The 227,640-nt window shown below is 40.1% G+C and overlaps 4 protein-coding genes across 6 annotated transcripts; 1 reads left to right on the top strand and 3 right to left on the bottom strand.

Annotated features, from left to right (window-relative positions):
• Positions 1 to 13,762: 13,762 nt before the first annotated feature.
• Positions 13,763 to 17,303, bottom strand: tlnrd1 (talin rod domain containing 1). The gene has a single exon (XM_034581687.1). The coding sequence runs from the start codon at positions 15,661 to 15,663 to the stop codon at positions 14,599 to 14,601; it is 1,065 nt and encodes a 354-aa protein (XP_034437578.1). The 5' UTR covers positions 15,664 to 17,303; the 3' UTR covers positions 13,763 to 14,598.
• Positions 17,304 to 22,277: 4,974 nt separating this feature from the next.
• mesd (mesoderm development LRP chaperone) lies at positions 22,278 to 27,924 on the top strand. The gene is made up of 3 exons (XM_034581702.1): positions 22,278 to 22,454; positions 24,090 to 24,322; positions 27,065 to 27,924. Exons 1-3 carry the CDS (start codon positions 22,299 to 22,301, stop codon positions 27,330 to 27,332), a joined length of 657 nt encoding a protein of 218 aa, XP_034437593.1. The 5' UTR covers positions 22,278 to 22,298; the 3' UTR covers positions 27,333 to 27,924.
• Positions 27,925 to 31,787: 3,863 nt separating this feature from the next.
• cemip (cell migration inducing hyaluronidase 1) lies at positions 31,788 to 186,614 on the bottom strand. Of its 3 annotated transcripts, XM_034581648.1 has the most exons (31): positions 185,580 to 185,653; positions 181,396 to 181,398; positions 146,855 to 146,926; positions 117,527 to 117,711; positions 107,160 to 107,297; positions 106,077 to 106,215; positions 103,960 to 104,196; positions 102,569 to 102,748; positions 96,684 to 96,754; positions 96,383 to 96,478; positions 93,745 to 93,866; positions 87,800 to 87,947; positions 83,928 to 84,119; positions 77,583 to 77,752; positions 74,208 to 74,417; positions 72,402 to 72,607; positions 56,964 to 57,033; positions 55,319 to 55,447; positions 52,118 to 52,203; positions 50,344 to 50,475; positions 49,132 to 49,167; positions 47,627 to 47,782; positions 45,922 to 46,102; positions 45,333 to 45,548; positions 43,785 to 43,996; positions 37,811 to 37,996; positions 37,094 to 37,298; positions 35,903 to 35,989; positions 35,128 to 35,285; positions 34,892 to 34,992; positions 31,788 to 34,553 (listed from the first exon to the last, which is right to left on the bottom strand). In XM_034581648.1, the coding sequence occupies exons 4-31, from the start codon at positions 117,579 to 117,581 to the stop codon at positions 34,426 to 34,428; spliced, it is 4,047 nt and encodes a 1,348-aa protein (XP_034437539.1). In that variant the 5' UTR covers positions 117,582 to 117,711; positions 146,855 to 146,926; positions 181,396 to 181,398; positions 185,580 to 185,653; the 3' UTR covers positions 31,788 to 34,425. The 3 variants fall into 3 exon arrangements, with proteins under 3 accessions (XP_034437539.1, XP_034437537.1, XP_034437538.1); XM_034581646.1 differs by lacking the exons at positions 146,855 to 146,926; positions 181,396 to 181,398; positions 185,580 to 185,653 and adding an exon at positions 186,319 to 186,614; XM_034581647.1 differs by lacking the exons at positions 146,855 to 146,926; positions 181,396 to 181,398 and having other exon boundaries at positions 185,580 to 185,698.
• Positions 186,615 to 195,456: 8,842 nt separating this feature from the next.
• On the bottom strand, positions 195,457 to 220,021 carry abhd17c (abhydrolase domain containing 17C, depalmitoylase). Its single transcript, XM_034581698.1, has 3 exons — positions 219,114 to 220,021; positions 205,387 to 205,566; positions 195,457 to 198,088 (listed from the first exon to the last, which is right to left on the bottom strand). Exons 1-3 carry the CDS (start codon positions 219,596 to 219,598, stop codon positions 197,869 to 197,871), a joined length of 885 nt encoding a protein of 294 aa, XP_034437589.1. The 5' UTR covers positions 219,599 to 220,021; the 3' UTR covers positions 195,457 to 197,868.
• Between the last annotated feature and the right edge of the window lie 7,619 nt (positions 220,022 to 227,640).

Below are 227,640 nucleotides of genomic sequence, written 5' to 3'. Positions count from 1 at the left end.
ATGTGTGATGAACAACACAAGCACTGGGTCTTGGTTTTCATTTGAATACCTAATAATTAGAAGGTTGTTTGTTGATGTGATTCCACAGAACTACTGCCTGAGGCTGAGCGCCTCTCACTCACACCTGGCAGTAATCCACTGTGCTAAGTAGGGTCGGCTGAGGGAGGTGTCCACCCCCTCAAAACATCTGTAACAGAATTCTTCATGCAACTATTTGCACATAATTGAGTCAGCTATCCTCTGCGGGGAGTTTGCCATGCATTTTGTTGTGCCTCCCTCTAGTGGCTTGCCTGTGTCGCTGCGGTTCGCAGAAGTCTCACTACAATTCCTTTCTCTCCTTCCAGTCGGTTGAATGAGCAGCAAGGAGTTACCTATAGATAGACAAGGATGTAGATTAGTCTGACTTCACTGATACCATCTGTTTAGTTCTGTGTTACACTGTTTGCACTTGATTCTATGCATTTTTCAAAACTGAGTTCTCTTAGCTTCACACCTTCAGCACAACAGTACAAAGTATAAAATGTTTGTTTCATGCTCTTAACATATCAGAGCCAAATGTGTTATCCATGAAAGTTATCCATGAAATGTTTTTAGCAATACAATGTTGTATTTATTAGCTACTGAAGTAAATATGTGCAGTTCAGAGAAAAAACTTATTTTGAGAAAGCAGTCTTTACAAGTATGGGTTGTAGCTAATGAGAGTTTGAGTTTAGTTTGAAATCCCACTTTGTACTTTAAGTGTAAGTTGCTGATAAAGGAAATGGCCAATTTTGGATATGATGACATTGTGCAGAAAGAGATTTACGACTATACTAATAATGGCATAGAGGAAGGGCCGCAGTATTGCATGTTATAATTCAGTGATAACTTTGAATGAATTTTGCAGAAATCTACCGATGCAAATACACAAAGAAAAATAAGTTAAATTACATATTTTGGATGTTTCCTTTGTTCTGGATGGGAATAGCGCCAAATTTGACCAGTGCATGAAAAAAGGCATTTAAAAAAAAACACACTAACTAATGTTTTACCACTCTAGCAGAGCTGGATTTCTCTGTCATTTACTGAAAAACTTTACATCAAGTTAAGTTCATAATAATCTTTTTTATAAAATGTATTCTTTACACTTTACACCGTTACGGAACAGTATTTAATATCCAGATTAATTCAACAATTGAAATATCTTTTGATAATATTATACCTCCGGACAAATTTTTATGAACATAATGTTAAGATATATTCACACTGATGTTGTGATTCTACATATTATAGCTTTATGTCTGACAAATCAAGGTTTGTCTGTCAGTTTGTTGTGGTGAATGGCTTCAGATACTAACCTCAGTGGCTATAGGCCTTGTTCTCCAGGGGAATATTTATACTAATCAAAGTATGAAAATCACAGGAATTACTAACAACATTAACTATGGAGCTGTTCTAGTCACATGTCCTACAGTTGTACATTTTGCCAGTGAGTGTACAGGACTCTCAAACTGAATTTGTATCTGGTTGGAATTCAGCCATCATTTCTTTCATTGTTTACAGGGGCTTTTCCGACTGTGACATGTCAGAATGTCTGCTAGGAAAAGGACTAATCACAGTGACTCTGCTAAAAGCACAGAACCAGTTTCACTTACAAAGAAAAAGATGCTGGCCATGAAATTAAACTCTCCAGGACTTACCCCAAGCCAACAGACAAGAAACCCTGGTGCTGTCTTGGATTCATGTTTGGTAAATGTCAGCAAATTTTCTTATTACCATTAAATATAAAGTTAAAGACATTTCTGTCACTGATTGACACACAGAGACTACAAGCTTGTATGTCTTCCATTACCAAAAAACAGTTAGTTTTTATTAACAACTCTGCTTCTCTCATGGTGTCCAAGACCACTAGGACAGAACATCTTGCACTTAATTAATGGTTACTTGTTAGTTTTAGTATTGATTTTAAAATGATCATCAATATCACATTCAATAGATATGTATAGAGATCGTCTGTGGTTAGCTAAGTAACTGAAGTGCAGTTAACTCTGTCTCTTGTTTCTCGCTGTGCTCGATGTAGCACAGAGAGAAACAAGAGACGTTTATTCTAACAGCACACAGTGGAGCGGCTCTGTTCTGTGCTGCAGTGTGTGGAGGAAATGGACCACACCTCAGAGGGGAAAGAAACATCCCCAGTAAACAGCCTGAGCGCAGGACTCTTCAGGAAGTTTCTCTTCCATCTCTGGACTCTGGTCAGAATCTGGCCTATTATTAAACACTAAAACACTCCCTCCCTCTTTCTGCTTCCATCAGTGGACTAATTTTCTACATCTGTCTATGGCCCAGAGATGAGTTTCTTCTTTTCTTTTACTCTGTGATAAAGACTCTTCTCATGTTCTTCTTTAAAATCATTCCAATGTTTCCTCTGTACAGATGAGCCCACAGTGCATTGTCTTGTAAACACTGGGAACCGTCTTGCTTTGATCCATCATTTCCTCATCATCGTTGCGAGAGGCGGGGTACACCCAGGCCGCCAGCGTAACACATACAGAGACAACCATTCAAGCCAATGATCACCCCAGCCAGTTTGGGAAAACCTAATCAAGAAAACGGTGTGTGTTTCATCTGATTACCTGTCAGTGCCATCATATAACATTTGTGTATGTGTCACTGTTGTGTTTGTCTACCAGAACAGTCTGGATCAGAGAAGTTATCAGAGAAAGCAGCTGAGCAGACCTTCGTGACGGCTCGGATCACAGCCCCTCAGAGACGTCCTGTGTGTGCAGCACAGCATCAGAGAAACTCTCATTATCAATGTGCAGCTGCTTTATTCACTGTTTTTACTGGATTAAATCAGTGTGTCTGTTTGTTTTGAAGGGGAGGAGACTTCTGAGGAGAATTCAGCTCCTTCTCAAAAGGAATCCTAATCAGGAGAAGCTGAATGGAATGACGACATCAACTTCCCCCACACCCATAATCCCACTTTAAGGAAGTCACCGAACTCTTTTTTTTTATTATTGTTTTGATTGAGAGACAAAAATGACCCACTGACCTGCCAGTTTTACATGTTTCCAGTAACTGGTTTAGTCGCCTTAATACATATCTGGAGAAGAGAAATTGTATAATTCTCTTCATGTTGAGCACATAACTTAGATATTCACCTCTTATTAATCAGCTTTTATATTGCCAACAACACAGTTCATTTAGAAGGTATCTCCTGTGCTTGTGATACAACAAAAAGCTTGCTCAACCAAATGTTGTACACTAACAACATTTGGTTGAGCAAGGTTTTTGTGGTTTATGTGGTACCATTATAATCAATACAGAAATTATAACATGTAAAAGTGATTGTTATGAGAGAAAGACACTAAATAAAGACTGCAAGGTAACCTCCCTCCAATATATGACTTTATATCCCTTGAATATCCATTCAAACTTAATCTGATTGATTAACCAGATCAAAATTATAAATTACTTACTACTAGTTTTCTTTCTTACAGTTTTGCTAGTACGATTTCTTCTTCTTCTTCTTCTTCTTCTTCTTCTTCTTCTTCTTCTTCTTCTTCTTCTTCTTCTTCTACAGGTCTCTCTGAACACGCTCAGGAAATCAGTAGATGATTGTGCACTAGGAGATACACTGGACTTCAAATCTATTTAGGAGATTAGGTTGAAACTCCTACATGTTTTTTCATGCACAGGTCAATTGTGATGTTTGTGCAATTTTGCTTTTCTTTCAAAAAAGATCCCAAATCCCAGACAAATCTAGTGGTTTATTTGACTTCACTTTGTCTGTTTGTAGATTTCAATTACAATTCAAATCTGTGAAGGCTGTTTTCTCACAATGTGCTCGTATTTTCACACCACCAAACCTTCCAGTTTTATTCCTGTCTGTATTGTGAATGTTTTTACAGAAAGATTTTTCATTCATAATCTGAAATATAGAACATTGTATTTTATCATTAACATGATAAAAAAAATCTTCATTATTAGCACATTTTTAATTAGATAATGCCACATTCCATTTGTAACCATAATATTTCAGAAAACACAAATGACAAATGTATTATCCACCACAGTGCATTTTGTGCACACCAGGTGCTCACTAGTTATTGAGCTCCCTCTACTGTCAAAACTAGGTATGTGCCTTTACCAATTCCACTCTTGCTGTACTCACAGAACAATGCACCACCTTTAGTGGATTTCATTTCCCGTTGTGTCCCTGTGTAAATACAAGCCAGTTATTTTTAGTCTTATGAAACAGGAAAGCATCAGTGCATTTGAGTCTGACTAAAAACTTCAGTGTATAGCAACATGAAAGAGAAAGAACTGGACTCATTGGGCATTGGGGAAGCATGACGTCACACGCTGACTCCTAGTGCTGATCACATTAGCTGGTTCTCTCTCTCTCTCACACACACACACACACACACACACACACACACACACACACACACACACACACACACACACACACACACACACACACATGTTTGTACTTCAATCTTAGCAAGGACACTCATTGGCATAGTTCATTCCCTAGCCCCTTACCCTAACCCTAACCATCCAAGCTAAATGCCTAACCCTTAACCTAACCTAAACATAATTCTAACCCTAACCCTAAAACCAACTCTTAACCCCCAAACAATCCATTAAAGGGGGGTTGCAAAGTGAGGAGTGGCCAAAAGGTCCTCACTTTCCCAAAATGTCCTCACTCTGTAGGTTGTAGGCTCAAACTGGTCCTCACAAAGATAGCTGTACAAGAGCGCGCACACACACACACACACACACGCACACGCACACACACACACACACACACACACACACACACACACACACACACACACACACACACACACACACACAGAGAGAGAGTGTTTAGATTTACGCAGCAGCACCTGGGGTTGACACATTAGCTGTGTGTCAACAGTGGTGAATGGGGCGGGGACCAGGCTAGAGCCTGTACTCTCTTTGGGGCAGCACAGAAATCAGTGTCTTCCATTAGGTGCATGTGTGCTGTACAGAGATTAAATGATGATGTTCACTTACTTGATTGTGGGTTGTGGCATCAGAGCCATTAGTTGGCTGACTCCACTCACTCATCAACGGATGTACGGAGGTGGAGGAAAAGTCCAGGCATGTGGGCTGTGGTGTTGGCAGCATCTCAGCTGCTTTCTTTGGAAATAAAGGAAGTTAATAAATCTGACTTTTACTTTTGTAGTGAAACCTGGTTGTTTACTTATCTAGTTTTGTTTAACCACAGCGTCTTTAATTTAATTTTTTATTTAGTTTATTAGCGATTATTGATTAATTACTTCATTATCTTTTTTTTGTTCATGATTCACACTCTACTCAAGTCTCTACTGTCCCCATTCACATAACAACTGGTAATGACCACTATGCCAACACTGCATCAAACTAACAAACAAACCCAGGTCTCATTAATTCCCTGCAGTTATTCAGAAACATTGCCTGCACATATTTGACTCCCATGTACAAAGTTAAATCAGGACAGGGGTCAATAGAACCAGGTAGATTTAGGTTGGATTCTGGGTTTTCAATTCTATGGAGCTGGTTCACTTACTGGGGTAAATCACCATGGTAACTGATTGAACCACAAACCTGCTCCATTCTACAGCAACCTGACAGGGACAAAATACTTAACAGGTAAGTGACAAATAATAAAGAGCTGCAGATACTGTTACAGATGAGTGGAATCGTTTTGCTGCTCCAGACTTTTCATATGTACCCTCGTTTTAAAACAGAGCTACTAACAAATAGAGGGAGAGTTCATCACACTAAATGTATAACTTAAGTTAGGGTTCTGGTAATGTTGTAATTAACAATTGTGTATTTTCCCCATGAACACACCCATTGTGTAATAGCACTACAGAGTTAACTGGTTGACAACCAGCGTCATTTGACATGTACACACCAGGGATCCATCAACTCAAAGCTGTTGCTGTCTCATGTATTATACTTTATCAGATTCTGATCAAAAGTTCTGGGATCATCTTAATGTCACAGTACCTGGTGTGTATTGATCATTGAGCAAGCAAACCACGGACATTAGCTCAAAAACACAGCTTCTTCAGTGACAGCAACGGTAATTCTCTGGAAAAGATCAATATAGACTAAATTAAAAAGCCATGGCTTGTAGTAAGGAGTCCTGTCACTTGGGCTTCAGTGGGTCTGACTGTAGTGATCACTTGAGTTCACTAATGAAAACCAAACATGTCCTGCCGACACTCCTTCACATTAAAAGCAATGACAGGCTGATGTGCTGGACATCAGATCTCACTCCACACAGGTATACCCACCCATGTGAACAACCAACAGAAAAGATATGCCTCTTTTGGTCAAATAAAACCATTCATGAAATATATACAATTTTAGAGTTCTGTTCTGGGTTTTTTGTGCAACATTTGCTGTTTTATCAGCTAAATCAACGGTGACTATTGTGGTTCCTTTATTCTGTACACACAACTGGAAGAATATGTGGATAAGGTGAGGATGAGTTTAAATTAGCTTAAAGTGCTCTTGTAACAGTGGATCATCGAGGTAACAACCACCAAGGACCAGTTGTTATGTAAGGAGATCACATAAGTGACCCTGAGATAGATGGAAAAACACACTGCTAACCAGTCAGCTAGTTGTCGCCGTTTTTTTCCCTCCACTGTATTGTATTTGTATTTTCCATTCTATTTGTATTTGGCACTCATAATAAATAACAACTATTGACTGCTGTTTGCTGCGTAACATGGAATAAAACTTATATCAATTTCCTCATCTGTGAACATGACTTGACCCTGAGATAACTTTTGTTATATATTGTACATTTAAGTTGAAATACTGTTGTATAATAATTATTCTATTCAAACAATCTTCCATAACTTTACTATCGTTGCAGTGTTGTCATCTTACAAAAATCACATATTTATTTAAACTAGGCATTTGAGCATAATTTAAAGACATTTAACTGAACCTGTACGAGACAAACTTAAACTGAATAGCAGCTACTGGAACAGGACTTGAACTGTGAATTGGACAGTTTACAAGTCAAACACAACTGTATCACACCTGGGGCTCTGTCTGCTATTATTTTGTTTGCAGTTTGCAGCAGTCTCAGAGTTTGCACTTCTACTTAGCTGATATTTTATATTTTACAATTTATGTCTGTGATATGAGGGAACTTTTACATAGACTTCACAATCTCCAGAGAAGGATCATCTGGACCAACCACAAAGAGGTGTGACATATGTATTGGGCCTCAAAGGATGATTTAAATATTTAAATTGCCCTTGATAGATCAATCTTTCCCCACCACTGGCTTAGATAAGTTGTGGTTTTCCACTGTGGTTATTTTAGCAACAAGAAACAAAAAGCAGTTGGAGCTGCAGGCTTTTTATCAAGCTCTGCTATCTTGTTTCCACACTCTAATGGCTATGATATCACCCACCCTCCACCTGGCTTTAAGACAAGAGGAAGTTAGGATCAAAAATAAGCCTCTGCCTCTCCTCCTGGCAGGAACAGGATATGTGAACTGCGCTCACATTAGTAGGAAATCACAAAGGCATTTTTCTCACACACACTTTCCCACAGCACGGAGGGATGAGGTGATTCCCAATGAAGTCAAAACAGTGGCTGCAGAGGTGGACTGAGGCCCAGTCCCGTGTAATGTTTGTGTTTGTGTGTGTGAGGACAATAGCAAGTGGGGTGGGGTAGGAACAGGATATGAAGTGTGCGTTTTGAGTGGGGAGTGGGCTTGTGTTAACAATGTGTATAGTGTCTGCTCATCAGAGGGAAGCTCTCCAACCACTGTGAATCCAAAAAGCGTTCCTGAAGTCATTGTGGGTCAAAGGTCAGTGTGTGGGTGTCAAAGCACCCAGCCGACCATCTCCTCCCTGCAGGCAGGTCCAAAAGAAAGAGAGGATCTCAATGTGGCTGAGGTCAAAGGTCAGTTTTGTACTGTTTCAGGAGCCAAAGAAGGGCTGGACCTGGAATTAAAAATGGACTTGAGAGGCAGCCAAGTTTCCACATTCTGTGGCTGGATGTTAACAGAGGGTGTTTTCAGTAAAACAGAGCAGATGTCAAGGCTAAAGAACAACTGTTTAGTTCCATAACCTGCAAAAACATCACAACAACAGCTGCTGGGAGCTGCCATATGAATGTGCAGTTTGGAGAAGGTGTTCAGTAGTGCTAAGTCACACAGCTTTTGACACTGAATTTAAGACGCTGTCCACAGTTGTTTATGTAGAAATAATGTGCTTTGTGCCTATAGGCTTTCCACATAAATTACATTTGATCTTATTTTCTCAAAGAACATTCCCACACCCATGTGAATGTAACTATATAATTTTTGCAAAGAATTCCATGTTCTCAACACCGAGGATTTGAAACAATTAATGGATGATGCATCTCCACTTTCTCCCACTGTACAAAAACAAAGGCAGATATCATTGATGAAGGTGTTGCCATCTTGCACTGGTCATGCCATTTCACAGTAGGGATTTGGGCATGGGGCAAAACTGACCAGTGTAACCCCCCCCCCATGCACTATAGCTGAGTGTCCTGTGTAGGTTTTAGTGGCATCTAGGTTGAAGATTGTAACCTACATTTACCTTCAGGTGATTTACAAACATGAAAGGTCCTGTCCTAGAGTTCTACAGCCAGTGTGCTGTTTGTCCATTCTAGGCTACTGTAGAAACATGGTCAGTCTGTGAAGAGGACCTGGTCCTCATCTATAAAGAGTTTATTGTGAGGTAATGAAAACACAAGGATTTTTGTTTTTTATCAACTTATACACTAACTAAAAAATCACTGTGAAGACAATATTACGTTTCTGCAGATAGAATCACACACTAGTAAGCCAGTTTAAACTGGCTTTTGTAAATATTTAATCAGTTCATAGTAACCTTTGTCCAAATGGGAACTTTTTCAGTTACAAAACAAACATTTTTCAAACATAAAAAAATTCATCAGCACAGGGACATCTCCTACTGACATTAAGAGGGTTTCAGTCTGCTCCATTAACAGTCGACCTGAGGCCCCAGGTGTCACTCTCGCTCACCACAGTGGTGTTATCATGTGTTTCGATGACGCACACATGCTGCTTCTTCACTGATAACATTCTGGACAAGATGTCATGGTCAGAGGAAAAGGAAAGAGAGGGAGCGATAAAAACAAGTTAAAGGTCCTTCACAGACACAGCTAAATGCTGCAAAATATGTGACATGTTCGGCCATAAGGAGCTAGGTCAGTCAAAATAACCAGCTCATTGTTGATGTTCACTTACAGTGAATATGTGGGTATATGAGTGTGTTTTGATGTTTGATTTGCTTAATACTTGACTATAAAGATCATTTGAACATTTGAGATATTTCTTTGTCTCATTCTAAATATACACTTGTATGTGCTGTGATCAGTGTTCTCATAGGGAGTCAGATAGGGACCTTGTAAACTCAGTTTTCACACAGGCTATTGTTGGTCAGTCTCAAATGTTTGTATTGTTTAATCTGGGTAATTTTCCTCCCAGATCAACACAGTGACCAAATGCATAACTATTACTACAGTGATATGTAATATTAACATACAGATTTTAAACGTAGCAGGCTGCTGGTTGTGTGAACAGGGTGGCCTGGTATGGAGTCAAATTCACAGCATCAACTGTTGTTTCAGTCCCCCCTGACTGCAAATGCCACACAGACAATTTTTTTTTTCTTATTTGGAGACGTCTGTCTAGTTTGTCCATTTTTAAGCTCTCAATGTTGAGCACCTCTCCACATAAAAAATACACAGACGCCTCCCCTCTGAATTTCAACTAATAGTAACTTGTCTTTGGATTTTCATTTTGACATCATGCGATGGGGAGTGAGGGAATTTACAGAAGTCACACTTGAGATCCCGAGAGCACGATCAAATTTTCAAGTCCAGGTTCACAAGCAAACTTCTCACTGAGTGGTGAGAATATTTTTCAGCAGCCTGTTAAGAGGTCCATGGTTACAGCCCCCCCGCCCTTCTCTCTCTCCAAACACAGTCCATGTTTCTATCACACTCAACATAACAAGGGTATCATCCCAGCTGACCAGCTTACTCCTGAAGAACTCACCAGTATTCACAATATTAATATTGTAGTGATAGCAGTGTGTTCTTAGCTACATGTCAAAGTGTCCTCGGACTTAACACTTGGTGTTGTTGTGAGAGACTCAGACTTACATGACCTCAGTATGTCTCCGATCTTGGTAATAGCTGTGGTACATTGTAGATTACAGGTGTAAATGCAATGAACTGTGATACATACCATGAATCATCTTAATTCTAAATTCAGGATAATGAATAAATATGGTGTCATACAAATAAGCTTTTGAGTAATGGTTTCTCTGTTTGGGGTCACAGATCCTTTACTGGTTTTATTGTTATTATTGATTAGAACATTTGCAAATATGATGAGACAACAGCAGTGTCACATGACATCCTGTCTTTTAAAGTGTTTGTAACTATACCCGAGCCAGAGAAATAGCCCTGTCATTTAATCAGCCAAACATAAATAATTCACCCAGGATCAGTTTACTCTTATCAGGTTACTAGTGCACCTGAAAACCTAATGAGTTAACCTTCCCCGAAACAGAGACAAGCACTCTCATTGTGTGCTGCCAAACATTCAAAATAAATTCTCCTGAACTTTGGTAAAATATATCCCAGAGCAGGTGAGCGTGTCTGTGTGTGTGAAGCACAACACTCCGGCCTCCACTCGGCCACCAGCAGCTTGGGTGTCGTCAACACCGTGGGGATGGGAGGTCCCCTGGGGAAAAGGATAGGCAAGTGTTTCCCTCTTGCAGCAGGAAATGGGCGAAACCTTGCCTGGAATTACGACTCCAGCAATATGTCGAGAGAAGGAAGCCACTCCTGATAGCACAGGCTATAGGTTTCCTGTTGTGGGCCAACAGTTTGGCTGGCAGTTCTAGGCTGGAAAGGAAGACTTAGAATCACTGGGAGCCTGTAAACTGTGTGCCACAAAAGGCTCATGCACTGAATTTACAAGTTACAGATGTAGTAGTTATTGTAATACAGTAACTGCATGCCGTTTGGGTCTGTTTAAGCTTTGTGACTCAACAGAACATTATTGTTTTGAGTAAATTATAATTTTAAGGTTTTTAGCAGTTTCATCTTAGTTCGATTAATATTCACATGTATATTTTTAACTAACTGGAAGAATCTTCTATTTGCACAACAGTAGTAAGACTAATGAAGAGAGGCTGACAGTTTAGCAGCGACTTTAACATTTCATTAGCTCTTATCAAATATTATTATGGTAGTTGAAGTGGACAGACCAGATCAGAGTGATCTTTAGCTTGTTATGTCAATTTTGAAACAATACTTTAAAAAAATCTTCCCTCACAGTATAATTACCAGCTTTTCCAGAGGCTGTTAATCAAGCAGACAGGGAGACAGATGCAGTTTCAGTGGAAACAGTTGAGTGAATATATCTTGATTATCATCTCTTTATTATTACATGATTATTTCTTATTTATGTTGGTATTGTTCAGGTCATACATACATATCTCAATCACTTTTTTACTAAGTAGTCCACTGTTTTTACTCCATTTCATCTAAGTTTCCAAATTCTGAGTGTGGTAATGATAGTGTCTTCATGTACACTGCTTTATGTCATTGTCTAATTTGTGACTATTATTCCCATTTGTTCCATTTATTCCTTACTTCATGTGTATCTGTGTGTATTTTTCATCTTCATTTGTGAGTGATCTGCTGTAAAAACCTCCATTGATCTCTCCTGTCAATTAGGAAATCTATCAGACGTGGCCATTAATAAAAAGGATTAAATAAATAAGTGAATGGTAAATAATGCTTTGATCTCTTACCCCTGAGTTGCATTGAAGGGCAGCTTCATTTTGAGTTGACATTCCCACTGGAAGCCGAGACTTTTGTTTAGTTAGTTTATCAGTGTGAGGCTGCATGTGTGCAAAAGTCATTTTCTCAGGATGCCAAACATGGCAAACACCCACCACAGTCATATCAGAGTTACCTGAACTGCGTTATAAGAGAATCAAGCTCAGACCCAACCTCCCATCCTACAGCAGGGACATCCTGGTGTGATTCATTTCATTTAAACAGAATTTGGGCTGTGAGAGATTGCCAGAACCCAGATCTTATGAGGGTTTTACTCCAGAAGAAAGAGTCTGGCCTGGACTGAACGGGACAGAGAACACAGGAAGCTGCTTTATGTGCAGGGATGTGCGAGGGCACAACTAATGTTGCAACCAGTTCATGGAGGTAGCAACAGGAAAATTAGGCTGTGCACTGACAATATACTAATACATCCACTGATTGGCTGGATGAGAGAGATAACCTTCATATCATCCTAGTTCATATTAGATACATTTCACTCATCCATTCTTCCTCATAGACATGGGGTCAAAGGTCAAAGGTTTTCCATACTGCTCCTGTGGTGTCATCCAAGGGTTCGCAAGCCCCGGCATTCATATTGTACTCGAAATAAGATGATTTACACCGTGTGTTTAGCCTAAATATACTCCACAATTGTGTGGCTACGTCCGCTAGCTTAGACTTTGACTTAAAACACAGTGTAAATTATCTCGTTTCGAATGGAATTTGAAAGTCGGAGCTTGTAGACACTTGGATGACACCACACGAGCAGTAAGGAGGTATGTTGTGTTTTTTCTGTTGTTTTCTTACTTCTGCAGAAGCGGTCACAATAGACTTGAATTATATTGAATTTGGCTGCAACACTGTTTACCCCTGAGACTCCAGAAGTGTTTCATGGACTCAAACACTTCACCCGCCCCTCCATCGACATAGTGGTGAGAAGATAATGAGTGAATTTTTATTTTTTAGTGAACTATCCCTTTAAGCTGCATCTCCTGACACTGATAGTGGACAAAGTAAATGTTTAATACTGCCGTGAACATTACTGAGAGAAACCAGTTACACAGAACATGTAGTGTGGCACTTTATGGACGCACTTCTTGAGGTTAGATAATTAACTTCCTTTATCTTAAGTGAATAAAAGTATTTAGACATTTTGATATAATTTATGCAACTGAATTGTACTTACATTTTACAAGTTCATTTAAAAACAATGTAAACAGAATTTTTAATTAAATTCATCTCAAATAAACAAAATATTAGTTATTTAATTCAGTTGGTTTAACATTTTGAAAATGTATAAAGCGTCTTTGAGACAATTATGTAACTTAAGTTCGCTTAACTCAGATTTTTTTAAAAGGGGAGGAACTTAGTTGGGTCCGCTTCAAATGATCTGAAGTGAAGTAATACTAAACGCACTACTCCACTTTAAATTTAACAGTCTTGTGTTTATGGTGCAAACGATGAAAAACATGGTAATCAATATTAGTTTACAATGCAGAATAGAAAATCTTCTTATCTTACTTTAATTCACCACAACCCGTTGCTATTATTTTGAGCATTAACATTCGTTTCTAAGAGTGTAGTTTATTTATTTGTCTAAGTTTTAAGATATGTCTCCAAGATACCAGCCTTGATACTAACACAAGAGTGGTTGATCAAAGGTTTAAGAGCTGAAAGATAACATTTTGGTAATACAAAAAATATCTTTCTGACATTAGGAAGTTAAAAACACCACCTGATGAGGCGCCCTGTAAGAAAAGTTTATAAGTTGTAACTAAACATTTTAATTGTGTTAACTCATTATTTAAAATGCCATAAATGAAAATGGTGGGGTTTGAAATCAAATCCCATCCACACTGCACTTAAAGGTGGTCATAAATAAATGGTCATTTTTTTATTAACAGCTTCCAAATCATCTACAAAGAATAATTTTAATAACAAAATAAAAAGGTGTTACATCTCATAAATCCATTTATATTGGGTGTCTTATTAGAAAGTACTTATATTAGTTAATTTACCTCCATTATATTTAAGTAGAAGCAGAAATGTCAGACAAGTATTCTGGTGTTACTTGGGTGAATTGAACCTTTAAATCTATTTGGCCTTTCAAAGCATGTTACCCAACAACAATATATCAGAAACAACATTTTAATAGTTGAAATAAATACTCCATTACATGCATGATCAAAACACTTTAAAATACTATGCGCATCTGGTAAATAGTGTAAAACCTATGGCACACACTCACAGCAGCTTTTTACCAATTAAGAATTCACACATGTTGAAAAAAATATCCTTTGAGACACTCAGATGATCACTCTTTCCAATCTCACAAAGCACATGTAATTGAGCAGGTCAGCCAACCATAGGTTCACACAGCAAGGCTACATCCATCATCAAGGCTGGTGTTTTCACCGGAGCTGAAAACTGAGGTAAACTTTTCAGGTTTAGAAGGCGGCTGTCTGCTGATGACAGCGGTCAAGTGGTCCATTTCTAACACGGTTTGAGTCACATCCAGCGCGACACAAAACCATGCAGCGGAAGTTTTTGTGCTCCTTTGATTTCGACAGACTTTCACCAACATGGACAGAGCCACAGCCTTCTTCTGATGTTACTCTGACTCTAAACCTGATGAACAGGGATAACCCAAGTGAGTCTCTTTGGTACGTCAGTATAGGACAGAGGCGAATGGAGATCATGTTGCCTCTTCCTAAGCTAATTCACAGAATGAGAGTTGACTGGCGGCAGAGTCCTTGGAGAGGAGCGTTCTCTGAGTGCCTGAGTGAGCAGAGTGCAGCCATCTGACACGGCGCACGCCGAGTTACGCAGACGCTCCCGGTAGTCTGCCATTTTGGAGCTGCTCTCTGGATGCTGGGCAACGTCCCTAAGGCCCTGAGTGAGGAGGACACAGGCTGAAACCACACTCATGGCCCCCCCTAAAACTGCGGTCTGTACCCCCTTCCCTTCAGTGGAGATACTTGCAGCTCTTCCCAGGAACTGAGGCTCTGTGGCGAACCCAACCAGGGCGCTGACAGCCTGGACCAGGGCGGCACTAAAAAGGACACAGCGGTTCCTGGTCAGCTCACTGGGCTGGGTTTTCACCTCCTTGACACACGCCAGGAAGGCCGTGCCGCTCGTGCTCATGCTCTTGACGCTCAACTTGAATTGCTCTTTCGCAAAGCGGTCCCTAGACCTCTCGCTGGCCAGCGACGAGATATCTGTCAGAGTCTTGAGGTTGGTGGAGATGTTTTGAGAGAGCTCGAGGAGGAGTTGGGGGGTGAGGTCTGGCAGGGGTGTGATTCGGAGGATGCCGCAACTCTGCTCCACCTCGTGTCGGCAGCGGGTCACTTTGTATCTGTCCACCAGACCCGACATGCAGGGCTGAGAGCCAGGGGTCTCCACGGCTGCAAGGTAAGCGGCATGGGCTGAGTACTCAGTCAGAGACACCACAAGGTCTGCCATCTCCAAGAGGCGGTCCCCCACCTCGGTGAAGCGGCCCATGTTGAGCTGGCTCTGGATGTCGTGGGTGAGAATGGAGAGTTCTTTAGTCCTGGCGATGACCGTGTCACGGCACTGGTCAAAGGTGTCAGCCACCGCTACACCTTCGTGGGTCATTACTGGCCGAGTTTCACTAGCCAGCAGGAGGAGGTCAGCCACCAGCTGCATCTTGCCCTTACATGTGTCGCATATGGAGGAGAGACGCTTCCTCTGCTGCAAACTGCCACTGGGTGTGCTGGTTGATCCGTCGCTAGCCGATTTGCCAGAACCACCACTAGCCATAATAAGGAGGGTTGTGTGTGTGTGGAGGGGTGGGGGTGAGGGTCAAACTGCTCTTCTGGAGGGGTTCAATTATTTAGTTTTCTTCTGCGGCACACTGCATTGTACTTTTTAAGACATTTCCAAGATAAGCGTCACCTCACTGCCTTTTACAAATTCCTTAAAATAAAAACTGGCCAAACAATCTTCCTTAAATTCCTTCAGAGTAAAATTAATTGAATATTATATGTTGATACACAGGACATGTATTCTCAATGTAAACATGTGGAACAAGCTAAACTTAATTACGGTTTGAATAACACCCTCACCGTTAACTAATGCTTCTCTAAAGTATATTATAACAAAAGTCAAGACTATGATCTGGCATATTCTGTTATCTGCCTTGGTTATTAGTAATGTTACCATGTAACACAGCTGACCAACAATCCCCACAACTTCTGAGTAATCAGTGTTGGGTGTTATATGATCTTATCTAAATGAATTTAATTGAATTTAAATGCCCTGAACAACACAATTCATTATTATTAAAAAAGTCAATCTCCTCACTGTAGTTCCAGGTTTTTGTGGAACAGATTCACAGGTTTTTGTTAATGAAAAAAATAAACTCACACACAAGCTGCAGTGCCACCAGGGAGCCTTCAACAAGGCAAAGTGCAGATTGAGAATAAGGCTGTGAAAACAATGTCAGAAGCTCCTTACTTTTTCAAACACATTCCTAACTGGAACTACATCTGCTCTGCTTTTCCTTCTATGACTGCAGGCAGGAAAACATCACCTCAACTCGAACTAGGTTCTTTGAGGTCTTTCTTTAATCAACAGGATCTCATTTAGTGTCCACAAACAACCTGACACAACACCGACACCTCGTCCGACTTGTTCCCGCTGACTTTGACCGGCCTGTCGTACTCATGCTGGTTCCAGACGGGGCAACACCCGGGCGGCTCTTCTGGGTAGCGGGAAGACTTGCGTTTCCCTCCCGCACCATCATTTCACGAGTCCCTCCCCGAGTAAAATCCACCGACAGGGCGACAGTCCAAACACACGAAGCCCTCAATCCGCTTTCAACCTCTTCTTTTTCGGACAGAGCCCCGGGTTACAAGCTAGCAGTTGCTCCGGTCGCCTCGGTTCCATATGCATCGTCCGTCTGTCCGCCCTCCTCCTCCTCCGCGTCTTAACTCGGGACCGGAGAGTGTGTGGCCCCGCATGTCCTCTGTGGGGAGTCGCTCCTCACATCCATACCAGTCGGTGGCCTTCGGGCATTCAACCCACTCGCTGTAGCTGGTCCCACGGTCACGGAACCGGACAGGCAGCGGGGAGAAGTGGCCGTTATTCCCGGGGATTCAAAGCGGGGCTGCGCGCTCCCGCTGCTGCGCTATGAGGAAGCGGGGAGGGTGTGGTCGCGCTGAGCGGCGGCTGGACTCAGCAAAGTTGTAGCAACGGAGCAACACAAGGCGTCGTTCACTCCGCAAATAACGCGGCACCGCGTGCGTTAGCCAGCCGCTGCCTCACTGACGACGCCGCGGGATGAGAGTCCACTTCCACCGCAGTCAGGGAGGTTTTATACGGCTGCTTTCAGGACTGACTGCTGCCGTCAGACATCCCTGCTGCGTCAAGACAGCCGCTAGCCTCGCTAGCTACATCCACACCGGAAGCTATGGTCTTCAAAATAAAAGCTGGGGTATTGTTTCCCAAGAGCGCAGGTCCTATTTAACCCTGTTTTCTCCCTCCTGGGATTTTTTGGGGTTTCAGGAGCACAGTTTTTATTCTACATTTAAACCAGTATTTATGTTAATATTATGGAGTCAACATCGCATAGGTTTACTCCAGTATGTACTGTTCTCCTTTAGGGCCGGGCAATAAAATAATACCAGTAATTATCGCAATGTAAAAGTCCAATATATATCAATATAATGATTATACATTGAGGTATAACACATAATCTAATGTAATTTCGATTTGTAGGCTTTTTATCAAGTGAGAATTTCATTCTCTCTGCATACAGAATGGTTTAAAACCACAACCTTACTTCAGAAGCAAATCATGTCAGTCCTTGAACTTAAAAGAAATAATAATGTGACTTTCATCATGATAATTATAAACATTGACTGATCTGATTTTTTTATCTTTATTTTTTATTTCATATTGCCCAGCCCTATTCTCCCTCTATATACTGATTCAGAATTCCCCCAACACGTTTTTTTCCATGTCATGATGGGAAATACATTTTAACATCACCTACTATGCAATTTAACATGTAACATTGACTAAGTCTTCTAACAAATCCAAATTTGAGTTAGAAAAAATTAGACTTTACTTTTGGCATGTGGTACAAATTTTACAGAGGCTATATTGGGACATGATAATAGTAATAATACTCTCCTTGGCTATGGCCTTGCTTACAGTTAGATAGTATTACGTATGTTAGTCTGTAAAAAGAATCTCTAAAAATATACTCAAGCTAATGTTGCAATTGGTGAATAAAGTACTCCGTTAAAACTCCTGTATTTAAAAGGTAAATGGTAAGTCAAAATACTAACCTACGGAAATATAAGTAAGATAAGTATGAACTAATAAATGTACTATTTAATACTACCACTATACCGCAGGGTGGCTTATACACTGTTGGGAAGTTTATTTTATTGCAAAAAAAACCCAATTCTATAGGATGATTATATATTTAGTTTGTAGCTAGCTAAATAACAACAGGGGGGAAATACAGTCAAATGTAAAATGAAATTAATGTTTTTGTATTTGGTGTATTTTGTAGCTGCCCAGGACTGCAGATAGAAATGAGCTGATAGCTAAATGTGGCATAAATCATCTCTTGCCATTTTGAGATTTATGATTTTGTGCATTGTCCTTGTTTATTAAAATGAAATTTAAATAAGAAAACATAGCTAAATATATATATACTGGATAGGAAGTAGCATAAAACTGAAATACTAATAGGTAAAGAACATGTACATTAATCCCCTTGAGTAAACACTGACTCTTATTTCTCACCATGAGCTATTTCTGGCCCATGCTTTTAAATACATGCTTTGTTTTGACAGCTACACAGGATGTTTCTTTCTTTATTCGAGTGTACTTGACGTTGCTCACCCACAGCACTGAGGTCTCTCCTGCAGGTCACTCACGTCCACATCCAACCTCCAGCTCTGCGTGACCGAGGGTTTCCTCTAACTTTCCTGGGAGTCAAAATAAAAGTCTTTTAATGGACATGACCCGATCCTACACCTGCTCCACATGTGGGAGAGGTCAGACAGAAGAGATAGTTATTCTCTAAATAAGAAAACAAACTCTGTAGTATAAGATATTAATACTATCACTTGCTCTATAACTTAGTAAAATATACATTGATATTTGCACTGTGTAAGTGAAAGGTATTTCATGCATGGAAATAGTGTTGGGGATATTTCCTTCCCTCCCTGCTCCACACGTCACACTGTAGTGTTTCTCTTGGGCGGTGAGAGATGAGTCATATTACTGTTGAAAACAATGATGTAGCAGTCATCGTCCAATCACTAAACGCCAATGTGGACGGCATCCAATCATATTATGGGACCATGGGCTGCCCTAAAAGTATTGGGAGCCTATCGGGTTGTAGAATGGGCGGGACTTTCCGATGGTATATAAAGAACCTCTGAGGGAGTCTGTGAAAACCAAGTGTTGAGTTAATGTTCTTAAACACTGACACAGCAGAAAGTGCTTTTATTGTTTGTTATACGACTTCACCTGACTGAACCATGCAAAACCAATACAATAACGAGCAGGTCTAACCGGTGCAACAAATGAAGAGGAGTGAGTGAGATGATCGTTTAAGTGTCCCACAGGTTGTGGAATAGTTTCTAAAAATAGCTCCACCTCAAACATCCATCTTAAATGCTGCTTGTATTGTAACACATCACTAATAAAAATACGATAATACTAATGTACTTTTACTGAAGCAGAGTTTTGAGTAAAAGTACATTAGTATTATCGTCACATTAAATACCAACTCTGCAGCATTTGTATTTTTATTAGTGATGTGTTACAATACAAGCAGCATTTAAGATGGATGTTTGAGATGGAGCTATTTTTAGAAACTATTCCACAACCTGTAGGACACTTAAACGATCATCTCACTCTCTCCTCTTCATTTGTTGCACCGGTTAGATCTGCTTGTTTGACACTTTTATCGTAGAGTTATTTCACAGCAGCCATTTTGACTTGATAGTGGATAAACGCAGTCACATTAATTAAGACTCTTACGACAACAGAACCCTCTAATGTGTTTAATAACACCCATGTTGACCGGCATTATTCTGTCAAATGGCTGATGTGAAAAAAGGTTTACTGTCACAATGCAGCAGAAAACTGTACTTGAGTAAATGTATCACTCTCTGCCACTCACACAAGGACTGAATTTATACATAAGTTAAATTAATTAAATAATAATGATTAATCAAGCGTGGAGAAAGTACTCAAACATTTTACTGAAGTAAAAGTACAAATGAATAGAAAAATATGTACTCAAGTAAAAGTATCATTTTAACTTTTCTAATTGAATGGAAGTAAGTTATTTATTTATTTTATATATTATATTAATAAGTATTAAAAGTTAGATTTGGCGTGTGTGTTTGTAAGTGTGTCTGATATTAACTGAATAGATATCAGTTTTTCCTACATATTTTCAACACAAACATTAAACAGTCAAAACATTAATTTTCAGACTAAGACCAATATATTGTACATAAGGAATCAAGAAGCACCTTTCACCGAAAAGCACAATTATTAAAATAAAACAATAAAAGAGCCAGACAATAAAACATTATATATATATATATATATATATATATATATATATATATATATGTTGATGTGTTGCATGGTAGCAAGCCCTCTTCTCTGTAGGAGGTTGTGATGAACACACTGTGAGTCAGTGCTTGAGTTGTTGTACTGTCAGTGGGACATGCAGCTGCACGGGGCACAGTGCCATTGGGTGGAGCTGGCCAGAGAGGAAACAGCTCCACACTTTGTGTTCACCAGGCTGATCTCCGATCTCCTCGACCCTGTGAACTCTGCTGGCCTTCACGCACCGCTTTCCTAACAATGTCTCAGCGAGCAAGCCACATGCTCGCTGAGGGAAAATAAAGGTTCAGTGACACTAAATTCAAGGCTGCAGCATTATGTTATCATCTGTTATGTTTCCTGCCCTGAAACATGTTCGAAACTTCCTGTGATTTTCTAAGGCGAATGCTGAAACAAATGAACAACGTTGGTCAAGTACATTGAGTTATGATTATAGATAAATAGCTCATCTCAGTTTTCGACTTGAGGAAGTGAGGAAAGGTAAACCCACATAAACTCTGCACACTAGAAACTCTCTTTAATGCAGATTTTCCATCTGGTATCTCTTGTCAGGTAACTTTGTGAAGTTGAAACAGGCAAGCCATCTTATTTTGAATGAAATATAGTGAATTACTTCTCTTGGCTCATGACCTGCCCTGCTGGAGGCACGTCTCTCGCCCGATATAAGCTGGGATTGGCTCCCTCCCAAGGATAAGTGGTCGTGCTAATGGATGGATGTTGATATGGTTTAGTGCTCCAGACATTCTCCTGTTGTCTGTATCAGGTCACATGAAGGGAGTTTGTCATCTTATAGGTGTCTTTTCTTATGTCTGACTTGGTCCTTTCTCTAAAAACAGTCTTAACCAAGATATAGATGACTTACTGATGACCTGTGTGTTTACATCAGACAACTCAGTGAGCACATTTTGAATAATTTAGCCTTAATTTGTGGTGATCTTCTACTTCCAAGACCATTGACATGTCACACATATAACATGTTACATTTACACAACAGTGAACAGCAAATTAACGTTTGTGGTTCAAAGGTCATTTTCTTTTTTTCTTTGACATCCTGCATTGAGTGATCAGTGTCACTATAGGTAGGTGAAGACAGATGTGGCTGTGTACTTGTCATTTAGCAGAGCATATTTTTACTGTCACAGGCTTTGATTGTTATGCTTTTAGAATTCGATTGAACAAAGAAGTTTGCAAAAACATCTACTGTGATCCACGTGCGAACACGGCTCCAGAGGAGGACCTCAGAGGACATTAAGGCTAAAAACACAGTGTAAATGATGCAGTTCCGAGACGTATTTGAATGTCGGGACTTACACACACTTGGATGACACCACAGGAGCAGTATGGAGGCATGTTGTGTTTTTTTCTGTTGTTTTTTTCTGTTTAAAGAATCTGTCACCATTTACTTCAATCGTATTGGATTTGTCTGCAACACTGTTTACCCCTGAAAGTGTTTTGTGGACTCAGACACCCTCCATCAGCATACTGGTGAGTAGAGAATGAGTGTATTTGAATTTTTGGGTGAGCTATCGCTTTTATCTGTGTTGTATGTGCAAGCCTGTACAATAAACAGCAAGTGGGTGGAAATTAAATATCCGAGGAAGTTTCTTTAATACACTTTAATGTTTTAAGAACCACTCAAAAATAAAAACTTTAATCATTCTGACTTTATTTAGAAATTCCTTCATATGGCGCGCGTGCTGCCGGTCGGCCTTTTACAACTCTGACGTCACTCTCCCGTCTCGTGACCGGCAGACCGCAGAGCCAATCAGGATTTGCCATCTGCAAACATGGCGTCCGACTTCAGGTGGAGATGTGTGCTGCTGCTGCTCTGCGCCTGTTTGCTCTGTGGTTTAGCGGCTGACAGCAAAGAGAAGCCCCAGAAAAAGAAGAACATCCGTGACTACAACGATGCAGACATGGCGCGGCTGCTGGAACAGTGGGAGGTTTGTCCGCTTCTCATTCAGGCAGCCTGCACACATCGTAGCTGCTAGCCGAGCTGTTAGCATACCATGCTATGTCACGTTAGCAACAACCGTGTCTACAGCCACATTTCATCTGTTGTGCTGCTTTACTGAGCTGACTGTGGTGGAAGAAGCTTTTCTCGTTGTGTTATTGATAAGTTTGCTTTACTTAAGTTAACGTAACAATATCTCAATGCAGTGGCGGCTGGTGACAAATATTCTTGGTGTGGCTGTGCTGTGTTATACTCAGTTTTCAGTAACCATCCCACTACGATTTAATACAAATTCAGTTATTTTTGAAATAGTAGGTAATTATTTAATTCCAATAATAAACAAGTCGGTCATTTATACACACAAACACATAGCTAACAGTATACTGCATACTGCACAAACTAACTTAAAAAAGTAAACTTAGAAAACGAAATCAAAATAATATATACAAAAATAATAATAAAAAGCCGATTGATAAATAATGTAAATTATTATTAGTTGTTGCCCTTGTGCTCAGATAGTAAGTAGAGGATGCATCATTAGACTACAGACTGAGGCTGGTTACTAGTGTTTACTAAGTACTCATTCCTGAAACATATACAGTACTATTAACTAACACTATTAAGACTAAATAAAAGGAGGTGCTATACACGGCTGGATATCTCATGAGCTAAACTATACACAAAGAAAATACACGCCGAATATCAAAAATAAAAAGAAACACTCTCTACAAGGGAGGGCGGCGCCCTAGCGCCCTCTATTGGCCAGACTCAAAGTAAATAAGTGCTTTCGATCACGGATTTATGAATTTATTTTTTCACTCTTATAAACTCTTGAGTTTCATTGAAACATGTTGTTGATTAAGCTGTAGCTTTTATTGATTCTACACGGTATGTGTTTCGAGACCACATCGTGTGGTGTGGATCAGAACTTGTGGCTGAACACAGAAGATGTGATGACTTTTTATTCTGAGTTCAGGCTGAATGAAATGATGCTGAAACATGTATGACAAGTTTTGGATGCAGAAGTGTGGTTAACTGTTGTGTTGGGCCTTAAACTAAATACTGGGACAACAACAACAAAACTAGAACACTAGATTGTGTTCAAATACATTTGCTGTCCTGGCTCCTAAATGGTAGAATGAGCTCCCTATTGACATCAGGACAGCAGAAAGTCTACACATCTTCCGCCGCAAACTAAAGACACACCTCTTCCGACTATACCTTGAATAAAAGTTTAAACTAACAATTCAGTAGCACTTAAATGGCACTTACTTATAGCACTTTGTAGTTTGGCTTTTTTGAAGAAATTTTACTTTCTTGATTCTTGTTGTTCTGGGTTTGTACCCTCATGGTTGAATGCACTTATTGTAAGTCGCTTTGGATAAAATCGTCAGCTAAATGTAATGAAGCTGTGAATGTACTTTACATTCTGCCACAGTACGGTGTTTCTACAAATTTGAGCTGTTTATAATGAGGTATGAAATTTGCTGAGTGAAACCTCTACCAAGAACCATGAATTATTCCTGGGGGTATTTAGAATGTGGTTAAGCTCAGCACCTTCAGTCATATGTAGAGCAAGAAAGTGTTACTTTCATTTATATCCAGTATATCTGTTATTCCACAGAAGGATGATGACATTGAGGAAGGTGACCTCCCAGAGCACAAGAGGTCTCCTCCCCCCGTCGACTTCTCCAAGATGGACCCCTCGAAGCCAGAGGAGCTGCTCAAGATGTCCAAGAAGGGCAAGACTCTGATGGTGTTTGCCACAGTGACAGGGGATCCCACTGAGAAAGAGACGGAGGAGATCACAGGCCTGTGGCAGGGCAGCCTCTTCAACGCCAACTTTGATATTCAGAGGTAGTTACTAGGGTTGCAAAGGGGCGGAAAATTTCCGGTAAATTTCCGGAAACTTTCCGGAAACTTTCCATGGGAAGTTAAGCTCGGGAATTTGGGAAATTGACACTTTTTTTGCAAATGTTAGCTTATAACAGGTAACTTAAATGTAGTTGAAAACAAGACTAGGCAAGCCTAGCTCAGCTGGAACCTGGATGCAGCTAGTTGGGAACATTGTCTGCCAGAAACGTAAACCTATGACTTTCTGTTGTTTTTGAATGTCTTTGTCATTACCTAGCATATTGATTACTTGTTACACTGAAGCCATGTTCATTTTAATACCAAGTTTATTTGTATACAGTAGGCTAACTTTTTACAGCAGTGAGAGTAGGATGTATGTATGTCCACACAAAAGTACACCATCACCTCGATTACTCGCGGCTGTTGGGGTCCATCAAAAAAGCGCAAGTTCGGCTACTTATCAAAAATAAAAGTAATTACCGCAAATTAAAGGCTGAGCAATAAAAACGTCATTCAAAACTCTATTTTAAAGATGTATGGAATGCAGCACACGCTGTGTTTCTTTGAAAAGGATGTAGCTAGCTATTGTAAACCAAATTGACAGAATTAATGGATTGTTTTATTTTTCTCTCAACCCGACATGATCAAATGCGTCAAATGAAAGTCCGAAGTCCTCTTGTCCGAGAAAGCACGAAGTATCCATTATTGATTGACAACGCAAACAGGTGACTGTATTTATAGTCCACAGGAACAAAATTGTCTTGCTGGCAAGTGGCTAACGTTAGCAATTCTAGATCTTGCAGCATGATCTTGGTTGATCATGGTCGATGACGTCATCAGCATCGCTTTCTCCTCCACTGAGCCACAGGAGACATTTAACACCTGTGAACTACTTCCCATTAACTGACGTTTATGTGTAAAACTACTTCCCCTTTGCACTTTACATCCATTTCCTCTAAAGTCAAAATATATTCAGAAACCACCAATACTCATCTCCACCATACTGTCACATAGAGGAAACTGCTGAGGTCAGATTTTCATATTTAAGTTCATCGTTCCTGCAGGTTTTGATAAGTTTTCACTGACAGGGTTCTATCCTGAGATCCACATAGAGACGGTAGAGTTCTACTCACAAATGGATTAAGTCAAAAATGTCATTTTTTAAATTTGTATTAGAAATGTTTGCATGCATGTCTGCTTATGACAAAACAAAATGTTTATATTTATGTCTGTATATGACAAGGTAAATACAGTTAGTATAAATTACCCCAAAGTTTCCAGTTTATTCCCATTAATTCCCGTTAATTCCCATGGAAAGTTTCCAACTTTGAATATTCCCGGAATTTTGCAACCCTAGTAGTTACTCACTTAGACCATTCTACATCAACAAGAACTTTGTGTAGCTGCTTTTCAAGAGGGTCTATTCATTTCCTATTAACTTGAAATTAAAAATTATTTAAGTGGACTCACCAATCAATGAACTAATAGTACTTTCACCACCACCACCCCATTAAAAGTAAAATTGATTGCTAGGTGTGAGGAAAGCCTGATGATGTTTTAGAGCTTTCTCTCTGTCTGAGCTGAAAAAATGTTTGTAACATAAAACCCATTGATGACAGTGACACCTGGTGGTTTGTAGAACAAATAGCAGCTGTTCAAGACAGGCCAAAGCACTGACACATCTGGCTACCCTCAACTGCACCTCAAGGGCTTCAGCAGCAGATAGTGTTTGAATTTTCATCAGGTGATCCAAGTACAAACGGTCACAATATGATATGCTTTTAAAATATGTGCCTTTATGCACATGATACAATCTATATACAACTGAAGATGTAAATCTTTCACAACATTTCATCCTTCCCTTTGTTTTCAAATTAATTTAATTCAATTTACTCCTAATCTACAAATCATGTTTCTAAAGACTGCACAAGCAAAGGCCAACTGTCACATATGGGGGGGTGTAATAGATAGAGGGATTTTTATGAACCAAATCTAAATTAAAGATGTTTGTCAATGTTTAGTTTTACATGACTTATGACAAGATGATGATGACACGACACCATAAAACACAAACTGTGATTATATCAACGTGGAATATCTTTTAAGAAAACAGACCAAAATGTTGTTTTACAAATAAATACCCAAATCTCTCACTTTTCTCTTCCTGTGCGCTCTAATGATCTTTCTGGTGACACAGAAGGGAATAGAACATGACCTCAACAAATAACATTCATTTAGTCATTGTAAACAGACGAATAAAAGCAGTGGTGTAACATTATCGGTTGGCATCACTACAAGAGGATGTTATTACAGTGTTTACAGATGAAGATTCAGGCTCAATGAAAGTCAGTCAGTTATTGTGATGTTCATTGTTTGCTGAAGTTTGTTTAAAATGTCCATTCTTGGTCTGGACTAAAATGTTTCTGTTTTTCTTTTACTAAAATGTGATGGTTTGATTCGATTTATGATTTAAAAAGGTGGGGTCGACTAAACTATCACTGACTGAATGTAAAAATGGATTGAACACTACTTATGAGCTGTTCCTCATAATGGCACAGAAAAGGTTGTACATTATAAAGCTTTGTCCACTTATCACTGATTTACCATAATGGCTGCTATCAAGTTGAAACGCTTCCATACATTGTGATGCACTTAGAATCACCACATCTCACTTAAGTAATCTGTTACATTGCAATGGAGAGAAGTTTATATTAATGAAAAGCACTTGGTGTGATCCCCCTGCAGGTTCGTGGTGGGTTCCAACAGGGTGATCTTCATGCTGCGAGACGGCAGTCTGGCCTGGGAGGTCAAAGACTATCTTGTGGCCCAGGAACGCTGCATGGATGTCACAGTGGAGGGACAGGTGTTCCCTGGAAAGCCTTCCAAGAAGGGCGGTGGCAAAGATAACCAGCAGAATGAAGTCAACACCAAGAAGAAGAGCAAGAAGAAGACGGAGAGCAAGAAGCCGGACTTTGAGGGGAACAGCGCCAGTCCTCAGAAAATTGAGCTGTGATGGAATACCGCAGGGGGAGATGAGGAGTCATTGGTCCTTTGTTTTCCTTCTGGCCTCAGATGTGTGTATTCTCAAGACCATGTTCTGTGAGGGGGCTGCAGAACCACATGAAGATGCAGTGATTCAGAGACGGAAATTGAGTCAACTAACTAATCCTGTTCAGTATATTCACCTGGACTGCTGAACTCGAATCACTGCTCGGTGATGTACTGCCTTTCCTCCTGCTCTCCCTCACGGAAACACGTTGCAGTGACAAGTACTTTCTTGAAATCATCGTCAGAGTGGTCACAAGCGCCTGTGAATCAGTTGTAACATCAGTGCTGGCTGGTTTAGTTATTTTCTTTTTACATTATCATCAAATGAAAACCAATTCACCTGTCATGTTAGAGGTACTCAGTTAATGTTATAAAACTAATTTCTTTTTATGTGCCAAGAGCCCTGTTGGGAACAGGAAGTGTCTTTCCTTCAGGTCCTGGCCTGTGTTACACACTGCTCACATCCAGCAGCACTTTGAGATTTCATCCAAAAGTAGCACCTGACTTTTCTCTTTGATTTTTCACTGAATATGAAAATAAACATTTTTATACAATCACATGAGCTATGTGTCATTGCTGAAGTATGAAGTGTCATCTCTAATTTCAATGTGACAACTGTGTAGTGCAGACTGTGACTTTACTGTAACAGCTGACATGTCAGCGAAACATCAATAGTCTTCACCTCCCTGACTTAATCATATATTTACCTGGAGAACATCCTGGAGGCTGTTGTAGCAGCACATTAGAGCCCACGGTGTTGCATTCACATGTTACACTATCACATGCTTTTGGCCATGTACATGAGAGTGAATAACATGATATGTGAAGACATGAATATGGACACCCTCTCCCTCCCTCCCTCCCTCTCTCTCCTCTCTCTCTCTCCCACTCCCCCTCTCTCTCTTTCTCTCTCCCTCCCTCTATCTCTCTTTCTCTTTCCCACTCTCTCCCTCTCCCTCCCTCTCTCTCTCTCCCCCTCTCTCTCTCTTTCTCTTTCCCCCTCTCTCTCTTTCCCACTCCCTCCCTCTTTCCCTCCCTCTCATACTAAAGGTGTCTTTGACTCCAGAGCTGCAGGAACAACAATAACTATTATCATTATTGTATGGTGCTGCTAACATTTATTACATCATAACATCTATAAATATATTTCAATATTTCGATTATATATATTCTGATGGAGCTTAACGTGATGGTTACACATCTGTTCCTGGTCTCTCTCCTCTCTTCCCTCTTTTCCACCCACCTATCCTCCCTCCCCCATTTGTCTCATGCCAACTGGTCGAGGCAGATGGCTGCCTATGTCCTGCTCCAGGTTTTTCCAGTTAATGAGAGTTTTTTCTCTCCACAGTCTCAAAGTGCTTGCTTGCTGTTGGAACTGTTGGGTTTCTCTATAATTGTTAAGGTCTCAACCTTCTATGTGAAGTGCCTTGAAATAATGCATGTTGTGATTTAGTGCTATACAAATACCAAAATAGAATTGAACTGAATTGAATTTCAGCTCTGTTACACATCCAAGGTAATGTCTACATTTCCTGTTACTATCAGTTGCATCTGTACATGAAGCCATGACAGAGAGTGAACCCAGAATCAGTGACACGTTTAACACACAGTGCTTTGATCTAAGGCAGGGGTCCTCAACGTTTTTCAGGCCAAGGACCCCCAAACTGATGGAGAGATGGAGCAGGGACCCCCTACTATATATATGTGTGCATTGCTGAATGAAAGATAACGTCTTCTGCCTCCATTTATCCGTTCGCTACAATATGTTGGATTCATGTTAATGTGTATTTAAAGACATTTAAATTTGTGGGGAAAAAATTGGTTGAAATTTTTTTTAATTTTAAATTCTCTAATCAACCAAATATTTCGCGACCCCCCTGCAGTATCTCCGCGGACCCCCTAGGCGTCGCGGACCCCCTGTTGAAGACCTCTGATCTAAGGTTTGACCAGCAGAGGGCAGCTGTGCATTGTTCTGTGTATTTATTCCACTCATAGTAAACCAAAACTCTATTATCATAGGAATAAACCAGATGTCACTTTGGCTCTGAGGCATTTTAATTTAAGGGGAATGCTGAATAGTCAACAGGCAACATCATTAACTTCTTCAGACTTACGGTCTCAAGTTATGTGGGATTATCATCAGAGATATAACATTGTAAATAACTCTCTGTGCACTAACACACAGTGGGGACAGTGTACACTACAGTTTATTCAGGGAGGGAGTCAGAGAGGATGACTTAGATTGTTTGCATGGTAGCAGATAGAGGGAAAACCTTTTTTATTTTAACCTCGAGCAATTATATGGTCACCGAATTAAAGAATAAAGACTACAAGTCCCTGTAGTGCATCAACCATGGACGTTGCTTGGTTGCTCACATCAATAAGTAGAGTTAAAATGTGCTCCAGGTAACTGACTATCTGTCCATTCACATACATGCTCTTCCCACACATTCAGTAACTGAAAATCTGAAACTGAAATGTTCTCTTCTCATTTATTGAACAGATGTCATGGTAGTCACAGTTCTTCCTCTGCCTGTTCCAGCTCCATCCCTTTGCCTGTCACATTAATAACTTACCCTCTGTTAAGACCCTGAGTTATTTGATGAGGTTCTTGTTTTGGTTGTTCTCTCTCGCTGCCGCAGGGTGGTGCTGTTCACCTATTATGTGTACTTTCTTCTAGTGTCTTGAGCTGTAGGTTGTGCCTGCTAAATGGACAAGAGGCTCTTTAAGCCTACTTAAACACGATTCCTGCCTTACCTCTTCATTGAGACTCCCAATGGCACTGTGTTGTCCTGGCCCATTGGGTTCTGCAGAATGAAGGATAATTTAGTTCAGATTGGATCAGATTGATCGTTGTAAATATCTACTAAAAGCAAGTCCTGAGACAATAATATCTTTACCCCTGCTCACATTGGGGACGCAGGTAATATCCCTGTATTGCATTTCATTTGATGGTTTAGGTTAGTCAACTTGGATGTAGTTGGTTTTGATGTTTTGGCCGTGCTCACCCAGACGCCTCTTCCACCCTGATTGATGAATTTAAATGAGTTCGGTCTGGACTGGAGTGTGCTGTGACTCCACTCGTCCTTGTGAGTGACAAAGCAGTTTCAGAACGGGCACAACAAATGTTCTACAGTAACTTTCTTCTCAGAAGTACTGATGTGATAAAACTCTCCTCTGACTTTAATCCCTTAATATTTAACTGGTTTTGGGTTTCATCGTGTGGCTGCAAATGTTTCTTCAACGAACCTTTCATCCAGGTCTCTCTCCGTACTGTCAGCCAAGCAACTGCAGTTAATCATTTTTGTCTCAAGGCCCACCTCAAATATGAAGTGAATATTTAGAGACTTTAAACACATTTTTTTGTGTGAATAAGAAACTCTATTTTTACTGTTAGATCAGGTCATATTTTACACTATATCTAACTCTGAACATTCAGTATCTCCTACAACACCTTCCAAAATGTACTACTTTATGCTTTACGTTTTAACTATCACAGCAACTACTGAAGCAATGGCTAGATTCTACAATAGAGTTTAGTTTTCATCTTAAACTTTCTCCTCCGTAGCCTTCGGCCCTTTAGGTCTCAATCTATCTCTATATTATGAATTATTTAAACTAATCTGCTAGGATACAACTCTGTGGCTGACTTTGGAGAACAACTAAACAAACACTGAAGAACTGAAAACCTGCTTTTAATAATCACGATGCAGATTTTAAGATCTATTTACAAACATATCTTCTTCCCTTAAAACAAAATTGTTATCACTAACATATAATGAAAGACATGTGTATTGCTCAAAACTTAAAATATGAAGAATTTCCTTTCTTTTTTTGTCTGCCAGGCATGTGCAAACAGCTCTTATTGTGCGAGTGGTAGAGTTGATGTATTCTGTGGCAGTTGTGGATCAGAAGGTAGAGAAGGTCATGCACTAACTAAAAGGGTCATAGTTCGATTTCCAGCTCCTTCAGTCTGCATGTCTTGGGTAAGATACTGATCCCAAAATTGCCCTTGACATGTATGAATGATCCGTGACAGAAAAAAGCACTGCATATACAAGCAGTGTATTAATGTATGTGTGAATTTGTGAATGGGACTTGTACTGTAAACAGCTTTAGGTGCTCGATAAGAGTAGAGATGGGCTATATACTGTATATACACAATCCATTATCATTACTATGCAATCGGACATCAGAGCTTCCAACCAGCCACAGGGTCTTATTTAAATATTTTTGAATTAGGATGTCCAAAAGGTGGAAGAAGGGACAATCTATAGGGGACGTTTAAATCACTTCTGAGGTTATTGTAAATATTTTCTTTTCTGGTAATATAGATGAATGTGGAAATTGTATTATCTAGAAGATGCACTGAATGTTTGTGCTTCGTTTGTAACAGCAGGGACACAGTGACATGCAGACAAACTGTTCATCATCATTTATTTCTGTACAAAAGTCGTCAAAGAAATTCAAAGAGTTTCATCACTTTACAAGCCCAAGCCACATATACAACACATCCATTTGATGTACAGTTAAAACAAGCCACTATATCATATGAGTCATATGCATGTATGCTATGAGTGTCTGGGATCAATCTTTTAAAATGGAGCTCTGTTTCTTACATATAGTATACATACAGGACAGTAATAACATTACAACTTAAAAGATGTCCCTTGTAAATTTGGATCAACTGTGTCTGTACAATAAATAAGTATAAAATATATCTCTTAGGAATCTGTGGATTTTAAAAACACACGAAACTTACAAAACACTAAATTACTGCAACGACCTCCGAAAAAAGACCAGCTATTTCGGCAATGGGAGGGGGAACCTTTTTCATGCCAGATTGGAACAAAGATTTCCTTGTCGCTTTGAAAGGGGAAATTGCACATTTTAAACTCCCTGATTACACATTCATTAGATAATTTCATCTTTTTTTTCATTGTTATATTGTTACGGGCCTCTTGCTGGTTTACTACAAAAACACAGACAATTGGATCACAAACACTGAAAAAAATAAACATCACAATATCAAGTGAGCGAGAGCTTGGAATGAAACAGAACACGTCAACAACCACTGGTCTGGATCCAAAGCAAGGAATGTTTGGATTCTTCTCTTTTCTTTCATTAAACAGAAAATCAAAAGGGTAAAACTACTCAACTTCTACATGTGTCACACGTCACAGACCTGCAGGGGAGGGATGCTCACTGACGCATGTCCGGTATACATGTGTTTGATCAGCTGGCTCCACTGATATCTGCTCCCTCATATTCATTTAGCTTTGCATTTGCATCATAATCTGCCGAGCAACTATGGCTGACATTGTGGAGGTCCACTGAAGAATTGGTAGTTACTATCGAGATACTATCTTACAACTTAGTATCAAACTAGTATCAACAACCAGGAGAGAAAAATGATCATAGTAAAATTAATTATCGAATAATTCAGGTAACTGTGACACAGTAAACTAGCCAACCCAGTCTTCTATGAAGCACAATTATACACAAGTCTTTGTAATAGCAATATATGTTGACTTCCTCTGTTAAGATGCAGGAAGTAATGAAATAAACAATCAGAGACAGGTAATAGTTCAAGTTTGTGTGTTTACACTGGTGTGACTGCTGTCAAATGACCAGAACGGACTGAAACTGCTTTAAGATGTTTTTCATCCAACTGCTTTTCTTGTAATGTAAAGAAGGAACCTCTTTAGCAGAGGGCTAAAAGTGAAGAACTTTACCCTGACCACTGAAAGACAATAAGACCCTTGGGTATGTAAAAGCCATGCAAAAAGCCTCCTACTCCTCCACCCAGACTGAAAAACATACAAACAATCCGTTTGTAGTCCTTTTGTTTTAGCTTTGCATTTCAGTATCATTTTGCAGGCCAACCACAATATTCATAGACACAACAAATACGTTTTTATAGTTGTAGTACTTTTGTAATGCCTTGCATTTTGTGGTTGTTTGCTTGAATTTCCAACAAGAAATATTGTTGTAATATACAATAGTAACTCCCACTTGATTCAGAGGCTCTGGCTCTTGACCTCTGTGACCCCTTGTGCCTCTGTGCCTGATTTATTCCTTCAATAATCCATCCATGACCATGATCTTCCCCTTTAGTTAACAAAATAACTTGATACATAATCTTTGGTTTCCAAACATGTATACACAGTAGGAAAGCTTTCCAACCAAAACCACTGGAACTGAATATTTTGCAGATCAGTTGACTGTAACTTTGTGGGTGGTATGAGGTTTTCCTCACAATGTTTTCTCCATCCCATCCATTATCGATATGCTATATCCTTTGAGGGTCGCGGGGGAACTGGAGCCAATCCCAGCGGATATGTTTAAAGTTCATACAAAATATTTGCATTTGATTGTTAGAGCCTCTGCTTTCATCTGTAACAGAGTTTGCTACTGGTTGGACAACATATCCTAAAACCTTTTTACATCTCACTGGGGAACCAATCAGGAGGGCCTTTTTATATCCTCATGAAGTGGATGGAGCTTGTGCATTACGCTTGGCTGGAGTGGGGTGGCCAAGCATAATGCACATAATGAAAGACCAAGATACGCAGCTGCTTTGCAATGTATCATACAGTTAGTTAGCCTCACAAATCCTATGGTTACTTTAGTTGGCAAGCTAACATTATGTAAACATTGTAATGTTAGTGACAGTGTCCTTTCAGAAATGGAACCAGGTCACTCAAATCATATAATGTCTGTAAAGCAACAACCATGATTCTTCAAACCCCATCGGTTGTTCTGAGCCATTATTGCTACAGAGCTGAAGACTCCCAATATGGCTACCGCGGGGTGTGTCGTCACTTTGAAGTGCTCTACTGATGGTGGGTGTCTTATGCAGATACAGTTCATCATGGGCCACCAAACCTAAAGACAAAACACCACTTGATCCTGGACCAATAGCTTGGAGCAGCTGATTCTTCAGTGCTGGCAGTGTGCATGTGTGTGTAAGTGTGTTGGTGCATCTGTATGTTTTGGGGGATATGTGTATCAGTATTTGGGGGCTACATAGTCTCTCGGCTCTCTTGTCATGCCCCTCATAGTTTCCTCTTGTGCACCACAGGGACAGGCAGGACCTGATGGATCTTGGCTCGGTCAGCGTCCACCTCCAGATGGACCCAGTCAGGGTGGAAGGAGCCCTTGAACCCCACAAATGCCAACTTATCTGCAGGGAGGCAAAATAACATTAAAGTAAGAGAAAAAATCTGAGCACCGGGTGTTTTTTCAGCCATTCCCTGCCACACATTAACCTCTAAACAGCACAGGGGTATCATGTGGGGGGGTGCACTTCATAATGTTACAAAATATACATCATACAGGCTGGTTACTACAAAAATATTGTAGCTTTGCCTATAGTTTTACAATTTACATTTTACGCATTTTGATAAGGAACCAACTCAAGTATCTACGACTCTCCTGGTGTACTGACTGAAAAGAGAACCCCATATGCTCCACTTGATCATATTTATCTCAGAAGCCCTTGCTACAGATGTAGGTGGTTACCTTTCAATTTGATGCTTTTGTCTGCTCCAAGTCTCTCCAGGACTTTAGTCCAGGATCCTCTGATAATCAGACGGCCCTTAGACGTCATGAGAACGATGGAGCTAGAGAGAAAGCACATCTTCATGTGTAGCTGACAGTAGCTGCTTGTCTCTTTTGAGCTCCACATGTATACTGTATACTGTGTGATGAAAGTCATGTCAAATTACATTTAGTGTAGCTGGACAACAGTTTCTTACCCATCTCTCAGGCCACTGATGTAGTTGTCTATCTGTGCCGGGATGCCCTGCAGGATTGAGTTCCTGAAGCCTTTGCTCTCCACTACCTTCCCATCATGCCCGTCAATTACTGTCAGCTGCACCCCATCCTCTGCTTGGTACAACTTCCTACCATTCACCTGGGACAACAGAGTCAGCACGTCACACTACAGCTCTGACAGCACTGCACACGTAAGTAAAATCAGAAACTCAGCAGAACTGAGTTTTTCCTCTCCACAGTCGCCAAAGTGCTGCTCATTGTGGGAACTGTTGGGTTTCTCTACAAACAATGTTAACGTCTTGACCTTAAATGTACAGTGCCTTGAGATAGTGTATATTATGATTTGGCGCTATATAAATACAATTGAATTGAATTGAACTGCCATTAAATCACACAGATCATATGTAACATATAAGTCCTTTATCAAAATGGATTGATTGTGTAGTAAATTACTACTGCAAAAAAACAACATATCAACCAGTGTAACAGTTTTTAGGTGAGAGCTAGTTGAGATCAAGTCAAAGACGAAGAAAGTAAAGTCATCTGACAGATCCCTTTATTTTCAAGTTTGTGAATTGGAAATGAAGGACTCGCACACTTTTATCAGTTTGTCCTAACTGTTTCTTGGTTTGTTTACTCAAGCAAGTTTATAATTTATGCAGTTATCCACGCATGAAGCAATCAAACCAATAGCTGTTCAGTAAACCACAACCAGTGGTCAACACCCACCGTTGGACTGCATGAGACAAAACATACCTCAGTATAGGCAAAGTCCTCCTTGATGTGGAAGAAGCGAGTGTTGTAGGACTCCAGTTTGACCTCTAGGAAGTGCTCTGGTGAGTGCTGCAAAAGAAATAAGCAAAGAGCATCAATTAACATACAGAGAGAATTTTTAAAGTTAGTTCTCACTCTCTGCAATTACAGAGCTAAACAAATGATACGAGATGATCACAGTTTAGAATAAGATTATATTTGTACCCTGCATTTGACAGATGTAAGTCACTGATCCACATGTTCTGGCTATGTCCCAACCTGGAGGGGTATTGGAAAGCTCTTTCTATAGTATTAACGGTTAAAACCGGACCCTTGACACACACCTGCGGCTTCGGTTTGACCTCTAATTTGATCTTACATGTTTCTTACTTTTCAATTCATTTCATGTCACTAAGTGCCTTGAATTACAATGGTCTTTAATTGTGTTATTCTTGGTTTGTGTGTGTAAATTGTGAAATTCAATAAAAAGGACTTTGAAAGAAAGAATAAGATTTAATTGTAATGATTGCTGTGAGGAAATTAAGGCCGCAGGAGATTCAGCAACTGCATAAAACCAAGTGAAATATGATGTATTAAAATAAAGATACAGCCAATAGACCATTAATTACAGTGGAATGCATTTCTTAAAAACAGGGTATGTGCATAAAAATTCCAGAATCCGAGTTAAAGTATGTAAACAGGCTGTGCAAAAATAAATAAACATATATATATATATATATATATATATATATATATATCATAAATTCACAATCCAAGTATTCAATGTGAATTTGAAATATTTAGTTATTAACACAGTATGTATCAAATGACAAAATAATGGAAAAACTGTACAGTATGCCCACACAAATGTATTCCCCACCTTGGGGGAAAGGTTAATATGTAACACACAGATCTACTTTCTCTGGCTATGTCTTCTCTGTTTGTTTTAGAGCATATTTTAAGACTTTAATGATCACCTTCAAAGTTATTATTTGTATATATTTATATATTCTGCTGAGATAAATTTAGTAGCGATGAATCGTCTTACACAGCAGAAAGTGTTTTAAATTTGTTTATTAAGATTTTTTAATTAATGTATTTTGTTCTCCGTTTTTTTGCTCCCAAAACAAATAATTTGGATACCTCTGTTTTAGAATATAATACACACACAAATCCACCACCACTGTGTCTCACCAGCCTGGCGTTAGGTATCTTTCTGGGCATAGGTACATCCACAACGGGCATCTCAGCGTGTCTGGGGTAGGCCTGGGCCATGCAGTTGCTGGCTGGACTGCCTTTAGGGATGATGGCTGTGATCTTCACCCTCTCACAACCCTTGCCGGAGCAGAAGGCAAACTGCTCCCTGTCGTTATGGGCCTTTACCTTCAGGAACAGCAGGCTGCAATCCACATAGTAAATTTATGCATCGTACATTTCCTCTGATAACTGGCAACCATAGAAAATACAGTGACATGGTGAAACTCACATTTATCTTGGCTAACATATATGGTGAGTGGAAATAGAAGGACATAAAGTCATTTAAAATGGCTGCTGAGCTCCTGAGAAGTCAGAGGACCAGACATTTTATTTTGAATAGAAATACATAATTTGTTGAGTTGTAAATATCCATCACAGCTTACTGACCCACTTCCTGCCTCCTATAACTGTACTTACTGCACTGAAGCAGTAATCAAGTGTGCCAACTTTCCGTTTGACCTTCAAATGAAGTGATTTAGATTACTGGGATAAACTGTTGCTTTGTTAAGACCCTTTCTGGTCATTTAACTTTTGTTTCTTGACCTGTTGTAGACCAGATCTCATCAAAATCGATGTAGGAATAACTACTGAATCCTCATGTATTAAAGTAGACTTCTTTCACAAGTTGGTCTAGAGTTGTGTTGTGTGTCTCACCCTGTGTCTTCCTCCCAGTAGTAGTATCCTCTGATCAGGTGGGAATGGTTGATCTTCTCTCTCTGTGTCGTCCTCACAAAGACACCAGTCTTGCGGGTCTGTTTGGTCAGGCGGTTGTGGATATCGGAGATGATGGTGAAGTTGGTGCTTTGTGGGTAGCAGAGGCCAACATTGATCCAGTCATTTCTGACACACACAACAAAAGAGTCACAAAAATAACGATTTAATTTCACAGTAAAACCTGTCCTCAGATCCAAAAGTAACATCACACATGATTATTCCTACCTTCATCTCATCATGTAAAATATCTTGTGACTTGGAAAAAGAGCTGGACAAATGAGTTGATCATTTGATCGATAGTAAACAACTGACCTGACTTAAAGAAGAACAATAGAAAACGTTGTGGTTTTAGTGTCTGCAGGATTGACAGCTTTTAGCATTGCTGGGTTTCAATTGTTAGCTGGACAAAAATAAATGTCACCATTGATCTAGCGCAAACAAATTGTAATCACTCCTGTGGCTAATAGATTTTAATTGTTTAACTTAACTTTGAGTTTAATAAAAGAATTGAAATCAAGTTCAAATACTAAAATATCCTGTATACTACAGTACTAGATCACGAAAATAAGATAGTTGTAGCTTGCAATGGAAGGATGCATTTCTCAGCTGCGTTTGAAGGAGCCTTTGAAATGGGACAGCCTAGTCGGACCGCTGCAGTTTCCAGTGAGTTTCACCAATGATAGCAGGCACAATGTTGAGCCACACAAATACGTCACCAAACATACGTCCTTGTGTCTGGTTGTGAAGATCCAGACATGTGTGACATGAAGCCTCACATTTAATAACGAGCATTACTGCTTAAGTCTGTGCATGGTAATCCACATGTAGTGTTACCAATTAACAAACATTTCTCTCCAGCAACATGTGGAGTATGGACAGGGCCGATCAAAAAGACAGGCACTGCAGTATCTAGATCTACCGCAGATACTGAAAGAAAGGAGGTAAGTTTGATTAAAAAAGTACGGTTACTGTTATGCTTTTGTCCATGACAAACTGTTGGGACATTTTGGCAAATCCTCACTTTCTGACACACCTTCAAAAGGGTGTTTGAGGGTGAAGACTTGGCCTAATGGTTCAAATTAGAATTACGGTCAGGTGAGGGTTTCTTAGGGTTGGAGTTAGGCATTAAGTTATGATGGTTATGGTTCAGGTAGGGGGCTAGGGAAAGCATAATGCCAATAAGTGTCCTAACAAAGACAGAGTTACAAATGTGTGTGTGCGTGTGTGTGTGTGTGTGTGTGTGTGTGTGTGTGTGTGTGTGTGTGTGTGTGTGTGTGTGTATGCATATGTGTGTGTACTGCAATTGGAAGAGAAAGTCTCAAATAGCTTTTAAACATGTCATTAAAGCTTTATTCAGAAGAAAGGCTTTAATAACTTAATTGTACTCAACCAATCTCCCCCCAAATCCACGATCAGTTAGTATACCCTTAAAAAAAGACAGCAGCTGTTTTCAAAAATAAACAAGTCATATTTCAGCTCTTTCTGCAGAGAATCAATCTCACTTGCTGTATTCGTGCACGAACTGTAGATGGGGTCACTGGTGTATGCACCATCAATGGAAATATACTGTTTTGGTTCTACACTGTCCATGTCTCAGGGTGGACTCAGGCCATAGGGAATAGCTGACGTGCTTGAAATGACGATCTTCCTTTATGCAGCTTAAATAGCCGAGGGCCACACTGTTTGAAAGGAGGAGCACAAAGTGAGACTCGCCTTTCTGTGGTCAACCCTTGTAAATAACAGGAGTGAGAGGAATGAGCTAACGGCCTCCATCAGATTACTTTCCTCATCTGAGTGGCCTCAGGAGCTGCCCTGCCATTTACAGAAGTCCTTTAAGGAGGGATCAGTGAGGAAAACAAAATGAATCTTCTCAGCTAACTTCCCCTGCCATCACCCACAACACTTTCTTATGTTTATGTGTTCTCTCCCTGTATTTTCTCTTTATAACGGGGTAGCAATTCAACCACATCATGAAAGATGAACTCATCAGTATACTTCAAACAAAAGGCTTTTCAGAGTCTAAGACACCCCTTCGCTTTCCGTATTGGAATTCTGGAAACAAGAGTTTTGCTCATGTTACACAGAAACTATATGGAGTGAGTGAGTAAGCAAGGTTTGAACTTCTCTCTATGCCAGAACAGGGCGGCTGTGACTCAGGAGACAGAGTGGGTTGTCCACTAAGTGTCCTTGGGCGAGACACTGAACCCTAGATTACCCCTGATGACTGTGCCACAGTGTGTGAGTGATATGTGACAGAGAAAGTGCTGCGCATAGATGAAGTGTATGAATATGCGTGTTAATGAATGAATGGAAAACTGTACTGTAGCATGATTTGAATGGGAATCTATTATGGAAGAGTGCTATATAAATACAGAGGATTTCCATAAATACTTGTGAATTCATACATAGTCAGACAACACTTGTCTGACCAGACAATTTGATTTGTTTAAGTTATATCAATTCAGACAATCTGACTTTGAATGACAAACTTGGCAGATGTGCTACTGAAAAACCAGGAAGTGCAATGTTGACCAGGAAATTGTTTGGATGAGAAAGTCAAAAATACAGACAAATAATCTATATAAGCCCTCCAACCATGACTGACAGAGAGTTGTATGACAATTGTGCCATGGATTGTGTTCAGGACTTGACATTATGTGATAATAAATTATGTGATAATAAATTATGATAAATGTTGGACTGAGCAGAAGGAAGCAATGTGAAGAATGATTATAACACTTTCATCTGCCATTGAGGGAAGTGGACGGTTGTGTGCAGGCCACCAGAGTTTAACCACTGACTGTGACCGTGGTTTGTCTTGCATACCACAATCGTTGATTTCACAATGCCTTGTGATAGCCGTGCCAAGCGGGAGCTGGGTGTGCCCGCGGGCTTTACACTACAGCTCCCTCTGGCCTCACAAAACACTTGACACAACTTTTTCCCACACAAGCAGTTGTACCGCCCCAACACCTGTAACCAAACTTTGATGTGTGGAATTGGTGGAGTTCTCCTTTTAATGTCTCAGCATACTTCAGAGAAATAGATCGTATGATGTCATCTGAGCACATGTAAACACGGAAGTGCTTAGCTCTCTTCTAAATGATCCCTCTGAAATGTGGGGTGAAAGGCCTGACTCCTCCTGGCTACAATCCTAAAGCCTGTTGGATCTCTCTCCAAGTATTTTGTGTTTTGCATGTCTTTGTAGGCAGATGTGATTAATCATACAAATGGGATTAATGGCTCATACATTTTCCCCCTCACAAACAGGTAGGTTTTTGCTTCTTAGTTCAGAGCTTGGTAAATAGTCAGGCTTGGAAAGTTGTTTGATACTGCATGTGACAGTTGTGGGGAACACTACATGAGTGAAACAGCAAAGACCCTGAACAAGAGACAGCATCTTGAATCTACCGTGAATCTTCCTCTGTGTCTGAAAGGTGCTTTATAAATAACATTGCCATTTACATAACACCAGACCAAAATCCAGCATCCACTGGAAAAAGGTTAAAGGTCAGCAGGAGACAGTAAATGGCTGGAGAAAGATGAGGGTGTCCACATCTGACAATAGTCCATGTTTGATCAGGGAAGTTTGCATCCACCCACAACCATAACAACCTGTTATCTAAGAAGTGTGCTCCATGACATTTGACACAGCTCCAATTACTGAATGAGACACCGTTGTCTTCTACCTCTCGACCTCCTTTTCCCTCTCCTGGTGTCTGCTCCAGTGCCTCTCCAATAACAGTGTGATGGAGGAGCTGAGAGTAAAGTACAAGCTGTAAATCACATCATGGATGGTTGATGGAAAAATATGAAGTCCAGGGGCTACTCTCTGTGTACAAAGTACCAGGCTTGTAAACAGGTCAGATGCTGTTCTAGAACTAGCAGATTCAAAAAGGTGAATTGGTGTCTGGAGCAGCGTGAGCAGCGTGAGCATTAGTTAGCAGTGGTGCAGCAGCATCAGTGTGTGTGTGAACACAGGATGCGTTCAAGCAGAGTTGTTGGCTATTTGCATTTTGGCAGGATGTAAAATAGGAAATAGACGTGAAGCTCAAAGATATGCTTCAGACCACATTTCTGATGCGCAGTTTAAGGAAAAAGGAAAATGACCTGAGCAGACCTTAGACTGTATATAAAGATGGACAATATCACAATTCCCAAAAATGAAGCCAAAATATGTGGACTGCCCCCTGGTTGCTGGTTGTAGTTTCGGTCATAAACCCCGCCCTCTACATGTTACCAGATGGCACTAAACTAAAACGTAAAAAGTCAAGATGGAAGCACCCATACACTTTGGCTTCATTTTTGTACAATAGGAGGAAGTTGGGACACCATCTTAATATCCGGTCATTGGTGCAGACAGCTAGCAATAAAGAGATTCCACACATCTGAAGGACAACTTAAATACGTTTCTGTAGATGCACTGTTTGATCCAGACTGAGTTTAAGTCGACAACTTCATTTTGGCAAACAAGGTTGTAAATAGACACAATATATGTCACACCTACTCCACTGCCAAATGTTCCTATGTCCCACACAAACTTTCCCACATAAAATATTTGCATTTCTGTAGGTTATCATTTCGTAGACAACACACAAAAAATTGTGCAGCCAGGATAATGTGTGACCACGTTATTGATTGTGTGCCTATTAGTAAGTATCTTGTGTGCAATGATAATAATGACAATAAAAATACAATAATAATACAAACCACCCACAAAATCATTCCTATTTCACAGCATCATTATCAAGATAACTTGTGGGTGCAATTTTCCACAAGTAATTATTTAAAATGTCATGGCACTTTAGTTCAGCTTAGTGTTTTTAACTGTAATTTACATGCTGTGGTATCTGGACTGACGATAAGAGAACTGATCCAAACCTCATTTTTATATTCTGTACTTATATCAACCAATCAATCAAATTGTATTTGTATAGCCCATATTCACAAATCACAATTTGTCTCATAGGGCTTAGAGACAAATATGTGGCCATAAACCTTTAAAAAAAAAACTTGGGTATGGACAGAGAGCTGTTCTCATTCCAAATATTCTGCTCAAATTTAAATGACTACAGGCAAGTGTGCTGTAGTCATTTAAATTTGAGCTACATCACACCAGGGAGGAAAAGTCAATTTTCCCAACAGTCAAGCATTACATTGCTGATGACATTACTTTGCTGAACTGGTTTGTGGTACTTTTGACAGGAATATGAGAATGTGGTTATTTTAGAAACCAAAGTGACAGGACGATATTCAGAGATATCAGAGATATTTAAAGTTTAGTTTGATATCTGATTTCTAATAGTAGCTGTCGTGTGTGCATCCTCTATTTTCTGTCTTAAGTGCATATGTGTGGGTGTGTGAGTGTGTGCTTTAAGTATAAAAGTAATGAGCTATTGAGTCTTACTTATTAAAGGTCCCGTGTGTAAGATTAAGTGAAAGGGATCTATTGGTAGAAATTGAATATAAAAAAATCTTAGTGATGTTTTCACTAGTGTGTTTCATCTAAGTTGTACAAATTGTTGTTTTCTTTACTCTAGAATGAGCCCTTTACCCTTAAATATTTTATATTTATTCTGAGCAGGTCCTCTCTGCAGAGGCCGCCATGTTTTTTACAGTAGCCCAAACTGGACAAACTAATCATCTTTTGAGTTTTTATGACAACTGAAGGCTACCACAGGTTCTCTGTCATGTTTGGAAGGGGAGGCTGAGGTGAGGGGTATTCAGCTGCAACATGAAACTTCACCACTAGGTGTCACTAAATCTTACAAACTCAACCTTTAAGTCATGTTGAACAAAAATCCTTGATAAATAAACTAAATGTTTCTCCTCTGGTCTAACAAGGGTGAAGGTGGTTGTTTTTCATGAGTGTGTGTTGTGTGCTGTCACAGGTGCGGCTCATGTGTCCACTGACTTGTTGAAGTTGATGAGCCAGATGGTGACCTCAGCAGGCGCCGCCTGGTCCCAGTGTATAGTGTAGCCTTTGGCCAGTGTGATCACAGGCTGGAACTGCTGGTAGTGTTTTCTCTTCCCCAGGGCGCCCTCTAGCATCAGGGGCCGATCAGGATACTCATCCCTCACCATGTGCATGTTCAGGTTGGCAGGGTTACGTGTCTGCACATAGATCTGAAGAGAACACAACCATTGAGTCAGAGGGCTGCTGTGAGCTAAGGATCCCTGGTGTACCTTTTATTAGATCCATTTAGCCATTTAGACCTAATACAACTTAACCATGTGAACTGAAAAACATATATTGCTAAACGGTGATAAACAGGTAACAATTAGAATTTGCGTTTAAGTAAAAAATTTAAGTTATTTAAAGCTGAGTTCACAGCACTAAGTGCCGCTAATTTTCATGTGGCGTCATTCACACTGCAGGATCATTCCTGTTTATTAACACAACAGGCGAGTACTCGAGGAGGAGGACTACTGGCTGATGTGACTAGTTGCTGCATTGTGATGTGGAAACACCAGAGAAGCCAGTGCCTTTGTGTGTGTGTGTCCACAAAACAGCAGTGGATGGTAGAGATGGTTGCATGCTCAGATCTCGCGCAATTGTAGCATGTACAAGATATAAGACGCCCTCTGAGGTGCTAAAGAGACTCCCTATCACTAGGCCAGTGCCAGCTGGTTAGCTTCAGTAAAAGAAAGACAGTGCCAGAAATAGAAGTAAAACAACAGATAACATTAAGGTCACTTTTCAACACCTACGGCAACAGTAAAGATTGATGCTGAACTTGCAACATTTCTTCTAGAAACAGCTGTTCATGCTAACATGGCTATGTAGCAATAGCAAAAACGTACATATAGCTCCCTTAAATTAATTAGTTAATACTCATTAAATGTTTGAATGTAACAAGTGCTTGGCCTAGCTGAGTGCTTATACAACCACACTGTAATGTTTTATGCGAGACTGTCATTTTTAAAAGAGGAAACCTGAAATCATAAGCAATAAAACAATATTGAGATTAATATATTTGTTTCAGTCTTTGTGCTAAACTAGGCAAAATATGTCCTGCGACACTCTGTTAGCAAATTTCCCAAAACACATTGAATGCACTGAATATCAGAAATAACATATTTTTTAAACATAATTAATTAATCTCCTTATTTGCTCAAGAGCTGTTTTAGCATTGCTAATTTTTCCAAACACCAGAAATCAATGATATAATTATACAATATTTAAAGAAGTTTTAAGGAAAGTTTATCAACAGAATCAACAATCAACAATAGCCCAAGCCCTTATGAACAATTCAAATGGTAAGATATGCATGATTGATTCTCATTTCACACAGAACACATACTATTCTGGACTTATTTGTGTTTTCACAGAACTATGATTGGGATTTTAAGATGCATGTAATCAACTAATGCCAGACAGGGTGTAACAGAAAGTAGATTTGTGTTTGAGGAGGCTGATGTGATGTGATAAGTGAGTTTGACCCCTGATTACAACCCCTACCTGTGCATAATGACCGCTGCAGATCGCAGCCTTCCAGTCAGGCACGTCGATGCAGTCAGGGTGACGGAGCAGCCAATTGTCCTCTTTAACCAGGAAGGCTCCGGGATACTCGCTGACTGAGCCATCAATATCATGGAACACTGTTGTCTTGTCCCCGTCCATCTGCAGCTTATTAAACCAGGGACCCGGTTCCCCAAAAAACACCCGAGACGTGATCTACAGTGGAGAGAAATGATGATAGGCATTCATGTGAAGCTCCCAGTGAGTACTTTGTGCACATATGTAGGTTTTCAAATTTCTATACTTCTCCAATTGTTCAAAAATTGTTTTATCTTTTAAAGATAGAGTGAGCTTGATCTGGATTTCAGCTAGTACAGTTTACAGAACATAAGATTCTCTGGCGTTGATAAAAGTTCAGAGTACACTTCCCACAAGGCACTTTTACAGAGAATGGAGTCCAGTTGCCACATCCTATATTACCTTGCTTTTCCAATGTCCATTATTTTTTTTCCATTTTTTTAATATGAAAAAAATCCTAAGGGTTACTCAGTCCACGTGTTTTGTGTATTTCACACAAATGGTGACTTACAGGTACGTGGTCAAAGGTGATGTCAGTGACGTTATTGTTGGGGCAGCTCTGCCACGAATTGTTGAGCCTGAAGCCAAAGGCACTGGTGTGCCTTCCGGACAGAGCTGTGTATTTCCGAAATGTACAGTTCTGCACGTTGATGGGTCCGTCATAAATCTGCATGCCCCGGATTGGAAAATCACTACAAGGAAAGACAGATCCCACAAACACACACACACACACACACACACACACACACACACACACACACACACACACACACACACACACACACACACACACACACACACACACATACACACATACACACATACACACATACACACCATCAACTGAAAGAAGCCACCAATCAATAATACTGGGCCAATCAATCTTTTAAGATCAACAATGGATCAAATTATACACATTCATTTGATCCATTGTTCACCTACAATGATTGATTAGTAGAGCTGTAACTATACCTCAGGTACCACGATACTTCCAGTAGGAAAAGGCAGTGTCAGGTTTGGAAATACAATGTCAACATTCAGTCTGATGCTTTCAAGGTCAGACACAGGTAAGTACTGGTACAGGGAAAAAAGCACCATCGTGTGTGCACGACTCTCTGCCATGGATGGTGATGAGAATCTTTGTTCTATCTAGTGGCCTCTATCAACTGTTAAACACTGCACAGCGTGAGAGCACTTTATCAATGATCATCTGGTTCCATCAAAGAATGTCAGTCTAAAGAGGAAGCATCCAAACGAAAGCCCCACATATGGAATTCTATTTCTCCCACACAATAAAGGAATCTCTAATAATACTGCTGGTGAGACATTCCCTCTTTACTCTGCCAAGTGGGCCAGGGCACAGGGCTGATTTCTAGAATACCATGTCTGCTCTCACACATACCAGCCAGCATTAAGCTTCAACTGCACCCAAAATACTTGGACTTAAAAAGTGGCTGTCAAATCACTCTGCTCTTTAACGCCGAACAGCAGCTGTGGTAAGATTCCAGCTAAAAAGGACACAGGTTTTCAGTGTTTTCATGCAACATTTTTCCATTTCCCATCCATATATGATGTTTTATTAGTATTATAGCATTTTATAGTGTGTTTCAAACTCATAGTTTACATATGAGTTGAGATATGAGCAGCATATTTAGCATATTCTAGCTAAACATGTCTCTTCTAACTGACATTATTCAAGCTGAGCATGTCCACCACTCCTTACTCCAACTTTCAAGCTTACAATGGTTGTGTACTTGATATTGAAAATGTTCTGATTAGTATGGTTTTGGTGATATGCAGATCAAATATATATGACATCGAGATTTTTCCAGTGGGTCACCAATATACCATACCAGGATCACAGTGTCCTTGACAACAAAGTCATTATACGGTCAGGACCTACTTAGCATACTGACATGCTTTTAAAACTACAATGGCACTCAGTAAAGTGCATACATGCCAAAAGCACCAACAGTCTCCATGTCTCGAAATGTTAAAGATAGAAAAAAAATATTCCTGGATCAATAAAATAGTTTCCGTAGTTTTAGTGTAATCCTGCTTACAAACAAACTGCACTGAGACATAACCACCTTGGCAGAGGACTCTGCCAAGTTTCTATGGGCTACCAACAATATTTGTGGTTGCAGATTAGGCAGATGAGAGTTTGTGGGTAAAAACTAAAACAAAGACTTAAAGAGACAATGAGCGTTACTTACACACCGCGTGGCAAGGTCCTGCCAGTGGGATCAGAGCCCCCAGGGCCCCAGATCTGGTTGTCAGGGAGGTGCATCCCACGGTTATCACTTTCACCCACAAACAGTGAGTTCTTCACCTGCTGACGAGAGCCATCATCATCTGGAAAAGTCCCTCCACTGCACACACAGAAGGGAGAGTTAGAGGCTGAAAGAACCAGCAGTGGCACTAGAGATAGTAGATGTAGGAGAAGTATCATTGTTGTAAAGATAGTTAAATTGCCTAAACGGTCCGATAGTGGGAAATCCCTTTATGATCAAGACATTGCCACTGTTCTTTACAAGAAGGGCCACAGCAGACTGCATCTACCGAAGAGACTCTGGGGCACTCCTGAAGACCTTCTATGACTCTGTGGTGGCAAAGCCATCTTCTTTGGTGTGGCTTATAGGGCAGCAACATCTCATTTGCTGACAGGCAGGACTTGAATGACTCACTAGAATTTTTTTTAACCTGGGAAACCCCCCTTGACCCAGTGGAGGTGACAGAGGAGAATAAGAGCTAAGCTGTCATCTCTGATAGACAACCGGTCCCATACCCTGCAGGACCGCACCACAGCACTGGGCAGGCTCCTTCAGTGAGAGACTGATTTACCCAAAGTGATTAAAGGTATTGCAGGTTGTTCCTTCCTGCAGCTGTTAGACTGTACAACCGGCTCTGCTACCAGTCGACCATATGCACCAATTCTTTGACTGCACTATAAACTCAGGTTTATAGGTCATTTAACTGTGCAATACTAATTTCTATCTGTGCGATTTAATGGTTACTCAATGGCTTTGTGACACTGTACACAAATATGCTCACACTATATATTGTGTTTACAATCTGTACGTTATTTCTATTCTACTTTTATATTGCCTTGTGTTAATATTGTATGTTAACTTATTTATTACTTCCAATGATGGCTGACTTCTCTGTTGAGGGACTATTAAAGTATTATCTATTTTATTCAAGTGAACAAAAACTGTGATTGTGTTTCCTTGTGGAGTAAATATTTGTTTCACACAATCTGTGACAAATGTCATCTGAGATATTAACTATAAGAAAGTCTGTTTTAATAGAACAAACAGATTCAGACAGACAGGACACAACAGGAGAACAGTGTAAATGAGTTAACAGAGGCTGAGGTGCCATGACAGTTATTACTGTGCTGCTGAGTTCATGAGGAGCAAAAATAAAAATATAAAGAAAAGGAAGTAATGAGTCCATGGACACGCATCACAAAGCCAGTTTGGTAGACATGAATGAACTTTCTTTACTTTGTGAGTGTGGATGTTTGGGGTTATGGTCTTATTACCTATCTTCACAGGGAAAATCAAAATATTAAGGGAGAGAGAGAGAGAGAGCGAGAGCAAGAGCGAGGGAGAGAGAGAGAGAGAGAGAGAGAGAGAGAGAGAGAGAGAGAGAGAGAGAGAGAGACAACAGACAACACAATAAATGAGCAAAAACAAATATAAGGAGACTGGTTTACCTTGCCAGAGTGAGGCCTATACCATTATCAGCAAATCTAAAAAGAGAAAAAGAGAATATTAATGCTGCAACAGTATCAGTCACACACACAGAGCCTGAGTCTGAGGGAGATAAAAAAGTTATTATTAGATAGGAATTAATTTCTTACTTTCTTCTCTGTCATCAAATGTGGAGAAAAAAAACGGAACCGAATTTGAAACTCTTCAGCCGAAAGTTGACAACAAACATACACTCAGTGATCACTTTATTAGGAACATAACACTTGCACTGACACTGACTGTTCTACCACATCCCAAAGGTTCTACTGGGTTCACATCTGGTGACAGAGGAGGTCACTGAAGTTCACTGAACTCACTGTCATGTTCATGAAACCAGTTTGAGACTTTTACTTTGTGACATGGAGCATTAACCTGCTGGAAGTGTCCATTAGAAGATGGTAAACTGTGAAACTTAAATCATGATTGATTTGTATTAAAACCCAGCATGTGTCAAAAAAACATTAATTACATCACACCACCACCAACAGGTTGGACTGTGGACACAGGGCAGGTTGTCTCTATGGATTCATGCTGTTGACTCCAGGTGGTGCCTCTACCATCTGCAGCCTCAGCAGAAATCCAGACTCATCAGACCAGGCTACGTTGTTTAGTCTTCAACTGTCCAGTGTTGGTGAGTCTGTGTCACTGCAGCCTCACTCTTCTGTTGTTGGCTGACAGGAGAGGAGCCTGATGTGGTCTCTGCTGCTGTAGAACCATCCACCTCCAGGTTCAACATGTTGTTTATTCTGAGGGGCTTCTCTGGTCACCACAGTTGTAAAGAGGCTTATCTGAGTTACTGTAACCTCTCTGTCAGCTCCAGATGAGTCTGATCGTTCTCCTCTGAACGCTCTCATCCACACTGAGCTGCAGATCACTGGATGCCCATGGATCAGTAGTTTAGAAATACTCAAACCAACAATCATGTCACACTGTAAATTTTCCTCCATTCTGATGTTTGATTTAAACATAAACTAAATCTCCTGACTTTTATCTCCAGGATTGTGTGTACACTGCACTGCTGTCACATTATTGGCTGATTGGATACATATGTGAATAAACAGTTGCCCAGATGTTCCTAATAAAGTGCTCACTGAGTGTATGGTTTCTAACATGTTTTGTGATTTGTTGTGTTTTGTGTTTTGTGTTTTGGATCCCTATGTTCTTGCAGTACTCACTGGCAGTCATCCAGCCACACATCTCCTCCCCTCAGCCAGGCTCCGTGGTCCTGGTTCTTATAGGCCACAAAGTGGTGGATGAGAGCGGGGACTCTGGGTTTGAAGGGGTCAGCACCCTGGTGGGGGCCGTACCTAAACAATTCAACGGCACATGCAACACCACAAATATTCACAGAGGGGGACAAGAATGTTTGCATTGGATGATATTTTCTTTTGTGCAATATTCAGGGCAACTCTTAACTTTAATGATTATGTCTGCAGAAAAATCTTTTCTCGCTTTAAGTAAAAATCCTTCAGATGTCAGTCAAGTGTATTTTGATAATTAATAATCCTATTGTTTCAGTTTAAAGTGACACTTGATGTGTTTGTGATGCAGAGGAGGAGCAGCTGGTGTATATGTATCTACAGAGCAATTAAAAAAACAGGGCTGAGAGGCGCATTGTTTATATAAAGAAAACTGGGAGGCAGTCAACAATGCTGTCCAGCACTGTAATGCTGAACAAACAATACAATGTTGTCTCCTGCAATATATGAAATTCAAGCATACGCCAGCTTTTCTTTTCCAAATAACATCAACTCTATTGCAGGAATGGCTTCCAGTGAATCCCTTGTATGTGACTCAGAGCTGTTATCTATTGTCCATGTTTCAAGTTTTCAACTAATTCATTAGCTCATTTCAAATATCTTATAATAATGGTAATAACAATAATGAATGTGGGTCTAATGAGTTGATGCCACTGCTAGAGAGGCTGCTCAGCTCTCAGTCCTACAGACAGAACAATGATTTGATTCTTCTGTCATTTCCAGGCCAGGTCATGCTCATAATCCTCATTTTAGACATGTAGGTTTACCTTCAGCTGTCTGCGCTGTCTCCACTCTATTTGTTTTTGTTTGTTTAGTTTTTGTCAGCAGGATTATAAGAGATTTCCTGGAAAATTTGCAGAAGGATGGGACATGTCCGATGGAAGAGCCCATTAAATCTTGGCACAAGGGCTGATCCAGGAATGTTTTTATCAAATTCTTTAACATTTGCAAACTATTTTAATTGATATCTCAGAGTATAATTCATGGATTTACATTTATGAGTGTGTGCCATTTGTTGCAGCTCCAAATAGAAATTTGGTTCTAGTGAATTTAGATGTGGTTTCATAAGGCGACTGTTGGGCATTGGTGGAGTGTGCACTCTACTAAGTGTCACTCTAGTTTTCTCTTAAATCAATATTGAAACTTCTCAGACTTAACTAAAGTGGTCTTAAATCCAGCCCTGACAACAGAATACAATTTGATTCCAGCAGCAGAGTCAAACTAAGGATTCTAACTCTGATAGGTTTAACTGTTACATTTAATCTTTTCAAATTATTTCAGCAGGACAAAATAGAACAGCAGTCAAAAGTCCAGTCAGGACCAGAAATACATCTGCTGAGAACGTTTTCTGACGAAGACAAGATGTTCCCATTTGGAGGAGCATCACTGAGCTGAAGAGGGAGCTGTGTGTCAGGTCAGGATAACACACTGGTTCTTTCACACGCTTGGTACACAGGCTGGTGTTCTACTATTTTACTTGAGCTGATTTCAACGGGAGTAATCTCACTTGTGTTTGAGTGATATTTAAAGTGACTCTCCCTACTGTTGTTCTATATTTGTTGGTTACAAAACATCAACAGGAAACACAACAGTTACATAGTGCAGCAGATCCATCATGCTGAATTACACTGGGTGTGATGTGACTTCAGTTTGTCATACAGGGTGTTGTTCATAGGCTGAGGAGACTGACCTGGCTCCAATCAGAGAGAGGAAGGGTCTCTTGTCCTTGTCATTAGCCTGGGTGGTCTTTACTCCATTATCGAGGATCATTCCAGCCTGGAACATAAAGAATAAGATCTATATGTTGAAAGCAGTATGGGCACTACAAGATACTGGTGAACATATGACACTAAACACACACAATAGAGTTCAATGTAAGAAAGGTTAGGTTATTATTAGTATCATCATCATCATAATTAACTGTTGCTGCCATCATTAATTACATGTTTAAATCTATAAATATCCTTCAAATTCTTTTCATTATAACAACCAGTCTGACAGAGCTTAAATATGATGGTTACATAGTCTCTGCCCCCCTCTTCTCCTCTCTCTTCTCCACCCATCTCCCCTCTCCTCCCCATTTCCCCCTGCTCATCCCAATCGGACGAGGAAGATGGCCGCCCACATTGGGTCTGGTTCTGTTCGAGGTTTCTTCCAGCTATTGAGGGAGTTTTCTCTCCACAGTCTCCAAAGTGCTGCTCATTGTGGGAACTGTTGGGTTTCTCTATTCATTTTTAAAGTCTTGACCTTCTATGTAAAGTGCCATGAGATAATGTATATTGTGATTTGGCGCTATACAAATAAAACTGAATTGAATTGAATAGGTCGTCAAGCTGTTTATTGCGAACCATATATTTTATTACAAGGCGATCTCTAGTGGCTGTAGTAAATATAACGGCAGCAATGGAAAAAGCCAGGGGACAAAGTTCGCATTAGGGAGGAGGAGGTTATGGAGGATGGATGGGCTGATATACCACAGGAGTTTTATAGGAGACCACTGTTTGTTTCCCATGTGGAACCAATAATCAATGTTTTTTTCTTTTATCCACAACCTTAACCTCATATCGTTTATGTAACCATGACAACAAACATCCTCTATCCTTTAAGAATGTATTTTAACCCACGGTATGATCCCTTCTCAAACCTAACCAAGCAGTTCTGTGTCTGCACACAACCACGTCTTTCTTTGCATCTTTATTATTGTCTCCATGGTGATGTTTGCTGATTTTTGAGAGTAGAGACAAATGGCCTATATGGTCGTATGGATTGGAGGACTGCTGGTTGCAGACTTTGTTCATGTTACCCTATGGGTTTCAACAAAACCTTCTCTCTATTTGAAATGAATATAAAAAAATATGAACTAACCAAACCAAACTTTCCAACTGAAGTCACACTGTGGTCATAGCAATTATTACGTAATGACCGACCTTTTAGTTGTGCTGAAAACATAGTGTTACTTCCTCCTCTCATGCAGGAAGAGAGTGTGAGTGTCATTGTGAAGCTTGTTTATTTGCTTCTTCAACCGATTAATCAGGCTCAGTAGCTGAGGACTTACACGTAGCTTGTATGGTCCAGTTCAGCATCAGGTCCGAATTAGCAGCAGTGGATGACATCAGTTGCATCTGTTCTTATTTATATTATTAGTCTTGACTATCCTACAATTCCTGTGCCCTGAAAATGTCTGTGGTAGGTTCAATAAAGCTGCCATTAAACCTGGACCTACTGACCTTTTGCTTAAATAATTCCTGACTTTAAATTGAAAGAGTGTACTGTCTTTTTATCACCTGCCCAAAGCCGGACATACAAGAGCAAAAGTATACAGTATAAGTAAACAATACCTTTGTATGCCTGACGTATATGGTACTATTGTAGTACCTGGCTACATCATAGACTGTACATAAAGATGGATGCTGATGTTCTCAACTTCCTCCTGCCGTACAAAAAGCTAAAATATCCTGGATCCAGGTACCGCAGGGGGCAGCAGGGTTTAAATAAATATCATGTCAAATTCCTTCAAACTTGAATGACACCCCTAATACCTCACTAATTTAAAATCAGGATAAATATACCAAATCAGTTTTTGTCTAAGACATCACTTCAAATTTCAAAACCAGGCTGGAAACATTCTATACAACTTCCAAGTAAAATGAAAACAGTAATACTGATAAAAGCAATCCTCAGCCAGTGTGTTGCATCTAAACATAGACCCCATCACTGAGCTGCTTCTGTGAATGCCCAACCTGCAGCCCTGACATGACCTTTTCTCTCACAAACATCCTGGGGTTGGAGGTTGACATGAGTTATGCCCCCATTAGGATCATCCAAATTCTAAGCGAAGAAGGGAATGAAAGAGAGCGGCAGTAGAGAAAAGAGATCACAGTTGGGGGCAGAGAGAGGAGGGAGATAACAATAACACTTCCTCTCCACCAGCGCCTCATAAATCTCTGCTGGAGCTGTGCTATGCTTGTTGCCGCAGGCGCCTCTAAACTCTCTGCTGTGCTCTCCATCTCATCCCTCTGCTTTGGCTCTCCTCTCGCTCTCCTCTCGCTCTGCTTTGGCTCTCCTCTCGCTCTCCTCTCGCTCTCCTCTCGCTCTCCTCTCGCTCTCTCACCTGCCCTCAATTTTTGTTATGCCCACTGCTCACCTATTGCTCTTCCTCTCTTTGTTACACAGCAGGTCACATGTGACACTGTGAAATCTTTCTCATTTCCTACATGTTGATTAATTACAGATTTATTCAAAACAAATACTGGAAATAATGAGTAAATAATGAATCACTATGCTGTTAAAGCTGCTGGTTGTCAGCCCTGGTAACACATTCGAAAAAAACGCACCAATAAACCAGTAAAAAACAGTCTCAGGTCACTGTGATATAATGACTTATAGTTACACAGAAGGAAGGAAAAAAACATTGGTAATTCTATGAACACTGGCTCTAGTTGTATTGTCATTCTTTCTGTGAGATGTTTATTGAACCTGCGTCTAAATAATGGTTCAGAGGCCTTTCCACAATGTAATAATGCACTTCCATGAAGTTGGGGACCTCGTACGGTACAGAAGAATGCACACAGCTAAAGCACAAACTACCGGTGTTATGGCAAGTTACGTAACACTGGCTGGTATGACTGCTAACGACCCACAATAAAATGGTTTCTGTACACTCAAAGGAGAAAAAAAGAAGAAGGAAGCAAAGTTAAATGGGACTTAATACACCTTCTAAAATATGACCAATTATACTTTCCTTTATAAAGAGAATAAGAAATAAAGGCCTGCTTCAAAAAGAAGCCTGCCTCAAATTAAAGCCTCTTATCTTTGCAGTTGAGGTAAATACACATGTCCCTGGTCACAGTTCCTTTTTTTTACCTGCAGCTACGTTCATGCTCAGACTCACCCTGTGGTTGGAATGTGCTCTGTTGTTGATGAACTGGCCCATAGGAGTGTGTTCTGTGTGTCCAGGGGAGTACAGCCCCTCTGAGGGGCCGGTGGGCACATGGTGGAAGATGAACCAGAAGCCTGTCTCCTGAGACACACACACACACACACACACACACACACACACACACACACACACACACACACACACACACACACACACACACACACATTTGTATTTTTGAAGAGAAGCATGCAAATACTCCAGTAAAACGCTTGCAGCAAATGAACTTCATGAACTGAATCCAAAAAGTAACAAATAAACAGTAATGTGGTGTGTGAAAAATTCACTCATAAAGTCTCAAAACTTCAATGATTCATTAAACCTTAAGCTTTTTGGTAACGCCTGAGCTACCGAGGATCTGAAAGTGAAGCCAAGTGATTCCTTCATAGCAGGGCAGGGTGTAAAATTAGAAATATTTCCGGCCTGACATTTCTTCAGTCTGAAATGTCATGAAGAAATTGCAGGCAAGACGAACTGTGAAAATCAAGACAAGATCTGGAGGATCAAGAGAACTTTGAGATAAAACTGTGCCGGACAGAGAGGAAAATATTAAAAACCCTGCACATTAGTGGAAGGGAGCTCAGGATACTGTGGCTGACACAGGAGTCGTGCTTCACTGTTCCATTGTGCAGAACTGATGAGACAGAGTCATCAGAGGGAAACCTTACCTGCTACCTCATCACAGACATCAACACCCTGAAGTCTGGACAGAAACGTGTTGACAAACCAGTCAGAGGGAAGCTAGTGTTTTGGACAGATGAGATCTAAACTGAGCTCTTTGACTACAGACTACAGTGCTTGGAGAAAAAAGCTGCATTTATTGAAAAGAACATCTTACTACCTGTGAATCACTTTACTTAGGGGTTGTGCAACACTGCATGGACAGAGAGGAGAAATAATTTCACTAAAATGCAAAGATGCAAATGACCTGTAAAGAAAAGATTCTGGCTTCTACAGCAATGATCCAAAACCTCCGAATCTGCAGGAGCTACTCGATGAAACACCATTGGAACATTTGTCTGATTTGAACATAACTGAATATCTGTGGATTCATCCAAAGCTCATCAAGAGAACGGAGCCCGAACCCTTGCACATTTTTAATGTCTGTCTGTTCTGGGGGTGCACAACTTTCGAACACACACAAAGAGACAGTCAGTTTAAGGGAAATTGTGGAGCAAAGATTCATGTAGAGGTTTACTCATATAAAAAGCACATTCACATTTCCAAACACATAACTACAGCCCCGGCTGTACCACTCTGCATGTCAGCCTGCCTGTTTTGTTGTTGTTCTTCGCACGTACATGAATGCAAATGAGAAAAGTTATTACATTGGAGAGAATGAATGAGATTCTATTCTGCCTGGCGTATCCTTGTGAAATCCCAGGAGCATGATCATAATTGGCACTCTATCATAGTGAAAGTGCGGCAGTGCTTCTGTCTGTTGTCTGCTTGATTCTGAAGTTAATAGGAGTATACAGCCATTAATCTGACCTGGCAACGTAGTAATGAGACAGACCTCCACCTAGGGAGATATTGAGAGTGTAGCGTAAGATGGGGAGAGGAGGGTGAGGAGAGTGAAAAGCTGGAGAGAGAAACTCACCTCTGAGCCTGCAGCAGCACAGTTGATGAGGTTGTTATTGGGGTTGGCGATCCAGAAAGTTGAAGTCGCACTATAAAAGAGGGAGTGTGTTGGGAAGGAAAGAGAGACAAAGAGCTTGGTTATTGGATTTCACACTAATAATTTGAACCGGTGATGTAGTGTGAACACTGGCTCTCACAAGACAGCAGCTGTAACGAGGCAGCGACTGACAGCAGTGCAGCGCACAGATTCTGTTCCATGTAAAAAAGATTCAGGGAATATTTCATCTTGATATAAAAACTACATCGGTTTCATGACAATTGATATAAATCAGCTCATCCTCTAACCATGGAACTCAAGTGTCATAAATAAATTGTAAATAAAAACCTTTAAGGCACAACCTTATTGAAAACCTTTTTTTTAACAGACAGACGGACAGACCAAGTTTTATTCTTTTCTTAGCTTTTGAAAGTGGTTCCCTGATATTCAGTGCCAATACAAATGAATCAAATAAAAAATACAGTGGTTATGTACACTGCATGTGGCTGTGTTGTGTTCTGGTAACAACAATGGCTCTGTCTAATCTCTGGTTACTGTATCTAAGCAGTCTGACCTTCAGTTGAAACGATGAAGACGGTTGTACATAATAACAGTCTTCATCTGTTATTATGTACAACCGTCTCACTCTTATGTACAAGCGATTATTTTACTTGACACATAATATTCATCCTGTGTGGACAGAATGTTCGCATTTTTTAATTTAATTTAATTTATTTTTTATTTTAACTTTTTTATATTTATTCTATTGTCCTGTTTATATTTATTTATTCTCTTGTCTGCCTCATTCTGACCAGCCTGCTGTAACAAGTGAATTTCCCCAATGTGTGGATAAATAAAGTTTGATCTAATCTAATCATTGAATGGAGCGACTGGCTCAGTTGCACTTTTTCCATCATGATATTGTGTCTCTCCATGACAACCATTTCAAATTCCATGTTTTTGATGAACAGGCCTAGTAAGTGGCCAGAAGTCTAACAGGTGTATCATTGAAAACACATCAGCAGCTCATTAACAAATGATGTCACACAGATATTTGTGGTTGTACTGTTGGACTGATGTTTTTTCTCTGTTCTGGTGCTAAGCAGAGAGCTCTGCTTATTACTGGTATTAATATTCACACTAACTGATCCCATCACAGGTAGAAAGCTATACGTTAAAGGTTCAGTGTGTAAGATTTAGTGACATCTAGTGGTGAAGTGTCATGTTGCAGCTGAATACCCCTCAACTCACCCTCCCCTTCCAAACATGACAGAGAACCTGTGGTAGCCTTCAGTTGTCATAAAAACTCAAAGGTGTTTAGTTTGTCTAGTTTGGGCTACTGTGAAAACGGTGGCCTCCGTAGAGAGGACCCGGTCCCGATGTAAATATAAAGTATTTAAATATAAAGGGCCCATTCAAAGGTAAAGAACACAATAATTCCTACAGTTTAGATGAAACACACTGGTGAAAACATCACCAGGATTATTTTCTATTCAATTTCTTCCAATAGATCCCTTTCACTAAATCTAAACACTGAACCTTTAAGGTATGCATGCACCCAAAGTGCATTGAGGACACATTTGTAATGTGAACACCCAATGTGTGTCCCAGACCACATTGGGAAGTGGTCTGGGACACACATTGGGAAGTGGTCTGGGACACACATTGGGAAGTGGTCTGGGACACATGTAGCCACATTCTATTCGCTGTGTGAACAAAAATGTGTCCTGGGCCACATATAAAGAACCACCGACTTCCTCTGAACCAATACAGTTTCATAATGGACCAAAAGTATTTTTACACTTCTGTGTGTTTCACATACGTTTAATATTTTGTGACCACAATATTAACACTGACCACCACATATTCATTTTTTTTTTTTGCTATTTCAAATGAGTAAAATCTTATTTTGTAACGGTGCACACAGCCCATTAATTAGATAAACCCCTCCTGGCTCCTTTCTCTCCCTCTCTCTTTCCCTCTCACTCCGTCACACACTCTAACACATCGATTACATGTTAATAACCCGGTTGCAATGGGGCCTCTCTCTCTCTCCATCTCCCTGTTATGTCCGACCAACAAAAAGTCCACAGCCACAGATTCACATCTGATTTTGTCCTGCAGACTTTAAAATCTCAGACAGTTTCTTCTGCTGCAACGTTCAGTCTGCTCTGCTGAATCAACTGCTGAGGGTAAACTCCCCTCCTCTCAAGATTTGCAAATCTCAACAGGAACAATATGCAGGTAATTGCAAGATGAAACAACGTTTTCAGTGGTGACACTTTTCTTTTCTATTTCACCGGAGCGAAACCTTTGTGTTAAGATATTATAGAGGTACAATAAGGACAAAAGGCTTTCATGTCATGTATAGTGTAACTGTGATAACTATTGGCCTGCAATATATTTCTTGTTTAGACAAAAATGCAAGTTGATAGCAGATCACCTATATCAAAGATCAAACCCTTATCCAAATTAAACCCTCAACCATCATTTTGACCTATATGTAAACCTCTCCTTTCAATCATGCAGCCTTAACAAGGATATATGGTCGTCTACCCATCAGCCCCTGCAAGTAGCAGCTCAGTGTTGATGAGAAAGAAATGATGGTTGTGGTTGTAATCCAGGTATCAGTCAGCCCCGGTCAAGGTTCAACTCAGGCTCCTTGATGAAGGAAAGAAACTTCAGCAGTGTGACACAGAGGTAAGGTCACACAAACTGAAATCATTCCAACACGCTGCGTAGCTTCCAGCCACCACACCAGGAACTCTCTGCACTCTGACTGCTGCGATCTCAGGCTTTGAAATATGGAATTGGCTCGAGGGCAGGAAACATTTCTTTAGCTAATTGAGTTTCCATCAAGAGCAAATATTCTCAGTTATAATGATGACAGCTTTACTCTTCACCGTAAGAATTTATTTTGCTTCTACTTTAACGAAATTGGTACCTGGGAAAAAAACGTATGCCAAGAAAAGTTGGTACAATTGAATATAAACCACAGTCCTGAGCTTCAAAAACTAACTGAATGCTGACTGATGGACTTTTAAGGGGTTAGTTCACCCAAAATGAACAGCTGGTAATATTATGCAGACTGTGCAGACAGCTGTGATTTTACTTACCCAGGTTGTTAAACATCTGCCTCCACCCAAGTTCAGTGGAGGTGGGTGGTGCTCACACCTTTGAAACGTTTACATATTCCACAATGCCAACATTACTCTGCTTTCATACTTAATGCAGAGGGTCACATTATGCTCAAACAGAGTAGATCATATGATATGTTTTGCCCGACCACAATGGAAATCAAAGGTGTTTACAGTTTTTCTGAGTGAAATGCCAGCTGCCACGGAGACTGAGGATACTTGATACTGTTTAAACAAGGGGATAATAGTGGAGGGCATTCATGGTGTTTCACACATGAAAAGTGACAGAAATAAATATATGAATGAAGGGTGTGGAAGAGAGAGGTAAGTTCAAACTCTGGCTCCTTTCTCACCTCAACAACACACAGTTCAGAAGGAGCACACTGACAGCTGAAGACTGTTGTTTCCAGCGGAGATGCGGCCGGGCTCTCCTCGGCAGCAGCCTGAGCCAAAGCCTTGATGTTCTGCCTGGTTTTGCTGGCGAACTCAACTAAAACGAACCTCAAATATGCTGACCTCCACAAGTCAGATAGTATTCTGGCAGCAGCAGATGTTATGATGCTCCACATTTCATCTTCTGTTTCTGATATGGTATTCATGAGGACAGAACATAATCTTAAGTCAATATCCATTTAGCTTGGTTTTCATCTGCATCTCAATGTATTCATCAGCAGGTACAAGTGTTACTGTGGAAACAGGTACTTAAATGGGGCAGATGATGACCCTCTCCGGGGCTCACAGACAGTCTTGCTCCTTAAATACTATATAAGGTCCGTGCTGGTTCACTGATGTTTGTAATGATGCCATACACCACTCCAGTTTTCAAACGTTGCACAATAACAACTAAATTAAGTCCACCCACTGATGTGTTTCAATTCTGGGGCTGCATCCTTCGGCGTCAGCATTAAAGACCATCACATTGACCACAGTCACTTACTAACCTACTTACTAACAGTGTGCTTTAGTGATGCAATCTTTTTCAAAGAGGTAATGGTGCTTGCCGGGGATTAGACGTCCAAGGCTTGAGTATCACACTTCAACTCAACTGAACACCTAATGCTACACTTTCTTTAAAAAAACAATCAGCATTAAAACTTCCTTATACTGTACTTATCATCAGTCCTTTGACTTTTAGATTTTGCACTTTTTGTACATTTCTACATCTCCCTCTTTGATTTCTTAATAAAAAAAAACCCCACACACACACAGACACACACTTATGATGTTTACGTCATAAATGTGGAAAATTCATCTAGGTCTCTTTTTGTGTGCATTTAGAAAATATGTTCCACACATGCATGAGGCATAATAAGAAAATAATTAACAGATCAAAGTATGTGAGAAAAAGCTGCTTAAGTAATGAAAATGAATATAAATATGAATATGAATAGAAGTGTCAGTTATGCAGTTTAGCACCCCAGCAGCTTAGCACATGGCTGCACCTTAAACCTCTCCCATCTCCACATTTCCCCCTCCCCTCTCTACTGCCTCTCTCTGGATCTTTGTTTGCCTCTGCCTCTCTACTAAACCCCTCCTCACTTTGCTGCTGCTGTTGTTGTACGTCTTGTGGAAATGTGAAGGTAAACTGCATAATCAAGTGCAAAATAATACGTGCTTTCTTTAAACCATAGCAACAAGACCCAGTCCAAATCATTCAATAGTTGTGGTGTACAGATATTGCAGAGAGGAAGAATTTCCATTAACAATGAACATTAAAGTAAGACTTACCCTGCAGCCCACTGAGGTTATTCCCTTGACTTTGCTAGTTTAGTATCTTGGTGCACTCCGGTTGGAGGAAAGAGACAAACTAATATAATAATAACAATAACAATAACAATCCTAACAATAATACTACTACTACTACTACTACTAATAATAATAATAATAATAATAATAATAATAATAATAATAATAACAAAAGAGTGATTTTTATCAAACTTTGTATAGTTAGAAATGTATCACTAGGGTGGGACATACAATGGGATCCATGTATGATGAATAAACTCTTATTATGCCCAGATTTAATGATTGAGATATCCTTAAGTGGCTACACATCAGGAGTTATCAAGATGTTAAATGAAACCACATGGTGGTGCTAGTTGAGACATCAGAGGGTCACTAAAGTCATGAGGACACTGTGAATCGTGAATGTCTATGGTTTGGGGACTAGATGGATTAATCTAGTAGATGTAGATGTGAATCAATGACTACGTGAAAACTTTAACCTGCTGTTGGCATTTATAACCAATGTTGGTAATGGGGGTGTCACCACAATCACTGGATTCACCTTGTGTGGACATCAATGTCTGCACAAACTATAATTCCATCAGTTGACATGATGCGTCATGTGACAAACAGACGGATATTACTGTTTCATGGAACAGTCCAGTGCTAATGTTTTCTCAAGTAACAGCGTTGAGTCCTCAAAATCTTTGCAAAGGCAGAATCTTTTCGGCATCCTAAAATGTTGTACCTTGATACATATTACCATAAGGCAAATAAGAATGCTTTAGAAAATTTAATTTGAAAGAATCATTTAGTTTGGCTCATATTAACAGAGGCAATTTGCCCGGCTCGACTTCACCAATAAAAACAAGCGAGAGGGAGACAGCAGCCAGATACAAGTTGGTTTAGGAAGATGAGAATGGACACAGTGTCATTTACTGGTATGTGCTTGTTTAAATGAAATTCAATGCTGTTCTATCACTGCCCATATCAAAGGCGAGCGAGTTTCAATAACCTTACACAAATACCCCACGCATTTATTTTTTCAGTGAAACATAACACATGGGACATCAGATTCAACTAATTTGTTCAATCACATTTCACAATGGTGATTTAAGGGATCTCACAGAAACTCAAATATCCCTTCAGAGCAAAATAAACATTGTGAACCATTGTCCTCCGTTGCTGTTTACACGCTCTGATCTTCCACTGCCATGGAGATGCCAGGTTTGTTTAACTATTATCTCATGTTTGTTCGCCACTGAGGCGTTTTCCATGATGGCCTCAGCTGATGAGGTGTGTTGAATACTTTACTGAGACAGTATTAAACAAACTGGATGGTTATATTTTCAAACTTCACTTAACAGTGCTTCAAGGTGCTTCCAGACATGTTTCTGTTGCTCTGCACTTGGTCACACACTTTGTTGCTCTGATTGGTTGTAGGTCTATTCAATTGCATCAAGAGATATTTTGGTTGGGGCCGTTGATAAAGTAAAAAAAATGGGGGTTCCAGACCCATTTGCAAAGGTCTGGCCATGCCAAGCTATATTACTGTGCAATTCTTGTCACCTCATTTTCAATGGCTATAGCAGATTTCTGCTCAATATTCCATTTCTATTGCCCTCACACTACAAGGATATAAAGTCATATATATCAAATATTTTTGATATTATCGATTTGAAAATCAGGAAAATCCAATCCAGTCGGTGACTTGAGATTGTAACTGTGGACCTCTCGTACATCATGATCATTTAGGTAGATCATTTGTTCAGATCAGCCTCAAATTAGGAATGCCCCCATGATTTTGAGGAGGAACAAATCGGACCCAGCATCTACTCATTTATCTTCTAGTGTGGGGCCAGATTTAGGTTTATTGTGACACTCAGACTGCAGATGGTAGAATGACTGAATGAAAACATGTTGTGCTGTTTGTTCAATCAGGTAAGTCGGTGTCGCAGTGCAGGTCTACTGGGACTTGTAAAAGAACAACTTGTCTGTGTGTGTGTGTCGGTGTTTGTGTGTATGCACATGTGCACATGTGTTGATGTAGACCTTCTTCAGATAGGAAATAATAGTTAAAAACACAACCAACTGCCATATCTGGCCTTTCCTCTGACAGACATGGCTTTGAAGGATTATATGCAAATGCCTGCTCAAGGACATACACCTACAGACATACAGACACACACACACACACACACACACACACACACACACACACACACACACACACACACACACACACACACACACACACACACACACACACACACACACACACACACACACACACACTTTAAATTAGCAAAGCATTTAGGCCCAGCACATTCATCTGACTTGGTTTAAATGACAGCTCTCATCCTCCTCAGCCCACATGTCCCCTGCCCCTGGCAAATCTGACTAAAATGTATTGTTCTCTTCTGAGGATTTCACGTCAACACACTCACACACTCACACACACACACACACACACACACACACACACACACACACACACACACACACACACACACACACACACACACACACACACACACACACACACACCATACACAGAGCTCAATAATTATGGTAGAGGAGACAGAAGAGGCCACAAGGGAGCATGAAAAGCTGACTGGAAATTAATCATCGTAAATCTTACAATGGGGAACGATGTTAGTGCAATCAAGTTTGATTAAATGAGAATTTTTGAATGACAGTAACAAATACATTGGGATTTCCAAATCATTACAGAATACAATGATCCAGACAAATTGGGCAAAAAGCCTCATTAGAAGTATTAGTGCATTGTGTATTACCAGGCTGCTATAAATGCATAAATTAGGAGAGGAAAGAGGAGAGGAAAACAAGCTAAATCCTTCCAGTACTCTCATGCTGCAGAGCAGGTGGATGACTCCATATCAGGGAAAGCCAGTGCCATTCTGCACCCCTAACCTTGGCCTTTATGCTCTGCAGCTGAAGGCGCAGGCAGTTAGGTGAGATAAAAAGTCATGTGACCTGGATTAAACTGCTTTATATGCTGAGCTGCATCTTTATGCTTAAAATGTAATTTGCAAGGGGGGAACAGGCTACCTACTGGTAAGTGTGATGTGTGTCTTCAAGTGTGAGGATATATACACACACATTGGAGACAAGGCCTTGCAGCACAGAGCAGGCCCATTTTCTTGTTAAGTTAAGACACACACAGCGGAATTTAACAGACCACCGAAGAACAATGGAGGATTATGGACTTGATTATATTGAGTAAACTGTTGAGGCTGTGGGGTTCACGTTGGTCTCTCTCACATCTGATGCTAAAACTACTGCGGTTTCTCCTTCATCTATATTGTATTGTTCCTCATTCATTCTTATCAACCTCGTTGTGCCCTTGTAAATGTCCTAACTGTTTCTGTGTGATTATCACACGTGTGTGTGTGTGTGACCTTGTTACTCTTCAGATGTGTTTTCCTCTGCTCTCTGCTTGCTGCTTGCTGCTTGCTGTGTGCTTTGTTCTTTTTTTCTTACATTTTCTAATTTCCTGAATACTCCAAAACATTCCTCCAAGGAGAGCTATTACCAGTACTGGCTTTGACGAAAACATAGGAGACCGGAAAAGTTTACCCTCAGGACTCAGGAAAGTTTCAGAGCCCTGCCACTGACGGTTGCCTGAGAAAAAGATACCTCCCCTCCCTTGCTCAACTGAATGCACCAGCTGTGCCATGCTCAGTAAGAAAATCACAGAGCTTGAAGAAAGAATTCCTCAACTCGGCCAAATACACGAGGAGGAAAAACGTATTCAAACTTGTTTAGTGCTTCCCACGCTACTAGTCCAGAACCAGCTGAACTTCACATTCAGGGACATGAAAACGCAATGAAGAGCGGCTTGGGAGCCCCACACTGGTGACTATGCTGTAGCTTCCAGACCCTCTTGAGATCAACGATGCCTTTGGTGCACTTAGCTTTATTGAGTATCAGGCCCCTGGTTGGCAAGCCAATGTTAATTAACCTTTATTTAATGTTTTTGAAAGTTGGTTAAATTAATCCAGTAGTGCTGCTGTTCCCCTAAACTTTTAGTGAAGCTCTGGAGCACTGAGAAAATGGGATGGGCTAGCCACTTTCAAACACATAACAGTGGTCATATGGAAACGTTTTTATGTTCTGTGTGTTAGTTTAGATCCCCCTGTCAAGCAATAGCAGCAATCGTCTTCTGTTATAGGGATTTTAATAATCATATTGACAATCCCAGTGATGGCTCTAGTTCAAATGAACTCTTATACATCCTGTATAACTTTAGACATTTCCTGCACGTGAAAGACTCAACACATAATAAGGAACATATTTTTGTCCTAATTATTTCCAAAGGTCTACACATTTCTGATGTTGCGGCAGTAATGGCTGGTGTTGCCCTTTCGGGGCAACACCATTCATTACTGTGTGTTTCTTCTTTAAAATGACCATGCCAGCTCATAGCAGCAGCGTCAAAACAAAGGTAACAGAAAGCTATAACTAAAACACCTAAAAATGATTTACCCAGGCTTCTACACTCACAAAATATCTGACTTCACTTCATGTCAATGATCTTGTCAACAGTTTCCGTTCTAAGGTTATGAATGTTATTGATGCCGTTGCCCCCATGAAGATCAAGGTTGTCTCTGGTAAGAAGAAAGCATCATGGACAGATGGCACGCTGTAAAAGTTCATACAAAGAGACAGTAGACAGGCAGAATTCAAAAAGGGTGAAACACTTCAGGCTCATTGTGACATCTCTAAAACTTGGAACTAAAATTAAGTTATTAATAAATTATTATTTACGCATTCACCTTATTTACTGATGAAAAAGTCAAGCAAATATATAATTCTAAACTGAGACTATACATCTTGGGCAAAATGGCTATGTTGCCTGCGCCTCAACCTACAAGCATGTATTAAGATGTTTTTAACTGAAAAGCATCAGGTGTACTATTGAGTAAATAGTTCAATAGCTGGGTTTATCCAGACCACAGACCTGAGAATGCACTTGTTAAAGTTGCAAAAAATATTCATGAGCAGTAATTACAAAGATTTCTGTCTCTTAATTATTGTGAGTTCTGCATTCAACATGCATAAGATACTATCAGAGAAAATGGACCAATGGGTGGGTCTTTCTGGCACTTTGTTTAATTGGTTCAATCATATTTACAAGTCAGGAATGATATTGTGTCAATTGAATGAATCATGAATGAAACAATGATACACTGAGCAAAGACCAATTACATGTGGAGGTCCTCCAGGGTCCATTCTCGAGCCTCTTTTATATATTATCAACATCTCATTTTAAGTATTGTATTGTATTGTCTGTATTGTCTTCATATTGTCCAATTTATTTTCCTACATGTCACTAACTAAGTGCCTTGAGATACTGTATGTTGTGATTTTTTCTGAAAAATTAATTATTGTTCCTGACCATTCTATGTCACTGTGAAGCACTTAAAATTGTCTTGTGTTGTTTTCTTTTGAATGTATTTGAATGTCTCCAATGTATTATTTTTAATGTACTTCCTAGCCTTTGCCTTATCTCTAAATATAGGCTGCATAAATAAACTTGCCTTTAGGAAAAGTTATTATTAAAATGCCAGTTATTTAGATTCGATCTTTTGTTTTAATGCACTTTCAAAATTAAGTGATTGAAGGGAAAAAAAGCCACACTCCCCGTGTAAAAAGTGTTCAGCAAAAAACTAATAGCAGGCTTCAACAGTCTGAGAGGGTCAAGTTGCTCAAGCGAGTCATAGAATTTTGGGAGGAAAATTAGTTTTCTGCTCCTCTTCCACCATAACCGCTCAGCAAGGAAAACCGTCTAAGAAAACACAAAGCAGGAACTTTGTACTACAAAGGCTGCTCCTTAAGATGCTGACTTGATTTTATTTACCCAGAGAGCTGAAGCCTCATAATAATTTCAGACAAACTTTCGAAATTATTTTTGGCACAGAAGGAGGACTGTGGATCTTATCTCCCAATATTGCACATTAGAAAGAGATCTTTAAATGGCCAGAATAAATAAGAGGAATGACAATAACAAGAAATTTACGATTTTTTATTATTTATTTTGTTTATTTTATAAATGAAAAAAACTGCAGCCTATAGGGGTTCATTATAGTGGAGTGGCCCCAACAAAAAAGTAAGAACATAGGGAGGAAGAAAAGTAAAAGAGGCATCATGACTGCTAGGCATGCAAGAGAAAGTTATTAGCTTAGGGCAATCAACAAGATAACTGTCTAGTAATGGGTTTTTCTGGAGACTAGTAACAACAGGACCTGCGGCTTCCTGCTGTGGATTGAAGGTGAGCAGCTAGAAAAGGCGAAACAGTGTCCTAAGCATGGTCAGGGTATGAGCCCATCTGTTTGATAGTCTCAGGTTTCTAGTGGGGATTGATTCGGTGGCAATAGTTCGAGTTAGAGTTCACTGGCGACCTGTTTACACTCTTTTCAGAAACTAGACATTACCTTTTAAATAACCTCAAAACATTTTTGAATTCAATGGAATATCTTATTTCAATTCAGTAGCAAATGCAAACGTAATTGAATCGCTGTGACAAAGCACTTCAGGAAAATCGCTATTCACGCCCTCAAAACAAGCATGTAAACAGTCTGAGTGAGAGTAAGTAATGTTTGGTACTTCCTTGTCCCATATAGAAACATTTTTTTATTAAGTTTTCAGTGTGGGGTAGAAGTTTCTATGGACAGGACTAACGTTACATTGAAATAACCAATGTAAACACACTGTGCATTAATCAATAAATCAATCTGTCTATTCTGCAGTTGTCACTAATGGACATGTCACTATTATAATGTTGGTTGATAATGGCTGTTAATATGATAACGTTATTGGATATTGTTTGTCACTGTAATACCATTGGTTGGCTGCTGACCTAACCCTAACATTTGTCGTAGCGAGTGGTGTCACAATTCCAAGGGTAAGATTTTCTAGCCCTCTCCCTTGTGGCTTCGTCTGGAGGGGGACACATCCAGCGAAGGGCCCTTCATATGTAGGGGTAGGGCCATGGGAGAGGAATTGGGACAGATCTGACATTGTGTCACAGCTGGGTTGAGAAAGTAAACAGCACCAGTCTCCTGCTATAGAAAGTATCTTGGCGATCAATCCTGGTTCATTATGTTGTGAATGGCCATCCCACCAGATGGCTTAATATTTTGTCTCTATCTGAACCGTGCACTGGGAGCATGTTGGAGCTTGACAACCCCATTGAGATTGCAGTATTCTAGTTAACATGGTGCTAGAACTTTTGGGCCATAGTCTATAAAATGAATGCTCCTTATCTGGAGGGACTATATATAATACAAAGTGATTTATCCTGTATGGACATGGGGTTGCTAGTGAATGTATTCTGTCTCCTGTTAAAGCAATTGGAAGGTTTTTGGTCCTCTTATATTGACATTTTTTATTGTCTTCACATTAAGTAAAAACAATCTTAGAGTAGCTGAGTACCACCTATCCTGTTAGACATGGGGAGGGATTGTGCTGACATCAAATCCTGAAGCTCACCCTGCCATATCTGCATAGTCACTCACTTAGCTTATACTTGAGCTAAGCAAACTTTAATCAACAAATGGCTTAGAGAGTACCTACATACTTACAGATGTAAAACTGGGGTTGGATGCAGATTCAGCCTGAGATCTCTTATTACTGCAGTCTTCCAAGGAAGACACACATTATTCAAACCAAACATATAGTGTGGGCTTATCCTCCGTACATTTAAAATCTCATATAAAAGCGACATCAATGCTGAGAGGAGATGAGTCAGAAACATCTGACTTATCCTATGAGGTGGCACTGATTGATTTCAGATCTCATAACAGGCTAAAATAAAGCCATGAATGACAAGTAGGCCAAAATACATATATGTACATAACTATGCCTATGTATAGAGTTAGGAGAGATATAAAAACCAATATGTCAATACCAAATCAATGCCAAATTTATCAAACTATGATGGTACGGTTTTTTCTACTGATCTTTAAGTTGCTGGAGATGTGAGTCCTACAGACTGAAGAGGGCAGCATACAAACCCTGTTTTCCAGTCTGATGGGAAATGCAAAGGGAAGCTAAATGAAGGCAGACACAGTAACAATCACAACACCTGGTGGCAAGTCCAGGTGCAGCAGCAGGTCGACTGCAACAGTATGCACACAGTGTCTCAGAGCATTTCTAAACCAAAAAAGCAACCACTTGCAGCTCAAAGCAAGACATCTGGATCTGTACTGAGAATGCAGGGTGCCGTTATTGTTTGTGTGTGTGTGTGTGTGTGCGTGTGTGTGTGTGTGTGTGTGTGCGCGCGTGCGCGTGCGCGTGTGTGTGTGTGTGTGTCTTTTCTTGTAACTGCACATTAAAAAATGTTTTACATTTTCCAGCAGCCTCTCTGGTAGCATGTAATAGGTAACATAAACAGCTCAGGTTAAGGGGGAGGCTCAGCATGTATTTTGCTCATCAACAGCTTATGAAAAAAGCAATATATGAACCAAGTACATTAATCATATGATATCAGTACAAATATTAATGATATGATAATCTAAAATAATGTCCAAATTACAGCTGTTTAAAGGTTCATTTTTTGATTTTAGAATTTAGGAAAAGATGGTGAATATCCCTTGTAGGTTGAAGGTCTTCTTAAATTAACAACTACCAGGTAAATCTGACTGGCTACTGCTTGTATGGCAGCACTATGAAAGCCATGTGGTCGATCAGTAGATCAGACATCTTTAAGAGCTGACTCTTCATCATAACATCATCCTCAAATACTGGAGGTTGTCTATATGATGGTTTTGTTTGCAATACTTGTGACAAATAAGGAGTCCCTAACTTCTGCTCATTATTTTTCCATTTCACTGTCAAGTCAGGCAGGATTTCAAAACTACAAGCTTCAATAATGTATTATGAGGTAAATATGTATCACTTGCCCAAGCTTTATCCTGCACTGTGCAGCCAATATGTTTCAAAATCCCCTGAAAATATCAGGTTAAATACTGATTCATGTTTCGAACCATGGACGTACAGATGTAATTCCCTGAAATACTTTTGACAGGGAATCTGATGACGGCAAGTCAAAATCTAAAATTGTAAGTAGAGCCTCAGTCAGTGTTTTATAATCTGAATTATGATATTCATCATGACGTACATCAGATATTACTATTAGTGGAAAGAGCCGTGTATGTGACATCTGTCGCTCATGGGGAAGTTACTTTTCAGTGAAAAATGTCTGCAGCCAATATTGTCTTCTAGAAATTATGTTTAACTACAATAGCCAATACATTGTGAAGAAAACTTAATCACAATTCAATTAAGTTTTCTATTAACCTAATGTGGATATGTTAATCAACATATTTGGCAAGCACATTGGCTGTTGTCGTACTTTTGTACAATTGCCAGATGTTTGAATCATAGTATGCTTGAGTTTTAAAGTTTTGTTTTTACTTCGTTTGTTATTTCGTTGATATGTGTGAATGCAGGTTGTTTAACAGACCACTTGCTGACCTTTACAATGTTGGCGGATAATTGAAAATGCAATCTACATTTTAATGGGAGAGAAGTAATTGAAGGTGCTGCATTACTCATAATCATAAATGTCACAAACACAGACGGACTGTAACAAAAAAGCACTAAGAGGCAAACTTAAGTGTGTGTATGTGCGTCTCTGTGTGTGTGTGTCTGTTCCTGACAAACTAAAAGAGAGAGAGAGGGAAGGCTTCAACTCTTGATCACTAGCGACTGCCAATTTGTTTTAACCTCTGCTCTTTCACAGTGTGACTTTCTTTTCCACAAGAAGCTTCTGCCTCTGCTAATTATTTGTTTTCTTGTATCTTTGAGCCATTGGAGAAAATCTGTTGTTTGTTTGTTGGCTTTTCTGGTTCGTCTCTCTGATTCAAACAGAACTTGCACCTTTAAGAGTTTCACTGCTGTCGCTCTGTTTGCATGTGAATGTGTCTTGTTCCACAGTGACATCTTTGTTCATTTTATAGCTTCAGATGAAGAAAAAAAAGACAGATGTGGGGGATTTCACGTAAATTATTCTAACTTGTGAAAAGTGCTGTGGCAGAGAAAAAGTGACTCTGTAGTAACAGTACTCATGTGCTAAGAGAATTGGAGTGATAATGCTTGAGATTAAAGCATTATGAATTTTCATGGTACAATGACTTGTAACAGGGAGAGTGGTGCCTTTTTTTATCCCCCAAATATCAAAAGGCAGCAGTTCTCTACCTGATCTACGTAACTGTGAAGTTTCATGAAAAAATCCCAAATGGTTTAAAAGCTCTGCTCCTGTAGTATTGGACATGTTCTATATTGTCTCTAAAGACGACCCAGTGTGAGAAAACAAATTTCCAAACTGTGGCGATAGACCACTTATATTATGTTATAAGTGTTGTGTCAGTCTCTACATCAGACGAGACTCATTTATTATGGCTGCACTGCTCCATCAAATACAATACTCTTAATGTGTTTTGCATCATTATCAAACTTCAGCATGACACAAAAGGTTGGAACACCACTTAGCAGATCTATGGGAGACTGGACAGAGGTCACATGTTCTTACCTGCAGTCTTGGCGTGGGTTGGCCACATATCCTGGGTACGCTCCGTCAGTGATGTCACGGCACATTTTGCTGTCTCTGTCTGATGGCAGCAGCGTCCCTGCTCGAACCATCAGACCCAGACAGTGGTCAAACGTGTTCCTCTCCTCTGGACCATCCTCCGTGAAAAAACAGTGGCCTAGTGCGTCATAGCCCACCACATCCTTTACCTGTGGGCGAAAAAAAGACATTGAATATCCCTGATCATGGGCTGACAGTCGCACTATTTCATGGCTTCCCTCCCCATTCTAACCAGAGAAGTGAATGCAAACAACGAGTAATGTTTGTAAATGGACTGCACTTATAAAGTGCTGTTCCAGTCATATTCACCACTGATAGCGCTTTACAGCACAAATCACATTCACACAGGGCTTCTATACGCAGTACGTTTTCTATCACACATTTACACATTGTCTGCACAGTTCAGGTTCAGTATCTTTCCAAAGGACACTTTGGAATGCAGACTAGAGATGCTAGGGATCGAACAACCGACCCTGTGGTTAGTGGACGACCTCGTCTACCTGCTGCGTCACAGCAGGCAAAGAGCATGTTTTGCTGTGAAAGTATCAACTCTCCACAAGACCAATTAGTACAGTTATCTCCACCCTCTGTTAAATGCACGATTATCATCATTATCAACATTTTAACATCTTAGCACCATTTTCCATGTCACATTAACTGACTCCTTACCAAGTGACTGTGCATCGTGACAGCTGAGTCTGACTCAACATCCTCCTTAGAGTCTCTGGGCACAGGCTCCATTGTGAATATGTGGAGGGAAACTCTGTTCTCTAAAATGGTGCCTTAATCATTCACAAGAGCATTAGCTGTAAATGCCTTTTATGCCTCCACATTTTTGGGCCCATCGAGCATGAACATTAGAGAGCTTATGTGGCTGAGCTGGCTGACTTCCTGCTGACTTCCTACGCAGACTAATGGCTTTAACTTCCATTGAAACATATGGATCAAACTGTGAGATTATAAAGAGTGATATGGGAGGATTAGTCACAAATGTATTCATGGTTTCTTTTTATCTGTTTATTTTATAATGATGGTGTTTGACAAGAAGTATTGGTCACTTAGCTTTATAATCCGTCAAACTGCGTGGACAGAATTGTTGCACTAAACATATCTCTGTTAATGTGAATTTTTTTTGACATCCATTTCATGTTTATACGGTTTATCTAACATATAGCTAAGTTGTGTTCTCTTTTCTGTGTAATCTTGTATGTCATTAGGTGAGGGTGTTTTAATAGTGGCCTGGCAAAGGATGGCTGATGGAAATGAGTTTTGGCTGTGGTCAATAACAATTTGTATCAAAGGGCAACTTACTGTATGTGTCTGAAGGGACAATGGGACGCTTTGGTACGTGTGCTCATTGGCTTTCTTACAAATTCAATTTTATATGTATAGCGCCAAATCAATATATATAATTTACATTATCTCAAGGCACTTTATATAGAAGATTAACAAAGAGTTAGACGAGGAGAATACCTATGTTTGGGGAAAATGGGGCCCAATCAGAGCCCAGCCTAGATATGGAACACCATAACACAATCCCCAATTGGTAAAACCTAAACTTGTAGTTATTACACTTGTACATATTTAACTATCGAACCTTTGATGCCTTCAAACAGAAATAACCTTTTTCCCCCCACCTACAGTCTTTTTGCACAGCCATTGGCTGTAGCTTCATCTTGCAGACATACTTGTTGAATTACTTACAATACATCAAGTAAAAATAAATGTAAGTAAAATGTCCTAACTGACCAGTAGCCCATTGGAGGCATGGATGGTTACGCAGCGAGAGAAGGAGTGGTGGATGGACAGATCTCTGACGGATGTGGGGGGGTTGTAGCCTCCCTTCTCATCCACGTCTCCATTCATATGGAAATGGACGGGGTAGTGTCCCATTGTCTGCTGGCCCATGTGCTGCAGCTCCATCCCAGATATGTGAACTGCCCTGAAGCCCCGCTCCACCTGATAAAAGAAGATATAATTCAGTCACCTCTGCAGGGAGATCAGGTCACCACATCACTCCAAGAACAGATACAACTGTAATCACTAGGCACAGCAAAGAAAAGCAAATGGGGATTCTGAAATGCAAAGACAAAACATATAATCTGAACAGTGGGGCTTTTTCTTTTAAAGAAAAATATCAAAACAAAGGAATAAAGGGGGATTATAGTGACAGAACAAGGGTAAAAGGAGGACATGAAATGTGGAGGGTGAAGAATGAGCAAGAAATGTGTGGATGGAGGAATGGAGGAAAGAAATTGTTGGGCAGAAAAGTGAAAGGATGGATAGAAGAAATGAGAAGAGAATTTTTCAAAGGCATGATGGGGAGGGAGTTGCAAAGATAGAATAGAGAGTTTACAGATGAAGGAAGAAAGGAAAGAGGGAAGATATGGGAAGCTATAGTGAGAGGGGGAAGAAGCATGGAGGGGAAAAAGAATTGTCTAGAAATGAAAGGGGAGGGTGGGAGGAAGAACAGAAGGAGGTTGCAGTTATTTGGTGAAACAAATTCAGGACAGTGGAATGGCATGGATGGACAAATAAGATAAGATAAGGAAGGAAGCAGAAAGATAAAGTGGTGTGGAGGAGAAATGAAGGAAAGAGGCTGGGTTGAAAAATGTACACTAAGGAGAGGGCATGGGGAAGAAGGTAGAAGCGTACGTGGGAAAGAGAAATGATGTAACAAACAAAAAGAGATGGAGAGAATAGAGGAAAAGAAGAGGGGATGAGAGAAAGGAGAGATGAAAGGATGTTGTACAGGCAGTTAACATGACAGAGTCACTGAATGAAGAAGAGGGAATGATGGAGATTGATCAGGGAATAAAAGACATTAGAGAGCAGAGTGACTCACTGATGAAAAGCTGCTTTGTTCCACTGTTGCACCATATCGTGACAAAACCTCCTAACTGCCACTGTTGGTGATTTTTATTGGAACTTCAGTTGATCAAATAAAAATGGCTTTGATAATATGCACACAAAAAAACCCTGTTGTTTATGAAACAATTTCAGAAATACAAGCTGTACTTCTCAGCGGATGACCTGATGATGTTCATGGAGATACAAGGTTTTACGGTAAGAAAAATCAGTGAAAGCAGAATTGTCAGGGGTGGGAGTGGTTGTGAGGCTTCTCTGAAATCTCACCGGGGCTGTCCTTGCTGCGACTGTGTTGCTTGTACGTGCTGTTCACACACCCATGCATGAGAATTATGTGACATGAGCTGTTGTGGAAATTTATAATAGGATATGATAGCTTGCCATGGGGAGAGAGAGACATGAGCAATACAACCACAGCTCTCTCTCTCTCTCTCTCTCTCTCTCTGTCCTTTCCTTTCTCTCAGTGTCTCTCTCCACCCTCTCTTCTTTACTCTTGTTGACAGGCTGATCCATACAGCATCAACACATTTTCTCATTTTAACCCTATCTCTGCAGTTAGACCTTCACTCTGCAGTGGATACACATATGAACTAAATAAAATTGATCTTCTCATTATACTCTGGAGTGTGATCTGTAGTGTTGGACTGCTCCTTTAACTAATATGCACCAGTTACATCATGAGAAACTGAAGTTCTTCCTGGCTCTTTCAGATTTCCTCTCACGCAATCATTTATTTTTCCCATCACACCCTCATATTTCGGTCATGGTCGGTGTCTGACCTCAGAGTAGCAGTGCTTCTTTGTCATTAGTGTGATGCTCTGAGGGGTGGAGCAGGCTTCAGGAGGAGGCCGTTCTCCACATTTCCACAACCTAACTACTTCGTAACCAACCACAGAACAATTGTGTTTGCTATATTTTCTAGTCATTGTTTGTTCTCATTTAATATTATGCACTTTGAATTTAAGGCGAATGTATTCATGATGAGAAGTCTTTGAATTGTAAAGTGCTGGGTAATTCAAACACCTGGTAAAGATTTGGTTAGGACTACATCCGCTGATTTGTCCACTTGATTTGCCTCTAAGGAAAAGGTTTGAGTTCCTTAATTAACCCATTATTCACTGTATTTTTACTTTCTTCTTCATATTTCAGAGAAGCTAAAGTAGAAAATAAATTATTAATTAATAATCAAATTAAATATATTTTATAGGCATGAAGCTGCATAGGTTTGCTTTAACGAAATATATATTGCATCATAGATCTTGTTTAATACACAGGGGGTTACAAGAAACAAAGGACTGTAAATGGCCTAACAGTCCATTTATGCTGAATTCATTATATGACATAAATTTATTCTGACAAAACCTTTATGCTCTACTTTATTGAAATGTTGTTTATAATAAAAACAGAGTCCTGCTGACAGGATAATGGAAAAGGCTATAATGTGTTGTTTTGGAAGCCATGACTTCAGACTTTTTTTATTGGTTAGGTGTAGGATTTGTAAAATGACATTTAAAAAACTAAGATGTGATGTAGTTTTTAAGGTGAAATATCCATGCCTGTGGGTTTACTCTCTCCCATAGTGCAGGTTTGTATCACTGGTGACTCTAGATTCCCTCTAGGTGTGAATGTGAGTGTGAATGTGTGTCTCTATGTGTTAGCTCTGTGATTCCCTGGCAACCTTTCCAGGGTGTGCCCTGCCTCTCGCAGTGTGAGCTGTAATGAAATGGATATGTGCATGGTCCGATTTTACCAGGAGGGAAGTATGGAATGATTTTTTGCAACAATATTTCCACAGAAGGACTTTGGTATTGGACAGTTTAGCAGGAATCCAGAGTTCAGTCAATGACAACATCCAGTGTCAATGTGATAAAAATGTGTGCTTTCCACAATAAATGCAATCATCCACCACCCCAATCTCCCCTCTGCTACCTTCCACCTCACTACCCAAAAGACACATTACTTCCTGCAGTGGCACTAAGCTTTGGCACTGGAGCTGAATTGTGAGGTGCTGAATCATCCAGTACTGATTTTTTTGTGATAACACCCAAACATTCACCCCAAACTTTCAGAGGACTCAAGTTGACTCAAATGTCAAACTCTACAGAAAGAGGACCTTGAGATAAGTTGAGTATAGTAATATTATATCGCAACTGCTGTTTACATGGTTACTTTTCATGATCCCTGGTGTAAAAACTGGTTCCTCAGTGAATCACCTGGTTGTCTGTTGTGAATAAAAAGGTTAGGGAAAGAGTGTACCTTCAAATGACCACCAAAGGTGTCGAAGTCGAAGAATTTGCAAGCCTCATTGCCGTAGCAGCCAGGTTCCATCTCCCCACGGACCAGGATGTTACGACTCAGCAGGCCAACTTCTGCCCTCACATCCACACCGTCCACCTCCTCACCCATGTGGATGAACTGAGCCTTACCTGCGCGCACACACACACACACGCGCACACACGCGCACACACACACACACACACACACACACACACACACACACACACACACACACACACACACACACACACACACACACACACACACACACACAAGATTACAACAAACACAATATAGGGGCATCTGTTGAAAACTGCTGCTCGGATCAACACTCATCAAGCTGAGCACAGTTTCAACAGATGTCAATTCACACCAGAGAATAGTTTTGTGTATGTGTGTGTGTGTGTGTGTGTGTGTGTGTGTGTGTGTGTGTGTGTGTGTGTGTGTGTGTGTGTGTGTGTGTGGCTGAGCAGATGTTCCAGATTAATGCACCACTTGAGAGCTGACCATTAGAGTACACCCCAGAGCAGTAGACCAGTCAGAAAATCGGTAGTTCTCCACCTCACCTTCCACCCCATCCAATTTTAACTTGCTACATGTTCACACTAACCTGGCGTCCAGGCCAATGCAAGCCATCTGTTAAAAGATGTAAGAGGCTGTGATGCTGGTAGCATGTTGCTTCAGATACAGAAGAAATGATGGAATGCAATCCATATGTCATGTTCAGAGATCAAAGATTCAGTGTGAATGCATTTGCATAGTGATTTTTTATGACCTTCCCTAATGTGAACGTGCTGCTCATGTTGTTTGCCATCAAAGAGTTGGACTTGCCTCCATCCTCCTGCTGCTACAGGAAGCTCAGAACAACAGGTACAGTACACTACACTGTCCCTTTTACCCTAATTTTAACACAAGATGAGCATTTGGTATTTTTCTGATCTGTCTTTCTATTATAATCATCTATTATAATAATAGGATGAACACAGTTTTCTAACTTCACTCTGCACCACACACTGTATATAAAGCTCAGTTGGAGGCCTGTTTAATATTCCTTGGCATTAGTGATCCCTAATGCTCAGATGGCTATGTCACACACTCTTTGATTTGGGCTTAATGAGCTGCCACAATACAATCGGACACAAGCTACAAATGACAGCTACAGCTACAACACATGACAGCTATAAGAAGTAATGACTGTCAGATTGATTTAGACCGAACAGGTAGAAATGTTTTCGATGTGGTTGGAGGACATGTTGTATGACTTTGTAATAATACTGAGAAATCTCGATAGCTTACAATTTGAACGTCAACCTCCCTCCCACCCCCCACCCCTCACACACTGAGTCTTTATCTAGTGTAAAAGCTACAGCATCATGCTTGTTGCATGTAGTGTATCTCCTGAAGAAGAGGAGAACAAAGAGGAGCCCATAAAAGGCAACAAAACAACACAGTAAGTGGAAGAATGCTGCAGAAACGATAACGGCTCAGTTCCTCGTGTCCTCCACTCCTACACATTCACATTCTGAACAACACAAATGTGCTGATTAGGAAAAAACAAAGAGATGCCAGGAAAAGAAATGGAACCAATGAAATGTTCAAGTGTGAAATCTGAGCGACAGAAGCTCAGACACCCATATGCTTAACCTCTTTTCTCCTCCTACTCCTTCAACCAGCACAGCCAGGAGACTTTCATTCCAGCTCAACGCTTCAACAGCTCGGGTTCACATACATTCATCTTTTATAGCTCAGTTTACTACAGTTTTAGATTTACTTAGATTAACTTTCTTCATAAACTGATGAGCAGCTCTTCATGTGCTGTTATAGATGCTGCCAGGTAAGATACAACCGGCTGCCTCTGGTACTGACAGAACTAACCCAGACCCGGATCAATATTTTCATATACAGATATTGATTTGAAAGGATTAGGGCTGACAACAAATATTTGTGATTGATGATCATAGTGTCGACATCATCACTTTCACAGAGCAAATAATTCAACAACAACCATGTAGCTTATAGATGGAATCATTTTCAAACATTAAGTAGTGTTCATACTGCTAATGTAATATCTCACTAAATCTGGCCATAAATGAATCCAGTTCAAACGTGGACCATTCTACAACTAGTGATATGTAACCCTTCACAAAGCCAGCATACAATTCAAGATAGAAAGCAGGAAACCAGAAGAGTGGTTGCTCATGGTGGAAATGCTTGTCAAATCCTCCCATATGGTTTTAATGTGGATATATTTAAGGGCCATGTAATGTATCCACTGCAGAAGTTGTGATAGCTGTTAATGTGGTTTGTAAGTTTTGAGAGACGTCTGTGGGCTGGTGAAAGATGTTAAAACTGAGCTGGAGAGACAGAGCCTGACTTTGTGAGTTTAGTTAAATGTCAGGATAGAAATAGAATAACGCTAAATACTTCACCACTGCTCCAGGCCATTGATCCACTCCACAGCATTTATTTTCTACACCCATCATCATATAATGCCATTTAGAAGTGTCAAAAGTTCAGCATGTAAAACCCAGGCACTACTTATTGGACTCAAACTGATAAATAGCCACAGGCTGTCTGTCTGTGTCTCAACAACACACCCTCACTATTTGTGCATTACCTCAGGGGCTGGGGAATAGACTGTATTATCACAAAAATGGTGCAGCAAAGTGGCACAAGGGCAGGAATTAATGAAAAGGATAACAGTCAGGAGTATGACAGGTCTGAGGAGCAGCCCCAGGCTCTCAAAAATAGGATTTCCACTTTGGATGGCCAAAGACCCAGTGACGTCAAAGAGCTGAAAACAGAGAGGAAAGGGGGAGGTATAGGGGAAGTTTAATGGACTGATCTTCTGATGCAGCTGGGCAGGAGACAAATGCCAGCAGCTCAGGCAGAGATTTGAAGATAAATAGATGGACTCCTGAATCCAAAGCGGAAGAAATGCTAACTTTAATTCTTTTGGTGCATGAATCTGTGACAGGATGCGACAGCTACGCGAGGACACGTCACATCACGTTAATGCTGACTTTTAGCTTCTGCAGGCACAAAGTCTTTTCCAAGTGACAAAGAGTTTTTTTTATTCGTACACAAGAACAGAGACGCTTACAAGGCTGACCTGAAGAGCCCTGCTTAGTGTGTGTGTGAGACACAGAAGAATAAGTGCCTTTTATGTATGTCTTCATACTAGCTTGATACTTTCAATAGACTGACCTTTTCTAGGTCATCTCAACCTGCCCTCTATTACACACACACACACACACACACACACACACACACACACACACACACACACACACACACACACCACCTTAAAAATGGAAAAAGCCCTTGTGGGTGAGGGGGTAGAGCAAGTGTCCTTGGCAAAGATACTGAACCCAGAATGGCCCCCTAATAGACAAAAGTGCTGCACACAGATGCACTGTATGAATGTGTGTGTGTGAATGTATTGTAAAGCGCTTTGAGAGATCATCAAGACTATAAAAGCACTAAATCAATACAGATAATTTACCATTTGTTATTACTACATTATTACATGAGTTGTAATGACTACTCAGACCTTGTGTAATGTAATGCAAAGTGCAACAATACATTTTCTGTCAAACCAACAATGGGGACAATGACAAATGCATCCGTCTGAAACAAGCAAAGATATCATGGTGATGTTGATGCGATAAGATAGGGCCTAAATGTCAAAATATGTCAACATAAAACATTTGGAAGGTTGAGAAAAAAATTAGGAAACAATAAGATTGAAATAAGATAAGAAAACCCTCAGTTGTTTTGATTGGAGCTCTAACTCAAAATGCTTGAGTTTACTGTGTTCTACCTGCTTCCATGTTGGTATGTGTAACTAAGCGTTTGTTCATCCAGCTTCTAAACAGTGACACAATTTACCTGACTGTTTTGAAGGTCACCTTGCCTTTCTGTGCCACTGATGTATTTCCATTGCTTGGTGTATATGCTTGGCCACTTTTCATTATAGTCCAACTACTCTCACCTTTTGCTTTTATCCTTGTGGAAACACTTTGTAACTAAGTGGTTTGTGTTGTATGTGCTGTGAAGGTAAGGCTGACTCTACATGACTTGCCATTTCAATTCAGGAAAAAATCCTTCAAATAAAATGAAAGATGTGTTTTTGTGACACTGTCTTTGCTACACCCTCAGTGAGTGGCCTAACATGTGCATGCCAACTCACAGCAGGTGTTCTGAGGCTGAGCTGTGAACTGTGGTGAGAGCTTAATGGTGGAAGCATGTGTGCATGGCCAACCGCCTGGATGACATTTCCATCTTCAGCATGGTCTTAAATATATTTATTTCACAACTGGATGTAATATGAACATTTGCAGGATTATATTTTCCCATCAAAATATTGAATGTATTTATGTGCCATACTCTCCCATTTCCCTCATTATCTCTGTTTCTTGCTTTGTAATCTAATCCATTCAGATAGATAGGAGATTGAAGCGTTAACCTAGGAAGAGTTAGTGCCTTTCTCTCCTCACTGAGCTACTTGAGACAATGAGCAAATTTAATGCAGCTGGGCAACATACCGACAAATACTCAAATGTTTGAGTCATTGATTAACTTGGAAATAAATTGATTAGAGATGCATTGCTTTGATTTGCGTAATCTGTTGTTGTATTTTAAGTAAAATTTAATAATAAATTCATGGATGAAAAGCACACAGGGCATTTGTCCTCCTTACAGAGGAACTGAGTTGTGCCTGAGGCATCCCACAGGAGCTGGAATAGAGTAGAACACACCTCAGTTCTCTCTGACACACCTATTTTAAGCTAAGAACATCCCCTCTTTATTTTAAGCTCCAAAACAACCTGCTGTCTGTCTATTCAGATGAGTGGAGCCCCCAGTCTCTGTACTCACTTACACTCTCCCCTCTGCTTCTTCCACATCATAAGCAATTCCTGTTATAGAGGAGGCTTGACACTGCAGCTACAGTGACTTACTATCTGTGGTATCTCTGGCATGCTAACTTCAGTAGAAGGATAGAAGCAATAGAAATAGGGACACAATAAGAGGCATTACTGTTGTTTTCCACTGATGGAGACAGGCTCTGAGAGAGTAGAAGAAGGAGGGATGGAGGAAAGCGTGATGCAGTAATTACAATATTTCTTCTAGCCTGGAAAGTAAACAGCTGCATATAGGATCTTTAAAAGAAAATCCAGAATTAACGAGTGGACATAAACACGACAACTGCACACTCAAAGACGTGCACTCTACAGCAAAATTAAGTTACTATCCAATCCCGCTCTCTGACATAGAAATTCTGAGCAGGGCCAAGTTGATTTAGATTTTGTATCAAGATGGGACGGGAAAACAATCCAGGTGACTCTAGGGTTTGTTGTTGAGTAGGACTGTAACGATGTGCTGAACCCATGGTCCAGTTTGGACCTCGTTTTTTTATTTTTTTGTTTTGAGGGGCGCCTGTAGTTTGTGGGTTTTATTAAAACACCAACATTTGGAACAGTAAGAACACTAAAGTACATGTTCACAAAGAGGTTGTGTGTGCGTGTCTCTCCACACACACACTTTTGTAAAGGTAAAACAGACAAAACCCTCCGGCCTCCACACTCTGAAGATACTAGTCACTTTTGTGTGTTGGTTGAGATTAGGCGGGGCTGTGCTTGTGATTGGATTGGAGTGTGAATGGATACGTACACACACCAGGCTACCCCTGCTGCTGTGGAAGCGTGTGGGGTTAAGCAGGGAGACATGTCGCAGTTCCGTCTTCGCGTTTGGTGAACCGGAACCGTGGATGTCTGGACTGCGGATTCAGTTTTGGTTCGAGAATTGTTACATCCCCATTGTTGAGACAGTGATTTTAGAGGCTTAAGTAACAAAGCTGGTCGCTGTTTCTATAGCAACATCTGCATTTATCTATGAGAAAGGGAATCAGCTCACATTTGATTAATGTAAAGTTTTTGTATTATTATTGTTGCAAGTTACTAAGACACTTTATGTTGTTTTTTTCATTTAATTTGCAACTTATCTGTACTTGGAGCACAGTGACATGCTCACTGATTGAATACACCTGCCTCGAACATTAACCTCCCTGGTGTCGAATATGACTGAATATAATAGAAATATATTTTTATTATTGTCCATAAATGTAAGAAAATAATAATGCAATTTCACAAACCCCATGGGTTGTCTTCGACAGATATAAATTCAAATGGTGTAACCAGTGAATGGTCGGCATGTTTTTATTACAATTAAGCAGTTATCAAATTTTAATCATAACCCAGAAGGAGCAAAACCTTTCATATGATGGCTGCATTGTAACACACTGCAGGTCACTGCTTCTCTCACCTTGGACCTTGACCTGGTTGGGTGTGCAAGTCGGGCAGGGCAACAGGGTGAACTCTTCAGACTGGTGCATGGAGTAGTCAGTACTGGCCACCACCACTCGATCGCCTAAGCCCCAGCCCTCTGGTTGTTCAGCAAGCTCCAGGATGCTGCTGTTGGACAACATGTCGATGGATATGGAGGCCTGTGGACGAACTACAGAGGAAGGTGATAAGAGTTAGACCACACAAAATGTCCGACACAGTCACGCCAGTAAAATATCTGGAAAGTCCATGTATTGCATTGTGAGCATATTTAAGTCTAATTTCCAGTGCAATAACCAGCCACAGTCCAGAACTGCATTCCCAAATGTACGAGTTCATGATCAAGTTCCAACATTGGTCAGCTAGCGTTGTTTCCCGAATGGCCATTGCTCTTTCAAAATGAATTGGCACTTTTGAACCCTTTCAGGAGCTTTTTCTTAAGCACCTACAGGGGCAAGCCACAGTTACTTTCTAATTTCTAGTTTGGTTTGTTACCCAGACAGAGGCTGTGGTCTTTGTGACAGACACAAGCTGTTTTCATATGAGCACTTCAACCCCGAACTTTACTGGACAGTACCCGGAGGAGCTGTGTGTGTGAATTAGTTAAACTGGACATTAAATGGACTTATACAGCGCTAAAACCTGCTGATAATAGTCAAAAAAAAATTGTTGATTGATGCATTACGGTTCCAATGTTTCCAACTACATCCACAATTTAGCATGTTGACCGTATACTTGTCCAGCCATTTACCAGGTTATGAACCAGTCTTATCATATTTAAGCCTTTTCACGCAATAACCTTTACAGTGTGTCATGTGTGAATGTAGAAGCGTCACTCCAACTGGCTCAGCTAGTTTGTAGGTTTTGCTCTATTTTGAAAGAGAACACTGTTCTCTCATATTCCCACACTTTAAAGTGGGAAAATGATAATCATGTTTCCTGCAAGAACAATATATCAGCTCCATTCATGGACACTTGTAGTGGGTACTTTTCTAAATCAAATTTTTTTCTTCACAGCATGTGAGCATTTGAATTTACTTAGATTTAGAGCCGCTTTACATTGTGATTCTCTCACTTTTAGATTAAGAATGCAAATACAATTCCCTCAGTCTAACTATCGTTGTGCTAAGCTAGGTGGCCTAGATGTTTTACCCATCCATCTCTCTCAGCCCCACCTGGTGAATCCCCAGGTGTTCCCAGGCCAGATTGGAGATATAGAATTGTGTATTGTTGGGTACTATAGATCTTCAGCATCAAGGACAATGAAGAGTCTTGCAAAAGAAGGTGTGACCCCAATTGAGCTCTGAGTCAGTCTGGGATCACATGAAGAGACAGAAGACACAGAGACAGCTTTAGTTCACATAACAACTGTGGCAGATTTTCCAAGATTCCTGTGAAAACGGACCTACAAAGTACCTTAAGAAACTACAATCTGCACGTGTACCTGGAGAGATGGTCACACTGAAAATTGATTTGATAGTTCTTTTCTGTTGACAGTACCTTGTGTTTTAGTCAGCTGAGAAAAAAAAATGTATGGCAGTATTTTTGAAAGCATCTCTCCAGTGTGTTCAGGGTTTGTCCTCGGAACAACAAAGAGCTGGTCTACAGTTGTTCCTACTGAATCTGAGGGTCAATAATCAGCTGATGTCTCACATCAAGTGTAAGCTTTTCCTGGTGACTGAGCAGGGAGACATAGTTATATTTGGTATCAACCCTTGTGTGATCCAGGATAATATAGCAATGTTATACATTTTATTTCAAACATGAACACAGACAAACCAATGTGGTGGGGAGAGACCACCAAACACTGTGGTCTACCAGTCCAAACCCTGTGGTCTACCAGTCCAAACCCTGTGGTCTACCAGTCCAAACCCTGTGGTCTACCAGTCCAAACAGTGTTGGCTACCAGGCTGTTAAGAAGATATACTGTATCTTCATTCCACCTCAAGCCACCTCCCCCTCCAAGACAAACACATACAAGGACAGATTACCAGTACAGTAACCTCTCTCATACTTCCAACTGCTCATCAAAGCAGAAGATCTCTTCTTTCAAATCAGAATCAAAAACATGTTTGTTGGATTTTTAAATTCCAAGGAAGTTGCCTCACTGTTGTGGTGCATAACAACCAAAACAATGTAAGAGAAAATACAACACGCCAAAGGGTGTTCCACGTTTTATAATAATACTTTTATTTCATCTTTATTCTGCAATGTACATTTGTATGCAGATTTGATTGTATTATTTGGCTGACTCTGCTCTCGTAGCAATGGAAAACCTGCAACATTCTTTTAATGTTCTCCTCATTGTGTCTTACTCATATTGAATGCACACACAACTAAGTCTATGTATTTGTCTGCAGGTTTCCAATATTTTGAATAATTTGAAAAGATGACATATTCACATTCAATATCATATAGACATAATAATAAATGCTGATAAAAACATTATTTGTGTAGAAATAGAGCTAACTTTCCTATGTTGTGTAGGGGAAGGATTGTTGAAGCTGTTTTTCTTTCTGCTGCGGATTATGAAGATGTGATTTATAGTCAGGCCTCTGCCTCCACTTTTAAACCCTTGGATGCTGTTTATCATTCTGCCCTTAGGTTTATTACTGGTTATGCTTTCGAACCTATCCTTGCATCCTGTGTGAAAAGCTGGTTGGTCTAAAAGACGTGATAGGCATATGAATTTGTTATCTACAAAGCCCTGATAGGGAAACTGCCGTCTTATATCACTTCTATGCTAGACTAATGTTCTGGACCATATCAATCTGTCTGTAACTGGGCTTGGGAAATCAGCTTTTAGGTTCTCCAACCACCTGGAAGTCTTTACAGCGCACTGTAAAAATACATCAATTGGTCAATTTAAATCCATGATCACAAACACTTTAACTTCTCTTCTTCTCGTCTTTCTTTACATAATTTTTTAAAGCAAGTATTTATATAATTTTTTTAATCAAATGCTTTCTTTTACCTTGTGTCTTTTGTTTTTTTCCTAACTGTTACCCGGCATTATTGTGAATAAGGGCCAGCTAGCCCTCAATGATTATTTTCAAGTTTAAATAAAGGCAAATAATTAAATAAATACCTTTGGCAAAACAAACTAAGGCAAACATCTGTGGTGCCATCCTGGATCTTTTTGTCTTCTCTGCTTTTGTCTTCCCTGCTTTTGTCTTCCCTCGGTCTAAAGGCCTTACTGACTTCCCAAATCTCTATTAAGCCACACAAACAACTTAATGAAAATGTGTGTTTGCACAACTTGTGGTTCAACATTTTTAACTCATACAGTGTCGTGTCTGTTTTCATTTGTCATTCATTTGTGAACTGGAATCAATTTTGTCCTAAAATTACATCTCGTCTGGTTAAGAAGATTTCCCTTGAATATGCGGGAGGGTTTAGATGCGCTATGACAGATTTTGTGTGCGTGTGTGGTAATGTAGATCATGCCAACATTCCCTTGTGCTCTCATAACACACAGACACGCACGCATGCAGACACATAGCGACAAGCCCAGACATTGGTCCATGGTATCTCTGTATTGTTGGTGCAGAGCCTGTGAACTCTGAGCTGGCTATTTGATAGTGTTTTCCTGCACCATGATGCGGGCCCCATGCATTCCAGCCACAGCTCCCTGCCCACACACAACACACTCTCTGGAGCACAGCCAGCATGTTTGTGTACAGTATATACCAGCACTGATCAGCTTAGGCTCTCTATCCATAATATACTTCTGAGATCCATTAATCCTCGTTGAACAGAAACAAAGTTTACCTAGAGCATCAAAGACAGAATATTTCAAGCACATACTTATACAAAATAAATACTGACAAACACACAAAGTGATAAACGTACCCAGTTTCCCACAGAGGAAGCGGACCCTGTAGTTGCGACAGAGGCCATGAGCCTGGTCCTTGTTGAGGCAGACAAAGCCGTAGTCCTTGTCATTCTTGTGGATCACATCTCCTGTCTGGTTGGATCGTATACCATCATGGGTTTCAGCCTGGACACGGGAGCAAAGAATGAAAAACATGATGGGCGCCAAAACCTAACTGTCAAATTCCATGACACACCAATGATAAAGATAAAAGAAACATTCTTGCAAATAAGCTTGTCTATGGTTGTTTGCAGGCACATCAAATGAAGGCACTTTCTACCAGACATCTGCTGTTTTTCAAGTTTCTGCCTTATTTTGCTGGCAAATAACAGGAATTTAATGACGTCCACTAGCACTATGGGTTAGGGCTCAGTTCTTTTACTGAACAGTGTGGTTTTCCCCAGTTAAATGTGCTCTGTGGCCAATACTTGTGCTGTGCCACGTTATACATAGTTTAGCCTAAATGCTACTACTCAATGACAATAATCACTAAAATTCCATGTGCAGTACAGTGTCAGCTAGTGAGCCCAATGTTGTCTGTCAACATCTGGCTCAAAGTGGAAATGCAGGGATGAGAGTCCTACATCCAGTTCTATAGCCTTTTTCCACAGGTTCAATTTCAACTTCAAAATTGTCGTTCTATTTGGGAACTGGTTTGAACACTGCTGCATTGAAGTGCTTCTGTGAAATCCAGAGGTTTTCCCTTTCAGAAAATGGTTGGTGACATAAACAAAGTGGAGAGGCCCACACAGTTCTCCTTGTTTTGTTTACATTACATTACATGTCATTTGGCAGACGCTTTTATCCAAAGAGACTTACAATTATCAATCAATCAATCAATCAAATTCTATTTGTATAGTCCATATTCACAAATCACTATTTGTCTCATAGTGCTTTAACAAGGTGTGACATCCTCTGCCCTTAACCCTCAACACGAGTAAGGATTCAATTAGTGCATTCAACGTCTAAGAGGGGCCATTTTAGGGGTTCAGTATCTTGCCCAAGGACACTTCGGCATGCAGATGGGGAGGACTGATGGTGGAACCACCGACCTTCAGGTTAGAGGACAATCGCTCTACCCCTCAGCCACAGCCGTCCCGCGTTTAATGATGCTAATGTTTAAAAATGCACACCATTTATGACATTCAAACATATCTACAAAAACTATAACTATGACCTCTTGACCTCCAGTGACCATCAGTGTCACATTACAGAACAACATTACAAACGTCAAAGCAACAACAGGAAAGTGCAGACACTCGATCTCAGGCACTGAGACTTCATATTTCCATAGGATGCTGAGATAATCCAAAACAAATCCGAACCACATTACATAATTTATTGGAATGAGACAAAAAGCAAAAACACTAAAAATAGAGATCCCACAGAGGCAAATTAGACAGTAAAAACTGCAAACTGAGGAAAACCATGACTTTGTCCAGACTCTGTGGAAAAATGATGACACACAGAGCTGGCAAGCTATGAGGGACATACCAGTTCTTCTTATATGTTTATGAAAACAGAATGACATTTCCAGAGACTTACTACGTTGTAAAAGGCAGATAATAAAAAAAAATATACAAATAAGATTAGTACATTTCTGGAAATCTTTTCTCCCTGCAAACTATCCATTTGGAATTATTTATTTTATCGTATGGCAAAAAAAGAACAGTCCAGTAAGATAACAAGAGCACATAAAGGACAAATTGTGCGATGTTAAAAAAAGAAGAGGACACTGAGGTAGAAAATTGCAAAGTATCCATTAAAAAAGAGCAGTTGGAGCCTTATTTTTTATGGTAATGGGTGTTGGAGGCTGAGCGGGCAGACCTGGTGCTACTGCATATCATTCATGGAAGGTTAACAGCTGCAGCTTTATGGTGCTAGGCTGAACCGCATTCACTGACTGCAGCCATGTCATGTCCCTGCAGCGCAGTAATGACAGACTGGCTTCGTGTTGATGATCACTTGACTGCACGGGCAGACCAACTACAATAAAACTGGACACAGGAGCATCTGGAGCTGACATCCATGTGGGGTCTTCTGTTTGAAACTCCATTAATACAACATTATTGTTACTGGCTACGTGTAGCTGAGATGATTCCAAAGGATTTCATCACACCCTATTGCTGAATTTATTCATGGTAGTCATTTTTTTTCTGCAAAAGGCATTGACTATACTTAGTCTTATTACCTCTCTGTGTATTGGCAGGTCACTGCCATTCTCGTGTTGCATTCAGACTTCCTTCACACGCACAAGGGACTCACAGCAAATAATGCAGCATGTAATCCAACGTAACTTTATCTCAGCGATACTTCAATGTTGGCCTTTTACTCTCTTCACACTGTATCAAAACTGCACGAAGGTACTGATGACGCAGTTAGAATATTATTCTATTATCTTATTTACCATTCAACTTGCAAACACAGGAGATCAGTGTTGAATATCACAACGGCTAATGTAAGAAGAGGATCAGTAACCAAGAGCTGTTAATTGGATGGCTGGAGGCAGCTGACTGTACACCTCCAGCTTCTCAGCTGGCTAACCTTCTCCCTTTCCTGCTCTATGGAAAACTACTTGTATCTTGTGCAGCATGGGATTCAGATCATGGCTGTAATCATTATTGCCTGACTACTGCATTAAAACAACATGAGTTTATTTGGCTGACTTTTACACATAGGCAAGCAGAGCCAGTATCAACACTTGACAGCGGTTGTTTATGGTTGACCAGAATATCTAATTTTATTAGCCATGACGTACAGTTGCATTCAGACAAGGATGTCTCACAGCAATGAAAGTAAGGACACTTGGTCTGGGTGTGCTCATACCAGCTCACAGCTATACTGCAGACTTCTAACTCTCTGCACCAGTCACCAGCCTCAGCAGCACCATCCCAATTCTCTCTCTCTTTTGCACGCTCGTTATATGCACCAACTTCAAAAAACAACAATATTCTGGCTCAAACTAGTCTTGGTCAACAGGACATTATCACTCCCATGGAAATGTCAGAAGTGATGAGCAGCATCAGATGGAAGTCATTTCAACCTCCAGAGACAATAGATCACAAGTGGATGGTAAATTATCAAATCCTTAATGCTGATCTGAGATCAGATGTAAGGAAAGATATCGCTTCAACCTCTGTACTGTCTACCTGACGTCTTAGAATAAGAAGAGGAATAAATCAGGTTTTGCGCATAAAGTGAAACTGTGAAAGCTACATCCAACCTATACATATTCCAGCTACGAACTAGTCTTTATAAGAAGCACTTTAAGCTACAGATAATCTTCACTGTAGTTGAAAATAGGAAGTCACACTACAAGCATTTAAGCAATTCACATCAAGAAACATCTACTGTAATAAAAAATATATAATTTAATAACTGCCTATATTATTTTGTGTATTGTTTATTATTAAAAACTGTTGTCAATCCTTCCTCCTGATACTTTTTAGAAGAAATTGTTTTCGACTGGAAACATTACAAGTCACTACTACCCTTTGTACTGTACATCCAGTAGTGAGATTAGACTGACCTGAGTTTAGCCTAGTTAATCATAAAGACTGAAAAAGGGAAGGGACAGTAGTTGAGCCCTGATGACTCATTCAAATCAACTCAAGTAGTCTACAGATAGTACCTTGTGACCTGTACTTTATTAGTGGGAAAGCTGATGTCACGGCCACAGTGAGAACAACAGTTGAGATACTGAGTGAGTCACTCTTGCTTTTGAAAAGAACATTCTTCTCTTTGCTGTTTTTACATCTTTTGGAGAAACATGTAAATTAAATATCTTTGGAATTTATTGAAGCCACATTTTTTCCACTTAAGAGGGATAGCATGAGCCACATGCCTCCAGTCTGTGCTTCTAGTCCTTGTTGTGAGGTAGGAAAATACTGGACTGTATCTCTTGACTTGTCTTTACTTAACTCACAACTCTCTTTTTACCTGAATAGATTGAATTATTGTCAATTATTACTCATTTAAGTCAACACCTCCTTATGTTTGCCAACATCACGCAATGTTAACTTTGCTATCCATTTCAAGACACAATATTTGTTTAACAATAAGCTAATGAAAGCTAAATCATATTCACTACATTTACTTGATTCTTGTTCATCTTGTTATTGTAGAAGTGTGGTTCCTGGTTATCCAGTTCATCAGGTGGCAGTGTCATGAAAAACTAGGCGCCTATAAATGCGACCCTGAAACTGCAGCCTCCTCTACAGCAGTAACACGTTAACTGCTGAATCCACTGTGATACATATGATGCATACAATATCACAACAAATAGAACTAGATGATTCTATCAGTGGCCTGCTTGTAGTTTAATACCTTTTATTCCCAGACATCATCCTATAAATACCTTTCAACAAAGGTTGCAATACGACTTCTTTCAATTCAATTTATGTTTTAATATTAATCAGGTCTTGACTGGCAACTTATGCATATGCATATCAATTGACCCTGTTTTTTACTTTATTCACTAACACATGACAACGTGAGAACTGCATGAATCAAAGCTCAGCCTTGGAAAGGGAAGAGATCCGGCACAAGATGACGGGACAGATAGAAAAACAAAGAGAAAAGTTGATGGAGATGAGAGAGAGGCAATAAGTTATGGAGACACTGAAAAGGAGGCAGAAAGAGCGAGTACATAAGAAACACAGCGAAAAAGACTCAGACACATCACATGAGAAGAGACACATGGAGGAGACCAGGCTGGAGCATAAGAGGTCATAGGTCAGAGAGCTGATGTCAGTCAGTCACTTTTCTACATGAATCTGATGCAGCCAAGTATAAAAGTAACTTATGCCTTCTCAAGAAAAGGTGGTTCCAACTCAACAACAATGGCCCTTAAACAAAATTGGGTGAGACTCTGGAGCATTAGTGCGTCACAGGTATTTTATGCTACTGTCCACAAGGTATTAAAGCTGCTTTCATCCAATTCCTCCAAATTATTTAAAATGTGAATCATGCAAAAGCAATCGCTTTCTAACACGCTGCTTGGCACAACATTCATGTGTTTCTGCTGATAACCTATCAGGGTGGTTCATGTTGCTTCAGAAACATATGATAGCTTAGGGACATTATTTTTCTTGTCAATGTCTTTAAACACAACCTTTCAATCTTCAGTTCACCACAACAATGCAGCAGTAACTTTGAATGAGTGGACGAATAAATGCTGCAGACTTGGTTACCTTTGTGTCAAATGACATCGACACCATGTGGGAGATGGCCGAGTGACACATCTCAATGAAATGGTCTGTACATTATGGAGAACAGCAGATTTGCACGTGTCAACATGCAAACCCAGCTTGCTGTGATCCACGGGCGAAGGAGGACAACAGAGGACATTTAGGCTAAAAACACGGTGCAAATGACACCGTTTCGAGTCGAATTTGAAGGTCGGGACTTATGGAGACTTGGAAGGCACCACAGGAGCAGGATGGAGGCATGTTGCGTTTTTTCTGGGGTTTTTTTACGTTTGAAGAAGTGGTCACCAGTTACTTCAATTGTATTGGATTGGCTGCAATGCTGTTTAATCCTGAACTGCAAAAGTGTTTTGTGGACTTAAACACTTCACCCACCCCTCCATTTGCATGGTGGTGACTAGATAATGAGTGAATTTTCATTTCTCTGTGAACTATACCTTTAAATACAGTCTGGGTGAGTTTTAAAGTGAGTGACTGAGCAGCCGATGGGTTTAATTAATGGGGCTTGTGGGACTAATATTAATGGGTTGGAACAGGCCCGCATTTGATTAAGAGATAATATATATATATAAAGATAATCTCGTACGGAGCTTTAAAGGTGCGGGGGCGGGTACATGTTTGCAGAATTTGAACTCTGCAGGACTCCCCTGTGTGAGCGTGCAAACACACACACACACACACACACTCATGCAAGTAAGAAGTCAGGGGAGCATTACCTGTATATCCATCGGACTGCCACACACTCGGTCTGGATACGCCTCGTGCAGGTCAGACAGTTTCTCCCAGTCTCCAGATCCCCTCTCATCATCCCTGTCAAACCATTCCGTCCACTCTGCCTCTGCGGGACGAACACACACACACACACACACACACACACACACACACACACACACACACACACACACACACACACACACACACACACACACACACACACACACAAAGTACATCCCAGTTCAGTGGTCAGACACCCAAGTGGTAGATATTAAACTAATCTACGTCACACTTTGGCTTGTAGTCCATTTAGGCTGTCAGAGAGCATTTGTAGCAAAGTAATTGAAGGGCTCTCTCCTCTCATTATGTTCTCTGTCTGGCTTCCCCAGCAGGGGATATGCATTTGACTGTGAGCCCGAATTACTATCTGGAGCTCGACACATATATCACAGATATGTGATGAGAAGCACCTAATTGGACTCAGCTCTGGGATGGAGGGGTTCACTAAAAGCAGCGTACCAGGCAGCTGAGCAAGAGGCAGACATATTGATAAGAAGGTGATGTGGTGATGATATCTGAGGCTGATCGATTGCTGCTCGAGAAGAATTTAAAGAGCCAGAGTGAAATGATGGAACAAGTGTAGAGTTGTTTGTCTGTGCATGAACCTGTGTGTGTGTGTCTATGTGTAGGTGTGTTTGTCTGTGCATGAACGTGTGTGTGTGTGTGTGTGTGTGTAGGTGTGTCTTTATGTGTGTGTATTTGCTGCTGTGGAAATCACAACCTTTAACAGCTGCCAGGAGCTGCTGGCTTTCTTTTTGTGTCCTTGTCAGTGAGGGCTGAACCAGAGTCAGCTGAGGCTGCATGTTGATACAGGTTTACTATTTTTAGTCATACAAACCACTGATCAGGGAAAATATAGGTTTAATGATTTTAGCTGTGTAGCTCAGCTGAGACAGGTGGTGGAGTGTTGTTCATAGACCCAATACATTACTTCCACCCCTCAATATGGAACGTGGTGCTAGATGGGCACTGTAAAACTGTAAAACTTTAACGGGAGATTTTCATATTTTGACATAATCAAATTTAGATTTGGTTTTAAAAACATTTTACAGCCTGGGCAACATTTAACTATTTTAATTCAACCACTGTGGAAGTGACTTTAACACACATGTCCACCTGTTGTCACAGGGGTTAGGGTTCCATTTGTGGATGAAGACCATGAAATGTGTTTGAAAGGTCTAGAATAAACTTGAGCACATATTTTGGAAGTGAAAACGGAGGAGAACCCAAAAATATTTCCTCAACTGTCTGTTACTGACAGAACTGTATAAGCAGAGAGCCGTGCAGTAGTTTAATGATATGTCAGTGTTAAATAATAAACACAAGTGCAAGTGTTTGCATTCATGATCTGCCTGATTTACAAACACAGCAGCTCATTACACAGTAACACAGCTCCTGGACTGATCCTAAGACTGACTATCAAGTTGCACACTGCAAGTGATAGGAAATTCAGAGGCTGTTTTTGCTGTTGTATTTCACTGAGATCACTAATCTCTGAAATAAAATGCTAATGAGGTGATGAATTCCAAAAGCAATTTACAATGGCTGTAGTTCAACAGTTAAACAGTCAAAGTTCTATCTTATTAAATAAACACAGAGAGCAGCAGAGAGACAGACAGAAGAGAGAGAGAGAGAGAGAGAGAGAGAGAGAGAGAGAGAGAGAGAGAGAGAGAGAGAGAGCAGGTGGAGGTGGAGGTGGAGGTAGATATGGTATTGATCTGGATGTTAATAAGACTCCATTTTGATCTGAAATGTGTCTTGCATCCAGATTGTATCTTGACATTATTTACCCAGATTACATTTACATCTGCTATTAATATGTGTCTCCAGCGTCCAAACCGAGATCTGATCTCTGTGTCCAGCTCACGCCACATTCTCCTCTCTATTGGGAGGGTCCAAAAAAAAAAGTTTGAAGAAGAAAAATAGAAGAAAAGGGTAGCCATCCCTAAAGCTGCTTTATTGTGTTCACTTGCTTTTTGACTGGTCTCCCCTTCACTCTATCCGAAGGTCTCTTGTGTCTCCCAAGGACTAAGGATAAGACTGCTTCCTGATTACTGGCTAATGGCTGCTAGCTGCCTAGCTGCTGCTCCCTTGCTGGTTCGGAACAGTCGTGTATGTTTATTATTTCCACCAACATAACTGTTGTTTGTAGATTGAGAACACAACTGCATTTACACTGCTGTTCAATTCTGTCATCAACTCTGGAGCTGGTTGGGCTGATTGGATCTATCCATCCCTTTTTTTATGAGAAGCACTGTGTTACGTTTTGTTTGCACGAAAACTGCTAAATAAAGTCTGATCGACTGATTGATTGATTGATTGATTGTCTGTTACATGTTTCCTCCTATTACTTGCCTCTGGCCCTCCAATAAATTCCATGCACTAAGAGATGAGACGCACTTTGGAAACGCTCGCCCAAACAACATGCAAAACTGTTGCTCCTCCCTGGTGTGTGTTTGATACATTTGTTTCCATGTGAATGTTTCAAAGCCTCAGTATATTTGTCCCTGGGAATAATCCAAACGCCACCAACATGTGGCTCAACAAACCCCAGTCTGTACGAGAGATAAGTGACAGTACCTTGCACCCACTGGCTGCAGGTGGTGATGGTGAAATGTTCCCCATAACTGGACCGAAAGACACGTGAGCTCCGGGCCTCTGAGGAGGCCTTGGTCCCTAACAACACACAGACAGACACACACACGCAGTGAGAGAGAGAGAGAGATTATGTAAATGTTAGACATTTACCATGACAATGGTATCGTACAAGGATTTCTGCACTGGCACCTCTTTGATCATGCCGCATTAAAATGTTATGAAGGGACACAGTGTCAGAAGATCATTTATAATATACATGCCTTTTTTCTACAATCATCCCTACCTTGATAGACAGCGTGATCCTCCACTACTGAAGAAGTGTCACCTTTAGTCACTATAAAAGTCCAGGGATGTCTGCAGAGGAAAAGCAGAGGAGATGTGAGGTAGAGAAAAGAGAGTACAGGTCAGCTAATGGACAGAAAGAAGAGAAGGAATGGACAAGGAGTAGACAGATACAGAATAAAGTAAAGATGAAATGAAACCAGAGAAGGAACAATAAAAGGAAATATAGACAGAAGCAGCTGAAGAGCAGGTGGGAATTACATATAAAACACACACACACATACACACACAGATGGTGGCATTTTTCTGATGAGTTTGAAGTGAAGAGTGAGTGCTTAATAAAATGATTTATCCCAGCATGCATCACTCTGGTAATGGCATATTGGTTGCTAGGGAGGAACAGGAGAACTACTGTGTAATTGGACAGAGGTTCAACATCAGCGTGAGGGAGACGAAGACTTTCAATATGCAGTTAATTGTGCATGAAAATGAAGACAAAAACCAATGAAATAAAAATATCTATCTCAATTGAATGATGTATGTTGGCTGGATCCTGAGTTTAGATGTTCCACTTTCACTTTGTGTGTTAGTTATGTTTACAATCAAGCAAATAATTGTTAGAAACATTTGTCAAAAACAGTGGAAGCCTTCGTGATTGTTACTTATTTTCTCATCCACAGTCCAGGTTTTGCATATGTGAAAAGCGCTGCTCATATTTACCCAGACCCTGAGGTGATGTTGTACAATCAACCTTTTAGTCAAGGAGCTGGCCAAATCCCAAAGACATGCGGTTTACAGTGACATAAATCATCTCCCCTCAGTTGAGAAGAATCATTTGACATTTTTACTTGATAAATGACTCTAACAATTAATCAAACATGAAAAAAGGCATGGGAAGAAATTGACAGGTATAGTGTGCCAGTACATTACTCCCAAAGTAAGTATGCACAACACCAGGGCAGTGGCACGAGAACCTGAGTGGGATGAAGCTATTATTGCAATAACATGCCAGCAAAATGACTGTATTTGTGCTCCAGTGAGGCACATATATAATGTTAAGGTGCTGACACGAAGACAATGACTTCTAGTATCTACAACATCTGCAAACATGTATTCATGTTTTCTTTTCTACATTCCTACAGTGTTTGTTCTACACTGAGATTTGATTTACACATTTCAAACCGACTCATTAAATCAATCAATCTGAAGATAAGACTCAAGGTTGCGTATTCACCCTTGTTGAGGAATTGTTGACCATCCTCACACATTACTGTATATGCCACTATATATTATGTATATTGTATATTACATTATATCTGAACAGGAGAATAGTGCCTGTCTAATTCCACAGATACTCCCTTGTCTCTCTAAGCAGTACCCAAGGTCAGGTTATAGATAAAGGGCCAACCAACAGTACATTGTAGTGTCTACGCTCATGGACTTTCATATCTAACTCAGATGTGCCAGACAGAGAGACACCAACTTTAACTCTTTTGCATATTTCACCAGTGGCAAGACGTAAGGACACAATGTGATTTAGGAATGCATATTTAGACTTAACTATCTATAGGATGTGATAGTAGCTACTTTATGTGGCTAATGTTATGGAAGTTTTCTGGAAGCTGGTGAAAGGAGAACTCAGGCAGCAGCTGATTTCTTATGCAAAAGGTTTTAATGTAGACTTGATGCATCAAGGAGACCAGAAGGTGGAACAATATACAAACGCTAACAGAGTAACACGAGCAATTGTCACCCCCAAGTCTGAAGATGTCTCCCACAGCATCCCAGTATATCTTCCTCTACTTGCATCACCCATTCTAACAGCACATCCATGAAAGGCTAGAATTGCTGTCACTCTCTATGTTACATGGAGGTGTTCACATCCTATTGGATAGTTTAGCCTAAAGTATGCATAACTAAATCACATTGTGTCCTTAAGTCTTGCCACTGGTGAAATACGCAGAAGAGTTAAAGTTGGTGAGAGTTGAAGTTGGTGTCTCTCTGTCTGGTGCATCTGAGTTAGATATGAAAGTCCCTCAACATAGACACTACAATGTACTGTTGGTTGGTACTTTATCTATAACCTGACCTTGTGTACTGCTTAGAGAGAGAAGAGAGTATCTGTGGAATTCAGACAGGCACTATTCTCCTGTTCAGATATAATGTAATTCACAATATACATAATATATAGTGGCATATACAGTAATGTGTGAGGATGGTCAAAAATTCCTCAACAGATAATGTTTGCTCTATTATGAGTCGTTTACCTGTCCAAAAAACATTACTTAAATTTCGATTTTAAATTCTTACTTTCCAGTTTCCTCCTTCCAGATGCATGAGGCACTGGTGTTCCTCTGTGGAGTTTTTAACTTGTAGTTGTTAATTTGAAGAAATAGGCAAACGGATGTCTACAGCAGAGGGGGCTGGGACTCTTCAACGTAAATTAAGTCATCACGACAATGGTGCATCACAAAGATGGCTGCACCTGGTTCAAAGCATTACATCCATGGGTCCATGCATGATCTCTCTGAGGAATCCTCGCTTGAACTTGCACCTAAAGCGTCAGAGCATGTTGGACAGAACGCCACCGATTTGGTTCTTTATACTTTGCACATTGGATTGTCTCATGCTTGTGTCAGAAGATTCCCCTTATAACGATGGTAATGTTTATATGGCCACTTTATATTTTCAATTTAGTTTAACAGTCATGAATGCCCAGGATTAAAGAGTTATTACAATCAGTAAATACTTTTAATGTTATGGGTTAAGTTGTTTCTTTGAGTAAGCTGCAACCACAGGCCAAGCAAAGATTTCAAACAGGCTTGTTTACAATGTGCACTGCACTAGGCCGAATTATTACAACCATGCTAAACATGAATGCAAACAATGCATTATTGAAAATCAAGAAATTGCCATTGTCAATGTTTAATTTGGAAGAAATTGAATTCCCCATGTTTCCTTAACCTCAAGGATACACACACTTGGTAAGGAACACTGAATGTAAACGTCACTTGTGTTTGTTTGTGAGAAAGCTCCACAGTGAGGAGCTGAGTGGGCCTGGGAATTAGTAGTTACTGGATACATCCAGCACAGGCCAGAGCAGCACCAGAAAACATTCTATCTGAGCAGTCCCAGAGGCCCCAGAGGAGAGACCGACACTGATCAGTAACACTTGGGATCTGCAGCTGATTTATTAGGATCTGTTTGTACAGTGACTCCAGTTCTTACTGTCTTCACTATTCAAACAGGAATGTGCGTAGAATTAGAAAGTAAAGGCAGAGAATCCAAAAGCCAAACTATTTTAATGCCAACATAGTTTGGTTGGTTAGAATCAACTCGAAACCACATCTGTAAACATCCATCAAATTATTTCAATATGATTTATGTTGAGCCTTAAAAAAGAAACGCTGCACCAGAGGTGTGTTGTTGTATTTCTCCAGTGGCAGCTACAGTAAACATATGCAAATTACATAACGGAGAATGTACTGCAGAGTCTACACTGTCTCATAAATCCAAGCTTATTAAAATGTCTCTGGGATCGTTGCAAATTCCTTAGTCTCTCTCTGCTGATGACACCAATGTTGGTCTGTTTGGCAACAGTTTGAGGAGGGAAGGCGACAGGAGTCGTTAGGCTGGAATTCCTCTGTCACCTCACCATCTTTCCCTTCCACTTATTCTGTCCTCCACAGCATCCACAACCATGGAGCATAGTGCAAACTGATATTCATATCGTTCATGAATCCCTGTCAGTGTTTACTGTGGTCTCCTCTGCAGCATTAAGTTTCCTAACGCCGTCTGGCTAGGAGGCAAACCACAGGACAGGGCCTGCGCTGCCAAGACTCACCAGCATCTTCTCTCAGCCCACAACAAGGCCTCTGATGCTGCAGTTAACTCGCACAGCGCAGAACACAGTCACACGAGCGTGTGGTTTACTGTGCAAAGCTGCCTATCCAACAAACAAAAGAGCAGTCGAGTCTTGTTTGAGGAATTTGTCAATGTCTAAGTGTACAAAGTGTAGACATTCTTATCTACCCGGTTACTCCTTATGTCAGACACTGACACATCTCCAGGGTTTCTCTTATCATGGCATGATTCCGTTTCCATTTCCCATGCATTCCTGACATACTAATCTCTCTCTCTCTCTCTCTCTCTCTCTCTCTCTCTCTCTCTCTCCCTCCCTCCCTCCCTCCCTCCCCCCCCCCCCCTCTCTCTCTCTCTCTCTCTCTCCCTCCCCCCCCCCTCTCTCTCTCTCTCTCTCTCTCTCTCAGACACACACACACACACACACACAAACACAAACAGTCCAAGCTTTTTCCCTTAAACAATTTCTGCACAGTGAGATATGGCAGAACTAAAGCACACACAAATGGATTAGCTACTGTAGCATAAAATAGTCCAAGTGTGGGAGTTTGTGTGCACATTTTCTGCGTATATGCACACCAACACACACACACACACACACACACACACACACACACACACACACACACACACACACACGCATGCATGTTTTTTTAGTGTAAGGGCTTAGCTTAATTTCTGTTAGGTGGAGCAAAGTCAACACAGTTGGTGACTTGATGCTAATAACTGAGCATCTAACAGCTAGAAGCTGAGTGAATATTGGACTTCTGTCAGTTTCATCAGCTGAGTACAAACACAACTGCTACTAAATATTGATGTATCTGCTGGATAGGTAAAAAGGCGTTTACAAATGACATTGGCTATATTACGGAAGTGTTGTGTCTACAGTTAATTCTGCTGCTCCAAAATGTTCAGAAAATATATTTCTTTAGCAACATTTGCTAGCAGCAGCTACTTGTCACAGCTCACAACCCTGTCTCCTAAATAGTGCTTTTATATACAGCTAAATCACCACAACAAATAAGTTCTGAAGGAAACCTCACGCAGCACAAATTATGATTTCTGCTGATATAATGAAGAAATGTTGCCAAAACATCTGATCTTGAAATACAATATTATTTGCAATGATGAACACATTATAAACTTTTCTATTGTTATATTTAGGCACTCACAGGGTGAATTTGAGGGAGGATCATGTCTTAGTTTGATGTAGAAAAAGACCATGTTCTGTCTGTGTGTTCTGCCATGAAGTGTTTTTATCTATATTTAGAATTGAGGTCACAGTTAGTGGTGGTACTGTGCTGGATAACATTATATTCAGAGGTGTTTCTTCATAAGCCATATGTAGATTAGGGAACACAAAATATCATCTCTGAGTGTAAAGTAATCAAATTAAACACTACCTTTACTTATGACCACACAGATAATAATAATAATAATAACATCATTGAATTTACACATTATGATCTTTGCAAATGTAGAATTTATGGCAGAGATTTTGAATTGCACCAGTACGTTCATAAGTACCTTATAAAGTGACCACTGAGTGTATATATATTTTTTACAAGTGATACACAGGAGATAGTTTACTGAAAATCTTCAAGAACCAAAAGTTGCCCAAAAAGCTGCAGGGATTAATTAGAAAAAGAAAGCCATTGACTGAAGTTGTAACATTTTCTCATTAATTCACTGCAATCAATAAAAAGAGGGCTCCAGACAATACAATGCTGGGAGCATCTTTCCTCTCACATTGTGAACTGAATACCTGAGTTTGAATTGGAAGAACTCAGCAGAGATGTTGAGCTCAGAGTAGTAATCAGCGGGGTGTAGAGAACCGTTATAGTCATTATTGATTCATCAAATTAAATTGCTATTTTTAAAGTTATATATATATATATATATATATATATATTTATATAGATTTTATTTATATATATATATAATATCTAGAAAATCTAGATTAAATTTTCTATAGCTTAAAGTGATGCAATTTTATGATTAAAAAAACATATATTATGAGCTCACCGAAATCCCAGAGTGCTGATATGCTGACTGCCCAGTTTGGAGAGGCTCTTCTTGGCAGATTCCTCCAAGTTGTTGGAGCCCTCGTCATTGACCACCACGGCCAGTATGAGACCCACTCCCACACCGTCCACATACTTCGCAAGGCGACGACTCTCATCCTTACTGCGGTATGTGTCAAACCTGCAGGAATGAAGGGATGTGAAGAAGAACAAGGCAAAGACACAAAACTATTACGGCATCTTCAGTTCAACCTTTTACTCAGCCGGACCAGAGAAGACGCTCTCAAACCCACTCTGTTGTACTACAACTACTGTGTGTGCAGCATCCACCGACATGTGCTGAGTTTAATATTATTAAGGTTAGAAATGATTGTACTGTATTTACAGAAATGGCTCATGCACATACACACGTTCACAATGCACTGAAAAAGGAAAAAAAATCAATAGAAAGATCTGTTATGTAAATAATATGGTCCCCACTCTCTTTTGAAAAAATATAACTATTGTAAATACACAACAGATCACACAACATATAGAATATGTATATATTGTTGAGTGTCTTGACATGGCTTCTTGTCTGTGCAGTTGTTTCTCTGTCTACAAGGACAAAGCTAAATTGCTGCATTGCGTTTCTGTGCCCCTGCTGCTTCAGCTGTCAATCAAACTCATATCCCAGCCGTTCGTTCAGAGACTCTTCCCGCTCCTTTCTTTTACTGATAAAAACGCATTTAAAGGAGAGGAAATGACTTCTGTGATGTGACTAATGTACATTAAGTGCAGCGTATTATCCGGTGCTATAGGAGCTTTGATAAAACCAGATGTACCTCAATGAAACTTAAATAAAGCACAAGAGCAAAAAGGGAGATGAAAGATAATTTTAACAATCAATGTCATCAAAGAATAACACCATCCCTATCCTTTTCTAATTATTGTATAATTGTTCTCTAATTCTTCTCTCGCGGTTGACTCTGTCTGCATATTAACTGTGTTGTAACAGCCTTTTATTAAGTGCATTTTATGGTTGTCACCTTCTAATGACATTCTATTTGACAAGACTGGACACAGTCCAGTGCCCTGCCTCCACCTCCTCTAAGAATGACCCATTCATCTCTTTACCACAAAAAAGCTGTATATCAATGAATGAATCTATTTGAAATAAAAATGTAATGGATATTTAAACACGAAAGGATATTAAGGATGGTTTCAATTTCTAAATTTAATATCCCCACACGAAACAATGCCAGAGCCATTACAGGCATATTTGTCTCCATCATTACAACCCTGTGGTTTGACAGCTTATGAGGTGACGCCACCACATCTTCTCTGCTCTAATTAGTGTCTCATGAATGTTCAGGAGCTGAGACGCTGCCCCTGCTTCGAGGGGACCCTCACCTGTCGTCGTGTAGCACGTCTCCGGTCTTGGGATCGATGACATGGATAATGATGCCTCGGTTGCCCCAGCTTCTCTGAAACAGGTAGTTGTTTTGGTTGCTCTCTCCGGGGTGGAGGGTTTTGTTGAGGAACGTCCATGACAGTTTCTTTTTTCCATGGATCTCTAGTGTCCCCCCCGTGCCCACACCAATGTACTTCCTCCCAAAGTAGCTGTGTTCCTGATCATTGTCATCCAATCTGAGAACAGTGTAGACAAATTAAAAATGCTTTAATAGGGTATATGTCTTTCTGCAAGTGGCATGAAACAAGAAGAATTCGTCAGGGATGTTTGTGAATGTGTAAATTGTGAAAGTTTGTTCAACATGTAGACATGTTTAAATTGCATGTGGGATTTGTATTTTGGATGATTTGAAAAATCTTATGAAACATTGTCCTCATTTGCTGGTTGCAGATTTTTGGCCACAGTATTGGGCAAACTGATGAACTGATAATCTGCTGAGTGGTATGTGTCAAAGATTTCAATATTGTTGAAATAAATTAAAAGTCAGTGGATCAGCAAAGTCACTTCATTCTCTGGGGACCATGAAAGTCTGCACAGAAATTAATGAGGAACCGATGATGTCATCCCTAGAATGTTTCTTATATGACATAAATGGATTAGTTTAACAAAAAAAGAAGCTCATTCATTTTATAAAAGGTCTATTTCATTGCAGTTTTTACTCAATCAAAATAAACAGTGGATTTGTTTGGGTCTTTTTTCTTAGGCAGCATGATTCAAACTAAACTAGAGTGTGTGTGTTCAAAATGATGAAGGAATGTGGGACAATGGATCTGTATAACACAAGAATAAGGTAGACTTTACTAATCCTGATCCAGGTTTCAATCACTGCAGTGTCAGTATTTATCATAATTTAGACATTTCAGTCACATAGTAGCTCATGAAAGTAGTTTCAGGATGAATGTGGAGAATATAAACTCACTGGGTGCAGAGTGGCTGCACAGAGACTTCTAAGGTGGGTCAACAAAATTAAAAAACAACAAAATAGCAAACATTGTGTCATGGGACTGCAGCGCAACAAAATAACTTGAATTATCCGAACAGAGAAAGGTTTCTTCCACTGAAGCACAGCGTTGATGGTATCACTGAGCTCTCTGCTGCTGAGCAACTCTCCAGTCAGTGAGCGAGGAAGCCAATCTGGCCCATCTTTGATTTTACAAGATTTGTACTGACTGTAGATGAAGGAACCTGCTATGTGTAGGGGTTTGGGGGTTTGATTATTGTGATTGCCCAATGAACACAGCACAATCACAATCTGTTGATGAGAGAGGTCAGACACCAGTCTGTCAGCTCCAACCAGGAGCTGACAGAGAGATTACAGTAACTCAGATAAACCTCTCTACAACTGTGGTGACCAGAGAAGCCCCTCAGAATAAACAACATGTTGAACCTGGAGGTGGATGGTTCTACAGCAGCAGAGACCACATCAGGCTCCTCTCCTGTCAGCCAACAACAGAAGAGTGAGGCTGCAGTGACACAGACTCACCAACACTGGACAGTTGAAGACTAAACAACGTAGCCTGGTCTGAAGAGTCTGGATTTCTGCTGAGGCTGCAGATGGTAGAGTCACCACCTGGAGTCAACAGCTTGAATCCATAGAGACAACCTGCCCTGTGTCCACAGTCCAACCTGTTGGTGGTGGTGTGATGTAATGAATGTTTTTTTGACACACTTTTGGTTTTAATACAAATCAATCATGATTTAAGTGTCACAGTTTATCATCTTCTAATGGACACTTCCAGCAGGTTAATGATCCATGTCACAAAGTAAAAGTCTCAAACTGGTTTCATGAACATGACAGTGAGTTCAGTGATTTTCAGTGACCTCCTCTGTCACCAGATGTGAACCCAGAGTGTGCAACTGACAAATCTACAGAAACGATGAAATGCAGTCATATCAACGTGGAGCAGAGTATTAGAGGAAGGTCCAAAGGTCTGGGAGCTAAATGGAGGAAGTACCCACTATAAGTATACTGTTGTGCTCACAGGGTGTATGCTTATTGACCAGTGTTACTGTGCTTAAGTATCATTCTGCTTTCAAGCTGGGTTTCATACTGTACCTTCCAAATAGGGAGATGGTGAGATTGCCTCTATAAGGACAGTCTGGGCTGCCAATGTGTAGCTCCCCCTTGCTCCCAATCAGAATGTGTTTTGTTCGAAGCAATATGGGCCGGTTGGTGTCAGCAATCACCAACTTTCCTACAGGAGAAAGAGAGAGGAGGGTTGGAGTGTGTGTGTGTGTGTGTGTGTGTGTGGGGTGGAGTGATGAAGCCTCCTGGCAGGTCCTTCATGCCCCAGTGCCCTCAGACACCTTCTGTCTTTCTACCATTTATGGCCTTGTGCTCAGACTGAACACACACACACACACACAAACACACACAGAGCGACTGTAGCTGGCCAACCACGTCTGTTACCAGACCTGCAATCCAATGATTCCAGTTCAGTAGTGAAGTGGTGAATAGCTGTTCAACATTGAACATCATCTCCTGTATGTTCCTCTGTTCTCTGAAGGGCTGGGGCCCTGCTTTCAGCACATTCCTTTTTTCTTGCTTTTGCCTCTTGCACGGTACATTCAGAAATAATGTACTTATTGAAATTTCTTCCACTTCAGATTATTAAGAGATAATCAAGGCTGAGAGGCTTCCGTCAAGAAAGTGACCATTTAGATCAAATGGCTGAGCAGTTAAATGTGGCAGAAAAGGGTTCGCCCTTTGAAGGGACTATCAAAGAATCTGAGTGATGAGGAGTCTGCTGGGAGGATTAATGCTGTACTGTACTGTAATGATATAGAATAGGAAATAGCTGTAAACATGTATGAACAGTACATCTTTACATTGCATGTTTTTTACATCATTACATTAAACAACAATACTAAGCAAGACTCCCTTAAATGGCCTAGTGGTAGCTAGAGGCCCCTAACTTGGTCTATTAATTACAAAAATGAAAACCTAACCCGTTAAAAAAGGATAAGAGAGAAGAGAGAAGAGAAAGCCAATCAAATTTGAAGAATCTGTTTTGAACCCACCTTGCAACTATCACCCGCCCATACACTCTGCTTCACACAGAAACATGTCATGTTACAGAAGATAAAGAAACTGTGACATTAAATGAAAATCAACACAAGGTGGATTCTTCCATCTTACCACCGTTGAGAATCTCAATGGAGTGGACCGTAGCTGAAGTAGTGAGGAGGACCTTCCTGCCGTAGCCAATTGTCACCCTGTGGTCTACACTGTGTCCTGGCATCCATGGCTGCAGTCCTGGCTCTTTATCTGGACACACTGCAGGGGACAGGATATAGACAAACATTTCACTTCCATCCACGTTTTTCTAACTAAATACGTTAACTCAAGTACGGTACTTCAGGCCAATTTCATTTGCATTTTGATTTGAGGCTGATTTCATTTGATTTGGATATGACACCAATCAGTACGTTTTACAACTATAGTTACAGGTGGCTTTTGGGATTAAGTTTCGACATAAAGAAACACATGAAATATTATACCAAGAAATAAATATAACATAGTTGTTGGAGAGCGATCAGGGAGGCAGTGGAATGAAACCAGGAGGCAGGACTTTTACCCCACCTTTGAGTGTGGTCATTTAGAACAGGCGAAAACACTTTTGGATACTTTTAGAGCAAATTACATTTCTCATAACATCCTGTAGCTGCTGTAGCATTTATCAGGCTGTATCAACACCTAGATGGAATCTTTTACAGCTGGGAAATTGCTTTTTACCGTATAAATCTGAAATCTAAAAGTGCTGGGCATACATACTTTTTATTGTTTAGTTATTTCCCTTTGGAATAAAACACCGTAAATGAGCAGCAGGGTAAAAAACGGGTTTGAATCAGCCCCTCAAAGTACATCAATCTTTTCATGGCAAAACTCCTAGTGGCACGGGATGCACCCAGATATTCATATCTAAAAACAGTACACATAGATCTACCTATCTCCTTTAATTGATGGCAAACAATTGGTAAAAGAAAATTCTCGAGTCTGTTGAAATGCACTCCGGGAAACATATTGAAATCCTGAGAAAAAAATGAGACTAAAAATTGGGGAACAATTATATAAAACAATGCAATTGTAAGTTCATCAAATCCATCAAACATGACAGTCGCGTAATTAGCAGTGTTTCGACTACAGGTTTGTCAATATGTTCAGATTTTTTTTCATTACTTAAATTTCTTCCTAATCTGTAACCTTCTCAGCTCCTAAACTATCTAAATTGGGATAAAATAGCACACAAGGTTATTGGATTGCTCACTCAAGAGTAAGAGGGACTGATGAACCCATTTAGTTTGTGTCTGTTATTATCAGGATAGCACTGTGAGACATTGTGTGTGATTCTGCCCAATAAAGTTTCAATCCATTGCTTTCTGTTGTGTGTGTGTGTGTGTGTGTGTGTTGTGGTTACATCATCTCCCTGCCACCTAATGGATCCATCAGTGGAATTGACTGGCCGAGGACCTGAATTGTCAAGTAGATTTCCCAGAGGGCAAACACAGATTGATAGACGGTAACGTGCAATCAGCTGCTTTTCTGATGTCTGTGAGTGACTGCTGTTTGGCTGTGGAGGACTCAGAGTGTGTGCAGAGGTGTAGGCAGCCTTGCAATGACTCTAAGACACAAACCACTACCTTCTCAATCACAGAAATAAGTCAGCCACCCTCGCATGTTGAGTCACCAGCTTTACACTGGCTCTCTGTCACTAGATACAGTTGTTGTTTTGGGACAGTAGTTGCATCTTAATGTGGAAACTGAGACTGGTTTCATTCCTAATTTCTTCAATCTTAACTAAAAGTAAACTTTGCAACTTTACAATGTGGAAATAGCTCATCACAATAGGCTTCATTACATCCGGGTTGCCAGGTCTGCGGTTTTTGGCTAGTTTTAAAGTGTTGCTGCAGGTTGAAAGATTCTTTTTGCAGAGGGAATGGTAGTAGGGAGACAGTGACTCATGTCTCAAGTTGCTTATCTAGAAACAGTATTTAGTTGTCAATCATATTGTCAAAATCATGTTTTCTAGAATTAATATGGTGTATATATATATGTCCAATATGTTTCTCCACATCATACATTTTATCCATGGTTTATATTTGTGGTTTATCTTGTCACTGAGTCATTATCTCTCGTTTCGTGTGAAATAAATGGATTATTCTGGTGTTTCAGCTGAAATAAGCTATTGAATTAACTAGAGTAAATTACATTAAGTAAATATGCATCTGTTACAGGCATGGTGGAGGAGGAAAAATCTAAGAGAAGAGAAAAAAAGATCCTAACAGCTGTTTGAGTTTGATGTTCACAGAGCGATATTTTATTTATGCTAATATACTCTAATCATACAAGTTCATTTTAGTACCTCTATTAATCATAATAATAACAATAATAACTTGAATTTATATAGTGCCCTTTAAGAGAACCTCTATTAAAGAACTGTTAGGGTAAACTGCTTATAATGCTGTAAGACTAAATATTTATGCTTTTAATGCTGGCATTGTAGGTTTAACAATGCCGGCCAATTAAATGATTTAGAAAAAAGCAATGTATGTATTTAGCATTTGGTTATTGGGCTGTTTTTTGGGGGCTTCTTTTGTTGGTTGGTTTTGTCATGCAGACCTGGCAACCCTGCCCTGAGGGTTGAATATTTATTGCATGATAAAGGCCAATTCATGGTTCTGCGTCAAAGCTACGACATAGGTATGCACGTAGCCTACGCACAGGGCCGATCATTCATATGCGGTAGAGTTTTTATGCTGGTGTTGAGTGTCTTCTGGTTTCTGGTCCGCATATTTACAAATTCTCTGGTGTCTCTGTTGACTTCAGAACAGTGTTACAAGCGGTTCGTGTTGGAATTGGAGCTGATAGATGTTGAGGAGCAATTACTTGCAGCAACAAAGAAAATGAAGACATCGTCCGTGTTCGTTCCTACAACTCAATAAAAAAATGCCGGCTAGTCTGTCTGACCAGGCTGACCAATCAAAGCTCTTGTCTCCCTTGACGTATAGTTACCTTTCTGGGGAGGTGCACGTCTGGGTATGGCGTAGGGCTCTATGTATGGAACACGTCAACGTGTAGGCTATGCCGTTGGACTTAACAGAGAGACAATGACCTGTCTCTCTTCAATGATAGTCTGGGGCATATTACGTATAGACAATGTTAGCATTAATAGCAGTTAACAGTTATCAATACTTATTTGCCAATTTAAGTTTAACATTAATCTTGAGCACATGTAATGTTTCTGCTGCTGTCCACTGATTCCTCATTGACCTTTGTCCTCTCCTCCGGGGGGGGGGGGGGGGGGGGTGGGGGGGGGTGTACTGTGATGTTCCCCACAGTTGTCATATGTGATGGGGGACATATTTAGGGGGTACCAGCAGCGATATCAGTGTTTTGAATGGTTTGTGGCTTGTGACTTGAGGGATCTGGAGCTGTAAAACTCAGGCCATGTGAGGAGTTCCCACTGGGATGCTCCTGATGGCTCCACACTGTTTAAGCAGTGTTTGTTCTGTACTTAACTCTCATTGAGTACACCCATATATGATCACATAACTGAAGTTCCATTTTAAGACCATTTTTAAGGATTATGTTTCCTTCTGTCATCTGATCTCAGAAGCTCAGCCAGACTGACCATCAGGTTCTTGCGACCCCGGTTTCTCAGTTTGAGTGATCAGCCAACACTATGAGAAATCGTGCTGGTTCAACACGTCTTCCTTTAAAACTTTTGGTGAACGCTTTGGCTCTTAGAAACCGTCAATGCAGCAAGTTGTTTTGCTTCCTCAGATCTGTGCCTCAACACAATCCTCTCTCGGAGGCCTGTGGGCAGCTCCTTCAAACTCACTGTCAGCTATGAGTGTCATGGCAGCAGCATCCAAATACTTAAGTCAAAGTGAACAGTTTTTCTTAAATCAAAATTAACTCAGTTCTCATTAGGGGGTTATTGAATGTAGACAAAGGAGGACAAATAATAAGCATAAGACCGCAACATAACCCAATGTGGAATAAAGCAACAGGGTCTTAGTACTTGAAATCAATGTATGGTATTTACATGTACGTTTCTGCATGTTGATTTGTTGCCGCAAAATCTAGGCTTGCCTCACCTTGCTTGTCCTTCCTCTCTGCCTTGTCATGTTTTTGTTTTAATAAACTGCATTTGAACCTTATACGAGGACTGACTCATGTGCAAGTTTCCACTACCAAGCACAGAAGGATACATGCGCAAAAATGGAAAAGCTGTACGATAAAACCAAAAGCAAACACCCACATAGAGCATGCAGTAAAAAGCCTCATCAGCAGCCGTTCACACACATTTCTGAGTGAGCGTCTGAAGTCAGTGTGGCTGCCAGTTACTGGAGTTTCTGACAGCTGTGAGTAAAAACTGCTGAACCTGCCGCTTTGCTTTGCTTTGGTTTAAATTCTTTTGTAATCCAATAACACAATGACCTGAGCCTGAACTCCATCAGATAACCACCAAGCCAGGTGAGTCAGGGAGACTTATACCTCAACAATAAACCAGGGGAAATCAAGATTTTAAAGAATTATATCTACTCTTTTAACAAGTCCAATTGCACACGAGAACAGGATAATAACTGAGAGAGAGTGTTTGTGTAATTATCTTGAGAAACTGTTCTTTCACTGGTATGTCTGCAAAAAGGGATAAAAGACTTAACCAGCATAAAGAAAAGTGGAAATATTAAAAAGAATCAATAGTGGCTCCAGTTAAATATATATATAATATAAATACAATTAAATATCAACAAAATAACTGTATAACTAATAAGATCTGAATCTGAATCCTGAAAAATGTAAATCGTTTTTCGGACAGCACTCTGATTTATTTTGTAATTAAAAATATTTAAATGAATTATTTCATCAGAGTTCATGCGAAGATTAAAAAGGATTTTGATTGGTCATGAAGTTGCAAATCAAGACTCCAAACAAAGCATTGACTATGAGGGGAAGATGGAAGGCGAGGAAAAGGTCCCATCGCAAACAGATGCTCACACAGTCTAAACACCCTACTGCCACATTTTTTTGTTCAAGAACTGTGCCTGTAGTTTTATCCATCTACGGAAAGGTCAAATTTGGATTATTGTTCTGACCTCTAACAGAAATGCTCTCAATGCTGTCATTCAGGGAGCACCAGAGATCGCTGATGTTTGTTAGTAACACGCTGTCTACAAATTGCACACATGATGCCTGCACTACTCTTTGTCATTACTCAGACATGCAAACTTGCCACACATCATCATTGTCAGCACTTGTATTCAATTCTCCCTGATTTCTTCTCCGTACCTCATCAAACATCTCCTGTTTTGTTTTGTTTTTTTCAATTTCAGTCAGGTTCTTATCGTCTATAACCATAAATATTAGTGTTGCTCATTTCACTGGTTAATTGCCACTGGTTATTAACCCTGTCATATAAAAGAAGAAGAAATCAAAAATAATATGTCAGTGTATTATTCATAGGCTTTTTTATAAGAGAAAAAAAAGACAGAAAGAAAAAAGGAAAGCGCACCGACATGTTTCCTTTAGTTTACATCAAATGTATTTTCAAGTACATTGGTGAAGTTGTGAAATGGAGAGGAAATGAGCCGATGACATAAACAAATCCATTTGAACAAATCTTATCATTTGCTAATGCGATGAACCCTGCTATATGTTTCACACATTTTGCACATTTTCATTTACATATTTCCTACTTAATGTGTATGAGGATTTTCTCTTTATTTACTATAGAAAATCCTCATTTGCCTCTCTGTTCTCTCTTTGATGTATTCTCTTGCTGTTCGCCTTTCAACAGCCTCGTTTCCACACAGGAATCATTCAAATTTCAGTTCATGAAACTGCAAAGAAAATCAATCATCCCAGTAGCTTTAGAGGTGGCCATATTAACATGATGACTCTAAGACTCTATTGTCTGTTGGGGAGCTGGTCCATCACTTGTAGACGTCAACAACTATTGGATTATTATCTTTATTATTGGAACATTTTCAGCATCCCCATAGACCTCTCTTGGTCTATGCATTAATGGTTGTCCCTGATAGTCATACCAACAGTTTTTATGTTACTTCAAAATGATAAATGATGTTGATCAATATGCATCACTTTGTGTGTAGAAAGACCCAGAAGACCACAGATGGTCAGAAAACACTCAAATACCCTATATTCTACTAACAACTACAAAGTTCAACAACAAATGAAATAACCCAATAAGTTCTTCAGATTTTATAAGCAGGACAATGCCCTATCACACGATGTAATTCAATTTACTTGAGGAGTTAATAGTTTCTGTCTGCTGGCCAGAGAGAAACAAAATGCCCATTAGTTTAGACGAAAAACGTCATCCATCCTTTATCATTATGTCATTGCATTCCACTGTGTCTGAGCTTCTCATTGAGGTACATCCCCATTACTGAGCCTTAATACAAAAAGAAGCCAGTCTGCCTCAGATTGACATGATCTGGTGATTTTGAATACACAGATTGGCTTACAGCTCAGAAAGCCTCTGTTTGCAGTCACAATAAAGCTGCAATAAAAAAAAACAAGGAGATAGATATGGAGAAATGGAAAATGTTTGCAGTGGATGGTTTGTAGTGCCTTATACTCTACACACAGACAAATACAAGCCTGCAGTGTGAGGGTTTCTTTTGTGTCCACATGGATGTACACACGGGTGGAAGAATTCCACCTTGATTAAAAAAAACAATAATAATAAAATTAATAAATAAAAAAACTTTAGTTCAAACAAAGAATTTAGTAGCATTTATATGGCACTTACATATAGCACTTTGTAGTTTGGCTTTCTGGAAGAAAATTGTACTTTCTTGATTCATGTTGTTCTGGGTTTGTACCCTCATGGTTGAATGCACTTATTGTAAGTCGCTTTGGATAAAAGCGTCAGCTAAATGAAATGTAATAATGTAATAATGTAATAAAATAAGTCAATTTGATTAAATGCACCACCATCCAATGTTCTAAATCAAACACACCTGCTATGTTGGATGACCAACAGGTACATTCTGGTGTCTGGCTGTATGCTAAAGAAACGCTGACGCTGTATCTGTCACCTGGGACTTCTACGTTCACTTCCCCCTCAGTGAGCGAGCACTTTCTGCTGTTTGCGATTATCCCTGTTGTAACTGCAAAGCTCATCTGTGTTTGAAACTTCGGCTCAGTGAGACAGAGACAAGTGAACTGGTTTTATTTTACATTGGATTTAGAGCAACATTGTTGAGGCAGATCAACAATGTGCCTCTTTTGAAAGAACAATGTTAGTTTGAATTTTGGAGTTTCAATTATTTTCCCCTGGTGTCATTGCTGGAATAAGTCCAAAATACATTGATCTTTATTTCAGTGTGTGTGAGTGTGTGTGTGTGTGTGTGTGTGTGTGTGTGTGTGTGTGTGTGTGTGTGTGTGTGTGTGTGTGTGTGCGTGCGTGCGTGCGCGTGTGTGTGGTGTTTGTGGACCCAAAGCTTTGCTTATATGATTGAAAATCCCCAAATGACCCAGTCCTGCTGGTCCTTTCAGTGAAGGCATCTCTCTCTCTCTCTCTGTCTCTCTCTCTCTCTCTGTCTCTCTCGATCCTGAGCTTACCTCACCCTGGAAAACGAATTTGATGTGGAGATTAGTATTCTTCACCACCTGTTTAGTTGTAAATCCCTATGCCAATAAAGGTTTTCCTTTGACTTTGCAGGTGAACACTGTGAACCAATCCCTGCCAACTGCCTACTGTAGATTATAACAACATTATAATGGGACAAGATGTTGCAGCTTAATGTATTCATTTACTGTAAATGTGATGTTAAGTAGTTGCTTTTATTCATTCACTTTTTCAAATAGTCTCTCCTGTAAATAACATTGTTTTTCATGATTTTCATGATTTATATTTGATACTCCTCTCTCTCTCTCTCTCTCTCTCTCTCTCTCTCTCTCTCTCTCTCTCTCTCTCTCTTCATAGTTCAACATTAATGCAAGAACCCTGTCCCCTCTAAATCACCTCTTATACTACCAATATACTACAAGGGAAACATTTTGCTGTCTGGATTATGTTCAGTGACGACATTGTTTCCAGTGAAGAAGGAGCTAGAGTCCTGCATGTGGTGAAGTCAAGGAAATACCAGGGTTTGGATTAAATGTTAACAAAATAAATGCATCCTGTCTGTGCTTGTGGTCACTGTTGATTTTTCTTAACCTTAACCAAGTGCTTTGGCTTACCTGAACATATTTATAAGAATGAATCCTCATTTCCAAGCAAAAAAGCATTAACTTTGTTTAAAAAATTCATTGTTGCAACTTATTTTTGGTGCAGAATACAGAGAAATAAATGTTTTGATTTTCATTGGTAAACTTAACACAAATCTGTTTCTGGAAACAGATTACATCGGGATAAGTAGGAAAATGTGTTTTTCTTTTCACCAAAATATGTTTAACTCAAGTTCCACTCACTAGATTTTTCTAGAGTTTTCAGTTGCATGTCATAGTATTTCATATGATGAGATCCTGAGATGTGGTGAAAAGCCCTAATATCCCTTTATTTGTATTCCACATGTTTCCAGCAGAATATATACACACAAGCTTACCTTCTGTAGTAGAAGTACTCTCAATCAGTGTAAGCACTGCAGGGCTATAGTTTCACATCAAAATGATGCATTCGGGGTGTTTAGTGGACTAATCCATCACAGCTCTAGACAGCTGCTGTTGTTTAAATATGAAGCAGATGCCACAGGCGCTACGTTTGGGTGCACTTCACTGCAGCTTTTTGACTGAAATAATTTGAAGTGATGAATAAAACACTGATCAACCAGCCAGGATGTATGTTCTGCTCTTCTTAGTAAATCCTATTAAAGACCAAAACCAACAACAACTGTAAGCTACCACTGTCTGTGCACCCTGTCTGATAAAGCTATTTCTAACATGTTTTGTACTGCCTGTCTAAGAAGGCATCTGATGATATTTTGTGTTTTTCCCAATATTATGTTGCAATGTAGGCCATTTGAAAAGTATTTTATCAGTCGGATCATGCACTACAGACTGGGTAAGGAAATCAGAAACTGGTCAGAGTCTCTGTTCATACTTGATATGAACACTTTATATGTACTGTATATAAACACTCAAGGTCTTTGACTCACTCACAATGTGTCTCTTCGTGCTTCCGCAATGTATCTTGGCTGTGTCCACATGTGTGCCTAGAGATGTCCATTTGTGCTTGGATCACAAAGGATGTTAATCTGAACAGGGCCAGAGAAGCAGACTCACCTTGTTTACGTGGTCTCCTCCTTGCCACTTCATTCAGTGTCTCCACATGACACATTTTGGCCAAACTCTCTTAAGAACTTAAATTGTTTCCACTTATTTTTTTCCCACTAGTAATTCTTAGTTCCTTAGGCCTCAGATCACCTGCCACACTCATTTCCTCCATTTGCCATTGCCTGCCCTGGCTCTTCTCTCTGCACCTCGGCTCCGTCGTGAAGCAACGTTTCACAGTTTGCAAGGTTACAATACACTACCATGTTTAAGCTTTTAGTCAGTTTCTGTGCGTGAGTTCTGCATTAGTGTCCACAATGATCCATTGAGCTCAACAATTCTGTAGACACAGGCCCTTTTCACAAAGCCAGTATGATGTGAGAATGCTTTGCTGTTTTGTTGAAAGGGTGCCATTACTGAAGGGGGACATTGTTGCTCTGTTTTCAAGCCAAATTGACATCTGAATAAAATGGAGAGCTGGATGACAGGTTTTACATGTCACACTGCTGATTCTGGCATGCTGTCTAAAATCACACACTGAGGCAGCAATATGCTGCCTTTGTTTGGTTCAGTGTGGCACAACATGTCTGTTTAGAAGGGGGTGAAGAGCAACATATGTTCCTTTATTTAGTTTCTGTCCACCCGATGAGCATTAATCCAATATTCCAATACTCTCCCTTCAGCTCTGGTTTGGTCTCTGCTGGAGTAAATATTTACATATGTTCAGCAGCTAATCTAACTTTATTTATTATTCCACTGCACGGTGCAGGACAGGTGTACAGCCATAGTTTTTAGCCACAACTCAAAGTGATGTTGATTACATACACTCTTACATTTTATATTATACATACATGTAATATGTTTTCACTGTGATACAGAAAGACATGGCTCATGAGCCATCGTGCAATTGAATTACTCTGAAATAATATATCTTCATGAGTGTAGTTCTGTAACAGGTAAAGGCCACTGAGCATGCTCAGAGTAAACCTTCACTGCTTACATGCCGAGAGGATGACTGAATGGTGAATGATGATATGAATATTAATATATTATTATTATATTTTTTTCTTCTTTCTTTATTTGAAGGTCAACATTTTAACAAAATAAATTTTTTTCAAGCAAAGACATTATTTTACCATCTCTGTCATTTTATGTAATCTTCTCCTTTTCTTTTCTACACTCTGAGTAATGTGAACCGGTTTTATATGACACTGATTCATTGGATGGTAGGATTTGAATAGAAAACATCGTTAACTCACCTGCTTGGATGTTGGGGAGCAGCAGAGCTGCCAGAAATATGGCACATGTCTTCATCTCTCTCAGCCGCTGCTTACCAACTTCACTCTTGAGGCCTTCAAAGGTTGCTTCAGACCTCCCAGTGGGCTTCAGAGGGGGCTGCAGAGTGGTAAGTGCCAAGTTCACTGTGGGAGACCACCAAAGTCACCTAGAACATCAAATTGAAATGCAGAGGACTCAGCAAGACATGTACAAATGGGCGATTGTCAAAGACTCCCTAGTTCACAAGCGTGGCAGGAGGTCTGTCACATCTCTGTGCAGCCATATCACGCAGTGCAGGAGTCTTTCAGAACTCGTGCTTTAGCTTTGAGTTTTAGCTTTATTACATGTAAAACTTCAGATTATCTTACTGTATGCAGGGGAGACACCCATCAAATCATTCCACAACACACAGGTTTTCAAAACATACACAAAAGAGATGAAACCCAAATTCCCTGCAGTTGATAGCTGAACTTCAGTTATCAGCATGATGTGTTTGAGTCACTGTCTTTCTATGGACACACATGCAGACGTGGAACCTTGCAGCCATGATACTTACATTGACAATGAGTCCTGCTTGGATTCTACCTCACACTACTGCTGCACTCAAAGTTCACTTTGTTCAACTTTGACCCTGTGTGACCTTTGGCCATATAATTTAATAGCAGTCTATATATATGGTTAAAACCCAAATTTTGCTTTTAGAAATAATAAACACAAAGATTAAACCACATCCTTATCAAGATGACCATATAATGGCAGAATAGGGCCAGTTCTTTCTGTTCCGCAGGTTACAATTCTAATACAAATCCATAATGTTTTCTGACAAGTGTAATGACAATTTTATCAAATAATGAAACACATTATTAAAAATTACATTTCTCTCCCTGTCATTTTTAAATTCAAAACTGTTTTGATTGATGTAAGATCACAGATAACAGATATACCAGGAGTATTGAACTGACACAATGCTCCTGAGTCTGTTGGGACTTTTTGCCTCAACCCACTCAACACTAGTGGACTTGACTGTAGCCCTACTGTCAAGCATGAGACTGAGGCTTCCCCAAAGCTGCTAAAAATAAACACAATAGAGATGGCAAGACATGTAGTGTGCTGTTTTGCTTTTGTATTCACACATTCAGTACATTTACTGGAGAAGAAGCTACACTGTGGAAGTTATGGGAAAGAACAACAACTTTGTAACCTAATACAACACAGTCATATTGTTGTGCATCTTCCAAAGAGATGAGGAATATTAACACACAATGTCAGCCTAATCTGGAGGACTAATATCAGCGTGCGTGGCATCACTGTATGCTCACACTCTGTGCAGCTGTGTGGAGTCGACCTTCAGTCCAGCAGGAGTCAGTTCAAACAGGTAGAAAAGAGTGCCTTGTGGCTGGCCCTAGCCCTGACACCAACCCTAAACCCTAACTCTAACTCTGGGCTGCTCTTGGAAGGTCTCACTGCACAACTGCCAACTTGGCTGGAGGTTCTTCCTTGCCTGCATGAAAAAGTCTGCCAAACATGCTGGGACACTCTCCGTTTTTAGTTACTTGTTTAATGATTTAACAATATTTACTGCAGATTAACTTGTTGCTTTGTGGAGATTCCCTTTCTTTTGCATGACCAGAAAATTGGCTGAATTGCTGTAGAAGACGTGCCAACCCGATGCTGCCTTTAATTAAATTATCTCGCATTGACATGCAGAGAGCTCAGTGAGACGCTGGGAGCATAAAGGAGTGCTATAATAGTTAATCATCATTTATTGTACATTCTAATTAACTTTCTGTTTGACTATGGGTAACAGAGTTAGTCTCTGTGTTCAGTCAGTTGTAGCAGTCAGCTGATTTACCTACACTCAGAAACACAGTTTACACTCATGCTGACTTAATGAGCCAGACAGAGACTTAAATTTCATTCAGATAGTTTGCTGGACTTCATGCTGCTCATGCTGCTTGTCCTTCTGTTATTTTTGTTTCACCTGCAGTCCAGACATCTGCTCATTATGAATACAAGTGTGTGCATATGTTAATCTGGCTGTGTGCACATTCACAGGTCACAGCTGTGTAGTAATCACTGGGAAACATTTCACCCAGGTAATCTCCTCTGCAGATTGGAATCATATGATTATCTTGTCTAGCAGCAGATAAATCCCTGAGCTGCAGCGGAAACCAAAGAAAATGAAAGATTCCATTTCTTCCTGCTGGCAAAGAGCCCACTTTAACAATTACGAAAGTTGCAAGTGTCACAGTTACTTTAAATACTTTAACAGTGAAAGTACTATTGTCAGAATCACAGTGTTTATATAACCGTGTCTATAATCTCTATCTTTAAAGATGAGTCCTGGGGGTGTGGAGGTTTAGAGATGTATAGGACTGGCAAGAGTCTCTTGAAAACAAGGAATAGTTTTTATCTTTATGCTGATTTCATTCTTAGAAACAGTAGAAAGATGATTGCTGTGACTAGAGGATTCACAGAGCACTACTATTGACACATTCATGGGCAGACTGTAAACATTCAAGACTAATTTCAAATAAAACAGATGGTTGTTAGATTTTATTTATGAAAAATAAATAAAAAACTACAAAATCTATAAGAAAGACATAAATAGAGCCCAGCTCGTCAGTTACTACTAAATAACACACTGACATACTGTGCACAGACGAAGAGTCATCAGTACATTCTTGTGGATCACTGTTTATTCCATTGAAAACATGGCTGCAGCTGGAACATCTAAACCAGTCTCTGCAGTTTCCTAATGGTTGAAAGAAGTGATGATGATGCAGTAAGAAACACGCTTCAGGCTGATCCTGAAAGGATAAGAACACATTCCAGGTATCATAGTCAAACACGATGCCATTTCAAATCCACTGTAGATACTCCCACTGTAACATTATGAGGTTATGTTTGTTTTTTACTGTGTTCAGGGATTTGCTTATGTAAAGCTGCACTCTCCAGAGTAATTTTGTACATTGATGAAGCCATTTATGTGGAACACTTTGAAGCTTCACTGCAGTGATTGTTAGATGCATTTATTTCTGTGGTTGTGAGATTTTGTAAACACCTTGAGGAACTGGAGTGACCCACACATCAGGTGGTGTGGGAGTAAATGTGGGAGTGATTACTGTTCAAGGTATCATTGCTTACTCTCCCATTGATGCATTATGAGTGTGATTATCTCATGTGGGGGTGTCACATGTTTCCTTCACAGGGCCAAAAGACTTGGCAGGGAAAACAGGCCTAATGAATGAGTTTCTAACTCACAGTCTACAAGGCAGCCTCAGAGGAATACACAACATTTTGATCACTGTCGCCCTTTGAATCTTAAATCTTGAAGAAACGTATAAACAGTGAAAAAGACAGAAAAAAAAAGAAACAAGATATTTGAAGAATGAATTTTGATTTTTTTTGTGATCAAAGACATTAAGAAAATGTACTTTTAAGTGTCACTAGTCTTTCAGAATCAAACAGCATCTTTCTGTAGCAGCAAAGGAACACTGGTGTTCAACAAGAGAACCAAAGTGGACAGAAACCCTCCTAAGGAAAGAGGACCTGTAAGGGTTAATGAGCCAAACAGGGAATAAAGGAAGAAAACAAGTAAACTACACCATGGAAAAAGACAAAACAAGTTTGTTTCAGATTATCTGGGTCAACTTCTACCATAAAACACCCACTCCCATCTGAGATTGGCAGCTGAAGGCTTCGGTGTGTTTCATACAAAGTGCTTTTTGAATTGCTCAATGTTGTCTGAGGACGCATCTGAAACAACAATCTTATAACTCCAGCCATACTTTTTGTATCAATGTGGTCAGCTCTCTATAGTTACAACATATAAAAAGCATTTTACAACTAGGGACGCAGATATGTGTGACTCACAAGCAAAACTGGTTGTATATTTTCCTTGACCCATTATGATCTGACATTAAAATGGCCGCTGGGAGAAAAAGTCACAGTTTATCGGATATACCAGGTTAGCTAGGTCAGCAAATTGACCTGGATGAAGATTTCAGTTAGTCATGGTGGTCAATATGGGCAGCACCTTTCTGCATTTACTTTTAAATGATTGGTCTGGAATTGTTAAAGTAAAAATCATCTGTTTATGCAGAGAGCTGTAGGATGCTCCTGCAGCTTGCATTCTGTCCTGGAGAAGCTCTACAATGGTGGCATGTGCAGAGTTAGTATACGTGTACCAGTAGACTCACATTAGCCACACGTACTAAACACACCAAGTTGGAATATACCCAAGTTTGAAGTAGTGCTGCTCCTTCACATCAAAAGAGTTGTGATGAGGATGTTTAGTAAAGAGGGTTTGGACAGGATGACTCCTGAATGCCTCCCAGTGGAAGTATTAGGATAACATCCAACTTAGAAGGGACCATGGGACAGACCCAGAACACTGATGGGGGGCCATATCCCATCAAGCCTAGACTACTTGATGCATGGATGGGCTGTGCACTAATGACTGAAAAGACCGCTTCCTCAGTGTGCTACAGTATCTCTACAGTAATTCATCTCAAACCTGATCTTTATGATGTATGTGTTTCAGTGTAACAGTTGCCCTATCATAGTCAAGCCTTTACAAAGAGGTATTCTCAAAGAATGAGGTTCCTCTTTGGAAAAGTGTATATGTCTGTATACTATACAGACATATTCACTTTTATAAATGTTGTACATTCTACAAGTGAAACCTCTTCGACATCAAGCAGTTACAGATGAACCAGACAAGTTGGACTGGAGTAACACTCACATGAACCAATATGAGCAAAAATGACATAGTCTCCACCTGTGGTACCATCTTAATCACTACAAAAGTTTTGCTGGTGTGTATTTAAACAAAGTCAGTGATGTTCCCTGCATCTGAATAATATGTTTCCCCTCCATGAGAGGATTACATACAAGGGTGGATTTTTGACAATTCAACACTAAAAGGTTCCATTTGGACCTCATGCCAAGCGGTTTTCATTTTGGAAGGATGTTTTTGACTTCAGCTAAGGTTTTTCTTATTTGTCAATGACCAAATACCTCTCTCACCACATTGTAGGAATTGCCTGACCTTATCACGAGGTGAAGGCTGTTAGTTTGTTTTGCTGTCATGTGAGAAAATGTTATGATGATTCAGAGAGACAAAGACAGACAGTCCATTGCATTCTCCGATGACACTGAAGAGTTTGCACAAACTCATGCTCAAAAGGAATGTGAAGTACTTCATCTTCCAATCAGATGCATTCTGACTGTCACACTATAGATCACACACATGTGAGCAAAGGCAGGAGCCACTTAAGTGAAGCATTCATGTATGATTAATAACAGAAGCTTGTGCAGTCTTGGTTTTCATAAAGTTCAAATGGATATTTCTGAGCTGTAATGCTGAACCAGTGGCCATCGAGCCACGCAACACTTCACTGTTTATCATATCTCAGTAAGCCCGTCAACATGATTCGAAGCAGCCAGCTGGCAAGTTAGAGAGTCTACAAGACAGCCAGCCAGGAAAAAGGATGTGTTTATGTGAACTCCATAGAGTGTGTGTGTGTGTGTGTGTGCGTGCGTGTGTGTGTGTGTGTGTGTGTTTGAGAGAGAGTGTTGTGTCTGGTGGTCTCACTATTAAAGGCTATGTCATTGCTACTGTGTATGAATTTTGAACTGAATCATTTCCTCTATTTTGCTTCTCCATCAGGCCTCTCTGACTTATTGCCAGAGCTGTAAACAAAGTTAGGTCGAGACCGGTTTGACCAGCTGGACAGCAAAATAAGTCTGTAACAAATCTTGATTAATTGAGATAGTTTTCACTCTTAATTTATTAGTTTATCTATATTTTTGTCAAGCTGATGATATTAGTTGATATCTGAGAACACAATCGACATTATTCAACATTATTCATTCAACATTTAAAAAGGTATTTTGAGCAACACAAAGATCCACTGATTCCAGATTGTCAAATGTGAAGGTTTGTGTAATCTTTTAATCTGCTTTCAGACATGCACTTAACTCTGGATAATCTCCTGAAATTATTCAGATCCATATGTGAACATTAATGTCTTGCTGCAGACATTCCCTGGAGCTTATACTGCCAGCCCCTAGTAAAAACTCTGATTAATGTCCATGTGAGAATACAGCAGAAAATTATACTGAATATTCACCGAGAGCAAGCAGCGTATTGACGACTGAAAAATAAAATAAAATAGAATGTTGAAAAAGAGGGGCCGTACACTGACGAAGATGTCAACTTGGAAAGAACGAGATTCAAGAGCTTTTGGTGATAAGGGGAAACACTGGTGAATTTATACAGTATGTCCAAGCTCCTGCACACTGCAACCTGAATGTTATGTACAGAGCCTTCAGTAGAATAGTTTAAAACTCTGAGAACAAGGAACAGGAAACAAACTCAGTGTCAGCATTAACTTTTGTGTTTTCATGTGTACTAAAGCTGCACAGAGTGATAACAGAAGAGAATAGTTTATTAAAGGTGCTGTTATCTGGCCATCCATTACAACTTACCACTGAACAAATGATGCTGGCAATAATACATGGCTTTACTCCTTTGCCAAGCAAAAGGAGGAAGAAAATCTGGACGTTTTTGGTCTTACCCAGTCTTACTTTGTTTTAGTGTGGATTGTAAAATATGATCATATTTCAAAACAGTGCAATTCTTCAGTATGCTATTGAGTAGAAACAGTAGCATTATGAGATCCATTGTACATTCATGTGAGGGGCAACTCACAGAGATGAAACTGTACGGTAGCTTATGCACTTCCAGGCTCTACTGGTTATTGGACACTTTACAACTGTGAAATTTATAAACACAAGCTGGCACTGCTCTGACAACGCTCTCTCTCTCTCACACAAATACACACACACACACACACACACTTCCTAAAAAGGAACTTCTGAGAGAAACTACTCTGCCTGCCACATATACAGTGACACAGCAACACACATTTGCCAGCAAGTTAACAGAGGGTGGAGAACACACTAAAAGATGTTTTTATGACTTCCACAGTAACAAAAACTTGCAATTAATCTCTTGCAGAAACAAGCTTTAACTCCAGGAATAGTGTGTAATAATATACCTCTGGGGAAATGTTGGGTGGAGCTCTGTCAGCTGCAATAGCAGCAGCTCTCTTTGAGGTCTGGCCATATGGAGGTGTAGAAAATCTGCTGACTACACACACACGCACACACACACTTGAACTTTCCAAGTACATTTTTGTCTGAATAAATGTTTTGATCCCTGTCTCGTCTACAGGAAGACAATCCAATCACAGCGTGAGTGAAACGCCATGGCTGGAGATTTGAATAATCCTATTCTTCATTCCACTGAAAGGGGAAAGTCAGATATCCCAGATGATGGGATGTAGATGTCATCACTGTGTTGTTTCAATAGTCTGCTTCTTTCATCTGTTTGCCAGCGAGCTTCACCAGATGTGTAGAGCATGTACTGAGGTTCACTCTATCCCTCACAGATCCAAACCTCTTTACAGACCCCCACACATCCATTAGGGGTCACTACTCTCACTAGTGCCTGCTCCATTGGTGGAGGCTGTTGTTGTGTGTAGTTTACTCACTACTGAGGTGTGGGGGGGAAAAGTAATGTCACCTCCTCCTCCAGTTTTCATTGAATCTGCTCTTTTGCTCTTAGTTGAAAAGATGTAAAATAAAATGTATAATTAGATTTTCAGCATGGTTGTCAAACTCTTTTGTTTTACTACCATTATTGTGTAAAGCAGGAAAACCACTTTTGGCCTATTTATGTGTTAATTGCTATAAGAAAACATTGCAACACTTTATCACAGTTCCCCAGTCCATGAATTAATGTGCACATTGTTATTTTAATCTTTTTTGTTTTTATGGACAGGATTTGTAAAACACTTTAAGGGACAGTTCACCGAAAATGAAAATTTACTCATTATCTACTCACCACTATGTCGATGGAGGGGTGGGTGAAGTGTTTGAGTCCACAAAAGACTTTAGGAGTCTCAGGGGTAAACAGTGTTTCTGCCAAATCCAATACAATTGAAGTCAATGGTGACCTAGACTTCAGACATAATAAAACAACAGAAATAACCTAACAAGCCCCCATACTGCTCGTGTGGTGTCATCCAAGTGTCCGCAAGCTAAGAAAGTTCAAATTCGACTCAAAACGAGATAATTTACACTGTGTTTTAAGCCTAAAAGTCCACCTGAAGTTGCTAAGCTAGCGGACATAGCCAGACGATAGTGTGTCCGAGGGTCCATGAACGTGACTCAGAGGAGGCTATCAGAGGACATGATAATGAGTGAATTTACATTTTTCTGTGAACTATCCCTTTAAGTACAATGGGCGTAGGGGTTTGACTTATACACTCAGGGCCCAATGGCAGTGAGCTTATGAAATGCATTTCTTAATCATGTCATTTCTGATACTGAAGTATATTTTATTTTCTAAATTTGCCTATTACACTGTGGTACCAGTATACCAGGCGTCCTATTCTATATTATGTTATGAATATAAATACTGCATTCATTTTCTAACTTACACTGCACAATGACTACAATTTACAAACGTCTTTGCTTCCCTAATCAGTACCTTATTGGCTTGCTGTGGGTGTTGTTTGAGCCTTAAGCAAAATTGTATCTCATTTTTTGTTCATATTTTTGTTATTATTTAGGAATTTGTTTAAGTAATTTCATCTGTTTTATTTTGTCTTGATGCCGAAAATGAACTGCACTCACGTTTTTTACAAATTCAATTACTGGGACAATGTGCTGCTGACTGCTCACAGTAGTTGACAGGGTAGGGTGGGTCACTGGGGTTGGAGCCAAATTCTGTTGAGGGCCCCCAAAAAAGCTTTGGCCAACACACACGCCAGTTTTGATAACAGACCGGCCTAAACACACATACTCACAGACAGGAAGGGTTTGGTTCAGGTATGCGTGTGTGTGTGTGTGTGTGTGTGTGTGTGTGTGTGTGTGTGTGTGTGTGTGTGTGTGTGTGTGTGTGTGTGTGTGTGTGTGTGTGTGTGAGGGAGGGGGTCAGCAGTCTGGATTAGGTTGCAGGAAAATAATATTTGGTCACATTCTGAACATGCTGTCCTCAATCTGATCCAGGTACACCTAACAAGGTTAGCATGAGCATGAAAACATTCTGTGAGACACAAGAAAGTGCACACACACACACACACACACACACACACACACACACACACACACACACACACACACACACACACTGTAACATGGAAGAAACGTCACTGGAGGAACTGCCTGTCATGCTTGCTGCACATGCTATGATATGTGCACGTGTATGTAGTAAACACATGGGGTCTTGCCTTGGGCAAAAAGAAAACACAAGGCCACATTTCATGCGTTTAACATGGTTGGCATGTTTTAGCAAACATAATGCAATATTTCATGCAAAGCTCAGTTGAATAATAATATTGGAAACACACTGCATAATTCAGCATGTGTGAAAATGTATGAAAATGACAAGTTCAAACTAATGAGATGTGGTTTACATCTAATTAAAAACCACAGGTGCTAAGGTCAATGAATGGGATGCCGACGTTGCTTTACGTTTTCTAAAGCTCCCAGTAACTGTCGGACTGAGTTAAGTAAAGTAAAGAGAGTTTTCATGGCATCAACTCTACTTGTTTATTCACATTTAGGACTAAGAGAAAAAAAATTAAGAGGGATGTTTGATTCTGAATAAAAACAGATGAATAATTAACTACAATCAGGAGAGACTTTGATTCAATGGTTTAAAGGGGACATAGCATGCAAATTCCACTTTGTTAGTGCTTCTACAGGTTAATGTGGGTATCTGGCATGTCTACCAACCCAAAAACTCTGGGGAAAAAACACTTGCGTGTTTTGTTATAGTTCCTCTAAGTCAGAAACGTCATGCTTGAGTGACTCGATTGAGCTTCCTGGGTTTTGTGTCGTAACAAGGTACTGGAAGTCTCCCTACATGGTCTTGGCCCACCCCCCACCTCATCCCCCCTCCCGTCCCCCCACACTCGTTACGGCGGGTTTACACCGGAGGCAGCGAGGCTGCGAGGCAGCGCAGCGCCGTTCCCAAGCGCGCAGCCGCCTGGCTGTTCACACGGGACGAGCATTTCTCCGCTGGTCAGCCCGCGATTCACTCACATGTGGCATTTGTCTGGATCGTTGGGACTGGGAGGCTGCAGCAGTTGCTCGGGCGCGACCGCTCGCTCTCCCATGCGTGAGCTGGAATTTGTGTCAACGCCACACAGCCAGCAGTGTGGAAGACTTCCGCAGTGTTCAGCACTACTGTAACACTGCGGAAGTCTTCCACACTGCTGCCTGTGTGGAAGACTTCCACAGTGTTCAGCACTACTGTACGCCGGGTTACAGTAGTTACGCCGGGTTAACACCGGACGCGGAAGCGCCGCTGCGAGGCAGCGCAGCGCCGTTCTCAAGCGCGCAGCCGCCTGGCTGTTCACACGGGACGAGCATTTCTCCGCTGGTCAGCCCCATAGACTGTATATATAAGGTCAGCCCGCGATTCTGCTTTCTCCGCTTGTTGTTGTACCCGTTGAATGTCGGGGTTCGGGGGTAAATGATGGTCTTCATAGCCCCCCCCCCCCCCCACCCCTCTCTTTCTCTCTCTGTCTGTCTGCTTGTGTGCTTGTAGTGGATGGGCAGAGGGGGACATTTAATTATGTGATTGGGAAAATTAAAACTCCAGGACAACAGAAGGGGAATACAAAGTATGGGATGCATATTTGATAATTTATATCATATAAAATATGTAATTTATATCATTTAAAATCATGAGGGGGGAGGGGGGAGCTGGCTCATTAGCATTTAAAGGAACAGGCACTCAAAACAGGTCACTGTGGAGGGCTGTTTTATACAGGGTAAAAAGGGTGCTGTTTTAAATGATCCTTGTGGTATTTTGACCAAAGTATGTTACAGACATTTCATTAAGACCCCAAGGAACCATATCAACTTGTGGTAAAATGGGCATGCTATGTCCCCTTTAAACATTTATTAACATGCCCACAGAGAATGTGATGTGAATGTTACAAGTCTTTTGGCGTTTTAGACCCCTTTGTGATGTCATCAGGACTAGAAGGTTGTGGAGCTGAACGTAGGATAGGAATCCCCCCCGGGGTCTAGACATTGGTGGCGGTTGAGGATCCAGATAAGGTGATGATGATTCTGCTGAAAACTGGAGGAGATTGGGGTGGAGGTGGGAAACAGTCATCACTGAAAGACGTACCGCCTCCTGCTTCTCTCAACCTTATGAAGACACCTGACTTCCTCCTTTGCGGCCGTCAGACAATAGCCTTAAATACAACGGCAACATGAAGACTTTGTCACAAGAATATTATATTACATAAACAATTGATAGTCTTGGTTTTTGGTTTCTCTAGAGAACAATCTCGTTTTCTTATATGCTTCGCTGTTCCTCCATCTACACGTAATATCATTATCTGATATGACTAAATTAAACTTATTTTTTACATGTAGTTTGTCTCAAAATGGAGATGGTTTCATTAGAATTTAGTATAATTTTCTAATTTTGTACATTTTAGAAGACATCGGTGAGCTCAGTTTTGACACCTACAGGCTACAGTGGAAGATCAGAGGCACTAAGGTGATCTGAGACTGAATGACAGGCCAACATGCTCCCCCTTCAGCTTTCTGTCTGTCGCTAATCCCTCTGTCGCTGCGATGAAATGATGAAACCTCTCAAGAGTTACAGTAAATAGGAGGATGGAGGATGGGGAGAAATGACCTCATTAACGCTGGCGTTATAGCATCATCAACAGCATGAAGTGTGAGCCTTGGTGCGCCCTGCAGTCACACTGTGCCATCCCTGCACAGCCCAGAGATTTCACCAGCTAAAAATGTAAGTGTGATGAAATTGAAACACACAGGAGAAATGATGAAATCTATTTGACATTAGCGGTGGTTGACAGGGGCGGGGGGGCAAGGTACTGGGGTTTGGGGTAGGTTTTCTTTCCCTGACTGTTAGAAAGGGCCTTCAGGGTGTCTGTGTTGCTGTCAAAATGCTGAGTCAGGAGAGGAAAAATGCAAGAAGATGAAAAACTGCACAGGGAATCAAAAGAAGCTCTCAGAGAATTATACCGTTGAAGTGGTGAAGCATTCAACACGGAAGATAAAACATCAAATATAGTAATGTGGCTAAAATGAGTACAGAGCCATGTCCTTTTTAATCTATAAAAAGGCTGCAACAACCAAATGTTTTTCATTTCTGTCGGAGTGTGGACTGGAGCTTGAGCAACACAATGCCTCTGTCTTTCATTTTAGTAATTTCATTGTGGCCTATCCCAGTCTAGTCCTCGTCAAAGACAACTAACGTGAACGTAATCACACTCAGTCAGGAGGGGACTGTCAAACCATGGAGGACTTAGAGAAAACACAGGTTTTTGTTCCAGGCAAAGCTGAGTACAATAAGGAAGACACCTTCAAATAGAGAACAGGAGCTGCTCACTGACATTAGCCATGTCTCAGTGCAAGAAGTAGTGTCCTACAGAGAGGAAGCTTGTGGAGTTTGCTTTCTGTCGCAGACCTACAGTTAAAGTTCACATTTTTTTCTATAACCTGAACCAGGTCCAGACAATATCCTCACCACTGTTTATGTGCCTTACTTCAAACATTTCATACACGTCATAAGAAGATATTGTCAGTGAAACTTGAGAAAACAGTGAATGAATTAAGATCCATTCAACAGTAAAGGTCATGTCTGGTTTCAGGGTTAAGGTTAGGACATCTTCGTCTGAAAACACTGACGCAATCTGACACTCGCTCGCTTTCCATGTCACATTCAGTTTGGAATCAGTGTGAATTTGTTTTGTTATCTAAGAAACACACAAGTGCATCTCGGACATTCTTCCTGTTATTGTGTGATGACCTGGAGGTTTGCATGGTGGATGGTGCTAATCGGCTGTGTAAAGTAGTAGGTAAATGTGCACGTCATGTTTACCTGTGCATGAATTTTAATTAACGCTCTCTTTGATTTAAAGGCTACTGGAGTTAATGACCTGAGTGTTAAAGTGTGGTGCGAGCCATTGACCACTATGTTTTCATTTAGATAACAGGGTATGCCTCATCTATGCCTCATCCATGCTATTGTGCTTTGTTAGTAGTTATGTGGGTACAGATTTAAACTCTAGGTGGTGTAGACTACGCTTCACTTTGGAGTAAGTTAAAGTCTTTGGAATGTAGGCAATTACACAAACACTGTCAAATACTAAGAAATGTTCACATTTGAAAAACAATAATCCATCATTTAGATAAATTAAATGTATTTGCTACATCACCTACTTTTACAAAATAGTATAAAGTTAAATATTAAAGACTGATCGCAACAGGACACATCCTCAATAGCACTCTGAGTCTAAGAAAACCATCCAAAGGATGACCAGGAAAATCTCTGTGTTTCACAGAAAATGTAAATCTGGCTAATGTAGCTAATAGATGGTCATGGTGGCATTAATAACTATGTTCCACCCTCACACAGAAAAACACTCAAGTGAAACCAAAATGGTGAAAGCCGTGAAGTGGCTTGTGGTTAACGTCACAAATACTTAGAGAAAGGTAAAGGAAAGGAAGGTATATGGCAAAAATCAACCCCAGATATTCCAAATCTGTCACATTGCAAGTCAAAGCTAACAGTGAAGACAGACAGGACCTATCTTATTGAGAATTGGCTCCAGTTCCTGCAGCCTCAGAGAAGCTCTGCGCCATCGCAGTTGTGATTAACAAGGTTCCCACTGATGTGCTACATAAATATATAAGCAACTTGTTTTAATTACTTCTTCCAATTAAGAGTTTTCTCCTGGCGAGGCGCAGCAGCCATGCTGAGAGAACGAGAGGAGGATGAGTGCGAGACGGTCGTAGAGCTGACAATCTCGGGGGTTCAAAGAGAGAGACCTGCTGTGCCAAGACAGGCAGTCATACAGATACACCACCGCTGTGCTGCTTCACTCTTAACTAGGACAGAGCCCCCAACAGCAAAACACAGCATCTAGGCTACAGCCTCACTTTGAAGAGCTATGAACTATGACACATTCACACATGCACACATAATAACAAGTCCCAAATTTAAAGATGCCATTACATGAAACCAAGACACTATTTTGGGTCTGCGTGCTTTTTAACTAATAGACATTCAGTGTATTTGCATTCTGCATGTCCTACAAAAGAGGCAGCTTCTCCCATATGCCATGCGTGTCACTGCGCCCTAGGCTCATTGTTTCCTAAGCCATAAAAACAGCACACAACTAAATAAGTCAAAACCAATAAATCAGGACTGTTTCAGCCACATATTGTATATTGAGTCAAGCACATCCTCAGCGACATGCAGCAGTGCAGTGCTGATACTGGAATCAGGGGGGACAAATGTCAATGTAACTCAGCACGTGCACACAGGACAGGTTGCTGTTGTTCAAACTGCTGCTGAGTGTCCTACTCTGTCCTCTGCAAGACAAACTTTCATTTCACTGACCGAGCAACCCATGGCATCTGCTGCAGCTGCATGCGCATTTTAACCCTGACACAGCACAAGTGGTTCCCAGCTCCTGGTCTGCCTGTCTGTCTCTCTGCTTGTCTGTCAGCCTGCCTGAGGGTTGTCACACATTGAGGTGACACTAGAACACTTATTATTAGCACTGGTTTCTATGGGGCAGCAGGTTTAGCTTCTTGATCCCTGCTGTCCTGACAATTAGGTCCAAACCTTAAAAAAGGAAATGGATTTGCATGTGGTGGCGACAGACAGCTGCTCTCTCCTTATCCTTACTGACTGACTCTTCTCTAGTTTTGTGTTCTGCTGGTGTCCTTGTCACTACTGGTAGAATGAGACGGTACCTGCAGCCCAATCAGGTTGCACAGGTAGTCCAGCTCCTCCAGGATGACACATCCATATGTGCGGTCGCAAGAAGGTTTGCAGTGTCTCCCAGCACAGTCTCAAGAGCATGGAGGAGATACCAGGAGTCCAGCTGTTACACATGGAGAGCTGGACAGTAGAAGGGCATCAACCCAGCAGCAGGACCGGTATCTGCTCCTTTGTGTGAGGAGGAACAGGAGGAGCACGGACAGAGCCATACAAAATGACCTCCAGCAGGCTACTGGTGTGAATGTTTCTGACCAATCTGTCAGAAACAGACTCCATGAGGGTGGCAAGGGTAAGTACTTTCCTGTAACAGCTGGGAGATCTAGTTTTTTATTCAATGTTACTGAAACAGAAGACAGTGCTGCATTTGATGGAGATTGTTTTCACTGTGGGTTAACCTACAGTTGGTGCTTTAGTGAGTGTTTACAGCACAAGGATGGTTTATGTGGAATAGAGTCAAAATAAATAAGTGTGTTCATGGTGTTAAAGGAGTAAGACCACAACACAACATAACAATGGAGCACTGTGGGACAAAATAATAATATTTTTCAGGTTTTGGATACACAGACAATGCTTAATGGTAGCATCAATTCATTGTTGCTTCAGGTCTTTTCATAGAATTTATTGATAGTGAGAAAAAGAAAATCATAACAAAACATTTAACAAACTGACCATCTATTTATTTAATTCCCTCCAGGAGCTGCATGAACAGCAAGAACACGCCTTACATGCTTGATGTGGAGCACGACTAAACAGCTAACAAATCTCCAGTTCCTGATAAATGACTCCTGACACAGCAGTGAGGTGCTCTGATAACTTTCCTGGAAACATCTCGGCTGTTTTTTAATAAGATCGCCTCTCCTCAATGTGCCCTGTTTCTATGGCGTCTGTGCCAAGTGGTCCAACATTTAAAAGTCAGATGAGAGGAAGGTTTAAAAAGAAAAAAAAAGAAAGGGAAAAAAATACACACACATACACTAACTCACACAGTCAGCAGTGCCAATGAACACTATATTAGCAAGTCCAATGTGCGAGGGGGAAATGGCTGGTCTGTTGAGCTGGCTTGTCACGAGCAGAAGATGGAACATTTTCCTCTCCTCTATTAATCTGACTAAATCTCCTCTGCTTGACAGGTTTGTTGATCTTTAAACTTGTAATGTGGCTGCCCCGGCACATCATATATCCATAATGTATAACATATCCCGAAGCCTTATACACAACCACAGCTGAGTTGCTATCAAAGCCACTGGGACACATCAGTGCTTCTTGACAGGACGGCATATGAATCCATGAAGCCAAACGCATTTGCACATGCAACGATTTCTGTGCCTTGATACAGCTTCCATACTAATCACTTAGGAATCCATAGATTTGACTGTACACTGCACAAATTGTTCTGTGTATAACTACATTTTCTTTAGCTGTCTTGTTGTGCACATAACTACCACTCTGAAGTCTTTTCATTGTCCATGTAGGGATTGATCCTTAATAATCATTTCATCTCATTTATACCTCAGAGAAGATGGTGTTTGCTGATGTTCACTCGCCTTAAACACATTGTGATGGTTGGACTTTAATCTGATGAGCTTCAGTTGGTTGTTAAGAACATCAGAGCACTGCTGGATGTCATTTAACAGAGCCCACCTGTTCCTTAAGCTGCACAATGCTGAGTTACAGGAAGACGGTATTTCTGAATAAATATGTGCACTCAAGAAATAAGCTTCTCTGAGCCTTCTACTTGGTGTAACTATTATATTATAAGGTCTGCCAATAGTGTGCTCCATCAAACTGTCAATCCTTATGAAACCATTCAAAGCAATCGCATGCCAACGTGTCCAAACACTACCTGTTGGCTGATGGGAAGCTGAGAGCAAGACCAGTGACAAGTGTGTTATTACACTAACCAGACAAATGTGTCTTAGCATGGACACAGGAAACTGTAAGGCGCCCCCAGGGCCAAAGGTTTCCTGTTTGGCCCCTGCTGATCCCAACACCACCGTCCCCAACCTGCTACTGTTTACTGTGAATGTGCTCTGCTGCCTTGAAGTGCAGTGCAAACATCAATCAATCAAATTCAATTCAATTTGTATAGCCCTTATTCACAAATCACAATTTGTCTCATAGGGCTTAACAAGGTGCAACCTCCTCTCAAACCATACAGTGTGTGGCAACATAGTTATATGCTCAGGACACAGAGACCACCCAGTCCATTACTGTAATATTTAGTGGTGCACCGATGTATCGGCCGTATATCGGTAGCGGCCGATATTCGCCTCGTTTACTGCCATCGGCGTATCGGTAATAAACTTGACTTTCACCGATAACATTGGCCGATGTTCATTGGTATGTTTTCTGCAGCCTGCCAATCTGGCATCCAGATTATGGTACACTGACGCCGGGTTTACACCGGGCGCTGAAGCGCCGCGCAGCGCAGCGCAGCGCCAAGGAAAGCCAGGCGCCTCCCATCCACCCCCCTGTTAAACCTTTGTGCGGTTCACATGGGCTGCGATTGGCCGCGCTGCGCCAGCGCCCTTCACCGATGGTTTCGGCGTGCGAGCGAGCGTATCGCGCCAGGAAACAGACTGAAAAATGATTTTAAACGATATAAATGACATATTTTATATGATATAAATGATCAAATATGCATCCCATACTTTGTATTCCCCTTCTGTTGTCCTGGAGTTTTAATTTTCCCAATTTTCCCAATCACATAATTAAATGTCCCCCTCTGCCCATCCACTACAGCCACACAAGCAGTCATATAGATAAAAAGAGAGAGAGGGGGGGGGGGGGGGGCTAAAGGCTTGCTTGGAGAATACGTCATTTACCCCCGACACCCGACATTGAACGGGTTACATACAACAACAAGCGGAGAATTGCGGGCTGACCGGCGCGGAGAAATGCGGGTCCGGTGTGCACATGCGCAACAGGTACTACATACAAACAGCAGAGACAATGTCGGCAGCGTCGGCTGTGTGGGATTTCTTCACTGTCTCAGAGAAAGATCGCCGTTTAGCAATTTGCAAGACATGTTCAGCCGACATTTCAAGAGGGGGTAATACCACCAAGGATTTTAACATGGCATCTAAAGTTACACTTGTCACTTTTTCTGTTTTTCATATTATTCAAGTAATAAACAAATATCGGTATCGGCATCGGCTATCGGCTAGATTGTTGTTTTAAATATCGGTATCGGCCAAGAATTTCCATATCGGTGCATCCCTAGATTTTAGAAATACTTAGGTTAAGTTTCATTCCTTGTTTTGGTTTGTACATTTAGTTCAGTTTTCACTCATATTTTCTGTCAACTTTTACTACTTATCATGTAAATTATGTTTAAAGCCACTACCCCATTGCCTAGAATCCATCTTTCATCATTAATGAACTCTCTGGGTCATATGTGTCGGTTTTTCTGTCAATCAAAAACCGAGCTAGCTGAATGGTGTTTAAAGTAGCTCCCTCCACCTTCACCACAGGATTTGTCTTCAGCTTCCCAGAGGGCAACACTGTAATTGCTGTAATTTATACAACCTGTAAATTGATTTCATTCATACGGCCAGTGCCAAAGATGCATGAATTATTAATATAAATTCCTGTGCTTGGCTCACTCTGTGTGCCCTCTACAGGGGACTACCCCTCTCAGTCTAAGTTACTGATGCAGAACACTCTGATTCTGTGTGCTGTTTAAGATTGCTGCATCATTCATATGAAGGCACAGACAGGGAGCTCAAACATGAGTTCTGAGATGAAAGTAGATAGAAAATTAATAAGGCAAGACTCCAGCTTATGTTCAGTTCACAGCTGTAACCATGATATGCGGAGGGAGGAGAGTGCAGCAGAGTTCCACTCTTACTGCCACAACCCCAAGTTCAACCGTTAAGGGGGAATGTGAGAGCAAACTGGACAACTGTATAGAGGTGGTCCTTTTCCCATCATGGATTCATTAACAAAAAAATCATTTTTTTAAAAAGCGACGAGAGTATAGTGTGCACCCAAATAATGCATGTGCTACTGAGATCAAAGCTGCACCTGCACACTAGAGTGGTGCCATCAACACACTTTCATTAGTGCAGCTTCATCATTTCAGAATCATGTCTACATCAGGTTAACTCATTTGAACAAGTAGACTTGACCAAAGTCAATAAAGAATTATACTCTGAGAAATATTACTTCAGATTCTACAGACATGCAAGCCTCTCTGAGAGCTTGTCACAGTGGTACTTTGAGCCGAGGGCTAATATCACCAAACTAACATGCAAATCTTTAGCAGCTAATGTTTTATCGCTGTTGCACTCACCAAAGAAACTAAACACACAAACACACACACACACCTAATTATCGAATTTGCAGAGGAATTAGAAAAACCTTGTGAAACTAAATTGTTCTTTTCCCCCTTTTGCAGGGTAGAAAATGAACTGAAGAAAATTAACAAGATCCTAAGATTTTCTGAAGGACCTGCAGCGCTTTTAAAACTTTGCTTAATTCATGTCTGAGACTGAAATGTAAACACAGAGGCAAAACCACTGGTCGCATGAAAAACATAGACTGGGGATAGACTGTATGTCGTGTGTATCCATGTATGAGCCACTTTACAGCAATGACTGATGCTATACCGTCTGTGTGTCAATGTGTGTGTGTCTTAGATACGCAAACATATGAAAACACAGTGCAGATTGTAGGTTACTGCAGGAGAAGCTACCTGTCTTTCACAGGGGCAGCAAATCTGAACAATCAAGACAGGAATGACTGGTGCGAGGAGGATCTTCAGAATCAATCCTTTCAGCATCACACTAAATCACTGCACTCACTTCTTAGAAAGGTACGACAGTTATTTTACATTACCCATTCCTCTCCCTCTGTCTCTCATTGTGTGTGTGTGTGTGTGTGTGTGTGTGTGTGTGTGCATCAGCTGTGTGATGACAGAGTTTTACGGTCATTCTTGTTTATTTAGAACACAAACAGTATAAACAATATTTACAGTATGTGCACACACGCATCAGTGACATACTGGAGACTAAATCCTCTGCCACGTGTTAGTGAATGGGAAACAACTCAACACAGCTCTGAACCAGATGTTTAGTTTGAACTCATCAAACATCTTGGAAACTATGGCTGTGTATTACTGACAGTCGCTATACATTATCACTAATGTTTTATAGTAACACACAATACACAATGAGAAACTTTATATATGACTTCCTAGTTTTGCACTGGCTCACAGTAAATCGTGTAGATCTACGGCCAACCAGTAGCAGCATTCGCGGCAATGACAGACAGAATCTTTTATGGTTTTTAATAAAGACAGAGCCCACAGCAGACTTCAGAATAAGACAAACAGCCGCAGTGGTTCTCTTTCCCTGCTCAAAGCTACACCTTGAAAACACATTCAAGCTCCTGACTCTGAAGTCAGACCACAACTGTGGGGCTTTGATTTTCATATTTTAATTAACAACCAGGTCAGTGAACAGTACCTTCTCTACCTCATATTAGATTCAATGAGGGATTTAAAAACGCTTTGGTTTTGATATGCAGATTCAGCACTTGATTCAGGATAGGTAAAATTCACTCAACTCTAACTTCTGAACTGACCCTCAGATCCATTTAAAACTGTTCCACCTGCCCCAAGCTACCTCAAGCAGTTAATAGGAGCTGTAAACTTAGGTGAACATTAAAAGCTGTGAGGCCAGTGACCTGGTCAGACAACTGACAGGTCCAAAAACAAACATAGGTCATGTCATCTAAATGAGACCCAGAAACATTTACAGTTGTTTGACGATGTTTGACGCTTGAATTGCTTCATCGCTGAACTAAATGAGGTAAAACTAAACTTGAGGCATTATAAGAAAAAAAATGAACAACTCTAAGTTGTTAAATACTAGAATTTCAGGTGTCTATAAATTGCAAAACATCTACTGAACAAAGACAAGAAAAAACATGCACTTACTTGTCATCACTGCTGTTATTTACAGGCTATTGGCAGAGTGACTCTTTTTTGGATTGGCATGTCATATAATTTTATTTTCAGCAAGAAATTAAGCATCTCAGCTTTAAAGATTTTACAGTTTTTGTCACTCACTCCTCTTGGGGTTGGGCTACTAGATGGGCACTGCAAAATGTCCTATTTCTTGGCTGTTAGGCTCAATTCCATCCAAGAAATGTGAGCAATGGGTTTTGAATTTCTGAATTACCACCACCATAGTATAGTTATTAAACTATCTAGTCTAAGAAAGTCTAATTTCACCTGCTCTATTGGTTAATACTGTGCTCAAATGGTACATATTCCTGAATAGGAAGTTCTGTGTTATGAAATCAGCATAAATTAATTAATACCAGGTATTTCTTCAGCATGGGAGCACTGATCGGATTCTGAGTCTCTGGTCTTGGGTTGTGGGGCGGGGTTTGGGACTTCGCAAACATATACAGACATGGTGATCACAATTAAAGTTGTTAGACAATATAAGAAAGATCTGTTTTATTAGCGAAGTGTGGACTCTTATCTGTGATGAGAAATCGGAGATATCACTATAATTAAAAAGTACAGTAAGTCAATCTGTGTAAAGCAGTATGTGTGTGAGTATAATGTTTGTGTTCTAACTTAGAGTTAAACTGGGAGGAGTCATTTTTGACATACAATGTGACAAATCTTTACTCAAGTGCACATTTTTTTAGTTTGTGGTAAGTTACATATTTGTTTTTAAAGAAATATTTTGTAACATCAGTTCTACCTGAAGTTTCATTTTAGGTTTGTTGGTTTTTTTTCCCTGGGAGGGAAGCTTAAAGGAACAGCCCAGAATTCTTGAAAGACCCCTTGTTTTCAGTCTTTCCCAGACTCAGATGAGAAGATCAATATCATTTTCATCTTTGAGCATCCTGTACAGAGAGAGGCCCAGGATGTGTTTATCTCAGCCTAGCACAAAGACTGATAACAACATCTAACAGCAGAACCCTAAACCTTTTTTGAAGGCCCTCCAGTCTACCATGCAAAAGCAATGACTTGTATGTCTTATATAACTCTACACATGTTCCTTGATTTTTTATGGTTACTACAGCCAGGGGACCGTTTCTCCACAGAAGATATAGAACAAAAGACAGGATGAGGGGGTTTGTAACGTTTCCAATACTGTCACGCCAATAATCTGCCTCCAGGACTTGACAAAGTCTCTCATTGTCATTCTGGTGCTGTTGGTGTGGCACGTTTGGTATTGCATTACATTGAAGACACTAGGGGTCTAAAGCTGTTTCAAAAACAGTGTGAGAGACTGACACCCCCCTGGGAGGACAGGGGAGGAAACATGAGAAGGCAGTTTTCGAACCCTGCTGAGCACACGTGCCAGAGTATAAACTTACACTTACATACACACACATGTTCTAATACTTAGTGCCACATGCTCTCTCAAAAACATTTAAAGGACATATGTGGACAGATATTTTATTTTAAGATGATATGAAATACCTGATGAGTTGCAGCCCTATATGGTTGTTTCGATTATATTTTTATAGAAGACATACTTGCTTCTTTTGCCCAAGTTAAAGCCAAAATTAAACTTTATCAATCACACTTTTTGTTAGACATTATTTTCAACGCCCCTTACTCCAAAGTTAAGCCACACTTTCTTTGTTTTTCCATTGTCATTTTACAAATGATTAAGACACTGACTTAATGCTAAATTTGAAGACTAGATGTGGAATAAAGGATTAGCTAGATCACAAAATACACTTTTCTAGTACTCTATTAGTAAATCTAGCAGTATCACCATTAAGTGACAGAGGTAATTTGGGTAGATTTTTTCTTTTCTCGGTTTTGTCCTGTGTTTATGATTTATTGACATGATTTAAGACATAATATATACAGCTGTTTTTTAAACAGATCTAATATTAGCAGTCCTCCAATATTTCCTATAGTCACAAACAAGTAATAATATTAGGCATTTGTGAATATGTGAAGATAAAAAAAAGATACTGGATTAAGATCAGGCAAGGTTGTATGTGTATGTAAGTGTCACAACTGGGGGTCTAGCTGCAGCTCACTCAATCTGTCAGACATTCTTCTCTGAACCCTGGGAGAGAAGCAAAAGAGCAAAGGATGGTAAAGAGAAGACACCGTCAGGCTGAGACCAGATAGACGTTTTTTTCTGTAGGGTTCATCACTTTTAAATGTTCCCTTAATCACAGACAATGAAGCTATCACAGCGGAATGGGAGAGGCACTGAGAGAGACAGCGGAGATTTCTCACCTCTCTCGTTTGAAGCATTAGTAGTTCTCCTTTCACATCTCCATCATCCTGTGAACCTTCATTAAGTGAATCAGTCAGTGAAATGAAAGAGAAAGAGCCTGCAGCCAGTGGCGGTGCGCTGAACTGAGTGAATGGCGAGACATGGCAGTTTAAATGCCACCTATTCCTTCACGCATATCCACTTGGGACACATTAAAGGCAGCTGGCTTAAAGAGTGGCCTGATAAAACAGCTTGTTACAGGGAGATACTTTGAAGCGGTGGAACTGTTTCTTTTTGCTATCCACTATCTTCCAAAAACAAGAAAAGGAAGAGGGATATTTAAAAAGAGGTCTGACTTTGACTGTTTCCTCTGAAGACAACTGTGTGTGATGTAGATCCACTCACACACTCATTATAGTAGACATCTTCCAAAATAGACCTATGGTAAACCTAGCTGGGCTTGACGTGCATTAATGAATTTTTAATAGAGGCCCGATCTGAAGGGGTCCAAACACAGCCAACCCAAATAGACCCAAGAATAATTGGACTTGATGCAGAACACAGTTGATCTCAACAGCCCCGAACAGAGAGAACACATCAACTCCGGCTACAACATGATTAGCTATTAATTAACAAGCTCCTGCAGTTGAAAAGAGCAGCATTTTTTTAGACTAATAATAATGTAAAATTAAGGGATGAAGCCATCGAAAAATAATTCATGTGCTTCAAAAACCAATTTATAGAATAATTAAAACTCTTCTTTTCACCTCTTGCACCTACAACAAAATAGCTTTCCCTTGTCACAATTATGAATAGACATAATAATTTTCAAACCAATTTAATATCAATCAATTTGGGACCTACGTTTTACATAGAGGTTGCTGATTGCCTAGAACTTTTTCACCTCTCTCACTTCTGTGGTCGCAATGCACAGGAGAGCCTTTCTCCTGGGCTAACGTTGTTGCTATAGCTGCTAACTCAGCAGTTGACATGGAGCTTCACTTGGGTCTTCAGGGGCTGTAGCATTCATTTGTGACACTGTAGCTACAGAGTGTTTGTTGTTTTAGTACCAGAGCGCACCTGTACACATACAGTGTTGCATTTTGAAGGATATGTAACCACTCTGTTCTTGCCATGTTTAAACATAGAAGTCACTGACCACAAAATTGAATGATAAAACTGACTTTATAAATAGTTCATTCATATTAAAACTTTTACACTGAGGTCAACCAAAGGTGTAGCTGCATACTAGACCTAGATGTATTAGGTAGTAATCAGCATGGTTTTAACCAACATTGGTGATGAAGTTTTTTTTATTTTGAATGATATAATTTACGTTTGATTGAGCAGATGACTCCATTCATTCTGAGGAGAAGCTGCAGTGCAGGTGAAGCTCATCTCATGTGCTATGTGACATTGTGAGGTAGCACAAACTGTTTATGTGTAACAGGCTTTGTGCTGTTTCTTTGTAAATGCTTCACTAATAAAGAAACAATCAGAAGAGCGAATGATGGATGAAAAGATGTGATGCCTCATTTTCATCTTTTTTTGTTATTTTTAACTCAGTAGAAAACAATCATAATTCTCTGTGTTCTCTGTTAATGTGGGATGTTTTCTTGTGTGTTATTCAGTTTACATTGTGAATCAATCAATCAATATCAGAATGACATCTTTGACCATTGCATTGGTTTTGATTGGCTAATTTGCACGGTATACACTTTAGTTATGATTGTATCTTGAAACAATTTACATATTCAAATTGAACCCAAATAAATGTGGGCTGTAAATGTTCTATTTCATCACTTAATTAACAATAAAATGGCAGAGCATCATTCTGATGTGCTCCGACAGCACTACACCTATTCTTTTACTGCTCACTTTGCTCTGCTTTGATCACAAGCTCACTGACTGCCCTTGGCTTCCACTCTATTGTAAACTCGCTACACAAACACATACTATGGACCAAGCTATTTTGAACCTATATGAGATGATGGATACAAGCTCCATTTAATTGAGACCCACTTGTGTATTAGACATATTAACACACAGAGCAAAGCAGGAAAACAACAGACCAGGTCAGAGTAAAATTGGGACCTGGTGTGGTGTGGTCTTAATTCCTCAAAATCGACTAGACCTTTAGGGAAATGTCACAAAAGCATATTGACACTCAAAAATATACTCTAAACTGTCAGAGTTTCACTAACTCAACACCTGATTAATTTCTATGTACATTTTTCTGATGTGGAGGCATTTTATCAAATCCTAAGTGTCCAAAGAAGTCTTTAGTGTCAAGGTTCTGTTGCTTGGAAGAAACAGTGTGTGAATCTAAATTGTCATCAGCTTTGTCCATTTCAGAAATGAAATGTCATCAAGTAGCTGTGGTCAGTTAGGATTTTGGGTTTCATGAAATATTAGCAGATCACATTCACCCATGCACATCTATACATATCTTGCAACACACACATTGCAGGTACCTCTTTGGGTGCAATTTAGGGATTAGTATTTTGCCCAAGTACACTTTGACATGCCTTCTCAGGAATTGAACCACCGACCTTCCAATGAGTGAATGAGGGAATCACCCTTAAAAGTGTGCAGGTATCAGTTTCTGAAGGCTGGTCTAAAATGGTCTGCTGCCACAGAGAAAATAAATTCATGACATGTGAAAACAAGTTCTTAGCATCTTTACTGCAGCCATAAACCAGGGAGAAAATCTGTCAAACAACCAAGAATTATGTCTGTCACAGATGATGAGCTCAAAGAGGCTGAAGTGTGACAAATACTAACAGAGAAAATATTATAATTCACTGCTGAGCAGTGACTTTTAGGCAAGCAGAGCTGCAGAATACCTCAACCCACTGCCCGAACAAAGCACCGATGGAGTATCCAACAGCATTGGAGATAGATAGATTCTCCGTCATTCAGGTCATGATAGGTCCAGGAGTTGCTGTATGTAGGCAACTGAACTCTCTTGTGATTCTTGAATATGCTTCACTTCTCATCCAAGAGGTTCTTCAGTTCTGCCTGACTGGAGGGAGGTTGAAGGTATTTAACCTCCTGTTACTGACCTTGAGAGTCATGTTAAACATGTAGGTCGTTAACCCCCCCAGCCAACTCTTGGGTCATTGGGGGTCCCATGAGTCAAGGTTTGGATGACTGTGGATACCTGTAAGTTGCAGACTCACCCTGCTTTACTATGAGTCATTCAGGTCACAGAATGTGAGGTATGGCTGGGGAGAGAACTTAGGGCAGCATTGTAAGTGGCTGAGAGTTTGTGCCAAAGACCACCTTCTCTGTTGAGTCGTGGTTTGACAAAACTGGCATCTTTCACTCCTCAATACAATGCATACATAACCAAGTGTCCTTTGAGGTGTATGAGATGTATGTAGACTGCTGAGTCCTGGCTCTGCTGTGGTCGTGCAGATGGTCGCTCACACTGAGTCTGGTTCTACAAGAGGTTTCTCCTCGTTAACAGGGAGTGGTTTCACTGTGTGTGGGTTTCCTATAGTTGTTTTCAGGCATGAACTCCGGAGGATGTCCGCAGCTTTGGGTCCAGATTTTCTCTGGAATTTGCCTTTCACACATGGACAACACTGTGGCAGATTCTCCACTCAGACGTGTTCCCAACAACACCGCTTTTTAATCCAGAGGTATTTGTTTTCTTTTTGTGGTTGTTATTCATCTGTTGCGTGTTAGAAACATCATCAACACACCCACTCGCTCGCTGTGAATCCCATGAAAGATCACCTGCTTTATAATCACATCGGGTCCCTTTGGACATTCTGCTGATTTTTGATCAGGAGGCGGGCCAGAAAAAATTTGCAGAGAGTCCGGAGGCTCTCACTCTGACATTTGCGTTCAGGTTGAGGTTCTCTGGACCTCATTGCATGTTCTAAAGCATCTCTCATTTGCTATTGACAACGGAGCAAAAGAGGCTATCTTTGTCAACCTGGAAAGGCATCTCTCAACATTATTCAACACAGGAGGTGGTCTAAGGCACTGACTATCAGCCACCCAAAATACTGTCCTAAGACCTTAACATGGTTAGGTGACTGTATTTATATAGTGCTTTGCTAGTGTTACGGTCCATTTATAGCTCTTTGCTCTCTCTCTCTCTCTCTCTCTCTCTCTCTCTCTTTCTCAACCACTATCTACATCTGCAACTTATTCACTGAACCATTCCTAAAGGAGCCGCACCACTCCCTGGTAATGCTTTCGAAGAAAAGAGTGTTGGAGTAATTTTAAAATGTGCAAGTACAGTTCACTTCCCATGTGTACAATAATGCAAGCAATATACTAAATCTCAGAAAGGTGGAAGTTGAGTCAGTGGCAGCTTGACCACACACTTGTCTGTAGCTCGCCATACTTAGACACCCGTTGGATATCTCAGGTTTGATTCTCAATGCACAAAAGTCCAATTAATGCTATGTTCCCATTAGCTTGACAAACCATAGCCTTTGCCAATTGCTTACAATCACATAATTTTGGTGAGAGATTGAATCATAATATTGTGAGGTCTTAACTTATAATATGAGATAAAGTACGTTGTCATTTGGAGCTATACAAATACAATTTAATTTAATACATTTTCTTATGAAAAAGCACTGATTGGTGGATTCATAAAGCTTGTTATCCATTATTTAAAATCTTCATATTAAAAGTTATTAGTAACTTAAGCTGTCAGATAAATGTAGTGGAGTAGAAAGTATTACATTTCTCTATGACTTGTGGTGTAGAGGATGCTCAGCATTTCCCTGCTTTGAATGTCTCCATCCATCAGTCATGAGTCACATCTCAGGCACGACATCAGAGCAGTTAAACAAAGTGCGGTAAGAAAAACTGCAACATTACCCATAAAAACACTTTGTTCAAGTTGAATCAAAAACAAGGCAATCTATCGCACACAATAACAAAGTTTGCTATTCATAATGGAGACACCATAACAGAGAGTCTGGTGCACTCAGCAGAAAAAAATGCAGTCTGAACAGCAGCAGATTGTGTATCGTGTCTGTTATTAATGGGAAAATGAGAATGTGTCTCACTGTTGACAATAAACAAAATCATTTTAAGACCGTTGGGGAAATGGACTTTGCTCCAACTTCTGTAGAAGCTGCATAAATCACAAGACTGCAAAGAAAGTCACTGATCTTATACAGTTTATATTCACAAATCCATTTGTTTCACAAAATGAAACAACTGGTGTATTCTGCCACTTTGTTGACAAATGTCCCCTTTTTACTCATGAGTGTAATTATATTTATCTTTTTTTATGTGGACCACACTAGTGTCTGAATTAATAAACATTGTCAGTTATTTTACAGAAAAATTATACACATAACGTTGCAAGTCCTGTATATGTGGAGCCTAACTCTAGACTTATATTGGACTCATGCATTTAAAGTGCTTAAACAATTAATGGTTGTCTGATTTTCATCATCACTTATTTCATTTATAGTAGTGGGGCACAGTGACTCAGGGTCGTCCATTAACTAGAAGTTTGGTGGTTCGATCCTCAGCATCTTCAGGCTGCATTTCCAAATGTCCATGGTTAAGATACTGAACCCCAAAATAGCCTCCCTCAGCTGTGCCAACAGTGTATGAGTGCTGAGTTATAGAAAAAAATGCTGTGGTATAGAAGCGCTTTATTAATGTAAGTGTAACTGGGTGAATGTGGGTTGTATTGTATAGCGTTTTGTGTGGTGAACAAGACTGGAAAAATACAGTTCATTACCATTCATCAGACAGTGTCTGTAAATATAAGGAAATGGAAGAAAAAAAACTCAAGCAAAAGTTAAATAACAAAATTATCAAATAAATGGCTGATTCAAATGCATAGGCTACATTGACTGTTGAAAGGAAATGTAAAATACACATAATAGGTATTATTACTAGGATTAATGCCTGTGATTTGGATTTCTGCACTTTGGGTTATACAAGTTAACTGATGGAGTCAGCAGACATATCTGATGGAGAGAAAGAAAAAAGACTGAGGGGAAATTCAATAAAATGAGAAGGAATCCAATGAAGGACAATGTGGTGCCGAGAAACAACAGAGAGTGGAGGGTTTATGTGATAATTCAGCCTGTAAATGTCACGTAAATACCAAGACACAAGAATCAAGCTAACTTTGATTGCACCGTGCCTTTATCAGCCCCTAGAGCAGACGCTGTGGTCAGAAATACACTTCACATGCTGTATGCTTCTGGTGTGAAATGTCAGTGGCGTGAGGGCAGTTGCACCTTATTAAACTTTTCCAGCTTAATCTTTCTTCCTTTGTTTCTTTCTCTCTGAGAAACAGAGTGTCGGTTCAGCTTCAGAGAGAGTCGGAGAAGAAGACAAGAGTTAATTATATTGTGCTACATTGAATGTCAGGTAAGCTACTTTAAGATTGCACAGGATGCTTGTTTTCCATAAATTACTGTTGCATTAAACAGTATATATTAACACTGACTATAATTGAGCCATACCAAGATACAAAGAATGCCTAGATAATAGAAATGACACAGAGGAAAGGGGAGGTATCAAACTTCATTTCAAAGTCAGACAATCATGTTGTGTTATTTCTTATATTGTTGCACTTAGCAGATATACTGATATGTTAGAGTGTGACCATGTCCATCTATGCCTCACTGAAGGGCTTAAAATCATGGGTCATGTGGATGTATACAACTGAATCAACCCTATCGCCAGAGATAATGCTGATATTTGACAATTCTGCAGGAATTAGATACATTTCTTTTCCTGTTTAAAACACTTCGATAAGGTTATAGTATAGTTAAGATGAGGCATTTAAAACACTTGGTTAAGGTTAGAGGAAGGTCATTGTGATGGTTTGAAAAGCACCTGGTGGATTGTGACAAAACCCCAAAATCTAATCACCCACATGAAATGCATTTCCACCACCCAGACAAACTTAGGCTACATCCATACTACTATGTTTTCACTTGAAAATTCAAATGATCTCAATCCACATCAGCGTTTTGGCTCTGTAACAGGCGACTGCTCATGTGCACTGGGCATGCATGTGACATTGGAAAGAGGAATTGCTTACGCATGTGAGCAGTTGTATCAATGTAAAATGTTGAATATACCTGCACAACAGCTGTTAGCAAACACAACAGGGTCAGCGACACTTGCAATTGATTATTCATTTTGTGTAGCCATGGCTAATTTCAATTGTTTTCTTGCAGAAGGGGGCCATGTGATAGGAGCCAGACAAACTAATGAAGGCAGTGTCGAGACCAAAAAGACCCAATCAGCAAGTGGTTGTAGGTGTCTACGTCATTGTTTCCAAACATATCCATTTCTGCCTGTCCAGACTAATAAGCTGCACCGTAGTTTTCAAACTAAAAGGGGGAAAGCAGCATTTCCAAACTTCTCTTTTCTCTAGTGTGGACTGCAGACGAATCTGTAGCAGAGTTGATGCTTTTCAAACAAAATGCACTCATGTGGATGTAGCCTTACTTATGTGTATCTGTGTTTCTATTCTTTCCCTTTGACTTTGAACCATAACAGATTCATGCATCTGGTTTTTCTATAGGATGGTAATGTGCAGGAAAAATTCTCCACAAAAAGCAGAGACTAAGATTCCATAGCAATGACACCAACCCACAGGTAGGTCATCTGACACATATCACACAATCACTTGATGAGGCTGTTGAATAAGCTGTCTCCTCAGCAAGTCCATGTGTTATTTTATCAGCCGTCACAAACTTCGATCTTACCCGCAGATAGAGAGCAGCGGTGTCAGGTTCGTCCCAGTACATGTTTTTGCATTTATGTGGAGGCAAAATCGTTCCACGCCCCAGTCTCACTGACCCACATAAAAGGCTGGGAAGGAAAACCTGCCTCCAACACGCTCCCTCATTAGGTGAGGGCTCAATACCTCACTGTGATTTATGTGCACTGTCTATGCCAGGGACAGCTACAGCATACACACATCAACACAAGTAACAACAAGTAACATACAGCCTACTGGTGTTGCATAAAACCCTCTTTGTCTGCTGTTTGCCCTGCTGCCATTTTCTAATTTGATGTCCGTGGTCTCAGCCTGGGTTTCATACGTTCATAAGTGTCTGTACAGCCGCAAGGAACCACAGCAACACAACTCTCCAGCTAAGTCCAACTGCTTTCCCTCTAAACAGACACTGAGAATCACTCTGAGTATTTCCTCTGTTTGCTTTGGCTTTTGAAGTTTAAGGCTCAATGATTTTAGGTTTTCATTGAGCAAAAAATACTTGAATCTTTTAAAGGAGACCGCTTCAAACCAAACCCCCCAGATTTTCTCCTTGCCTCTGACCTCATGTAGAGGATCAAAAACCCTCCACTTATACAGTTGCTAATTAACACTTGCGTAATCATCTTATATAACTGAGTCATAAAGGAAGCAAAAGCATGGTTTATTTGTGCCGTGCCAACAATTACTTGGAGTATATTAATGACCATGTTAACAGTGAATGACAAAACATTCTCATGTCAAGGTCACATAGCTGATCTTGCACTTGCAGGCTGCTCACATTTTATCACCACTTCAATGATTTCTCACCTATGTGATCTTATAAGTTCCAATGATACAAATAAAAAGGTCCAGAGCAGCAACTACATTGAGCCTGTGATGTTACCTTTGCTTCTGTTCACCTGACAAGGACCTATAATGGTTGTGTGACTTATTAGCGTTTTGCCAGTACAAGCTAAAGTATCACAACTTTATTATTGTTATAGTGCCACAAACCCCTGTTTGTGTCACAAACCCATTTCCTACCAGCTATTGGTTGGTCTTCTTTTTCTCTCGCTTGGTTTCTTAGGGTTAGGGTTAGCAAGGCTTTATTCCAAGTTAGAAGAGGATTCAGCAGGACGCTCAAGGTGACACTGACATCAACATATTATAGTAAACAAGCCAAGTTATCCCTTCAATCAAATGTGTGTGCAGCTTAAGGTCACAGAAGGGAGGTTTACAAGGTAACTCAAAGTTTGAGAAGTTAACAAAAAGCTTGTGAAGCGAAAGAAAAAATAAGTCAAGATCCGTCACATTTTCATACGGGTTGTTTTGGAAGGCTATGGCGGTTGTTTTGCAGGACTCACCAGTATAAACATACAGCTCCTATTTCTTAAAGGAGAAATAGTTAAAATATGTTTCACATTTTTCACCTAGATATTTTTGTATTTCAAACTTTTTGACCATTTTCTCAACAAATTATCCAATACACTTTTTTTTTTATAATCTACAATGACCACAGAGATGGATATACTAGCCCAACCTGGCTAGCCCAACGCTTTTTTGAGAAAAATCCTAATCCCTCCCTCTAGGTCACATAATCTTCTGCTTTCAACACAACTCACAAAATAACATAGTGATGTTGTGTTTTGAGGAAAACCCTGAATAACTGCCCCATTGTTTCCGTTAAAACAGTTGTTGCTGATGAGTTTATCCAATGACATTTTTATTAAGACGACAAGCACCACAAACATAATTTCATAGCAGCATTAGTCCCACCACAGAATACATGAAAGAATTCAGCAAACAAAACGCTCTGTGTGGCCCGATACCACGAGGAATGTGTGAGAAAATGTGCTTTTGTGTGATTTGGGAGAACTCAACCTTGAAATATTAATGCTGTTTAGCTATTGTTATTCATGGCTTGTCAGTTCATTTCATTGGGTGTATATCTCATTTTGGAGCAATACTCCTTTGCTAAGCAACACTTCCTCGTGCATGTTACCAACAGGGACATTCCATGCAGATTTGATGAAGTCAATAAATATTGCATCAGTGTTTCCTGGAGCTCACATCTATCTGTTCATCTATCTGTGTCTGTGGCCCCCAGTCGGGCTCAGCAAGGTTAAAGCTTTACAGCCAGGCAGTAAACCTGTGGAGACAATCCTCAGGTGTCTCAAAACTGGGATTGGCCTCTCACCCACACACGCACAAGCACACACAAGCACACACACACACAAGCACACACACACACACACACACACACACACACACACACACCCACACAAGCACACACACACACACACACACACACACACACACACACAAGCACACACACAAGCACACACACACACACACACACACACACACACACACACACACACACACACACACACACACACACACACACAGTAAACCTACAGTTTGCTATCACACTCTAATTGGAACTCATGCTGGCCTCTATGCCTGTCTATTGAACTCAGTCAGTCATTTAATGTGTGTGTGTGTGTGTGTGTGTGTGTGTGTGTGTGTGTGTGTGTGTTGTGTGTGTGTGTATTTTGACATTTGTAGTTGATAGGTTTGATGAAAATTGATTCATATTTTGATACAAAATACCTAAAAGAAAATTGTATTTTTGAATTCTGTAAAATACTTTCAGTGAGATATCTATGATGATGTCATGAAAAAGAGTAAGATATTGATTGAGAAAAGCTCATATACTGCTCCTGTGAAACAAACATGTTATTATGTGAAAAAAATGCTCAAGTGAGAAACTCATTTACTTTGCACATAATTTGAACTCCAATTTTCCTTGACAGCCATAATGTTGCCGGTATGGATGTGGACTAGTCCTCAAATCTTAAAATGTCTTTAAAAGTCCTAAGTATAACTTGCTGAAACCCTTAGACACCCTGCTGAAATGTCTCTTCCTATCAGCCCTACTGTAGCCAGGTGCTATGACCGTCAGTCCTGTAATACAGCAGAAAAGGTCTGCAGAGATAAGCATAAATACCTGGCTTATGCAGGTCTGTAAAGCCATCCACCACACACCTGCTGCCCTCCATATGAGCACCAGCATCCAGATGTTCCTTAACAACCGTTTCCCCTCCCAAACTGGTAATTATGCTGCCGCAGCTTCGCTCTTGGCCCAGTAAATATGCACCACTGCCGCGCACACCAACGCCCTGCCTCCCTGCCACTTGGATACAGTCAAAGTCTAAATACCTTTTACTGCATTGTTGTCATTTCACAAGTCTAATCCTCAATTCACTGACCTGTCGACACTCGCACCGCCATGCAGACACGCACAACCCCACAGCTCTCACATGAGTTTCAACGTGATCATAACATTATTGAGAGCTTAATCTCAGTCTTTACAAGCTGGAACATGCAGACAAATATATAGTACAAAGAGTTGAACAAACAGTACTTGGCCTGGAAATAATTGTGTCTGTGTGTATTTGGGTCTGTCAACGAGCTCTTTCAACACTTAATAATAGAGTTTAGTTATGTACAAAGAAAACAACAAGGTGTTACCTTTGGAACACTGATCTAATCCGGTCTGACAGACAAGTCTACGTCTTTTTAGAGCAAAACACATTCATTTGTTCTTCCTTTGAGGTCTTTTCTTTTTCTGTGACATGGTTTCCACACATAAGACCCACAGGTAAGTCGAATAGAGAGAGAGAGAGAGCTTATCTTACAAGACAGACTAGATGAGAGAAACAATGCTCTCTCTCTCCTGCCCTTCAAATAACCACCTCAAAATGAAAGCAGCATCGTTTTGATTAATGAACACCATCTACATCATGTACAATGATCTGCCAGAGTAGATTAGGAGCAAATTAAATGGTGATTATTGAATGAACTGCATTCATATAGCTCTTTTCCAGGTGATTACAACCACTTGTTACACTACGAACCACATTCACATTCATAGCAGCACTTCTCTGTCACTCATACATCCCATTCACACAGAGTGCAGCCATCAGGGGCAATTTGGGGTTCAGCATTTTGGCTAAGGACACTTCGACAAGTGGACTGGTGGAGCTGGGGATTGGAGAACTGACCTTGCAATCAGCGAATGACCCACTTTACCTCCTGAGCCACAGCCATCACCACCACCACAAAAAAAGGTGACATCGGATTGATTTAGTGCTCCAAACTGTGAGGCAGCTCCAAATGCTGTGTGAGAGAGAGAGACAGAGGGAGACTGCTCAGTCCTCTCCTCCCACATTAGCTCCATCTATCCCCATCTTTTCCCTGCTAAGTCCCTCTTTGACAGCAGCTGCTAATATTGACTCATTGCAAAACCCGTCCTGCTTATTAGACTTTCATGAAGATCGATCAGGGCGAGTTTTCACAGTTTTCATTTTGCATCTTCACACACTCCTATTTTCTTTCTTTTGGAGGGCAGGGGGCACGATTTACTATTCCAATTTTTTTTTGCTTTAAAATCAATGCTCTCCCATGTTAATCAATAGAAGAGAGGGATGATTTCCTTCTGTGGCATGGACAAAGACGGCAGCAACGGCAGACACAGCGATTGTGATGCACTTGCTTAAGTCCTTCTACTTCACAAGAAGAGTGAGAGGAAAAACTACAGGCCATTAACTGACTGCATCACCCCTTGGTGTGGGAGGACTGTACTCAGCAGTGTAGTAAAACTGCATCTACATTTTTTTACGTTTAAATACATAAATATGGGATAGATGAGCATATCAGCTCCATCAGTCTCACGAAAGATGGACTTTCACTTCCACCATCCAGGGATCAAACTGTAGACCTCCGAGTCACAAGTGCACCACTGCCACAAGGAGCCTCAACAAAATATTCCCTTCACTTCCATTTCTTATTAAACTTTAATGTAATAGACAGTTTGCATAGTTTGTACCAATGAAATTGTGTTTTGTTTGTAAATTAAATTTTTTTATAAAAATCTGGTGATATTCAAAATTATCCTTGAATGCATGATATTCATTCCAAAGTACATTGAGCAATGTAAAGGAGCAGTAAAAAACGTATGTCTGATATGTCTGGGGGGGGGGTTACAGCAGTTTAAAATCCTTCCTAGGTCTGTGTGTGTGTGTGTGTGTGTGTGTGTGTGTGTGTGTGTGTGTGTGTGTGTGTGTGTGTGTGTGTGCGTGTGTGTGCGTGTGTGTGCGTTGCTGTCACAAGCTACCTTTGTGGGACAAATTCAGACCTAAAACCAGTAAACAGCTTGTCCGACTGGGGGTAAAAGTTTTGTCCCCAATTGGATACATTTTGGTTGAGACATTCACAAATGTTAACATAGCAGAATACAGAATGATGTTGGGTTAAGGGTTAGTGTTGCTTAAATTATGGCTTGCATGTTGTTCAGAAATCACAGTAAGAGCTTTTGCACAGTCTGTGATGTGCACAGACATTTTGAAGGGCTGTGACTCTTTTGTGTGTGCTCGCTTACTATCTTTGAGTATTCCAGCCTGCAAACCCTATTTATGGTCGTACAAAAACTTTCCCCCAAACCACACAACAATGAAGCATTTCATCTTGGAAATGTCTGTGCATCTGCCTCAAAGTTTCACAACTGAAATCAGCCCCATGAAAAAACATTTGGTTTTTCTACAGACAAGAGCATAACGCAGCATCCTGCAAGAATAACTGTTGTAAGTGATTAAAGTCAAGATGTTATCCTTCAGTTACATACTAATGTTTTTTGCTGTTTCGCAAACTCCCTGTTCCTATTCTGATCTTATTCAAAACTCAATGCAGAACAGTACTGATGAGTAAACATCATTTATGGACATCAAAATGCTGTATGCAATATTGTAAATGAAAGTAGATTTCGAACCTTGTTGTAGGCTATTCAGCTTTCATGCACCCAAATGTGCACCTTATAAGTTATTATTTTTCAAAAAATTAGGCTTATTTCAGCTACATCTGCATGTTGGTTTAGTATCCATCACAACCCGAAAGAAGCATTTTCAAAAACATAACTAGTCTTGTCACAAAACTAAGAAGTTAACACTCATGTTAACTTATTCCATAGCACAAGCTAAGTGGACATTAACTACACAGTACTTTTAGCTAACATCCATATTAGCTTGCTTCTTATAGTCTATCTGCACCTATGTTAGCCAGCTAGCTGGGTTAATTTGATACTACAAAATAAGGCAATGTTGTGCAAAGTGATGCAAACATTTGGTGTGTCACTTCCCAAGCTGCTAAAGACTCCTCCCACAATGTCAGCTATTCCAAGTTTGGATGCTACAGTGTCACATGACAGGGGACAAGGGACAATGCTTTTTGTCTTGTCTTTATTTTGCTATGAAATCTGTCCCTATGGATGCATGCCTATTTAAAGGAAATAGAAGCTTCGATGATTTGGTTATTTAATGTGGTATTATGGTATTAACACCTCAGCCAAAGAGTGTAAATGGGCTGTTGCTTGGGCAAATTTACCCCTGACTTGTGCATATCCTTGTATATCACAAACACAGTGATGAACATCCTATTTATCATCTTTTGTTGTCCCTTCATCACCGAGCAGCTGACATTTCGGAGATTCACTGTCTTGGCTGCCAGTGGGAACCAGCACAGCATCTTTTGGGACATATTCTGGGCTCCAGCCACCATTCACAGAGCGCACAGGGGCCACAGTAAACAAAGGCCAGTGGATGAATATATGGGCACATAGCAGCTAATCCCCTAAATGATGCACTGCTCTCAGAGCAAGAATGAACCCCAGGTGCTGTGACTCAAGCCAGTGTGGGGCTGACTCACAAGGCAATGTAGCTCTTTTGTACACACTAGAATATGTGTACAATAGGTAAATATACCTGTCTGTTAGTGATAATGCGCCTGGGGGTAAACATGTAACAACGATGTTTTCTTGACAGCCAGGAAAAGGTAACAGAAAAGCTTTTTTGTGTATTAATAGGTGTTTAACTTACAATCTACCGAAAGATGCTGCGTAGTACTTATCAATAATCTTAGATATGAACAATATACTCCGGAACATGTTTCTTTGAATGAAAGATTGCGTTGGCTACAGAAGCCAGAAGTGGGATAATGCAGTGCATTAATGGGAAATGTGATTTTAGCTTTCAGAAATTCAAAGTGAGGGTTAGCCTCACTCATCGATCAACTTCCATAGAAGTGAATTGTAAAGTGCTTTGAATAAATATCAATGCAGCCATTTTAACATTTTAAATCAAACACTCCACCTACTCCTGATTGTATCCTTATATCCTTACGTCAGGTTTGTCACGGCCCTTTATCCACAATTAAAGTAATTTTTCAATTCAGTTTAATTCAATTTTATTTGCACAAGAATAAATCACAACATACATTGTGAGTATGAATATGGTCATAAGCACAAGCTTTAGAGTCCTAAATGAAGGATGCCAGGTCTGCAAGTCTGGTCGGTCCAGCTGCCAAGAAAGAACAACCTTGGTGGGGTTTACAGTGTGAGCCTTGTTTTTCACCTCAGTGCCAGATTCATTATGCTGACACTGACTTGTGGCACACGGCCACATGGACACACACACACAATCAATGGATAAAGGAAAATAATCTGCGGGCGCAAATCTGTGTAATGGTGTTGAGAAAATGCAATAAGAAAGAAGGTCCTAAGGGAGTTAATGGAAATTGAACAACAACGTTAGCTCAACAAAAAGGTCATTGCTTGAATTGACTCTAGCACTTGAAACTTGGGGTGTGCTTCTCTGGCAAATCAAAGTATAATGTGTGATTTTGTCAAAAATACTCCACCACACTGTTGATGTTTTCCACAAATGTCAGCCCAGCCAGTGATGCAGATACTCCAATCAGCCACAACCAGTTATTGGTTTATAAAAACAACACATAGTAACACCTGCATTTCACTCACAGATGCAGCAGGTCACGAATGATAACTATCTTCCAGAATAAATCATTATATATTTTCATTTTTTTTCTCCCACATGAACCATGAAATATAATGTATTAGCCAAAACTCACTGTTTATAGCAATACAAGAGGTATAGAGGTAGAGGTATATTGTAATATAAGGCTGAATGTTCTCAAGTCCACAAGCTGTCATCACACCAAATTCAATGTTTAGTCCTAAATTGGTGTGGGGTTATCTTACACAACTGAAGATATGTCCCTCACATCCGCTGGTGGCCATTAACATCTGATTACATCAACTGGTGGTAGGCAATACAAGGGATATTCTCCATCTTGTCCTATGTTCTAAAATGGGACAGTGTTTAGTTTAAAAAGGCATAGAGGTAATGATGTCTGATCTACTGAGTGACCACATGGTTTTCATAGTGCTGCCATACAAGCCACTAGCCAGTCAGATTTACCTTTAGCCTCAGCGTACCCTCAAGTTCGGCCTGTATCGTTGATTACAAGGTCAAAACACTTGATGACACTAAGGTGCACAACTGAAGATATGTCCCTAACATCCACTGGTGGCCACTAACACCTGCTAACATCTACTGGTAGTTGGTAACCTCAATTTTGCAGAAGACCTTATTCAACATCTTGTCCTATATTCTCAAAAAAGCACAAAGGAAGTAAGGGAGATTATGCAGGTTAGTCCCATTGATGTTGGAGGCTTCTTTTATTGCATAACTATACTAAGACAAGGGTAACATAAGCTAACAAAAATAAGTAATGAAGGGATTTACAATAATCCCCAAACAGATCAATTGATATCCCATTTGCAATTGGCTGACGCAAAAATCCAATATGGCGTTACCCATTCCTGTCTGTGCATCATGGACAGGAAGCAGGTGTATGTCTGCATATCTGAGATATTATGTGAGTGTGTGCATGGGCTTGTTCTTACATCCCTATGGGGAGAAAACCCTGATGCACACTAACTCATGGGGACTCATTGTCATTGTTTAGCTTCCCACAGGTAGAGACCATGTTTTTTGAGGGTTAAGACTTTGGTTAAGCTTGTGCATTCAGCCATGAAGATAGAAGAGGCAATGGTATACATTATGTCAATGAGTGCCCCCACAGCACGACCTGCGACCTCTGTGTTGGCACACCCTCTGCGTCAATGGACTGACATTCAAATGAATGAGAGGGTTCAGGTTAGACAGCCTTTTTAATCACTACTAAATTGAAAAAAAGCAGCATTGCAACATTTTGCAACACAGATATGAATATGCTGAGGCTGAAGGTGAGTTCTGGAAGGACTGGTTTAATACTGGGGTAAAAGAAAAATCTCTGACTTGTGCTCCAGATGGGATTCAAATCAGTGAGTGTAGCAAGTATTCAAATCAGCCAACCTCCCCTTCATATCTGAATGGAGCTTTAGGCTTAATATAGTACATTCAAATAATAAAGATCTTGCTATACACAGCTGTAAGTGTAGCCAAAGCACAGATTAGTGCATAGCTAATCTGTTATATTTAATTATTGTTCTTTGGTGGATGGAATTCATTTTCATGTTCTCATTCATGGAATCACATCAGGTTATTAAAGGAGCCACCACCGTATAAAAATTAATGTAAATGAAAGGCTGTCAAGTGAGAGACAGATGATAGATAGTCCTATGGAAGCATAGCAGAGACGAGAGGGAGAGGCGGGAAAAGGACGACGACATGGAAGGACAGCTCAGCCAGTCATCTTATCCTATGCTGACGGGAACTGCCATGATTTAAGACATTCATTTTCAATCACAGACACAAAGGCTGTGAGAAGGCAACTCCCCGGAGCGGCCCTGGGATCCCACGCCAAATCCATCAGAGTTGACTGAGAGAGCCGAGGATGGAGTCCTCATTGAAAAACAATCTTGTGCTTGGCAAAAAAAAAAAGAGAGAGAAATCTATCACTTGGAATAAAGATCGTAACCAGACTGGCTTTTAAATACGATAACCATCAGAGGAGAAAATGAAGGTGAGAGAAGAGAAGAGAAAAGTGGATTCCTGAGTGTAACACACACTTCAGTGCTGGCTGACAATGTTTAATTTCCACACACAGATGCAGTAAAGCTGATGGCATGCATTATCCAGGGATTAAAAAGTGTTCTCACTCATATTAAAAATGCTTCCTCTACATTTCTCTGCACAAATGTACACAAAGTACCAATGAGTTTTTTCATGTGTGTGTTTGAGATTTGCATTGTGCAGTTTGTGAAGTAAATAAAGAAAATGGATGAAGTCACTGGTTTGAGTTACGGAAAGCTTCAGTCACTCCAAGTCATGTAACAAACATAAATACTCACAGAGGCAGTCAAGTGAGCTGACAGTAATGACCCATAGAGTTAAATCCAAAAGGATCAAGGATATTTACTCAGGTACTGGAGAACTTTTGCTTTTTACTTTTTACTTACATTTTATTGTGCTACTACCTTTCTCTGTGTATATATAAAATACTTTATTTTGTTCAAACAGTATAAATTAAAGTACCCAGCTGTGAATGCTGCAGGTAAAAATCTCCAGGCATGATTCACAGTATAAAAATACTATAATTATAATATGACATGAAATGAAATGATTCCAAAAGTGGAATTTCTGTCTTAAGTAGAGTAATTGATTTAAGAGTAAATTAACAACAACATTAACTCCTGTGCAGGTAAATATATTTTCAAGCCAATGTTTTCTCCTGCCTCCAGTATTTACATTCAACACACAGTGATGAGAATAACGTTAAACTTCTCATTTTACACTTACACAGAAAATATGTTTCCCAAAATGTAGAATGGTTCTTTGGAGACTTTTCTTTTAGACTGTTTGAATGTAAGAATGTTATTATATTGTGCTCCTGGTACTTTTACCTCAGTAAAGGCTCTGAATAAATATTTTACACTGTTTACCGACATTTGACCTTTGGCCTTCACTGTCCTCAGATCACTGTGTCCTTTCCATTTGTATCACAGACCAAAGCCAGTTCTTTTTCATTTGGAAACAACAGAGTGTAACCAGGCTGAACCTGAACGAACTCTGAGAGCAGAGCCGCACTCCAACATTCCTGGAGAAATCATCCCAAATATTTCCTGGCCAGGACATGAGGCTGAGAACAGTTGGAGTGGGGTCATCTGTGAGTGTATGATGTGTATCAAGTGTTCACACAAAAACATCATGGACTGATAAAGGAGAGGGATGGAGGATGGAACAGCAGAACCTCTACACCTGTTCTTTATTTACACACTTGCACATTCGAGTAAAGTTTAAAAGCTTCAGCAGCAAGTTAAAATGTCATTTTGTCAAATAATGTCCTCAGGCATGAAGATCCTCACAATGTTTACTCCTTTAAAAAGGAGAATTTTTTTCATTTCTTTTTCACTCACTTGCTTGATTGCCCTTTTCACACTCCTGTCCACACACATGCACTCAACCACAAAAAACTGACAGCAGCTTTGATGGATGTGCAGCCATTCCGCCCATCCATCTATCTATCCATCCATCCATCCATCCATCCATCCATCCATCCATCCATCCATCCATCCATCCATCTATCCTTACAGTCCCACCAGAATCACAGGGACATTGAGGAGCGGTGCACTGGCCCGTGCTCCACTTAGGAAGCTTCCTAACGCATTGAACTGCACACTTCCCGGCAGCAGCACTCTAATAAAGCACTTTCACTCCTCACGTCTGCTCGCCTCCCTCCTCCGCAGGAGCTGAAAACTGCAGCCACCATTTCCCAGCATTTCATCTGCCAGTTCCCTCTCTATCAGAAATGCCGTCTGATAGCAATGAAATTGGAGAAGTGAATCTAATTATCATGGCCTTAAGAGTCCCTGCCGTTAATCCAAAATGTACTCACGCTGTCTTTTGGTAATAAGATTTCAAGTAATTGATTTGGTGTGGTGATGAAGCTATCTACTTAGAAGCAGAATTCATAAACACATGACAGATATTGACAGCCGCATGATAAATGTATAACTATAAATATATATAAATATATATAAATCATGTTTCACAGTCTACTGTATATTTCCCCTCACACTTTGAATTAGCATGAGATTTAATTGCAGCACAGGGTTCTGGGATGGTAATTATTAATTGCCTGGAGTAAGGGTTATTATCAATTGACTATTAATATACTTAACAGAGGCTGTGGAAGAGGAGAGCTTATCACAATGCAGAGCTGACAGGGGGACGTGCACGTGTCTATGTGTGCACGTGCCATCGGTTCCACTTTCCTCCTAGAGCTACAGCTGCAGTTCTACTGGGTGAACCCAGTGTTGCCTCACAGCCCTATCTCTGTACTTTGAATGGGAACCAGGTCTTGTCACAAAAACAGTGTGATTGTGTGTGTTATGTCCTTCCCCCGCTGTCTCCTCTTATCATACACACAGCAACAAGTCACTGACTCAGGCAGCAACATCTAAATTGTGCTTTTTTAAACATTTGTCAAACTCACAAACAAGGCATTGATAATGCAGTTAATGTGTTTTACTGCCGGATATGACTGATTGCTAATTAATTAGTCACATTAAAGAGCAAATCCCAGAAGCTGCCACATCAAAGCCCTGAGTTCACATCCACAGTCCTGTCTGTGGTTACATTGAAAGCACTTTGGTTAGTGTTAGGGAATGATGGCAGCCTAAGAACAGAAACACAGTGTCACTGTTACTTAATCAGGATTTTTCTCAAAACTTAACAGAGTGCTTTAAATTTTTTGATATATACTGTATGTGCAATTCTCGGTTGGGGGGATTAGCAGAGCAGTTTGTGGGAAGGAAGGAGACAAACGATATAACAGCCTTCTGGAACCCCAGTGGGCAGATCAAGCCTCGGAAATGGACCAATCACTTGTTTTTCACTGCATCAGCCCAATTTGTGAAGCTGTAACTGCAGCATGTGAACCTTGATGCACAACAACAAACCACTAATCAATTTAAATGGACGATGTTTCAGTCTCAGACGGATCCTCACCAGGTAACAATGTTTGAAAATTATGGGAGGGTGTGGTTCACCATCCCACGCCATTGATCACAGAGACAACTTGGTTTGACGCGCAAATTAGTAGTTGAAATAAATAGCTGGGTTTTAATGGCTCTGATTCACATCTGCTTTGTGCACCGTGTTTTGATGCCCTGTAACCGTCTCACAGTTAACTTTAATTGCACATGTCTGCATCAGTGCTGACCATCTCTTGATGTCTTATGTATTGCATCGCCTACTCATTGTTTGATACTGAACTCTGTGCCTGTACCTGCAACAAACTGAACCCTTCAACCTGAGCACATTCAAAAGGTTCTGATCAGATGAAGTGTTTTCTCCCTTTTTCTTCCACCTCAAGCACAGAAGTGTCACAGAGAACAAGAGCTCAAAGAGCCTTACATCACTTTTGATGCAATGCAACACATAGTTTGCAAGCTATCTAATTGGTACAAGCACTGTGAACCTGAGGTAAAAGGGATGGCCTCCTTGTAGTGCACCAGAGCCCTGCTGGAGGAAGCAGTGCAGAAGAAAAGGATGAGGAGCTGCTCCAAAGTCGCTCATCATAAATCTGACAGAGGCCGCTCTCTTTCCCCCCGGGGTGCAGCTGTTTTATACTCTGTCTGACATCAACGTTATGAGCGGCATGGCTGAAGCTGAGACACACTCAACATGCTTAGCCCTGAGCAGAACACCCCACGTCCTCATAGCATAGTTTGGAGGAGCCGTACGTCTCTTCTGGCAGACCATTACAAATATAAAGAAGGTGTGAACCACCCTACCTCCAGGCCATAACAGAGCTGAGAGCTGTAACAATGAACGACACCTGCTGACAGCTGCCAAAAGAGAGGAAAACACAGCTTAATTTATGGCTTGTTTACTGTTTTGTTTTCTACGGAGCAATCGGTTTCTAGACACCACACTAAACCCTGGGAATTATTCTCTTCAGCGCCTCATACCTCCCTTTAAAATGCCATTAAAAATGCTGTCAACACACAAGACATGGAGGTGCAGAAGATCATTTCTCTCTTGTGAAAGCTGCACATTTCAACAATAACATAAAAATAATGAGCCACTATAGAAGCAGATGTGCACCATTCCTTCCACTTTTAGTACAAAGTAGTTGTCGGAATATGTGAGGAATGAATTTATAGCAGTTCATCCTGAATTAAAGAACAGTGACTGAAGTGCAGAGCGCACTTAAGCTGCTTTCAGACATGCACTGAACTCAGATCCCCTGGACATTCTACGACTGTATATGTGAACACACATATCTGAGTGAGAGTCTCCAGACATTCTCCTGCCGGCTCCCCAGTACAAAGTCTGCAGAGTGTCTGAAGGAGTCGATGTAAGAATACAACAGGAGATCCTCCGTTGGATTCACCAAGAGCAAGCGGTGTGTGTTGATGACGTTTCTCACACATAACATACGCAAAAATGAAATAAACTAAAAGAATATCAATATATCAGGATGAAAAAGCAATGCCATTCCCGTAGAAGACACAGACGAAGTTGTCGACAGAGGTTTTGGTAAGAAGGAACGACGGCAGTATTGATATGCTGTAGTCAAAAACACTGCTGCATCACCCCTCACCTGAATGCTCCTGAGATTTCTGTGTTGTTGTGAACACGTTTGAGCAGAGAATCTCCTGCTGCGTTGTTCACGTACAAAAGGCAAACTCCAGAGAAAGTCCAGAACCTATTCTACGGACTTCCTTTAGAGGTCATGTCTGAAAATGAAAAATCCAGACACTTTCGCCCTTTTGCTGCTGGAAACAGTGTGAGAGCAGTGAGACTGAACCAACACAGTGAGGTGGTGATAGACACTAAAAGGCTCTGTAGAGCTGAGGGAAACTGAAGCGGTGGTGATAATTCTCTGTGGGTTTGCCGACATTGAACTTCTGGAAAGGCTGTGAAATGTTTTCTTTGTTTCACATTCAATATTCTGGCATGCTGTGTGATTAACACACAAAAAAGTCCTACATTAAAAAAGACATTTAAGTGCATAAAGTGGTGTCATAAAAATTTGAAATTAGAGAAATGGGATCTATTATATTATATAAAATTGTTATGCTATTGTATAACATTAATATTATTGGACTATATTTATTTATTTATTTTATTTGAAAATAGGGCAGCATGCTGGTGCAGCACCGTCGCCGCACAGGAAGAAGGTGCCCGGTTTGGCCAAGGTCTTTCTTTGTGGAGTTTGCATGTTCTCCCTGTTTCTGCATTTTCTCTGGCTTCCTGCACAGTCCAAACACATTCGTAGTGGGTTGAGTAATGACTGATTCCAAATGGACCATCAGTGTGAATGCAAAAGTGACTGGATTTGTTCTCTATATGTCAGTCCTGTGATACACTGGTCACCTGTCCCAGGTGTACCCCACCTCTCACCCAATGGCAGCTGGGATTGGCTCCAGCTCCCCCACAACCCTCAGAGGATAAGTGGTATAGATAATGGAGGGATGGATAATCTGTAAATAGAATTTGGGCTAAGCATTTGAGCTGGTAGAGGTTGAGCTGATTTGAAATATCTTTATATAATCATAATCAGTACACCATATTTTAGAATGTCAGGAAATGTGTCTGCTCAAATCTTATTCAACAAAGTAAGGGTTATGGTTAGTAGCTGCAGATGTAGTGGAATATGGAATAAAATGTTTCCCTTTAGAATCGTAGTGAAGTATGAAAATGTAGAGCAGAATTACATTAAAATGTAAACATGTTTGTGCATTTAGTTATATTCCACCACTGGATTTAGCTGGATCCACCTGATCTAAAAATATCTTCAAGCAACACATGTCCCATGCAGACCACTGTAGTAGAAGAGCCCACACTACAGACTGACAGACAGCTATGTGCAACTGATCCCTGTTCATATCATCAGAACCATAGTCTGTGAAACCAACAATACACTCCAAGCATGAGACTCCATGGCACAGACACTCTTGTGTGTATTGTGTAATTTAGACCGTGAGGACAATCAAACAATTCTGCCCTTGTCATGTCAAAGATGACAGACAAACAGAGCTTCTCTCTCTCTCCCAGTATCACAACATCTCACTTGCTCTTATTATCACACGCTGGTGTTTTAAAGACATACACACAAACAATACACAGCACAGTACAGAGCAGGCCTGCTACCGCACGCTGTCGTATTTACAAGAGCCTCCTGCACCTCCGACTGTGAGGAACAGGGGAGCAGCCACCACAAAGCAAGGGGAGCAAAATGTGATGTGTTGCAGCTGAAGTCGAACACAGCTTTAGGAGGGTTACATTCAGAGCCATTCTAAAGCAGAGCCATTTATCACCAATGCTGCTTCTTCGTACTCGGTTTCTTAGAGACAACACTGGAGCATTTGTAAGTTGACCCTGAATCTTTTGATTTTGAAGGGACTGCTTGTAGCTCCACTGTTTGTTCTCTGCCTTTCTATTATCCCCACTAGGCCTTCAGACACTTTGCACCGCTGTGGGCTGAATGTAGAGATCAGCTTGACATACTGTATTATTGTCCACTGTTATGCATATAAAAACCTTGAAGTGTGTGGGTGTGAGCTTATTTAATGTAGTCTTTCACTAGGATTTTATTTCCAGTCAATTTCTTTCAAATTAATTTTCTCATGCTCATGTTTTTGTCTATACACCCATCATACCAAATACTTTATTTGACTATGTCTCACTTATTACAGTATTTTTACTTTCACATCCTTAAATTAAATTGTTTATGTTCTCTCCTGCTCATGTCTACTTATACTTTAACAGCATAGGTTTTCATTATGACACATGATGGAGTAGATTTTAATTGTCTTTTTATCCAACAATAACAAGAAAAGGGAAGCGGACTCTCCGGAAAATTTGTATTTTGCATAAAATTGTCTTGAAATATTGTTGCATCTTCATTTAAGATACAATAATGAACCAACCCAATCAATCTGAACCAAAAATTCACAAATTACTACTCCATATTGAGTGTATAATATAAAAATCCAGTGTAGGTTGGAAAAATTCTATGAACCTCAGTCTCAGCTAATTGGAGGGTGACGAGTTATTAAACCTGGAGTTCAGTCACTACAACCAGAATGAAGTTGTGTATTAGAGCTACTTTGAATAATATAAAACACTTTTTTGTTCACAAGAAGCATCTGCTGATCTGACCCATGTCTTGCAACAAAAGATAAGCGGATGGGGAATTATAATCTGGATCTTTACTGCCTCTGGTCCTGGACAATTAAACGTCTTTGAGGGGAGCATTTATTGTGATGAAGTCTATCGGTGTATATTACAGGATAATGTCATGGTGTCTGCAGCTGAACATCAGGAGACGTTGGCGAAGCAGCAGGACAACGATAAAGATCAAAGCTATGATTTCTATACAGAATAGTCACCAGGGGATTTTAATGGGTTTTCTTGCCACGGCGTATTTTAAAATGTTGTAGAGACATAGAGAGGTATATGTTGGAAACATATATGAACACATATGGAAATACACGTTTTAATACCACAGGAAGTCTGAAAAAGTTATGATGAGTAAAACCGCTGAGATTTGCTGACAGCTTCTGTAGGTCTACCACAGGGATTTTCCAAATCATCTGGATTAAGAATATCAAAGACTTTTAAACTCCGGCCCTGACAGATGATGAGCTGTGACTTGGAACAGTGTCTGTGGATTTGTCTTGGTTTCTATTTTGTTTTATTACATGTCAGTGTCATCCAAGGGTACAATTAGTGACTCTATAAGAAATAAGTTTATTTCTTCTTTTTCTTTTGTATTATCTCAAATCTACAACTTCTTTTTTATTTCTCAGTTGTTGAGAATTAATACTATGATTAAAAGTCCCACCTTCAATTCAATTCAATTCAATTCAATTTTATTTGTATAGTGTCCAATCATAACTCAAATAATTCATATAGTAGTATACTTCTGAGAAAAAGAGCAGAGTGGCCATAAGAAAATAAATCATAATTGGTCAATGAAGCTAGTTTTAAATTAAGAAAAAAATTATTGTGTGTAGCTGCAAGATGGGAGGAGCTGCGCTGGTTTTTCAAGTACTTTTTTTTTACCATTGTATGTCATTTATCTTAATCAGTGCAGATTATAAGTCATCACACTATGTGTGTTTACAATGCCATCACCCGTGCACCTGCAATAAAGTCACATTCTTTATGTGTCTCTGAATTTATCTGAGAAGAAAGCCTCACCTGTCTTCACTGTAGCAGGGAAACTACAAGAGGACACATGTCTGATCAGGAAGACAGTGAAAGTGAAAGCACAGAAACTCAGTTGGACCTCCTCATTCATTCAGAGCCGTCTTTTCCTGTGAAATACTACATGTTTTTTGTATCAGGCCCACTCTACTCCTCTCTCTTCTTTTATAGTTTAATATGAAGAGGTGAGAAAATGAATGAGGCTTGGTTTAAGTTAGAAAATGACAAGTATTCAACTGCACTTATCGCATTGCTGTAGGCAAGTGTTTAAGAGTCTGGGGACCTGAGGTCAACACTCCACCAAAGCTCCTTTTCTTCGTTAAGAGGCCCCTGCAGGGCTGGAGCTCACTTTAATTGGATGTGTTCTTCTTTTCCTCCAGGTTTGGAAATGATTGTCCATTAGTAGAACTGTAAATCCTGCTGCTGAGGGAGTTCAGAGAGCTCAGAGAGCCACAGACAGGGGATGCAGGATTTCACTGCTGATGTGATCTCTGGCCTGTGGTGTTGCCCCAGAGACCATTTAGGAGCAAGTGGCTAACAGTAGTTTAGGCTCGCTGGCGGCCAGCGGCCTCATTTGAAGCCTGTATGACATGACTGCTTTCTATGAGGAAATGTAACAGCTGATTACACATCATTTATCAATACCTACACACTGATTCTTATGAATGAACGCAGGCTCGAAGTAAATGGAATATATACATCCCAATATAGATATATAAATATGATATATTATAGCTAAGAAAAAAATAAAAATATGTTTACTTGCTACTTTTGGTCCTGTTCAGATTTACTGACTTATTACAAACACATTGTTGGTTTGGGTCTGCTTGTCAGATTTGCACATAATAATATTGATCTTATCGATTTAAAGGCTCCATACATGCAATGGCTGTCCATGTCATTGTGTAGCAGGCTTGATGAACTACTGGTTAATTTACACAAGGTATTTCACATACAATTCATCAGCTATACATTACACTGTGATCATTGCTCCGTCCACTGGTTCACTTAATCACTCAATATGTGTTGGCTCTGATTGGACAAAACAAAGGTGCTGTTTTGGAATGCAGATATTATGCAACGGTCAAAATGTATTTAACATATTTCTGATTCAAACAAGCAACTCACATACAGTTTGTTTGAATGCAGTTACTTACAGCTGCCAAACACAGTATCAATACATCCATCCCTGTCCAAGAGCATAATGCTTGATGGCTGCCAGTGACTTTTACAACTGAAGACAAGGGAGAAATGATGAATGAATATTTTAGCCACTTTCCTTCACTGCTCTTGCATATTCTTCTCTCTGGTGTACACCACAGTCAGGGTGAATACATGTCTAATTGCTAATTGTGCATAATAGCTTGAGCGGGAGTCTCAGAAGGCTGCATGCAGTCCTGGAACAACCATGTGATTGATGACTTCTGCTGTACATTGTTAAATACAAAGGCACAGTTTTTGAGTAGCCACTTCAGACAACTTGGATTGTATGTTCTTGTTCTGAAGTGTGGCAGCTCTGCGTGTGTCTGTGTTGAACTGACGTTCATTTCTAAAAATACCATGCACGAATGCATCATAATGAGAGCCCATTGCACATTGTAGTGGAGAATGTAGAAACACAGTCAGTTGAAAAAAAACTGTCTTGATTCACATCTGAAGGACTAATTTACTTTATATCACTATTGAAATTAATAGACATTTTTTCCTGTCAAAACTTAGACAAAAACGTTTATTTAAATGACCAACACAGTGTGGTTTGTAGACACAAAACATACCAATCAAACAAATACACCACATATTTCTAAAATGCTGCAGAAACAAATACAGTATGTGAATAAATCCTACAAACAACAGAAAAAAAGTAACGTGACTTTTGATGACATGACTGTGCTGATGATTTTCCCACAAATGTCCTGACTTTGGCATTTTAGGTTGAGCAGAGCCGAATGACCAGCTGCTTTGGACAACAAAAAGATGGACGATGTGACAGTTTCCCAAAGTGAAGCCAGAGCATAACAATTGCTCCCTGGTGGCTGGCTCCATGTTAGCAGATGGGACATGGAACAAACTAAAATCAGGTGCTCATGTTTCAGCTTGTTTTTAATTAGTTATTTGATGCGATTAAAAAACAGGCTGAGACATCGTGGTTGACACCTGAAACTGTTATGTGATCGGTCATGTGGGGATCTCTATATCGTGGCTCCACTCTACAATCATTGTGCAGATGTCACCATCACAACATAACAGCACTTCTAATTTTGGCTTCATTTCCATGGGACAAGATGTGTCATCCGTCTTTACATACAGTAGGTGGAACAAGAGAAGGACAGGATTCTGTCTAGCTGTCAGAAAGAGATGATGGAGGACTGGAGGAGATGATTGAGGATGGAGCAATTGTTTTGCCTTTGCATGTATTGTAAATGTTTGATTGGCATGTTGTGTCTTTGCAAAGCAAAATTAATTAATTTACTGATAGTTAGTAGTATGTTAAAACCACACTGTCCGTTAGTTCGGTTTAAGATTAGATATTTGTAAAGCTTTGGTAAAACATATATTGTTTTGTTGATGAGTTTTGGCAGGAAATTATCCCATGTATTATCATAAATGAAGACCACAACTCATCTGACCATGCATCCATCTGCTAAAACTGTGTAGCTGCGAACTCCTGTTATAACAGAATCAACCTTGGTGGAACCACAGGCTTTCTGAAATCAAAGAAATAGTATGGACTTTGTAAACACTTTCTCCTACGCATGTTCAGGTAGAGTGCAACTTAGTTTCAGCAACACATGTTTAAGTTCCTTTAAATGTGGTCGTAACTCAAAAGACAACACAATATTTAACACAAGTGCAATAAAAGACTCCACTCGCCCCATTGGCTACCCAGCACAGAAAATTAGCATCAACAGAAGGTCCTGGATCTTTTCTACAGCAGGTAGACACACAGGGATGATTTCTGAACTTGTAAATAACAAATTATTTTTATTAGACTGAGACTTGCGATTCTCAATTGGCCCATTGAGCTTCGATAAATAATTGATTGTGTGGTGTGTTTAGAAAAGCTTGTAAATGATGGTGATTGTTTCAGAAGATTCAAATGAAGGGAGAATGGCGCTCAAATGCAACCAAAGAAGCCTGAGGTGGGGCTTCACACACATCTTAATGATCACAGACAAACTCAAAACTCAGCGACCTTCAACTGTCTGGTGTGGTTCGTATTTCAATTTTGTGAAACTCTGCCTGTTGCCAAGAAATCCAATTTTAGTTCTGTTGATGGTTACTGATAGCAGCTCCTACGACTTTCATTTATTCAATTTACAGTGTTATGGAAAAGTATTGCGAGGAAATCATTGCTGCCATACTTAAAAAGCCAAGTGATAATATTGCTTTTGGCAGTGTGGTTAGCCAAACACTCCAGGTCAATGGAGGTTGGAATATTTCAAAGGTAATCACGGCCAATTTATTATCATCCTTCTCATCAGTTTTATGTTGATCCTCTGAGGCACGAATCTGGAAGTATAAGGAACTAACAGGACAGTGTGATTGTTGGCAGAGCATTCAGTACAGTGTATTCTAGTCTAATTCATGTGAAGATCACCTTGCCTCCAGCTGAAGACAATCTATGTGTCGCAACCTGTGGTAAGAAGCAGACAGAAAGAAAAATTGGAGAACAGATAGACAATGAGATCATGGCAATATGTAACTGGAAAACGCCCAACCTCTGATTCTGCTGATAGTTTTGAGATCTATTACTCTCTCTATATCACCGGCAGTTACAGCTGGACATATACAAGACTTGACACCCAACATACAACAGCCCTTTTCCTCAATACAACATACTTTAAGCTAAATCACACATATACCAACTTGAAGAAGAAGCAGGACCATTAAACAAAGTTAGGTCCATCAATTCAATGGTATAAAAACTTAACTGCCACTTGCCACCATTCATATTGTTCCAGCATCGACTTAAAAGCTCTGAAGCTATAGAGTCATTTTATGTTTATGCCTGTGGAGAGCTATCCCAAATGGCCAAATCCGCACGGTGACTAACCTATTGTATAAGGAACTGGCCTTCCGAGCCAGATCACGACCGAAGAGAGGTGCCAGTCAGACTAATGATGGGTTTATTGTGCAAGTCAAACCATACAAAAATACAAAATAATAAATGTACAAATAATAGTGATCAACACATATAATCAGCATCAATGACAAATAAACCATAATTCAACTTTTGATGTATTGATTGAAGCAATTGAATTTGTTGGTGTGACTGGCTGTGGCTAAGGGGGTAAAGCGGTCGTCCTTTAACCAGAAGGTCGGCAATCCCAGTCTTCCCCACCTGCATACCGAAGTGTCACTCACCTTGAATGGGTGTGTGAATGGCAATTAACTGTACTGTAAAACACTTGGAGTGGTCATCAAGACTCGGAAAGCGCTATATAAATATAGACCATTTAGACAGGTGACTATTTGCGGTGACTACATACTGTACATCACTCTCACAGACCAGGCCGATCAGTGCATATTGTTGATTTCTTAATAAAATGTCGGAGTCCCAACTAAACTGACAACAGAAAATGGGGGAAGGAAGGAGTTTCAGAATTTCGACGATCCCCGACCATTTCAGATGAAGCATTCTGGTCTACATTCCATCGCAGAATGATGTTATCATCGCTCCACACTCCCTGCTGTGCTGAGCTTTTCGTTTCCTTGTGCAACCAGGTCAGAGCTTATACACCAAATATCAACACCAAACATATTCTTCATTTACATAATAATCCATTTCACATGAGTGGGCTGACTAAACTACTGTAAACCCGTTATGCTGCTCAGTGTTTATCAGGGAGTCTTGTGCAGCAGAGCGTGCTTTCCTTCAGGTTTAAGCATGTAAGCCTCACAAAGAGAAGTAAAGTCAGTGAGTCAGTGGACAGCACACTGAATATCAGCTATACTGTGATTGCAGTTGTGTCACTGGGCAACATCAGAAATTCCCCAAGAAAACATGCGTTCCTGTGCCAAAACATCCATCTACTTGATCTGCGATTTGAGCAGAAAAGGCAAAAACATTTGGAGAGAGCCAGACGTCGGCAACAAGGCCAATAAATTCAAGCATGCTTGAATGAACCTGATAGAACGTCAGCTAAGCTTTGACATGACTGAAACCTCATCAGCTGGATCATAAAATAAATCTTTCTCCTGCCACATTGCATACTACATCACAGCACTTTTCCTTGGTCCTGATTCCAGCTGTAAATACCAAACATGTATAAAATTATCTTCTAGATTTTGATCAGAGGAGAAATGAATCTTTCATCCACACCTTGTATGACTTTATATCCTTACTGTCGATATCAACTGAAATAGACAAACAATCTCTATCCAATTTGGATATGTGATATGTCATTGCTTCAAGTAGCTTAATTTACACACTGTTCTGAACATACAGGGTGAATTTGGGTAATCTGGGACACCTAAACTTCAGTCTGTTTATTTCCTGGTCCAACAAAGTCAACAGGACTTTCACTACAGGTTACCACGGATATCATCCGACGGAAATAACATGACTTCATGGAGGTGATGTCACAGAAGGGGTGGAGCAAGTGTCGGAAGCCCACCCCTTGGAATTGCATGACACGTTCAATAACATTGGATTCTGACAAGATAAATGTTAAGGATATAAATCTTTCATAAATAACACAAGGATCCTAATTGTTATCAAATTATATTTGTGATGTATTCAAGCAACAAAATATGCATTGAGATGTTGAAAATGTGTTTTAGGGTTTTTTCATCCCACTTTGTGGTCCAGCATGCTTTGGGTATCTGGGACAGTCGTTTCAGTTTCTCTAAATGGGGGAAACATGCATTTAGGGACTTCCTGCAGTAAAATAAACAGACAGATATGGTAAATACAGTCTGTCCCTGTCTGTTTAAACTGAATGTCTGGTCAGCTAACTGGCACATAACGAGTTAGCTCTCTTGGACAATGATGATCCAAAAAGCACAGAAGAGTCGGTCCTGTGGTCTGCAGCCATTGGTTTCACCAAACATGTGGAGAAGATCGATAATGATGAGTCTCTCACCTGCAAGGAGTAGACCCAATAGAATGGTGAATTACTGAATGAATAAACTGTTACTGTTCTTTTGCTTGCTGTTGATAGAATTACATTTTATTTTTTATGTGATTCACCTTTAATAGAATGTGTTATATTCATTTTATAGTTTCTTTATTAAGGCTAGGGTTCTTTATAAAAACAAATAGGACTTTATGCGTAAATATTAATTAATAAACATTTTAGGAATAATATACATTTTCTTATTCAGCTTTGCTTCCCTTTTTCATAATGCTTTTTAAAAATTGGTAATATTCAGGTTGAGATGCCAATAGCAAGTGTCCCAGATTACAAAGTGACCTGTCGAAGGTTTCAGGCAGAATTTTCTTTTTTGGCACAAAGAACACTAGCAGCTGTGTCATATCTATTGGAATAAGTAGCAGAAGTCAAAATTGCTAAAAAATGTCCAGATTACCAAATTATGAAAAACTGTAGCAAGAAGATGTTATCGCTAATACTTGCTATGCTTACTCTCTCTTCCTATCACCCCTAACTCCTCTCCCCTCCTGAGTGGATATAACATTTGCAAAAGAAAGTTAAGATTCCATCTCATTAATATTTCAAAATAAACCCCATACATTTAGAGCACCTTTATCAAGAGCACCGTCACAGCTCAGGACATGTGAATCCAGGGGATAGTGTTCTGCATAACAATCTAGACATTTGATTGAAGATCCTACAACATAGTGAGAAGTAATACATAGTCTGTTTCATTCTTCAGCAAATGTCCCATGTGAGGACAATTGACTGAATCTGAAGTCACTTCTGTAAAATTCTTTTTTAATAAAAATCTCACCTCCCCAAGAAACACTCATTACCCAAATCAGGACCAGTTGTGACTGTACCCTGCCTCTTGCCCAATGCATGCATGGATACCTGTCAGCACCCAAGACCATGAGCAGGATAAGTGGGTGCTGAGAATAGACTACAGAGCATTACGTGTGCAGGCAAATAATAAACATCAAAATTAACCTCAGCAGGCTGAAGAAGTACCTACAAGGGTGAGACATGCAATATGGAATATTACATTGTTAGTGTTGCCCATTTTCTTTTTTATGTCAAGCCTTTTCAGAGAGCAAATTTAAGCTGGGTTTTTGCTTCTACATGGCAGCCATTTTTCAATTTGGAAATTGAGAAATAAGTACCATTGCAATGAACACTAGACTTGGACAAGACAGGCAACCTTGATTTTATATATACACATATATATAAATATAGACACAATAGATTGTTATCTGCTGTTAAACTCAAATCATTCACCCAGAATGCTACGAGACAGATTTATATGACACTTCAGCTGCCTGTTAATGTCCCTATCTGTTCTCTGCTGTGGATTGGAAGTGTGTTTGACTTTCAAACACACTTTGAATTATATAACAGTGACATCATTAGCATGTTGTATCCTAACCATCTATACTGCCTTTAGATTCTTCTGTGCAGGGGAGTGTGTGGCAGTGTTATAGGTCATAAATGGAAATATCCCACAGGACACGGGGGAGGAAGTTAAGACCATACTAGGCTGGAAACAGAGGATTTTGTTTTATTGTTGGAAATGTCCTGTTCAAGTAGCCATCTCATGCAAGAAAGCCTCAGCCTGTAACTGCAGCAGAGCACAAGCATGATGGGATTTGGACCTAAAGATGGAGACCTAAGCCCTGGTTCCAATTTAACCACTGAAACCCAGAGTCTCAAATACCCTAAAAACAAATTACGTAATCCAATGACACTTGATTCCTATTGCAACTATTTTCCTGTTCTTATTTTTATCGATAGGTCTAAGCTAGGTCTTTTGGAAGACTACTGGAAGACATTCAATGAGAAACATCTGAAAACAGTGATACTGCTTTAAACAATAAAGTGAGAGCTGCAGGGTTGTAAGTGTGACAAGATTCTGTTGTTGTACTGATTTAATAAATGCAAGTGAAGGAGTTCAAGTATTTCGGGGTCTTGCTCACGAGTGAGGTTTGGATGGAGCAGGTGAAGAACAGGCGGATCGGTGCAGCGTCCCCAGTGACAAGGGCATTGCACCATGCCATCGTGGTATTTATCAGTTGTACTATGTCATCTTTGGTCACAAGCTTTGAGTAGCAAAAGAGAGACTGCGATTATAGATACATGCAGCTGAAATCTCTACATAAGCTCAGCCAGCTGATGACGTTCTGACATATGATCAGGTTGCCTCCTGGGTGCCCTCTATTGGAGGTTTTCCGGGCATGCCCAAGTAAGAGGAGTCCCCAGGGTTGACCTAGAACTCACTAGTGGGATTACATATCCCATCTGGCCTAAGAACACCCTGAGAACCCCAGGAGGAATATGAAAGTGTTGCGGGAAGTGTTGGGGAGAGGGATGTCTGGAAAACCCACCTATGCTGTTGTCACCGCGACCCAACGTCAGGTAAGGGGAAATAATGGATGGATAGAGGGATGGAAATGTACAATATACTTAATAATCAAGATCAACAAGATTCCATTAATACAAATTAAAACTTGAGCAAATCACAAAACAGGGAGTTGCCTAACAAAAATATTTTTCATAATTAGAAACTAGGGATCAAAAATAAATATGCATGGTTTAAAAACAGGCCTTAGTTTATCAAGGCCCTGGCTGCCATTTGACACTGTGGTCATTTAAAGTCAGCTAACAGTCGATCCCAGTCTCCCCCATTCTGTGTGCTGGGCAAGGTAGTGAACCCCACATTGGCCCTGACAGCTGTTCCAGCAGTGTATGAGTGATGTGTGATAGAGATTTACTGTATGAATATTTGTGTGAATGGGTGAATGAAAAAAAAATTACAAAAAAAACATTTGACATTTTACCATTCAACATATCAATGCCACTTAAGAAGGTAGAAACATAATCAAACTATGTTGTATTATTAACAGAAACAGAATTAGCTTTATTTTTTGTCGTGTTTGTACACTAGGGATGTCACGATAACAACAATGTTGTGTTGATATTGATACCATGGAATTTCCACAATTCTCTATACCCAATTCAATACCACGGCAAAAAACTAAACAATAAATCCCATTTACTTCAACACACACTCCTTTATAAAAATATTTGAACTTATAAAACAACAGTGGCTATGTAGCCTTCGAGAAATAAATAAAAAGAAAAGACTATTAACATTATCAAACAGAACAGTGGCATGTAGGAAAATGAGATTTCAGTTATCAGGCAGGCAGAGGCTGCACACACAATGTACTAACACACACACATACACACACACACTTTAGTGCACACGAGAACAATAATGCAATGGTTACTATAATTTCTAATAACTTCATTTTCTGTGTCTCATCCTTTTGGAACCCATGGGCTATGACATGGAGAATTAGTTTCATCCTCCATCCTCCATCCAAGTATCTGACAAACTTGTTTATACACACCGTCTCAGTTCTTACACACAACAGGGTTGCAGCCAGCTTCTATAATACTATCAACACACAAATGCACACAATTAATTTGCACACATATCCATGAATGCCAACCTGCATACACCTCATTAAAGCCATTGATTTGGCATCAGATGAATTATGGGCTGGCTGAGTAGAGGCCTCCATTTGCCTCCATCAGTTTATTGACAAAAACCTTTTGTAGAGAAGTAGTGGCAGCACCTTGTCACTGAGTTGACCATTATCCTATGGCTGTCTATTGGCTTTCGAATGAGGAAATATCTCCATCAGACAAAAAGAAGATAATTACAATCCACTACAGGGACTTGAAAAGAAAATCGTATGCTCTTCTCACTTCAATGGATTACTGTCAAATGTAAGCGACATCATACTGTCTATCGACAAATGCAAATGCCCTCACCCTGAGTCTACAGAGACTTGTTGCAAAACCATTTTAGTAATAAACACTTTAAAAATGTTGATCTGTCAACGTGTGTTTTGAGGCGTCACTTCAAAGCAACGCTTCAACAACAATCCTGCTATTTGTGCTGAGGCTGTGCCTGTGAGAAGCAAAACACAATCCAATAGAAAACTAACAGCAAAGAGTATGTGGTTTTTTTTTAACTGCACTCAAACCATTGTCCCTTTCACCCTAGGAGGACACACACACACACACACACACACACACACACACACACACACACACACACACACACACACACACACACACACACACACACACACACACACACACAGGTTTGAGCAGCTATCATTAGTAGGACTTTGCATTGATTTCCATTAATTGAAGCCTAACCATAACCTTATCTGTAAACTTAGCCTTAACCAATTCATGCCTAACCATTACCCAACCATGATTCACATCTGACCCCTGACCTTAACCAGGATGTCAGACAACACATTCAACCTAAAAGAGGCAACAAACATGAGTACACACTCACACACATACACAGTCCGGCATATTAGGTGTCCTTGCTTCTAATGTGCCAAGATCTATTTAGACTGGCAAGCATCATTATCCCACATTTGTAGCGTGTGTATGCACGTGCTGTGCTTGTATGCTTTTGGTTAAGGAGATGCTGAATAATCAAGGGTAAAGTGACAGCAGACGTGGTATTTCCTGCAACCACATGCAGAGAAAGGGGGTATTTGAGCAGGGAACATGAGGTTCACCAAAATAACACCATTGAGTATGTGTGTGTGTGTGTGTGAGAGAGAGAGAGAGGAGAGAGAGAGAGAGCGAGGAGAGAGAGGAGAGAGGGGGGGGGGGGGGGGGGGGGGGGGGGGGGGGGGGGGGGGGGGGGGGGGGGGGGGGGGGGGGGGGGGGGGGGGGGGGGGGGGGGGGGGGGGGGGGGGGGGGAGAGGGAGAGAGAGAGGCAGTATTAGTTAGATGATGAGTTTGCTTGTCTGTCTGTCCAAATCAATAATCATTTTCACTCTTGGAGCAGCTATTAACTGCTTCCTGTGTCTCTGGATGATAGTGTAAATAGACTAAAAAGGGTATTTTTGCACTTTTGCACTGCTATGTGCTCATTGCATTGGCTCTGTGACACCTGTAAGTCAAACAGTGCCATACGCTAGTGTCTGAAGCACTTTGCCATGTGAACACAATATCTCCGGAAGGCCCAGAGGGAATTTTGCACAAACATTCACTGGAACCGTGAGGATGAACTGATTAGAATTTGGAGGTCAAATGTCTAGTGAACTCCCAAAACACTTTCTGGCCCCTTTGAACATGGTTGGCTTGAGGGAATGTCTTCAGATTTGGCACAAATGGTCACTTGGACTTCCAGATTGACTGATTAGTTTTTTGGTAGTCAAAAATCAAAGGACAAGATCACAGTGTTCTCACAAACCAGGTTTTCGGTCTCTTGAATGTAGAAAGAGAAACAATTTAAAAGAATAATAGTCGTAACGTAATTTAAAGACAAATAAAGTACAAGACGAGAATGAAAAAAATTAATAATTCTTCAGTAATACATTTCCTCCTACAAAAAGTCTGTATGGTTCTTTCTTCCGAATAGTTTCACTTTCTTACACAATCTTTTCAAAGTCCAGATACATGTGTTATTATGGTGCTGATTAGCCAAAAGTATTTAGTTTTTTGTGAAACCCATACTACTAAGTATAATCAATAAGATTCTCCACATCCCTCATTTTAACACAGCCGACGAGCTAATCTTGTGATGTCAGCCCCTCTAACATGACATGTAGCCTAAAATTATGACTCCATTATCATAATACTACAACTTCCTTCTTTTAAATGTACGACTTTATCCTCATAATATTGCAGCTTTATTCTTGTAATGATTCAACGTCATTCTCAAAATGTTCTCTTACACTCCATCATCAACAACAAATTGAATCATTGGTACAAACAACAATATGGATCATGAATCATGGTAACGGCTGTTAATCCTCAGAGACATCACTGTAACTGGAGACCCATTCTATCGACATATGATCCATTGTTCATGCAAAAATCCTCATTTATGTACTTGAGAGGAATATGAGACAAATGTGAGTGGTAGAATAACTTCAATGTGAGATGCAGGGATGTGAATGTATATGACAGCAGCTTGGTATCAGCTGTAGTTCTGCAGCTTTCTGATCTGACATGTGCAAAGTGACATTGGGATTTCCATCCATTTTATGGCATTTCTTTCTCCTAATTTTTATTCATGTCTCTCTCTCTTTCTCTCACAGGTTTCTTCTGTGCTGCCCATGAGCTGCTGTCAAACCTGTAGTCCTTCCACAGGGATTCTTTTCAGAATGCAGAGAAATGTCTTTGTCAGTTTCTCTCTCTCACACACACACTCATCTGGATGCAAGATAGCATGTCATACCGCACACTCCCAATGGGCAGCACCTTCTTTTTAATATTCATCCATTGATACAAAGGTTGGACATGCTGTGTAATGGTAGGGTGTCCGTTGTGCTGCGTGTTGAATGAAACATGTGAATCTGCAGTTGATGATCATCTCTTATCTGCCTGCTGGTTGTCAGTCATCCTTCCTGGATGCTGTAGCTCCAGTAAGCCCTGTCCTGCCTGCCTTCCCCTGATATGTATTTTTGGACCGGAGATAATTATACTGGTAGTGAGAGTATGAAAGCAGTTTAACATTGACTTAATCATACATAACTTCAGCAGCTATCTGGCAATTTAAGTGTTTTAACAAGCCCACATTCCAGTTATATTTTTTACACCCACCACAGCGGCTTCCACTGAAGTCCCAGAGGTCTGACTTGTGGTAACTTTAACCACAGGCCACTTGTTTTCTGTTTGATTTTGTGAATGAAAGCAGTTTTTGTAAATGTTGTCATTCTATAAGGAGCACCCAACTTATTTTATTCAACTGGCTTGCTTTACCTGTCACTGTGAGTATTGCTCGGTCTGTAAAAACACGTGTATAATAGCTACTGTATCTCTGAAAGGAGGAAAAATTACCCTGATGGTGTCATGATGACCAAGGTTATTTAAACTACAAATGTGTAATAGAAAGCCTGTTTAACATGTGGAGTATGAAAGATGTGGGTAATACCAGACAGAGAGGCTCACAAAAGAAGTTGCATTGTGGGAAATGTAGGATGCAGTTTTTTCTAAACGTGACCCATACCTGAGAGAAAATGTCTGCTCCTGCATTCATTACAATCCTTTAAAAAATCTGTCTCTAGACTTTAGCAGGTGTTGTAAACTCACTGGAATACCGCTTAAAGTGTCTGAGACAGTTTTAATGGACTGGCCCATAAATGTTATGAATTAACTGAAGAACTGAAGTGTAAAAAATCCTTTTAGTTAAGGTTTATCTCCTAGTAAAGATGTACACCTGCCAGTGTAAAAGAATATAGCATTTGAGTAACATCAGGGAATGTCTTGTAACTAGTGAACTTATTTTAAAGTGTTTCCAAGTGGTATTACTGTAGGTCTCTTTCTGTTCTCAGTGCTGTGATGAAGGCAGAGCAAACCCCTACTTTCTTAGAAGTAAGCAGGTGACATAATGCAAACTGAATGTAAATTCTGAGCCTGAGAGCTCTCTCCAAGTCAGACCCATCCAAAGTTCATTTTTGTTTTATCTCACTTTCTATTACGCTCTCCCTCTTCCCCTTCATTACCTCCGACAACACGGCTGATTTTCTTCTACCTGGTAAAATGCCCACAGTAATCCCTCATTTATGCTACCGGGGAAAACAGAAGTGGTATCATCTTTTTTCTTTCTTTCAAGTCTTCCAAGTGAAAGAGAGGCAATCTATTTATTAATGGTGTTGTTATGCAATAGCCCACTACATTGTACAATCAACATTTACTACATAATGATAAGTTAATGCAAAATAACATCATACATATCATCATCTGTTCTGAGCTGACTGCAGTCACGTCGAGGTCATTGTGAGGATGCTTGTTTGGATCACTACTCTTATACATTATTTAGAACTTAAGCAGGAATATGCAGCTCACCAGCTGTGCTATGACCCCAGGTTCCCTACGTGTGTGTGTGTGTGTGTGTGTGTGTGTGTGTGTGTGTGTGTGTGTGTGTGTGTGTGTGTGTGTGTGTGTGTGTAGCAGTGTGATGAAGGTGAGGATGAGATTTTATTTAACAACTTCCGTGGTGAGTGTAAAAACTGCAGTAAAACTTGCCTCACCCTGCCTAGAGGAGCTGCTGCTCCACCTCAACAGTTTCACTGGGTAGTTGTAGTGTCTGATAGTGTTAAAAATGCCAAAATGCTGTCTCCATGTTATTTTCCACTGTAGCAAACCAAATAACGAGACAGTAAATACAGCATGTAAAGCAAAAACAAAGAACATAACAGGCATGAAAATGGTTTAAGGCTCAGATCAATGTTTAGCAGTTCAGTTGTTTTCACTTACCTCTTGTGGTACATAAATAGCTGAATTCACATGCACACTCACACAGTGATGGCCGTGCGCTATCGTGCAAGGTGCCGGCCTGACCGTGGGGAATGATTTGAGGTTTGGAGTCCTGCCCAAGGATTTAACAACAACATGTGGATGGGAGGAGGTGAGGGATCAAACCGGGATAAAAGCAGTTCCATCAGAGGTTAGAAAGAAAATGTGTTTTTCTATGATTTGGATAAATTGAACCCAATTTAGCAGTGACAGTCAAACTCAAGATTTTTTTGTATTCACGCTCAAGGATGATGTGGGGAGAGTTTTCTACAGCAGACAAAAAATATTCCATACCCCTCAATCTACAAGCGTTCAACACTGTGTGTGTGTGTGTGTGTGTGTGTGTGTGTGTGTGTGTGTGTGTGTGTGTGTGTGTGTGTGTGTGCGTGTGCGTGTGTGTGTGTGTTAGGCATTAATACAGGGTCAGTGCAGTGGTATCGTGTTGAGATCTGCTGTTTGGAGAGAACAGACATGCTCCTTTATCTCTGTTGACAGCTTCGTGCCTGCTCTGATTCCGCTTAAAAACTACTAATCACTTCTGAGACATTCTTGGCCAGTTGCATAAAGGCCCTGCAGCAGCTTCACACTCACACCTGAAGCTACAACAGCTTCATAAGTGTTGGAAGTAAAGATTTTTTTTCAGAACTTAATTAACAATTTCCCCCCTGAAAAATGTACTCCTCACTCATTGAATGTCTGACTATTGAGTATCAGACTCACAGCCTGTAGGCTTAGTAGGTGCATGAGCTTGGATTCACAAAGGTTGGATCCAAACAAATTTTGTTTTGGAATAACTACAACACAAATAAAGTTTGATGTCATTGATTGAGGGAAATATGGCACCCTCAATAACAAGAGTCCTAAACACACACACACACACACACACACACACACACGCACACAGTAGGTCAAACTCATTTACTGTGCATTAACTAACCCAGCCTAGTTTATGACAAAGACAGTATAGAACAAACATACCTAAAAATATAAGCTGCATTTACATGTCAGCTTTTGTCCATTTAGCAATGTGCTGACAACATGTGTGCTATTTATATCTGTCAGGGGTCTTTTCTTTGCCTGCAAAGGTGGTAAATCCAGTTCCTGCCAACCAAAATGTGGGTAAACAAGAATTCCTTTGGGTGTATGCCACACTACACCCCGCTTCTCAGTGCTTTGATCTAAATTAGACTCTTGGGATCCAAACCAAACACGGCCTGGACCATGTGGCTGCATTGTGTGACTTTAATGTCAGATTTTAGGCAGCTGCTGTGGTTAAAGTTTAAGCTGCTGCGGTAGCGTGTGGACATGCAGGTAGAGGTGGAGGTCTGTCTGGGGTTTTTTTGTGGATCCCATCAGTCGACAAAAATAACAGACTTGCACACAAAGCGTGAGCAGCTGTGTGTTGAGGTGCCAGGGCTGGGCCTGGAATCTATTTACACCCAGTTATCCACGCAGGCCTGTCATGGCTATTTTATTTCATCAATTAAGAACATTTTTGTGGGGTGAAGTTAGGTCTTGCCACTTCTGTTGCAGGGATGCAAGTTCAGGCAGGAAAGCAAGAGCTCTAAACAATTTCACAGCTCATTAAGGGGTCAAAGATATTAATGAAAAAAGATTTCTAGATTCCATCTGTGCAACCTCATCTACAAATATGGATCTATGATTCTCCAGAGCAGAGAGCAGACGACAGGCCTGACTGGAGGGAAAAGAAATTTCCCTCTTTCAAATGAAGCAAGAGAACTGATGATTTCCTCAAGTAAACTGTGGCCTTTGGCTGCCGGCCCAATCATGCACAGTGGCAGCTCTCTGATAGTTCTTCCCTTTGACTGTATGTGTGGATGTGTGTGTGGAAACTCCAGCCTGTACTGGAAAGCAGAGGTTTATTTCTGTGCCCAGAGTGTTACGTTCCTCACATTGCAAAAGGAATGATTTCAAGACATGACACGGGAGAGGCCAAAGGGTTCAGGATGTCTTTGGATTTTAGAAAGTGTAGAGGTTCCTTAGAAGTCTTGACTTAATCAAATGCATTAAAGTTGTTGCCAGATTATATATATGTGAATACTTTCTTTACTATATGTAGTAATTAGAAAGAAAAAAGTTATTTCCTTCACTAATAACTAAACAACAATGTCTTCATGTGGTCTCAAAGTGTTATATTGCATGCCTATGCAAACGCATGCATATGTTATGTGAGTATTTTCTTTTGGGGGAAATTCTTGGACATTGTCACTTGATTACTGTTTATGTAAAAGATGATTTTGAAGATTAAGCATTTTTACAGGTTGCACCATTGTAATCTTCAGAGCTCATAGTAACTACACAGTTCTCATTCCATACAAACAAGAAGCAGAACCACGTCCTGTGCAGCCAGCACTCAGGGGGATTCACAACGGCTTCTCACTCATGCCATAGTTTGAGCTGAAGTTTGGGCAGAATTAGTTTACTGATATTTTCAGGTAGCCTTCCTTCCTTCTTGCAGGAATACAACTGCGTGTAACTGCAGTCCCAGGTTGTCTTCAGACACTATTTCAGGTTCAGCAACAACTCTCGTTGTGCTCCATTCCTGCCAGACATGCTCACGATGCATCTCTAACAGCCTAACATCAGGTCTCAATTAGTAGCAAATGCATTCAAATTAATTCAACTGCAGCTTTGCTCGTGCCAAATGAAAAAGATTCCGAAACACAAAATGTTGTGGCCTCCACAATAACTTGCGGTGGGTTTGGGATGTCTATTACCATCAGTGTTTAGAGAAACGAATGTTTCATACACTGGATTAAACTGGATCATGTAGTTCTATCAATCTGTATCCAGAGCGCACACACACACACACACACACACACACACACACACACACATTATCACTTTAAATCTACACTACTTTGGCCACAAAGGACTGTAAGATCATGTGTGAATGTTTCTTTATGTCCCACAGTTGTCTTCGTGACAGATCAGCCAGATGACGTGTGAAGGGAAGACTGCATTTAGGTTGAGGCAATTTCATAGATTAAACACTTATTTATAAATGTGAGGTAGTTTGGGTAGATGGGTATTCAAACTGTCACAGATTGTCCACATCCAGAGTACAGTTAGTGGTATAAGCAACAAAAGTACTTTGGTTAAGTTTAGGGGAAGGATATCTTGTCTGAGCTCTGATATGTTCAGTGTCAATATATTTGTAACTTGCCTGATAAGTGAATTTACCTAATTTCTTCATTATATTAATCGAAATTAGTACAGTCACACTTATGTTTCCTTCATAACTGTCTGTTATAATCCTTATTTCTGAGATGCAGTTGATACATTGCTCACAGCGATGGCAGGTCAGCTTTGTTTTTAAAGTAGTGAAATGTTGCAGTCCTTCTTAAGACGGAGTCTGTACAGCAGCTGAACTCAGACCAGTTGCAGCAGATCAGACACATCAGAGCAGGTGCAGATTCATATGTGATGCAAACCTATTATAAGGAAAGGAATCTCTCAGACGCTGACTTGCACACGCACACACACACGCACACACACGCACACACACACACACACACACACACACACACACACACACACACACACACACAGTGTAACAGTCACACACACACATACAAAACAGTTCTTGCAGCAGCTTGTACATTTGCAAGTCAGCTGTAGATGAAATGAAATGCCACTACACAGCCCCTTGGTAATCTCCACTCCAGCTTCACACCCTGGGAGGCAGCTCTCTCTCAGCTGGTTAATTTTCAAGATTTTCCACACCTCCATTATTCTCTGTTTTCATCATCAAAAGCCTCTGACAACTCACACTGACAACCCTGTTATTTCGAGTGCTGAGTCTTATTTTGGTGTCAACTGGTTGCGTAACTTTTGTTTTTTTACGGGGCAGGTCCCTCAGACACAATTCTGCTCCAAAACAATGCCATCCTCCTCTTCCTCCTCCTCTTCATCATTATCGTCACTGCCACTCATCCCCAGCCTGCTCTTGTGCTTTGTTACAGCCCTACTCTCCTCCTCATCCTCTCTGGGGGACACTAAAGGTGTTAAGGGAGCATGGGGAGAAAGCAGTCAGCCACAGATTCCACTTAATCCCCACAATTTCCAATCACGAGCACACAGTCACCAAACAGCTGCCTTAACCATGGTTGAGTTCCATTGCAAATGAAGACATAAGGAGTATGTTTAAAAAGCGCCACAACCAAAGAACTGTAACAATCATTGTCAGAACACCACAGTGAGTAATACAGACATGGAGGCTGCTTAATATTGTGCAAATCTTTTTCAGACATTAGTATGACATTTATATTTTACTTTAAAGTGGCACAGAGGACTTGCATGGAACTAAATTAAACATTAATACTGTGTATATTATAACTACCTGAAACACCTAGTCTAATGCAGCTACAATTTAAATGTAAGGAGTTATCTTCAAATTAGAGAAATACAAATCAATATTGAGCGTTTTTCATGGTGAAATTGGCTCAATTTGACTGTGCAAATCTAAAAATATAAATCGGCCAATATCACCACTGGATTTACATTTCTGCCACTGAGGGGGTGCACAATGATCTAATATCTAAAATGAATCTCTATTCTAACAAAAGGTTTAGGGATGGGGTGCAATGAGGGACTTAGGACACTTCACCTCAGTATTTATAAAATTCTGGCTACACCGATCTGCACAGACTACACAGGTGATAAACAGCGTCCGTGCACACGTTAGGGAGGGAAACGGTCCACTGACCTGTTGGAAGTAGACTGGAGAGCCCAGTGCACTTGTTTCCTCTGGAGGCGAATGTCAGCCGAACCACCGCTGAACAGAGCGCAGCGGAGGACAACCTGCAGCCCGCTGCTCTGCGCTAACTGACCGCTGATCTGGGGACACCTGGAGCACACGCACATCTCAACATGTGTTTTCCTCGGGAATTCTCCCATCGTTGTCTGAAGATAACAACCTCTCACGCTCAAGTGGTGATTGAGCTCCGTGCGCCTGTAAATGTGTCTTATCTCTGCCCGAGAATAACAAGCAGTGTTCTGGCAGCATCTTGAGGTAAAACCAAATCATAGCAGCACTGCCACCCTATCGTCATGGACACTTTATTTGTTGTCATGGGCTTATTTTGGCATTTCAGTGTCTGGCTGCACGCACGGCGAGAGGACGGTGAGAGCGCGCACTGACCGGGAGTCCACTTACTTTTGCCCCTGAAGTCGTGGCAGGACGTTAAACAGTCCAGCTCGGACCGGGACCGTCTGCTGTGACATGCCCGTAAAGTGCGCTTCCCCCCGGGCGGCACGCGTTACCCGCACAGACTGCATTTACCCACGGAGCTTTCCCAGCACACCTGTAGCTCGCAGCCACAAAACCATGCCCCGAAGTAGCCTCTCTGGATGCACCACAACATCAACACACACACACACACACACACACACACATGCTGTCTCCCCTGAAAAGATGTTAAAAGAGTCATCAGCGACCCACCGACCTGTGTCGTATAATCCGTGTCTAATCGTGGAGCCCGGGAGACGTGCAGCTCGGAGCGGTGCAGAGATGGAGCGGAGCGCTGCTCATGTGGCAGCCGGTGTCAGAGCGCTGAGAGGCGGCGTGTCCGGAGCGCACGGTGCTGCGCCGCCTCTATTTACTCCAGCCGGAGGAAAGACACGCCCACTGCGCGTGTGACAGTTTTGGAGGGGGTATTCCTTATTCCGCGATTCTTTGGAAACTTGCATATTTGCGAGGATGTTGGCAGGATTGTACAAATACTGAGCTTGAATAAAACATTGACGAATGACAAGACAATCACAGAATATACAAACACAGGATATGTCAGAAAATGATGAATATGATAGTGATTGAAAAATAAACGAAGAGAAAGAAAAATAAGTGCATAACACCTCTTTATCTACACCATTTTATTCATAAATCGTTCTGTCAGCTGCAGCTTCTCCTAATATCCATATAAAAGCTCTGTCCACACTGTCAAGAAAAAAATATAATACACTTATGACAGGTACATGGTGAATATCTATCTGTTTGTTTTTTTGTCGGCCTGTCAAGTTCAATAATCTTCTAGAATATACACAAAATCTAAGCTAAACCACATGAAGTGTTACTGTGCTTCAGGATTGCTAACACAATGCCCTTATCAGCAAGACATGGTCATTTGTCTGTAACTTCTACTTTCCATGTCAACTTTTACTTCATAATGCCAGTTCATGACAATGGTGTCACCTTTCAGCCAATCATGCAAATTCCTTACAGGCAAGTCTCTCTCCACTCAGTAGTCGTCTCATCAATGCCCCCAGCACTTATTTCAGGATAGGACCAGGCCCCCATCTAAATGAATGGGAAGCCACTTAATGGTCACAGAAAAATCTGACCATGTGCAAGGTTTATGACACCAACCTCTTTTATAGCTCAATCCATAGTAGCGTGAAGCTGACAGCTCATCCACCCTCTCCTTGATGAATAACTTACTGCGAGGCTAAGTTTAAAAGATTAAAGATGCAACTTTAGAACTACTTCAATGTGCAGAATACCAGGTTTAAAAAGTTGAGGTGGGGGGGCCTCAGTCATGTGGTTGGGCAGCAGGGCTCTTTTGGCTCAGCAACATGGGCAAACTGGCAAAGTACAGAAATAAACCCTTGCTGAAATCCTCCCTGGTTTCTCATGCCTTAGACAGAGGAAAGGACACTTACTGTCTCTAAATGTCTCCTTCCTCATCCTGGCTCTCCAACAGCACCTGCATGCAGGTCCCAGTGCGCCTGTACTCGCTGCTGGAGGGCCCGGTTTGCATCGCCCTTAGCATGTTGAGGAAGTCCGCATCTCTTTTCCACTTCCCTAAGTTCAAAACTAAAATCAACTCAGTAATTAATTGCACAAACACTATTTGAAGTAGAAGAACACATTTTCCTAACGAGGCAAATAATCTATACCTATAGTGTATGCCCAGGAGACATGGGATGAGGGCTGCTGGTGTTCACAGGGGAAAACACACTGCAGCTTCATTTGAAATAAATAAATTTATGTTTTGTCTTATTGCAACATTAATATATTATCATTTTGTACCAAATGTGATCTGATTTGATCAACCAATAGAATTTTCTTCTCTTCCACCATGTCTTCCAACAATGAAGTAGTTGAGTTCTTCGTGTCATGTAGTCCGCCGTACAACTCGCTGGTTAGTTGCGGTCTTTGTTTCTTTTGTAATCATATTTAAGTTCTGAAGCTTCTCTCAGACCTGTTTCACAGTGGGAACAATGTTGAGTTCTCTTCAGTTGCTGAAGATTTTTGCATTTACTTTGTCATCGTGATTGCTGTTTGTAATTTTCCTCATCATCACATTATTGATTTTGTTGACTTTCATTGAGTTGACATTGACAAACAAGGTTTTCTGTAATTGCATTGACTAGGTCCTGAGCTCAATAAGCAACATTTCCAATGCTGAAGGTTAATGTTGTATTTCTTCATTTTTTGAAGAAGTGGTCACCATTTACTTCAATTGTATTGGATTTGGCTGCAACACTGTTTACCCCTGAGACTCCTTAAGCATTTTGTGGACTCAAACAGTTTACCCAACCTTCCATCAGCATAGTGGTGAGTAAATAATGCTTGAATTTTCATTTTTCTGTGAACTATCCCTTTAACATTCCTTTTGAGGACTGTAGAGGACAGGCCTATGACGGTGGGTCAAACACGAGAGGCTCAAACAAAGAAAATGAAAATTAATCCAAGAGCTCTGTTTGTGCCACATTGGGCACACACATTGAACTTAGTTGTGGCTGATGCTGTTCAAATGTCTGTCTATTCTACAGGATACTTTGGCATTTTACTAAAAGCTCTACACCTAGTTCTCAACGTCCTCATGGCAAGGGGCCATCCTAGTAAGTGGACTGCAAAGATGTTAGGATGCAGGGACTGATTATTTTGTCCCAGTCCAGCCCTGGGTTAAACTGTTCAAATATGGTATATTGTGCACCCATGTGGACTGACCAAAGACATCTCTATTCAGTCTTAAAGGCATATGACCCGTGTCAGTGTTTGTGAGGCCCTGTCTGTGCATATATACATCCATCAACACGGTATTCCTTCAGTTTGATTCCTCTTCACTGACCCCAGCTGCACAGAATGGTAATAAGGTGTTCCCCTCAGCTCAATTCATTCAGTACAAGTATGTAGTTCATGGGCTGTCTCGTCCAAACGTTAGTGTGTTTGGTGATGACCAACTAGCTGCAGCAGAGATATATTTCAAGAATAACCCTTTAAACAATACCACTGAAGTCTTCTTGCCCATGTCTCTCAGTATACCATGTCTTCACCAGCTAACAGAGAGCAACCATGATCAGGGATAAACCGTGCCAGTGCACCCTCTCCAGAACAGGCGGTATCAACTCCACTGAGGGGATTATAAACAGGGGCTTATTGGGCCACAAGTGTAGTATTGCATCTATCCTCAGAGGCGTGTTGTGATCTGTCATAGAAAGGAATTACGGGTTTTTTGCCCTGGAGGCAAGTAGAGCAACTTCTGCCCTGATCAAACAATTTGTTCCAACACTAGTGGATGCACCATCCAGTCCCTTCTCTGTTGAGAAGGTCATGGGTGGAACATGGGTGGTGTGAGGGTTGGCCGAGTAGCCGGACACTTGAAAGAAAGGTTGCAGACGAAGTTCAGCAGTCCAAGTGATGTTTATTTTCAGCAGTGTAGTCCCATGCATGTATTTACAGTAAAAACATTTTTGCCAAAATTTGGAAAAAAACGAAACACTATACCTAGACTATTTTCCCAGAAATAGTAAAATATAAAAGGCCATTTATACAGCTATCAATTACTTCCTGCAAATCATTCACAAGGACAGCAATATTTTAATACAATAGGTAATCTTCTAGAAATACATTTCCAGCTATTTTAATGCCATCTGCTTTTTTAAAAGGCTGCTTTTACAGCCTATTTCCCAAAAAGAAAACACCCCTCCCACTCTACCATGCTTGGACTCTTCCACTTGGAACACACTGCTGGAAATATGTCTACCCAAACAGTGCAATTTAAAGAGAGAGGGTTGTTTCTAGGGCTGCACGATATAAAGAGAAAATGTATAATCATCGCGATATCAACATGCGCAGTATACATATCGCAAAACACTGGTTGATCTGCGATAAATTTGCGACACATTCACACATTCTGTCTCTTACTTAAGGCATGGGGTTCCCCATGATAGGTGGCTCTAAAAGACAGGAAGTGAACACTGCACCACAGCAACAGAGAGACACCTTCAACAGGGAGAGTGAGTAAGTGAGTTCCCCTCTGCATGTTCATGTCGTAAACGCCAAGAAAGTTGCTAGCTCCAGTTGGTTGATGTGAATTTGACATTGTGCCAATATCCAGACTCCTCTCAACATCTGAACATTACCTAACCTCCACTCTCTCAGGGAGGCATCTGTGGACACCACTTTGACAAGAGACACATTCTTTATAGGAGAGCCCTGATGTAGAAAACCAGGTTACCTCCATGGTAGAAGAACAAACCTGCAGGAAGGTATTATCAGCTTCCTGTGGAGGTGACATGATGCCTGCAGCCAGTGAGTCCAGCCCTGAAATTCTTGCATATGTGACAGCCTGAGTGGCACCACAGCGACCATAGACGCTATCATGCCCATGTAGCTGTGAAACCATCTGAAAATGCAGTCTGTGTCCGTGTGCGTTTTTTGTTTGACTGCACTTGCAATGATGCAATGTTTATTTTATGGGGGACACACTGCCTGCGTTGCATGTGCATGCTCACCAGTTTGCTGAACTGCTGCAGCTTACACACGTGTCCACACTTCTAAAGTGTCTGCTGCGGCACTGCTATTGCCAGAGCTATCTTTCTACATTGAGTTTGCCTTTGATAATGGAAATTAATAATAATGATGATCATTCATAGTTGATCAGCGGTCCATAGACTGAAGAGATATAACTTGAAAACAGTCATGTGATTATTTTTTAACTCATGGGCATAGAGAGAGGGAGCCTTGGAAAACTGTGTGTCTTTACCATAGAAACTATATGGTATATTGCAGTTATGGTAAAAGGTGTCAGTTTATGTTATGTTGCTGGTGTGATGTAAATATGACTATTAACAGCACTTTTCCTGGTCTTTTTGCTGCGACGTTTTTTTTTTTTTGCATCATGCGTGAAAAAATGTCACTTCCGCTCCTAACCCGTTAACATAGGCACCAAAATGAAAACCAAGACATTCATGCCACACACACTTTAGGCAGGCAGTATATCCCCAGCCTTAAAGCCTACAGCTATGGCTGTCAGGCAACAAGTATGTGTAACTTGACTTGGCTGTATTCCATTTTGTTGACTGTTGAAAGGACTTCTGGTTAATGCAGTGTCCATTTTTGTTGGTATGAGTATTCTGCTACTTCTAATTGATTCTAGTAATGCAACTGAATACTAAAGATGATAATTGCATATTTGTAATTGTTAGTATATTGTGTGCACAGGCTACTAAGTGCCTTTCTATTGAAAGTGAAAATGGACAGAGGACCCAGTGGTATAGTCTGCACTCAGGCCCTGAATTACGTTGATCTGCTACTTCCACTTGTTAATACTCTGTATTCTGTCCTTGTGTGTGACATTTCATTGCATTTAAAATTAATTTACTGGTATGGATGTGAGGTGAGCAATTTTGATAGAAAATCTAATTACTGAGAATAACAGAAGCAAACCTCCAAACCCCTGCCCCCATTTAGACTCTTCATTCTTGATACCAATATCACAGGTGCTGCAGTTGGCTTTTCTCTGATTGGTCCGTGCCAATATCGGCAATCATTCAAACGTCTCGACAGCTCAAAAGTGGCTGTAAATGAACTATTATAGTATTACATAACTTACAGTGAACCCCACTGTGCATATTCTCAAGGTACTGTACTTGGTCAGTTGTTATATATATATATAAAAGTAGCTTCCGAAAGTTAGGTCTCACTGCAGATCTCCCAAATGAAAGTGTGCTCCTGGAGCCTGTGCCTCCATGCCACGGACACTGTTCATGAAGTGTTAGAAAGGCCACACATGCCAAGCTGATTTGCATGAAATTGGACTTCCTTTGCTCCTGGCACTTTTCCTCTGTCATCACACAACAGTGAAATCAAATAGATCGTTTGGATGGGTGTTAGCAGAAAAAGTTTTCATGTCACTTCAGATCATCCTTCTTTCATAAACTGGTGTTTTTTCTAGTCTATGAACTATCTGGTTTTTTTAAAGAGTTGGTCCTGCAGTGAGGTATCACCTTTACTTGGCACCAATATGTATTTTTTATATGAGATCAGCCATTTTTCGCATATAACAATGTCTTCTGGGACCACAATTGCACAAATGGTAGCAGTAACATTAGCGGACAAACGACACACAGCTGATCTGTGATGCACCGCACCCAGTGGGTCCCGAGTGGGGATGGACAGTGGCGACCGCGATCGACGGGTTGGTGACCACTGGCCTTCATAGATAAACTGATAATATAATAAATGCACTTCGCCCTTTGCTTCTGTTTACTGGGTGTGAGGCCATGGGTCTATGCACAAACACATCCACCCATGTTCACCATCAATCTGGACTACACAGCTGGCCTTAGACTGGAGAAAATGCTGAAAAGTTTAAGTCATTTTAAAATGCAGTACATATATATTCAGACAGTCACATTGTTTGTTTTTACACTGTAATCCAGCACATTGAACTAAAGTGCTGACTCTGAACTTGAAAACATGTCACGAAAAAAAGAAATCTGTTTCTATTAAATTACAAATTTGATCTGTTATCTCCCAACAAGCTCCTCAAAAGACAGAATATGTTGTTTTGTCACGCCCTCCAGAATAACACGTAAAAGTGTTTATCTGATCTCATGCACACTACAATTAACAGAACCAAAAAGTCTACAATGTTGAATCCAAGGATTTGTGAGCCATCCATCCATGGTTCTGTATCCTCATGCCTCTGTAGAATATGTGACACGTAACCAGTGACATGGCATCACTGTGTGTAAAAGAATTCCACACTCCCTGGATTTAAGAGTTATTTTAAAGTACTAGATATGCAGTCATACAGCCTACCTGGTACACTACAGCCGTGACCATGTAATTGCTGCAGCTCCATTAGCTAGCTAGTTTCTGTGTTTCTACACAAAGCACTCAAACACATAAAGAAGAAATAACTGGCACACACATCAGAGGATGTAAATCATGTGTTTCCTGAACTCAAGCAGTCAATTTGCCACAAAAAAAAATCAGCACTTAGCGAACCTAGTATTAAAGGCCCTTTCAAAATAAAAGCACAACAATCAATCACAGAATTACACCAGCTGGCTTGAGGCCCAGCGTTTATTTCAGAGACTGCAGTGTTGAAATGTAAATAGTGTATTGACAAGACTGTTTGTTTGATTTTATCACTGCTCATATATTGGTCCTTCAGTTATAAAATAGAAACATGCAGCCTGAAATATTCTAAATAACAAGGTCAGGATTTTCTTAATGGACGCCTCGTTCATCATAGCATTACAGAGATTAAATCTTTGCTTGTCACCACCAGTGGGTGACAGACACACCCAGTGGAGAGGGTATTATTGTTTAATGTGTACTGATCCTGTCTGGACTAAAAGTACTGACAAAAGAAGTGTAAAGTCACAGATACTGACCCACTGCCAAAAACAATGGGGGAAGGGGACATAGCCAAATGCCACATGAAAAATCCTCTCATACAAAGCTCAGTTTATAAGCACCTAGAAATGTGATCTCCCAAACCTGCTGCTTAATAACTATAATTACAATAGTGGTGTTGGGATAGCAGCTCATTATGTTTTCTGCCATTAGCAATAGGACAATAAACAATCACATGTTACACATTCCAACCCAAACAATATAACATGTCAAACTATTACTGCCAGTTATAGTAATACGACACGGTATCTGTCACAGAATATTTAAGACTGAAAAAGCCAATAAAATAATTTTGACCTATAACAGAAATGACACTCATTTTTACAGTGCACGATACTCATCTAGAAATATCAACTTCAATGTCTCAATCATCCTCTTTCTTGGTTTCGTCTTCATGCTGGTGAACACATTATGTAACCTGAAACTATATGTACAAATGTTCATGCCAGTGCTGTTTAAAGTATCCTCCACCACCCAAACTCATTGAGTCAGCTTCCATGGTGTTGTGTGTCATATTTCCCTCCAACACAAATTTGATTTTATTGAATAAAATAAAACAACCTCCACACTTCTCCAGGTTGATTATTCTCATTCTCATTTGGGGTCATGAGTCAAAGAGAGATCTCCCTCAGTTTGTGTCTGCTGCCATAGAATGAGTGAGTGAGAGTAAAGCCTTGAAAGCTCAGTGTAGCATTAAAGTGAATTTTAGCTGCTATGTGAGGGGGAAACAGAGGAAACTGTTGTAAGTGTGAATGTGTGACTGTAACTGGCTGCGAGAACTTTTCGTGTTGCTTCTCATAATATTTAGCTCCGAACCTTTGGTTTCCGTGACAGGATGCAGAGGGAGATTTGTCTGGCAGACATGTTGTGGATGTGGTGCGTTTGGGTGTATTTGTGTTACAGTTCGCTGCTTTTATTACTAACCTACAAATCCACTCTCTGTGAAGGGTCACATTTGACCAGGAACATTAAATAATATATTTAATGTTAAAAAAAATTTGGTATTTCCAAGTGTTATTTTTCCACCACCGTTTGTCTGATTTATTGAATGTAGTTGGAGTTGCTGTATGTGATTGTTGGTTTTTAATGATAGAATTGACCTAGTATGAAATGTCATAAAAGTGAGTTCTGAAAGATAAATGAAAAAATGCAACTTGCAAAATACAGCTTAATGTGATGTATGTTTAGGAAATTTGTTTTCTTGATGTGAAGCACTTCATTTAACCTAATGACAATCAGTTAAAAAAAGAACACTGCTTCTTAGATTATTAGTTGTGTTTGCTCTTTGCTGTCTTCACTGACAGGAGGTAGTGAGCATTTTGAAAACAGCATGTAGCTTCCAGCAGAGCTCAGAAAACAGCTTAGAAACTAAACACAGCTGGTGCAGGACAGCAACCCACAGAGTAGCTGCTGCTGTGAACTCACACTGACTCACATTCAGCTCCCACACACTCCTGCAGAGGGTTTTTTGTTCCACAGATCAGCTTCCTTCAACAATCCCTTCCCTCCATGCTGCCATCCACTCATTCTAATGTATCGTGCACGCAAACACACAGTCAGGACCAGACGTCCTCACGGAGAACAAATTGGTACAATGCATGGAAGTCAACATAATGTAAGCTGTACAAACTTGTAAACTATGAGGACAAAAGTGGTTCTAAAGTGCAAAAACTACAATAAAAAACCCAACAGGAGTCAAATGTATCACAGTAAGCATTCAAAGCGACATACTGTACGTGAATTCAGTAGCAGGAGGCATTAGTAGTAGGAATCTACAGTCTCATACAGACACGGATGCTTCAGGTGAAACCGTACTGACGTCCCATTGTAAATGAGCCAGTTCATATAGAGTGAACCAAGCCTCTGGAAAGTAAGGACAGGCAATAATAAAGGGTGACTGTAGAAACGCAGTGGAACAATAAGGTCACACACACTTTCATGCATCCTTTATTAGCATTAAAACATCCATTGTGCTGCCTTCTAGCAACAACCATCACATGTATAACAATCTGTTTCATGGTATATTTAAGGCTTATTTCATCTTTTTTAAATGTTACACCCCATTACAAATCTGATTCTACAAGCATCATGTGTCTTATTTGCATATCGTGAATCCAGTGTTAAAATCAATAAGACTAGACTGCCCTGTGTAAGGGCTAATATGTATAGAGAAGATATTGAATTATACCAATACAGAGGATTATCATACGAACTGGCTTCAGACACACATCAGTGTAAATCTATCAACATTAAGTTTGGAAAGCCTTTGTAAAAATGTCAGTATCAAAAGAATGATCAGGGTGTTTATTTCCTTTAAAAAGAGGAGCTAGAAGAGATACACTAGAGAGAAAGAGAAGGCTCATTAACCAGAACACCGGCCCAACATTAGTTAGAATCAGAAAACATTACTACCCGACTGACAAACCACTTCACAGCAATACACAGATCAGTCAACGATCATCACAGGTTGCTATGCAAATATCCTTCAAACACAAACTTACCTCTGAAGACATTTCAGCTTATTCCTCAATGTGGTAGTGTTTCACTTATTTTTTGGTGTGATTTAAACTCCATCCTTTAGTGTTATACTTCTATTTTCCCCCCCATTTGTTTTGGTAAAAGAACAAATTATTCAAAAACAAGCCACAACTGTCAAATGTGATCAACATTTAATTTCCCCTTCATAGATCTCTCACTTGTCTTTGTTCTTATCCCAGCTTCAACTCCAGACTGTCACAAGGCTCAGAAGACAACAGTGTTTGTAAAAGAGGGGCATTCAGAGCTCCCATTACAGGCGGGAACACATGGGTGACCGAAGGGGACGGTGATGGTCAGGCTGAATTTGGTTTTAGTACCATGCTGTCATGTCAGTACCCCCCACACACAGTGTCCAGCTGTCATATGAGCGACTGATTGATTCCTCTGATAAATAGCAGCAGTTATCAGTCCCACGAGAGGCCAGAAATGTCTAGGTGAAATGTGTACGAAACGTAAGGCTTTACTTGTAGTGTGAAATGACTAATAAATTAGAAATACACATCCAAATCCAGCAGCATGTGCACCTTGAATACGTTCACATAGAGCAGGGTTCATAGTTCAGTGTCTTTAGTCCGCAGGTAAACCCAGCACCATGCTGCCTGGCTTCAGTTTACAGTATTGAGTTAAGTGTGTTCCTATTGGAAACAGTTGTCAAGTCTCATTAGCACATGATGTCCAGTTAACAGACATGCAGCCCTGATACATGCGGCTCTCTCTTCTATTGAGGTAAACTTCTACATTACCCAACATCTGGGATGTTCATTGCTGCGTTGCTTACTTGCAGTTTCACACACTTGCATTTGATGCCAATATCACAATGTCAAATGGTCCACAGATTTGAGGTTGTGTTTAAATTCCCCCAACAAGGTTCGATAAAATCGCTACCAGAATTGGCCAAGTGTGTGTGTGTGTGTTCCAATAAGCAAGGCATGTTGTAAAATGTTATATTTCTCAATGAAGTTTGGTGCAATCTTTCCCCTGTATGCCAGGTGTTGCATGTACCAGGGACCACAAAGATCACAGCTATAAAGGCCAGATGTGCAGGGATGCACTCTGGTTAACAGCTTCTATACACAAGTCTGGAAAAAAAACTAATAGAAGTTAAGAAAAACATGGAATGCCAATAACAAAAAATGTATATAAACATCTTCAAAAGACAGAAAAAAAATCATTACCTGAAAATGTCAGCACCTTAAAAGTGCAACTGTTTAATCAACCCTGAATGGCAACTTAAAAATACATAAAAAGTACAAAACTTCTATTTGTATTTCTTGGTGCAAAATTGATACTTCTTCACCTGGTATAAAAGAATACAAAAAAAAAAAATCAAGCTTGAACATTGCAAAGACTCAGTCAAAAGGAAAGCAAGGGATCGTGGGAAAAGCAGTGGGAGAAAAAAAGGAAATGTGACAAAGTGACGCTCACATTGAGAGACACTAAAGACCGGGGGGGGGGGGGCTGGAGTGGAAAATGAGTCCAGATTCAGCAGCGAGTGCAAACAGTGTCTAGGCCCGGGCTCATTGGTAGACTGGGTCCACATGAAGGAGCATTACATTTAAAGCCAAAGCTGTATTTCTTGCTGGGACTGGTCTTTAGCTCAGCTGCACCTCAACAATCTAAAAGGAGCTCCTCTTGCAGTGTACAACATGTTACCAGCATGAAACAGCTGCAGGGACAGGGGAGCACAGTGTGATGAAGTTGCTCCAGTCCTGTGCCCTTTGCCAACAATGGGAGCTCGGAGATGATAAGGATGAGGCTTCTTGATTGTGTTGAGATGAACCCCAGCCTGATGGCTGAGCTCCCCTCAGGAAGTGGGAAGCTCGAAGGAGATGAACTGCTTGAGTCTCTCCAGGTACTGGGCATACAGTTCGATGTCGTTGTGGCCAGCTCCCTCCACCCACAAGGGTTCGACAGCACGGGGGCAGCGCTCGTACATGGCCAGACCATGAGAGAAGTCGATGACCTCATCCTCTGTACCGTGGATCACCAGCACTGGGGATGCCACCTTGGACACTTTGTCAATACTGCGGAGAGAGAACAGACAGAGACATATCAAGGGCTAGTCTGAAAGGGCGACGGGCTAACAGGAAAATAATGGGTCAAACCATGAAAACATTTACGGTTCTGTCAGTTTGGATCAGAGTGCTGACCACAGCTACTCTTCACGGTTATAAATGGAAGATTTGGACTCACTGGGGTGGAAACTAGGGGACTTCTCTCCATATATAAAATAACTAGATCTAAATAGATGCCATTGACTGGCCCTCACGGACGCAAAACTGAGAAGAATCAGTCAGGAAGGATAAGGATAAGCAATTGTCTGTGGCCACCACATACAAACCATTTCCTTTTTTAAGGTTGTCTTGCTTTTGCCTCTCTATTGCACCTGTTGTCACTTTCATTTGCACCAAAGCAGGTGAAATTGATTCACACTTGTGCTTCCTAAATGGACAGATTGATATCCCTTGAGCTCTGCCTCAAAGAGCTACAACAGTAAAATCCAGCTTTCTATTATGCTTTAATACACATTGATGACCACAATCGCAGGGGACTCTGCCTTGAGTAATTTCAATAATTAATACTTAATTATTATTTTACTTAACTTTCCAATGCAGGTACGGCATGTTAGCCAACATGACATAGTCTGAGTCCCGAGACTCTGAGAAGACGACAGTGGGACTGGAGTTGTAACAAATGTGCAGCTGCATTACTGCTTTAGCTCCAATTCTGATGGCTTAGGTCAAAAATTCCAAATGCATTGCAAAGTTGGTATAAATATGTCTGTGTGTAATGCACTCATACACATTTAGTTAAATGATGATCAGTGTTGTGTGGCCTGGATTAACTTGTACCAAATTCCAGTGTCTGCCATGCATTCAAATTCCTCACTAATCATCCTCACCTACAACTAAGTGTAGCAGCTAAACCTCGTGGTGCCCTGCTGTTCAGATAGAGGTTAGTTGGAAGATAAATGCAGGGAAATAATTGCAAGCTAATTTCATTCCAGATGGAATTAAACTATTATTCTGGTCGGGTATACAGACTGAATCATTGCAGATGAGACTGTCAAACGTGCATATTATCTCACCCAATATTTATATGAATGTAACAGCTACAAAGAAAAAACTGTGACAGAGGAGTGAAAAACACTGGATTAAAGTTAACAGACTATTCGGGCTTGGGTTTATAGCATTTTCTTAAACAAATCCAGTATCTCATCTTATAAAATAAAAATCCATTACAGAATCCAATTATATTAGGCAATTCATATTTTTAAGCATCTTAAGTTATAAATAAGTAAAAATCAAGGGTTCGGTGTAGATGTCTATTTACATTTTCTTGGTTTAATGTTAACAAGCAATTAATGTTGTCAAGCAGTAACTACAACATGACAACAATGAATATCTGACATATTAGAGTAACAACTGCAGCCTACTGACTTGGAGCATCTTAGCTGGTCTCAATTCAGAACCATTTGATTACTCACTTATAAAAATGGAAATGTGTCAAATCTGTATAAATGGGAGATACAAGCTTTGACAATTGTCATGATTTGACCAGCTGATTGTTTTCATTGGTCTGGTTAAATTTTTAAATGTAATACTGATTACTAGCATCATGGGCATATGATGTCAGGAAAACGCATATGAAATACAAGAATCTTAATTTGATTAAAAGAATTTCATATTATTCTATATAAGGGTCATTGACGTGACGCCTATATTTTCTGTCCGACTGCACTTTCTTCTGTTAAAAAAAAGGTTTAAATACATAAAGAAATACCATATATATGTAGTACCTGTCCCATATATGTACACACTTTAAATTTCCAAAAACCATTAGTTATTTAAATGTTTCTGTTTTTTAAAGTGTCAAAATATCATGTGGTGCAACCGTCCGGCCATGACTGCTGTTGTGAAAACTTCTTTGAAATTACTCAAAATCTATTCAAATTTATTTTCTGCCATATTTGGCATGATTTCCAAAGTCTTTTGTAGTCCTGTACAAAATTGCAAAGCATTTGCATTTATATTTCCATCATAGTATACAAACAAACTTTGTCCAATGATGTCCATTTTATGAAATATCATGTGGTGCGACCATCAACAAATGACCAATTTGGGACTTTGATGTTGAAATCCATTCAAAGACAGGAAGTTGCATCATAAACCATTTTGCCAAGGACCCATGGAAGCAGCAACAGGTTTGTAACTCTCTCAAATTTGGAAAAAAATAACCTTTTTCACAGCTGGTATGTAGTTGCCACATTTGGATATCATGACCTCAAAAAAAACTATGAATTCTAAGTTATTTCAAAAAATATATATTTTGATTATAAATTTCATAGTGACCTTTTGTGCTGACCTAGTTTGTTTTCTTTAGGTGGCCAATTCTGTGGCTGTAAATTTTGACTGAACTAGAAAAATATCATGTGGTGCGACCAAATGTGGTGCGACCATTGCAGAGTGTTTTACATGATAGATATATGTCCTAGATTGGGAGTTTTGGGGCTTTTTTAAATTCAATTAATGATTTATATACATAAAGTACTTTATTTTAGTATTATTTGGAAAATATTTCTATGCAATTAGAGTATTTTTTTCTAATATTTCAGAAACAACGGTTTATGTTTAATTATTGTACAAAATCATGAATAAATACTACCCCAAAAATGTAACATGTAATCTTATCTCGGTTATTATGAATTTATTAGTAATTTATTATTTATTTATGTGTTTATTTATTTATAACTGTTTAAATTTATTTTACCAGATGCCACTTCCAAGAAAAATAAAAACCGCTCAACTACAAATAAAGCAACATGAAGTACATATTGCTCTTATGTGTTTTTCATTACTGGACGAAATGCATATTTGCATTAAAATGTTCATCTATCATTAGTCCAAAATAACTTATTGATTTATGGCATGACATTACATATCTTTTTCAGCTACGAGAGAAATAAACAGCAGGGAGAGATTCCATATGCCAAGTCAAGGGAGTTGATGGAGAAAGAGAACAGGAAACAGAGAGAAATGGAGGGCTGCATCCACAGCTTACAGAGAAAGTAAAAATATGGCAAACGCTGTGTTAGACCTTACGCCGCCATCTATGGAGAACATTCCACCAGTTCTGGTTGATGTAGATGTAGCACAAGAGCAGCCAGTTTGTTCACAACAATGTGTGCTGCACTTAAATGTTCTTGATGAGATTTTTATAAAAAAAAAATGTTTAGGAAATGTTTGTGTTCGTGAAATTCTATGAAATTTTAATAAAATCTGGTTTAAGTCAAATTTTTTTATGGAATTTATTGTTTATTGATCTTTTTAAACAATAGGAGGTTTTCATATCATTTGGAGCGACCACTCATCATGTGGTGTGACCAATAACACCAAGACCTGTATTAAATTTAAAGTAAATATGAAATATTAATCACTGATACAGTATGCTTAAATGAATGGTATTTTTTAAACATTTTTATCAATTTTATGCACTTTACTGGAAAAATAAGTCTGTTAACTACATTTAATAAGGGGACGGTGACATTATAGAACAAAAATATGAGATCATTATTTACAAAAACTCTAAAGAAATGCAACTACTTTGTTACTAATGAAATGACTATTATTGAGAAATTGTAAAAAAAAATTTTAGCATATTAAGGAAATTAATTCATTTTAAGATAAATTACGGTCGCACCACATGACATTTTTTAAGGCCACGGCCAATTCATCTAGATGAAAAAACACTCAAATCAAATAATTTGAAATTTTTATATGATTTTATGTATACACAACATTCCTAATGTTTGAATAATTATAATAGATCTTTTTTTTTGTATTTTAAAATTGGCCTGTTGAAAATCCTTATACGTCATTGACCCACAAACCAGAGTTCAGAATTGCTGCATTATCAAGTTCCTCCAGTTTAGGTTTTTTTCCTGTAAACCGGCAACAAAAGTTTCCGTAGAATTCTGGCTCCATTCCGCTGCTGCCATCATGTTTTGCATAATGCTACCTTGCAATGTAAAAAAATAAATACTAAGTGGATCTACACCAACATCTTAATTGTTCTTCCCTGACCCATACTGCATCTTTCCAGCAAGTTCCATAGAAATCCATTCAGGTGTTTTGTCTAATTTTGCTTACCAACAAACAAACAAGCAAACCAACAGACAAGAACATAACCTTCTTGGCAGAGGTAAGAGTAGGTTCTGTTCCAGAAGCAGCCAAGACACCACCACAAATGAGCTTCCCACATAAACCTATATGTTTTGGACCCTGAGCAGATCCTCTCTGTGCTTTTTTGAAAATTCTAATCTGGACCTTTGATTCTTCCTACAGATGAGTTGTTTGCATCTTATTTTTTTTGCTCTTGGAATACCGAGTAGAATCCTTCACAGTGTTTATTACTTCATCAACAATGCTATGTTCCTCAGACATTCGTTGTCCACAGTGGGGCGTGTCAAAGAACTTTTTTAAAGAAAAGCCAGTGAGCTTTAACAATGGACCAATAATTGATTTGACCTTATTTTGGCCTTATGGCCATCTTTCCATGCTTAGCGCCCAAGGTATCCAGCATAAAAAATGTTATTCATCCAAAGCCTATTCACCTTTAAAATATTCTCATTCTACAAAAATAAGTATCACCTGTGAAAAGTGTTGTTCCAACAACAACAACAACAACTCTACAAGTGATGTATGATATACAGAAGACAAAAGGAGGCCAAACCCCAGCATCAAACTTGATTGGGGAACTAAATTATACTGCCGGTGGGCTCTTGCTGGTTTTACAAAAGTCCAGCTGAAAAGCTTTGACTCCAGACATCTTATCTTGCCACTCTGACACAAACCTCAACAAAATATCTGCAGCATGAGAACATTCAGTGTTAAAAGTCTCACCAACTTCGAAAAACAAGAGGGTAATAACTGAAAAATAAGCTAGTTTATTTGTACACACTTGAAAATGCAGGATTTAAAAGATGACACTGATATTACCCTATGTTGAGTAGGGGTGCAACGATTAACCGACGCGGTCGACAAAAAACGATGACAAAAATAGTCACCGACGAATTTAATAGTCGATGATTCGTTGGTTACGTCATAGCGCGTGTTTTTCATGCTAAACGTCGTTTTACCGGAGGTGCTGTTGGAAGTAGCTGAGGAGTGAGCGATCTCGCTCCCTTCCTATCTCTGAAAGTCGTGCATGTGCAATAGCGACAAAACATAGCACAATGGCGGCGTCCGTTGCAACACCATCGCGTACCAGAAAGTCAAAAGTATGGGAGAATTTCACCCTTAACTTAGCCCGAAAAAAAACTACCTGCAATATTTGTAAGACGGACCTTGCTCTCCATGGGAGCACGTCCGTTATGCACGAGCATTTGAAGAGGAGGCACGTTGTACATTATAACGTAGACGATGCAGACTCGCCTCGATAAGATAGCCTGTTATCTAGCTTGCTATATAAACAGAGTTGTCTTGGCAACTCCCACAATACCTGTGTGCAGTATTCTGGAATCCATTACAAAAATATGGTTTGAATGTAAAAAAATTTTTAGCGAGTTTAAAAGCGTAATGTTATCCTATTGCCTGACAAACATCTTATTTAACCACAATTATGCAGTCAGAAGAAGACTGTAGTTTTGTTCGTTGATGTTTTTATTGCTGCTACTTTCCCTGTCCTTTTGTTTACAGAAAAACGGAAACTTGAATTTAAATAAAAAAAATTGTATTAGCATTTTGCCTGTCCTTGGTTTTAAATGGACAAAAACTTGATTTCTTTGTTTTTGTATCACTAGTAGCCTAATATGCAGCAAAGTTTATTAAAAGACATTTTTGAATGAAGTATCGATCTTTATTGTCTTTATTTTCAGTCATCACATGCCGCGAACAACCTCAAGCTAAATTTAAAAGCCGATGGCTAAATAAGAGCAATTGAGAATTTGTGTGATTCATAATCCGATTAGTCGATTAATCGTTTCAATAATCGATAGATTAATCGACTATCAGAATAGTCGTTAGTTGCAGCCCTAATGTTGAGATCATAGTGTTTTGGTCAGTAGTACCCAATGTTGTTTGTTTATCATTGTTGGTTCAACATTAGACTTAGGGCACCGACTGACAGACTCTAATTCCAAGTCCAAAATTACAGCTATAAAGATATTAACATAAAATGTGATTAAAAGTTTAACAAGATTCCACAATGTGAGCAACCCAGCTGTTATTTAGACTACATGCTAGCTACCTGACACTAACATAAGCAATCACATGAAGTGGGTTCTCTTTATTTTATCAAATCGAAATTAGTAGCAAATGGCATACCAAATCATTACATCTAAGTAATACGTTTGTTTGGTAGAGGAATAAGAAAGCTAAAAAAACACAACTTGATATTAGAGAATGTAGATTCCTAAAGGGATAGATCACTGAAAAATGAAAATTCACTGATTATCTCCTCACCACTATGCTGATGGAGGGGTGGTTGAAGTGAGTCCACAAAACACTTCTGGATTTTCAGAAAAAAACAGCATTGCAGCAGAATCCAATCAAATTAAAGTAGATGGTGTCTTCTTCTTCAGACGCAATAAAACAGAAAAAACACAACATGCCTCCTACGGATCGTGTGGTGCCATCCAAGTGTCCGCAAGCCCCGACATTCATATTAGACTCAAAATGATGTATTAAGCCTAAAAGTCCAGCGGAAGTAGCAAAGCTAGCGGACGTAGCCACACAATGGGGTGTCGGAGGGTCCGTGAATGCACCTCGTAGGAAGATATGAGCACGGTGTAAATGATGCCATTTCAAGTCAAATATGAATGTTGGGGCTTTCAGACACTTGGATGACACCACATGAGCAATATGGGGGCATGTTATGTTTTTTCTGTTGTTTTATTACGTCTGAAGAAGCACTCACCATTGACTTCAATTGTATTGGATTCTGCTGCAACAATGTTTACCCCTGAGACTCCAAAAGTGTTTTGTTGACTCAAACACTTCACCCACCCCACCATCGGCATAGGGGTGAGAAGATAATGAATGAAGTTTCATTTTTGGGTGAACTATCTCTTTGATGTGTAATGTGAGTGCAGGTCAGCAGGGTAGTGAGGACAACCAGCTGGGTGATGTGGCACGGAACATAGCGGAAACCTGACAGTTTGTTAATGCATGCATTGGGTAAAGTATTAACCAAATTAATCGACATTAGCAAAATTAGGTCAGTTAGAAGATATAAAAGTTGGTTGCGATACATTTTCGGCTTTTTCCTAGCCCTATGGCTTTTAGTTGGCCAGGTAAATGTTGCTGTGGTGTGTGAGACTCACCTGGGGAAGGCATCGAAACAGTACGTCTTGCGTGTATCAGGGAAGGCCACCCGTAGTCCTGACATGAGTGGAGAATGTAGGATGACAGCGGCACATTCATAGCGAGCAGCCAGGTCAATGGTGGGCACAGTACCAATGCTCTGACCGTACAGGATGATGTTCTCAGGTGTTACACCATACCTGTACAACAACACACAGCGAAACAAGATTTATGTATAACATCATTTTAAATAGAAAATAAAATTTGTATTTAACATTGGGAAATATCTTAAGGACTTTATGTTTCAATGTGCGTCTTTGTGTGCAAGTGTGTGCAAACATGTTTAAGTCAAAGTATGCCACTGCGGCAATGACTACTTTAAACCATTAAGTGTCTCTGCTCTTCCACGTCCCTCTCCCCAACTGCCCCCATAAAAAGGACAGCATTAATGTCAGCAGGCTTCTCATAAAGAATTCCCTGACTGTGCAGGAAATTTTCTAGCCATGTAAGCTCTGGCATTCAGTAGCAGAAAAAAATAAACGTTTTTTAACACTAAAGCATGGGAATAAGGTGGATCATAGGCTTAGAAATTATCATAAATCACATTTCCAAAAACAATGTACATGACATGTCAGTAATTCTGACTTTTATTTCCAACAGGATCCTTAATATAAAGCCCCCTTTTACCATTTGGTCCACTGAAATAATGTGAAGTCTTGCTATTGTTTCCTATTCATTGTGGATAGATATCACAGATTCATATTCATTTAAGATCTGATACGGGAAAACTTTAATGTTGGCTTTGTCAAGCAGTTGGCAGGTCCAAGAAATTCACCATCAACAGTCCCTTGTATCTAATACTGTTACACCATGACAAAGCAGTGAGAAGGCCAAGTTTGAAAAGTCTCAGATTAATGCAAAAATCATTTGTGATTTATTAAAATACTATGGGAACATGTTTTTTATCCCCAACTTTATTCAAGAGTGTGGTTTTTAAGTTGAGAGCAGGATTTACTAATTTCACAAATTTTGTAATGCTCCCACTCAAAAGCCTGCTACTGTTTAGTTTTGCTGTGAAAATGTGAGGAAGTGAGAGTTTATAACAAGAAAGTTTGTTCTTGAACTTGGGGAAAGTGTTTAGTCAAGATTCACTATGCTTTTATATTTAGGAGCTTTCAATCACATTGAATGGTCTTCATCAGACAACACTGTTTTCCAATGAAGACCTTTGGAGATATTTAAAAAGGAAGAAAACTTTGAACCTTGTGACAACCGTTATTGGATTCATATCATTACATGTTTAGTGCAAATGTGTATTCATACATTGCTGAGTGAAGCCACTATATGTTGTATTGTATAAGGCAGATCAGTAGATTCCAACTGATGCAACCTGTGCGAGCTTGTGGTAAAACTTATTAACAGTCCACAGATGCCTGGACCACATGAAATAACCATAACCCCATCCTATCTGAATATTTGTAGCTCAGTGAGAGCAACATCTCTTTTTACGTCTGGATTCTTTTGAGTGTACTTGGAAAAACATTGTAGAGGATTCATGGATTCAGGTATGCACTGTTTGATGCACAATAGTGAACTCTGACCTGAACAGTGGCATAGCTTTTCCCAGCCTCTCTTCTGAAACACTATGGGGTCAAAGACAGTGCTGATAGAATACAGACCTGTCTAGAGTTTGCCAGGGAGAGGAAAAGAGAATGAGGACAGGCATGCTCCCTTGGCAGAGCCCACAACCTAGGAAGCTTTAAGCAAACCGTCCCGTTTCCTGACAGTGCTGGAAATGCAGAGAGAGGCTGAGCAGAAACGCTCAGCAGCCCTCTGCCACAACACGTATATACAGAAGGATTAGGCCCTTGCTTAACAGACAGCCATGACAAAGGATTTGGACAAAAGGTGTTAGATTGTATGTGTCCTATGAAGTGATGCCATCATAACAGCTCTTCAGATAACAGCTTGAGTGTGACTAATCTGCTGGCCTAGACAAATCATGCCTCTGATAAGCAGCAACCCAACTGAACAGTCATCCTGATAGGAGATTATGACCCCACACATAAACAAAGTGCCTACAGGCTGCCAGCTGACTCACCAAACACTAGAACGCCTCTGACAGGACACTTCACCACTGTGAAGGTGATTATAGCTCTAACAATCATGGATTTCAAAAAATCTGACACCAAAAAGACCCCCAAAATGGAGTTTAGACTCTTGTGATCCTACAGACATCATTACAATACCAAGTGTGTTGTTCACATTTGAGAATATAGCTGAGTCTTAACAGAGACAATTTCAAGCAAGTACTTGTTTGAAATATTCTTCAAACTTTAATACACGCCTGTGCCATTTGTGTCAATTATAATTATACATTTTTTGTAGTAGCCAATGTATACAAGTTTCCCAAACCCACAACTAGAGATGAAATGGTAAGGAAACGTATCACGATTATAGTGAACAAAATGATCATGGTTGTCAGTATTATCGCAGTGTGGTTAAAATGTTTTGTCAATGTTAAAAAATTACTGATACACAAACTACATATAAGTTTTATATTGACATAATATACATTATCAATAAAAATGATGAAAGTATTTTCATCCCCATTTCTATGTATATTGTGGGAACGGAAAGATAAATGACAGAAGACGGATTTATACATTTAACATTTGTTTTCTTATTGATGACAAGTCCAAATGAAAAGAGTTACTAAGATTAAAAAATAAAATCAAACTAAAACATACACCATAATTAAATGTGTCTCTCTTTGCTATGCCTCTGAGCAAACAACAGTTCACACTTAAAAAGATCGAGTTCTAAGTTCAGTTCATGCAGATGAAAATGAACTAGTTCACGTTCATAGTTCATTTTTTATTGGGATGATTTAGGTGACAAACCTACGGTCATGTGTTTGGTTATGAATCGATGGTGTCGGATCATGTCTGCATGTCGCTCCACTCATAACACTGAGTCCTGACTGTGAGCGTCACGTCTACATGTTGTACTGAGCACAACATGTAGACGAGTCATTTTCATGATGTTTAAATGCAGCCTCATAAACTCCGGAGCGAATCAAACAAACACTAAGTGACTTCATGTGCTGATCAGGTCCTGATAACTAGTGATGAGTGTTTATTAGTTCAAGTGAGAGCAGAGAGGACACAGAAACTCCAGCTCGGTACAAACCAACTGCAGCTTCTGCTCTGATCATGACGCAGCGGCGCTGATCACTGAGCAGCTGTGACCAGAGAAACTCTGTGTTTCACTGTTCTTCTACAAAGTCACTGACCGGCTGCTTCACGTGAACGAGCTCTGATCTCACTGCTTGTGTCGCTCTGAGCGAGTGAGTAGGGGCAGGTATGGGTACATGGAGCAGGTCATTCTGCACATGCGTTAAAAAAATTAACGAGGTTATTCCACAAATTAATCATCCCGCGTTAAAGCGTTAATTTTGACAGCCCTAAAAATAATAAATCAATGGTGATGTTATTATTCTTTATATTTTAACGCTCTACACATCAATGCACAAATGGCTTGTGTGGTGAAAAACTCTGATGAAAGCCTTTTCTGTGTCCGGTGGCCTCGCTGGCCCCCTCTTGGCAGCACCACTGCATTGAGGCACATCATTCAGCGCTGGTCAACAAGCAACTATGCTCCTCTGCTCTTTTCTAATCACTCACGCGTAGAACTGATCTTAAAAAACCCCCTGCTGAATTCATATTTGTTCATGGATAAACTGAGCGATGCCTCTTCTGCAACAATGAAGTTAAATCACTGCATTGCGTCATAAATCTGCTTTAAATCTGTCTGCTGTGTGTGTGTGTGTGTGTCTACTCATCTCTGACGATCTTCACACAAACTGACGATCACATTTAGTTATTAATCAATGGTGTTGTATCATGAATCCGATTTAACACTGATGTTCTGGCTTTGCAAGTCATATCTCGTCTCGTGTGTGGCAGGTGAACTGCGTACGCACAAAATGTTGGACGTTTTTAAAAATATGTTTATATACATCCCCTATAAAAGAGTGAATCAAACAAACACAAATCAATCTTCACAAATGCACATAACAAAGCCCATGGTGCATGCTGCGTCAGTGCACCTGCGAGCGGGACAGTGTTTTTCCATAAACTTTACATCGTGATAATCAACTGCGGTTTTAATGATAATTTTAATTTCATATGGTAATGCTGACCATCAGGAATTTTATTGTGATTAATCGTGAAACCGTTAACTGTTTGTCCCTCTTGTCAAGAGTCTCTATGACAATTTCATTTCCAAAACAGTCAACGCCGTTTTTTCAGATAAGATGGAAGTAACGTGGTGTGATATCTGCTCTTTTGTTTTTAACAAATAAATTCATGCAACTTGGTTGAAGGATTATCTGCAGGAATTTGCATTTCACTGAACAATCAGTATTTTGTTTGGTGTGGAGCTGTTAAAGAAATAGTTCACCCAGAAATAAAAATCCACTCATTATCTACTGGGTGAAGTGTTTGAGTCCACAAAACACGTTTGGAGTTTAGTTTAATACCAGCTCTCATGTTATTAATTTAGTATTGAGCGGCAGTCAAGACTGAAATGTGAAAACCATTCAACAGCAAAGGCAGATTTCTGTTCAAACTGAAGTATATACACTTGTTAATCACACGAGTCTGACATGCTTATTAATCTGAATTGACTTCATCATAAAATGTGGAAGCTTATAGACTGCAGTTTCTGTGACAGGGTCTTGAACTGGACAGGTCTAATATAAGTTAGTAATTGCAACTACTATAATTAGGTGAAAAGTGTCAGCACAACATACGGTTCAGTGGATAAATGTTGGGTTTATAAAGAAACGACTGTAACACACATATGGGCTAATCCAGAACTTCCCCTTTGTGTGGTGATGAAGATGATAGAAAGTCACAGTAAATGAGGCAGACACTATGAAAGCTCAAAGTCAATGAATAAACGGTGGACAATTAGACAACCTACACGCACCTGCTGGGTGAGTGAACTTAGATAAAGAGACCTAAAAAACAGAAGTCCATCAAATTAGCCCAGTTCATACATGATGTACATCGTGATTCTAAGACTCCATTCAGACTTTGTAATAACATCCATCCTGAGAGATCTAATCACAAGTGGACAGCTGTAAGTACAGGTCTGAACAAACCCAAATGAACAGTCAATGTCAGTTTAACCTTACAGACCACAGAGATGTTTGTCTCATCTGCATAATTTATTCTAATGTCAATTAGATTATATTGATTATAAACCAAAGCTTGTGTAAAACAAATACAAGCAGAGTTGAATATACACTACTTCAAAATTGGCCCTTGTTTGAGAAAGGAAGGCCAAATGTGCCTGTGTTAAGTTTTAAAACGGCTGAAATCGAGCCAGTTAAATATTCCAAAATAAAAACATGTTTGATTAAAAAGAATAATGACCTTCATTTTCTCTTGTATAATTAATGAGCGAATCTACTGATGCTACTCACAGTTCAAGGAGTGGCAACAATTGTAATGAACTATGTTTAGGGAAAAATCGTGTCTTTGGGCTACTTCCAAAGAAACAGAGATATAGAGGGAGAGAGAAAGAAAAGGAGAGAAAAATGTTTCCACATGCGAACTCAAGCCAGTATAAAATAGCTTGTTCAAACATGCGGTGTATAAATTCCATGGAAACATCAGGACTGGTGCAAAAAACTGGACGTCAAAGCCAAGGTAGAACAGTCTCCAAATGGAAGAAGCAGTATTTTTCTCGCATAAAAATTATACTACAGGTCAGTTTATATAAGACAGTGAGGATTATTAAATAGTTTTATCCACTACAGATAATAAATCCCCTTACTGCTTTCAGAGGTGGCAAGTGATCTAAGCCAGTGGTTCCCAAATGGGGGTACGCGTACCCCTGGGGGTACGTGAGATTTTTTTTAAATATATTTAAAATTAGCATCCATTCAAAAATCCTTTAAAAATTGTTATTTAATAAATATTCAATAAAATATAAGTGTAAGTTCATGAACTGAATTTTATATTCAGTAGGCTATTCAATTTCATTATCCTAAAAACCCAGAGTCTCCCCCATACCAGGATGGTTTGACCCAACCTGGCACACGCCACCTGTCATCACTGCCGCCTTGAAAACTCAAACAATGGAGTCGTGGTTAAAACGTAGCAGCAATGCCGCTGAAAACACGGAGGGACAAGTGCCAAAGAAGGCGAAACCAGAGCCGGCAAAATTCCGTCAGTATTCACAAGAATATGTTTTAATGCTAAATGAAATGTAATGGGATTTACGTCCACGAGTTGCCACCCACCCAAGGCTTTGTGTAGCATATCCCCCGAAAGATGGTCGAGACTTTAACTGATGTTTTCAGGTTTATTTGAGCCTTCCCTAAACAACACCGTAAGAGCTTGTGCCTCTTCGGAGGGTTGCTAAAACATAAAACTTTTCCGTTGTGAAGTCACAGATTCATAACAGGAAGTCCGCGTCTCTACCGGAACACTTTCAAAATAAAAGCATGTAATACAAAAACGGAAATGAAATTGTCTGACCTTAAAGCGAGCAAATATTTCACAATAAAATAACAGAAAGACACTTCAACAATATTAACAATAACATAGATTGGGTTATTTACACTTTGTGTTTTTTCTGTGGGGAGAGATTAGCCAACAGTGGCCTGAAGCCAGCACATCTTCAGCAGCATCTCCAGACAAAACATGAAAGTCATGTTGGTAAGCCACCTGAGTTTTTTAAGAGGAAACTTTCTGAATTCAGGTCATCAAGACACGATGCGAAAAGCCTCCCCAAAGCAAACGGAAGCAAGCTACCTGTCACTTATCAGGAAAAACTCCTGGAAGTGTCATCTGACCGTGGCCTCCAGATGAAGTTTGCCACATCCACACTCACACAGTTTTGGGTGTGTGTGAAGCAGGAGCACCCTCACCTGGGACAGAAAGCTTTGGAGCAGCTACTACCCTTTGCCTCCACATATTTATGTGAGGCCTCCTTCTCTGCAATGACTGTGATTAAAACAAAGCAAAGAAACAGACTGTGCCTGGAGAAGAGCTTGATCACAGCAGTTGCTTCCCTGCCACCAAGACTGACAAAGATCCTCAGTGAAGCACAAGCACAAGTTTCTCACTAAAATGTAAATACAAAAGCACTCACTCAGTTCAATGCAACAATGTAATCTTCAGTGTTGACAGTTTGTAAATTTAAGATCAGTATTCTTTTCGATCCTTAAAGAAGAGATTTTAAAGATGATAAATATTTAAATTTTTTATTTTGAGCTTATCTTTTATTTAAAATTAAGTTAATGATTTATTTTTTGTGAAGAAGTGTTTATCTATAATTAAGTTCATGAGTTCAGTTTGAGAACATATCTTTATTATGATCCCAAAAGAGGGCACTTTAAGATAATTATTTCTTTTTTAATAAGTCTTTAGTTATTTTTATATCTTTTTATTTCCAAATAGTTCAAGAGACCACTACAAATGAGCAATGTTATGCACATTGATTGATTTATTAAACTTTGTAACTAGGCACTTTCAAATTTAAAACTCCGACACTAATGGCACAGCACTGTGTATTACATCTTTCTTTCAACCAAAAATGCTTTGCGCTGGTTAAGGGGTACTCGGCTGAAAAAATATTTCAAAGGGGGTACATCACTGAAAAAAGGTTGAGAACCACTGATCTAAGCAATAGATCACTTACATTTTCTGCCAAAATGACAAAAATGTTCCTTCATCCTGACAATAATTCAACTCAATACAGACTTAAATATCACAAAACCAATCTTAAAAAAATAATGGAAAAACAAGCAGAACATCCTGTAGCTCTGTCACGCGCCGTTATTACTGCAAAAAGACTATTTGTTGGTAGAGGGTAGAAAAAAGTAAAACGGGGTTGTTAAACAAGACCTCAGTGTCTCAGTTGCTCTGAAGGGACACATCAAACACAAAAGCTTTTCAGTGAAAATGATAGAAACAGCCAGTGTCATTTAGATGAAATATTGTTTCATCAGACATTATTGTTTCCAAATCAGAGCTGTGATGTGCCGCTTAAATCATTCTACTTCATTAAAACCTAGTGGGAGAATTGTATAAAAAGGCTTTCCGACACAACTGGCATTACAAATCACTTTTGATTAAGGTCATTAAATAGACCTGGTGGATGACATGTTGGGTCTGTCCTTAGTGATGCCTGAGGCATTCAGGTGGATTACCAAAGGTGAAATTATGAAGGTTGAAAACGATGTTCATATTCTAAGATAAGGTGCTCTGTGAAAATTGATTTTAGACAATGCTGTCGGAAAATATGATCAATAAAACACAGCCAACAGCTCATCATTACTCACAAAAGAGGAGTAATCTAAACACAACATACCATCAACCATGCAGAGCTGGACTCATTTGGATTCTCAGATTCTGTTAAATGTACCTCGGAGGTCAACAGCAGATTAACCTTTTAGGTGAGAGAAAGGTATTTGTGTTGTTATTACAGGAGACTTGAATATTATGCAATGTCACAGCTTTTCATAGTTTCAGAAAGTGCTTTGTCAGTGCAGGAGAATGGTTAGGCTGAACACTGTGGCTTGTTTGCATTTTTTTAAACCAATCACAATCCTTTTGGGCAGCACTAAGTCCAGGATGCAGTGATAGTGCTGCTGCAAAATAGTGTTGGAGGTAGGGATGTCACGATATGAAATTTTAGTGCCAAGATTATTGTCAGAGGAAATATCAGTTTCACGGTTTTCACGATTATCGATACTATATAAGGAAAAATACAAAAGCAATATATAGCATATATATATATAGCTTATAATATAGCTAATGAACTAAAATATTTATTATTATCATCAAATATATCCAGTTAGATTTTATAGTGTAACGTTTGGATATTTAAAAGTAATTTATGTAAGCTATTTTATTTAGTTGCCTTATTGTGGAAGGTTGGTCAGTGAATTTGTGTTTCCTGTCATCATAAGCAGTGTATCTGTTTGGGACTTTTATTGGGAAGGGTCACCGACAGAAGTTGATCTGTTTTGGGAGTGAAGTGTGAATAGTTGTGAAAATTTAAACGTGTTCTGGTTCAAGCCACATTCTTCATGTCATTATATTTTTACTTCTTAGTATAGGTGAAGTAAACTCTCAGCTACGTTTACAATGGTTGATAGGAAGAGAGAGAGCGGTGTGTCAACCGCTGCTTCAGAGCTAGTCAGAAACCGAAAGTAAACAAGGATTCTCCTCTCGCTGTGAACTCCTCCGGGGAGTTTTTTGTCCAGCGTTGGTGGAAATAAGGCTGTTACATCAGTTCCCTCTTCGCGCACACAAAAACATGACTTGCTAGATATTTCACCGCACAGCGCACACACAAATTACGTGACTCGCGATTGGCAGGACACCATAGTTAGATATAGTAGTTATCGCAAAACCGTTTATTCCCGACATCCCTAGTTGGAGGGACTGTGACATTACCTGCAAAGAGAAGGCATGGCAAAACTAGGAAAGGAATTTAAATGGGATTTCTTTGTGACTGAGTACCTTGATTTGTTGGGTATTTAATTCACCAAACTGGCAAAAAGATATTTCAAACTCCATTAATATTTAGGGTTATTTTTATACAACATCATGATATATATATATATAACAATATTGCAATATGCAATTGCATTATACAGTGATCCATTTTTATCTATAAGATACCAACAACAATGGCAGTGCCCATTATACTCTACACTACAGCACCATTGTTCTAAAATATGTTCACAAAATATACCATAGCAAAGTCACACTTAGGAACTTAGGAATTTTTGAAGACACCCAATTCCAGCCTGTTTCTAAGAGACAGCAATATACGTATATAATGATATGTAACAAATTTTACATTTCATTATATTTTTACAGTGAAACTGCAAAGCTCATGCTAATAAACGGCAGTGAACACTAGACCCACAAAAGATGAAAATGCAATACAGCATCCCTGAGCTAGGTATGGTAAAGTAAAATATTATTCAATGGGACTTGAAATGCAGGGAAACTAAATGCAGGGAAGAAAACATGATGCTTCTATAGATTTAAATAAATCTCAGATTGTGCAGGCTGGAATCTTTGCTTAGGCCACTTGGGAAGTCGCACATCATCGGTACAGGGTCACACTGTCTGTTCTGCCAATACCAGCCACATCAGAGACAGAGCAATGTCCAGCATAGACAGAATGAAGCCAAGGCTCAGAGGCAAGATATTTCCATGCTTCATTTTTATCTCTCAATAAAAGCACAGGAACTTCCCCCCGGGCTGCTTTTCAACCACCAACCACAAAGCCCACATTCTCACTGATATGATGAGGCCTGTGTAACCATAATGAAAGAAAATCATACTCAAAGAAATTGGCTTATTGGAATAACCAGCTGAGCTTTGATGTCTATAAACCCAAATGGTGATGGGGTCACAGATGATCCTACTTTATTTGTTTTAAGACACACTCCCTTGTTTTTTTTATTAAATGTTTCCTCTAATTCAGTTTGAACTCTGTGATGTTCCAAAACCATGGCCATAAAGAAAACCGGAGTGCGGAGGAACTCTTTGGTCATTACGGGAGTGTAGTGCATCTTTAAAGCCTACTGTCTGGATATGCAATTTAAAAAACGAGGACAATAAACCCAGCAATAACCAAAACGTCAAGACAACTGATCTTTGAGCAAAATAAATATTTTATTTTAGAAGTCTTTATGCCCTGAAAGCTGAGTAAAAGGACAAAGTTGTGTTAAAGGCACAGTCTGAATGATTTTTCACAAAATGTAATTAAAAATATATTGAATAAACATAAACCTCCTCCTCAGGTGTTTAGTTCCCCGAAGAAGAGCCTAATGATTAACACTGTTATACTGAATGCTTGGGTAGCTCACTCTACAAAGGGCAAGGGAACAATTACATTTTTCATTTTAAACAGGTATGTGGGGAGAGACGGTATTGTTTTTCTTTCAGTTACTTTAGACTGTCTGTCGAATGGAACATTAATCTAAGGCATGTGCGGAATGAGAAATGTATGGCTTTGCTTAATTTTATATGGAGTAATGATCAGACTTTGGCCTTTATCATTATTTGATAGCACAGGGACAATAACAATAGGACAATTACACTGTCGGTTCTTTCATTAAATATGCATTAAATTCAGAAGTATTCAATCAGTTATACAACAGAGGCATTGTGATGAACATCAGACCACCTCGTACCAGGTATATCTGAGAGATTAGTTGATATTGGTATGGTCTGTATATTTATATAGCGCTTTTCTAGTCCTGATGACCACTCAAAGTGCTTTACAGTGCAGTTTTCACATGCACCCATTCAAACACATTCATACAGCGCATCTATGTGCAGCACTATCTTTATGAGAAGGGGCAATTTTAGTATCTTGACACTTCGCCATATAGACTTGGGAAGACTGGGATCAAACCAACAACCTTCTGATAAGAGGACTACCGCTCTAACCCCTAAGGCACAGCCGCCCCGATTGACATCTACATACTAATTCCACAGTCTGTGTATCAGTATGTATGTGGACCATTCTTCTAATCAAATTCACACTTGGCGTGTGTATTCTTAGTGGTAACGGGAAGTTCGGTGCAAAGTTTGGGGCACTGGGGCTATTTGGACACAATGTGTTCAATATTCATACAAATTTTATTTAAAAAAAGCAACTAACGATCTATAGCAGTCAGTGTGTGTATTTTAGCGGGGATAGGGGGTATCATGCAGTCAGTCTGTGGACCCAGTTGCATCTTCTTCAATGTCTTTGGATAAACTACAGCAGCAGTTGGCGACTGGGTCAAATTGCGGGTCAAAAATGACTGCCAGGCCATTTTGACATTCTCAGGTGCAGTGGGTGCTCATCTCTGTCATGACAGCAACATTGAAATGAATCACTTCATGTTTGTTATTTTTGTCTTCAAATTAAAAGCACAATTGTTTTTTTGCTGCAGTGGTTTATATCAAGCACAATTACAGAGCTTCTATTTTAAAGAATGATGAACTGTCTATGCTTACGCCCAGGTACACTGGACGCGGAATAGCCGTGGAGCAGCTTGGTTTTCATTTCCGCGTCCATGTTAACAGATTAGACCTGACACACCGGATGCGGCGCAGGTCAGCTCAGCTGCGGAAGTCGCGCTGCTCTCCTAGAGGGCAGCTTTTCGAGCACTGTTCTCAGCAAAACTAATTTTGTCTCTCAAAAATGCTTGGGACCGAATCATATTTGGGTCATAATTGGATATTTTCATACATGTCGGCTCTGTCAGTAATTTACTGCTCCTCTGCGTCTCTATCATCCCCGGCTGCGCGAGCCAAACTGAGTGCGCACGTGTCCGATGACACTTTTTGTTTATTTGTGAGTTTGTGTGCGTTTCAGCACGATATGATGAGAATGAGCGGAGTCATTTATGAGTGAATGCGTGCAGCTATGAACAAATATTTTACTCATTTAAGAAAATTATCGATCATTATGTGGTCAGTATTTAAATTGTGGCAGTGATTTCAAACAAATTAACCTTTAAACTGAAGTGAGTCAGAGACATCAGCTGAGTCGGTGTCTGTATGTGCGTCTGTGTTTGCGTGTAGATACTCAACCCCCCCTCTGCTCATTTTCACTCCCAATCATCTCGCATCTAATGTGTGATCTAAATTATGCTTAACATCCAGCATTATCACACTTCAGAGTTCAGAGGTTACATGGCGTGTGTCCAAGTGGAGTTAGTCATGATAAAGTTCACCAACTGCTAAAAGCGTACGTGTGATCATCATTTTATTAAGTTATGGTGTTCAGCAACCCTGTCAGCAGCCCTACAACAGGCATGGCCCACAGGGACGCTTCCCAGTCACTATGTGTCTGCTTGCAGCCCACAAACTGGGATGCAGTAATTAGCCATGTCTCAATTGCAGGGCAGCATCTTTCAGAGGACCCAGTCACACAGACGACGCCGGCTGCGTCCTTTATCGGCCGTGTAGAGAGCATTGGCCGAACTGAAATGAGACATTCAGGTCTTCTTATTGCATCACCAGCTTGTCCTGCTCTTTTAGACATCACCAAGCAACAGAGCTACAAACTAAAAAGCTCTTCGGTTGATTAAAACGTTTTTTTCCATGTGGTTAACACCTAACCATGTAGTTAGCTGTTTGGTCGAGTTCTTACAATGAAAAATAAATTATTCTTACATTTCCCCCTCGCTTTTTGACACCATTACCTCTGTGAAAACCAGTTCGTCACCGAAGTGCAATGACACATGGGATATGTTGGGCCAGGGAGGGTCCACTTGGTGGAGCATACGTTGCTCTGAGGTGGAATGTCTGCAACATTAGGAGGAGCCTTCGAATTGTGATAGTCTAACCGCTGTGATCGGTCAATCGGTCTTCAAATGCAGCCTAAGAAGGATAAGGCCCCCGAATTGAGACACTGCCTCTGTTCGTTCTGCACCTTGATTTATGGTTGAGTCTGTGAGAGTGCAGACTAATCATAAATGTGATGTGTTCAAATTCATTTTACACAAACATACCAGGCTGCACCAGCACACAGTAGACACCAGAGTGTACAGCACACGTCTTCTGCAAGCCTTCTCTGCTGTGTCAGTTAACTCATGGTTAACAATGATAAACAGAGTCAGCACTTTTTAATTTAGAGTGTACGTTTGTTAATACGACCGTGTGTTATCTTACTGCATGAACTGCTGATTCAATAGTGAACTCACTTGTTCCTCAGGACCTGCCAGGCCGCTTCGATGTCCGCGTACAGGTTCTTCTCAGAGGGTTTACCGGTGCTCACGCCGTAGCCTGAGTAATCGTAGGAGAACACGTTGCAGTTGATCCTGGAGCCGAGGCCGATGTAGAAGCTGCACATCTGCCCCAGGTCCACGGCATTACCGTGGGAAAACAGCAGCGTGTAGCGACTGTTCGGGGCGCAGCGTACAAACATGCAGCCGACCCGGTTACCCCGACTGCTCCTGGTGCTGAACACCTCCACTGCGTCGAGCTCTCGCTGGGAGTACTGCCAGTCCGCCCGCTCGGTTAAATGTAAGCTAGCTACCCCGTTTGCATCGGTGTGCACCGAGTACGTGGGCTCCGGCGGGAGGAAAGCTAGCTTGGCCGCGATGCGGCTGGGACAGGGCGGACAGCAGAAGAGCCAGCACAGTTCACCGAGAGAAAACCCATTCATCCTGGGGCCTTGTTGGGGCATTTAGGCGCGGGGGGTTCCCGATATAATTGCTTCCACTTTACCAGAAAAAGCAGAGTTCTCCTTTGGTTTGAGGTCCTACCTATCAGCCATGAACCGCCTGAAGAGAGCAGCGCTGGGTGACAGGTGGCTCCTGTCTCGGCTTTGCAGCTAACACGTTAGCCTGCTAGCAGGTAGCTAACAGCACAGCTCACACTTCATGCAAGTGAGACATATATAAAACTGTTCAATTCTTACTCTTCTTCTAACACAAGACAGTGACGCGACTGCTGTCGATAGAGTTATTCTGCCTCTAAAACATAATATGTCGTGTTAGCCAATGTTTGGGTCTGATATATAAAGAGAGAGCTAACAGCCATATCTCCAGCATTGATGACACCGGGTTTCCGGTTCAACGGATATCCTGCTTGTCTTTGGTTTGCTTCCTTTCGTGTTTTTTCAGTGTCAGTTTATTATAGTCATTGTATAGTAATAGATATAATCCCAATACAATACTTACTTAGTAAAAACTCTAATACATTTGAATACATTTAACAAAAACAACATAAACCAAAGTGTAATATATATATATATATATGTTACACTTTGGTTTATGTTGTTTTTGTATATATATATACAAATATATATATATATATATATATATATATATATATATATTATTATCATTATAATTAGAGTAAATCTACACATTCACCTGAACATGTGACCGAAAAAGGATATTTGACTTTCCTGGTATATTTCTGGTAAAATAAATCAGCTGCAAATGATAATTGTTTATTTCACAGTTAATAGAAATTGGCCACATTTTTTTACATAAATAATTTTCCATCATAAAACAAAAAGCGGTGCACCCTCTTCAGCATGCAGCTCTCCAGTCATCTTCCTCAGCTCTGCTTCTGGCTGGTGTTTGCCCTCTGGCTGGCCCATATGAGGCTGAATTGGTCCTGAGACTCCATCCATTCATTTTCTTCCACTTATCCGAGGTGAGGTTGTCTTGGCCACAGGCTTAATAGGGTATTGCAGACATCCCTCTCCCCAACAATGCTCTCCAGCTCCTCCTGGGATTCTGAGGTGTTCCCAGAACAGATGGGTTCTCCCCATTGGATGTGCACAGAAAACTTCAAAGAGAAGGTGCCCAGGATGTATCCGGATCAGTTCCCTGGAATCACAGGTGCTGAGATTGACAAATAATAACAAATAACGCCTGTGCCGAGACAACGAATATTCAGATTTATCCTTTTAGCAAAGGGTTTAAATTTTACAAACACAAAATTGTTTATCTTGGCAGCATTACCACAAAATCCCAACAAATCTACATATTTGTAAATTGCAAATTAGTTGTACATGGATGTAAGATTTCGAAGACTGCTTCACAACACCTGAAACTCCCGTTGTATAAAGCCATACACCAGGTAACATCCAGCAGAGACTGTTCAGATTCAGTAACAGTAGAGGAATGTGTCCTCAGATAGCTGAAGCACTTCAAATCCACCTGAAAGGGAGAAGAAAATCCACTCCACACACTTTTCAGCGCTGCCACTAATAACCATATGGGGACAGGACTCGGCTGTGTTTGTTATAGCCTGGAGGAGGAAAGCTATTATGAGATAGTCTAATGTGTTAAAATCTAACAGACTGCAGTGATGGAGTCTGGGACAAGCTTCCCATACAAATGTTGCAGAAGAATGTGCCAATAGCTCAACACCTTATGTCTGATATTTGGAACAGATGAGGTAAAGTTATGTTTTTTTCCAGGCATAAGATTTACCTGAGGCTGAAAAAGAAGCTTCTGTATGGATAAGGGTCCTAAGCCTTTTACAATTTATATTCAACAGAAACAAGACAATTTGGAATGCACCTGCCAACAATAAACATCGACATCTCGGGAGGTAAATGGTTCCATCCCTGGCTCCTCTGGTCCACATGCTGAAGTGTCCTTGAGCAAGATACGCAAACCTAAATTGCTGCTGATGGTCATACCATTAGACATTTAGTGTGAAGTGCTTTGAGTGGGTGATTTGACTAGAAAAGTGCAATAAAAGATGTTTTCCATTTACCATATAAGTGTTGAACTGAACTGTTCCTTTTTCTCTTGCCCTCATTGTATAACTTTAAGTGAAGGCAAAAGGGTTCTTTAAGATATTGCTTCTTTTTCTCCATCATGATGCATCGTAAAAGTCAAAAGTGATCTTCCACATTGGTGACATCTGGTGTTAATGTGTAAAAAGTGACTTCATATGAAAGTCACTCTATTTGTTCAATAAGATATATCTTATATCTTCACTTTATTATAATATTAGTTTGATGCAGTCTAAATTGTTTATCACAATACCAGTTCTTTTCTTCTTCAGTGAAAACTGAAATTTATTATTTCAAGTGCAACATTTTTAAATAGGTTATTAAATGTTATTAAATATATAAAAGGTATATATTATTTTCTATTGCACTTTTCAAAACAAGGTTGTAAATTGCTTTGAGATAAAGCGAGGTAACAGAACAGTTAATGAATCAAATTAATGTTTATATTAAGTTAATAATGATCAGAGACAGTTCCTCTTAATGAGAAAGGTTGAATTCAGACACATGGGACGGATGGTTGACAGCTGAGGCACCATTAATGTTTGTTTCAGTCTCTACATGCTGCAAGAATATTCAACCGAGAAACCAGCTGTCTTTTCTGTCTCCCATTTTTTCTTTTCTTATGGGCAGCTATGATGGAGTACCACTTTTAATGTTGTTATATGAGCCAAAATTGGAGGGCTTGTTAACTTGTACATTTTGTATGAAAATAGTCTATGTATGTGATGCAATGCTGATGACAGCATGAGGATTCTTATAGAGTCCTGATGGGGGCGCTGTACTCAGCTTCTGCAGCAATTGAAACAGACATGGTTGCTGTTCATGCAGTTGGCCCCAATGCTTTGGCTGATGTGAGCATCCCTGGGGGGGCTTTCTAGTTGGGCAACGTGGGCTGGGATTTGGATAAATTATGCATTCTTTAGTCAGAACACATTTACATTTAAGCACATAATCCATCAATGTACATGTCTTTGCATAATTTCTTGAGCAATTTTTGCATTACATCCATTACTTTAAATGTAATGTAGATATGAAATTCACATTGTTGTTGTGTGGTCAGTCACTCTAGTGGCTAAATAAATGGAACACTTTGCCCTCGGTTATTCAGTGAGACGCACGGGACAACATTGATTCAGTTTATTTTGAACAAAAACTGTAGAAATCAGTAAGTCAGCAGTGTGATGTGTGCTTGGTTGAGTGGGCCATGAACATGTGTTCAAGCAGTCGGACACGTAGAAAAAGGAAAGAATGACACTGGCCAGGCTGGTTCTCTTATATACTCTAGAGCCAATCAGATGGAAATCAGTGTACAGAGGGTCTTTCCCAGTTCCACCCATGGGTGACAAACAAAGCAAGGTTGTCACATTCAACAAAGAGCACATTACAGATAGGTCTTGGGGATGGGAGGACAATGGCAGTTTTAAAAATGAGTGATATAATTAGGTGCAAGGTCCATTAAAAGTAAGATAAAATCTGTGTCATAAAGTATGAATCTGTGAAACATGTTGTTCCTGTGTTAAGTAAGTAATGTTTACTTATGTCTCTAAATAAACCGTTGCAGAAGCAAACATATGAGGCCATGAATAGATTCACGAGAGGTTTGTTGCTTCCCTTCCTCCTAGACCAAAACTGGGTTATGTTACAGATGGGATAAAGCTTAAAATAAAGAGAGATAATTCATTTTAACATTCTGGAGCCTCACACATGAACAATCAAACACAATATATTTCAATATATAATACATACTGTACATATATTTATTCTGGAGGTAAATTCTCAGCAGTCCTGAGTGAGCATGTCCCAGCTCAAGGATTCCTCACAGTCACAGTCTTTCTTAATAGTCAGTCCAGCTGGATGAACACATGTACGAAGGCCAGCTTCATGCAATACAAATATGTAAATGTAACTCTTGACTGTGAATCCACAAAAGCCATCAAAGTAAATTTTCCTTCAAATCTTTAATTTCAACAAAAAATATATTTTTATATATGTACATATGTCTGTCCCAACACAATGTCTCCTAATCAAATTTTAGAGATTAACATAAATCCAGAACAAATCATTCATCCTTTCACCAACAAGATAATGCTCTATTGGGCGGCTGTGGCTCAGCAGGTAGAGCAGGTCGACTGTGCTGGAAGTGTCTGAGTGATGTATGACAGAGAAAGAGCTGCACATTTGTTTACAGGTCTTTAGGAGTATCCTAGTACTGCACATTTGAATCAAAAATGTCACTCAATAGAAAAAAAAGAAATGGTGGCCATGTCTGCCAACATGTTCTATGGTTGAGATAAAAGTGGAGGAGGTAAACAATCTATGAATTCTGCACGAAGTCTTGAGTCAGCTGATGAGCTTAAAAAGAAAAGTCTGACTTTCTGAGAAGCACTCTCGGTAGTAGAAGGAACAGGTGTAGGTTTTCTATGGCGCATTGTTCAACTGGTGACCCTCCCATCCAATCCCTTCATCTTTCTTTCTTTGTTTAAGTTTTTATAATTATTGTTTGGTTTTCAGTGAAATTTGTTGTGCTGTTTACCTGCATCATTATGCCGCTGTGTGACAGGAAACCCTGCTGTCTCTCAGCTCCACAGCCAGACAATCCCCTGTGTGAGGCTAAATGAGAGTGTAAATCAGCTTTTACTGCGATAACCACAGCCTCCTGTATTAGCATAATAAGATAAAAGCCAAGTTAGCCTGATGCTGCGATCAAAGCAGCTTTTCATAAATTGCAGCTCAGCACTCAGCAGCTCTTGTTAACAATGGAGGATCACAACAATCAGACTCCCTCAAAACAATAATGTTCCATCATCATCAGAGTGGGTTAGCTGAACAGCTGTGACTCCATCCTCTGCACTGACTAGAAGGGCCCAGTGCAAGTGTGTGTGTGTGTGTGTGCGTGTGTGTCATGTCCTTTTCTGCCACACTAGACGTGTTCACCAATTGTTAGTGGGTTATGATTGGACGGCTTATCAAAGGGCAGAGCAAGACAACTGGTGTATCATCTCTGCTGTAACAGGTAACCTGGGGTTTTCTTTAGCCTTTGTGATGTGAAGAGTTAATAAAACCTCTTGAGTCTTGTGGATGGTTTATGTAATCATCTGACTATAAGAAGATAAAATGCAGGAGGCATAAAAAGGAAAAAAAAAAACTCTTATGGCAAAAACCACAATGTTGCGTGAACCACTGAATGAATATAAGAAAGAAATAGTGTGGTTTCCGTTATGTCAATACAATACTTTAGAAAAACATAAAAAAATTTCAGGCATTAACCACAAAGTCCACTTTTCAAGTGCAATGCATCATCAAGTTGTGTTGAAGAGATGTAAATAGCGTCACCTAATCTGAAGCGTTTGTCTTCAGAACCATCAAAACCGTGACACATCAAAACTCCACAACAGTTGGTTAGTGATGTTTCTAATACAATAAAGATTTCAATACAATTGATTTGTTTTTCTGAGTTTGGGCACATTTTAGTAAATATAGGTAAATGCAGTTACCACATCCTATGTATGAGACCCTGTGTCCACATATGGGGACATTTAAATTTGATTTGATTTGTTGCACCTTACACGTAATTCTGCTGAACTAAGGCCTGTTGTTGTCGTAACACATTTTTGCCATGCAGTGTTAGTAAAAGAACAATGCATTTAACAGAATACAAAAATGGTGGCCAAGTCTGCTATTTTATTTTTATTAAACATATTGGTTGAAACATGTTTATTTATGCTTACTTTTGTTCATTTGCTCAACTTTAGGTCAGATTCTTGACACCCTCAATCAAGATGGGTGACTTGTAATGTTGCAGTTATCCTCTAGGCTTTAAGTGACTGTGACAGTGAGAGAAACTCCTAAAGTCTCCTAAATCCTGCATCTGAATCAACCAGATTTGAGAGACTTACATGCATAAAACTACAGACTGTCAATACAATCAATTCTCATTACATAATAGCCTGAGAACTGGCTTCACTTGTAAAAAAATGTTTACATTTGGACATCACCATGGCCTGGTGCTGTGTGTTTTTGGCTGCTCTGGTCATAATGTAAGTGGTAGTTAGAGTTTATATCCATAATAGTGTGTGTTTGTGGTGTTTGGAGGTATGACTCCCTTCATGTGTCACATACTGTATATGACCAGTTCTTGTTATGATGATGTCATCCACTGAGTTGTGATGACAACTGAGCCAGTTCCATTTGCTGATGAGGACCATGTTATGTATTTGGTCTCCAGTTGAAACAAACTTTGATGAATGCTGTAATCCAAGTCGGAGCACATGCTCTTGACGTGTGGTGCCCCTCAAGGGTCAATTCTTGGACAACTGCTGTTCAATCTATACATTCTCCCGCCCGCCCATATCATTCACAACAATAACCTTGCCTACCATAGTTAGGCTGACGACACTCAGATTTACATAGCTCTCTCATCTAATGATTACGGTCCGATAACATCTCTATCCAAATGCATCACAGAAATCAATAACTGGATGTCACAAAATTTCCTAAAAAGAAAAAAAAACTGAGAGAATTGCATTTGGCAGCAAAAATGAGAGACTCTGCATTGCTGCTCACCTACAAGGTAAGGATTACACACAAAAGAGCAGGTTAAAAACCTTGGTATGTTAATGGTTAACAGTCACATAAAGCGATCCCAAAACCAGCATTTCATCACCTCAAAAACAGGGACTTAGAAAAACTATATTCACAGCAAAATTGACTACTGCAATGGACTTTAAACAGGAATTCCTAAATAGACAACAAGGCGGCTATAACTCTTGACCATCCTCACACATAACATCTGTTCACCATGAGGAGAATAGAGCTCCTTCCACACATACTCCCTTCTCTCCAAGCAGTACCCAAGGTCAGGTTATAGATAAAGGGCCAACCAACAGTACATTGTAGTGTCTACGCTCATGGACTTTCATATCTAACTCAGATGCTCCAGACAGAGAGACACCAACTTTAACTCTTTTGCGTATTTTATCAGTGGTGGACGGAAGGACACAACGTGATTTAGTTATGCAAACTTTAGGCTTAACTATCCAATAAGATGTGAACACCTCCATGTAACATAGAGAGTGACAGCAATTCTAGCCATTCATGGATGTGCTGTTGGAATGGGTGATGCAAGGAGAGGGAGATATATGTGGATGCTGTGGGAGACATCTTCAGACTTGGGGGTGACAATTGCTCATGTTACTCTGTTAGCGTTTGTATATTGTTCCACCTTCTGGTCTCCTTGATGCATCAAGTCTACATTAAAACCTTCTGCATAAGACATCAGCTGCTGCCTGAGTTCTCCTTTCACCAGCTTCCAGAAAACTTCCATCCCATTAGTAATGCGCCATCGATTGCAATTGTTCAAACCAGATTGAAAATATTGTTATTCATAAATGCTTTAATGAAGCTATTTTGCAAGGTCATACCCCTATTTTTATTTTATGATTTTACCCAGTTCTATCTATTTTATATGTATATAAAATAGATAGAACTACATGTACTAATTTTCTCTTTAAACTTATTTAAAACATTTCACACAGATGCATCCTTTTGACTATATCCACCTCTTTTAGTCATTTTACGCAGTTTATTCTATACTTTCTTTTCTCTCTTTTTTCATAACAAACTTTGCTCTCAGATTTTAAATTGTTTTCTTTAAATGTTGTCTTTTTTGTTTTTTAATGTCTCTGTACAGCACCTTGAATCTTCCTCTATATATGAAAGGTGCTTTATAAACATAATTGCCTTGCCTTTCAATGTGGCACAGCTTATGTTCGTAAGTAGTTTTGGGTTGAGAATGTTTCACTACATATGCTGATACCAAAGTCAACAATGAACTTCCCATACTTGTACTTTACTTGAGTAATTCCATGTTTTGCTGCTTTCTTATATGTACTGTGTTCTGCATAACTTTGTTTATCTTACAGCTATTGTTATTGGTAAAAGCATTAGTTGTGTGTGGTAGAAGGTGA

The sequence above is a fragment of the Hippoglossus hippoglossus genome, chromosome 3, assembly GCF_009819705.1.
Source record: "Hippoglossus hippoglossus isolate fHipHip1 chromosome 3, fHipHip1.pri, whole genome shotgun sequence".
Taxonomy (NCBI): Eukaryota; Metazoa; Chordata; class Actinopteri; order Pleuronectiformes; family Pleuronectidae; genus Hippoglossus; species Hippoglossus hippoglossus.
Note: the sequence above shows the minus strand (reverse complement) of the source record. Positions and strands in the feature narration are given on the sequence as shown.

Bases quoted from the DNA above. Each gene is read 5' to 3' on its own strand.
- cemip (XM_034581646.1), bottom strand. From the start codon at position 117,581: ATGAAGACATGTGCCATATTTCTGGCAGCTCTGCTGCTCCCCAACATC. The intron at 106,216-107,159 runs GTAAGATGGAAG...TTTCTCCTGTAG, and splicing joins CATTGAGATTCTCAACGGTG to GAAAGTTGGTGATTGCTGAC. The intron at 43,997-45,332 runs GTAGGGGTTGTA...TGTTCTCTTCAG, and splicing joins GCAGCGGTCATTATGCACAG to ATCTATGTGCAGACACGTAA.
- tlnrd1 (XM_034581687.1), bottom strand. From the start codon at position 15,663: ATGGCTAGTGGTGGTTCTGGCAAATCGGCTAGCGACGGATCAACCAGC.
- abhd17c (XM_034581698.1), bottom strand. From the start codon at position 219,598: ATGCCCCAACAAGGCCCCAGGATGAATGGGTTTTCTCTCGGTGAACTG. The intron at 205,567-219,113 runs GTGAGTTCACTA...GTTGTTGTACAG, and splicing joins TGGCAGGTCCTGAGGAACAA to GTATGGTGTAACACCTGAGA. The intron at 198,089-205,386 runs GTGAGTCTCACA...CTCTCTCCGCAG, and splicing joins TGTTTCGATGCCTTCCCCAG to TATTGACAAAGTGTCCAAGG.
- mesd (XM_034581702.1), top strand. From the start codon at position 22,299: ATGGCGTCCGACTTCAGGTGGAGATGTGTGCTGCTGCTGCTCTGCGCC. The intron at 22,455-24,089 runs GTTTGTCCGCTT...GTTATTCCACAG, and splicing joins GGCTGCTGGAACAGTGGGAG to AAGGATGATGACATTGAGGA. The intron at 24,323-27,064 runs GTAGTTACTAGG...ATCCCCCTGCAG, and splicing joins GCCAACTTTGATATTCAGAG to GTTCGTGGTGGGTTCCAACA.